Source organism: Lepidochelys olivacea, assembly GCF_965140295.1.
Source record: "Lepidochelys olivacea isolate rLepOli2 genome assembly, chromosome: 13".
In the NCBI taxonomy this organism is placed as follows: domain Eukaryota; kingdom Metazoa; phylum Chordata; order Testudines; family Cheloniidae; genus Lepidochelys; species Lepidochelys olivacea.
In genome coordinates this window covers 11,546,427-11,834,784 of record NC_140423.1, presented here as the reverse complement: position 1 = coordinate 11,834,784, position 288,358 = coordinate 11,546,427, and the positions used below count along the sequence as shown (strand labels likewise).

The following is a 288,358-nucleotide window of genomic DNA, read 5'->3' as shown; positions in this document are numbered from 1 at the left end:
GAAGGTTTTCTTCAGGTATGTTGGCAACAAGAAGAAAGCCAAGGAAAGTGTGGGCCCCTTACTGAATGAGGGAGGCAACCTAGTGACAGAGGATGTGGAAAAAGCTAATGTACTCAATGCTTTTTTTGCCTCTGTCTCCACTAACAAGGTCAGCTCCCAGACTGCTGAGCTGGGCATCACAACATGGGGAGTAGATGGCCAGCCCTCTGTGGAGAAAGAGGTGGTTAGGGACTATTTAGAAAAGCTGGACGTGCATAAGTCCATGCGGCCGGACGAGTTGCATCCGAGAGTGCTAAAGGAATTGGCAGCTGTGATTGCAGAGCCATTGGCCATTATCTTTGAAAACTCGTGGCAAACGGGGGAAGTCCCAGATGCCTGGAAAAAGGCTAATCTTTAAAAAAGGGAAGAAGGAGGATCCTGGGAACTACAGGCTGTTAGGGGGCTTATTCCTTCACCCACTTACTTCCCTGGTCCTTCTCGCATGAACAGAGAGCAACAATACCCGAAGTCCAAAGGTGCAAACAATTCAATGTTTATTGGGGTGAACTTCCAGCAAGCATGATTCCAGTTTCCTTCCTTAGTATCCTCCTTCCCAGCTCTGACACCACAGAGCCTTACACCTGTGTCCCTGTTCCCATTCCTACCCTTAGCCAAACATGATTCCAACTTCTTTACCCCCATTCCCTGTTCCCATCTCTCCCACCCACCCACCCACCACCTCCCACCCACACCCCCTCACTTCCTCATTGACTACAGATTATACAGTAAAACTTGAGTTCTGCTTAGCTATACCTTAACCAATCATTTTCCTGAAATTTAACTAACCAATCCTAACATATTGTAACATGATTATGTAACCAATTATATCCCACCACCTTAATTAGTTTACACCCAGCAAAATTAATTATACAGCAGACAAGAACAATCACAGAACCAGACAGAGATTATACAGACAAACAACAGCAAAGTGGGAACTATAATGACAAAACAATACAGAAGTGAGGATTTCACATCCCAGCTATTGATAAGTGAGTTCTTGCCAAACAGGATGCTATCAAACTAAGTTTCCTTTTACATTTTCTAGGCACTTCCCTTTCTCTGGAGGTGATAGGAATTATCAGGACAGGATTGTATTCCTAACAGCCGAATAGCACCTTATTTCAGTGTGACTAGTTTGGAATGTGAGGATGTGACTGTTCACTTCCTAGCTTATGGCTGCCTCTGCTGCTTAGCCAAAGGCCTTAGCCTAAGCACAGGGCCTCAGACTGTCACAGTAAGAGAAGGCCCTTACACAGCAGACAGTGATTTTGATTCTTCTTTTATACCTCTAGAACTAGCCAAGTGATAAGAATACCCCTAAATTCTTAAAGTACAGGCCTTTGCAGAAAGGCCTGAATATCTATATCCTAACACAGGCCAGTCAGCCTCACCTCAGTCCCCGGAAAAATCATGGAGCAGATCCTCAAAGAATCAATCCTGAAGCACTTACATGAGAGGAAAGTGATCAGGAACAGTCAGCATGGATTCACCAAGGGAAGGTCACGCCTGACTAATCTAATCGCCTTCTATGATGAGATTACTGGTTCTGTGGATGAAAGGAAAGCAGTGGATGTATTGTTTCTTGACTTTAGCAAAGCTTTTGACACGGTCTCCCACAGTATTCTTGTCAGCAAGTTAAAGAAGTATGGGCTGGATGAATGCACTATAAGGTGGGTAGAAAGTTGGCTAGATTGTCGGGCTCAACAGGTAGTGATCAATGGCTCCATGTCTAGTTGGCTGCCGGTGTCAAGTGGAGTGCCCCAGGGGTCGGTCCTAGGGCCGGTTTTGTTCAATATCTTCATAAATGATCTGGAGGATGGTGTGGATTGCACTCTCAGCAAATTTGCGGATGATACTAAACTAGGAGGAGTGGTAGATACGCTGGAGGGGAGGGATAGGATACAAAGGGACCTAGACAAATTGGAGGATTGGGCCAAAAGAAATCTGATGAGGTTCAATAAGGATAAATGCAGGGTCCTGCACTTAGGACGGAAGAACCCCATGCACAGCTACAGACTAGAGACCGAATGGCTAGGCAGCAGTTCTGCGGAAAAGGACCTAGGGGTGACAGTGGACGAGAAGCTGGATATGAGTCAGCAGTGTGCCCTTGTTGCCAAGAAGACCAATGGCATTTTAGGATGCATAAGTAGGGGCATAGCGAGCAGATCGAGGGACGTGATCGTTCCCCTCTATTTGACATTGGTGAGGCCTCATCTGGAGTACTGTGTCCAGTTTTGGGCCCCACACTACAAGAAGGATGTGGATAAATTGGAGAGAGTCCAGCGAAGGGCAACAAAAATGATTAGGGGTCTGGAACACATGACTTATGAGGAGAGGCTGAGGGAACTGGGATTGTTTAGTCTGCAGAAGAGAAGAATGAGGGGGGATTTGATAGCGGCTTTCAGCTACCTGAGAGGTGGTTCCAGAGAGGATGGTTCTAGACTATTCTCAGTGGTAGAAGAGGACAGGACAAGGAGTAATGGTCTCAAGTTGCAGTGGGGGAGGTTTAGGTTGGATATTAGGAAAAACTTTTTCACTAGGAGGGTGGTGAAACACTGGAATGCGTTACCTAGGGAGGTGGTAGAATCTCCTTCCTTAGAAGTTTTTAAGGTCAGGCTTGACAAAGCCCTGGCTGGGATGATTTAATTGGGGATTGGTCCTGCTTTGAGCAGGGGGTTGGACTAGATGACCTCCTAGGTCCCTTCCAACCCTGATATTCTATGATTCTATGATTCTACTAACCAAAAAATTCCATTCAACACAACAGTATTTCTGCTAAGAGTGGGCACAGATCTTTGTCGTTCTGGTTTACATTCTCTGCACTTTTCAAATGGAAAAAAAAAAGCAAACTGACAGATTTCACTGTCTAACTTGGACACATCTCCATCATTTCATGACATACCCCAGTAACAACAGTCTGCTCAACCTCTATTGCATCTGATTTTCCTGTCATGGATTTATACAAAGGAGATCACTGCCTGAATTATCCATGACTAGTGTGAAATGTGCAACATTCTTGGAGTATGAAATGAGAGAGGTTTAATGGCATTAGAGCAGCAGTCCCCTATATTTTTTTTTTTTAATTGTGAAGGGAAAAAAAGATATTCCCTTTAGGGAAAAAATTTAGATCAAAAGAGTGCAAAAAAAAAAAAAGAAGTTTCATTCCTCTCTCTGGACTGATTTTAGCCGGTTGTAAGCTAACTTCACTGAAGTTAGTACACATTATATCCATTTGCATCAAGGCTAAATTTGACTCTCTCTCTTTCTATTCAGTGTTATATACACGAAAAATATACATTTAAAAAACCCCTAAATCTAAGCCATCCTGTTGCTACAGTTCCCAATACTGGTCAATGGATGTGTTGGGAGAGAGGAGAAAACCAGATCCTCAGATGGTGTAAATCAGTATGGAAGTCAGTGAAACTACACTGATTTATATCAGCTGGCCTTTATTCATCCTATCCACTCTGCATCCAAGATATCTCAATTGCCAATGATATTTTACGACCACAATAGTTACTGTTTTCTTGTTAAGTTAAAGGACTTAACCAGTCAATATAAAGAAACAGAGAACACTGAAAATAAAAACACTGATGCATGACTAAAAATCAAGAGCAGATTAAAAGGGGCTGCCTTTTTCTTTGAGGCTTTGATTAGTAAATTTGAAAAAAGTACAACATATATTTTCTTTAAATACTGAACCTACTTTTCCTTTTAAAGTTACCAGCACAGTAAAACAGTGGCCTCTACTGAGCAGCATTTACATGGCAGGCAAAGTAGAAACAATATTTGATTTTCAACTTAGTTTAGACAAAGACATTCCAAGTGTAAATGAGTAACAAACTACTCATTTGTAGTGGCAATGCATACATCAAGGAAGGCTTCTCTGCAATCAAGGTGTAATTTTGCAGCCTGGCCTTATTACCAAGTTGACTTGAGGAATGTGCAGCTATTCGATGGGAGTTGGTTGCAGTCTGGGATTCTGCTTAGCATCTTAATAAAAGACAAAGCAACATCTCTTAATGTGCTGTAGAGGGATTTTTTTTTCTTTTCATCAGAAATAATTTAATACAATAAGCAATTAACCTACAGTATTTGAATTACACAGATGTGCATCTTTGCAAATATGAAATGCTGGAATGTCTTAAATAACAGAAGTAATGGTCCTACTTGCTGGCTACTTCTTTCATTAGCCCTTTGTTCTGTTTAGAGATAAAAAAAATCTCTCACACACACTTTTCACAGCATTTCCCCCACACACACACTTCTTGTTTACTTTATAGGTGTGGAAAGTCTTATTCTTCATACTGTGGCATAGCTGCTTCCCCATAAATTCCCAGTGATCAGTTTGGCCCTGCTGGTGCTGGATGATTACTCGGCATTAGCACATTTGAAGCAGCCGTTGGTCTGGCTGCCAGAAGAAGAGGCCATCAGTTATTCCAGTGGAAACCAGAATGAGGACTGGAGCCCTAGGAGTCTGGTGCTCCTCTTTAATAAATGTTATACTACTGTTGGACTTAAAGGCCTCAGCTGAGATCACAGCCCTGTTGTCCTGGATGCTGTATAAACACATAATAGGAAACAGTCTCCACCATGAACTAATCTAATCTAAACAGAAAAGGAACTCCAAGGATGGGAGGAAGAATCCATTATCATCTCCATTTTACAGGTGGGGAACTGCGGCCCAGAGAGATTTAAGTAATGTGCCCATGGTCACACAGAGCATCTATTGCAGAGTCCAGAACTGATCTCAGATCTCCCTTGTCCCATTCCAATCCTTCCTGCCCAAACATATGTCTGAGAGGGGAGGATCCCAGGTGACTGACAGATGATTTCCCAGGCAGGATGTGACCTTGGGAAGAGGAGGGGGATCGTGCTTTCAGTACAGAGCTTTCTCCTTTCTCTTGTGCCAGAGGTGGGGGCGACAGGTAACAAAGAGATGCTCCAGGAAGAACTCTGGGTTTGCATCCATCACTTGACTGGCAGATTGCTTTGCTGGTTGTGAGTCCTTCATTGTTTTAATGCTAATTTACATATGATTAAATAAATTCATAAGCCCCTATTTTCCCAGGCACTATTCACTGTGTATGCTCTGGCTTCCCCTGGTATTGCAGTCTCATTCCAGTACAGCTTTAGTTCATATAGTCCTACCAGACTGAACACTTCAAAGTGCAATAATAGGATTTAATAATTATGATCATGATCATAATGATAGTCACAGCATGCTGGACCAAATTTAGACCAGCTGTAAGAGGTTCGTCTCCACTGGAAGTTGTATACCTCTTACACCAAGTCAGAATTTTGCCCCATCTTTGTTTTATTCTGTGTGTGTACTTATATATCTTCATATTCCCTATCATGATATGGGAGCTCCTGCAAGTAGCATGCTCAATTGCTTGGCCATACGTAGTGAAATGAGCGAAGTAAGTTCCAACTTTTTTTGGAGCATTAGAAATGGATACAGCATTGACTACCAGTCCAAACCGACTGTCTCTTCTGAGTTCTTTCACCCTACGCTAAGAAGTACACCCACTCCCATTATATGACAGAGGTTGCTTCCTTATTGTTGCACTCGAGAGATGTGTCCATTTAGCACATAATGGACATGGTCATAAAGAGACCAGCATTGAAAGAGGAGAGATTCTAATCTCAGTTACGCCGTGTAAATCCAAGTATCTCCATTGACTTTACTGGAATTACTCCAGACTTGCACCAGCATTACCAAGATCAGCATCTTGGCTCTGGCTCTCCAGAAAACATAAACCACCTTGTGGTAAATTTACAGAACCGATAGAGCAACATCTTCTACCACATACAGTTTTACTGTAGAAGAGGTACTGCAGAGTTCTGCAGAGCTCCCCACCCCCTCCCTATACATGCAGTTTTGTTTTAGGATCATACTAAAGGAATTTTCGAACCCAGAAAGAGTTTGAAATCAGAATAAGAAGGTCCCGTGGTTGAGGGTGTTCGCACCCTAACGTGATTAAGTCAATCATTTCAGAAAATTGTGAGTTAGTGAGGGGAGGGAATCCATCCATCCGGCCCATCCATTATTCTGTTTATCTTTTCTGGTCTCTCCTGTTTTATGATTCTTTATTATTTCCTATATTTTATTCCTGAATTATATGAATTATCTCAAACCAGAAGGCTGATGACAACTATTTTTAAAAAAATCAATGCAAAACTTAGGGCTGTATTTGAGTATAAAATTTCTTGATTTATGACTAGCTTTTGCCAAGTCACCCCCCTAATCTGTTTGGTAAATAATTGAGTTTATAAAACAACAGAAGCTGAATAATTCATTTTCTCATTGGCTGATAATATGTTTGTGCACTGTGCTACCAGCATAACCTTTTCTTTTGCTTCTGCTGCACAAATTGTTCTATTCATTGGAAATTTTTTAACAAACAGATTATTTTTTTAAAAATCCATGCTCATTTATAAATAGTCTCCCCCCCCCCACACACACACACACACACATTACTGGTGTACAGGTATGGTATTTCAGAAATTCTTTGTGTTGCAACCTTATCACACAGAAGACGTGTAGAGGAAAGATATGTACAATGGAAAAGTTAAAATAGTCAGCACTAACAATATTGCTAGTATAAAATGTCATATGGATTTTTCTGGCTTTATGATATGTCCAAGTATTAATTTCCCACCTCATTTTCTAACCCAAGTACTCATTGTGGTTTTTCACAAGCAGGAGAACTTGCATTCTTCCACATGCCACGTTTATAAAATCTGATCATGACAATTTAGTTGGAAGTTAGAGATTGAGCCTGAGTTCCACATAATTTTTTCATCTTACTCTGGACATTAAATATTGCAAACCCTTCACCTTTCTATACTTACATTAAACTGCTTGCATTTTATTAATGAAAAAAGTTCTGTCCATCTATATGGGAGACATTTTTTTCCAATCTCGGCTTTGCTGATGCAAGTGCCAATTCTTATATAGTATTTGCCTATTAAATGCAACAGAGGTCTAGGACTGTATTCCTTTAGACATTGGAACACTAAGGAGACTATTAGCAAACATCTATTGCATGCAATGTTATTGTAGCTGTGTCAGTCCCAGAGAGACAGGGTGCGTGAGATAATATCTTTTACTGGACCAACTTCTATTGGTGAGACTGTAAAGCTTTCGAGCTTCCTCAAGAAGAGCTCAGGGTAGTTCAAAACCTTGTCTCTGTCACCAACAGAAGTTAGTCCAATAAAAGATATTACCTCAGTGAACGTCTATGTGCTTTAAACAGTCATACTGGTAAAATGCTGAACTTTAAAAGGAGGTATCTTCTGAGGAACAATACGTATTTTTGCAAAGCTCATCTTGGGAAAACATTCTTTAAGAAAAGAACGGGCTTGGTCCACCACTTTTGTTTTGTCTAGTCACTCAGCCACTCATGGTGACAGCTGACTTTAGACCCTGACTTGCCACCTTTCTATCTGTTGGAGATTCTATACAAGTTGGATAGAATAAAGATCTAATCCAGGTACTCAGGAGATGCCAGTTCTCATATTTTGCTGCAGCCTGTGGGCAGTGGATACTCATAGCAATTAGATATGAAAAAGACTTACTGGGGGGGGTCTAACCATGGAAAGAATCCAATTGAATTCCCTGGGAGATGGAATGGGCCCTAGTCCAACAAGTTCATTTTGCACATCTTAATATAGGTCTCATCAAACATGATATGGATACATTATATAGATGACATCCAATGCTGGTCAAAAAAATTTGGAGAGTTCACTAAAAACAGACAAAAATCCACATGAAAACCTTAGGAAAGGCCTGGCTAGACTTTCCAAGTTAGGCAAACAGCAGACTCTGTAGTAACTCAGTGCAAAGGGGGAAACCGCAAACTGAAATGAGATAAGAAATATCTTGCTCTCTGGACCATGGGTTGTGTATGTAGATTCATAGTTGCCATGTAAGATGCAAGATCCAAAAAGATATTTGGCCACATGCTATGAACTTCGCACACAAATTCATGAAAATCAGACTCTTCATTTGCATACATATTATTTATGTGATAAATTCAATATGAGTATAAGACCTCAAAAGAAAGGTATAAATTATGTACTTCCAAAATATTAACATGTTAGAGTTGAAATACAAGTTCACAGGATTTACACCTAAAATGAGATTCTGTATAAAATTTTAATATAGCTACCTAGTCATAGAATATCAGGGTTGGAAGGGACCCCTGCTCAAAGCGGGACCAATCCCCAACTAAATCATCCCAGCCAGGGCTTTGTCAAACCTGACCTTAAAAACTTCTAAGGAAAGAGATTCCACCACCTCCCTAGGTAACGCATTCCAGTGCTTCACCACCCTCTTAGTGAAAAAGTTTTTCCTAATATCCAATCTAAACCTCCCCCACTGCAACTTGAGACCATTACTCCTCGTTCTGTCATCAGCTACCACTGAGAACAGTCTAGATCCATCCTCTTTGGAACCCCCTTTCAGGTAGTTGAAAGCAGCTATCAAATCCCCCCTCATTCTTCTCTTCCACAGACTAAACAATCCCAGTTCCCTCAGCCTCTCCTCATAAGTCATGTGTTCCAGTCCCCTAATCATTTTTGTTGCCCTCCGCTGGACGTTTTCCAATTTTTCCACATCCTTCTTGTAGTGTGGGGCCCAAAACTGGACACAGTACTCCAGACAGTCAGCAGAGCTGCCCAAAATATTTCAAATTCTGCATTTTTTTTTAATGAAAAAGGAGCATTTTTCATGAAAATATCTGAAAATTTTCTCACTTTTCCACTAAGTCTACTGGTCAGCCACACGAATTCACAATTTCTGGGATACCTGCCCTTCCAAATGTAAAGTCTAGATGGCAATAAACACTCTCAACAAGTATCTTACATGGACTGCTTGCTTATTTGCCCCTTTTAATATAACAATGTTAATGTCAAAGGAGATCAAAAATGCCTACAAAAATGTAATGAATGTTCAGTAGCTGGCAAAGCACCTGTTAATATAATTGCTCTTAGAGTGGTTTCTTCTCACATGGCAAGGAATGGTTTTTGAATTTGCATTATTTTTAAGCAAAAAAACCCACCTTTTTTCCTTTCTCTCTCTCTCTCTTTTAAATAAAAAGGGGGTACAACTGTAGTGCCTATATTTGTCCAGAGGAAAAAATGATGGGTTAATCCAGCCCTGAATTTGTAACACATTGAGAGTTAGAATTTCTAAGGCTGTAAAGTGTTCATATTCCTCCAAATGACTCCCAGAAGTGTTCACCGTAATTAATATTGCTCCAATGAGCACCCAAAAGAATGAATAATCATCTTAATACTAATGGAAGAGCATTGCCCATTCATTACAGGATTCAGTACTTTATGAGAGAGACTTTGCTTTAAACAGACAGTATTAGTGGATTTCTTCTCGTATGAGGTAAAGCACATCTGCGAGGTTTGGAATTCTCTAGTTCATTAGCTGGCCCTGAATCATAAAGAGTGGGTAATTTCCATCACTGCATTTCAAGACTGTCTTGTTTTCTCCCTTTGTACAGACCTTACCTCACATCAGTGTTTTTAAGATGTTCCTTGTTACTGGTATTAAAGAACATACCTGTTGGCTGAAAAGAAAGAGAAAAAGCAAATGAAATCAAAACCAGGCCCAATATATAGCCCATGAAGGACACTGGATTAATAGCACTGGAAATTTAAAACAAAGTTTCATTCTCTTTCTACAAGGGAGAGAGGAAACTTAAGAGTCCATGCCCTGGCAAATTTTTGGCCGTTCTGATCAGAATACAAACAAGGGTGACAGCTGAGCTGATGCTTCTGTAATGTGAACAGCTGTCCATTAAGAACTGAATCGGGCGAGTTATTTGTGCACCTTTGCAAAATCAGTTATCAGGTGGTAATGAATTACTTTCATTTGCCAGCACCTTTATTCATCTCTGAACCAGTGCTCTCTAGCAGTCATGACAAGCTCCATATCTCAGTAACAATTCCCTGAGCTATGCTGTCCCCTTAGATACCAGAGGTCAAATTCTCTGCAGGTGTAAGATGAGAGATCTCCATGGAGTATGATGGCCTTACAGTGATAGGACACTAATGTAACAAGCAAATAAGGCCCAAGTTGTGTATAGGACAGTTTAGACAAGCAATTGCACACACATAACAAGACACGTATATGCATTAAGACAGGCAAGTATGCATGCATTTTAGAGGTACAATGGCACGTCTAGATTTTAGGCCACAATTCATGATTCTGGAGCCTCTTTGCTAGTTTCGCTGCCTTTTTCACTGTTAAATTAATGTAATGTATTTTGTCACACAGAAAATCACTCATTATCTATCTATTTCCACATTCAAAAAGCACAGCCTTCACACCAGACTCATATGGGGCGAGTGATGCCACCACCAAATTTAGCAATCACACGGTCTGCTCAGCATTACAACCCCAGCATCTATTCCGACACCAACCCCAAGCATGCAGCAGCAAGCACAACTGAAAAGAAAACAGTTCAGCAGGACCCAATACCAAGGAAGGAGGTTGAAAGCCAGAAACATGCATGTTGAGCTGGCATTTGGATTCAGTGAAAAAGCAAAGGACTATTTTCCAGAATGATTTGGAAAATGTAGATGCTCAATCTGGTGTGATACTTTGCTCAGCGTGGAACAATTAGCCACTTGGGTGAGTTATTGTTTTGTTGTTGTTTTCCTTCTTCGCTCTTCCTTCCTTGGAAAATTAGCACTTGAATGGGGAAGTCTAGTAGGATTGGTGAAGCTCTGCAGGCAAAAACATACATGAAGGCTTACCACACTAATCTCAGTAGCATCTAGAAAGGGGAATTTGAGTCAACAGAAGGTGAAACAGTGGGCACTGGTATGCAATAGACATTTAATACCAAATTGCAAAGATCTACTGGCTCCAATCACTAGTTTGCTCTTGAAACAACAGATTGATGGCTAGTTTAAACATGACTTCACCTTTCATTGAAACCTATTACGAGAGTCACAATTATGACCACATGACTGCATCGTTTCAAACTTTTTGCTTTAGCATAGAATAGCAGACAGTAGAGAAAAAAGTTTGTGGGTTGGGAAACTGATTATTACAAAGGAGACAGCAAATTAGAATGTCAGCACCAGCTGATGGATTACAATGTGAAATCACAATACAAAGCCAAGTTGCCGAATCTTAACATTAAGCAAGGGGCGAAAGAGCAATTTCCACCTCTGCCTTGCACCAAGAAAAGCACAGGGTATGATTTGACCTGGCATTGATTCCTCTGGTGTACCATGGATAAATGGACAGCATCCCACAGCCTCTACTGAAAGAGCTAGCGGTACTCTAGCAGACCCACTGCCGGGTGTGAATAAAAGCTGAGGTACCTGCATAATGGCAAAGGGGCTGGAAAACACCCAAAGACTGGAAATCACAGACAGAAAGGAACAATTTATAACATTCTGCTTTCAGTTTAAATACAGGTTTCTGGCATGACGGGTACAATTTTTATTTATCTAAGATGTCCAGGTACAAGGGGGACGGTCCCTAGGAAATGAATGGCTGGTAAATCAAGAACAAATAAAGGCGGCACTCCTGTGCACAACATACAGGCAGCACTGCAGAGTTAAATACTGCAACTGGATTAGATCATTTTAGGACCAGTCTGCAGTCATGCATGCTACAATAAAGGCGATCGAACCTCATGCTTCAGGAAGAAAACTGTCTAAGTTAGTACTTATATGACTCCCATCAGCATTGTATCCAAGCCCCTTGGCACAAGCATCAAGAAGTACCATCAGCCTGCGTACCAGATGACTGGCAGATAGCTAATGTAAGGCTGATTTTTTAAGAAAGGCTCTAGAGGCGATCCTGGCAATTACAGGCTGGTAACCCAGATCTTAGTACCAGCCAAACTGGTTGACACGATAGCCTGGGAATCTTTAAAGCAAATATTAGTATCTGATACAAGACAACAAGTATATTCTACTGGCTGCACCTGCTGAAATACAGCAAACCGTGATTTATTATGTATAGAATTATTATAGAAAGGTATACCATTCATTTCTCTTGTGGCTTGGGAAGAAGATGAATCTGCCACACCAGCTACAGTAAAATGATGGATTTCCCATGGACATTACAGCACAAACAATTAAAAACAATGTCTGCTGTTCATAAGGTAAGTCTGTGAAGCAGCTGGATAAACAGCACTGGTAGCCCACTGCATGACTTACTACCTTTGTACGAGTCCTTTGTGACAATTACCTGATGTGCCAATGGCTAGCTTTCCAGTAATTACCGTCCATACCTTTTCTCATGCCTCACTTTATAATCTTTATAGTGAGCTACATTATAATATTTTCAAATCCCTATTGTACATTAGAAATGAATCTGTCAGAACACCTCATGAGGCACTAGCAAGTTACGGTCAAACACAACTGCTCAACACTTTGCCTGTATTTTGCTCAGCTTGGGTCTGATCCAAATCCCACTGAAGAGAGCAGAAAGATTCCTATTGACTTTAATGGGATTTGAATCATCCCCTTTCTCCCTTCCCTCTTCTGCCTTTTACCTGTTAGGATTTTAAGCATTTCAGGGCAGGGAATTTACCTTCTTGTATGTCTATAAGGTACCATGCATATTGATGGTGCTCTATAAAAAAGAAATGCCAAAACCACAGGTCCAACACGTGCTTGCAGAAATTTCATGGGTTCAGTTCAATGTTGACAATTTAACCCTAATAGCCCCTGAATATGGACTATGTATTTTAAGTACAGATCCAAATACACACGAGTGTTTATATCAATGTATTAAAGACAAGTATCAAATGAAGGTATCTTAGAGGAATCAAAATAATCTAGCAGACAGTGTTATATCATGTTGTAGGAGACAGGGATTCAGGAGAGACTGTGCCATTCATGCTCACGGGGTAGTACGTGTTATCCAAGAAAGCTCTCCTTGTTAAGTGCACCACGATGAGTAACATTATTAAAGGAACAAAGATTCGAGTGCCACATCTGTGGGCTAGCAAGAGGCAGAAGATAAAAATGCCAGGACCTTGCTCAGATCAAACTGCTATCTTGAATCTCTCCCTAAAGGCAGTAAGGTCTTTCTTGGAGAGGATGATGACCTTGTGGCTAAAATAAAGATCTGGACACAGGTTCTAACTGTCACCAAGTTATTCTTGCTACAGCTAAGTCACTTAGACCAAAATTGGATGCCCAAATTTAGACAATTAAACCTAATGTAGGCACCATATTTAGGCATCAAAATAGGTGACTTAACTTTCAGTGGTGCTGAGCATCTGCAGCTCTCATGATTTCAGCAGAAGATCCATGTTTGGGGAGATGAAAACAAATGGACCTAAGGAAACATAAAACTTAACAGCTCCATTTCACTGTCAGTGCTTCCTAAAGTGGCTACAATTGCACATTTAGACTAACCAGAAATCATCTTTGTTCATTTCGCTTTACCGTGTTTGCATAAAAAGCGGGGACACCACAATTCATGAGCATCGCACGTCAACGAGCAATGCTAAGCTCGATCAGGGAGAGCGAGAGAGGGTCTTAATCGTTTACCAGCCCCTTACAAAAGAAGGAAGGGAGTTGGTTTCATATACAGGTATGCTGCAACACTATTCTAGAGAAAGTTAACCATCAAACTGCACTATTTCAAAAGGTGAATCTAGAAAAGAGCTGGATTCTGAATTTCAAAAAACCACCACCACCCAAGCAAACATAGCATTGTTCTTTTCTGACCTTGTTAGGATAGAGATAAACTGCCAATAAGAATTTAACATTATCGGTACATATTATTTAAATAGCTGGATCTCTAGTGTAGCAATGTAACGGGGTAGACACACACTCCTACCCTGAGGGGCTTAGAACAGCCCAGGGGAGGGCTGGGGCTGGGGCAAGCAGCCCAGGCTGAGTAGGGAAGTAGGCTCAGCTAGGGCCACGCCCCAATCAGGGCTCAGCTGGCCTTATGTAAGCGGGGAAATAGTCCCGCTATTGTGAGGAACTTTCCTGGCTTCTGTAGTACCCCGGTGAAGTGGGCTAGTGAAAGGATCTGAGTCCTCGCTCCCACTTCCTTTACCCAGTGGCCTCCCTACCCTTGAGGACTCCCCTTCCGATCTCCTGTCTGGCAGAGTCCTCATAACCCCAACAAGGCTGGGCCCAGGATTCCTGTGGGGCTCAACCCCCAACCCTGCTGTGGTCACCTAGGACAGGGGCTAGGGTGTCCCGACTCCGGGGTACTCTCTCTGCACTGGGCACTTCTCTGAACCACTGACCATTACATACAAGTTAAAGCAAATGCAAATTATTTAATCAACAATTAATTTTAAAAAGAATAAGGAAAAATGGGAAAGGTGAAAGGAAACACATCAACCCGCTCTGTGGCAGGGAACATCACAAACAGTGTCTCTGGAATGTCGGGGCAGTTCACAGTCTGTTCTTGTAAGTCCCAGGCCTTCCTCTCAGGCCCTGGCTGTGCTGCAGGGATGCTGTGGGTTGGACACTTGCTCTGGTGGTGTCCACACGCTCTCAGGCTCTAAGTGGTAGGACCCTTCTTCCCAGTGTCGCCCCCGCCCTGCTGGGATTACGATCCAAGCCTGGCCTGCAGAGCCTCTTGGCTGAGGCGTCTCCCTGTGCTGGGCCCACTGCCCAGGGTCCCCCTCGCTCTCCCCAGCTGCTCACCGCACCCAGCTCCGGACTGCTCCAGCCCCAGCTCCACCACTCGGTTTCAGTGCTGCTGCCGCTGCTCTGCCTCCAGCTCCCTGGGCTGCTTCTCTGGCCCCTCTGGCTCTGGTTGCTGCAGCTCTGCTCCCAGGACAGGTCTGCTCTGCAGGCTGCTTCTGTGACTCTGCTCCCAGCACTGACCTGCTTCCTGGGCTGCTTTTCTGGCCCCTCTGGCTCTGGTTGCTGCAGCTCTGCTCCCAGGGCAAGTCTGCTCTCTCTGGGCTGTGCCTCTGGCTTTGGGGCTGCAGCTCTGCTCCCAGGACAGGGTCTGCTCTCTCTGGGCTGCTTTTCTGGTCCCTCTGGATCTGGCCCAGCTCTGCTCTCCAGCTCAGCTCGGGCCCCTGCTTTCTCCTTAGCTCAGCCCCCCTCTGTCTGACCCAGGCAAATCCTCACACGGAGGACGGAGGACGGGACCTCCTTGGCCTCCTGACTCCCTGATTAGCCTGCCCACCCTGTCATTCAGGCTGACCTGGAGCATTGGCCTCTCCCCATTGTGCCTGGGGGCTGTCAGTTTCAGGGTCCTGAGTCCCCATCAACCCTTCCCCCTTTTTTAGTACTGGGAGCTAGCAACTAAAACACCCCCACTGAATGTTAGTAAGGGGGCAACAGTCCCCTTACACTTATAAGTAGGCAGTGAGCCAGGAGCAAACACACTCTCTCTCTAGCCTTTGGAGAGGGAGGGACCTGGCTGCAGGGAGCAGAGAGTACCTAGATTGCAGCAGGGCTGGAGAAAGGCTAAGGGAGGTGGGGAGCTCCGGCCGGAAAAATCCCAGGCTGCGACCTAGTAGAAAGCCAGGCAGATATGGAGGTTGCAGCCATCCAGGAGACAAGGGGCACCGGGTCCGGGAGGGATGCGGAGCCAGCACTAAGGTAGATCACCGGCCTGCATATGGCGCTCCAGAACCTGGTGAGCTAATTCCCAACCAAGACCAGCAGGAGGCGCCGCAGGGGTGAGTCCACTCCTTTACAAGCAGACTGAATTTCTTTTATTCTGCTTTGTCATGTACATCACTTAGTTTTAAGATGAAGGTGAGATTCAAAGCATAGAAAAACTTTATGATTTGCTACACTTTACTTTTGGTAACTTGGGCAGTAACTGCAGCTGATAAGTTTCATTAACTGGATGTGCAGATAAACCTCTATTTTACCAATCACAATGAGAGAGCAAAGGAACTATAAAGAGAAATTAAAAAGTTTAAAATGTCATAACTCAGCCAAACTGTTAACAGTCTAAAGAGAACTGTTAAAGTTCATTACCTTACAAATGTCTCTTTATTATTAAGGGAAGAAGGCAGATTTCTCAATACACTACTTTCTTCTCAGCTTTCTTCAGCACCATTATTACTCTTTTCCCCCTACATGTACAGAAGCCAAAAACTTTTATCAGTGAATTTAGGGTCACTTGGAGACTTGTCATGGACTTAATGAGAACAGGGTCAGGTTGTTGAAGACTGTTCCGTTATATAAAAACATTTGTGTCATAACTCAATTTTTTTCTTTCAAAAGATCAGATTTGATTGAGTTCATATAAATCCATTTTACCTAAACTCTGTAGCTTCTAATTTAACACCATTCATGTCAATAGGCTGCCACTAACTCTAGCTTCCTTCTCTCCTGTAACCGTGACATAAAGAAGTGTCAAAATTTATGTACATTCAAGACTAGGGAAATTAATTATTTCTAGTACAACACTCCAAAGAAATATGATGCAATAGCTTCAAATGATATTATCCCTCTTTTCTTATATCTGCAGAATATCATGCATCTTATTTTCTTAACAAATGGATTATCTCATTCAAATCAAACAGAAAATGTTAGCTTATTTACTATGGCTATTATAGAAAAAAACCTAGCATTCAACAAACAGACTTTGCCAAATACCCTATTATTGCTCTACATAATGCTAAATAGAGGCCATAATTTAAGCATTAAATATGGTGGATTTGTAATATTTTTTAAATCATACAACAAGCCATCTAGTGTATTATATGTACCACTGCCCAGCATAGAATCTCAGATTTGATTAGGGTTTCAGTTCAGGCTAGCAATGCACATATGTATACAGAGTTCCAGGAGTGCATCTACAGCCTGTCCTGAAGCCCCTGCTGCCATATCTTCACCGCTATTTTTAGCTATGCTAGCTAAATTAAAGCTAACAAAGGTATGCCTACACAAGCAGCACCACACCTTCAATTGCAGTGTAGACATATCCTCAGTGCCCGTAATGTTGCTTCCCTAGTGACTTGCCTACAGAGTATCTAAACCATAATACTGCCAGCAGTAGACATTTTCCTTTAGCTTACAAGGTAAAGGCTTATGTTCTGGGAGCAAAAGGCTCTCAGTTCAGTTCCTACCAATGACCAAGTCATTTATTTAGCTAAGTAGATAAAGACCACAGAGCCTGTGTAACCGTTGAGTCATTACAACCTGAATTCTAAATCAGACTACTGAAATTTCCCCTAACTGGAATGAGATTTTTAAAAATTTGTGCAATTTTTTTTTCTAACATAGAACCTACTTCAATGCTCACTGATGTCAAGGGCTACATTGACTTCATATATCACTGTTTAAAGCCCATTGAACGCCCATTGATTCAAAAGGAAATATTTTATATTGTTTCATAAGCTAAAGAATATAACTAACAGCAATTCATTCTGTAATCCATACAAAATACATTAGTGTTATTTATTGTCTCTATAGCCCAAAAATATTTGCATGACTCTTTACAGAAATAAATAAAAAAAAATCCCAAAACCCACAATGCTTGCCATGATGAGTTTACAATAAAACTAAACTGGACACTTTTCTACTGCTGTCAGTGATCCGAGTCCCAACCTCCAATCTGCCTATTAACAACAACTGAAGTTTGATGATCATATTGGGATTTTAACAGGACAATTAAGTGCAGATATTTTTAATAACTTTGAGTTCAGTCTTTTATTTCCTGAAAATCCAAAACTCCTATTGCTATCCATGGAAACTTGTGTGTGTTGGAAATGGCCCACCTTGATTATCATACACATTGTAAAGAGAGTGGTCACTTTGGATGGGCTATTACTAGCAGGAGAGTGAGTTTATTTGGGGGGGGGGGGCGGAGAGTGAGAAAACCTGGATTTGTGCTGGAAATGGCCCATCTTGATTATCATACACATTGTAAGGAGAGTGATCACTTTAGATAAGCTATTACCAGCAGGAGAGTGGGGTGGCAGGAGGTATTGTTTCATGGTCTCTGTGTATATAATGTCTTCTGCAGTTTCCACAGTATGCATCCGATGAAGTGAGCTGTAGCTCATGAAAGCTCATGCTCAAATAAATTGGTTAGTCTCTAAGGTGACACAAGTCCTCCTTTTCTTTTTGTAGAATCTACGTAACTTAGGTTCTAGTAGCACACTCCTGATTCTGATACAGGATGTTTGTGTGTTAGCAAGGTTTGCACCCCTTATGAGAAATGTTTTAAAATGTTTGTATGGGCAGATGGTCTAATAGTGTCTGGGAGTGGTTAAAAAGGGGGCCTGATCCAAAGCCCACCACTGACTTCACTGGGCTTTGGATGAGGCTCCTGGTCAACTCCTTGCTTCCTTAGGCAAGCTCCCTGCTGTTTCAGAAAGAGTTTTGCCTTAGTAAGGGCCTCTGGTTTTGGCCTTAATAGAAAGAAAGCTAACTGCTTCCAACCTGGACTCAGCAAGGTGAAGAGAAGGTGGCCATTGTGTTGGACCCGTGGTGGTTTGCAGCTGAGAGGCAGAGCAAAAGGGAGTTAGCACAGCTGCACACTGTGCAATGATCCAAACATGGCTGAAAGCATAAATCTATTTTAAACATTTATATGAAAAAATATGTTTACCATGCATTGGTTTTCAAGTGCTGTCATTGTGCAAGGAGTAACATGTGCAGAGTTAAACATGCATCATGGCATTTGTGGAGCAGGTGCACGAGGTAGCTTGATACATTTTGTTTTGCTTTGCAGCGGATGAGAGAGAGAGAGAGAGAGAGAGTGCTGTTCATAGGGAAACAAGTTCTTCTTCATTGCAGTATTTTTTAATTTTAACATACCATCAGTATCATTAATGCTCTTTCCGCTGCTCAGTCCAGACTGGTTTTGCTCCTGAGTTTCTCTATGATGAATCCATAAGCAGCGAGAGTTGCTCCATTTTTCATTTTCTTTTTTCTCAAAACTAGTAAAGTAAAACTGAAATTAATTAAAAGGCCCAGTTCTATTAAAGCAAGCACGGGAAGATCCATAGCCTCCTGGAAATTAATTTTCACTAACATTTTTATTTAGGAGCAGAATATAGAGCCCTTGCTCACTCTGGCAAGCATTTATTCATGAGACTAAACTTACTGAAACCAGATGAACTCCATGCTATCCAATGTGGCTAAGGGCTTTACAATCTGGCTGTTGAACTGTAAACTCTTTGGGACAGGGACTCACTCTTAGTAAGAGTTTTACGGCACTTAGCACAATGGGCCCTATCAATTGGATCTTAGGCACTACTGGAATATTTATCATTATTAATTAATTATTAATTATTATTATTATTATTATTATTATAGTATAGTATTATAGCAGAAATACAAAATATTAAACATTTTAAATCCTTACACAAATTAAATTGGTATTATATAATTCACAGGCTTAGAACTATCAACCCATTGACCTGTTCTTAACATAACTGTTGTAAAATGGCAGCAGGATAGAATCAAGAGTGAATTCCTGCTGTTTTTACTCAGGCCTGGTCTACACTAGAAAATTAGGTCAGTTTAACCAGGTTGATCAGGGGTGTGAAAAATCCACACACCCCCAAGTGGTGTAGTGAAGCTGACCTCAGTCCCCACATAGTGCTTGGTTGATGGAAGACTTCTGTCAACTTAACTACTGCCTCTCGGGGAGGTTGATTACCTACATCTATGGGAGAATCCCTCCTGTCGAGTGGTTACACTGAAGCATTACGGCGGTGCAACTGTGCTGCTGCAGCATTTTTAGTGCAGCTAAGCCCTCAGGTAGACATCCAAGTTGGTTTCACTAGGAAGTTTGAACAAGGACTGAGAAAATTGAAGTCAAACACTTACACGGGTGCTTTACATGCATGCATAGTAATGTCTCAGAAGACAATGATACAACTCACATATCTAATATTAAGCATGCCTTTGCAAGATAAACTCCTAAAAATAGTAAAACGACCATACTGCACATTCAACATTTCAAATCACACTCACTTAAAACTGAAAAGCTGAAAGGCTGGTTCTTCTTTGGTCTCCTTATTTAAAATTGTAAAAAGAAAAGGAGTACATTTTGGCACCTTAGAGACTAACCAATTTATTTGAGCATAAGCTTTCGTGAGCTGTAACTCACTAAAGCTTATGCTCAAATAAATTGGTTAGTCTCTAAGGTGCCACAAGTACTCCTTTTCTTTTTGCGAATACAGACTAACACGGCTGTTACTCTAAAACCTGCCATTTAAAATTGTGTTTGTTTATTTAGAGCAAGTAATTAACAGAGCTGTAAGATCACAGATAAGGCTGCCTGGGTAGCATTTCAGCTTCAGCACACACACGTCACATGCACAGAATTCATCAAAGCAAGAGTTTTAAAAGCCTGGTGCAGTGAAGACAGAAAATATTAAACTTTTCAAATCCTCATTTCCCTGGCCTTTTCCTCACCCCAGTCTTCTATCACTTTTTTCTTAAAAGACATTATGTGTTAGGAGAGCAAAGCAGCCTGGGGAGGTGATATTTTACCATCATCTGTGCTATTAATGCAGTTAAAAAAATCCTCAGACTGGAAAAATCAGACAGATGCATCTTCCAGGTTCACATGTGCCAACTCCATCTGTTAAATCATTAAAACACAGTCTTGGCAGAGTCTAGAGAAAAACACATTTGTTTTCACTATAAAGAGGAAGAGTAAACTTTCTTTCTGTTCTTATAAGCTTCATTTCCAATTACTTTTATGTGAAAACCTCCCTGAATTCGTAACATTTAACATGCTACTGAGAAGTGATGGAGGCTTTCATTAAATTATATATATTAAATTACATGTTATATAACTCAGATGGGTTAACAGCTATTTAATAGTAATAAGATCTATTATACCAAAACTTACAACTACATTATGATGCTCCATCATTTGCCTTTTTCTAACATATATCTTTATACAGCACATCATATGACAGGTTCTCAGACAATCCTGGGAAGAAAATGGACTAGCTCAGGTTATGTTTAAAGGGGCAATTTACATAAGGAATAGCAAATCAGACTGAAATATGAAAGGTGGGTAATCTTGGCGGCAATAATTGATGCCAGTAACCTTTGCTACATTTGGAATTGCTCCTTCTATAAAGAACATGTTAAAAGTATCCATTACTGAAATACAGGATGGGGGGGGGAGAAGCAAAATGATAGTCTAAATCCAATAACAGAGGCTTACATTTGCCGGAAATTGTTGGTAAAATTATTTATGCAGGCAGCATACGATAATTGTCCATTAAGATAATTCTTCGCTATAGCAACACCACATATGGAACGTACGTCTAAATACTGACATGTCTAGGATTTCATACATTTGGCAGTGTAAATATTTTAAGTCCCATGACCCTCCACAGCTACAGTAAAAGCCACATTGTGGGGGAATGCATTTTCTTCCTCTTTGTATTCCACTGAGGAAATGAATTTTATTCTCTGTGCATGGCCTCATCTTAAGAGCCCCCGAGGCTCTAATATCAAGACTATTGTTGCAATGACAACCATCTTTTACAGTACATCGTAGTGCAGGATGTCACAGACTAGTCTATGCTTTTCAACAGCATTCAGGTTCTTGAAGCTGCGACGGCAGGTGAGGGCACTTCAGCACCTTGCAGGATGGAACCACAAAGCTGTATTTACTGCGACGTGCATGACATTTTAATATTACTAATACGCACATAACTTGCCACACCAAATGGAGTTTCCCAAACACTTCAATTAGTGGATTAGATAAAACAATTATATTAAGTACAAAGAGATAGGTTTTAAGTGAGTACAAGTAATGAGACATAAAAGTCAGAAAGGGTTACGAGAAAAATAAAGATAAAATACAACTGGTGCCCAACTTAACTATGTTAAACTCAAAGCAAAGGTCTCACCACACGCTTTCAGCAGTCTCACTGACCAAACTTCATAGGTCAGGACCCCAGTTCAATGGCTGCTTTCTTTGTCCTTTCTGGTGCAGTGAATCAATGGCAAAGAGAGGGAGAGGAGGGTTGCCTTGGGGTGTTTGTCCCTCCTTTTTATAGTGTCAGTCCCCCTTTTGGAAAACATTTCCAGTTGACATTCAAGAGACAAAGAGGATGTTCTCTGCTGCTTTTTCTTGTTGGAGCTTCTTTTGTTTCCCCTCCTACATGATGACTCTGTATATTGCTTAAATGCAAATTAAACAGAGCACACATTCCGTTGTTTGAGACACACCTATTTGCCAACCTTAGTTTGGAATGTGTTAATAACACCATACAGTGGAAACTTATCAGTTCACATACAAAGTCACCACATACATTTTGTCAGGACAATAATGACCAGCAAATTCTGAGTTTTCAAGTGATACCTCACAAAGTATATTTTGTATAAAGATTATTACAATAGTGTGTAAGGTGTTGACACAGGCATGCATTCTGTCATAAGCAGTCAACTCCACTACTAAGCCCCAGCAGACTCTCAAACCTAAGGATGTCCCAGATCTATAACATTTTCATGAATACCAGTGGCTAACACCACAACAAAGGGATTGCTTGTCCTAACTTAGATGCAGAGATGTATACATGACTACCTTATTCTAGATTTGACTCCACTGAGCTCAACACATGGGAGCTTATCTAAATTTCTAAGGAAAAATTCTATTCTATTCAGCTTTACAGTGAAATAGCAGAGAAGAATATGGCCAATAGTCTGATATTATAAGCGTTAATAAGAAATGCTGTGCAGAATGATCCCAGAAACAACTAAGCTTTCCTTCCCGTTGCAGTGTATCAATGTTATCTATATACTAGGGGACTATGTAGGAGGAGCATAAAGCAACCTTATCTTCAACCGTAGGGAACCCTTTAGCCCTTTTCTGTTCGATCTTGCACAGGAATATTTATGCTTCCAGTTGTTTTGGTTCACTTTCCTCTCATTTACAGTTTGTTCTCATCTGTATTCCTATAGGGTGCAGATTAATCACGTTTTGCTGCTACTTTTGAACTTGGTTTCTCAGGGAGGAATCTCATCCTAGAAAATGAGACCATGATTCTAATTGGTGTGCAGTTTTGAACCTCCTATAATTTTTTTTATTTTTCTTTCCCATGGCTTCCTTTACTTTGCAACAAAGTAAAGCCACCTTCTCTCTTGCCTTAAAGAGAAAGCACTTAATTAGGGAACTTGTGTCTGAGAATGTTGGGAGACTTTTTGATACTCAAGAGCACTCAGGAGAGCAGGAAATGTTGTGATATTCTCAGGCTGTGCTTATCTTTCCCAGTGTTCATTAGCAAATACACAGACTCAAGCATTATGTATCCTGTTTTCTCTGTTGGGGACCTTTAAGGAGACCAAAAAAGTTAAAACCTATTCACTGGAAGGAACTTACAATAGATGGTAAAATGCATCCAAACACAACTAATTAAGTTACACAAAATTAAGCCAATCAACTCCTTTTGAAATGGTCATTTCCATGTTTTAAAAAACAAAAACACCCAATTCATTTATAATATTGAGGATCCTGTACCTTACCATTTGTGATTTTTATCAACAGTTTATCTATGACCTAAAATGCTTCATCTTACCCAAGTTAATACAAATAATTTTTGGAAAGCAACTAAAAATTGCCACATTTTTTGGTAGTCTCTCTCTGAAACAAGTGTTTTTAGATGTGATTAGAAATAGTAACTATGCCACCATGAGCTGCAGGTATAGCCTTCATTCTTGTCTAACGTTCAGATCTACAAATCTCGTCAATGACATGCTTAAAAATTCATGTAAACAAAAAAAAAAACAGAGCCTGACCAATAATGGCAAAGCTCCCAAGCTCTATAATTTAGCGAGCATGAAGCTTGTGATGTATATCCTAGAGGTCATTAATGCACACTTAAAACAACCTCAGATGACAGCAGCAAATTATTGTACTCTTTGCTCTTTAAAAATGCATAAGAATATTTTATATTTGAGTATCTAGAACAAATTTCTTTAAATATTTAAATACATGTCAAAATATTACATTTACAAGTTCAACTAATAAAAATTTTATCACCGGCTTGAAAAATTTAGTGGTAGGATTATACAAGTTATCTTTACATTTGAGTAGGATTCTGAGCCATGTTAATATTAAATAAAAAAATATTCTGTTTAGACTGACATTCATATTTGGACAATTTCATCTGAGCCACCTTTGTGCATGTTCTTACACTTTTTTACCTGTTTCATTCTTATATCGTAGCGTTAACAGTTGTTTCCGTTTGGCATTCTCAACAGCAAGGAACAGCCATTTCTCATGAAAATATCTGCCTCCATAAATTCAGTGATTTGGATGCAAGTCACCTCTTTGTCCTGCTCTAACTATGAAAATCACAGTGGTTGATCAAAAACTGAGGTGCATAAACAAAACCATAAAATGCAAATGAAGCAAAATGCACTTTGAATCCATTCACCACCAATGAAGGCCACCTGCTAGCACTGCACCATGGCAGTAAAGGAAGCAAATAGAAACCTTTCTTCTTCCGCCATCACAACTGCAACCATCAGTTAGAAGTGCTATATTCCTCTTAGTGAGCAGCTAATAATCCCAGATTGTGTAATAAAACTCAAATTTTGACCACTATGAAGAGCATTCATCCTGCTTTGCAGAAAAGATAAACAAGATGAACTCAACAAGGCAGAAAACCCAAAACCTGACCCGCTGATATTAACCATCCCACTGTTGCTTATTGAGGTTGGCTCTGTCCACACATGATGAAAGCACAAGAAGTCCTGAGAAATATCCTAGCCACTACATGTGACACATACCAGTGGCCCCCGCTGGCTGAAGAAAGCCAGCAAAGAAAACTGTGCCCACTGCTAATGGAAATTAATCAAAACTTCCTTCCAAGTGAATCTGCCAACATCCTTGGAAAGCATAATAGTCTGTCCTGTCCTCAAAAGGTCAAAATCCTATACAGTAATCCTCTCCAAGCTCTAATTTCCAGGCAAAATTATTCAGAACATTCAAAAAGTAGTGACAGCCAAGTTCCAACAACGTGTGACATCCACTGACATCTGGAAGCTTTACTACCAAGCTTCAGGCTGGGATGTGTTGTGGAGACAGCCTTAGTAGCACTAATGGATGACCTCCTTATTGAAATGGATAGAGGACTCAGCTTAATGCTCATATTTCTTGACCTGTCTGAAGCTTTTAACACAGTTGCCCACAAGGTATTGCTGACCCTGCTTCCTCATCATAGTAGGTGATATAGCACTACAATGTTTGAAATCTTGATTACTCTCAACAATACACAGAGAACGGTTGTGGGCAACTACTCATCTTTCCCAAAAGCTGGCTAGTAGTTTGAAACAGGAGAGGGAACTTCACCACACAGCCAAGGAGGAGGGGGAGCTCTCCCTCTGCTTTTAGTAAAGAAAGGTAAAATGTGCCCTCCCACCCTCAGCCCCTTTTATTTTTACCCCTGGCAAAAGCTCCCCCACCCATTGACTCCAACATGGATTTATCCTGTCCCCACCAATCTTTTCACTATCTACATCAGACCACTTGTAGAAACGGTGAAGCATTATGGGCTCCACAGTCAACAATTCATTAACAATCGGTTGTGTGCCTATATACACAGAGCCCTAGGAGAGCTTCCTAGAATTAGGGAAGGGTAAAGACCAGAATACTCCATGAAGTCCACCATGGACCCCACTTAGTTGCTGAAGTTCATTTGTGGATCCATCCCTAAGTGCCTCTTTTTCGATGCCTAATGTTGATCTAGCCTTTTGTTACTGCAGTGATGGGCACTACAGTAAGCCCTAAAACACATTAGACAGGTTAGATAAAGCCTCTCCACTGAAGCTGACCCCACAGCAACATGTGAGTCGTCTAAAGTGAAGCAACAAGAGTTCTACCAATATTAAGATTCCAGAAACAGGGATATCTTGGTCCAGTCTCAGAAGACTAAATTCTGTCCTGTACTACCTTTGTAGCACCATTGACTTCAACTTCATTCTCCAACCCTGCTGACTGACACAATACAGTTGCTCTGATATAATATAATTGAAGATATTTAGAAACTAATGTGTAAGAGAGCAAGCAGAGTAGGATGTCTCACCAATCTATCAGAATTCTTTGAGGGTGGCAATAAGCATGTATACAAGGGTTATCCAGTTAATATAGTGTACTTGGACTTTCAGAAAGCCTTTGACAAGGTCCCTCACCAAAGGCTCTTAAGCAAAGTAAGCGTCATGGAAACTCTTCCCCTGGATAATAACTGGTTAAAAGATAAGAAACAAAGGGTAGGAATAAGTGGTAAGTTCTCAGTGGAGAGCAGTAAATAGCGGGGTCCCTCAAGGATCTGTACTGGGACATGTGCTGTTCAACATATTGATAAATGATCTGGAAAAGGGAGTGAACAGTGAGGTTGCAAAATTTTCAGACAACACAAAATTACTCAAGATAGTGAAGTCCATAGCTGACTGAAAAGTTACAAAGGGATCTCATTAAACTAACTGGGCAAGAAAATAGCAGATGAAATTCAAAGTGCAAAGTAATTCAAAATAATCCCAGCTATAAATACAAAATGACAGGGTCCAAATTAGCTGTTACGACTCAAGAAACAGATCTTGGCGTCATTGTGGAGAGTTCTCTAAAAACATCTGCTCAATGTGCAGCAGAAGTCAAAAAAGCTAATAATGTTAGGAAACATTAAGAAAGGGATAGATAATAAAATAGAAAATATCATAATGCCACTATATAAATTCATATACATCCACACCTGGAATATTGTGTAGTTCTGGTCACTCTGTCTCCAGAAAGACATATTAGAATTGGAAAAGGTGCAGAGGGGGCAACAAAAATGACTGGAGTATGAAACAGCTTCCACATGAAGAGAGATTAAAAAGACAGAGGCTGGCTGTTTTAGAAAAGAGATGACATGGGGGGAATATGATAGAGATCTACAAAATTGTGAATTGAATGGAGAAAGTGAATAAGGAAGTCTTATTTACCCCTTCACATAATACAAGAATCAGAGGTTGCCTGATAAGAATAACAGACAGCATGTTTAAGATAAACAAAAGGAAGTATTTCTTCACACAACACAGAGTCCACCTGTAGAACTCATTGCCATGAGAAGTTGTGAAGACCAAAAGTATGACTGCATTCAAAAAATAATTAGGCAAGTTCACGGAGGACTGATCCATCAATGGCTATTAGCCAAGATGGTCAGGGATGCAACTTCATGCTCCAGGTGTCCCTAAATCTCTGACTGCCAGAAACTGGGACAGGATGACAGGGGATGGAACACTCAAAATTGCCCTGTTGTATTCATTCCCTCTGAAGCATTTAGCACTGGCCACTGTCAGAAGACAAGATACTGGGCTAGATGGACCATTGGTCTGACCCAGTATGGCCATTCTTATGTTCTGAGTGGAAAGAGAACACTGATACATCACAGGGCTCAGGACAGGACTAAAGTGTATTTGTTCATATGCTCCAGAGGAAATATTGTAATGTCCTGCAACAAAAAATTAGTAATTTTGAGTTTCATTTTTATCAAATATTTCTAATTTACTTGCTCAAAGTATGCCCAGTGAGATATAGCTAGACAGGGCTGATAATAACTTCAGACAGGGCTGATAATAACTGATAATGGCTACAGGTGCCATTTGTGTGTAGGAAAATCTGAAGCAAATAACAAATGTTTCCTTAAATTAGAGGAAAATTAGATGCTGAAATCCATCACTGCCTATGATTATCCACAAGGGAAGCAAAACAGTATGAGACTAATAAAATGAAGATCACTTGTTTTAACATTTACAGGAGACTCAAAAAAAAGTTTCACATGCATATTACTTCAGAAACAAAGTGCTATTTATTCTTCCTAGCAATGATATTTTACGTAGCATTCTGGGATCAAGATGTAATTTCAACAATAATATATTTTCTGACATCCTCCAAGGCAAAATTACTAGTTTCTTCCCTCTAAAAGGATTTAGATGGAATAACATCTGTGTTGAGATTATTGTGAATATGTTAAACTGACAGCAAGTCTCTAAGGGGCACTGCTCATTAAAGTTCTGTGCATAAAATTAAAACCTGAAATATATTTTTCAATCCATTTTCAATCATTTAAGCAATTCTAATGCAAAGAAACTATTGTGCTGCAATAATATATTTGAAGAGTGGAATATGAAAGCTATTAAAATGTCTTAGACTCCCTGACTAACATGCCAAAAAAAAAAAAAAGGTAACTCTCTCCTGATTTGAAACTTGCACTGTATGAGACACAGAAAACTACTTGGAAATAACATTAAGAGTTTGATATCAAACCATATAATTCAACAAATTCATAGCTAAATCTTCTCACTTCATCCTTAATTCATGCTCTTATGTCTAGGTACTCCAGCATGTATGAGCAATATTCTTGTAAGTGATGCCTGTAGGCACCGACAAAAATAATCCTCACCAAGCACAGGCTGGAAGTTGGCTGCCCATGTTCTGTCTTCCTTCAAATCTCAGTGAGACCATTATGCAGACTCTTTGCAACAGAATCTGGGAACTGTGTTCGGGGATAGGGTTGAAGAGTCAAGGGCCATGCTTTCATGCAAAGGGACACATATGCAGAGTCCCCTATGCTGTTTGAAGAAATAATCTTCTTTGGGGTGCTACACATGGATATTCTGTCAGCCAGATTATAGATATGTGTACCCCCCGGGGGTAAGAGCCAAAATCTAGTATGCCTATGTGACCTCTGAAGTATCCATGGAAATTGCAACAGTTATGTCCAAATTCAATTTAAAATTATTCCAGCTTCAGCAGCATGAAAGCCCGCAAAAGACTGCTGTTGTCAGTGTCATTTTATGGACAGCAAAAGAACAGTCAATCATTGAGAAAGTCAAGACAACATTGTTCAAAGCAATAGAATCATTACAGTCACATTAGGATGGTGACAGCTCTAAATGTTACCATAAACTCTAATGGTTCCAACAACACCATTGGGGACCATTGTTAAAATGGATATTCCATACTTTAATTAATGTATTCATGACATGACAGGTCTTAGCAGCTTATAGTGGAGTGGAACCACCAGTCTATAACATCAATAGGATTTTGTCTACTTCAAAAAAAATAACAGTAATCATAACGAAGACTGTACCATTTTAGGTACCTAAATTGAAACAGTAATGTTAAAACATTAGTAAAACAGGCTGAAGTTATGTGTACCATCTCTTCTCTTAGTCTCCTACGCTGTTAGCAACCCAAACAATATCACAGCAACAGGCACAGAACTGCCAATGGTAAACACTCTTGAAATGCGATTGCCTAAAAGTAGACACTTAAATGTATATTTAGGCACTTGAATAAGTCGCCTGATATTCAGAAACACCCACAGTTCCCACAGACTTCAGTGGGAGCTGGGGATGTTCAACGTCTCTAAAAATCAAGCCTCTTTTTAGGTGCCTATATATACATTGAAGTGCCTAACTCCATAGTTTGAAATGGAGGCCTTCAAAAAATTAAAAATGTCTGACCCCTGGACTGATGATATATAGAGCCAGAGAGAGAGAGAACTATTGTACATAAGTCCTGCCTCTCCGTATAAACCATACCTCCGATACTGTAACAGATCTTTAGAATTACTATTGTGTGTTTCAAAAATGTCAAAGACAAACACATACTTCAAAGCTTTTTCTTAGTGACACATGCTTCCTACCTTGAGCAATTCTAGGCTGTAGAGATGAAAAATATTCTCATATATTTTCATTTCTAGGATTTTGTTCACAATATATATGTGAGTTAGTACAGTAGGTCATGAAGCACATACAATTTTGCCATGAAAAATGGGGATGGATGGAGCATGTCTCTAAGCCACCTTTATGATGCTCCAATCCTAGATCTGCCAAGAGCTGAAACAATCCCCAGTGTAATTTATGGTCTAACAGCTCCTCTAAATTGCACCAGGTGGGAAACCATTCTGCCAAACCAGGATCCACAAGAGCACTGTGAGCTCTAGTTCTGTGTTCACCTGCCCTCAGACTCCCTCCCTACTCCCAACATACCACCTACACTTGTGGGGAAAGTAAAACAACTCATCTTTACAACACCCGAGTCTTCCCCTATATAAGGCAGTTTTCCAACATGCACAGCACAAAGCAACTAAAACAGGGGCAAAACATCTAGCCCTATAATTGCCACTTCACTTTTTCCTGAATAATTCAAAGTACTGATGGACTAAGAGCTAGCAAAATACAAAGACCCTCAAAAGTTCCTTTTATAACAACAACTTTTCTTTTGCATTACTAACCTCTGATGAAAGCCATCCACGGTAACACTCTTTTCTCTACTGGCAAGGATAGCAACTGTTGTCAAATCTCTTCAGTTGATGATATGGTGTAATATTGGCATTGGGAACCCAATCTTAGATATAAATAAGAAGCCCGGTTTTGTAACTGAAGATGAAAACTACAGAATAGATACTTTAGAGTCCAATAAAAGGAAAAATACTTTATGCCTATATCTGTACTACTTGAGTGAGAGGTATACAATAGAATCATCTATCTCAGTTCATTTGGGTGGGAGTGAAAACACTCATAAATAGTACTTATGGGCTACTTATACAGAGTCCATGTGAGATGAACCCTGGTCATGGCATATAACTTCAGTGAACAGATTATCTCACAGAAGGCTCCCGTATATGAGTTTCAGATTCTTTTCCCCAATGAATAATATACAAAGCATCAAATACAGTATGTTTGCATCAATTTAGGGATAAACATAAATGGATTTCAGATTTTGAAGACAATCAGTCCCTGCTTTTTTGAATTATGTTCACAAGTACACACCTACTTTTGCACAGTCTTGGAGGGGGGAAATGTATGTAAAAGAGAGGATTTTTTTTTAACTGTGGATATTATAAAAGTCCTAAAACCTATAGTCATGTTTTACATCTGCTTTCTCATATCTGAAAACTCTGATTCCATTCAATAATGGTGACAAGAATTTTTTTTGCTAAATTTAGTATTAATATTCAAATATAAAGTTTCATTCCATATGACAGAGAATTAAAGCAGTTCCTTTACTGTGCATTAGAATTTAAGTTCTGATTTTGATTGTTTTCATTAAAAGATTATTTTTTGCCCATAAAGTGGCATAGACTACATTAAGAGGGTTCCAGGAGATAAATGTGACTAAACAGCAGGAGCTAATTAAATAGGACAATGAGTAAGCTTTTCTGAGTGTTATTGGAGACTCAACCAATTTAATTGCTGAACTAATTGATAATGAGACACAGTATAGAATCAGGCGGCTAGGTGCAAGTGAGATATCTGTTTTATTTTAGGTAGTTTAAAGATTTTTGAGACCCCAAAGAGCAATAATAACTGCTATTTTGGGTGTACAGAGTGGTGCTTATTTTTTTGCTAAGCAAATAAAAGTTCTTTTGTACATCTAAAATGACTACTGAAGGTGTTTACAGTCTTTTTGTATTCAAGACCATTAGATCCCTTGCCCTAGGAAAAAAATAACTTGGCAATTAAACAGTCAAATATGTTGCTTGTAAACTGGTAAGTTTAGTTTTAAACCCTCTCTGCATTCATTTTACAGAATGAATAAAAACCTGTTGCATGGCATGAAAAAGCTACATTAGGCTTTAACAATTCATTGCACAAAACAGGTTTCAGACAAAAAGGAGGAAAACTATTCAAGCACATTAGTGGAAAGAGCCAGTTGGCTTTATTTGTTGTTGAAATGTTTTATAAAGCAACTGCAAGAAGAAAAACGGTACTGAAAAATTGGTAGAGGGCCAAAAATATTAATATACTGGAACACAGTGAACTTTTTGCAATCTGTAAATATTTTCTCGGGTTCCCACATATAACCATAAAGTATGTTGAGTCCTTTCTTTCTCAAACCTTCCAGTAGAAGTTTGTAGTCCATGATAAATAACATCTACAAAAAACAAAACAATATTAAAAAAAATATTTTGGAAAGTCATTGTGTTTGTCAAAAGGCCTACGTATTTCCAATTACAGATACCAGAAGTAAGATCCTTTTTATATTTACCAAAACTATCTAGGAATTGGAGACTAGTTAGTTAAAAAATTATTAAATAAGAACTAAGATCCATCATTGTAGATATTGATTGGCTAGCTTTCTGGACCTTGGACATATTAGCAAGTTGGTTCCTACCAAGATAATAAACAGCATCTGTGAAAGGTCTTATTACAAATTGAATAAAAATTAAAATGTCATTCTTGTAAAATTCTTAACCTTGGTACAAACTTGCATGTTCAGATTTAAACCAAGTCTATCAGTTAGAATATGGGAGAGTATTTTACTATTTGCTTCCTATTAAAAAGAAGCTAATTTAGATTCAATAATACCTCGAATTTACGGAAGCACCGCTATTTGTGACATAAGACTCACTAAAGCCCCAGGGGATACGTCAGCTTTCCATCAGATTAATTCAAATATATTATATTAGCAAGAAAGACACAGTGAAGTTGTAAACAAATTTTAGCACATTCTTAAGGTAAAAGATGAAGATATTCACAGAATATCAGGGTTGGAAGGGACCTCAGGAGGTCATCTAGTCCAACCCCCTGCTCAAAGCAGGACCCATCCCCCATAGTTGCCCCAGATCCCTAAATGGCCCCCTCAAGGATTGAACTCACAACCCTGGGATAGCACAAACCACTGAGCATCCGACAAACTGCTCTGCTCCACCAGCCGTCCCCGCAAACTGCTCCGCAATAGATCTTCAGGCTCCCCCACTACTTAACACAACGCTCAGTGATTTCACCTTGTAGTAGAGGAGCCTCAGTGCTGGTGCACCATTGGCCCAAAGTGAATTCAGCTCAGCAGCCTGTAACTAGACTCCTAATGGAATCAACATTAGCTCTGATAGTCCACAGTGGAGAGAGGAGGAAGTGCAATTAGCATGTAAGGCCCTCATCATGGGGCCCATACCACCAAGTATTAATACCTGTTCCCAGCCTCTCTCCCTCTCTTACAAATATCTCCCTTTCCAACCTTCTAAACCAGTTCCACTCCTTCTCTACAGCAAGTATGCATGGAAAATGCAATATTAAGAGGTAATTATGAAACATTGCTACCACAATGGATGTGGCTACTTGGTTATGTCCTTTCTATACAACAGTTCCCACAGATATCACCTATTCTAAATATTAGGGGAAATTAGTAATCTCACACATCACTCCGTGGTAACTATTGGCAACTGTTAACTTTTTAAAACTGCAGTTTATTTCCTCTCCTTAAGTATAAGTTACATTTATTAATGTTGAATATCAATCCCATTGTCTGCAGACCCAACTGCTCTTTCCAACTCATGTTGTAGTTTGATTATGTCTTTTTTTTTTTTTACTCCCCTAACACACCCCAAATTTTGGTGTGGTCTGCAAACTTGATTATGGTTGAATATTAAACATTGGACAAATATAAGAAGGGTTCAGGAAAAGTGCTTACTTATTATTAGTTTCATTAGTTTAAAATATCCTCTGGAAAGCTGGCTACAACTAACAGACGGCAACCTTTCATATAAACGAATGCACTGATCTTGCAAACTGCGCCACAATGGCAGATTCCAGCATCTGTGAGGCAACCACTCCATATATTTCTACCAGTGCAGACAGAGATGCCACTCACAGTTAAAAAAAAAAAAAAGCAGCTTCAAAGACCAGTTTGAGAACTCCTGCACTAGACAGGATCGCTGTACACAGGCCCAGCAAAACCAAGAACTAAATCCAAGCAGAATCCATCTTAAAAAAAAAAGATATGTTTACATATTATTTGCAACAACCTTATTCTAATAGCGACTGCAGAAATTCATTCTCAGCCTGTAATTTGCCCATCTACTTTACATACCATTTAGTTATTTCTTCTTTATAGTTGTAACCGTGTTTTTTAATGTACCTGGTTTCTGGACCTATCTCCACCCTACAAAAACATGGTGCTATTTCACTGTCTATTATTTTGTATAACAAATCATGAAAGAAGGGCTGTAGTAAACTTTTTATACATAAAAGAATTTCTTACTGTGCAACATTGTAATGGTGAGCTGCAAAGAAAAAAAAAGGCGGGGGGGTTCCCCCCCTGCTTCTTCTACAGGAAGCCAGAAAGGTGGTGTTCTTTTTTAAAGTTTCTTTTTTTTGCCTTTTTTTTTTAAACCTTAGAAATATCATCACCAAATATGCTCTTCCCTGTTCTTTTGCTGAAGAACTCATTGGATGACTGGGTAATGGAGACAGAGTTTTTTAGCCTTTATCTCAAGGGCCTTTGTTACTGGATCCTTTAAAAAAAAAGTGAGTTTTTCTCTCAGGTGTTTTCATTAAATAGTTATTAACAAAATAAGTGAAAAACAGAGGTGTAAATTGTCTGAATTAAACCCCTTTCCCCCTCAGATGATTTGATTTCACTTCCTTGGTACTTAACTCTCTAATCATTAAGGTTTCCATGGTAGACTTTCTAATGTAAACAAGGAATGGTGGGGAAACCTTCAAAATCAAAACCAATCCTTACTGGACTTCTTCACACATCATAAAGAAGCAAAAAAGCCCCATTGTCTCCCCCCCCCCACACACACACACACCTTTAAGGTTCCTCTTCTGCTATTTTTGCTTTGTCCCTCATTTTTGTTTTTGCCACTCTTCACAAAGACGAGCACATTTTAGGGCTTGGGTGGGTTGAGAAGAAAAACACCATCTGTAAAATAGCGAACACTCCAAATTACAAGTCTGTTAATAAGAGTGTTGAGGAGCAGGGAGAGGGAAGAATAACAGCAAGAAAGATCATCAGAATAAATAATCAGGCCATTGAACTTGGGAAAACACCCTATCAGATTACACCTTGACAGTGGACTGATGCATCAAATTCCATTTGTCACATGAAAATAACTAGCAAATCTAATAGTTGCATGCAGGACATTTGCACAACCAAAGGCTTCTAAAAACTAGCTGGATCCTGGAGGACACCTATTTATATTGCCGTTCAGAAAGCACCACAATTAAGTAGTAGTAATCCTGATGTTTCTTAATTGCATTGTTTTGCAGACCTGTGTCAGAGGTCACCATGTTTTGAGGAGGCTGGTGGCGGTGGTGTACCTGCCAACAGTGGAAAGATATATACACTACAGGGGCAATGGATTGCATTAGCTGGATTGTAAATTCTTTGAGGCAGGGCTCACCTTTTGGTTCTATGTTTGCACAGCACCTAGCACAATGGGGTCTTTGTCCATGACAGGAGTTCCTAGATCCCACTGCAATATAAATAATAAATAAAAAAGCATGGCCATACATTTTTGTTCCCTTTGAAATACATAAAGGAGGGAGATAGAGAGGATAGTCAATATTCTGGGGAAATTAAAAGGGAAGGCTGGCATGTGCTAAGAATGATTTGGGGGTTTAGAGTGGTAATGTGGGCCTTGAAGGGTCATGACTAACAGTGATTACTGGTTGGGGGTTCAGGCTTCTTTTGGGAGGGCGCTGAGCCCTATCAGTGGTTTGGGGGCATGGAAGGGGTGGTGGCTCTCAATGGTTTTTGGAATAGGAAGGCTGACTTTAGAGTTGTTTTCTGTGAGGACTGCAGGCTTTCTGGCTTTGAGGCTATGGGTTGCAGTGGTGTGTGGGTTTGGGGTGGCTTTTTGTGGGGGTTATAGCTCTCAGTGACTCCTGGGTTGAGACCTGAGGTTTTGGAAATGCTGTTCTCTACCAGCAGCCTCTGGGCTTGGAGGGCTGTTGCGTGGGGACTGGGGATGGGGCACTGTGTATTGAGGAGGGAAGATGCTGAGCTGGATTTGGGCGTGATCAGGATGCTATGGGGGGTGAGGAGAGGAGCTGGGTTAGGGCTGAGCAGGTTGGGTGCTGCAGGGGGAGGGAAGATGCTGAGATGTATTGAGGATCATGGCTATGGGTTGGGGCCCTGGGGAAAGGGGAGATTCGAGCAGCAGGCTCTAGGGTGCTTGTTATAGGGAGAGGCAGTGGTAGCCTGGGAACCGGGTGCCAGGCCTTATTCACTCCTCCCTGGAGCCTGAACACACCGCCGTCTCCTAGCAACACCTGAGGTGGCAAAGGGCAGGGCCAGGCTGGTGGGGGTAAGGGGGAACCATGGCACAGAAAAGCACCAACCCTGCCCAGCAATTCAACTTTGTGGCTCAGGATAATATCTGGTAAGGCCTCCCCCACTCCTCTCGCTCTGACGTGCCCCCTCTGAGTCACCACTGAATCTCCTTCCCACCCCCCATCCCCCTCACTCTGGCTTGTACCCCTCCTCGGGTCGCTACCCAAAAATCCTCCCCCTAATCCCTCGCTCCAACTCCCCGCACCCCAGGTCACCACCCAAATTTCCTCCCCCAACCCCTTGCTTTGACTCCCTCTCCTGGGTCTCTACCCCAGTCTCCTCCCTCCACTGGGGTCTCCTCCTCCAACCTCCTCTATCCAACTCCAAAACCCCAGCCCCTAAACTTCTCCTCTCACCCTGTGGCCTCTATACCAGCCTCAATTCTAGACACAACCCCCTCCCCCCAGAAGAACCCCACCCCAATGCACACACACGGCTCACCCCATCCCACATGGCTCCTGGCCCAATCCTGCAGACACAGTTCAGGTACCCACTCCTCCCCTCCTGCAGCCTCAAACACATTGCACAGCTTGCCCCCTCTCATGCCAATTCCCAGGACCTTATCCTAATGACCTTCCCTCTCCCAATCCTCATTTCCTCCCATCACTGATTCCACTGACCTCCCCCAGCTCTCTGGTTTCCTGATAAATACTTATTTATCTAAATTGTCTATTACATATTGCACTGCCTTTGTTAATATTCCCAACCTTCTCTGTTTGCCCTCATCTCTGAATATATGTGACAGATTTTGCCTGATAAGTGTTATACCATGTAAAACTCTTGAAAAGCTTTCATGTCTCTATGAAATTAAATACCTGTTTTAATTTTAAAAAACCCTAGCAAGTATACTTCTGAACAGAAAAGCTAAGCAGATGAGACATGAATGTGAGGTGGGCTACATATGTGTTTCATTCATCAATATGCTCAGCACTCCACGGTCATTGGTATGATTCTTGTTACACCCATTTTTCTCATATATACTTATATATCTGTGTGATGTAGAGTGGCAGGTACCAATAGTAACTGGGAAAAATAGCAAGCAAAGTCCTTTTTCTTAAGGTAAGAAAAAAACAGATGAATGATCAACAAGAAGTGTTATAAATGCGATTCTGAGCAGAGTTATACAATAACAAGTTCCTTTATAAGTAAGACCTTTTTGTTTCATCAAGTTGTTTGATTGTTGAGGACCTTTAAAAACTATCACTCAGTGAATAGAATAAATCAACACTTTTGTAAATTCTCCAGTAATTCTTAATGGAAAAGAGTTTTTGCTTAAAGTCTAAGCAATAGTCATAGTTATTTTGGTGTGCATTTATTAAATTAGTTTTATCTGTAGTTCACTTTTAACAGGTATCTTTGGTTAATCGAGACATACAAAATATGAAATCAGGTCTGTTCTCATTGACAGGTTCATACAATCTTTTTTTCATGGCTTAATGGCCACTACTGTAACAAAACCTGCCAGTATTATTGAGTCAGGATTCCCAAATGATTATGTTTCTGAGACTTCATCTGATGATGAATTCTAAATATGAATCTAATTTAGCAGGGGACATATTCAGTCTTATTTTTCCCTGATAAGAAGATCTTTGGCTCAGACTTCTTTAGCCTTAAATTCTTAATACAGACACTTTTGGTTTAAGTTGGGGGACTACAATTTCACAACTTACGTTTCTCATTATTGTAAATTGTGTTTTGTGACTTTAGATTTTTTTATTTTGATGATAGCTAGGAAAGTCTTTTTAAACATAATTTCTGTCTGCTTCAGGAAATACCATGTTGAAACTGAGTTTGAAGCTGCAAAGAAATGGTCCATCAAATGGGGATATTTAACAACACCGTTTCAGGAGGTAAAACTAAATTTGATGTAGCCTGTGTACGAAATTTACTTGAATAGCATACCCAGAATAGTTAGGTATGACTTTCAGTTAAGATGTCCCAGTTTAGAATCATTATTATTGAAAGCCAAGCTGTAACAGGTTGCACACTGTGCATCTCCAGTTCGGCCCTTCTCCCTCTCTTCTCAGAGACTCTTCAGGCTGGTGCAACCCCCGTGCTCTTTATTTGTGATCAAGTCCCCACCACCAGTTCCCAACTATATACAAGCTTTTTACAACAGTTTAGCCGACCACAGACGGGGCCACTGCCGCCGCCAACCTGGACCTGGACCCGGACCTTCCTCTCCTGGCCTCCACCCCCCTCTTTTGCTCTCACTTCCTCCCAGCCTTATAGCTCCTGCTAACAAGGCAGGGAGCTGTGAGCCTGATGCTTGCTTAGTAACGGACATCTACCCAACCCCAATCCAATCCCCCTAATTGGGGCTGGAATGGCAGGAACTGATTAAGGCACCCTGCCATACAAGCAAAATGTATTTCTCCAAAGAATTTTCATCTTTTGCAGACAACATGAATGGAGCATATAAGTGTAGATAAGCACTGATAACTTGGAGCCCTGTTTGTAGGAGTACTAACAAATGAGGTTCTTTTAAGGTGATAGTTCTAGTTTCTTTCAGAATAAAATATGACAAGTTGTACTTTGTGTGTTGCACATATTCTAATGTTCCTCTTGACGTACATCACTCTCAGTGGTGGTGACAGGAACTAGATGCACTGATACGAGAATATTTCCCCTTTGTTTGTCTATGAGATGCTTTTAAAATGGAAGGAGGGCCAGGATTTAGCTAATTTAATTGTCAGTAAGGAATTTTACAATGTGCTAAAATGATCTCTACTGAAATAGGGTTAATGTTGCCACTGAATTTAATGGCAAACCTCCCACTGGTTTAAATGGGAACAGGTTCATGGCCTGTATATTTAAACATTACAGGATGCATATTAAATTCAGTAAAATGTGAGTCACTTAATTGATTATCTGACACGATCTTCTCTGTGAGACTAGTTTCTGCATAATTTTTCCTGTACTGAATGACTTGAAAGAATGATTAAGTGCACCTAAAACAAATTGTAACAAATGTGAACACAAACAGCAATAACAAAGGGCTTGCAGCTTTGCAAGTTTATATATTATGATCCAATGGTTAGAGCATGGATTGGATGGCAGGGCATGTGGATTCTGTTCCCAACTCTGCGTAGGCTGACCAGACAGCAAGTATGAAAAATCGAGACAGGGGGTGGGGGATAATAGGAGCCTATATAAGAAAAAGACCCCAAAATCAGGACTGTCCCTATAAAATCAGGACATCTGGTCACCCTAACTCTGCCACTGATTTGTGTGACTTTGGACAAGACTCTTAATCTCTCTGGGCCAGCTTTTCAAAGGTACTTAGACTCTTGGAGATGCATATAGGTGCCTAATGGGACTTTCAAAAGTGCCTAAGAAGGATAGGTGCCTAAGTCCTATTGTCCATCTACATCTTTAGGTGCCTGTGTACCTTTGAAAATCTGGCCCTCTGGGCTTCAGTATCCCTTCTTTACAAACAGGGTAAATTACGCTTGTCCACCCTTGTACAGCACTTGGAGATGTAAAGATGAAAAGCACAATGTAAGCTTTAACCAATATGTTTAATGCCATATATTACTATACGTTATATATTACAAATATATTTGGCACTTTTATTATGTATTTTTAGTTTGTTGTCACACAAAACAAATTTGCAGGTTTCTTCAATTCGGTGAAGTAAGTGAGAGTTGAGGGTGCTCGGCAAGATTCAGCCTGTCTTAAATTCAGAATTAAAGCTCTTTCTGAAACTGAAAAGTGCATTAGAACGGCTTCCAAAGCTGTATAATAAATAGTCCTGTATTGGGTGCCAAGAACACAGTGCACAGATACCGTAGTGATGGGAATGGTATAGATATCTGATATGAAAATGCTATGACAACACATTTCTTAGCCTGAAGTGTTAATTTTGATTAATGTTGGTATTCTATTTTTAGTTGATAAAAGACGAAAAGAAAGAACCCACTAAGCCTAAGATAGAGCTTCCAGAACATTTACAAATCCGACCTGTGACACCAGTGGAAAAATATATTAAGGTTAGGCAATAGATTTAAAAACGGCAATATACCAGTAGGTTAAATCTGTCCTAAGCAGCCACCCAAGTGCTAAAAGTCAGTTACCTAGTAGAGGTGGGTCTTCCACTAAAGGTCAGACTAAATTTTATTGGAAACCTCGAGGATACTTTAAAGGGTTTGCTTAAGCCAGGGAATTTTCTCTTTTGATGTGGTTGTTACTATGGGTTTCACTGTACAACAATCAACTATTATGGTAAAGCACCTCCTCTTTAACCTCCTGTGTAACATAAGGTTTATATAGTATCAGACCAGTCTTCTAATGTGGTGGGGGAGGAGGGTAGCATTTATAAGGAGCTCAGTGGAAGCTCCCCTCTACCTCCATCTCACAATGATTTCAAGAGTTATTATAACCCAGTTTTAAGAGCCATTTTTCAACTTCAACAACGTTGTAAAAACGAATCCTTGCTCTGTCTTTATTTAAATAAATCATTTTTTTCTGGATTTTATTTATTTTAAGCCCTCTTAGTGGCACAAATTAGATTTTCTTGCTACTCCTACTAGGCTATCTTCTAACAGATGATTCAGCAATTTGGTTTTATAGCTTGTCATTGATACTCATATTCCTGAATGCCAGTGGGAGTTGTACACACACCTGTTTCTGACAGTGGAACCTGGCACATTGTTTAATTCATAATTTTACAGTGTTTGTACTTCAAGTGGATGTCCCCACTCATGCAATCTTCTGCTTAGTAACCAAACGAGCAGCAAGTAGCCACAAAACAAAGCAAAAATAAAAGCATGTGAGAAGGGAAAGATTAAAAGGCAGAAAAGAACAGAAGGGAAAATGGGCAGAATAAAAATGGTGGCAACAGTGCCAACCTGTGATGTGAGAAGACTCTGATCCATCCTTTTCAAGGGGGCAGCAACAGAAGACATTTGGGAGCTGCTAGGTTAATAGATAGTTGGATTTACAGAGACCCACAAGGCTTCAAAGGGACTACTTGTGTGAATTAGGATTGAAAGCCCCATAAGCCCGAATCCTACAAAGACATCCACCCCCACAGAAACTTACTTCACCCCACTGAACTGACCAGAACTGTGCCTGAGTAAAAGATCGTATGGGCAGATTTCTTAAAGTCAGGGCCTTATATCATCATTTCCTTGGGAAAGCGCTCCTGTTTCGTATATCTATAAAGGGCTATGAACACCTGTATGTCTATCAGTACTATTACAGAATCTGCTGTAACATTGCATCAATGTCTAACTAGGAAGTGAATTCTTCTTCCTCCTTTGGAGTGGTTATTGTAACCTTTTCCTTATAGCAGTAGATCCACTGATCACCACTAGTCTGCTGAGAGCTGACTTGTGATATGGTGTTGGCTGTTCTTCTTTCCTGCTGCTGGCTCAGATTAAAGACAGCCAACAATACATTCAATTTCTTAATATTTCTCTGCCATGTAAGCAATTAAGCAATTGCCAATGAGCAGGATACACAGTCAGAAACAGGAGGTGAGCTGGGGGTCATGCAATTGCCAATGGGAAGGGAGGTTAGTCCAAGAGACGACATCTCTATTAAGATGCATACCATATTATGGAAGAAAGTACCATTAGAAACCCCGCCTTCTGGTGGAAAAAATCTTTTTAAAGGATTTACAAAAATAATAAGCAACAAAGCTGTTGCCAAAATCAAAATAACTGAAAATTAAAGAAAAAGTTAGTGCAGAATGTTAGAATTGAAAAAGTGCCACCCTTTCTGCTGTTAATGCTTCACATTCTTAAACAGTGTTGTAAGACCAAATATTCAAGTCAGAGCCAAGCTTACCTATGTCTACACAGCAGCTAGAAGGTGTGAAGCTCAGGTAGACACACTCTCACAGGCTCTGCTTGAGCTAGTGCACAAAAAATAACTGGGGCCATAGCAGCATGATTGGCGGCTCGGGCGAGCTGTCTGAGTACATACCTAGGATCTTGGGCGGGGTTATACCCAGGCAGCTAGCCTGAGCTGCCACCATGCCACTGTGACCATACTGCTCCTTTTAGCATGCTAGCTCAAGCAGAGCCAGTGCAGACGCAACTGCCTGAGCTGTGAATTACATTTCTTAGCTGCAGTGTGGACCTACCCAGAATTTGTGGGTACAATTGCACCTGCACCCGTCTTGTGCATGCAAAGTGTGTACTACAAATTCAGCAGTTGGACACTCAGCTGCAAGATTAGCATGAGTAGCCAGTGGTGTGTGCTCAGAAACAGAGGCCAGAGCTTCAGATTTGACCTCTGACATATGAATTAGCCAAGGAGAGCAAGAATTAGTGTAGTAAAACTATTTCCCCATGTTTATTCCCCCACCCCACCCCACCCCCCACTGTTCCTCAGAGGCTCTTGTCAACTGCTGGAAATGGCCCACCTTGATTATCACTACAGAAGGTCCCCCCCTCCTGCCCCACCGCTCTCCTGCTGGTAATAGCTCACCTTAAGTGATCACTCTGGTTACAGTGTGTATGGTAACACATATTGTTTCACGTTCTCTGTGTATATAAATCTCCCCACTGTATTTTCCACTGAATGCATCCGATGAAGTGAGCTGTAGCTCACGAAAGCTTATGCTCAAATAAATTTGTTAGTCTCTGAGGTGCCATAAGTCCTCCTTTTCTTTTTGTTGGATCTATGCTGCAGTTCATCCTTTTACATGAAGATCCATATTAATGTTTTTTAAATCTGTGACTTGAAATTATCACATTTGCTCTCTCTCATGGCAATGCACAGTAATAACATGTCTGTTCCTTTGGCTGGGTTAGATATGTAATCTCCTGGCCTTCTTGTCCCCCTCTCTTTCCTGCAGAATAGAGGTGGAGCATAGTTTTCTCCATTATCCTGCTCAGTGGGTGGCATTTATGGCAATAGAAAATCATCTCTTCAAAGGAAATGCTCCACCTCAATATCAAAAACATTTTTCAGTTTTGGCCAAGGAACAAAGCAAAACAACTCTGGCAAAAGAATAAACTGAAACATTGTTCTCTCACTGTGTGTTTCTCTACTGAGTAAGTCCCCAGATGTTAAAGTGATACAACAGAGAGCACTTCTAATGTGCCTTAGTGGGATGATTCAGCCAAAGTAAGCAGTGCAGTCAGTGATCAGAGAATGCTGGCTTTTGTTTTGTTTCCTTCTTACTGATTATCTTGATGCATAACCATCTTTTATGCTAGAAACAGACTTTAAAGGATAAGTAGTTCTTGATGCAAGAGCCAGCTTGGTCAGTAATATCTTCAGTGTTTGGCCTCAGAACTATTATTTCTTAGCTATTTTACATCCAATTTGGTACCAGAATGTCTGCTTCCCTTGTTTAGAAATGTTACCTACCCAGAGATTATTTTAATATTTGATAGTTGGGAAACAATTAAAGCATCAGCTTAAATTTTGATTCTAACAGTGAAAACCAAACAAAGGCTCTACTACTTTAGTAAACAAAGGTAATGATGAGAAGCTATAATCTAAAATATATTAAACACTTAATTCTTTCCTGCCAAATGAAGTTAAAGCTAATTTTCATACTCTTCTTTTTGCTTAAGTTGCCTTTCAACAGTAGAGAAAACTTGAAAAATCAGATGTATGTTGATAAAAATTGAGGATTGGATGGCAAATGGAATGCTTTCCTTTTAACTTCTGATTACCTCTTGTTTATTACCTTTGGAACTAACTTATTTTCTTCGATACACACTGATTTAAGCACTGCAATAATTTTTAAGCCTGTTGGTCAAACAAAACCAATTGCTTAACCAAAACCTCTTAATCTTTTCCATTGCTATTAAAAATATTTCCAACATAGCTTGTAGAATGGGCCCCCAAAATATTCTAGATGGTTTTTAATTATGACATCTGTATTATGGGCTTAATCCGGGAGGGTGCTAGTCAACTCTTGAAGGTCCTTAGCTCCATCAACTTCCATTGACTTCAATAAAAGTTGAAGGTTATTCAGCACTGTGCAGGATGGCACAGCATATACTTGGCACCACTTTAAAGAGAGAATTCATTTAAACTTTGAAGTAATATTAGCATTCATCAATTTTCATTTTAAAAAAAGAGCTAGTTGAAAAGAAATTGTCCATTCCATCAACACTAGAATACAAAAGAGCATGTTGCATGGCAGTACAATAGAAATGAACAAGAAATATACTTAATTCTATTTACTTACTCTTATTTCAGGTCTACCCGTCTCCTCCAATCCCTAAAACAACTCAAGGATTTATTGGCTGGAGATCATCTGTGCCAGGACTGGAACTTGAACGTTATTATCAGATCAGTAGCTGCAAAGGTGCCTTTCACAAGGATCTGAAGTGGCCTGATGAACCCTCTGATTGACATTAAGAAATAACGAATAGGCATATTGAGCCATTTTTTCTTAATCTAAGTTAATATTCAGTAGAACAAATGTCAGATTTGCATAAATTGATATTAGAGAGTAAATGTTTGTGCATAGTGTCAGCAATATATTAGGTAAGAGGTGTATGTGAGAAATGTAGCATGTCAGTTGTTACTGTTTTATTGAAGTCTACAGTATACATACTGTTAGTGCACATTTTGGAATGTTTTTCCATGAAAGCAGCCCTAATTTAAAACACCTTATTTTTTGCAATAAGTTTTCCTGTAAAAGAATCCTAGGAAGATTATTTAAGTAGCACCTTTCTAGTTGTCTGCATTACAACTTGTCTATGACTGTGCTGGTGAGTCAGATGTGTCACTAAGCCATAAATTACTAAATACATTGTATATGCTTTATAGGTAGTTTGTGTAATGAACACATCTGTGTTATTTTGTGGATCCCAGTTGAGCTGCCTTATCAGTATAAATAGTTCACACCAATTCTATTTATCTGCATGCAAGGCGGTTGCTTTCAAAATGAGAACCACTTAGATGACTGATCAAAAAGGTATCCATATGTATGTTGGTGAGCATTTAACTGTATATAACAATACAATGACTTCTCAAGCATTTGAATCACAGTAATTATATTAAAATAATTTACATAATCTAGAGCTTGTCAGAGACTCGGAAATAGTTTGTTGAATAAACTGACAAAAGCAACAAAGCTGGCCAAATTCAAGTAATTGTATAGCATTCAAACACCTCCGTAGCCATCTAGCAAGGTACAAAACATGTAAATTTTACATAAGCAAAGACAATGCCTCATGTTTCAACCAAAACCAAACAAAGAACCCTCACACTAATTTTTCAGAAACATTGTGGGTTTGAAAAAAGAAAAAAATCATACAAACCCATTAGCACTGCCTACAGGTCATTGAGTAACCCACTGAACAGCCATCAGGTTACAGAGCTACTCACTCTTTGATTGAAAATGCTTGTCACATGACGTTTAGAGAGCTTATAGAGTGCACCCTGTGTCCTACTTATCAAACAGGCACATTAGTCTCACAGTGGCATAGCTGAGTGCAATATAACATGCACAGGTTTAAAATTAAAAGCACTTTGCTACTGCACAGAAATTAGGCCTGAATGCAAACCTGAACAAGGTTTCTCTGCCTCACCTGATACATTTGAGGGTCTGATCCACCTGACATTAAAATCAGTGGAAAGTTTCCTATTCCTATTGACTTTACTGAGCATTAGATCAGTTCTTTCAGTGAGTCTCAAATAATTCTGTGCAAACTGGTCCCTCTCATCAGTGTTGAGAAATCACTGGCTTCTAACAGGTACCAGTTTCCTCTTGCTGTTGGTACAAATGACTTTATAGTAATCATTGTGGTGTTAGCAAATGTGGGGATCAGTGGCCAGTCTCACTTGTTTGGTTTACATTTAGGGACAAATGAGCTGCTGTACTGTTCAAGGTGGAAAAACTTATGTCATACCAGTCTGGCTATTATAGCATGGCTTCTTTATTTTTGAAATCAGTAGCCTGTATCCGAGCCATGCACAAGTGCAAGCCACACTTTACACTGGTGCAGTGTGGATCAACATTATGATCTGCCTTGTGCAGCTACAGTGGTTTAGCTATCCCAGTGAAAATAAGCTGTTGCAGGGTTGAATCCTGTCTTACTGTGTTAACACTTCAATACATGCCATCTAGCTGAATGTCCGTTAAAGGACCACGACAAAATGAGGTATAATTGGCTAGGCAGTAGTACTGCAGAAAAGGATCTGGAGGTGATAGTGGCTCACAAATTGAATATGAACCAACAATGTGATGCAGTTGCAAAAAAGGCTAATATAATTCTGGGGTGTACTAACGAAAGTGTCATATGTAAGACACAGGAGGCAATTGTCCTGCTCTACTTGGCTGGAGTAGTGTGTCCGATTTTGGGTACCACACTTTAGGAAAGATGAGGATAAATTGGAAAGAGTCCAGAGGAGGGCAAAACAAGTGATAAATAGGTTGGGGTTATTAAACCTTTTATTTAGTGTGTGCATAGTCGTCTAGCCAAGCGATGGCATCTTCAGTGGCACGATGCAGCTTTTCTAGGCCAACCGCTGAACCTAATCAGCAGGCATTCCTCAACAACGTGCGCCATCATCTGTGTTGCACCTCAGCTGCACAAAGGGCTGTCACGAAGGCCCCGGCGATACTGGTTGGCTGCATAGAGACCTTGCCCGGTCCAGAACCTGTTCAACAGGGACCACTGGCGATGGGGCAGGTCAAAACCAGGCGGGCAAATTGTGTGGTTGGTGTCGAGGGACTGGTTGGGGATTATAACAGATATCCATTCCTCTTGCCAGAGTGTTTCCACCCTAACATCCTGGCATGGCAGATGAGACCATAATGGGGGATGTGATGGCAAACGTGCAGCTGGTGATTTAAAAAAGTCATTGTGCAGCAGCAGGTTTGAGTTGGTGCTTACTTTCTCCAGTAACTTGCCAGTGGCAACCTCTCATCTAATATGAAGAGCAATATTGCTTAGAACTGGAAGCCATGGGCGTGGAGTCAGATGCAGGGTGTCAGAGATGATACGTGACCTATGAGGAAAGGTTAAAAAACTGGGCATGTTTAGTCTTGAAAAAAGAAAACTGATGGTGGACCTGATAACAATCTTCAACTGTGTAAAGAGCTGCTATAAAGAAGCTGGTGATCAATTATTCTCCATGTCCATTGAGGGTAGGACGTGAAGTAAGGGACTTAATCTGAAGCATGGGAAATTTAGATTAGATATTAGGAACAACTTTCTAATTATAAGAATAGTTAAGTACTGGAACAGGCTTCCAAAGGAGGTGTGGAATCCCTTCATTGGAGGTTTTGAAGAACAGATTGGACAAAACTGTCAGGGAATGTCTAGGTTTACTTGGTTCTGCCTAGTTCAGGGGGCTGGACTTTGTGACCTCTTGAGGTCCCTTCCAGCCCTATATTTTTATGATTATTTTGAATTTACAGCCATCTGCAGGTTTTTTAACTTGTGAAGATATTTGAAATTAAAGGAAGATTTAAAAAATCCCAGAAATTAACACAGGTGACTTCTCCCCATCCCCAAAATCCTCCATTTGTAGTATTGCTATCAAAACTCCAGTGCATCCTGCAGCTGTCAATACCTACTTCTTGAGTCAGCAGCAACCCCCTGGCACAAATGGCAGTAGGTCAGCTGTTTGTGAGTTGTTGTTTTTCTTTCTTGCTTCCCAAGAAGTGACTCATGATGATCAACAGCCCATCTATTTTTTACGTTAACATCCCACTCCAAATGCCCACAAAAGAACATTTGACTTTCTCCATATTCTTTACAAATAATGGAGAGGTGACTCACATCCTTTGGAAAGATTACCCAAAGAATGAGAACCCATATCAGAAATCACCCCCAGACAATTTACTTTAGAACCAGAGTAAGGAATAATATAAAATCAGACTCTGGAAATTATCTGAAGTTTCAAGTTTGCTACTAAACAACATAGCATTAAAAAGAACAAACAGTGCTCCGTGAACAGATAGGGCCATACTAGAAGTCAGTGTTTTTGATCAATGTCTTCCTTCCTTCCTTGCCATGGCTGTGTTTATATTGCTGTCAGGAAGGTGGCCCATTTTGATTATATTTAACACATTTTCCATTAAATGGTTCTCAGACTTATTTTAAAGGCAAGTGTAGACTGACCCTTTAATTCCAAGCTGGTTTCAGATAAATGCTTGTGCTGCAAATGAACGTGTAATTTAATAGCTGAAAAGGCACATAAAATTCAGAGTGCACTATTTTAAATGCCAGCATAGATAGAGCCAAACAAAGGAGAGACAACACGGTTGAGATGGTATTTGGAATTTTGTAATACTGACTGATTAGCAAAGAACCAGAAATGGCACCCTATATCCTGTGGTGATTTGTGTAAAATGAGGTTCAGGTCCAAACAACTCCTGGGTTTTTTATTTTGCAAAACCAAAACAAGACTGACAACATTTTACAAACCCAAAATAACTCCCAGCTTGCCAATTTCCAACCGTAAATTGCTGGAGTTTATAACTGATCCCTAAAAACTGACTCAAGACCATGAATAGGTATTTGTGTTCTACTTTGCTTCAGTTAAGAGGCCTTTTGATGGTAACCTAATTATAAGGCTACAATTTAGTCACGGGTATTTTTACTAAAAGTCATGGTCAGGTCACGGGCAATAAACAAAAGTTCATGTGGCCTGTCCATGACTTATACTCTAAATATCCCTGACTAAATCTTGAGGGAGGGGTCACTACTGGGGCAGGAGGTGTCCCAGGGGGCCGCTACTAGGCGGGTGTCTGGGGGGACTGCTGCTGGGGAGGGTGCTCTGGGGGCCTGCCCCAGGATCATTGCTGAGGGCCACCAACCAGTGGCTGCTCTGGCTGCCCCCGAGACCGCTGCTCAGGCAATCCCCGGACCCAGCCGCACCAGCCGCTGCTCCTGCGCTCCCTGGCCCCGGGGCCATTCCAGCAGCGGCTGGTGCAGCTGGCTGCAGGACTGCCCAAGGAGCTGGCTGCGGAGCCACTCCAGCAGTGGCCGGTGTGACTGTCCCTGAGGCCACCTGAGCAGCTGGCCCCTGGAGCCAGCTGCTTGCGCAGCCCTGGGGTCAGTCACACTGGCCGGTGCAGAAGTCACGGAGTTTGCAGAAAGTCATAGAATCCATGACTTCTGCGACCTCCGTGACAAACACGGAGCCCTACCTAACAGTGATGTTCAAATACTCATACACAGGATTGAAATTACTTCATTTAATCTGAATTAACCATTACTTGATCCACAAATCAGTGGAGATTTTTTTTTGTTTAATGAAACTTTTGAAAGAATCATTTTATATTGCTCTGATTGTATCTACTTTCCCAAGATTCCTCTTTTGCCTTTTCTGTATTTAATACAATTTCTTTTGTAACTGTACTAGAGAGAACTGTCCAGTCAACTGCTCCAACCATGAGTGCAAACAGACAATGCAGAAGTACTAAATTACCTTGTACTGTTTCAAACTTGACATGTAATCTATGAAAATTAACATCTTTATTGGAGTCCAACAGAGCACATAAATGTCACTGCACACTGTAAAATAGCACACCATTTCTAAGGTCAGTATAGTATTAGTAAACTCAGTGTACACATTAGTGGAGTATCAAGACAATGAACTCCCTGATTTTTAAACGATTAAACTCAAAAATGAAGTAAAACCCAAGACATGTAATTCTGTTTGTACACCTTTAACATACACCGTACTGCATGAGTCAAAGTTTGAATGTACACAAAAAGTCACAGTTTGTTAATTTTTAAGCCTAAAATTGCACTTGAGTATATAAAAATCTGCTATTTTTCAATTAAAGTTTCATTGAGTAATGTGTTTCTCAAAGCCTTTGACTAACACAAATAGAGTTAAATAATCACATTAGCCAAGGAATATATATTAGTGGTTCCCTAGTTTTCTAACATTTTCACAGACCATTGAAGCCATCCTGTCCTTTAATCATTGCTTTAGACAAGGTTCTTACATTTAATAGCAGTATTCTTAAGTGGGGAAAGAGATGCATTTTCTTTAAATGCATGTCCAAAAGTCTTGTTTATGTGTACAGTGAGCATGAGCTAGAAGTCCAAAGGACTTAAGCACCTAAAGTGCCTAAATCCAACATTTAAATGCCACCGAGATCCTCAAAACCCCTCACTCAGCTGCAACCTGATCCTGGAGGCACCTCCAAAGTTTCCATCAACGGGCATGCACAAAGCTGCCTAAATTGGGCATGCACAAAGCCGCCTAAGACACCACCAACCTGCTCAGCAGCCTAGCTCATGCCTAAGCTCTGGCAGGATTTTCAAACCAGGCATTTCCCCACCTAAGGACAGCCAGGAATTTTCTGGGACGGGGCCCGTTAAATTATGCCCAATACACCGGCGGTTTGACCACTCGCATGAAGTGTGGGAGACTCAGGTTTGAATCTCCATTCTCTGTGATTTGGAGCAAGGACCTGGACCTGACTTTCCTACATCCCAGGGAGTGCCCTAACCCCTGAGCTATCGAGTCAATCTCTCTCTGCCTCTCTCTTCCCTTGCCCCCCCACAACCATGAATGATTTCATACAAAGTGAAATGGCTTCCATGGGAAATATGGAGGGTATGTCTACATTTGAGCTAGGAGAGGTGACTCCCAACTTGCACAGACATACCGTGCTAGCTCTGTTGAGCTAGCATCTAAAAATAGCACTGTGTCCCTGACAGCAGAGGCAGCTGCTGCTTAGGCTAGCCACCCTGAGCACAATCCCCCTACCCCCGGGTATGTACGCTATAGGCACACTCGAGCCACCGTGGACACACTGCTACTTTGAGGGGCTAGCTTTAGAAGAACTAGCACGGGTCCCTATAGGCAAGCTGGGTGTCACACCTCCCAGTTCAATTACAGACATACCCAGAAAGAGACTCAACCCAGAATACCCTGGTAGCGAGCGCACTCTCTTGCAGTGTGGTAGATCTGGACTGTGCTCCACAACAGGTAGAGCAGGTATTTAGGAACAGTTCTCCCATATCCCAGGTAGGTGCCCAAACCACTGGGTATTGGCCATAATGGGGCAGGGGGAGAGAACAGGGGAGGCGGGTCTCTGTGTTTTCACAAGAAAGGACTGACCTGATTTAGGAGCCTAACTCCAACAGAGGGTTTATAGCTGAGAATCTCAAGCAGAGAAAGGTGCCTCCCTCCAGCCCAGAATTAAACACTTAACTGCCTTGGAGGGCTTAGGCCCCATCCCTCTCCTGGGTATCTCCCACTGGCTAGTTTAAGCAGTGCCTCCATCAGCTTGTTGGCTTCTGTGAATCCCTTTCTTAGGCACCTAACTTTCCTAGTACAACACACAGGGAGCCTGGACACTTAACTCCGAGCTTTAAATTCCATGGGGCAGCAGGATACCTAAGAGTTAAGGCATAACAAAGCGAAGTGCCCTTTGTGGATCTAGGCCTATGACTAGTTATGCAAACTAAACACTCATGCACACTTGGCAGACCCCTATTGTTTACCCACACAATTACTTGAACGGCATGCACAAACTGGGCGTGCACTTGCCACTTGCACATATCTTTTGGGATATATAATTGGCCATGCAACATTTTGTATATATGGGTCTCAGCTACAATTTACCATACAATACTCCTATTAACATCAAATTAACTTGTCCTCAAGCCACAGTTACTTTATTTACAGGCCTACAAAATTAGGTCACAAAAATTTAGTGCATCTTCCATTCAGAGGGTGTTCATTTTTGTGCTGTTAAAATATGCATGGAAAACCTAGAATTGACACTTGCTACATATAATTGCACTAATACAAGATGATTTGTATGAGACTTAGTTTTAGGAGATTGTTATTTGTTTTGAAAGATGCATTCTGCATCAGAGGATAGAGATTTTGATTAGATGAAAGGCAAATGATGATTCTGAATAAGTAACACTGCTGGAATTCCAGTCACCAGTCAAGTGCTGCTGTACATTTTGAGAGGGGAGAGGACTACATAAGCAGTTGCGGTGTGTGTATATGTGATGGACTTACTGTGCAAGGAGGACTCTTAATTAGAAAACAACTCTCACTGGTATTGTATAACTGACATTTCTGTTTCTGGAAAACGGAACATATGTGTTATTTATTGTTTGTATTATCATAGCGCCTAGAAGTCCTACTCATGGACCAGGACCCCGTTGTGCTAGGTGCTGTATAAAACACAGAACAAAAAGGACTGTCGCTGTCCCAAACCACAATCTAAGGCACAGGTGGCCAACCTGTGGCTCTGGAGCCACATGCGGCTCTTCAGAAGTTAATATGTGGCTTCTTGGATAGGCAACGGCTCCGGGGCTGGAGCTCCAGGCACCAACTTTCCAATGTGCTGGGGGGGGGGGTGCTCACTGCTTAACCCCTGGCTCTGCCACAGGCCCTGTCCCCACTCCCCCTCTTCCCACCCACTCCCCTGAGCTTGCCATGCCCTTGCTCCTCCCCCTCCGAGCCTCCTGCACGCCACAAAACAGCTGATCGGGAGGTGTGGGGAGGGAAGGGGAGGTGCTGATCGGCAGAGCTGCTGGTGGGTGGGAGGCACGGGGAGCAGGGCACGGGGGAGTTGATGGGGGGCTGCTGACATATTACTGTGACTCTTTGGCAATGTAATTGGTAAATTCTGGCTCCTTCTCAGGCTCAGGTTGGCCACCCCTGATCTAAGTATTAGACAAGAGACAACAGGTGGATATAAATAAATAGGAAAGTACAAGGAAACAAGGAGACAATTGGTCAGCATGATAAGTAAGGTCTCAGCACAGCAGCATCCTAACTGTTGTCAAGTTTTTTGCAAGCATCCAGGCAAAGGAGATGTAGTTACATCGATTTTAATGGCTGAAAGCATATTAACTATTTCAAGAGCCTTGCTGTATTAAATTCAACTGTACTGTAAACTGACATTGTTGTACAATGCACAGTTGTGCATTTGCGACTGTCGGAAGACAGGATACTGGGCTAGATGGCCCATTGGTCTGACCCAGTATGGCCATTCTTTTGTTCTCAGGTACTTGGAAACTGGTTCATTTATAGATGGGCAAAACTGCACCCCTTTAGTCTTCTCTCACTGAGGACTCCACTGTACGTGAGAATGATCAGCAGTAAACAATATGGGAAATACTTAAAACTAGAAAGCCTGTGTAAACAATAAAGAAACTGCAAGGATCTGGTTCTTAAAGTCTCAAAGTAAAACACTGGATAGGGTCATTATTATTCAGATGGATTGGAGCTAGATTTACATTAGGGCTTCAGGCTGCTCACACAAGACTGAAGTCTTGCTCTGCACCAGATAGACCAGAATACAGAGTTTAAAGAATGATCTTTCCTATCCACGGCAGTGCAGGATTTATTTCCATAAAGATTTCCCACTAGAAATTCATGGGTATAATCTGAACAGTACTGCAAGTTATATGTTCATCTCAGTGCAGCAAGATTTATAGTGCTACCCCTTTGAAAATGAGACACTCCTCATACAGAGCACTGGGTTTTGCAGGCTCTTGTGGGAGTGAGGAAATCTGTAGAAAGCAAATCCAAGGTGGTGGTGGCTCTCCAGATGCCACTTTAGTCTTGCATCACCCGACCACCAATATTGGAAAGAGACACTAAAGCACCAGAGTTCCTAGTTATGCACTGACAGGTGACTTAAAGCCCCTAAATATTCCACCGCACCATCCACCTATGCCTGTAACTTCAGGCTATCTGAGAGTGGAGGAGTCTCAATGCATTTCCAGGCAGTGGGCTCACCAGATGTTCTGAGAAGGATCACATGGGGTCAGACATTACAATAAATGCAGCAGGTTAATTATAATGTCTAATCATTTAAACAAATGCAGCTATATTTACTGTAACATGAAAAGCTCCAGCTAGACATGTGACTCAGCATCTCCTTGTCTGAAACTGCTCACCTTCAGAAGATTGAGCAGATAAGCAGAGATCAGTACACTATACCTGAAAGACACAATAAGATTTTCCATGGTTTAGCACTTCCATTTTTTTTATCATAATGAAGTTGAGCTCTCAAAAGTAGTTTAACACAACTTGGGGTTAATTATGGCATATGTGAAGAGTTTGCTGTGTGTTTAGAAAACAGCCCAATCTTTTGTTTTAAAGATAAGAGCATCTGAAAATAGTGCTGAAAATAGAATGAAAGTACTTTCTCCTCCGTAACCGTTAATACATAATATGGGCTACTCTTTATGAGAACAATGTTCCAGGTGCAGTATAGAACAATATGTTAAATCGTCCTTTTTAACCAAATATCATATCATTTAAATTAATTACCCCTGACTTGTACCAATAACAAAGAAAAGGTCAGGCTACAGCCAGAATACTAGAGATGGTCAAAAAAAGATAATGATTTTTGTGGGGGGGGGAAAACAAACCTAACGATTTTCATTTGGTTCACAAGTTTTCACAAACATTTCCGTTTTTCAACAACAAATTATAAAATGAAATGTTTCACTTTGAAATGTTTTGCTTTGTTTTGGCATTTCCCCCACCATTTCAAAAGGAAAAGGTCTGAATGTTTTGTATGTTTTATTGAATTTTTTTCTTTTCAAAATGTCAATGACAATGAAAAGTCATTGCCATCAAAATCCCATTATTTTACAGCATTCTTTCGAAAAAAAAATTCAGCCAGCTTTCTGGAACACATAGTATAAAATACAGCAACGTAATACAGAGAAAATATAGCAGATTTCCCAAAGGATTCTTCATTCAGGTCCTCTAAACATTCTAAATAGAGATGGTCTTGAATCAGAGCCCAGCTCCAGCTCCCACCCTCACACCAAACTTTGGATAATGATCCTAACTTTAGGCCTGACCCCTACTCTTTTGTGGGATGAACCAACCCTGCTGAACTGATTTTACTCACCTTACTGTAATTTCCACACCCCCGCCAGGACAAAACACAGCAAACTTTGAATTCAGACTGAGTCTGAGCTGGCTGAGTCAAGGCTCAAGTATGAACATTTTGCACAGCTCTGCTGGTGGAATTCAGACAAGCTGTGATGAACTTCACAGCCTTTGTGTAAGCATAGCAGAAGTGAGCAAAGCCATCATTTTAGGAGATTTTTGTCTTGCTTCAGAATGGAGAGGAGGAAGGGGATTACCTCAACAGACCTTCAGAACCAGGGAGTTAAGGGACTGAGCACCAGAGAAGGATATGGTCTTGTGCTTACCCCTGGGAGCCAGGACACTTGACTTCTATTCTCGATGTCACCACTGATACATGACTCACTTAGTCATGTAGCTGTACAAAAATCTGGGTGAATTTCAGAGGTGATGTGTCAGTCTAAGGTACTTTGCATTAGTGTAACTTACACCTTGTGGTCCCTGAGTGTGTAAGTTATGTCAATTTACACTCAACTCTGAATTTGGCTCTTTGTCTCACATTTTCCCATGTGCCCAGCATCTACCTGACAGGGGTGTGCCGTGACTCATTTAATCCTGAGACCTTGGGATGTAAGGCACTATGGAAATATGTATAATAGTAAAGCACAATGGTAAAAGGAATGCAAAGAATGGTCCCCACCCTGAAACCCTTGCTCATTTGAGTAGGCCCACTGATGTCATCTTCCTTGAGTATGACTGAGTAAGGACTGTAGCATCAGGCCTTGTTGTCATCAGCATTGGTATATATCTGAACAGGAATCTCATGGAGAAATGTAAGAGCTCAAGGAGAGACAACTACAACTTTAGTTACAATTACAGTTTAAGGACTGGAGGACTTGTGGCACCTTAGAGACTAACCAATTTATTTGAGCATGAGCTTTCGTGAGCTACAGCTCACTTCATCGGATGCATCGTATGTAGCTCACGAAAGCTCATGCTCAAATAAATTGGTTAGTCTCCAAGGTGCCACAAGTACTCCTTTTCTTTTTGCGAATACAGACTAACACGGCTGTTACTCTGAAACCTGCAGTTTAAGGACTGGTTTCAGAGTAACAGCCGTGTTAGTCTGTATTCGCAAAAAGAAAAGGAGTACTTGTGGCACCTTGGAGACTAACCAATTTATAAATTGGTTAGTCTCCAAGGTGCCACAAGTACAGTTTAAGGACTGGAAACATGGCCATTTCCTCTCCAGTCCAATTTCCTTGGTACGGTTTCTTTACACAAACCAGTCTTTCTGAATCTGCTTTCCAGAAAGGTCATTGTCAGAGAGAACAGCTTTGCATCACAAGGAACATGGCAATTTCCCCAGTCTCCCCCACCCCATTCCTGGGGTCTCTTGCTTTTTCTCTGTTTTGCCTCCAGGCTGCCATCTGACATCAAACTAATCTGTCCTACTGAGAGAACCACACAGCCTCCTGCTACAGCCTGACCTAAACCTGACAATGCCTTCACACTTCTCGCAGGCTGAAAACACCCCCTCCTCCTTCCCTGGTGAAGTGAGAGACGGTTAATGCTTTTTACTCCTCACTGGGGAGTGAAATGAACTCAACTGTGCTAGTGAATCCTCTTTCCTTGCTGAAATGCATCAGACACAACATTCTCATCCTTCAAAGCTAGAGCAAAAAACAAAACAATGAGCTGCAAGTTCCTGTCTGGAGAAATTAAACAGCCATTCTCCTCCTATTGCCAAGGCATGGTTATGTCCTTGTTACAGTGTAAGCTGCAACCGCTCTCTGTGCTACCCATGATGCACTGCACACAGTTGCCAGCTCAGTTTTTTGTTTATTTCATAAACAAAAACAAAATATTTAGTGTCTCTTAAAAAAAAAAAAGACACTTTTTGTAAGTGCTCTGCTCCAAATTGTCACTGCAGATGTTTTGTGCTTTCAAGAACCATATTCTTAATTGTGTAAATGAGATCTCATAAGCAGATGTCCTGTAACAAGCCATAGATTGAAATCTAGGAATTTTGAATACAGAAAAATAAAATTCTGACTTACCCTGGGATTAGGGGAAGAACATTTCACCGGATGGGCAAGCTACATAGAACCAATCTTGGAACATCACAGGAGACTTTCTGAACCAACTGTAAGCAAATGAGCAAAGGCTGTGATTTTACTAGCATAACTTTGTGCCTGTAATTTCCTTTACAGAGGTTCTTATGGGTTCTTTCTCCCTTTTGTTAAATGTAGGAGCACTGAGTGGGTTAGAAACCTAACTGGGATTTTCACAAGAAAATGGAGATTCATGAGTAGCTGTGACCCACAGACCCCCTGGTTCAGATATATGCATAATAGTGCACCAAATGGTGGCATGTGAGGTCTCTGCTGAGAGCAAGTAGCCCACCACTGGTCATCATGTGCAATGTCTGTAGGGATAATATTTAAGGAGTTATGTATCTATATTAAAAATTGTGTTCGTAAGGTCTTGGAGTTAAGGCAGCTCACGAGGAGGTAAAGTACCTCAGAAATGTTCCTTTCGGGCAGGAGGTAACAGACACCTATCTCCCTGTCTGATCATTTGTGTATTGTAAGCCCCACACTGTAGGCCTATTTGTGTACTGAGCAACAGGCAAAATAAGAGATTGTGAAATCTACAAGAAAGAAAATCTACAAGATGAACCAGACACTAGGGTGCAGGGGTTCCTATTTATGAAAAAAGACAAAAGATTGTTCTGGTATACCTTGGAGTGCAAGGAAACACACAGGGTCTTTCACCAAGAAGGCAAGCTGACAGTGTCTATCTCATGAAAGGAGAATCACAGCCTACCTGGCTGCAAAGTGCTGAAAGATTTTGGGTGAGCAATACTGTACCAGACATAAGTGTATGTAGTTAATGCATCCTATGTTCTAGAGTGTGTATTACAGTTTTATTTTCTAGGTAACCATTTGTTTTTGTTTGTTCTTACTTGAATCTCTATGGTTTGTTAAATAAACTTATACTTGATTTCACTATAAACATATCTACACGCTGTGTGTTAAGTGGAATGGTGATCTGAGCTAAAACTAGTAATGGCTATTGATGTATTTATCTACAGTGGGATAGTCATTGGGCACAAGAGAGAGAAAAAAAGAGAAAATGACTGTGTGTTCCCGTGGTTAGGGCACCTACCTGGGAGGTTGGAGACCCTAAGTCCAGTCCTCCTGCTCCAGCCACTCTTTTATTATTTATCCAGAGTTCAACAGCGGAGCTGAGGGAGTCCCACATCAGAATGACAGGTTTCAGAGTAACAGCCATGTTAGTCTGTATTCGCAAAAAGAAAAGGAGTACTTGTGGCACCTTAGAGACTAACCAATTTATTTGAGCATAAGCTTTCGTGAGCTACAGCTCACTTCAGCGGATGCATACTGTGGAAAGTGTAGAAGATCTTTTTATATACACACAAAGCATGAAAAAATACCTCCTCCCACCCCACTCTCCTGCTGGTAATAGCTTATCTAAAGTGATCACTCTCCTTACAATGTGTATGATAATCAAGTTGGGTCATTTCCAGCACAAATCCAGGTTTTCTCACCCCCCCCCCCAACCCACACACACACAAACCCACTCTCCTGCTGGTAATAGCTTATCTAAAGTGACCACTCTCCTTACAATGTGTATGATAATGAAGGTGGGCCATTTCCAGCACAAATCCAGGGTTTAACAAGAACCTTTATGCGAGGTAACCTATTTCCCCTTGTTTTTTCCTACCCCGCCCCCCCCAGACGTTCTTGTTAAACCCTGGATTTGTGCTGGAAATGGCCCACCTTCATTATCATACACATTGTAAGGAGAGTGGTCACTTTAGATAAGCTATTACCAGCAGGAGAGTGGGGTGGGAGGAGGTATTTGTTCATGCTTTGTGTGTATCTAAAAAGATCTTCTACACTTTCCACAGTATGCATCCGATGAAGTGAGCTGTAGCTCACGAAAGCTTATGCTCAAATAAATTGGTTAGTCTCTAAGGGGCCACAAGTCCTCCTTTTCTTTTTCCACATCAGAATATCCCATAGCTTTGTGGGTAGAGCAGTCTCCTGAGAGGTGGGAGACCCCTCCTCAGATTCTCCCTCACCATCTGGCAGCAAGGGGGGAATCGAACCTGAGCCTTTCACATCCCAACGGAGTGCTCTGCCACCTGACCTAAAAGCTACACTGTGGGCACCACACCACCCCCACTGTTGTGTGGGCAAGGCCAGCACCTAACTCATTCCCTCAAGAAATACCTTTGGAGCCTAAGTCATCTGACTCCAAGCAGTGTGTTGGCACATGTGGGCTGACAGCAAAGCTAGGTGCCTCCCTGCAGCCCAGACTTACGTGCCTACCTCAGAGAGAGGGTCAGGGCTGAGCACACACCTCTCTAGTCGGCATCTCCCATTGGCTGGTTTAGGCAGCTCCCCGCCTAGCATGCTGGCTTTTGTGGATCACATTCATAAGCATCTGTCTCTCCCTGTTCATTGTATAGGGAGCGTAGGCGCCTAAGTCAGCTCTGTAGATCACAGTATTGTTCCTGTGGTTTTCTAGATGCCGAAAAGTTAGTCTCCATGGTGCTCAGCATTGCAACACCTAAGTCCCTCCATGGAGCTCACCCTTACTGCTTACACAGTCAAAATTCCCATACGTCTCTGTATAAGGAGCCTGCACTTGGGCCTTTAATTTGTCGTTTACTTTATTACATTTTGTTAAGGTATAATTAGTGACTAAGTGTGAGTGATCATGTCTCCCTCTACTGAATGGCCCACATGAGGCTAGGTGACTGCTACTTGCAAACAGCTAATGAAGTTTCTCTTTTAGCTCAAGTAGCAGGAGTGTGTGCTTGTGATACTAAAGGGCCTGGGTTCAATCTCTGCTAAGCCAGATGCCTGTGGGCGCATGGCATAAAACATATCTACCCACTGATGACAAGGTTAGAAACGGGTTGGATTGTGAACATCCTCAAATCTGTGCTTGCTCAGCTGTGGAGTGTTTGATTCAGCTCCCTGTAAAGTTAGGGACTACTTCTAAGACACAGATCTGGATTTGGATTTCTAACAGACCCAGAGTTTGAAGGATGCTTAGATCTGGGATTTTGAATTGGGCTCACTTGTATTTATCAGTGGCTCTTACTTTTTTTTTTTGAAGAGTTGTAGCTTTGAGCAGGATCACATCTATCAAGATGGGCTGAAAATGGATTTATAGCCATCTCTAAGCCATAATGGCCCTATTAAACTTAGGATGAGATGGAGGAGCAAAGAAGCAGCAGAAGACAAAGAAATAAAAGAAGGGGAAGCAGGAGAGAAAGAGATGCAGACCAATAAGAAGGTGATAAAAGAGCAAGGCAGAAGGAAAGGGTCGAGGGAAAGGCTACCAGGCAACTGTAATAAACAGTATGGAGAAAAAAAGGAGTCCTTTCTAATTACAATGAAGCATCATAAAATATTAAAGACATTGCAATTGTGCATGTAATGCTGCAATTCCAGGCAAGATTTCTCCTAGTTTATGATGACTCCAAACCCTCTCAATAGAATTACAGCTGTTTAATGTACAATTGACTGTATAAAATTCCATAAATTGTTTTTCTTTATTATCCCTGCTAATTCTGCATGCATATACCAGTCATGTATTAGAACACAACATTATGTCCAGAGAACTGTGAACAAGAGAACTTATTTCCAAAACAAACAGCACCAAAATATTGTACCTGCAACTCAGGAATTAACACACACACACACACACAGAGTCCGTATTTGGAGCAGTTTACCTGAATCAGCAGTTTCCTGTACATCCAAGAGGTGAGTGGTACCTACAAAGTCAGCTCTCAGAAATATCCTATATAGTTTTGATGTTGCATAGCCCCCATTACTGTTATATTAGAGAAACCCACCGTCTTTAACAAATCACATTGTTGTATTATGCTCATTTTACAATTGAGGCAAGAAAGATTAAGTGATGCACCCAAGATCACACAGGAACTCAGTGGCATAGTAGAGAATTGAACTCAGGCCTCTAGAGTCCCAAGTTAGTGCCTTACCCATTGGGCCAAACTTCCACCCACTAGAAAATATTAGCACAGAATGCAGCCAGACAAAATCCTTCAGCTACTCTCTGAACGAATATTTACTTGCCTAAAAGAGCATAATTCATTTTGTCTGCATTTGTAGTCAGCCTATACCCAGTTACCATAGAGCAGCACAAGAGGCATATATACTGAGTATAGGATATATGCGTACAAGTCTCTCCCTCCTTCCCCAAATAATGAAGGAACTTGACAGGTCACTTTTATTGAAGGCTTTGTTTATTTATTGTATTAACCGATTCATTCATCATGTGCCAAGTACCACTCGATGCCTGGATGCATTGGGATAACACAAAGGGCCATATACCTGGGCCAAAACACTCGACCACTGCCTCCTCAGCCACCCAACAAATGGAACAATGGACTGTCATCTCCACTCCAGTCTACAGCCAACCCCTGGCTGGTGAAAACACCAAGGGGAAGGGATGAATCTCACATCAAGCCTGGGAGGTGGAGGGTTCATGGAATAAATATTAACAATGTTTTGCATCCAGTGGGTTATCTCCAGCCTTTGGATGCACTAACTAACATAAGGTCAGAATTCAGCTCATTAAACACATGTAGTGCCTGTATGACACCTCATCCTAATTCCACTTTCAGCTGTAACAGGGAAAGGAAGGATGATCTTATGGTGAAGGCAGCAGAGTGGGAATCAGGAGTTCTGGGTTCAGTTCCTAGCCCTGTCACTGACTCCTTTTACCTCAGTTGCCTATCTGTAAAATGGGGAGAATTAGCCTTCGTTCCATCCTTTACCCTCTTCTCTATTTCATAGAATCATAGAATATCAGGGTTGGAAGGGACCTCAGGAGGTCATCTAGTCCAACCCCCTGCTCAAAGCAGGGCCAATCCCCAATTTTTGCCCCAGATCCCTAAATGGCCCCCTCAAGGATTGAACTCACAACCCTAGGTTTAGCAGGCCAATGCTCAAACCACTGTTTAGACTGCAAACTCTTTGAGGCAGCATCTCTTACTAGGTATAAGTACAGCACCTACCACAATGGGACCCTGATCTTGGTCAGGCTTCTCAGCATTACTGTAAAAATAATATGCTAGAATTTATAATACTTATTAAAGATGATACGGTCAACACAATACAGAAGCAGCACAACAAATAACTGGAGATTTTGCAGGATGAATGTGTCTCTTTCCAGTAAATGTCTGTAGTGGTCTTACCATCATGGAGCTCGCTCTTGTGGCACCGTCATCAATCTCATATAACGGCTAGGTCCCTCTGGAGTCCCACCCCTTCCAGGGCATCTGTAACCGTAATGACCTTCACCACTATTAAAACACAGATAGCAAATCAAAATGTCTTCTTCCCTAGCTGAGGGTCTTACTTCAGTTCCTGTCTCTTCACCTAGTGACATCAAAACAATAAAACACTAACCAATTCACTACCTCCCTTGCAGGTCTGAGATTTCTGTCTCTTTCACAATTTCCCATTGTGTTCAGTCCTGTTGTCAGGACAAAGATCCACAGGGACAGTTGACTCAAGTTCTGCACCACCCTAGCGGCCCACCATAGACATTAATCCCTGACTCCTGCAACTTATTCCTCTCTTACTCCCTATGTCTGGGTCCTTCTTCAGCCTCTCCACGCAGGGGACAAGATCCAATCTGCTGCTCTCCTGGGCCTTAGGTAGTGTCTCCTCAGGCCTAGGTCCTCCCTCACGACTGCTCTGAACTTACAGCAACCAGCCGGCTCCTCCCCTGCTAGGTCTAATACTGAATTGAGTCTGACAGGCCTGTTGAGTGCCATAAAGTGGGCTAACTGGGCTCTCAGGCTCCTGTTAACTCTTTATGGGCCTGTAGGGGGTGTATACACCCCATCATGGTATCATATATATTTGTCAAGACATGAGCTATTACCTGAGCCTAGAACAGTGAACTCTGGATATCTTTAGACATGTTTCATTTCAACCAACGCGCTTGTCAAAGGCCTCCAATAGTCCGTGACACTAAATAAGAGGTGTTACATCGTAATGACAAATATTAGATACCAGTCTGCTTGATTAACATAATTTGTTTCTTTGTTTCATATTTTAAATCCTGAGGAGTTGTTTTTCATCCACTTCAGCTGGGGAGAAGAAAAAAAAAAAAGCAATGTTTTCTGACATGGAACTCTAATGTGGCCTTTGCAGAGACCTCTCATCTGCAACTTTTCATTCTCACCTCCCTTTCCCTTCAGCATATGAAATTAGCTCCAGCAGCAGCTACTGGTCAAGAGCCTCACACTTTGGATATCTCCCAAGGCTTTGGGGGGTTTAGCATGAGCAAAAGGTCCTTCCCTATGACACACATTTAAATTTAGCACTAAACTGGGGTGGAGAGGGGAGGGGGAGGAAAATATGTAAAATGTCAGTTTCTGACAGGCAGAAAATTAGAATTCATTCCCCCTGAGAACTAAATGGACTTTTCTGCTTCCAGTCACTAGCTATGACAAGGTTAACATTTCTCAGCTTAATGACTAAGGACATTAAGAGTGCATGTGAATAAGGAATAATAGTGCTAGAGGGTATTAGCTAACTCTGTGACAACAGCCTGAACTGACAACAGAGAGAAAAAGTCGCTGATTCCAACAAGTAAGGACCATTCGACATGGAGGATCGATGGCGAGCGAAAACACAGAGCAATAGGACATGGAGACAATTCTTTGTCACCCTCATTATTAGGCACAGGAGTTAGATGGACCTAAGGGACAGAGAATGGCTGGTGGGCAACTGTAGAGAGATACGACATCAGTAGCAGGTGTGGCAGGATAACCCCTCACTTAAAGTGCATTCTGCAAGACAGTGTGCTCCCAGTTGTTTCGGGAAGTACCCGTGTACCAGACAGCAACTTAACAGAAGGGTAGAAAAGCCCTAAGAGACCCAGAATAGAAGCATTTCCAGATGTGTCTCAGACATCTTCTGAGTGTTCCACCACCCCCTCACACTCTGGGCCTGGTTCTAGTCTCAAGTCAGCTTTGTGTCAATGGAGTTACTTCACATTTACACCTGTGTAACTTTTAGCAGAATGTAGCCCTCAGTTTTTTATACAACTGAACTTTGTAGTGCTGTGCAACGCTCTAAGGTGTGGTTCATCCTCACGCAGATTGCCCTACAGACGGGCATGCAGCCTCCCACCTGCTGGCAGCTAAGGGTGAGAATTTTAGGTAAAGTGACAGTCCACAACTAGCCTTAGCTGCCCATGAGGTGGATAACTGAGGGCACTTAACATGTCCCTAAGTCCTCTGCTATGCTAGCCTATGAAGTTCTGATGCTGCTTTTTACCCCGGTTGGAATGGGCACACGTGAATGACACACACGGGAACACCTGAGTACTGCTCTTCCATGGATCCTTCACCCAGAAGAACGATTGGGTTAATGACAGAGATCTGAATGAACTAGAAGGAAGGAATATTTTTCTTACTCTGGTTTCATTTTCTCCTTTTTCTGAGTGAAGCCTTCCTCCCGTTCCCCAATGCTAGAAACACCCTTGCAAACACAACCCATGCAGCCACACTTCCTAGGTCAAATCTGAACCCAGATTACATGGACAATCCCAGACTTCAGTCTAATGCTGCACCAAACCACAGGACTGGTAAAGCACTGGCCAAAGAGAAGTCTAAATGTTACTGATATTTCAGGATGGTTCAGAAACATGAAATAATCAAATATGGGGCTTTTTCTGGATAAACTACGATGGTTACAAATATTTGGCATGAAAAGCGATTTGTAAATTTCTAAGATGTTAAGCAAAAAATCTAAGTGTAAAACTGATATTTAGAAATATGATTTTAAGGTTGATGTGCTATTTAATAAAATGAAGGGATGCTTTAGATGAGTTGATGTATTTTAAATTCAGAAAGAGATACAAAAATTCTCCTTTTTTGTAATTATCTCTCTGCTTGACAAGGTTTCAAAAGCTTTTTGGCTACATTTCAAGTGAGATCAAAAACTTAGAATTTCGGGGGGAAATGAAGACTGGTTTAAAAATTAAGATATGCAGAAATAAGTTTAAAAGGAAAAATAGAAGACACCAAGTGTTTTAATAACCTTGGTAACCTACCTCCAAATGCTGGAGACACTTCATCGACTATTGTTTGTTTTGCCTCTGACCATCAGTAGTACTTTAGTCTGAGTTCACATTAACCAGCTTGATAGCAGGTAGCCAAGCTGAAAAAATGTGGCTTCACATTTTTCCGACGAGACAAGTGATATGAGGTTCTAGTTTATCAAATCACAAGCAGATGTGATCGAATGTGAGACAGCTCGTTAGATAGTTAACATTTCCTTTGGAGAAGACAGCGAGTATCAGTTTGACCAATGAGTAAGTCAAATTTGGGTCGAATTCTATTAGAATTGGATTGGCAGGAACCCACTCAAAGTCCTTGGTGAATCTCTGACACGGTCAAATATGTAGAGAGCATAGACGTGAATTTAAAGGGAGTCCTGGGTGGTTTTATACATATAGATAAGGCCTAATTCTGTCCTCCTTACCCATGCCGAGTGGGCTTTATTCCACATATACTTCCTTTGAAATTAATTGGAGTGCTCACAGAGTAAGGCGCCAGTCTACAAAGGGGAATTAAAACAAGGGAGGGAGTATTAAAACAATCTGATCTACAAGCCAGTTCATGAAACAGTCATACTGAGCAGAAGCCCTTTTGGAGGAACCAACAGAATCCCAGGCATGTTGCAGTCACAGTGGTGGAAGTGGTCTCTTGAAGGGAGGAGGCCCCGGTGTCTGTTAGGTCATCCATCGTAAACAGAACCTACCCCAATACCATGCGTGCCTTTCTGCCATGCTCCAATCTGTATTCTGCACTGTGCTCACTCTCAGGCTGCAGTCTCTGATTACTTTTGGTCCCTGGCCTTATTACCTCACATTTCTTTACAACAAGCTGCATAAGCCACTTATCAGCCCATAATCCCGATATAGCCAAATAATTTTGAACGTGTTTGTTCTGTTCCTCCACCGCCTCCTCTCTCAACCCTTGTGTGTGTGTGTGTCAGCATGTTTAAGTCACTTTTGAAATTACATCCTGCTCAAGGTCACTGTGTTGAATTTAAATGTTTTCCATATAACACATCAATGTACCTGCTTTAACTCACATCAGGTTTATTTATCCTGTTTATTATCAGAGACCAATTCAATCAATATAGGCTGGAATTCAAACACACGCATGCACTTGAATTATGCATACAAACGCTCATCAGGGATATAAGACAACTCCTGTACTACAGATTACCCCTCCAATTTATAGCCCAGCATATAAAGCAAGGAGTTTTTACACCTTGACTTTTACTTGACTTTCATAGTAGTTTGGTTACCTGGAAAATCACAGAAGTTAAAATAGATCACAAATGCCACTGAAGAGGTTTGGAAGTGGACTGTCTGCCTTTCTTCATCCAGACCAGAGATGGCAGATTTTAAGATTTACTTTGTGAAAGTCGGCAGTTAGTTTTTCAGCTTCTGTGCATGCAGGAATCCTTCCAAAATACACAAGGTAACAATGTCAACCACATTTTGAAACGTTTTCTTATTCCCTGAATTTTTTTCTTACAACACAGCAAAGCCAACATTTGAGCCTTACATTTAATGTAAAGTAAGGGATACAATGCAGAAAGCAAATAGAATGATATATGGTGAACTGGAACTCCAAAGCACTAACCTTGGGTAATCCTCCATTTGAAGTCTAGGGTAGGCATCAACCAACACAAAAGAGATGCTGAAAGCATACTGGAAGGTGTACCATTTTTAGCTTCCTTCTGAAAATGCCATCCCTTCTAAATGTTAATGGCCAACATGATCCTCACAGCAGAACTCCGATCCCCTTTGAACATACTACACCAAGGGAATACAGCAAATTTAGAAACCAAATACGAAGGCAGAGAAATGTGCCCCAGTGAGGAGGGGAACTATGCAAACTGGATGATGACTTTTAAAGGACCCAGGATATAAAAACAACTCAACCAGAAGATAGTGGAATATTGTGACGAGACCTAGGAAACCGTGGAAGAAACCAGCATAGTTTGCTCCATACAACTAAACACCCGAATCTGGCTAGTTAGCATTAGCTTCTCCATCTAGGTATTTATATGGCCCTCATCACTGTTGCATCCAAACACCTCACAAACACTGGTGAATTTATCCTGTGATGGATGGAAATGTTATTGCCATTTTACAGATGGGAAACTGAAGCAGAGAGAAGTTAAGTAACTTGTCTATGGTCATAGAGAACACCTACAGCACAGCCATGAATCGAACTCAGAGCTCTTGCACCATAAGTCTTAACCACAAAATCATCCTTCCCATCACAGCCAATAGCCCGCATTTCAGGTGAAACCCTGACCCCACTGAAGTCACTGGAAGTTTTGCCATTGACCTCAATGGGGCCAGAATCTCACCCAGGTTTGAACATTAGTGCCATCCCTATCGACAAGATGATGCTTTTAGTGACACCAGCTTGTTGGTCCAAAGTGGGAATGTGGATACACAGTATAAATATTGGCCAAATCCTGCAGTTCCTACTCAGGCAAAATTCCTATTGAAATCACTGGGAGCATCACCTGAGGAAGGCTGTGGGAGTTGGTCCTCAAGATGCAAATGCAAACAGTACCATTGTTGTTATTAATTGGTTGCATTATAGTCGTACCAAGAGCCTGCACGGAGAGAACACACACACATTTATTCTTGGGAAGATAAGCAAAAGACAAGGAAGCACCACTTGTGATTTTATAATCAAGCTGAGTTCATCTGACTTACATATTTAAAGCAGGAATTCAATTGTCTGCTTACCTATGAAGGATCCAGCAGCTCCTCCCGAAAATTACAGCACTTACTCTTTGTCCACAGAATACATTTTTGAGAATTTACAAGTCATTGACTTGGCTTAAGAGTTAAATTAAATTTAAAATGAGTCCTTTGGATTCTTCAAGAGTTTTAGCACCTGGCGTCAGAAATGATCAGTTATGTCTGGAGAGATCACCATGCACATGCCGGGAGTCTCTCCCAACAAGGCTGTGTTAAGAGCTGATCCAAAGTTGGCTATTGTGAAAAGAAGCTTGCGGAAAGAAGAAGGGTGTATTTGAATGATTAGTTAACTGTTAGTTATGATTACTGAGTTCCCCCCAAAAAAGAGTAGAAAAGCACAGGCAATGGGGAAATGAAGAAAGGCCTTTTTGTGTCACAAACTGGCTGGGAGTTTGGAAAACAAGACCCATGTATGCAAGTGCTATAAGGAACTAGAGGTTTTGCAAATTAGTGAACAAAGCTTTCCACGTGTAAGTCAAAAAGCCTTAATGTATAACTGAACCTAGAGTGGTTGTAGATGTGGCAGACCATAGAAAAAGTCTTATGAGCCTCTAGTCACACAGATCCTCTGCTTTAATATCACTACTTCATTTTATTTAATCCTCAAATGTTTCTCTTCCTTTGGCTTAAGTTATTGACATATGAATGGAGGAAGTCAGCTGATTTCTACAGTCACTTCCATTTACAGATGCTCGCATGTAAATCTGCCCGATACATATCATGATAAGTAGCCTTATGGGAGGCTGTTGGGTTGGCTGAGGCAGGCAGTATTTCTACTGCAGCCAAAGGAAAAGGAGGTGATGTGGTTAACCTCAATCACCTTTTAATAAAACTGTTTCTGGAGATCTACCTTCCTCCACTCATGTGTGCCTGGTTTCCACTCTTCTCTGCTTATTATAGTTGAATAGCTCAAGAGATTTTGGTGGCGGTATCGGGGTCTTACTGCTATGTTTAATTGTCTCTGGTACAGTCCTTGAAAAAGTGTGTCCATGCACTGATATCAACCAAGTGTATCATAGCTTGGTACCTTTGCTAGCTGGTATCAGTAAAAAAAAATTAACAGGTGGCTAGACCTGTAAAATCCAAAGGAACCTTGTCCTGCCTTTCCTATCCCCACAGCTGCTGCCGCCCTAGGCACCATAGAGTTCACTGCTGATTGGGGGGAGGGAGGGGGGATTGTGACCACCGGAAACAAATCTCCTGTGGAACAGGTCACTGCAGAGAGGTGCAAATGTGATGTCAGAGGTAAGTGGGCAACACTACAGATGGGAGCGGGTGACACAAACAGAAAGACATGTGACTGTATAGAGAAGAGGTTGTTTTAGATTATATGGAATTATGAGTCATATTGACTTCATTACTTCCCTAACTGGACTTTCTCTAGTCTGTCCAAGCTACACAGGAGCAGAGATGGTGCCAGAGCTCTGGCCATTCCCCCTGGCCATGCCTCCTTTGCAAGAGCACGTAAGTAGAAACTTGATGTAGAGCTGCTATGCCACACTGGGATTCCTCCTATCCTGGGAGTACTTCCCCATGCCCAGATGCACCACCTTTTATGCCACCAGAGAATTTTAAAGAGGCCACTACAGAAAGGAGGATTTGGACCTCTGCATCTAAATATGTCCTATATTCATGATGAAAGTGAGTATGGTGGGGTGAACTAGGTTGTGGCGCCTGCCTCCCCACCCCAGAAAGAGCAGAGAAGAAGTCCTCCAGGCAGCCTAGAGTGGCTGCAGGGGAGTAGCCAATCAGAGGGGCTGCTGGAGTGACCAATCAGGGGACAGAAAGCAACAGCGGTTAAGCAGTTAGTTGCTGCCTGGAGCTCGAAGAGGAAGGACTGGGTGCCTGGCTGGCTGGAAGAGCAGCAGAACCATGGATGGGTCAGTGAGGGCACACTGAGCCCAGAACCTAGCCAGACCAGGCGAGAATACCATGATGGGCTTTGCTGGTCTGGTTAAACACTGAGCCCAGGAGGGCTGCCAAAAAGAACATACCAACTGAGGGCACAGGGATGGGCCTTTTTGAGCCGTTAAAGAAGGCAGTTTCTCCAGGAAGGAAGGCTTGGTGCTGTGGCCCCATACCAGCAGCATGACCAAGAACTAGAGACTGTATTCCCCAGAAGAGGGGCGGGGAGACAGTGTGTGTGACTCAGCTGGAGGGCTGAGTCGCTGAAGACCCAATGAAAGAACCATTGGCCAGGGCGGCTCTTGCGAGCGGTAGGTGCCACCCCAATGAAAGACCAAAGAAAGAAGCAGGCTCACATCTGACCAGAAGCGGGGTGGTGGTGCTCATGAGAGGTGGGTGCTGCCCCATTCCAAACTGAGATTGCAGCCAGAGAGGGGGCGCTCGCGAGAAGTGGGAGCCGACACCATCACACTGAGAGAGAGATCTGCTTTTTTGTAGCCAGGCTACCACATTGCTTCACTCTCCACGGTACCATACTCAGTACTCCATAGGAGGGTTAACCCATGCAGCTTAGCCAACTTCCAGCTCCAACAGTGACATTGTGTTCTTCAGCTATGTTTGCTTTTGAATTTCAGTGTATTGTTATTTACTTAAGGCCTAATCCCACTTACTTTACCTTGTCAGTGCGGCTGTGACAAAGAGCCTCTGAGCAATGCCATTAGCTAAGAGAGTCTTTTTTTGAGGTCAGAGAGCAACTGATTTTAACAACTGTGCCAAAAGACCTTGCTAACTTGCACCATCCACATAGGAGGAATTTGGACAAAAAAGAGGAATTCGGTCACACAACAAATATAAGCAAGATCAAAATGTAATTCTGGAGCAGATGGGAATGAAGAAGAAACCTCTAGGACATCCCATATGGAGGAACTGCCAGAACACACTGCAAAATTTCACCAACAAATGGCATGGAGGATGACAATTAGGAGACTTGTAAGGCACTTACTGCTCAAGGTAACTTTATTCCTAAATAGCAGGGGTCAGATGTTTCAGGATCTCTGAACCTTCACTTTATCAAGCTTCTAGTGAAAACATTCAATGTGATGGCCAAGGGCAGCCCAGGAATGAGAGGCCCTTCCCACACAGGGAAAAGTAGAGCTGATAACACAGAGGAAGTGTGATGGGTTATTGCTGTGCTTGTCATTACTATTAACTTACATTTTTATTGCCTTTCACATCCAGCAGAAACAAGCTGCTTCATATTTCTTAATATTGTGAAGCAAAAGCAGACATTGCATTTGTCCTAACCCTGTGTTTTAGGGCTTGGGCTTTTTTAGTGCAGCCTCTTGTTCATAATCATCTCACTTTTCCCTTCTAGAACATCATTTCTCCCGGGATCTCAAAGCATTTTTCAGTTTTTAATGAGGCTTCGCAAGAGCCCTGCAGGGTAAATCAGCATTACTATCCCCACTTTACAGAAAGGGAGAGAGAGATTAAGGAATGCATGCAAAAATACATGTGTATTTGCACGTCAAATTTGCACATTGATACCATAACTGCACTAGCAAATCAGTTATTTGCATGTATAAATGGCCAGTTAGAGATATACTTTGCCATTTGCACAGGTAACCAGCTTGTGTACACAGCTGTACCACGCGCACACAATGCATTTGTATATTTTTATACATTATCACATTGATGTTTGTAAATCAGACCCAAGAACAGGTGTTTGACATCGTGTAATCAAACAGTGGCAGAACTAAGAACAGCAACCAGGAAACCTAGGCTCCCAGCCCCTTCACTAGCCACTAGAACACACTTTCTTTCGAGTGATTTCTACCCCTCGAGATGCTCTTTTTCATGTGTTGATAAGCATCGTGGCATGGTTCGTTACCCAATTTTCAAACAAGCAACATGTTCCCTTCATCCACGCTGAGCTAGAATTTTTGTTCTTTCCCATAGATTAAAAAAAACCTGCAAAAGGCGCTGATAATTCTGTGGATTCAGCAGCCCCATTTGGTCTTTCCTGATACCAAAGGTGAATGCACCTGCTATCATTCCTCAGACCACAAACGGTTCAGGAGCAGATCCAAATCCTCTGCATGTTTCTAGGCTCTTGGGTGTAGATTAAATGACAGTCCATGCTGATAAAAGAAGGGAAGGATAAAGGACTTCCAGAGACACCAGCTGTATATTCTTCCTTAGAATATGCAACTGCTCAACAAAATGCCGGCAGCACCATCTTTTGTATCAGCGCCATTGACTGTCAATCATACAACATTCCCAGTCAGCAGCCATTTTACAACAACTGCATTTTTAAACCATAAAGTCTGAAGCAACAGAGTGAACAGAGAAAGGTCTCCAGAAAACCATCTCACTTCCTACTAAAATTATTTTTTTTGTTTTCAAGAGCAGAACATCGCTGAACAGCCCTTGGATTGTCGAAATCTGTGCTCAGATTGTTAGAACTATGCTTGGTCGGTGTAAGCAATATGGAATGTTTACCAGAATCAAGGTAGCTCCATGTACAAATTATGCACCCAGTCTTTTAAAAATCTGAACCCTCATTTACTGTTTCATGAGAGCAACAACACAGGAAGCTATGTGAACTTATCGCATATCATTTTCACAGGCACATATGTCAGTGAGGTCCAGAAAGTCAATAGGAGCTGGCTGCCTTTGAAAGTCTCCCCCAAACTCAGCATATGTTCTGTTTTACAATAGACAGGAACAATAAAAATATACCTGAATCATAAATGAAGGAAGGAAAAAAGAGTTGTTTTTCCCCAACATGAACGGCAAACAATATTACACCAACAGTGTGTCTGCTTCCTTAAACATCAAAGTCTTCCCTGATATTTCAAATGTAATATTAGGGATGTCTTTGCACCCAAAATACTGAAATAAATTGCCCAGGGAGGTTTGGAAGCTCCATCACTGGGGATTTTTAAGAGCAGGTTAGACAAACGCCTGTCAGGGAGGGTCTCTAGATAACACTTAGTCCTGACATGAGTGCTGGGGACTGGACTAGATGACCTCTCTAGGTCCCTTCCAGTCCTATGATTCTATGCATCTATGAAAACACAGGTTTCAGAGGCTTTACTAATAATCCTGTTTCTAAATAGGAGTGTGACCTATTGTATCGTTATGTCTAATCCCAGAGTGCCCTCTGCTGTGAATTTTAAGAATGATCACCTAATTCCGTATTGTGCAATTTCTGTTGTACAACTTTTATTAATAGGATTGAAAAAAACCTGGAGTTTTTCCTTGAGGTTGAAACACATTTTAAATGTGGGGGGAGGAGAAGCCTTTTGAGTTTATAAAGTAAAATTGAGCTGATGTAGTTGCATTGGAAATTGGAAGTACATCTCTCAGCTGTATAATAAGTTTGGTTTCTCCGTGCATCTGTCCATCCACAGCGTATTTGTAGTGTGGTCTACCCCTGGGACGGAAGGAGGAGGCGAGGGGGCAGCACGCCCGCACACGTGAGTGTGAAAGATCGAGAGATCATATCACCATCTTGTGTCTACAGCACAGTAATGCTGCTTTGTTCTCACACGCTGCCTTTTACCCACAGCTTTTTAAAGCGCCTTACAGACATTCATTATTTAAGCCTCACAGAGTCTTGTGAAGTAGGTGAGAATTAGTACCCCTGTTTGACAGAGAGGGTGAGTATGGTACAGAAAGGTTAAGGGCCTGATGTTTAGAAGGAATGAGCGGGCACAGCAGGTTCTGAAATCGATGAAATGTGCCAGAGCTCAGTGTCTTTGAGAAATCAGACTCTGGGGTACACGCCACAGAAGTGCTAAGATCCCTAACCCCCTAGACTTGGGCATCTAAGTCCCATTTTTGGGTTCCCTGTGAACCACAAAACTCCAGCCAAACCCTGGAGGCACCTAAAGATACATGGGGTATGTCACTGCTGCAATAAAAGACAGCACAGCCACAGCTGGCCCGGGCTGCAGGGCTCAGGCTGTGGGGCTAGAAAATAGCAGCATAGATGTTTGGGCTTGGGCTGGAGCCCAGGCTCTGAGACCCCACAAGGGGGGGGGGGGCAGGGAGGGTTTCAGAGTCCAGCCTCCAGCCCAAACATCTACACGGCTATTTTATAGCCCCATAGCCCGAGTCTACTGAGACTTGGTGTTGTAGGTTTTTTTATCGCAGTGTAGACAAACCCTCAGTGCCTACATTTACAATGTAAAAAGTTACCCAGGCACCTTTGGGGGGGAGGGAGAGCTCAGTGGTTTGAGTATTGGCCTGCTAAACCCAGGGTTGTGAGTTCAATCTTTGAGTGGGCCATTTAGGGATCTGGGGAAAAAATTGGCGATTGGTCCTGCTTTGAGCAGGGGGGTTGGACTAGATGACCTCCTGAGGTCCCTTCCAACCCTGATATTCTATGATTCTATGTTCCTGCCTCTGAGCATTGCAACCTGCTGCCTCACTTCATGCGTCTGGATGACTAAGCCCCAGAGCAATCCATGAATCAGGGAAAGACAGACATTTGGTCACCTAACTTGTGTGCAGGACCGATCCACTAGGCTGCCTTCTGAGCACACCTACCAGATCAAGCCCCGTTCAAAATCCAGAGGAGGAGGTGGGGCCAGCACCACCCACCTTGAAACTGCTAGACCAGTGGTTAGAGCACTCACCTGGGAGGTGAGAGGCCCAGGTTCAACTCCTCCCTCTCTCACTTCTCAGGAGGGTGCTCTAACAACTGAGCTGATGTGGGACTCCCTCCATTGTTCCCCTGTGGATAAATAATGAACCAGTGATTGGAGCAAGGGGACTGAACCCAGGGTAGTTTAGTATTAGCCATAGTGAACAGTCATTGGGCCAGACAGAGAATGCCTCTGCTGCCTGTAGCAGAGGGCTCCCTAATCCTGGTACAGGGAGCCAAGGCACCTAATTCGGCTTTGTGGATCACAGTGTTGTTTCTGTGATTTACTAGTTGCCTAAAAGTTAGGGTGATGATGATGCTTCGAGTTGCAAATCCCAGTCCCTTCATGGATCCCACCCCAAATAACTTGGCAAGGACATGCAGTAAAATCTGTGGCAGAGCTGGGTACAAACTCTGGAGTCAACTCAAATTCCGACAGTACAGCCACAAACACCTAGATATTGATGCTGAAATCCACTCACGTGCTATTTAAATTGGAAATTTTTGTGCTATCCCTTTAGCAAATTAAGAAAACTTTGCTTTGACACAAGGAACTGAGAATGAATCTCTTGGTTACCATTTATAAAGCACCCTGGGTATGCATAGAGCTGACCAAGCAAACAGGCAGTGAGCCAGATTTTCAGAAGTGCTCAGCTCTCACTGAAAACCACATTTGTTGCCTAATCGGAAGCTGCTAGGTCTGGAGCTGTTTGGTGACCCCGAAGGGCAGGTTTTCAATGGGAGCTGCTGGGGGATGAGCGCTTTTGAAAATCTGCCCCTCATTTAGGTGCCTAAATGGGAGCAGAGCTCTTGGAAGATCTGGGAGTGGGTCCTTGAAAATGGGACCCCAGAAAAGTAAAGTGGGATTTTCTTAATGCATCCAAGTTAGTTGCCCAGCACCTCTTGAAAGTCAATGGGAGTTGGGTACATCATTCCCTTAGGTGCTTTTGAAAAGCCGCCCTCCTCCAGGCCTAATTGTTTAAAAAGCTGGGGACCCAATGGACTGTCTAATTTCCATGCATAATTATCCTGATTGCACCTACCAGTGACCATAATTAGCCACTTGCCTGCACACCTGATTTACATACAGTCATGGGAATAGAACCCCCACGTCTGAATAAAGCAAGCTTTAAGTGACCCGCCCTACATTACATAGCAAGTCAGCAGGAAAATGGAATTAATAACCTAGGAGTCCTAATTTGTAGCCCCCGATCTACCCATTAGACAACACTGTCACAACCTAGTGCCAACCGTCAGAAAATTACCCCACACTGAGCATTTCAAGGAGAGTTCACAGGCAGGTCTGAGCTCTCACTACTAAGTGTATTGATTAAATGGCTGAAATGGCTATGTAACAATTTTCCAGATCCCTATAACCTACAAATTAAGAGCGTGTCTGGGAGCTGTGCTGTCAAGCCTTCTGTCATCAAGGCTGCAGCATCACCAACACAAGAGCTCATTTAGTACCTGAACCACACAGATTTTTCTCCCCAATATTTAAAGTGTGGCTTTCCGGGAGAATTATTGACTGTCCCCTGAAACTGACCAGCACTAAATAAATTAGTCCATGTATATTTTAGCAGGTGACTGAGAACTCTGTGTCCTGGAATCCAACTTCTGATGTAAGCTCCAACTTGGTGAGAGTGACATGGTTCCAGTTTATCTCTGCTGCCACTGGAAATGGAACAGTCTACGTTCGCTCTGCTTCTGGCCCCAGAGGCGGGCTAGGCTTACTGCACTTTGTCCCTCATTGTCTGGGTCAGAAGTTTGTGCCCCCCAGCTAAGAAGCAGATCAATGCAGTCACATTGGCCCGTGACAGCAGCAGCGTGAAGAGCAGTCCTCCCCAGTGGTGTTTTAGCATGCAAATCTGCACCTGCGGAGAGGATAACGCATACTCAGAACCCAATAAGCCAGAAGAGGAGAGTGCACATCCCCTGGCACGTTCAAGGAAGGTGAAAATTAAATCCTCCTTAAGAAAGGATCTTGAATTAATCACCCTTATTTAAATTAACAAATCTACAGGCCAAATGCTCTCTCTTCCTTGGCTCTGGGTAGCATCATGTCTGAGAACTGATACACACCTATTCTGTTCAGGGCACCCAAGTCTGCCCTTGCTTCATGTAGGGCACGTGAAGGATTATTATTTAACCAGATTAGTTTCTGAAACTCCTGGTGGCTGAAGAACCGTGAGAAGGATGATAATCAGGAAGGGAACATCCATGAGGAGGATGATAATCTTTATCAAGGTTGGATGTGAGAACCTTGGACCGGAAGAGCATTGCTGGATCTTTTTCCTCACCACTAAGCAACTCCTCAGTAAGACGTGCCAGTGATGATAAAGAAACGTCCTTCCATTTAGGGGAGTCTGGTGACATGAGTAAACCACTCATGCTTTGCTCTTGTGTTACATGGGATCACCAGAACCTCTTGATGGAATTACAGCCTGAATAGCGACAGCTGAGGACATGTTATAAAAACATCAGGAGATGCTCTTCAGCGCCATTTATTAATACTCAAGGTTAAACTGTATTAATGTCTCTTTAATGTCAAGAACCCCATTTTCCCAACTGAATCAATGTATCATTTATAAGATTCATGACAGTAAAATGTGTAAGGCAAATGTTTCATGGTAGGCACAAATTCCTGCACTCGACAGGACACGTGTAGAGTCCTGCACTTAGGATGGAAGAATCCCATGCATTGCTACAGGCTGGGGACCGACTGGCTAAGCGGCAGTTCTGTAGCAAAGGACCTGGGGATTACAGTGGACGAGAAGCTGGATGAGTCAGCTGTGTGCCCTTGTTGCCAAGAAGGCTAATGGCATATCGGGCTGCATTAATAGGAGCATTGCCAGCAGATCGAGGGAAGTGATTATTCCCCTCTATTCAGCACTGGTGAGGCCACATCTGGAATACTGCATCCAGTTTTGTGCCCCCCACTACAGAAAGGATGTGAACAAATTGGAAAGAGTCCAGCAGAGGGCAACGGAAATGATTAGGGGACTGGGGCACATGACTTATGAGGAGAGGCTGAGGGAACTGGGCTTGTTTAGTCTGTGGAAAAGAAGAGTGAGGGGGACTTTGATAGCAGCCTTCAACTATCTGAAGCGGGGTTCCAAAGAGGATGGAGCTAAGCTGTTCTCAGTGGTGGCAGATGACAGAACAAGGACTAATGGTCTCAAGTTGCAGTGGGGGAGGTCTAGGTTGGATATTAGGAAAAACTATTTCACTAGGAGGGTGGTGAAGTCCTGGAATGGATTACCTAGGGAGGTGGTGGAATCTCCATCCTTAGGGGTTTTTAAGGCCCGGCTTGACAAAGCCCTGGCTGGGATGATTTAGTTGGGGTTGGTGCTGCTTTGAGTAGGGAGTTGGACTAGATGACCTCCTGAGGTCTCTGCCAAACCTAATCTTCTATGATTCTATGCAGTTCCTAGCCTGACTTCAGTGGGGGGTCAAGTATTTATTGAAGTTTAAAGCAACAGACTTTGGGATCTGAGCACAGCTCTTAATGATGGAGATTACCTCACCAGAAGCAAAACAGTGATGGAGTAATACTCATGCAGTACAGATGGGCAAGTGAAGGGGTTGGATCACAGTGCACACTGGCAGCTGAAGTAGAAAGTCTCATTATGCTGGCATACACCCTGCAAACTCCAGGGAGGCCAATAAAAAGGATCTCATTTTTTCCCAATGCACTTTGGATCAGACTCCTACTGTCATATAAAGATATAATAAAATACAAAAATGGTGTTTGACTGGCCTGGCTTTTGCTCAGCATGGAAACAACCTGAGACGAAACATCTGGCTTTTCAAAGCATATGGCTGAGTGTGTGATTTCCCATATATTGATTGCCTGTGGGCAAGACAAGGAAGACTGGGTTTAGTAAGCGGGGAAAAACACAGCTAAATAGTCTTGAGGAGCCAGTCAATAGTCTTGGAGTCACCTTAAGAGGACTCCAGGGAGCCCATCACAAAAAGAGCACATGTGCAGCATCTTCCATATGCCCTACAGGGGGCTGCCCTGGTTGGTCTGATTTTCATTGTCAATTTTCATAGGACCTGCTGGGCAGTGAAGATATATATGGGTTAGATGGTAGAAAAACAAATCATTTCTTTAGTCTCTATTAGCAGGTTCTCCAAAGAAAACGAGCGGGTGGGGGGGGGAGAGGAGGATACCAGATTTTAAGCAAATAAGAACAACAATGTAAAGGTACTGCAGACTGCAAACTTAACAGGTCCCAGCTGGTAACATGGCTGCTTCAGGCAGAGTATAAAAGGGAAGGGAAGGTGGGTCTAAAGGGAAGGGTGTCTCTCTCCTCTTGGCTGGCTGCCAACAGGGGAAATCTCCTGGGGTTATTGCCTAGTGGTTTTCAGTTGGTTTGCTTTTATGTGTGACCAAGCAAGCCCTGAGGACAGGCCTTCAACGGATAATTTTGGGTGCTTTTTTCCCCCTTCCCTGGCTGGTGAAGACACCCAAAAGCTCAAAGTAACTACAGGTGTTATGGGAATAAATATGATAAATAACGACAAAATTCAGTGGCTGGAAGCTGAAGTCAGAAAAATCCAAATTGGAAATCTGATGCCTATTTTTAAACCTTGAGGATCATGAACTGTAGGAACAGCTTACCAAGGGCTGGGGTGGATTCTTCCTCCCAGCTGAATGCCTTTCAAAAAGTTGCCCGCTTTAGTTCAAGCGCAAGTCATTTGGCTTGGTTCAGGAATCACTGGGGAAAATTCGACCCCTGCCTTATGCAGGAAATCTGTCTAGATGGTCATAAGGACCCCTTGAAAATTAACGAATATTACCATTTTCCAGAAGAAATTCTACAGCTGCAATGTGGCCTCTGTGGCTGGCAATGTACAATGCCACAAATGCTCGGTGCGCGATCCATTTCTTTTTCTCTTCTGCTCCCAGTAACTGTGAATTTGGAGTGCTGCATGTGGAGCCCTTTGTAACTCCTAAACGTAGCAGCTGGCGAAATAAACGAGAACATCACACAAATACTGACTGATTATTCAATCAATCAATTTCAATATTAAAAGTGTGTAGATACCTATAAAGACTCAAACTACAGGCTCTTACATTCTAAACTTAAAGTGACCCTTGGCTAGGCAGCTGCCTGTGCACTGGAACCAGTAAAAAACAAAACAAAACCAAGATCTAGAAGAGACTTTGGGTATTCAGGTCTTCTGGTAGGTAGAATTATAATTACAGCAGATCAGAAAAGATTTCCCCTCCCATCCACCTCCATAGAAAGCTTTAGAGTTTTTGGTGAAAAATCAAAAGCCAAAATATTTCAATTCTGAAATGCTGCCATGGTGTCTCATGAGAGATGTAATTTAGGTGCCTCATGCTCCCATTCTCCTCAATAGGCTGGATTCCCTGGTCAGATTACGTCTCCCATGATGCACCATCATCGCTCCTCTTGGTGAAGGGAGGTAATGTATCATGGCACCCTCAGGGTCGTTGAGTTGAAAACCCAATTTTTGGTCGAAAAAAAGTTTTAAACAGAATTTTTTTTGACCAGCTGAAAGTATAATGTATTAAATAATACACTGCATGTTTCATCTCAAAAGACACCATAGCATTTGTGGCCCACTCCTATGTTGCCCACACAGCCAATACAGGATCAGTAGGAATTTTGGGTGCACAAGGAACATAGAATCAGGCCTTCAAACTGACATATACACTATAACCAACTTCACTTTACTTAACAGTGAAATACAGCCGCCTCTGGCTCAAAACATAGCAGCTGCTTACCAGTGTATTGCAACATTACACAACAGTGTAGGACAGGAAGTGAAGTACACCTCTGTATCCATGTCAAACAGTTGTGGAAACGTAGGTAAGCAGAATGTAATTAGCCAAGACAACTGGGTAAAGAGCCCTTCTAACATGCCATGGGATATTTCATGACCACAGCTAGTCAGGACCTTGAGTTTACAGCACATTACCCTCTAATTCAGACCCTGGTTCAGTACTAAGCCCGGAGAGAAGAATGCCATCTTCTGAATCACTGAAGACCAGGTGTTCCACAGAGATCTCCCACCTCAGAACTGACCCAGCCAAAGCCTACTTAGCTAGTCAAAGATCACAGCTCAAGATAGTATGACTGCAGACCAATGGAACTCCCAGGAATTGTGGAGATGGTGCAGATTTTGCTACATCAGTCCCTCCCTTCCATTGATTTTGGAAGCTTCATGAACTTTGAAGTAGTCCTTAGCCTACTGTACTTACTCGGGAGTCAGTGGATAAAGGACCATGTGAGAGAGGTTATATTCATAGCTCTGCCATTGACTCACATGACTTTGGGCAACTCACATATCCTGTGTGCCTCAGTTTCCCTAGCTATAACTGTGATAAAGTTTAATCACCTTTTTAAAGCACTTGGGGATATATGGATGAAAAGTGCTAAGCATTATTGTTATTGCTGCCCCCAGGAAAAGCATGGTGGTAAAAAGTGTCTGAAGAGAAGAGATATTTAAAATAGTGGCAATTTGCAATGAGAAAAATAAAGACTCCCCCATGTGGCAGTATATTGATCAAACAGTAGCATGACTGTGGGCAGAAAAAAGAATTGGGAAATACCACTACCAAAAATAAAGCCAAATTGCAGTGGTGACAAAAGGAAGCCCACTACAACTAAGGCCATAGCTTGGGATAGCTCAGTGGTTTGAGCATTGGCCTGCTAAACCCAGGGTTGTGAGTTCAATCCTTGAGGGGGCCATTTAGGGATCTGGGGCAAAAATTGGGGATTGGTCCTGCTTTGAGCAGAGGGTTGGACTAGATGACCTCCTGAGGTCCCTTCCAACCCTGATATTCTGTGATTCTGTGAAAAGAAGCGGGCTGGCTGCTAAAGTGAACCAACAGCATCAAAGATCTTCTCCCCTGAACTTCTTCCCTCCTTCACAAAGCTGTCCATCCTCTTTGGATTCCCAGTTGTCCATAAACTTCCCTCAGAAATGGACCTGGTGTATTACTGCGGTCAACCTTTCATTGGGTTTTACTACTAGCAGGTGTTCAAGATCACCCCACTGGTTTTTGACCTAGGGCCCCAGATACAGCCTCTCCGCTACTTGCTGCTCTCTGAAGATATTCACCTAGTACATGAATCTTTTAACAAGCCCCCTTTTACAGTGTTTGCACAAAGCAGACCCATCATTTACAAAAGCTATGGAATCAACCTGGGTAATATCTCCTCCAGCAGCCGCTGCCACGAGAAGCCCCCAGCCATCTTGTCGCCAGACGCGTATAGTAATTGTTCCGCCAGGGACAATATCATTGTATTTAAACGTAGACTCATCTGGCAGATCTACTGGAGGGAATGAAAAACGACAAGTCAAGATAGCATTTGCAAAGAACTGGGTTATTAAGAGAGAAATGAATATGCACATCAACTGAAGAGATTCCCTCACTACGAGACCATTATATGGTAGATATCATCCATTTGAAAATCTCTTGGTTTTTCTCTAGTAAACAGAACTTTGATCTGGCTTTGCTGTTCGCTCATTTATTGTTTAAGAAATAGGTCGCAATAGCACCCAGATGCACCATCCAGGATCAAAGTTCAATTGCGTAAGTGCTGTACAAACATAAACACAGGCTCCCTGCCTGAAATAGTTTGTAATCTAAAGTCCCGATTCTGCAAAAAGCTCCATGTGAGTAGACCCATTTCAACACAGAGCTCATTGAAGGATCACGGCCTAAGACGACACGTAAAATATGAAAGGTGGAATGGTTGGGGGAGGGTAAAAGGTAAAGAGGGATACAATCAAAATATATACAGAGCATGTGTGTGTCTGGTGCACGTGTGTTGCACACAACTGTTTGTTTTTTATTCTAAAAACAAAGGGGTCTGGGAGAAAAAGAAATAGGTGGTAAGGTATAGGTGGGTTTTGAGAAAGGGATCCCTGACAGACATTTATATAAACTGTCCAAAAATATGAAGTCCGGCAGCAAAAGTAACTCTGGACAGTTATCACTGGGTTCTAAAGAGCAGCAGGGAAACTGACCAGAAATCTTGTTAGTTTCACTCTGCTGCAGCTTGGCAAAGCTCTGAGCTGCCTTTCTGCAGACTCAAGAAGAGGGCCCTGCTTCAGTTTGCACTATGTTCACACTGGAAGGGTTTCACCACAGCCTTAAGCACTAAGCAATTAAAAAAAATAGTGAAAGGTTAAATTCTGCCAAACTTGAGAGCTCAGCCCTGGCACCCATCGGGGAAAGCTCCCAAGCAGCCATGGGTGAGTGGGGTTTCCAAGCCCTGCAGGGGATCCCAGGGCTGGAGGAGGGAATACTAAGGGTTGAAACAAGAGATGGGTTCCAGGAATGGAGTAGGAAAAAGGAAAGAAGATCTGGGATCTTCATCTGGCTACTAATGTCACTGGAATTGGCAGAGGTGGCCCCTGACCTTAAAGCAGGTACTGGGGACGCCCGATGTAGCAAGGAACCCAGGCTGAAGCCCCCCAGGATGGTAGAAGTCCCCACCTTCATCCAGGTACTGGAGGCGTTGGAAATGCAGGGGGATACCAGTCAGCAGCTCCAGATGGTGCTTCAGCTTCAACACAGTCAAGTCACTGTAGCACCCGGGTAACTGGAAGGTCTCACTAGTTTCAGCCAGGTGGAGTTTGATGCTGAATAGCCTGGGGGGCAAGCTGCTGTTCGGGGCCACTTTGTGGGTATTTCCCTGCTTGGAGCTTGGGTTGAACCAAAACATAGTACTACCTAAAGGTTGTGGTTGGACCTGGTGGTGGCCACTCCCTCCTCCTGCCAATGGCCGTTGCTCTTAAACGCCCTCCAGGTGAAGTTACCTGGGCAGCATTAGCATGTCATAGTACATCTGGGCAGCATGAAGGATGTGGCTCAGATGTACACCATACATGTGACATAATAGCTAGGTAGGCAGCTTAAGTATGATGTCATGTAGCAATCACAGTGGCATGGGTGTGTCATCGTAGTACATACGTTCAGAGGAGCTATCAGCGCACATGCAGTGATTTTAAAGGGGGGCCTGTTTGCTCAGTCTCGACCCCCTCAACTTTCACCAAGGGTGACAAGAGCTTTTAGTTGGCTGGAGGGCAGCCAAGGAAGGGGAAAGGGAATGAGCCTGCTGGAAGCCGTAACTCAGCCAACTCTTTTCCTTCTTTTTGTACGAAGATGTTCACTAGGGAGCAGGGTGAAGGCTGCATCTAAGGGTATGTCTACACTAGCAAGTTTCTGTGCCACAAGGTATACCACTTTTATTAAAACGCTGGAATTAAACGGCTGTTGCGTGTCCACACTGTGCTCCTTGTGATGCTGGAGCTTCTTCACCTTAGCAGCTCTTGCAATGGCAAAGACAGCAGTGCATTATGGTAACTATCCCACTGTGCAGCTGGCTGGAGGGTGCTTTGGGAAGGGTTTGCAATGCCTCATGGGGCAGGCACAGCAGTGCATGATGCAGGTTTCCCCATCCCATTGTTCCATGGGCATCCTACAACCTTGCCAGCTGCTTTTCAACTGAAGGGGGGGGGTGTGTTTTGGGGGACACAGTACGTCAGCATGCGGTCTTGTAAGTACAGTGGCAGGAAGCACACACGCACGCACACACAGCACAAACACTCCACATTAATGGTCTGCTTTGTGTCCCGGAGCGGATCAGCACAGCACACAAGGGTTGTCAGAAAAGGTGCTTTGAAAGGGGGGCTTGGGGCGCATGTCTCCAGGGCAGCCGAGTTCAAAACAATGAGCAGAGCGGTCACTTGAGGCATTATGGGATGACTCTGGAGGCCAATTACAGCGCAGAAAGCAATCAAGTGTCTACACTGGCAACAGAGTGCCGGAGCCTCTGTGCAAATAGCCTTAGGACTCCCGGCGAGGTGGTTTTTCTGCACACAAAGTGGCTGGGCAGTGTGTACACCTCCGCAGTTTGAGTGCAAAAAGCTGCTTTACAGTGCAAAAACGTGCCAGCGTAGACAAGCCCCAAGTCTCTGCTCCGCAGGACTGGGGTCCTTCCTGCTCAGAACAGAACGAAGGCCGGAACCTCAAAGGGCAGCAGTTGAGACAGCTGGGGAGGAGTCCCAGCCACAGCTTCGTTTCCTCCTTCCTCCGAGAGGGTGGGGGTGACATGTTGAGATTTATCATTTATGATCATGTGGAGGAATGTGAAGGAGGAGAAGGGAAGAAGAGTTGCTCTTTGGTGAAGGCAGGAGTGGGGAATAGTCACAGAGGGACCTTGAGGCTGGGCATAGGAGCACATTAGGTGAGGAACCCAAAAGAGGACAAAAGGGAACTGTGCGTACAAATCCAGGGAAGAGCTGGGGAAGCAGTGCAGGAGAGCACCTTGAGAAGGGGAGACAGGTACAGAGGTGGTTGGAGTCAGGAGAGGTAAGTAAGAGCTAGGGAGAAGTATAGGACTTCTCAACTCATTTATGAGAAGGTAGAGGGATCTAGGGGAGGTGAAAAAGAGGAGAAAGGATGACAGACCTTGAGAGGCAGAGAGCAGCACAGAGATGGGTGAAAATTAATAACCAGCATCCCCCCTGTGATGGGGTATCCACCCCCACAGGCCCTGGAAGGGTTAAGGTGGCTAGGTGGGCCAATTAACTCCCCAAGCTGCACCTGGAGGAGGAGCCAGGAAGCAGGATGAGGCTCAGGTGGATCAGAACAGGAAGTGCCTGGGCTCAGGGAAAGATAGGAAGGTCCAGGAGAGAACAGACCTTGGCTGCTCATTAGAGGGTCCCTGAGCTGGAACCCAGAATAGAGGGCAGGCCCAGGTTCCTCTGCCAGCCACAGAGGAAGTGGCAGCATGGGGGAATGAATGGGAAGACTGCCTGAGACTGGCACTGAGGAAAAACTTTGATGCCCTTGAAGAGGGAAACACACACAGTGACCTGGCCAGAAGGCCAAGTCACAGAGAGGCAGGTGCAGTTCCTGGAGCAAGAGGGGCTGCAGGGTGATAGAAGCTGGGCTGAGGGACCACCAGAGGAGGGGGCAGCACGTGGAAGGAGCTAAACCCCAGATGGGCCAGGAGGAGGTGCCCCTAGCAGTGAATGGACCCTGTGACATCCTTTTTCCTTCCCCACGCTCCCAGGCCCCTAGTCTCTTATATGGAAAACTTAGCACTGATGCAACATTAAGAAACCAAGCACAGAAAAGTGAGGAAATTCCATTATTAAGGCTCCTACAGCAACATTAACTTTGCCATGTTGCACGCATGCACTAGGGTATTTTATATTCCTGTTTTCCTTGTTAGTCGATAGCTGTTCGTGGTTTATTTTTAACCACGTAATTACCACTTTATAACCCCAAGTACTGAACTTGTATTTTAAGCAGGTGAAGAAAACAAATTGTATATGCTATTTATGACAGGAGTCAATTACCACAGACATTTCATAAAACAGTCATGAGATTTATTGAGATAAATACAATAGAAAGTTACATAGCTTCTATATTCTGGCAAATCAGTGGCACTTCCAGAGTGTCTCCACTTATTTGGGCTCTAAACAACACTGTTTATAGATGACAGCTGCCACTAGGGCAGAATCCTGTTAGTTGCCAAGAGTGTATCATATATAGTGGATACAGTGAGTCTGAATTCTAAGCAACATGACTAACATGCTTTGGATTACAAGTGCCTGATAATTTTCTACAGCATCCAAGCAATATTGCACCACTAATGTTATTCTCATATCCCTTAGCCAAAAGTGTTTTAGAGTGATATTCTTGCTGCTTTTGCAAAAGTGGATTGACTACCTCACTTTGCTCCATTTGGCTTTCAAAATACAGTTTTTGCATAATTTAAACAGCCCAGAGAATTGCAGGTGAATACACAGCTTTAATCTTCATTGCAACCATCTGTCTAGTGTGAGTGGTAAAGTGCAGTCTTTAGTCATGCTGAAGTCATATTTCCAGTATAAAATGAAAACAAAATGCACACCTTGGAAAAAGTGAGCCAGTTTAATAGAACTGCATGTTGTCTGAAGTTAAAGGAAGATCTGTTGTCCCCTCTAGTGCATGCAACTATCGAGTTTTAAAGAGCTTTTAAAAATTCAACTAAAAAAAAAAAACACAACCCAGAAATCACATAATTTAAAATGGACGTGAATTTCTGGAGTTAGAAAGGTGCCAAAAAAAGATTTAACATAAATTTTTGTTATGGCATTTAGTGACCTTAGTTTATGGTTTACAAGTGAGTCTAAGAATACCATCACGAAAAACTATCCCAACTTTCCATAAACACACAGAAGTTTGTATTTTCCAGTAAGTTATTGCAGGACAAGGTAACTTTTTAAGATGATTACGGAAACAGAAAGCTGGGTTGTATTAATGTTCAAAGTAACCAGTTTATATACAGTACGTTTAAAACATATCTATGTACACTTAAAAACTTTATGATCAGTGCTGAGAAATTTAACGACCTGTTAATAGTCAACAAAAATAAAACCTGGTTAGAACAATCTTAGAAAATTTGAACTGTTTAAAAAATATTAGTATAATGTTAGCATTAGAAAAAGATATTAAAACTACAAAAAAACTAACTTGCATTTTTTTTGCTGAGAAACTGCAGTCATAAAAAATTGGTTTGCATTGAAGAGGCATTTGTTTTAAATTATATAAAAAAATTAAGGGTGGAAATTGTGGAATTTACAGATTTTAAACTGTTTTCTGAAATAGCAACAATATATTTCCGCCTATAGTTTCTAAAAGCATCTTATGGTCTTGCAAGCAAACGATTTATTACAAATACTATACATTATAATGCAAAACTAGTTTGGTAAATATTTATACAAAATTAAACACTCAAAAACATACACATATCAGGCTGGGAAAGCTACTTGCTATGAGGATGACAATCCAGTTTTAAGAGAGGAGTATTTTTAACTTCCAGACAATATAAGTAATTCATGTTATAACAATGAAATAAAGTGGAAGGAACTATTCTTTTACTGGTCTGTTTACACATTAAGAAAATGCTGGACACAGTAATTTACTTGTCATTAAATGAGATCCATTTCCCCATAATGCAGTATATATACTGCAAGGCTGCTGTTCTGAGTCAAAGCCCATTGTCTTCAATAGGTTTTGGATCAGGTCCTATGTTAGTTCAAGTCTTTGTACACGGGAAGGCAGAGCTGAAATAAGCAGGGCCCAACAAAGAGAGTCAGTTCTTTAGCTTAAGTGACTATTTTGCAAAACTGCCAGGTTTAGTGAAGAGGATTTCATCCTACTTTTTTCTACCGAAGTTCCTGTTTAGATATGAGAAGAATCCAATATACTGTAATGTAATCTTGGTTTTTCACATTTCATTTTTTGTTTACATCCAATCCAAAGAATCATGACAACAGCTACAAGACTACAAACCGAATCTGTAAAGTAAAATAGGTCAACTTTTGTACTCTGGAAATCTGCACTATATGGAAACATACAGAGACTACAACATAAGAATTTTTCTGTCATTACAGTACAGAGAGACAGATTCCCAGGGATCTGAATGCTGAACCAGATACAGTGTTTTTCAAGTCACAGGTGTGTGTGCGTGTACATATGTGATGCACTCCCATACACATGCATCCCTACTTACACACTTTGCAGAGCATTTATACATGAAGTCTCTGCAATAAGAAGTAACCTCTAATCTGTGACCTTTGAGTGCCTTGAATGAAATGAACTTTGCTAGGGCAGAATTAGCAATTTCCAGTTTGGGAAGTTAACAGTCCATGTATATTACACACCCATCAGTACTAGCAGTGAGAAAAGGAGACCAAGGATTAACAGCAGGAAGTGAGAAAAAGTGTTAAATAATAATAATACAGTTTACAAAAGACAAAGTAATAAAAACTGCCCCAATATACAGAGAAAGTCAAGCCCTGATTTTAAAAAACATCACATGTACGTTAAAAGTAGAAGTAAGCCATGCTTTAGTTCCAACAAACCACCTGTGTTGTATAACGTAAAATGGCTTAGATGAGTCTCACTGGTGTGGGATTCAAATTTTTTGAATTCTTTTGCCAAGTTTCAGGAGCTATTCACATATATACATTTTTTCAGGTAAATAATAAAATGCAGTACTATAAACAAAAAATATAAAAACCACAATAAAATGGGGTAAAGCATCTACACACAAGCTTACTAACTTCAGGTTTTTAAACTTACAAGCTTAGAGGGGTTTCTAGCAAACTGCTTTATGACTGGATTTTTTTAAAATACAGTATTTAAAAATATATTACTGTAACGGAGGATACTGAAATGCTGTATGTGTGCAACTTCGTAAGAGGATATTTACAACACTGGACCTTTTGTAGAGATGAGTTACAATCCATGTTTACAAGGAAAAGAACAAACGTTTGAATGTAGTCATCCCATCTGATGCACAGCTGTAGATACAAAAGTGGTCACTGAATGAAGATAATGGTATTTTCAACAAGCCCTTTTCTCTCAGACCAGGGAGGCAATAAATTGCTTGGTTCCATGTTCCTCCAAGAACATGAAGTGTGTCACCATTGTGATGTTCAGGGTTTGTAGCAGATGAACAGTTTAGTTTTGTTTTTCAAGGGAAGTCATGTCCATATGGTTCAGTTTTGGTTTTACAGTGGCAAAAAAAGACACATCTTGGTCTCTGTCCGACTGTAAAGCTAGAACAGTCTCTTCCACAGCTTCTAGATGAGGGCTGCCAACACTTTTAAAATAAGCTAGAACAAGAAGGGGGAAAAAAGGCGAGGGGGGGGAAAAACAGTTTTATTCAGAGTTGTGCTGTACTGTACACTTCAGGCACATCACAAAATTATTCTTACCCTTTGCCAGAAGAGAGGGAATGAAGCTTTGCTTTTTTTTTTTTTTAAATTTAAAGTTGCAGATCATACAATGGACATGGTGGGATTAGTGTTAGGGTCTTCCCTCATCCAGAGAAGTATGTCTAACTTTGAGGCTAGCTTCCCTGGGGAAGCTAAAGCAAGTCCACGGAAGTTGAGAAAGAAGGCTGTGTTTTTTTCTTAATTTCTTTCGCTAAGGACTTGGCAAAGGGAGAGCTCTATGTTGAATACTCAATATTTCTATAAGTGGTTCTTTGCTTTTGCTGGCCCCCAAGTGGAAACGTACCAGCAAGAAAGGAAAATTGGCAGGCTGCCATGTTCTTTTTTTTTTTTTTAGTATTATCAAAATACTCCCATTGACATAACTGATTCTGGTGAGGAATGGAGAAGGGTGACTCCCTTTATAAAAAGGCATATATCAGAGGTGGCCTGGATGTTTTGAAAAACAAATACAGGAATATGCATATGGAGTGGATGAGTGACCATATTTGCAAACAAGGCCGTTATACTATTCATTCTCTAGAATTGAGAAATAGTTGATGAATATAGCAAACGGAGTTTGTGCAGAACCTTTTAAACATCCGATTACAATTCCTTTCATTTATTTTGATCCTCTGAATTTCTCAAAAGCATCTCCTCTTTGGACCTATAATTTACTGATGTCTCTTCTTAGCCTTCAGTCAGTGCTTCTCAAACTGTGGGTCACAACCACATTTTAATGGTGCCGCCAGGGCTCGCTTAGACTTGCAGGGGCTCAGGGCCAAAGCCCAAACCCCACTGCCCAGGGCCGAAGCCCAAGGGATATAGCCCTGGACGGTTGGGCTCAGGTTACAGGGCCCCTGGCTGGGGCTGAAGCCTTTGGGCTTCGGCTTTAACCCCTTTCCCACCTGGGGTGGTGGGGCTCAGGGCTTTGGCTCTGTCCTGCCCCCTGGGGCAGTGGGACTCACGTGGGCTCAGGCTTCGGTCCCCTGTCCTGCAGTCATATAGTAATTTTTTGTTGTCAAAAGGGAGTCGCGGTGCAAAGAAGTTTGAGAACTCCTGCCTTAAATAATTTATATAACACGCTATGCGACTTTCCCACTATAAATAAGCATTCAACTGCCTTCCACTGAATAGAATATCACATCTGTTGTATTATGTCAAAATCACAAAAGGGTGACAAGCCACAGAGGATATACAGTAGCCTTTTAATGCTAGCAGAAAAAAAAAAACTTTTTGAAAGGAAAAAGAAGCCTGCGTTCTTTTTGCAAACTAACTGATATCAAGCACTGCACAGGCTGAATTTAAATGTAGGATCCCAAAATTATAGTGTACTAGTTTCTGCCTTTGTTATATCATTATATCGTAAATCTGAACATTCTTTTTATCAGCTGAGCAAGCCAATTTGTGAAAAGCTGCGGTGTTACAGAAATGATGGAATTAATGAGAAATTAGTTCTTACATCAAAGGAATTAGTTTAGCATACCTTTCTCCAACAGCGTTTGCCTTAGAGCCTTGGCTAACAGAACCCTTACGTTTGGCACAGGATCAGAAGCAAGACTTAAAAGACTGGGAAGTAAGTGCTCGACAAAATGGTCAACAGGCATACACTCTTCTTCTACTACAGCCTGTGGAGGTAAGAGCAGAACAGAAGATAAAGCAAGGCGAATAATCAGTGTATCTTTAACAAAAACAATCATCTCTGATTCCTTTCCAACTTGCCTCAAGTTTAGCTTGTATTTAAAAAATGTTAGTTATCTGGCTGTCTATTTCAGATGTATTCTTAACTCTCACATGTATATTGTTCCACACACGCAGCCTAAATTTACATTTACAAGGGGAGGTTACTTGAATATATTTTTTCTTTTAATGGCCCTTCCTTCCCCTGGAAGTTTTTGGAAGGACACCACAAGAAAAGTATCTGATTGATTCACTCAAGGATAAGTATCATTTGGTCCTTCTACCCTGTGTAGATATGAATTTAGGATGTCAGGATTCATTTAAAGTTGGCCCAAGGAAGGCAGTGGACTTACTTACAATTTTTATTCTGGGAATCATTAACACCTTGGCTTTGCCTCTCCTCTTCCCACTGCCTTACAACTAACTACTAGTATGAATAAATTTCCCTGGCTAAAAGAAAATGATGTATGGCCTTTTCATGGACTAGTATTGACCACCAAACTGAAGAGTAGGGCAGTCAATGGCCACTCCTCCTCCTCCTCCTCCTCCTCTCTGTAGCAAACAAGTTTAGTCACTTTAGAGACATACCCGTTCTCCACCAACTCTGGGCACCCGGCAACCACCACTAATTCAAAGAGCACACGTGAACTGTATAGTCCCTGTCTAAGCACGATCCTGCCAGTAGTCTAGGTGGATTTCACAAAACACAGCTTGTTTTCAGTCTCATCTATATTTTGCTTTGTTGCCAAGACTGCTGACAAGGGAGGGTGCTACTTCTGAGGTTTGCTTTTGTGATTTGGACATGTCAGTTCACACAAGCCACTGAACCACCCTGAGAAGATAATGACTTTCACTCATTACTGATTTGGAATAGTTCTTAAATACTCTGGAGGTGAATGGCTCTATATTCCTTTACCAATTCTGAAAGCCATTCCTGCCAGCATTATGAATCCTCTCAATTTGTAGATACACCCATACATGTAAAAAGGCAATCTAACCTGACAAATGAAGGCAAAAGCTTGTCTTCCAATCCACTTGGAACAATGACGGAACCTTGCTACAAGCTCATTAATGAAATTTAATCCCAACGCACTTGCATTATTTGCATAGAACTTCTGTAGTATTGCCACAACCTGTGAAAAGATCAGAGGGCAGATTTAGACTGTGAATTTAGACTAGCATTTAAGTGGCATCACTTTACTTGAAGACTACTACTTAAGAATGCCAAAACCTCTGCAGAACTATAGGGATCATTAAACTATAGTGTTGTTTGTTTTGACAAAAGCTTTACTTAGCACAGCCCTGAAACGCAAAGGTTGAGAGAAGAGGCCATTTTTAAGCTTCTTTACTGACCCAACTGTCTACTTTGCTATGGTCTCACTCAAACACTGGTTTTAAAAGAAATGTTACACTACCACTTTGTGGTGTTCTCAGCGATATCCTTGCTAATAATAAATACTAAATAATAACAACACCACCACCGCCTTTCCGTGGAGGACCAAAGCAGCAAAGAGCAGATCCTGTGATGTCTGTGGTGCCAGCATGTAGACAAGTTGTCTACTTACTAAATACTGTTAAACAAAACTATATTCTAGCATAAAACCAACTTACAGGAAAGAACAGTGAACAGTAAGATCATTTGTCTACTTTTTCATGTATCAGATTACTAGCATGTCCTTCTCTACAGAAGGCATATATATTTAACAGAAAAGGTCTGACACAAAATGGGCTCAAATAAGTCATTAGAAATAAATTCAAGAGAATGGTGCTGCTATCTCCTAAATAGTTACGATTACATATGAGAATGTTAGTTTTGAGGAAGACAAAGAAAACAGCAGTTACTCATAAGTGGTTCATTCACAAAGAAAATTACCATTAACACCATGACACAAAGGAAGAAAAGAGGGAAATTCAGAGTTCAGCTTTCTCCTCAAAGCAGGCACATCTTCCAAGTGCAGTTTAATACTTCACCACCACACGATGTGCAACATTACATGCTATCAGGGCTACAGCACATCACATTATAGTAAGTAGTCAGGATTTCATTTTGTATTCCCGTCGTTCTGTACATACGAGTTAGGCGGACTTAAAAAAAGAACTAGGTTTTCCTTAATCTCTTTTATACATATATATTCTTATCAGTAAGTTTAAAAATAAAAGTCCATACAGACCTGGGTACATACATTAAAATTCCCCCTTTATCTTGAAATATGTCTTTTTTTTTTTTAAAGTTCTGTTGGTTAACCATGTATTTAGCAGGCTTAAAGATTTGTAAAATTAGTATTTACTCAATATACCCAATGCCCAGCCCATTCTGTAAACTTTTATTGAGCCACAATTTAAAAAACACAAACAGAGTTCTAATGTAACAGACTGTGAGCGAGAATTTTTTAAGCTATGTTGCTCGGGAGCCTCTGATTTTGCCTTTGCAAAAATGCACCTGAAAAAGTTTGCATGAAATCCCAACCTCATTGAAGTCAATTGGAGTTTTGTTACTGACTTCAGGTGGGGCCAGAACTTCATCTTTTGTCATAAGAACGGCCATACTTGGTCAGACCAAAGGTCCATCTAGCCCAGTATCCTGTCTTCAGACAGTGGCCAGTGCCAGGTGCCCCAGAGGGAATGAACAGAAAAGGTAAACATCAAGTGATCCATTCCCTGTCACTCATTCCCACCTTCTGGCAAACAGAGGCGAGGGACACCATCCCTGCCCATCCTGGCTAATAGCCATTGATGGACCTATCCTCCATGAATTTATCTAGTTATTTTTTGAACCCTATTATAGTTCTGGCCCTCACAACATCCTCTGGCAAAAAGTTCCACAGGTTGACCGTGCGTTGTGTGAAGAAATACTTCCTTTAGTTTCTTTTAAACCTGCTGCATATTAATTTCATTTGGTGACCCCTAATTCTTGTGTTATGAGAAGGAGTAAATAACACTTCCTTATTTACTTTCTCCACACCACTTTTGTCTCTGCAAAAGTGCATGTATAATTGTATTGTGCCAAGAAAAAAATTGAGCATACATGGAAGATGTTGAAATTAAAGCTGGTCCAATTTATTTTTGAAACAAGATTTTTTTTAAATGAAAAAACTACTTTTTTCAAAATTTGTAAATTTTAAACAATATTTCAATTTTTTTTTCAAAAACAGATTTTTTTTGAAATTTTTCATTTATCGTTTTGGGGATTTTTTTTCTTCTTTTCAACGTCTCTTTTTCCTCCCTGCAGTCATTTCTTGACAACTGAAATTAAAAAACAAAAAAACCCAAAACCATTTGGAGCACAGAAACTACTTCACAATACTTCATGAAAAACTGTCTCTTCATTTTTTGACCAGATCTAGTTGAAACATATTTGTGTTCCTAATATCTGTTGTTACCATATAATTTCAATAAACTTTTCAAGTCAATGTGTTGCTATTAAATACATTTTTCATAAATCTTTTTTGCAAGAAAAAGTAAAATCCTTTACCAGTTTGAAGGAGATCCACCTGACTTCTGATACTTTATCGGAGCAGAGAGTTAACGCAATGTGCCTTAAGTAGTCATATACATCATTGGGGTTGTAGAGTTCTAATATCAGGATCAGCTGTCTGAAACACAAGGGATCATTGAGTCAAAACATTCCTCTCTTTTTCTTTATGGCCTTCCTGCTGAAGATGGAGGAAAATCATTTTGGTTTCATGAACAAAGTTGTTGAAAATCTGGGAGAACAATCATTTTTTATTATGCAAAGCTTGGGGATTCTGTTTAGTCTCCCAACCAGACTAAAATTTATACATGAACTACTACATTTCAATAAAGTTAAATGTATAAAAATGCAGCTTCAGTGATGAGATTTCACATAAATTGCAGGTGTATAAGGGAATTATCAGAAACTGCAAAGTAAGTTACTTAGGGATTCTCAAATTCCTTATCTTACTTTCCCCCTCATCCCTTCTTCACTAATACTTTAAAATTTATTATTCTTAGATGAAAATGTTAAGGAATTTTGAAATTTTTATGCTATGATGGGAAATTTCTTCTTAACTGCAGAACATAATCACACATACTCTTAGGAAGTTAAGATGAGAAATATTTGAATTACTGCAGTGAATACGTAAAGATCGCCTACTTAAGTTGCATCATCTGTAGGAAACTGAACATAACATATCACAGCCATAACAACAACAAGCAGCTGGTGATATTCTGCCAATTACAGCAAAAAAAATCATACCGACGTTACAAAGTTCTCCCACTAGATGTCAGGGAACTTACACAACATTCACTGCAGTTTTCTTCACTGGGTTTATAATACAAGGATAACATTACACCAGCAGTCCAGTATGGGGGTTAAAACCTCAACAGACCAAATAAAGCATACTGAATTAAGATTACTGTGAAGGAAAGTATTTTAATTGTATGCATTAAAATGCTTTATGAAAAGAGTTTAAGTAGCTTGAAACATCAATCCAGGAATGTGTATGTCAACTGGCTAGCCATTTAGATCCTAAATCATACTGAAACAAGCCACCATTACTAGAACCATTACCAGTCCCTAGTTCATCCCCATTCTACTCCCACTTGGGTGAAAACACCAAAATGAGTCAACTAATTGTACGATGGAAAAACCAATGCCATACACATTTTGTTGATTTATACATAAGCACCACAACTGAATAGGATCAGACATACAACTGAATGAGCATTAATATAATCTGCCGGAGTTTTATAGATTTTAAGACTGTAAGGGAACCTTTGACAATCTAGTCTGACTTCCTATACACAATAGGCCATTAAGTTTCACTCAGTTACTTCTCTATCAAGCCCAAAAACCTGCATTTGACTCCGCCTGCTGCTCTATATAGGTCTATTGCAAAAGGGACCATTCTTGGCTGGCCCTACCATAGAAAACATGATTAATAAATAATATCTTCCAGAAGGGCATCTAGCCTTGACTCAAAGGCATCAAAAGAGAAAGAATCCACCATTTGCCTTGGTTGCTTGCTGCAATAGTTAATCACCCTCACTGTTAAAAATGTGCGTCTTATTTCTAATTTGAATTTGTTTAGCTTCAGCATCTAGGCACCTGTTCTTGCTATGTCCTTCTCACTTGATCAAACGGTCCTTTATTACCTGGCATTTTCTCTTTGTGAAGATACTTTTACTCTGGGGACAAGTCACCTCTCAATCTTCTTTTTAATAATTTAAACAGATTGAACCCTAAGTCTCTCACTGTAAATGCATTTTCGTTAGCCCTTGAGTCACTTTTGTGGCTCTTTTCTGCACCCACTCTAATTTTCAGCATTCTTTTTAAATTGTGGACACTAGACTTTAAGCAATACTCTAAAATGTCTACCAATGCTATATACAGGTGTAAAATTACCTCCCTACTCATATTTAACTATATGGAAGTAGTGAGTAACCCTACTATTTGCCAACAATGAGAAATGCTGTCAGATCATGGTTCAGCGAGATAGGGACCTATGTGAAATAAGTTGGTGGTACAGATCCTAATGGACAGAGTCCACATCACAAGTCCATCACTATAACTGGCACCTTAGCAGAGGTGAATGATAATGGATATTGCTCTATCCTCTTGTCTAACAGATGATCCCTAAAGGTTGGGCTAAGGCTCACTGGTGGGACAATATGGCGTAACCTAAAATTGTTGCTACTGTACAAGATTTTCTGGCCTTAATGTAGTTCAAATTTTAACCTAAAAATAGTCTCCATGTCCCCTTAAATGGAAAGCTACTGCCATTTGCTCACATTCAGGGTGTGTTACAATTCTGAACATTACCATGAAAGGTAATGGAACCACACATTAACAAGTTTTACTTACTCTGCCAGCTCGTAACGAAACCTCCAATTCCTGCTGTTATCAGTCACGACAAATTCTTGAAGCTGGTAAAGGTATTCGCGCCTTTTGTCTGCATGAAGCAACTACAGGAAATGTTGTTCACAAACAACTGATTAGTAAATACAACTGATGAATCCAGCAGTTTGAAACTACAGTTTGAAGCTTTATAAAACACTTTTCACTTCTTTCAGGGTTATTCTTCTATTCTTTAACACTCCTGTCACTCCTGTTTATCTGTATTTTCCTGATAGAAAGAACTCTTAAAATCAGATTACAGTTCACAGGGAATCTGCTTTTTCCTCCAGAAAACTAAAGCCCAGATTCTGAAAGTAATGCACACCCAGTTGGGGTAGCTACGTATGCCAAGGGCTACTTCGGCACTTCTTGCAATGGACCCTGAGGATGGACTTGATGACCTGATACCCTTTTTTCATTCCTCAATTAATCGTAGGCCACTTAGATTGCTCTGAACACCAATTCCACTATAACAGTTTACAAAAGCAAGCAAACAAAGTCAGAGGGGAAAGTGGAAGATCTTTAATTAAAAATAAATTAAATTAAAAACTTAACTTCTCTGCAAAGAATCCCAAACCCAAAAAACAATTACGTTATACATTTGAATCCACAAAAAAGCTTTTGAGGCAATTGCTGCATGAAAAAAATGGAGGTTTGCACGTGCCTAATAAAATTAAAGCAGAAATTTAAACTGCTATATAATCTCCTACCTTAAGGAAGTCATAGAGATGTTTAAGAACTCCAATGCGCACTTCATCCAGATCTTTTAAGAATCCATTGAAGATCGGCACCAGATCAGCTGCTGTTAGTTGATCCCCTAGAATAACAGCCAGCTCGTGTATGGAAAAAGCTAGCGTCCGACGGACCTTCCACTGTCCATAGTTAAGAAAAAACAATCTAGATTAAACACTATATTCTTGAGCAACTCTTAAATAGAAGTACACTTATATTTTGAAGGGTACGAGCAGAAAAAGCATAATTCATTTCACGAAAACCAGGTGCTGCGTAGCACGTGTGTCATTTATAAAGTCTCCTTTCTTAAATAAAAAAAATAAAGTGCATCCAACACAACATTCCAGATTTATCATAAAATTTTATTCACGGTCAATTTTAGATATTACTTCTTGTAAACTACAGCATAGTTTGCTTATATTTCTAATTTGTATAATTTGCTTAGAATTCTGAATGCTTATTTGAAAATGCAGTTTTACCTGTACATCTGCTGCCAAGGTCTCATACGTATCTTTCAAACAATGCCAGTTCTGCCGGCCCAGAGTTAAGGCCACCCCTGGGAGACTATATGCACAGTGTTTTGCTATTTCAGTGTCAACAGTCTGGGCTCGAGCGGGGTCAGTCATTGACAAGTACTGGTCTAATAAAGGTTGAGGTATGATATCCTACAGATAAAGATAGTAAATTATTAACATTAATAAATTTAAAAAAGAGGACGATATTATCGGTACGGAAAGACAGCTGCTCTAGTACAGCATTCTCTCTTGCCTCTAACCAGGTGGCAGGTGCACAAGGGGCACGTGCCAGGACAGAACAACAAATGACTGAACACTCCACGCCCTACATCAGGCTAGCGCAACAAACTACAGCACAAGTCACTACCGTGGGTGGCTTGTCATCCGGTTTAGACAAAGCAGTAGGCAACAGTCTATGTATCAAATCAGGAAGACAGCAAAGGTCGATTTTTATTACTGATAATCATCATTTTGGGTGCTGCATCAAGTTATTTTATGCAGCTAGATCTAACAGCTAGATTTTCCAATGCAGTTCTGTTTATATAAACTTCTCTGGCAGTTTAAAAACAAAATTGTAGCTTGTAGGTCAATCTGTACACACAGTGAGAGCAGCATATTAAGCTGCTGCCTGCGATATGTAGGCAGCAGCTGGGGACACCAGAGAGAGATCCCTCTGTTTGCAGCACCAAATATGCACTCTGTGGACCTGACTGGAAAAGCCTGGATTTCCATTAATTATTTTATCAAAATCAATAGAGTTCTACTCCTTAACGCCTAGAACATTTTCTGAAATTTTGGAATTGATTGGACAGGTGTTTCTTTTTCTGTAAAGTGATAATTTGTAAACGCCACAGAGTTGAGGGTAAAGCCTCATGAATTAATATTTTAAATCACCTGTAATTTCGATTTATCATCTTCAATGGGTGGAATATGATGTTCTTCTTTCTTTAAAAATTCAGTGGTCCCATAGTGTTGTTCCTCTGACTCCTGTAAAAGGATGTAGTATTTATGATTAAAATAGTTAGTTTTTCTTTCATTATAGAACTACTGTTTAGTATATCTCAAAGCATTACACTGAAGAGCAACACAACTCAGACACAGAGCGGATCTTTGAGGGCCAAATCATGCTCACACCACTCATGTAAGTAGCCAAGTCAAGATGGTTACTTATGTGAGTAAGGCAAGCAGAATTTGGCCGTATAAGAATCAACCACAACAAAATGAATTCTATGCAATGTCTTAATAAAGAAAGGATCAGTTTTCAGTTTCACGAATAGCAAGTCAGATCAAGAACAATCACTATGATTAACAGATACTGCACATCTAGTTATTGACCCACTATGGCAACGAAACAAATATTACCCCAAAGGACTTTCTTTAACCAAATTTTAGGATTGTTAAAATGTCCATGGGACACTAGCCAGAATATTTTGATTTCAGTAAAAAGGTCAATGTTGAAATAACTCCTCTGCCTTCATGCTCACACTCTGAATTCAGAACCATGTTCAGATGGAGCAACTAATGAATATTTTCAATACTTCAAAAGGTATATAAATTATTAATTTTAATTGCAATGAACCCAACATCCTTCAGATACTGGAAGGTAGTTTCTTATTTATTCTCTAAAGGTTCTACTCTCTCTGCAAATGTAGCAGATGTTGACAAAGCAGCTCAATATATTTGCTTCAGAAAAAATAACACACTGATAAAAGTTTTATTCATTTTGGAGTACAGTCCCGGAAACTCTACTTCTCCTGTATTTCCCCTCAAGATATTGCTTTTATTTTCCCACAGACCAGTGAAGAAACTGTTCTGGTGAACTCCAATCCAAGATCAATGTGTTAATTTGTGAAGTACACCCCCTTCTGAATTCCTAATAAAAAGCTGGTGATTAAAATATTTACTCCTGTATTGCGGAGGAATTAAAGGCGAACATCAAGTTGTAGTTACAAAACATGTGGTAGCATTGAATGTGTTATTTTAGCGGACAAGCAGGGTTTTAGTATCTTCTTATGATTAGCTCTATCATAAAGACAAAATTATAAGCACTGTGAAAAAGTTTTCCTATTAGCCTACATGCACATTAAGAATATTGTAAAATGGCAATCAGGAAGGATGTGTGTTGTCACTGGTTGATTTAGTCCCTTGTCTGGGGACAAATGACTTCTATTTGCTTCAGAAACAGGAAAGATTTTTCTAGGTTTGTTTTCTATGAAGATCCTGTAAGGCCACTTAAAGCGGTCTATTTCCTGGCTCACCTGAACCTAAATAGAAATAAGCTTCTTGAAAAACTTTAAATTTTGTTTTATATTATAAGTGGGATATAATAAATTATACTACAGTAGTGTCTAGGGCCCCCAGTCAAGAACAGGGCACTGCTGTGCTAAGTGCTGTGCAAACAGAGGTAGACACTGTCTGTACCTTAAAAGCTTACTCGTCTATCCAGAGGATGAGTATATACTTACTTTGCTTTTCAGTATACTGGTCGTGGATTGGTTGCTCACATCGTCCTGGAATGATGAAGAGGACAAACTGTTCTTCTCCACAGTGGCATGGCTGGCTTCAAAAGTGGACAATTCATTCTGAAGTTTGCCATTGCTCTCTTCTGTGTGTTTGGTCTCATAATCATTGATGGAATCAAACTGAGCAGCTCTGAGCGCAGCGGACAATACTTGAACCTGGGCTGTATAAAGTAAAGGGATTGGGGGCACATTTAGGGCTTGTCTACACAGCTTGGCAAAGTGCACCAGATGGATGTGATCTGTAAAGAGCTCTAAGAGGCTGCCCTTTAACTGCCCTGTGTAGCCCCTGATGATGCACTCTGAAAGATAACTAGTTCACATTAATGTAGTCCTGTGTAAAGCGGGACAACATGAACCAGGTACTTTTTTAGAGCACACCATCAGGCTCTACACAGGGCAGCTAGAGCACAACACATTAGAGTGCTCTACAAAACACATCCCTCTAGTATCCCTCACCAGCATAGTGTATACAGGTCCTTAGTTTCCTTTTCTGGGCTTCATTTTAAAGGAGTATTAACACTACAATTATTTATACGGAGAGATTTAAAAAAAAACAAAAAAAAAAAACCCCCACAATGAAATGCATAGAAACATGAGAGGAATTATTTACCTTTGCAAAAAAGGTCTAGAATTAACTTCAGCAAAACCTTTCAGATAAGCTGTGAGTATAGATTTAGAGGCAGTATTACTGTTTCCAGCAGAAGCATACATGTATCTGTTTCCATTCTCTGGACAGACCTCTGATCATCTCTGTTGGCAAGGAACCCTGGATCATGTCCTATTTCACTATCCTAAAACAATTTAACATGGAGGAGAGTGGGGCATGGGGCAGCACTACTTTTAGAAAGGAAGCTTGAAACTGAGGCCTTCATCCAGAAACTGAAAGCCAGCCTCTAGATAGGAGGCTGCCTGTGAAACTCTGGATCCCCCCTGCAGTTATGGGGTATGCTGGGAAACTGTTTAAAGGCAATAGGTAACTTGTAATAGAAAAGGAATTTTATCTACCATACAAGTGTAAATGCCAGAAGTTGCATTTTGTGTTTGTTTACTGTGTAACTTGTATGTTTGTTCTCCCTTATTATTTCATCTTTGAATTTTTTACCCGAAGCAGATCTCTGTTGTGCAACCCGTATGGAGTATATGTGCACCAAAGTGAGCTGATAACTGGGTGGCTGGTTTCATACTTTCGGGGGTGATGAACCAGAGGGAAAAAGTCAGAGACTCTGGTAGTTAAGAAGTTGGGGAGGATGGATTAGGCGAGACTTGGGACTGGAAGGACTGTTGGTGTCGCCCTGCTGTCACTAAGCTGGTGGAAGCCAGGGTGAGACTTTGTGCTTGTGGGCAACCTACTGGTTATCAGGGATCTGAGCCACAGCAGCACAGCATTAAGTCACCCCAAAGTTACAGGGCAGGCAGTGACAGAACCCCTTACCAGTTTGGGCGATTCCTAAAATATCACATACACATAGATGAAGCCATTTCTGATCATATATAAGCAAGAGGAAGTATTTAGTGAATGTCTCTCAAACTGTCTTTCAAGAATGGATCAAAACAACCCATTTAAGAGTAGACAGGAAGAGATGAGATGACTGTAACAAAAAAGAGAGGAGGATCAGGTCAGGTAGAGGTATATTAGAGGGTTTTGGCAGCTTGGCTAGGAAGGAAATGAGCATTCACACATCCTTTTATTCTGAAAGGGAAGAAGGTTGCCTGGCTGAGGAATGATGAAAAGCAAGGACATTACAGTAGAGGGTATGATGGAAAAGATACAGATTTACCTGTCTAACTCCTTCACTGTTTCTTAGTAGCCCAAACCCATTTCTTTATTTTCTATTGTATGTGTCAGCCATGCAACTCCCCACTCTGATGCCAATTCCTATGCTTCAGTTCCACTTCACTTCTTGCTCTTTTCCTAGTCATTAAGCTTTCTCCTCCTTTGAGTTCTCGGTTCTTATATTTTTTATCGTGCCTTCCGTCCCCACCACTCACTTTTTCCAGTGGTTCTCAATCTTTTAGGGCTCAGGACCCATTTGAAAATGTTTATGGCCTATCATGACTCAGTAAATAGTCTGTGGGTGGGGGCCCTGGGATGGTATTGGTTGGATCCTGCCCTCCCAAGGTGGTTGGGTCTTGCCCGGTACTCACCCCACAGCGGTGGCTCCTGTGCCATTGGGCTGGCTGGATGTGGCTCTCCACTACGAGCATTGCAACCTCCAGGGTTGCAGCATCTCTCTGGTTTACCACTCCCAGCCTGACTGAATCAAATGAGAGTCGAGTTGTGACCTGGCTCAGGGGGTTGCAGTGCCAATCACTCAAATTTGGCCTACCCGGACATCTGTCATCGTAACGTCTGGGCCAAACCTGAGTGGTGCTGGGTCTCCAGAGGTTGCAATGCCTGGAGCAGGGAGGCGAGCCCAGCCAGCCCTCTGGGACAGGAGCCACAGAACTGACACGCAACTCCCTGAAACATTCTGGCAACCCGAATTTGGGTCCTGACCCACGGGTTGAGAAACTCTGTCTTAGGCAAGAGAGGGCTGCTGCAATAAGGAGCTTTGAAGGGTGTGGGAAGCCTCATGTAGGGAGGGATCAGAAACTATACCTCCATACATCACTACTATTGTAGGCTTTTACCTTGAACATCTGGATCATCCATGTGCTCCTGCAAGCTTTCCAGCACTTTTTTTATTTCACTACTGGCAACACAGTTATTACACATCGCCTTTGACATAGAGCAGCCTTCTTCATGCTTCTCAGTCTTGGACTGAAGCAGCTCCAAGTCCTGGCTGATATCAGGGAGTGGAGGGCGCCAGTACAGGAAAGTATTAAAGACATCCTCAGCAGACTGGAACCTTGAGTTCACTCCCTGGCAATTGCTCACATGACAGTCTTTAATGCCTTCTATCACACAAGCAGTGGTTTTGTCATTCTGGGACAATCTAGTCAGAGCCTCTCCAGGACTACCACAACTGTTCGAACTTCCTTTCAGTAGGTCTGTCCTTGGGCTTTCAACACAGATCAAGGGGTTGGCTTCTGCTGAAGTCCCATCAGTTGACGATTCCAATTTAATTTCTATTGGTTGTTCTGAACTGAGAACAGAGACATAGCATTAGGAAAATGAAAGGTAAAGACCCTAAAACAATACTTTTCAGTTAAAAGACACACACTGTAGATAAGGCAGCAAGAGCAATTACAATAGGTGTAGCTATTCTACTTGAGGACAAATCCTGCTTTAGAACTACTTGTTTCACCTCTAGTTTCAATATATTTTCCCCTCCTCTCTCCCCTTCCCCTCCAAAAAATTACTGGTGAAACATTAAAGTAGCTAGATCAAATCATGTGGCAATTCATCAGACCTATGTGTAGCCCACATTTTACATCATTATTGAAACTACACCTGCGTTACTAAAGGTCTTATTTTTAGTCACATATATTAAACACGAGATCATATCAACTAAAACTAGAGACTTAACTCAAAGATTGTGGAGGAAAAAATGTTTTGTCAGTTTTCCTCTCCCCTTTCGCACTTCAACCATAGCTTTACCTGGAGGATACAATGTTCGTACTGGCAGATGTGATATTTGCATTGTTGCCTGGTTGGCAGGAACTGGAAGTCACATCCTGTGCTGATTGTCGGATACTGAGGGTCCCATCCTCCCGAATATAAAGGCCAGCACTAGAAGGGTTTGCGAAGGTAGAAATAAACGGGCCTAGAGACTGAAAAGCAGCTTGGCGAACCTGGCACAGTACAAAAATAAACATGTGACATATTTTGTAGCCATGCGGCCTTTTGGCAAATTGTTAATAATGAAATATGAAATGTGGCTCAAATTTAACTCTTACTATATTAAGTAGTAATGTACAAGGTTATACTTTGCTATTATCTAAGTTTTTCAGAGTATGCTATTAAGCCAGTCCTGGCTTCATTTATTACATTTTACTACTAGAGTTTAAATCAGGAAAAAGCAAGACATCAGAGTAAGGGGATTTAAGAAACAAAATGTGTTAGTAAATATAATTCATCTGACTTATTTAACTTTTCACTACAAAGTTCAAGTCAAATCACAATTGTTTCATAGACATGGTCCAAAAGCCCTGTGCACCCAGTATCGTGACAATGAAAATGCTTCTTTATTCTTACACAGTGTTAAATGTAATCTCCATTATGACATTTTCAAAAAAAATTTAAAGGACCATCCCCACGTTTGACGGGCCAAAATTTAGAAGGTCCAGAATGATACCCAACTTCTAAGCATGAATTTTACATTTCTAAAGTGTACATGGAAACTAAAAAGAGCAGACCACATACCCATGATCCTAACATATCCAGCTGTCAGATTTTGGTGGTGACTGTACAGCCCATGTAATTGGATTTTATTCTGTCCTCTAATTTTACAGGGTGTGCATGTGTGCCTTAAGGAAGCATATGCATGTTGCATCCATACTGCCCTCAGTGTCCTCCATTTCAGGGACCAAGACTGAGAATTAACATGTGTGCCTATACAGGAGACCTACCTTTGCTATTAAGCCCCTGGTTTGGCCACTTAAAAGTCCTTGTAATTGAAAAAGGTAGCTTGCATTCATGAATTTCTTTTAGGTCAGAGGTACCTCCCCACCTACTTACCCATCTGCAGGGGTCACTGATAAGATTGATAAAGAGAGGGGACAGCTTGCTTCTGCGAACTTCTGGGGATGTGGTGTAAGAAACAGCCATAAAGCATTCAGCACAAGCTTTTCGCATTCCCCAAACACTATCAGAGCAGAGTTCAAAAAACTTTGGAATCTGTCAAAAATGAATGAAACTATAGCTAATCAAACAGGTATTAAAGCTGCAGTACAAGATACCACTTTCTGTCGGTTTAATTACTTGGAAAAAGCAGTTGGTAATAGTTTATGTGCAATGGGTGAAAAAGGATGTGAAAGTAGTGACCTAGAAGAAAAATAATTATAATTATATTAATTATTGAAGAATTAAAATTTCCCTCCCCCATTCATCTCAGTTGTGTCTTGCTAACATTTAAATTACGGGGAGGGGCATAAGGAAAATTAGTAATAGGCTTTCTTTTCTGCGAACATATCTTGGTGTAAGGATAACTTATCAAGCATGGGAAACTAATTCTTTCCATTCTGGGGAGGGTCAAGGGATGGGAACAGAAAAATAGATCACTTTAAAAATACTCTTGTGCTTTTACCTGTGCTTATAAAAAAAAAAAAAAAAAAAAAAAAGTATGTTGGAGGTGAGGGATAAAACTATTAACTTGCAAAACACACAATCTTCCTATTCAGTACCAGACCAGCTCCTCATTTGGAATTACTGCCTCAGGAGCATTCAAGTCAACTACTGGGTTTAGCTTAAGAACACCCCACCACCACCACTACCCTTTGTTTTTTTTTTCCTCTCTCACACTCTCACAAGTTTCTGGGATTTTATTTAACAAGTCTAGCAAAGGGAAAATAGCCAGCTACTCGCAGAAGAAAGTAATCTGTTTTAATTAGACTCTTGCAAACACCTCTGCGTTTCTGTTAAAATGCTATTTTATACATATCTGTACAGCAATCATATTCAAATCAAAATTGATTTTTCCTTGACTTTCACTAAAAGCAATATAGACAGAATATTAGAGGCACAAACTGTGGTGTTTTATCAGGACTCTCACTTGCAATAAGTACAGCTAGCTCCCGCACCGACACCTAAAAACTACTCACTATCACCTAAAGAAAAGTGAATATTGTAAGTTAAGCCTACTGTTTGGGTGCATCTTTTATACAATATCAGGATGAGAAAGAAAATAAACATTTAAAATATAATAAACTTTAATATAAAACTACAAAAGTTGCCAGGGCACTCATGAATAGATATAAATCATGAAATTATTTTAACTCAATTTTTTACCATTGCTGAGATTTCAAGTTGATTGTTTCCTGATAATTTAATAAATTCACTGAAAAGAACCCTCCCTTATTGCATAAACAGTGTCTTAAAAAATAAATTGAGAAGTCTCTTAAAAAACAAACTTTTGCCACCAATGGCAACTAAACCAGTGAATCAGGTTTAAATTTAAGAAAGAGTTATCCAAAAGTTTGTTCTTTTGTCTCAAAGAAAACTAAATGTTACTATCGGTAATTTTCTTGTTAAAACATTTCAGTTGTAAAAGCAGATATGAAAGCTCAAGCAAAATTCAAATCTTTTTGTATATCTCTAAATTTTACATACCAAAAATCTCTCTGTGGCTTCTTGTCCAACTGCATTACAAATATCGCCAAAGCTAGCTGCACAAACCTAAAAAAAACATAACAATAAAAGTTATGGGTGAACTCCTGGCCCCACTGAAATGAATGAGAGTTTTGCTACTGACTAGAGTCAAGAATTTTACCCCTTATTGTTCACTCCTAAGAATCAAATTTGGATTCAATAGTTTGCATGTCTTTTATAATACATAGTATTTACAGAATTTAAATTTGTCAGTAGGCTAAGGCCTCAGTCCTGAACAAGAGATTCATTAGGGCAGCCCCCTGTGGTACATACACAGCACCGTTGAAATCAATGATACCCCTAGGTTGGACCTCTGCATCAGTGAGGAATCTCATCAACTTCAATGGACGCTGAATGGACCGCAGGGGTTCGCCACCTGAATATTTTAAAGATGTGAGCAGAGGCTGTCAAAAATGGAGAAGAAAAAAAAAAGCGTGCACAGGTCAGTACTTAAGTGTATTGACAAAACTATCTTCACTATGGCCCTGACTGGCTTAATTTCAAGCACACGCTTACACAGTTTGCTGAATCAAGGCCTATATTTGGCTCAAGCTAGGGGCATAGGTACCTCATATTCATGAGCATTATATTTTAAAGATAGAACACACAATTCAAACAAACAAGGAAATTCCTTTACATTGAAAGAGGAAAATCAGAGGCACTGTTAAAGTCTGAAATTATATTCCTATCAATACTTTGCTTGAAGGTAATTTGATGTAGATGTTAAAAATACTGTAGAATGTACTTGAAGTCTTTCAGTTTTGAAACAAGTCATACCAACCTTACGGACTTGGAAGAGTTTCCCGTCACCACACAGCTCGCAGAAACGGGGAAGTAGCATACGTTCAACAATAGTTTTGCTCAGCATAGAAGTCATTTTACAAATTATCTATAACACAGAAGGGAGGGGGGAAAACATTAATGTAATAGTCACCAAGCACTTTTACTTCAAGTTTTCTTTCTAAAAAGAATAGTTCTGAAAGCAAAAGGCAAACTACTACTTTAAAATACAACTATTGTATGAGTTAAATTGACATTGTTTTTGCTTGCCAGGAGTTATTAAAACTACAAAATCCACGGACACCATACTATTATGCATAACATTTCTTTATTAGAAGATTGACATTTTATTTTTTTAAATTGCGTAGCATGAGTTACAGAAATCAATTTATACATGGTTTAATCCAAGGATTCTCAAGCTATTTCATAGTGTGGATTACATTTAAATATATGTGACAGCAGTGTTGGAGGACCATACTAGGATTGAAGCCCCCCTGTGGTAGATGCTGTCCAAAACCCACAATCCTGAAAAAACTGTAGCACATGCTTAACTTTAAGAATGCAAGTAGTCTCCTTGGCTTCAATTAGTCAACTCAGGTGTTTAAAGTTAAGCATGTACACAGCTCTTTGCAGGAACAGGGCCTAAACTGAAGACAAAAAAAAAAAAAAGTGGGTTTGTCCAACCACAGGACAGACAAAGGGTAGGAAGGACAATGGTAACAATGATTAAGACAACATGGTTATATAGGTTAGCTAGTGCACAACTCGATGGAATTCAGATTCAGTTAGCTGTTCGTTTATAAACTAACAGCTTAAAAAAACCCTCATTAATTCAAGCTTCTGTGTGAAGTTGTCAATTTCAAAGGTCACCACAAACTATGTTACCTGTAGCATTTAATTACTTTAGCCATATACACTCTTTCAGCTGTCTTTTCAGTGCAGTGCACGAGGAGTCCCAAATTTGTGACTAGAGAGAGGGAGGGCTTACAGGCTTTTCATTGATTAGGTCAGTGTCCCACAGAGCAAGGATTGCATACTGATACAAATATTATTGACTGAATAGAACTCTACATTTTAATATTTTCAAAAAAGATATACTTTCTACCTCTATAAAAACAAGTACCAGTCCCAAGAATATTCCATCTTTGTGACAGAATGCCAAATAAAAACTAAGGAAGAATACCGTACAATCCCACTTTTTAAATGGAACTGTCAATCCTTCAAAAAGACATCTGGTATTCAGAGGTCACCCTGGAAGTCTCCCTGAGTAATAACCAACTCCCAGGCAAGGAAGGGGAATCTAACTGGTAAAGCTGTTTTAGAGGTAAAGTGTCAGAGGTCCCTGCTGACCCCAAAATTGATTTCTTGTAAGTGAACAGAATCTGCTTTTTCATCAAGACACTTGAGACCTAAGACTTTAATCATCATTCATACTCTCTATAAAGTTAACAAGAACCAGGGTAGAAATCTGAAAACTTCAGAAAGATCACTGGGGGAAATTATGACCTTTGCAACAATTTAAGGGATGCTGCCAAGTGTTTTAATTTTATTTGCTCTCAGTTTCTAACAATCTTTTAGCACTTTGAAAATATAAACTCGGATTCTGATCTTTTCCCAAATATGGAGAACACTGATTTTTCCCTATGAATTTAATTGCACTTGTAATTAACATAGCTTTTGTTGCTTGCTTACTTGCTTGTTTGCGCATGAACACTGTGATGTCAGCACTACTCTGGGACTGTAGATTAACTGATGCTGCAGTCAGAGGAAGGGGCACAAGTATATAACAGAGTTCCTATTGGAGCATTACATACCAAGAACTTTATATAAAGAAAAAATATCCCTTTGTTTAAGGAAACTATTAGTAATTCCATCACAGACGGTTAAGCCAACTACATTATAATTTCAATACAAGTAATTTTGAAGCTGTGCTGTTGGACAGTCTCTCTTTAAGGATATGTCCATAAAGCAGTTGGGCGGGGGTGGGGGGGGGAAGAGGTGCGCGTGCAACTGCAGCATGTGTATCCATCCTCTAGCCAGCTTTAATCTAATTAGCTTGGATACCAACTGCAGTGAAGCTACAACCGCACCGGCTGTACAATCCCCCCTGGGACCCTGCGTGTGTATCCAGGCAACTAGTCCACGCTGAAGCCTGCGCTGCCACAGCTTTACTACTATTGGTGCCCGGGGGAGCGAAATCAGAGCTAGCTCGGTTACACCTATACGTGCTGGAATGAGCCGCCAATGGCGGTGCAGACACACCATCGGGCTACGTCTACACTGCGAGCTAGGGTGCGATTCTCCTGCTCGCTGACACACACTCACACTAGCTCTCATCGAGCTGTAAACAGCAGCGTGGCCACAGTAGCACAAGCAGCGGCAGCTGTGGCATGGCTTAGCCATGCGGAGTACACAGCACTGGTTCAGGTGGGTTTGTACTCGGCATGGCTAAGTCACGCCTCCACTGCTGCTTTGCCGGCTACCGCGGCTAGACTGCTATGAGCTAGCGTGAGTCTGTGCACGCAAGCCGGAAGATCACTCCCCCTAGTTCACAGTGGAGATGGAGCCGCACAGGGTCTCAAGTGAAATGGTCTGTCAACACCACGATGATGCCTAGTCTTGAAAATGACTTAGGAAAATAAGATTTGGAAAGTCTGACTAAGTGTATGAGTGAAAGCTATACAAGGTGGGTGTAACAACATTTACAAGCAGGGAAAAAAAAAAAAAAGATTTTTCCAAGAAGAGTTATAAATAAGTCTCAAAAGCAGGAGGGTCCAAAGGATTCCTCAAAAACTTCACTCATGCAGGGCTCGGAATTTTCTTCTCTCTGACCACATGTACTAGGCCCAGAAAATTTACTAGCTGAAAAGTTATTTGAATTGGTTCACAAAGTGCTTCTATCTTTGGCAGACCGAAAAACCTTACTGTGACATTGTTCTCATTACCATCTTGCTTTCTTCACCTCTTCAACTTTAGCTGGTGATCTCTTATGAATTAGACGAGGTTCCTTATAAGAGATCCAAATTAGTGTTTAAGAGCCCAAACCTGCTCCCATTCAAGTTAATGGCACAACTCGCGTTGATGACAATAATGAAAGTTTGGGGCCCAATACTACAAGTTACTAATGACCCCATAAGTTCAAGCCTGAATGGCTTACCACATCTGAAGCTGGCATTCCAAGCTCAGAGAGGATTTTAACACTGGTTTCTAATTTCTCAAAATAATGGCCAATACCATCTTGCATCCCTGTTTTAATCATAATTCTAAGGGGTTTTTTTATTATATCAGGAATTAATTCCATTCCAGAAGGTTTACAAAAGAGGACTTTGATCAACTCACATTCCTTGATCTAGAAATGTTTTACCAGCACTGGCCGAGACTGAAAGACAGCAAATTCCAGAGCTCAAGTTAGTGTAATTTTCATTCACTAGTTTTGTTTTGTTTTTTTAGGGGGTGTGTGTGTCTGTTTAAATCTCACAGGCACACATGCATATTGAGACACTGGAAAGGGGCTGGGAAACTGGTCAGTCCTTTACAGAAAGACCACTTGTAACTGGATAACTGAGAAATAAGTAAGTGACAGTACAGGCAGAATTAAAACTAACCTTCCAGTTAACTAGTTTACTTAATTAGCAAATTAAAAGTTTGAATATGAAGTCCATCTTCCAGATCCTTGCACGGACCAATGTATACACCAATTAAAAAAAAAAAAAAAGCATCCAAATAGGGGATACAATTTTAAAACAAAAAAAACTTCTTCACTGCCACTTACATTCACTGCTTCCACTTTGTACTCATCGTCACTGTCTGGAGCAGAGAGGTCCAACAGAATAGGACACACCTTATTTTCAATATCATTTTGAGCAAGAAGTTCTTGTTCTAGCAGTATCAGCAGTGCTTCCTGACTTGCTTTTCTAACCTAGAAACATGCAAAAGAAAAGATTAGAAAAAATACACTGTAAATGCAGTATTTTATGAGAACCATAAAAGTGAAGTAAATATCTGTTCACTGAATGGAGTGCAAAAAGTCGAGGAAACAGTGAAAAGCTAATCAGTTTTAATAAAACTAAGATATTCTTAGTAATAAACAGAAAAACTTGAGGATTTTAAGGGGACTTTTAACCCAACTTTGGGTACTAGCCTACTGGTTGGAGCACTGGACTGAGACTCAGGAGACTTGGATTCTATTCCTGACTCTATCATGGACCTGCTGGGTGACCTTAGGAAAGTCATTTCAAGTCTCTATGTCTCAGTTCCTCCATCTGTAAAATGGGAATGATACAGATGTCCCTTGTAAAGTGCTTTTCAGATCTATGTACAAAGTGCTATATAAGATCTAAGTATTATTATTACTAATAGAAATTAATGTATAACTCCTCCCTATTGTGAAAGGTCCACATGCCAGACTGAATTAACTATACAACTTTTACAGTCTGAGATTTCCTACCTGGTTGTTAGGGTCTGTGAGGTATCTCACTACAATGGGCATAAGGTAGTCAGAAAATGCTGTTGGGAAGTTTGGTCGACTTTCTTGCAGAAAAATGGCAATGGGAGGTATTTGTTCCATCAGTTCCGTCCGTACAGTAGGCTCTGACAGCATAGAGAAAGTCAAAACGGCTTTAGTAAGTTTAAAGTTAGAACCAGATACATTCAATAAGTAGCATTTCCTCTTGTGAAACTATGAAAAGCAAAAAAAAAGAAATCCTGTTTTTTGAAATGTCACTATTTAGAATATCTGTGTTTAAAGGTCAGCTGAGAAATCAAACGGTCTCAAATATAACCTCCTATCAGCCCAAGACACTTAGAGCCATATTTTTAAACAAATGGATAGCTATCTTTCTTGAGAATCTGGCCCTTTTCATGCATTATAACTAATTTCCTTACAGCTTCTGCGTACTAGTACCTCATTTATCTATGAGCCAATGCATGTGGAAGTAGCTAGTAGTCAAAAGGAAAAGGGATATACACGTTATTTTTCACACAGTTTTCCTGTGTTTTGCTAAGGTTCATTGGATTTTTTTCATCTTTTGAAAAACATCCTGTACATTCTCAGGTGTAGTTTAATAATAAAAATAACATTAAATGTCACAACTGGGATATAGAAAAGTACGTAGATGTTTTCTGCATTTTTGCACCAGTGTCCCAGACAGCGTACATCCCAGAGGTTGGGGACCTGTGCTTTATTTTCATACCTTAAGCATGCCAAGGGGCAACATTTTTTAGTCCCTCATAGAGCGATAGAGAAAGCAATCAATCACTAATTAATAGTTAAACTTTGCCATATTAATCATGTAACTACTGATAAGATAGAGACATGTATTTTAAAAGCTATTTCTCCCTCATTGCAATTAACATTTTTCAATTGTTTTTAAGACAGATAGGTTTAAAAGAAACAAGCAGAAAAATATCATAGAAACGAAACTTTAAATGTTAACTAGTTCAGGCGTCAACTCAGCACATGATAACCCAAAGAAAGCAATCACATATAGAAGTTGTCATATTAAATATACATAAATTATATGTGACCAAAAAACACTCCCAAAACCGTATGTTAATGCATATGTTAAACCAACCCCCCACAAACATCAGGAAATTCAAATACTAAATTCCTCAATCCATGTTAACTTGCCCACAATAATATACACAATAGAGCAAAGTGTGGGTGGCCTTATGGGAGAGGGTTACATATATTTTTACCCTAACTACTCTTAGTAAGTATAGAAATGTTTTGGGAAATAACTTTTTTCAATCCTGGGTGCTTAAAGTTAAGCACCTAGATCTATTCTTAGGCACCTGCATTAAGTGGCCTGGTTTTTAGAGGTCCTGAAAACCTGCTGCACCTGCTGAATTCAGTGGAATTTGTAAGTACTCATTGCTAATTTAAATGAAAATATAGTTTTAGGGGCAGGATTTTCAAAGGAACCTAAGGGAGTCAAGCACCCAACTCCCACAGAATTTTAATGGGATCTGGGTACCTAAATCCCTTAGTACCTTGGAAAATCCTAGCCCTGGTGACTAACTAGGCGGAAGATTTGAAATTTTTGGCTTAAGTTTTTATGTTTGTACTTTTTCTATGTACAGACTTCGCCTTCTGATTTTTTAAGTCAGGAGCTGACTTTAAGACAGAGCCCACAGAGCAGTAAGCAAAAACACAGAAGTTAGTGTTCCAATCACTATGGCTCCCAAATGGCAAAGCAGTTAATGACTTCCAGAGAAGAAGAATTGTCCAGTGGCTAGGTCACTGGATTACAACTTGGGAAACCTTGGTTCAAGTCCCCGCTGTGTCCAAGCCTTCCTGTGTGACCTTGGCCAAGTCTCTTAGCTTCTCCAGGTCTTAGTTCAACCATGTGCAAGATGGTGATAAACAGCACTTTTTACCTCTGGGATGTTATGGGATAAATACATTAAAGACTGTGAGATATTCAGACTCCACGGTAATGGGTGTCATATAAAATACATAAGGTACATTAAACAAGTGTGTTTTGCTCAATCTACCCTGTGCTTTAACACATTTACATTCCTTCTTCCTCCTCCTCTGAAGAGCCAGACAGATCAAAGATATACTCCAGAATGTGTATATTTCTAAACTAAGAATTCATTGATACACCTGGCTGCTAAGTGTTGCATGGTGGAACTGCTGCCAGAAGCCATGTCCTGCAGTCACTAAGAGATCTCGCACCTCTCCAAAGAGAGCATATATCACATACATAAAGATAGAGTGGAGAGCTGAATAAAAAGTAGGTCACAAGGTGTTCATGGTACATAGACCTGTCTCTCCTGCTCAACAAACCCTTACACAGTATTTGTCAATCCAAACCAAGCACTAGTAAGTTTTAAAAAATTAAGAAATTGAATCTCAAACCTGCATCTTCGGACAGTCTGACCACTATCTCCATTACCGTCAAGAAATCTTCTTCATTATTACTGAAATCTCGAAAGACATCAAGTAGACCTCTGGCAATAATCTGTCTGCAAAGGGACAACATAATGTGCACTTTAACATCCTGCTGACAGCTGGGGGGGAGGGGGGGTGAGAAGAGAGGGGAAGGGGCAGGGGAGAATATCATAAAAATGCAGGGCTCGAAGGGATTTCAAAAGGTCATCTAGTCCAGTCCCCTGCACTGAGGCAGGCCAATATTTATAGACTATCCCTGACAGGCATTTGTCTAACCTGTTCTTAAAAAATCACCAATGATGAGGATTGCACAACTTCCCTTGGAAACCTATTTCATCACTTAACTATCTTATAGTTAGCAAGTTTTTCCTAATAGATCTAACTACCTATACTGGGAGAACAATTGATTACCTTCCTCTTTGTAATAGCCTTAACATATTTGAAACTTTTCAGGTCCTCCTTCAGTCTTCTTTTCTCTAAATGTACCCAGTTTGCTTTAGCCTGTCCTCATCGGTCAGGTTTTCTAAATCTTTCAGCATTTCTGTTGCTCTCTTCTGGACTCTCTCCAATTTGATCACATCTTTCTTCAGGTGTGGTGCCCAAAACTGGATACAATACTCGAGCTGAGGCCACCAGTGTCAAATAGAGTAGGACAATTGCCTCTTGTGGTCATACATATACCCCAGAATGGTATTCGCTTTTTTGCAAATGCATCATATTGTTGGTTCACATTCACTCTGTGGTCCACTATCACCCCCAGATCCTTTTCAGCAGTGCTTCCCTCTAGACAGTTATTTCCCAATTTGTATTTGTACATTTAATTTTCCCTCTTAAGTACAGCATTCTGCACCTTAAAAGGATGGCCAATCTTCTTTTAAAATGTTCAGGCATACAGAACAGGTATGCAGTACGGCTACATCCCAAACCAAGTGTAGAACTATGGGATTTAGATGTCCTATTAAGGTGACCAAAACTGAAAATTGGGCCCTTGTAGAAATTATGTAAAGCAATAATCCCGTTTCTACTACAATAAAAACCATAACAAATATGCATTTAAAAAATGGACAAGAGGTATAGTATCATAATATTTTATTCTTCATCTAAAATCCATAATAAGATTCAGAATAAAATAAAAAAATATTAACATAATGACTAGAAAACTATGGGGAATAAAGTAACAATGCAGAAATTTCTAGCCTCACCTTTAAGAATATTAGTCTAATTGTCATGTCCTTACCGATTAAATATATTCTCACTAAAAGCATATTTTTCCAAACGGGCAAGCGGAGTCAAGTTATCCTGTCCCGGAATGTCCAAGAATGCAGTTATCCTCATGCTATCACAATCTGGTCCATAGTCTTCAAACCCAACTTTAAAAACAAAAACAAAAAACATGTCAGTAAGAGAAGAAATCACAGCATTAAATACATCTCCTTGGCAGCATCCCTTTTAGAAATATTCTGCATAACAGCACCAACTATCAGTACAGTGCTGAGAACTGCTCAGATAGAATCCAACTCTTCACTTAGAGAGGTCAGTGACCACACCCCCATGTACTTCAACAACTAAGCTTTAAGGATGAATCCATAAGGGAAGTCAGTCTGATTGAAGTAAATGGGAATTTTAACAATGACTGCAAAAGTTATGATTTGTCCCTTATACATAATATAGATTGAGATTTCCAAAGCCACCTAGACACATTTCCCACTGCAATTAATGAGAGCTGTGCATCGAACTCCTATCAACGGTTTGAAAGTCTCAGCCCTGTCTGGTTTGTATTTGGAAAATGCAAAACTCCTTCATGTAAGTGAAGTTCCCTCTTAAGGCTTACTCTATGCTGTAAAGTTTTGCCAAAATAGCTATGTCAGCTAGGAGTGGGGGAAATCACACACACCCAACCAACATAGCTATGTTAGCAAAATCCCAGGTGTATACTCAAAGATACCAAGAGAAGAGTGCTTTTGAATACAATGTCATTCAGGGAGGTGGTGTAACTACACCCACAGAACTGCTTTTGCTGGTATATGTTGAATATCCACTAGGGGACTTTGCTGGAGTAGCTATGCCAGCAAAAAGCTCTTTTGTGAAGACACACCCAAAGACTCAAGTTACATAATCATCTTTTCGAAACAGCGATTCACCAAAAATGTGATTGTGATTACACGGACAATTAAATCCAGAATCAATTTCTATAAGCTTTTCATGTTTTTTGGAAGTAGCGCTGCCTTAAAGCTCTCAATATTTGTGTGTGTTCCTGAGTGCTATTCAGTAAGTACTGTCAGATAATATCTAAGAAACTTGTCTTTACCTGTTGCTAATAATTCCTTAAATTATTAAAAATGAAAAAATAATCTTACTTTTCAGTTTCTGCTGTTTGCTTACATTTTGCCCCTCAGCTTCAGCAGTGAAGACTATTCAGTTTCACTTTCAGATTCTCATGCTCAGTACTACAGAGTTTACATCCCAAACCCTGTAAGTGAATGTTTACATTCAAACAAAAATACTTTTCATTTTTCTTTAAGCCTTGAAGATATTTATATGAATATTAGGTTTTATAATGGCTTTTTTTCTTAAACACATTTCAGAAAAAAGAAAAAAAACACCCTGATTTTGTCTTGAAAAAAATGAATATTTGTTTAAATTTTGACCAAGTGTTGACATTTTAGGGATACACATATCATAAGAACCTAGCAAACTGTTTTGGTCTTCTGGGAAGAAAGAATTTTATCTGGGGTGTATATCCCACTTCTATAAAAATACTGCTGATTTGACTCTAGCACCCAAGCCAAAAATCAGTTATCCGGGGGATGGGGGGCGGGGAAGGAGGGAGTTCTGCAAATTTATTGTGAATCATGTGATATGTAGTGTAATTCTTGAAGACATAGCTCCTGGAATCATGTGATTAGTTACATGAAAATCTTATCTTTCATTTTAAAAAAGTTTCTAGCTCTTGTAATTGTAGAGAAAAGCTTGAAAACAAAGGGTAAAGGCTCAAACACAGAAGGCAAATACAAAACCCAAGATTCATTTAAAAAATACCCTCATGATTATAAAGTTAATCTTGTGATTTTTTGAAGCTTAACACTTTTTGAATGCAAGGGGTTGAAACACTAATTTCGACAATTTTAAACAAATCACATAGGAGTGGCTGGTATAATGATAGAGTGGGAAAGTTACCATTTATTTTCATTGTTGTATGTAGTGTTGTTGTAGCCATGACTGTCCCACGATATCAGAGACACAAGGTGGGTGAAGTAATATCTTTTATTGGATCGACTTCTTGTCTCTCTCACCAATAGAAGTTGGTCCAATAAAAGATATTACCTCACCCATCTTGTTTCTCATTTTATTTTCAGGCAGGCAATGCAGGGTGTATCAGAATTACTAGTACTTATTACAGAAATTTTCCCCTACTATGTGGGCACATTTGGGAGTTCTCCTCTGAAGATACATAAACATCTCCATGCAAGTGGGATTTTCTTGTGATTTCAGACTCCTAACAATGTTGTTACCCAAACAGTACTCTGCCAGTACTTGCCCTCCACCACATCTGTTGTCACTGGTTTCTAATCCTGTAAACATTACAGACCACGCATAAATAATAGATATAATTTGATCCACTGGATAAGATATTTCTAACCTCTGTCCTTAAAGAAATAAACTTTAACAGCAAACTAAGCTGCATATAGTATAATAAAGATGACCTCCATTCAGCTATATCTTCTACTTTGTCCCTTGAACTTTAAATCTTAGTAAAATGATGTCAACAGGTGCAGAAACTGTACACAGAGCCCACAAATATAGTATAATCTACGTAATTACTGTGATCGTAATTACAACACTGGTATTGGTTGCACCAGAATTCCTCACTATACATCTAAGGAAGTCTCTCAAACTAGTGGAAGCTTTCAAAGAAAAAGAAATACTAAATGTTACTGTTGCATATATAAAATTAAGCAGCTCTTAAGACAACACAATAAAAATATCAAGTAATCAGTTATTTACTGCACTTATTGATTAGGTATATTATGTTATGCTTTAATTTTAAATTGATGCATGCATAGTCTAATGGATTGTGATTTAGCATCTCTTGGCTCTGACAGACTCCATCAATGGACTTTGGGGTGGGATATTCACATTGGACCCAGTCCTATTCCAAGTGAAATCAATAGAACTTCTGCAACATACTTCAAAGTGAGCCAGAAAGGATCTTTTATCACTTCTCAGTTTCCTGCTCTGTAAAATGGGAAGAATAATACTTAATCTGCCTCACTGGGACATTGTGAAGATTAACTGATTTATGTAAAGTGCTTTGAAGAAGTAAAGCTTTATCTTAAAGTATTTTGTTTAAGAAGAGTACCTTCCCAATAGCTGACATGCCAATAATTAAAATCCCTCGAAATGGGATGTTACAAATTGCACAAGGCTGCTTTATATTCATTAAATATTTGTTATATCTGTCTATTCATATTCAAATTTGGATTTGCCAGTACATTAAAAAAATTATATCTACAATGTCATTTACACTCTCCAAGCTATCAGATACAACACTCTTCACAGGGTTCAAATGCTTGCATTTAATAAGGATAAACACCTTCACTTCTGGTTCTCATCCTTCATTTATTACAGCATTAAGTTTAATAAGGTCAACACTTTCCCCAAAGACCTTCTTAACATGTGCCTTGATATAACAAACTTTGGCTCTGAACCACATTAAAATTCGCTACTATCAATGACAGTGTTAGAGTGATACTGTAGTGTATATAAATACTAGACTGATATGGATGGGTATATTATTTGGAGTATCAATCAGCATATGTTAAAACTATGTAGATAACTATTTTCAGAGTAATATGAAATAACAAAATGTGAAGTCACTGCGAAATGCCAAGCTTGCTTTTTACTCTCTCTCTCGCCACCCCACTCCCCTTCCCCCACAATATGCATCCTAGGGAAGGGTGTCTTTTTTCCCCAACCTCACAGAGAGGTATCCATCAATAATATTGGAGAACATTTGCGTACTACAGAAGGGGCCCATGCCCCTCTAGTATCATCATTATAAATTAGGGGTCTTGGAGCATACTGCAGACTTCCTGCCAAGAGATAAAACTAAATTTAAAACAACAAAAAAGTTGGTTTCAGACACAGGATGTCCTTCATATGTAGGGTCAAATTCTGCCTTTAGATAGGCACACAGCTAATTTACTTCAAAGGGAATGGTGCACACACAGCTGATGACAGAATTTGATATCATAGTCTCTTAAAAAAAATAGAAAGCTAATTGGCCTCTTCTACTGCAATATGAAGTTTCAGAGGAAAATATTCGAACAAGAGACTGAGTAAGGGCTGAATCATGCACACAAAGCAAAGCAGAAGAAAACTGGGATTAACGTGAAGGCCCAATTTTTCAATTTTACTTGTGCACATTCAGCTACCACAAACGCACCCACAGCCACATAACTGTACACGCAAATTAGGCATGCTAATATTTATTGGGTTTGTGGGTTTTTTTTAAATAAGGGTCTGAGTATTTTTTCTGTTGATATTTAAATCATTGAACTACTTCACAACTATCTTTTACACATATGGCATTTGAGGGGGCAGTATAGCAACACAGAGATATACTACTGTACACAGGTGACCTATAACCTGGAAACTAAAATGTACTTCCACTTAACTAGCCATTACTGCTTCTTGCAGGTGGCATTACTAATTATTTTAGAAGCAATACCAGCCTACAGATAAGTATCCTTTAATAGGTTTGCGATTTGTATCTGCATTAAACAAAAAAACAAAAACAAACAAAAAACACATTACTCAGACCAAAGAAGGGTTGAAAGTGGTGAAACAGACTTTCCAGGTTAGTGTAGCAAATATCAGATCAATTTAAGATCATAAGATATGCCATTCTCAATAAGACTAGTGCTCCATCATGTCTAATATCCTAACTAACAGTAGCCAAACCCTGATGCCATCACTAAAAGCTCTGAATAAGTTATGCCCTGTGTGGAAGGTGCTTGGAGTTCCTTCCTGACTCTGCAGCAATCATTTTACATACTGAAGCATGAGATTTGATTACTCTTGTCTGACCTGCTATAATGAGAAATAGTATTGATAATAAAGGTTGTTCTTTTTAAAATCCAGTCATATTAAACATATTTCTACAGCAGTGAATTCTTTAAACTAACATGTCATGAGAAGTAATATTTATTTTAATTCATACTAAATTTATCAGCCATTAATTTTATCAAGTACCCCTTTGTTCTTGTATTAGAAAACCACATTAAAATGAAGGAACTGACCAGTTGCCACTATAACCTTCATAATATTGACTATTGCAGTAGAATTCCCTGTAACTCTGATTGCAACAAACAAACAAACCAATCAACCATGGTTCTATGTTCTAAAGTTTACTGCACTAGCTTGTAAATATGTATGCACATACTTCACTTTACTAACTTGAGTAGTTCCACTGATTACTCAAATTACTAAAGTTAAGCACATGCTTAAGCGCTTGCACGATCCAGACCCTGAAGAGCAGCTACAGAACACACTGCTTTTGTTACATACAGAGTGTAAAGAGTTAAATAATCCTAGTTTTAGCAGCCTCTCAATTCATACCAAATAAATTCCACCATAACTCTAACCATCTTCACTGACCTTCTCTGGACCATTTTAATCTCAACTCTCTTTCCTAAAGTGAGGAAACCAAAAGTGCACACAGTACTCTGGATAGATTGTAAGCATGTTTAAAAGAAAATACAGAAAATCATGAACTATTATTTCTAATGCACCCAATATGCTTTCACCATTGCTGACACACACAGGGCTCACAGTTCCATTAAACTATCCACTGAGAGGCCTAGCCATATTTTCCCACTTAGAAGATCAAGTGGGCAAGTTCAGAATCCATCAGTGTATAGGAAATTTAACTAGTGTAGCCAATGTGCACCAGAGAAGTTGAATTTAATATATCATGTGACCGTCCCAAAGGTACTTAAATCTCATATCCTGCCATATCCAAACAATTTAATGACATCAGCAAATACCACCATCTCATTGCCCATTTTCCCCACTCAATCACTAATAAATATATTAATACCAATACCCACCCCTGCAGAACTATTAATCTCTCAAAAGAGCAAAGAACAGTCATTCCCTACATTTTTCTCACCTATTCAGTTTTTAAATCCACTATAAAACTTCATTTCTTAACCAGTATTTTCTTTAGTCTTACAAAAGGAGTTTTTAAATAAAACCCTATAGAACCAGCTTCATTTATTATTTTATTAATCTTCTTAAAGAATTGTATACAGGTTTGACAGCTTTTACAGTGGGGAACGAAAAAGTATCTTCCAAAGTTAGTACTGGTTTGACCTTCAGTTAATATTTATTCAAGTGTAGTGTCACACTATCCACAATTAGTTTCTCAATCAGCTCCCCTGGAATTTAGGGGAGATTTCCCATTCCATAATTCCCAGGATCTCTTCTGGCTCTTTTTGTTTGATTATTTTAATAAAAATTAGTTGTAGCACATTACATCTCCTCACCAATATCTCCACTATTTAATGCTTTCTTTCCTTCAGACACCATAGATCTAGTTTTAGTGATTTACTGCAATGAATTGCTTAAAATGCTCCATAACCTTTTCCTTAGGGTATGTCCACACTGCAACTGGGAGCATGCTTCTCAATGCAGGTAGAGAGATACGTGCTAGCTCTGTTCAAGCCACTGAGCTATAAATAGCAGTGTGGTCACATGGAACGGGCAGTGGCTCAAGCTAGCCATCCAAGTACATACCAAGAGGGTTGGGCAGGTTTGCACTCAGGTGGCTAGGCTAGCCCAAGCTGCCACCCGTTCTACCATGCCCACATTGCTATTAGCTCAAACAAAGCTCCCATCTACCTGCAGTGTGAAGCAAGCTCCCAATTGCAGTGTAGACATGCCCTTTGAGACTAATTGCAGCACCTAGCACTACTGATCTAGATTGTTGTTTTTATTTACGGAAGGTCTCAGAAGCCCCAAACTATCAAGACCACACACTGAGTTCTCAGATTTTGCATCTTAATTCTAGGTGCTCTTTCACACCAACTAGGAGCAGTTCATACTCTAGTTTTGAACTTGATGTTGAATTAAAAATGCAAACAGGTGTCATTAACAATACTTCAAGTCAGACATTTTTCTCTGTCTGTCCATGCCACAGTAGTGATAAATCAACATGTTGCATTAGGTCTATTTCAATGTGAAACTGATAGTGGTACATATAGATGTGATTAAATAGACATATACAAAGCACACTTTTTCCATTATTGGATCACCATTCTAGATTCAAAACTGCAAAATGATAAAAAAAATCCTCAGATGAGGCAAACTTGAGCTTCATCCCCCAAGCCAGAAGTTTGGCTTACAATCACGAAACTCACGAAAGCTTATGTTCAAATAAATTGGTTAGTCTCTAAGGTGCCACAAGTACTCCTTTTCTTTTTGCGAATACAGACTAACACGGCTGCTACTCTGAAACCAATCATAAAACTATTTTAGTCAAGTTACCAGGATAAATGACACTTCTGCTGATAGCCTTAGCAAAGAAGCCAAGGAGTCACTGGCCATGGAGAATGAACTGCCCTTTCACCCCTGGAGATGGTACCCTCCAAGTCAGTCCAGGCACATTGGCAGGACACCGTGGGAGGTTTGGGCTGTTGCTTGCACTGAAAACAGAAGAGTTCAGCTGGCAGACAGGCATCTTTCACTTTTTCCAATCAAAGGGGGAAGAATTAGTTGGCAAGACATAGACAGACTATTTTCTGGTTGGATTATAAGGGGGTTTATTTATTGATTGATTTTAATTGTGGCAGAGAAAAGCAAAATAGAACAGATTTTCAACTCTACTAATGGGTTTAAACTGCAGATCCAGCTACTTTGGCTCCCCTGGTTATTAATGGAACTTTAAGGTGGGATGTACTGGGCTTTGAGAAGCTTCTTTCAAATCCAGTGTGGGCACACAGAAGTGTACTAGCCAATCTGCTCCCAATTTAAATCCTCTGCTCAACAAAGGTACTTGGTGTTGTTTGAGGTCATGGCGCAAACTTAGCAAGCAATAGCCCTCTGTTTAAAACCAATATCCCAGAGAGACAAATGTATGAACTGAAGTGCAAAACACAAGCATAACCCTACAAATCCAGACCTGCAAAATTTCACCACTTTAAAGAGCGATTCCATATAATTTTCAATTAGCTTTAAGACAATTTTTATAGCCCAGTCTCTGAACTGCCATCCCCCCACAAATCAGGATTGTCTAAGCAATACAGAACAGGTCCCTCAAAAACAACAACTTTAAAAACACTCACAATTTCTTTTTTCAAATGATAAACTCAAATTGCCATCCAAAGTGCCAGTTAGTACCACACTGGGGTCCAAAAGCCCAATCAGAATGTCTACACTGCAATTTTATAGCCCCGCAGCCTGAGCGCCCCCTCTCCCCACAGTTCGAATCAGCTGACATAGCCCCACCACAGTGTTTTATTACAATATAAACACACTCTACGAGTCTGTGGCCCTCAAGCCACTAAACACATATGTACTCAAGACATGTATGTCCTCAACTTTAAGTATGAGTTGTCCTATTGACAATGGAGCTTCTCACATGCACATCCCTTTGCAGGATTGGGACATGAGGCCCCAATCCTTCAACAATGCCTTACATAGACACAAGAATCTGCTGTGCAGAGCTCACTGCATAACCAGGGCCTAAATAAGGGAGGGTACAAAAAATCTGGAGGGAGATTTTAAATGTCACATTGAAGCACTCTGTAAAAACCTGCCAAGAGTAGAGGAGATGTTTTTAAAAGCAGACTCAAAATTAATCCATGATTGAAGTTTCCTTCCAAACAAATCAGTGGCAGTTCTGGAAAGTAATGCAATCACGTTTTAAAAAGTCACAGTGAGAGATGCTAAAGAGAAAATGTATGAGACCTGCAACCTCATCGAGACAGACCTCAGTAGGATAGTGAGAAGTCTGTAGAAAACTGGGTGAAGGGAGGAGTATTACAGTAACAGGTTGAACATGAACTCCCTAATATTCTTCACTAGCACTTGAGACTATGAGTCTAGATCACAGAAAGTGATCATACTTTTTTCCGTATCTCTGTAACTCTCACAATGGCATAAGAAACGCAAAACAAATAACCACCTTGTAAAAAATTGTTGTCCTGTGTGTTTCAATTAATCATTTAAAAATCTCACTCATTCAAATGATCACAACAAAAAGTCCTTGTCTTAGGCCAACTGCTAGGAACGTCCTTTGCAAGCAACAGAACTAATGTCAACTTTATAAACCTGAAATGAAGAAAAGCTCTGTATAAGACTGAAAGCTTGTTACTGGACTAACTTCTTTTGGTGGGAGAGAAAAATATTACCTCGCCTGTTTCATCTCTCAACTTTATAAACAACACAGACCTGACTGTAGGCTACTTCTCTGGCAATTAACTGCATTTCAGTTTTTAAAGTATTATTTCTGCAACACCCAAATGCATGCTAGGCATTTTGCTAAGCAAGAAATACCTTATATCTTCTGTGTATGATGATAGATTGACATTTTGGGGTTACAATTAGACATGCAAAAAATTATGAAAACAATTTAGAAACATCCCTCAAAATATCATAGCTTATGACAGTTCTGAATTAACTTGTCCCCTTTTCCCCTGTTATTCAGGTGTCCATCCCATGTATCCCGATCTGACAAGTCTCCTTCATTTAGGGTTAATTCTCTCCCTCCTGTACCCACAGCTTTCTGTAGCGTGTTTTAGTGAGATATTTAAAATAAAATAACCTATCATTTTATAAAGAGTTTTAAAGCCCCCAGTCCCTTTCCCGTCTTACAATAAAGGATTTTACTGAGTCAATGAGCATTTAAAAAAAAAATCAAATCACAACAGTTAGGTGGCATAAGGTGCCCTAAAAATTTAGCATAAAACCACAAAAATTACTGTATCAGAGACCCCTCTGCCAGCAGCAACATGAAAATTCAAGACTGCGTGTGTGTCCGTGTGTTAGGTAAGAAAACCCAAGCCCTCTCTGATCTTTCACCTATCAGTAAAATGAGCCTCACAAGCCTCTTCCTTTCACACTAATCTGGGTGAAAGCGCGGAGAGGGAGATGGGGTGGGGCGGTGCAGAAAGGAGCATGTGGGTGAATGAGTAAAACAAGTAAAAACAGTTACTCACAATCATCTAAGTCATCCTGCAAATCCACAAAATACAAAGGGATCCCTACAAACAAAAACAAAAGAGAGAGACACGGGGGGTTGGTTTCACAAGGCTCTCTGGAGAGACGAGAGACAGAGGAGGAAAGAGGCACGCACGAAGTTACACGGCAGTTTGGCGTTAGTCACCCGCACACCCCAACACACCCGCACACCCCACACGGAGCAGGAAGGTGAGGAGCGAGAGCTGCTTACCAGCCATCTTGGAATGGACATGGGGAAGGGGGGGGGGCAGAGGGCGGAGCTCCCTGCGCTGCTTGACCCCGGCTGAACCCCAACCCCCCCCCCACTAGATTTTAATAAACAAATGCTGCCCTGGAGGCAGGTAGCCCCCCAAGCGCCCAGGCAGCCCCAGGAGACAGAAAAATTACAGTCTTTAAAAAAGTATGCCCCAGGAAGGAGGGGGGGTAGTCAGGTGACTCGTATGGGCTGCCCAAGATGGCGTCTGGTGTGTGGCGCCTGAGAAGCGGGGGTTACCTGTAAGCGGTGACTGGGGGGGGAAGTGGCAGGGAGCCCTCTGTCTCCTCGGGAGACCCTCCTGCCTGTGTTCAGGGTGGGGGCTATGGTGATGCTGGGCTGCGCCTCTGGTTCTCTTTAAGGCAGCAGCCTCCCTGGCCATGGCTCTGAGGGAGCTGAAAGTTTGCTTGCTTGGGGTAAGTCACCTGCTGGGTGTATCTGCGGTGATAGGGAAGGGGGGGGCTGCTGTATAGCCCCTCCCCCGGTGCGGTCTTGGTGAATGGGGGAGGGGATGGAGGAGGGGGGAGTTTCCCTCATAGAGGGATTCATTTGAAAGGTGAGGGGGGATTTCTGTCCTGTATGATCACGAAAGCCCTTAAAACTGCTTTAAAGCGAGGGTGGTTTGTGACGGTGTTTTTCCTGTGGTGAGAGGATATTTTTGTCTCTTTCCAGTGCCCGTGTTGATTTCTGCATCATCTGTTTGTGTGCTCCACAACAGCTAGTAAAGCCTTTCTCTCTAGGAAGAATTTCTGTTGTCTGTGTTTGACACACAAAGTAACACACACTTTTATTTTCAAGGCTCCCCTATTAAAAAAATGGTCCTGTGTTGAAACTGCTCGGCTCCCATCCCCCTTATGCTGTCCAAGGCTTTGATCATTTGAATAATATTTAGCCCTTGTATTTATGTAGTTTGATATCAGACACTTAATGCCATTTTCAGGCTTCAAAAGCACTCTCCAAATACTAGATAACGGATGAAGGAGACTTCAGAACAAACGTGGGTGAGACTTTAAATCTTGTTTAGAAATATATATGGCAAAATCTTCATCTCAAAAGACAGACGTTTTTAAAAATTCTTAGCTCCAAAATGAGTGCTCCCAATCAAAGGTCCTCCAAACCAAATCCAACTGAAGTCAATTGGAGCTTTTTCCTGGACTCACTCTATTGGGAGTTTTGTCTGCTTAAAAACAAAACAAAACAAAAACAACGAAATTTGACAGGTTGGACTATGTATTTCCTGGTTCTAGATTGTCTTGTTCCCTCTCCCTGGAAAATTGGTGTATATTCCCTAATTTTGTATATCCGGTATTTGGGGGAAGGTGGTTGGCACGGTTGCTTCCTAAATATGAAAAGGAGTACTTGTGGAACCTTAGAGACTAACCAATTTATTTGAGCATAAGCTTTCGTGAGCTTATGCTCAAATAAATTGGTTAGTCTCTAAGGTGCCACAAGTACTCCTTTTCTTTTTGCGAATACAGACTAACACGGCTGTTACTCTGAAACCTTCCTAAATATGTTATCCTTTGTTTACGTCAAACTCTACCTGTGAAAATTTTGTGGAGTGGGAAAAGGGGGAGTAAGAGAGTAACTAAGAAAATTTCCCCTTCTAAATGCCTCAGCCAGGAAATTACTTTCATCTCCCTTTCTCTTCTTTATAACTTTCTGTTAAACACTAAAATATGTAAGTGACAAGAATAGTGTATTTTTGAATTCCTCTCTCCTCTCCCAAAAAAGGAGAACCTTCGAGACGATTAGCACAAACTTAAATTTTGTACAGATTAGTACTGTAGTATATTGCTGATTATGCACTATATGTATCTTATAACTTTAAAAATAAACTCAATATTTGTCGATAATCTAAACTCTATCCCCAGATGTACCGATACTCTTTTCTTAACCTGTGTATTATATAATTTTTTAACATTAGCTCTAATAAAAAAAATTTAATCTGGGCTGCAAATACTGCAGAAAGCAAGCTTAAATGAAAGCAAGCTTGTTTTATTCAAACATTTCTTAATATTAGGTTTGGTAAACTATCTTTTTCAAATCTTTAAATTTGGGGTATAGATTACCTGATTCTCTCATCTGAAGATTGTGAAGTGGTTCAGCTATGTTGTGTTTAAAGGCATGTGAGCAATCAGACATCTTAACTTAGTGCTGCAAGTAGATGCAACTTGAAGCATGCCTTTTGTTTGTTTGTTTTATTAAGCTTGAGTTGTCATAGTTACTATTCAAAACACATACAACCTAGTGTTAAATTTCTAATGTGTTTGGTGCTATTTTAAACTGTGGTTTGTCACCTTAGAATTCCTCCTCTCTTGCTCCACGCAGCTATGAGATTAAAAAATGTATTAGTTTCAGGTATGTCTCAGAAGATGTTTAAGATCTTTCATTAATAGGGCGGGACTCAATGACTCAGAGGCTGAAATGTGTTTGCAATGCTTGTAATAGTGTGACACCCTTGATCTACTTGTATGTGTTAATTACCTTATTCAGCTACAGATGTACACTTTTAACAGTTGAGGTATAAAGCAGCAGCTTTCTCGATCTCCTGTACAAATATCCCTAATTCAAAACAAGCACTTATGCAGACTTTTTGAGGGGGGAGGCGTGGTGGGAGGGGAGCATACAGAACAATCTATTTCAAGAGAGGAACATAATAGCTTTTTGTTTAAGTCTTATACAAAGTTATCAAATATCTTTTATATCTGTTTTGGGATAATGTATCTTTAATAGAGCTATCTCCTGTTTTCAACATAAATGTTATTTTTTCGCTCTTCAGTTTTTCAATTTTGCTGCACTGAAATATTTTGATTACTAAGACCCTGATCCTAAGAGTTGTTCCACTTGGCTGGACCCGCACTGACTTCAGTGATGCTCTCTGTAGGAACTGGGATCAGTCTTTCCATAAGGAGCTTATTGCGGAATTGTGGTTTAAGGGCTTGTCTACACTGGCACTTTACAATGCTGCAACTTTCTCTCTTGGGGATGTGAAAAAACATCCCCCTGAGCGCAGCAAGTTTCAGTGCTGTAAAGCACCAGTGTTAGACAGTGCACCAGCGCTGGGAGCTGCGCCCCGCCCTCTGTGGAAGTCGCTCTGCCGTGACTACACAAGCCAATGTAGTTGCCAGTGTAGACTAGCCTTAAATGTGCCTAAGTGTTTATGGTAGCTAAATTCTCATTGGTGTAACTGCTATGTTATTTTTCAGGATACTGGTGTAGGCAAATCAAGTATTGTGTGGCGATTTGTAGAAGACAGCTTTGACCCTAACATCAACCCAACAATAGGGTAAGACACTAAATAAAATGTATTTGAATTGTAAATAAGATAGAGGAATATATAATTTAATCCCAAAGAGTCACATATGAAACACACTCTGCATGAAGTAGCAGAAGTTGGGTAAAGTGGTTAAATCTATCCAAATTTCATTTCAATGCAAGAAAAACGCATGCTCTGAATGCTGAAGTGGGAGTCAGGAACTCCTGAATTCAATCTTTGCACTGACACTGATTTGCTGTGAGGCCTTAGGCCAGTCATTTGGGGCTTGACCAGCAAAATTGCATGTAGTAAAAGCTGCATGCAAATCAGCAGTTACGTACATAACCCTCCATTTGTATACACAGATACATGATTTTGAATACCCAGTCACAACTAATGCAAATGGAAATAAGTTAGTTTTAAAAATCTACACTTTAACTGCCTTACAGTGTCATTGTAATGCCTGAGATTTCTAAATACCCTTAAAGACTAAAATATTATTTTAATATTAGTTAATATTAATAGTGTTAATATTCTGGCTTCATGCAGATTCAATGTTTATGCTGTAGGGCAGGTTTAAAATCTTGTCCTGTTTTTGTATTAATAATCTTAACTAAAATATCCTGTTAGGCTTTCTGGATTATGAACAAACAAGTGTGTTCTACTGCTGATGCAAACCTCAATATCTGTTTCTCATTCATCAACAGAAGAACATAAATCTTTGTCCACTTTATGTTGAGGCACCATTCTTGAACTTCAAAAATAACTGAGTATAGTAACTATCTGGTTGCTCGAGGTTTTTAAAAAGTAATGTAAAAACAAAGTCTCAGATTTTTCTAGGATGTTTCAAATTAACAATGATAAATATTTTTGTCAACTGCATCTTTTTCTCCTTCCCAGATCTGTTTCTTTAATTAGATTAATATAAAATGCATATTCCCTTAACTAACAAAATGGGGTAAATACAATAACACTTCCTAATAAAGATCAAGTGTTTCCTTCATTCCTTTGAAATATCTAGTTTTCCTTTTCTATGTTTTAATTATGGTGTACAAAATTGGATTAAATACAATCATGCTGTTTAGAAATCCTGTTCTTTTATTAACAAAAACTATATGTAAGAACAGACACCTAGATCATTTTATGTCAAAACTTAAGGGCTACAAGTTTTTATCTGTTAATTAATCTACAGCAGAGGTTCTTCATGTAGGGTTTGTGAGTGCTCTGCCCTTTTCATATTACTAAATGGAGTGGGAGCAGGGAAGTCCCAGCTAGATGTGGGGGCAGGAGGTTATGGTAAAGCTGTGTTGGGATAAAAAAGCTTGAGAATCATTATCTGCAGATATATTTATTACAGGCGCGATATTTAAAGGTGTTCAGGTGCCTAAAGATGCAGATAGGCACCTCAGCACCCAGTTGCTTTTGCAGATCCCATTGAAGTGCCTATCTGAATCTCTAGGCACCTGAACACTTTTACAAATCTGTCCTTGCTTCTTCTTTTTTGGACTGATGGTTGGATAGCTATCTTGTGCAATCATTGCAACAACAAAGACCCTGATCCTGCCACTGGATCCATGCACAAGTGTGGCCAAACAGCTACATGCAGTCACTAAGTAAACTGGCAGGATGATATGAACTCAAGTGCTACAGCTCTGCCTATCTTGTATCGCATTCAGCCATGCTAGTACCACCAAGATAATCCAGTGCTTGTGTAAGATCCGTTCATGGATGAAGAACAGATGGGGCAAAGATGAACCTGAGCAAGAGAGGTTGTGCTGGAGGGCAGAGTTTACAGCGCAGATGCTGTCTCCTTTGGCTGAGGGTACACGCTTACAATTTGTCAATTCAGTCCATAGTTTAGGAGTAGTCCTGGTGGCCTTTCTATCCCTAAGCGCTTACATAGCAGTAGCTGCGAGTTACGCTTTGCTTTCTACCATCTCCATTTGACTAGGAGACTCTCTTCCATCCTGTAATATTATACCCAAGGCACTAAAGGGCATTCAGGGCATTGCCATGTCCCATCTAGACTACAGCAATGTAATATACCTGGGCATGAAGTCATCAGCCCTTAGGGAACTCCAAGTAGAACAGAACACTGCTTAAAGTTCCAGGATGCTGAGGAAACAGTCTGCTTCTGTTGATCAGCAGATCTCTCTAGTTTGTGCACCATCTCTGCTTTTCCACTGCCTGACTATTATAGATTCTTGAATGAGAGAGCAAGCTGGTTGAAGCTTAACCCAGCTTAGCTGGATGTGATGCAAGTTGTTTGAGGCAAGCAGCTAGGAGTTGCTGCCTACTCCAATATTGAGGATAATTAAGGTAGTTACAATTCAGGGGTATTTTTGGATTGCTGTTGGAGTCCCAGATAGCACTCTGAGCCATAAAAAGCTGCCTTTTTTTAATAACACTTGCCACAACGAAAATCTTCATTTCTCTCAAATGCAAAGCTTGGTGACCTCCATTTTGGACTATAGAACATGCTCTATGTGGAACTGTCCACAAAGACAACTCAGAATATTCAGCTGATTCAGAATAGAGCAGCACAGCTGCTGAATAGGAGTTTCTGTAGAAAATGCATTACACCAGTGTTCCATTGACTGTACTATCTTCATATACTCTTCAGGGTGCTGGTTGATTGGTAAAGCCTAATTTGTTTTGGCTTCTAGCTACCCAAAAGACTTTCTCTCTCCATGTGTCTCATTCCAGCCACCACTGTCAGATGAGACACTCATGCTAACAGTCCCTATATCTGAAGCTCTGGGGATGGGAATGGGATGTCTTCAGTGGAGGTACTGCAACTCCAGAATTCACTTCCACTTTGGCTAGAGTTTAAAATTCAGAGTTTAGTACAAAACTGATTTATTTAATGGCGTCTTGCCTAAGGGGTGCTGAAGTCATATACCCTTAACTTTTATGCAGTGAGCCTTTGGAAGTTTTGGTAAACTGCTTTCCAACAATTATATGTCTAGTGACATTGGTAATGTGAGCATTTTTTAAATGAACAATCATAAATTTGACTCTGAACATCATCATCAATATAACTACAGTTATAAACAGGCTCTTCCCTGGGTGCCTTGATATCAGCAGTATATCCTGCTGCAATAACAGTAGCAACCCTAATGTCCAAAGCTAAGAAGAGTGACTTTTTCTTAAAGACAAATTTAATTTTGTTAAAAGAGAATGGGAAACACCTTAGATTCATTAAAGATGAAATAATTTAGTACTCAAAAGTGAAGAGTATCTGAAGTAAATTTAGAGTGGTAAATGAAAATGGACTACTTGCTCTCTGATTCACACACACTAGAACAGAGCTGCAGACCTGTCGTGGCTGGGTTGCAAATGCTCCATCTGATGACTTAAATCAAAATACAACTGTATTCGTTGGAATCTTTAAAAATTGTTGGTAACATTACAACTGATCATAGATTCTGTAAAATCCGTTATAAAACTTAAACTTTGGACTAGAATTGATGTGATGGTATGCCATGAATATTTACAATCCAGAAGGCCTTTCTAAATCACAAGCAATTTATATTAAATGTTGGGGCTAAACTATTTGAGTGTCTCTAAAGAAAATTGGGATGGATACACTACCTGTCTCTTCTGAAGAAATTGCATAAAGATTTGCCCTAGTCAGATGTGTCTGGGAGAGTGGGTTGTGGGGGATGCTGGGACTGGGAGCACTATGGGGAGGTGGTGTGGGGAAAAAACAGTTGGGTGAGAAACTGGCAGGAGTGGGAAGAATGAGTCTGGCCGGACAAGGAGACTGGGACTAGGAGTCCATCATGGGAAGGAAAAGAGGGTGATAGATCTGACAAGGAGCTATGATGCAGGGGGAGAATTAGGAGTGGAGGTAGATTAGGATGTGTAGCCAGTCGGAGAGAAGGAAGAGACAGATTGGACAAGGAGCCAGGGGGGTATAACTTGAACTGCCTGGGCAAGGAGACTTGGGAGAGGGAGTTAGGGTAAGGGGACAGAACTGTCTGGCTGTGAGGAAGGGGAGAGATTAGGAGTGATAGGGGCTAAGACTCAGAGAGCAAGCTCAGGTGGGAAGAGCCTATGGACAAAGAGACAGGATTGAGACAGGTTGGAAGGTATGGGATGGAAGGGGTCAAGCTTAGGCAAAACAGGCAGAAGTATTTGTACCCATGACAGCAAAACGAGCAGAAGAGTCTGTGTTTGCTAGATCACACTCCCCTCCAAAGCCTGGAAAGGAATCCCAAATTCCTGAGTCTGACCATTCCTCTGCTGTCCACAAATATTTGTGAAACCCATGGTGAAGTATCTCTCCTTTTCCCCCCCTCCTCCCACCATGTGGTCCACATACAGTAGGACAACCTACTACTGCTTTCAGTTAGTCTTTTAGCTCAAGTAGTAGAGGTTTGTCCATTAGCTCAAACAGTTCCAACCTGGCCAATGAACCATGTGGGTGTCAGTATGATGTCACATGATAGAATTTGTGTTTTTCAGTTTGTTTTTTATGTGTAATTTCCTAGATCTAAGAACTTAAAAGTTAGAAAATAAAAAATTAAGATTAACTGTGCAACCTAAATTTGGCCCCTTTGTGAATTGAAAAACAGTCATTTATACACTGTAGTTTAAATGATGAATTAAAATGTGTATCCATACACTTTAAATACACACTAACAATCATCTGTTAATGGACATCATGTTCATGGTCTGCACACTTTACCTCATTCTCGTTGCGCAGCAGTGTTATAATGTAAGAAAGTGGCAGTGCTTACAATGCTTACAATAGACACTTTCTTTTAACGTGCTACTTTCCCTTATCCTTTGCTCAAGTACATAATTAGTTACGTTTAAATCCACTGAAGTTTGGCTCTCTTACCCTTGTCCTTTGGTATTAACTTGTATTAAGGTCATTGTAACCTTTTGTTCAGCTTGTTTAAAGGAAACTTAAAATCTTGCAGTCTTTGTGCTAGACTCTAGCTAAACCATCTGAGGTGATGGGAGGTTTTAACCTCCCAGGAGAACTTAAGAGCTTTCTGCTTTCCTTTTAAAAACAAATACATTAAACTTAACTATTACATGCTACCTTACTGTTGAATTGTGTTGATATACTCTGTAGCTGCCATTAATGTGTAACTGAAATTATGAAGGGCTTATTGTCATAACTTCTATGACCTGACAATACTTAGAGCCCAGGAGGACTCTAAAGCCTGAGTCACTGAACTTTAGTGTCCAATACTGCATCCTGTGCTAAAGACATTTACCCTTTGGCTTCATTTCTGTAATAGGCTTTGGGCTGGTGGACTCCTAATTTTGGTGGGGCTCCATGCAGGTCCTGACTCCTGTGTAGAGTTCACTGCAGGATCAGGGCCTTGGTTTTCATCTCAAACTTGAAAAATTCACACCCTATCTGGCACTTATCAAACTTTTTTTTTAAGCTAGTAAGTTCACACAGGCCTTTATGCCATAGCATACTTCAGCAGGCAAATTCAGTTGCTGTATGACCTGTTGAAGTACACAAGACATCTTTATGGGGCCCTAGCTCCTATGCTAATTACCTGGTAAATATGCAGTATTTTGAAAGACAAAAACTAATGTAAAGAAACAGTTTGAGCTCTCAAAGCATTAACAAAATACACATGCCACCAAAATATAAAAAGTTACAGCACCTTGTACTCTTATTCTGCAGACCTAAATTCAGTGTAACGTTTCTTTCGCAAGAGTGGATGATATCAGTAACACTTAAAGCAGAGCTGGGAACTATTTCCCTGATGAAGCAACCATGGTAGGTGTTGGGGTTGTTATCCAATTCTTGCAGGAAACATGAAGAATCCTGGCATTGGGTTCTGGCAGATTTTTTTTTTTTAAAGGTAATCTCTTTCACATATCTTGAAGCCCCATCATTACCATCCTCCTGCACAGAAAAGTTATATATATTTAGGGAGCTGTGGGGAGGAGGAAGGATTATGGCCCTTCTTTTGAAAGTGCTGGGGATCTTCAGGTTTCAGGAAATACTGATGGGGAGAGGGCTTGGGGGCAGCACTCTACACTGCCTTATTCACCTCCCAAACACCCAATTAAATTTTGGTGGGAAGTCAGCATTAACTTATCTGCTTTCAGTCTCTGCTCTGTGGGACTCCCCAGAATGTGGTTGGCAGCCAAATTTCATGTCAACATAAGTCCAGAAAGGGCTAGTGCACAGGTTCCATGTGGTATCCCTTCAGTAGTTCCTCTAATATTCATGTGCATTTTCGTGAATTTGTTGTGGTGTTCCTTTGTGTGGGGGAGGTGTGAAGAATGCCACTCTAATTCCCCAGCTGCTTCTGTGGCAGTGCAAAACCTACATCCCCTCACCTTCAACAGAAAAGTTAAGAGGAAGGAGAGTGCAAATTTACAAGGCTTCTTATCCCCTCTCTGATCCTTTGTACTGTATTCTGTTAAGGTGGAGTTCACCAGTGTTTAAGTGGTGTAAGTGTGACTTAATTGGTGCATGCATCCTTGTCTGGGTCCTTTGCACAGTAATTAATTTCAAACATTATGTATCATGATCTTAATCAGTTTTATAGATAGTAAAAAGCACTTCACTTTTGAAAAAATGACCTGTGTTATGAAAAATTGTGGTATTAAAGTCAATTGAAGATATTGACCTTTTTATATATAAAAATTTGGAGATATGAACTAATTATGCTAGAAATAGTTTTTTCTTTGTATTTGCATTTTGGTAACATTACATTAAATCTTTCAGAGCATCTTTTATGACAAAGACTGTGCAGTATCAAAATGAGTTGCATAAATTCCTAATCTGGGATACAGCTGGACAGGAACGAGTAAGTAGAGATGTTGTTTTCCTCCTTAGTTTGTAAAGATTTTTTGTGTGATCAAATTCTGTAAATGTATGTTTTCACACATGATTCTTTCAAAGTACACTGGAGATAAACCCATGATAATTTAATCAAAATTTCATCTTTCACCTTCGTTATTTGGCTCTCCTAGGGAAATAAATTGTTAGAGAATGTGAAGATTACCTATTTATATAACATCTTTATAGTAATGGAAAGGTCTACTGAGACTTCACTGGAATATTAAGCACAATTTCAGACAGTATTATTAGAAGGATATTGACAAATTAGAAAAGGTATAACTGAGGAGACTAGATAAAAGGAGAGCTATAACTATTGAGAGATTGGAAAAAACAGGTTATATTTACCAAATGGGCAGTGTCTGTCACAAAAACAGACTTGCAAGGTAGTGGTTTTTGGCAATAGTTTTACTTCACAGAAGCATTTCTATTTGGCTTTGAACATTTCTCTGCAACACTGATCATCCCAGTTTAATTGCACAAGCTAAGGCCCTGATTCTGCAAATGTAAGCACTTGTGTAGCTTTACTGATATGAGCAGTTCCATTGCCTTCAATATTGTAACTAATCCTGGGAGTAAAATTATGCAGACATTTAAGTGTCTGCAGGATTGGGGTCTAGATGTTTATACGCCGCATTTGAAACAACAATATTGGTGGAAAATATGGGATAAGTGGGAAGGTTATCTCATGGATTGGTAACTGGTTAAAAGATAGGAAACAAAGGGTAGGAATAAATGGTCAGTTTTCAGAAAGGAGAGAGGTAAATAGTGGTGTCCTCCGGACTGTACTGGCCCCAGTCCTATTTAACATATTCATAAATGGTCTGGAAAAAGGGGTAAATAGTGAGGTAGCAAAATTTACAGGTGATACAAAACTACTCAAGATAGTTAAGTCCCAGCAGACTGCAAAGAGCTACAAAAGGATCTCTCAAAACTGGGTGACTGGGCAAGAAAATGGCAGATGAAATTCAACATTGATAAACGCAAAGTAATGCATATGGAAAAACGTAAGCCCAACTATACGTATAAAATGGTGGGGGTCTAAATTAGCTGTTACCATTCACGAAAAAGATCAAGAAAAAGATCTTGAAGTCATTGTGAATAGTTCTCTAAAAGCATCCACTCAATATGCAGTGGCAGTCAAAAAAGTGAACATAATGTTGGGAATCATTAAGGAAGGGACAGATAGTAAGACAGAAAATATCATATTTCCTTTATATAAATCCATGGTATGTCCACATCTTGAATACTGTATGCAGATGTGGTTGCCCCATCTCAAAAAAGATATATTGGAAAAGGTTCAGAAAAGGGTGACAAAAATGATTAGGGGTATGAAACAGCTGCCATATGTGGAGAGATTAATAAATCTGGGACTTTTCATTTTAGAAAAGGGATGACTTAGGAGGGATATGATAGAGATCTGTAAAATCATGGAGAGAGTAAATAAGGAAATGTTATTTACTTCTTCCCGTAACACAAGAACTTGGGGCCACCAAATGAAATTAATAGGCAGCAGGTTTAAAACAAACTAAAGGAAGTATTTCTTCACACAACATATAGTCAACCTGTGGAACTCCTTGCCAGAGGATATTGTGAAGGCCAGGACTATAACAGGGTTCAAAAAAGAACTAGATAAATTCATGGAGGATAGGTCCATCAATGGCCATTAGCCAGGATGGCCAGGGATGGTGTCCCTAGCCTCTGTTTACCAGAACCTAGGAATGGGCGACAGGGGATGGATCTCTTGATGATTACCTGTTCTGTTCATTCCCTCTGGGGCAGCTGGCATTGGCCACTGTCTGAAGACCGGATACTGGGCTAAATGGACCTTTGGTCTGACCCAATATGGCTGTTCTTATTAACTTGATTTTTTTTAAAAAAAATATTTCATTTCTAATCTGATTGTGTTAGAAGTGCATGTCAGGAAGTTTTTCATTTGAAATACAAATTTTAACCTGGCATTCTTTCCAGAAGAAGAACTTGATGGCTGCTTTTGCAGCATACTCACCTTTTGAGGGGATGCAACAAACTTATTCAAGACTTACAAGCACACAAACTGAAATTAAAAAGGGAGTTGGAGGAAGTGTCTTTGTGCTGCATACTAATTACCTTGCTTACGAACTACAGGCAGCAACAACAAAAGCTGCAATTATGTATGAAGTTTTATAAACCTGCCTGAAGCTGTTCGGCAAGGGATTTCCATTACGTATTAGAGTTTCATTCTGTTCATTTGAATCCTGTTTGAAAGCAGTGGAAGAATGTAGTATGCTGAATCCAAAGTAGGGCAATCTATGAGGAAGTATATCTGTAAATGGCTGACAATTGGTGCTGTCAGCTTGTATGAAGTAAATGTTTCCTCTTTTCTTATCCCTGGAGTGATGCCCTATTCTTTTTTCCGTGCAAGTTGTCCAACACTTTGTCTAATTGGAAGAGATGAAGATGTCCTCCCCCCACCTCTGACTCAGAGCTGAAGATTCTGTAGACTTCTCCCTCCACACCTTGAGAGTGAGGGGTTATTTTTTGGGAGAACATACATCTTGAGACTACAGTGATGTAGGAACAAGATTCTGATGCTTCATAAGAAGGAGCCAATGTCACCTTAGTTCCGTCTAAAGAGTGCTGCTGACAGCTACCGCTGAATCTACAAGCTCACGTGCATCCATGTATCCTCATTCTCCCTTCCCTCACCTCCTGGCCCACACAGACAGTATGTTTCGAGTTCCTTTACAAACAATACTTCCACCATTCCAAGTGATCAGTTAGGGCAATGTGTCTTTTATTTATTTATTTATATTTAATATATTTATTTATTTTTAAACGTGGAAATATTAATGCTTCATAGCAATTCAGTCAAATACAAACTCCAATGTCATAGCACAGGTCAGTTACTAATAACCCAATTTATCCGTAACGGCTTCTGGTGTAAGAGCAAAACTCTCTTGTGCATTAGTGAACATACATGATGCTCCCAAACTCTGTTGGCCCGGGAAAGAAAAACTGACCAAGCTCAGGGCTCTGTTTTTTCCACTTGCCCATCAATCAAATTGGGCAGCCATTAGAAACCATGATAAACTCTCTTTCCATAACTTCATGTGTCTTGTAGGGCTCTTGAATCCAACACTTGACTTTATATCAAGTACTGAATGTGGTATTGGATTTTATATCAAGTTTTCAGTGATTTGTAATACCAGTCTGATAATAATAAATGACACTGTTAATCACTTGTGCATCTTCTCCTTTTGCAAGATACATATTCTAATGGGAAAATTACATACTACCTGAACTTAATTTGGACAATGCTTACAGGATCAAAAGACTAAGTCTTGTAAGGATTAAAGAGATAGTGATAATGTAATGCATCACAGAACCAGGATTTATTCATACACAACCATAGTTGCAACATTTTTTTTTTTCTGTTTTGTTTTCCAATACTGGTACTGGGGTTTTTTTTGGTTTTTTTTCCTTTACAAAAATGTTTGTACGGCTGCCAGATAAGATCTAATTTGTATTCACTTTCACACAGCTGGCTATGGACTGTCAAAAAAAAAAATACTGTGAGGAGAAAATCTTACTGCAGAATCGTTGTACAGCAAAGGAACTTGGTGTGCCTTAAAATGACAGGTTAAGAACATTGGCTAGGAATGGACCAACTACAGAAAGGACTGATCAAAGCTGCTAGTCAGTTCGATCAGTGAATCTCCTGCCCTGAAACTTCCATGACAGTATTCTGTTTCTGCGCCTTCTTCAGCAGAAATTATAACAGTCGCTACACACTTTGCAGTTTGGATAAATTATTGGCTTTCTCAGGTTTACTAAGAACTGGCATCAAACCACATATGACCTCAGCCATCAGGGTTTGAGCACAGTGTTAAAACACAGATGCGGTGGTCCATATGAACCATTGAGTTCCCAACCAGTATCATCTGCTGTTCCCGATATTTTAGTTTTAGCATTTGCTGTATTTTAACAATGCACTTCCAAGGCTTATCAGTGAGCAGTTCTTTTTCAGCAGGTTGCACCACTCCTTGTCAATATAAACACCTTGATTAGCAACAGCTTGATTTTTAAGCTAGAACGCAATATTTCACCTGATGTAAATTTATTTCCCACAGATCTCCCTCTCCTTTGTTCCTGAATTGTTGTATTTGACAAGGAGGGGAAAAAATCAAGGACTTTAGAAAATGCAGATTTTCTGTGACTAACACTGTCTCTGTTGTAAAGCAGTTTCATTCAGGTTGGGTGTATTTCCATTGATAGCCAGTTCAAACTTTTTAATCAGATTTAAACAGTAAGTTAGAGGATCACTGACTACATGTAAAGTATGCCTTAACTGGCATTGTAAGTCACTAAAATATCTCAAGTGTCTGCTTCCATTATTACAAATAATGGCCTCGTATTTAAAAATGAAAACACATCAGTTGTTGTCAAGATATTTTTTCCCTCTTCTTTCTTTCCCTCAACCTACTATTTACTTCAATTGGTCATTCTAGAACTGTATTTCCAATAAGTTCTGATGTCTTGGAACCCAAATGCAGAAAACATTAATTTAGTGTGGTGTTGACTAGCTGGCATCTCCCCTCCCCCAGTCCATATTTATTTACTCCATTTCTCTTGGTGACATAGTTTCCATTTTTATATTCATGCTGATGGAAGCTTTCATTTTTGGATTGCATCACACTTAAATTTAACACTTCATCTGGGGCACTTCTGCTCACGTGTCAGAAGTAACTATTTCTCTTTCATTGACTAAGGTTAGTATGAAATTGCCTTCAACCACTATCTGAGTCTTGTCTATTGTCCATGCTGCCAAATTCTTGTGTTATACTGATGCTCACTGGTAATTCTGTGTTAAAGCTCAAATCAGAGTTGGGCTGCAGTGCAAGAAAGCTGAATTCTTTGAACAGACAGCTGAAAGAAAATGTAGTTTCTGGAAACATCTGTTTTGTTAAAGGGAAAATGTTTTTTTTAACTGCTGACTATTCCTAGGTGAGAAAAGAAATCAAAATGTTAGCAGGCAGGAAATGAGTAATACAAGATCAGCAAGGGAAAGCAGGATTTTTTTCCCTAATATAAATAGACCACAAAAAGCCAGGTAGTCAAATAGTAGTGGTTTATCAAATATGTTTCCCTTTACATTCTAAGTACTTATGGGGGAAGGAGAGGATATTACACCCTTCTTGGATGAGTTGGGTGATCACACATTTCCTCCCTCCTAAATGTTTGACAGGTATTTTCATTCTGTGCACTTTGTGTAAAGGCTTATTCTCAGAAGAATTTTGTGAGCCAAATCTAAATGGGCTGGAATTTTGTTTTATAACAAAGGAATTTTTAGGATGTAAAGAACTGCTCTCAGCTGAACTATATTAACCAAAAGAAAACTAGTATTTTATTATAACCAAATATGTCTTTGTGAAAAGCTACATTGTCTTCATTATTTTTATAGATTTCTTATTGAGTAGTAAATAGTGTATATAAAGCCATACATCAATACACTGCATCTATCAGTTAATTATTCTCTTCTTCCACTGACACTTCAGCGTGCTAGATGAGTTGTTTGTTTTTTCTTACCTTAGCAGAATTTCTGAACACTGCATCTAAAACAGTAGTTATTTTATAGTGCCAAGCATGTGTTAAAGTAACCATTGTAGTTTCTTATGCAGTCAAAAAGCAAGTAGCATTCGTGCAAGGATAGTAGCCTGATCTGTGTACTGCAGGCTCATTCAGATTTGTAGCAATTGTCAGTGTTGCTAAGTCCTGAGATTTCCTGCAAGTCTTATGATATCTGGTGTTTCCTAAAGCCTTTGCTTCAGGGGTCAGGTGATTGTGAGACACTCTCAGCTTTTATTCTTCCTTAACTTTTTTTTTCACTAACTCTTTTGGTTGAAGGGGAAAAGCTTGAAAACATTAATCCTAAATACCAAAAGATAAATAAAAAGAATATAACATTTGTTTTTTTTATCTCACTTTTAAGCCATTTTCAGGATGTTTTGGTTGGTAATAATGTACACTGGTTCTTTTTATTTTTCCTTTTGTGGACATGAGTATCTCAAAAAGGAAGAAATGTATTCAATTCACCCCACCCTTTCTCTCCCTCAGTGTTCAAAATTAGGCATATATCCTGTGTGTATTGTCTATCTGTATAGCTATCTTTTTTTTAATGGGGGTGACCCATTCCATATCTCACATAACTGTCAGGGTTCCTTCTGTAATTTCGCCTTTGCAACCTGACTTTTCTGAGGACTATGAACTAGAGACTGAGATAACATGAAGTCCAAGAATTTTGCTTCATGCCTTTGACATTCTGTATTGCTCCAGTCCCTTATATCCTTTCTTTTAATCCTCTCTCTCTCACAAAAGATTAGTCATTGCTATAAGATTCAGCAGTATACTCTATCTTCATTAGAAGCAGCCCTCTTCTTACTTGTACTAGATTCCTGCTATCCCTGAAGCTGAGGCTTGGAATGGAAACCTCTCTCCCACATCTAAATAAACTTGTACAGACTGCCTGAATAGTAACCAGAAAATGGAGTTCTTTAACAGTGAGTGGTCTTGGAGGAACAGAGTGGTTTACAGGTTTAAATTATAGCTCTACTCCGCCTTCTTTTGGGAGTTAAACCACTTTTTTACCAGCTTTATCTGGATAAACTCAAATTTTGTTTGTTGTCATATGGCTTTATTTATAGTCCATTGTACTATAATAATCTTGTACTACTAGCACCCAAAAGTATTCACTGGCTAGCCTTTGGCTAAGATTGCTTCATGTGAAGCTTTTATATCCTGCTGGCAGTCTCTTTGTAAATTGAAGGATACATTTTCCACTAACCTAAACTCTTTTCCTATACTAGAGCAGTGAAAATTGGATTAACTGGTCAATGAGCCACATGATCTCTGGCACAGTATTAAATCCATTCTATGTGATGTTTCTCCCTACAGTTCCGTGCTTTAGCACCAATGTACTACCGAGGCTCAGCAGCAGCTATTATAGTTTATGACATCACAAAAGAGGTAAGAGGAGATTATAGAACTATATTGCAAACCAACACTCATGTATGTTTTGTTTGGCCAGTTCTGAATCTTAATTCTATCTCCCTTCTCCATACCAGGAAACCTTCTCAACATTAAAGAATTGGGTGAAAGAACTTCGACAACATGGACCTCCAAACATTGTTGTAGCTATTGCAGGAAATAAGTGTGACCTTAATGATGTAAGGTAAATTGATGTCAGTCCAGTGCAGGTGTAAGTTCAGATACAAAGTGATGGTACTAAATATTTGTTAGGAAGATTAAGGGATTTACCAAGCCATGAAAGATATATAGTAATTAAAAAATGCAAGTTTTTTTTTAAAAACTAGTACAAGATGTCTAGCCCATTTTAGAAAGGCTTGCGATGTCTGCAACACTTCATCTTATTAGCAAATGTTGATCCTTCTGGGAAAGTTTAAGTGGGTTTTTGCTGACTTGCTGATTCAGGCACCTTGTTACCCCCACCAATATAAAAAAGGGTGGGAGCTGTTCTGGGGAAAGTGGATCTAGAACATGGGATGAAGTCCTGAGGAAGGAATTCTAGAGGCAGCCAAGTCTTAGAAAAGGTTTGAACATAACTTCTTTATTACTAATGTCTTGGTTAATGAAGCCAAGCCCCAAAAAGGGAATGAGTTTGGATTCTACGTAGCATGTGGACCTCTTTTCAGAGCAGGTTGGGAAAGGCACCTGCTCACAGATCTCTCCTTTGTTTCATATTTTACTTCCACAACTGGGGTCTCAGCTAAAACAGGTGGATATGTTTTTAAAGAGCCATTGCAAAGTTGGTTGACATTGATCCCAAGGGAGACAGGACTGCAAAAGTCAGTCACCTGTATTTTTAAAAATACTGAAATTTCAGTTACTTAAAGAACACCAATAAATCTTTAAGAAACATGTTTATAATCTCCAAGGATGAAATGATATGAAGTAAATGACTAAAAGCTAAATATTTGTAAGACAGATACTGCATGCTTTGTAGTGGGCCTTGGTGTTGGTGAACCAAACATAGTTCTGTCCCTCCTAATGGTTTGGGGCCTGATAACACCATAAGGTGTGCACACGCTACTCCCCATTGAAACTGATGAGTGACAGGGCTCCTGAACTTTAATGAGTGTAATACTTAAAATGCTGATGGTTTTGTATGGCTTTTGGCAGTCTGACTTAGGATTTTGCTGCCATATGCAGTGTACATGCTACTCTAGAACCTTCAATTTTATTGACTAGAATTATAACTTTAAGATACAAACTTTTTAAATCTACATGTGATACTCCTGGGGGAATTCTGCGCCAATAAATTAAAAATTATGCACACAGTATTTTAAGATTCTGCATGTTTTATGTGTCAAAATAACACACTATAATCACACCAGTTTCCATTATTTTTAGTCATTTATTTCAAAATACCTGTCAGCAAGTATGTCTGTAACAACACAGACAACAAAATAATTCAAGAAATGTTTTTGACAAATAGATTCCTTACTAGGCATCTTAATACAGAGCTCTAAATAATCATTCATTTAAACTACAATATAGAACTGTATTTCTTGCACCTCTCAGAAGCAGTGCAAAGGCTTGGGAGAATCAGGGGTAATGGAGGAGCTGAGGGAGAGGGAAGTAAATTGCTGGGAAGGAGCCTGGGTGTGAACTTGGAGGGTTGTTGTTGGGTGTGGATGGGAAAAGTATGGAACAGGTATTTTTGGGGGGCGGAGAGGGATTGTTAAGGAGCTTCCCCCCTATGCAGACATTGTCTGACCCCTAGCCTCTCCCATTCAGTCAGGCACATCTGCCCTGTCCCCATGTGGCCCTGCCCTCCCACCCAGCCACTCTGCTGTCCCTATGTAGCTCTGGCCCCCTCCCCCATCACAATGTGGCCCTGCATCTCCCTCCCCCCTGTGGTCCTGTGCCTCCACTCCCATTCAGCCCCTGACCAAGTCTGTCCTCCCCCACTAACCCTTATGAGCCCCTGTCTGATTTTCGCTTCCCCCCGCCCAGCCTCCCACACTGTCTGTCTCCCCATAGCTCCTGACCTGGCCTGACAGGTGCTGCGAAGAAGGCAGGCTCTTTTTCTTCCCTTGGTGGCCAGGAGCTGCTGCTGTTCCTGCAACATAGTGCCTTCTGGTGGGCAAAAGTTGGAACTGCAGCAACATTTCAGCAGAAGCTTTTTTCCTGTGCAAAAAATTTAAAAATATGCATGACTCATTAATTATGCATGCATGCAGTAGCACAGAATTCCCCCGGGAGTAATGTGAAAATAGCATTGTAACATAAGGAATTTTAGCACTTACTGCCAGTCACACTGTAACTAAAGTTGCAGAAAAGTTTCCATTATATTTGCACTTGCTTTCATTGCATTTTTGGCTGAAATTTTGTTTGGTATCTTCCCTAAGGGGAAGTATTCTCTTAAAGCCTCAGGTATTGTTGTTGTTTGGGTGGGTGGGTCTGTTTTTCTGGGGCAGGAGCATGACTATTGTGCACTATATTTTATAAAACACAGAAAAATTGGAAACAGTTGAATATGAAACTTGGAACATAGAGTCCTTTGTGAGAAGCACATCCTTGACCAATTTTGGAGAAAAAAATTGTTAGATATCAATAAGGTTATTGATGTGTTTGAAAATTTGTACTGGGTATTGACAGTAGACAATTTCACTAAGTCTAAGAGTTTGCATTGCTTTCAGGAGATTGAGAGCGTGCATGTTTCCCTGAAGAGGGCTTCTGAATGTATGACTAGAGCCTAACTAAACAAGACAGAGTGCACACTGAACAAAAAGACAACTGAATGCAAAAATAATACAGTAATGTGGCATTAATAGTTCTTCTTCAAGTGCTTGCTTATGTTGATTCCATTCTAGGTGTGCGCGCACCCATGTGCGCAGCCATCAGAGATTTTTGCCTTAGCGGTATCCCTAGGGTTGGCAGTGGCACCCCCTTGAGTGCCGCGCTCATACGTCAGTATAACAGTCACTGCCGGCCCTACATCGGTCTCAGTTCCTTCTTACCGCCCATGGTGATTAGTCGGAGCGCCTTTCTTTCATAGCAAGGGCTAGCGGTTTCGTCTCCACTGACTTCAAGCCTTAGGGCCTTGTAAATTGTTTAGCCTTAGGGCCTTATAGTAGTTTGCGTTAAGTAGTTAAGTGTAGTTAATAGTTGAAGTTATAGTCCCAGAGGGGACTTTGCCCCAGGCAACCATGCCCTGGTCTCCTGGGTTTAAGCCCTGCATGGACTGTAACAGGCCTATGCCTGTAAGTGACCCCAATAGTAGCTGCCTCAAGTACTTGACGGAATCACACGTGAAGGACAAGTGCCGTATTTGTAAAAACTTTTGGCCCAGGACTCAGAGCGGGATATTCGTTTGCAAGCTGTCCTCCTGCCCTTCTTCCAGCTTCCAAGCCATCCCGCCAAGACTCGCTGAGTACCTTGGCCTCAGTGCACCCCCAGCACCCGTTCCGCCCGGCACTGCTCCCCTTTGTCGGTGCCCAAAAAGAAAGCAAGGAAGTATGGCTCCCTGGCACCAGGCAAGAAGAGTCATGGGTCATTGGGCAAGAGACCCAGTTCGGGCTGCCTGGACACTCCGGAACCATGTATAGATGCCTCCCCAGTTGGGGCTCTTAGCCCATTAAAAGGTCCACCACCAACTCTCAGGAGTGGTATGGGACCCAAACCCCTGACTGCACCGATGTCTTCCCAAGCTCCCCCAGCACCGAGAGAGCAGAGGCCTCCGCCCACACCACCAACACAGCACGTGCCACAGAAAACGGCAAAGGCTCCCCACAAGGGCAAGCCAGCCACTAAGAACCCTCAGGGGGCAGTAGAGCACCGCTGATTCCCCAAGACAAGACAGCATCTCCACCTCTGCACCGCAGATCATTGGAGTTGCAGCCCAGATCCTCTGGGGCTCGCCCTCAGTCACCAGCCCTCGATCGCCGTCCCCGTCGTTTCAGCACAGACTGCCTAAAGGGAGGCACCAGTCTCTGTACTACCAGCACTGTTGGCCCTCCTGTCAGTCGTCCTCTTGGCACAGATCTCGATTGCCTGCCCTGTGGGATCACTCCCCATCGTGTCTCCGGTCCCACTGGTGCTAGTCCACTTGATACTGGCACCAATCCCCTTGCTCCAGGCATCGGTCTCCGACGGTGACAGTCAGCAGGCAGACTCAGGTGGCGACGGGCTCACTGTGGAGGGAATTCCTCCGGCACAGAAGGGCAGTTCAGCCCCTCACCCAGACCCCACCGGCACAATTGGGCACCCGGGGCCATGTCGACATCAATGGCACCACCTTGGCAGCATGGCCAGTGGCCTTATTGGAGTGCATGGGCAGTGTTGGTCATAACGTTGCCCCCTTTGCACCGCTCATCTGCACCGCGTAGGTGCATCAGTTGGCAGCACCAGGCTGAGTGCATGAGGTGCGCTAAGAGGTCGAGGCAGAGCAGACTGCACCCACCCCTAAACCTGCCTCCAGCAAAGGAGATGATGCCCCTGGGCCTCCCCTTGTGGTACAGTTGTTGTCTTTGTTCCTGGACGAGGCGGTCGCTGAACCCTAAGGGCCAGCCCACCAGATGATTTTAAAGTACACCAGGTCCTGCTTTGATGGGTGGCCAAGAACTTGGGCCTAGAGGCGGAGGAGATGGCCAAGCAGGCAGACATCTTGTTCAATGTCCTCTCAGCCTCTACCTTTGCCCGTGTCACACTAGTAGTGCATGATGAAGTCCTCAAAATTGCCAAGGCCCTCTGGCAAACCCCATCATCCATCCCTCCCACCTGCAAAAGGACTAAAAAGAAGTACTTTGTCACGGCCAAAGGATTTAAGTATCTTTATACCCACCCTCCCCCGGGTTCACTGGTTGTCTCTGCAGCCAATGAAAAAGACAAGCAGCGGCCCACCAGCCCAACTCTCAAAAACAAAGAGGCGAAAAGACTGGACTTGTTTGAGCGGAAAATGTATTCATCTGCCAGCCTATAATTCCAAGTGGCAAAACATCAGGTCCTCCTAGGCAGATACAATTTTAACTTATGGGACTCCCTCCGTAAGTTCAAGGAGTACCACACGCAGGGTTTAGCCCAATAATTCGGTACCCAGGTGGAGGAGGGTGCCACAGCGGCTAAGTGCTCCCTCCAAATGGCGTAGGACGTGTCTGACTCGGGAGCTAGGTGGCTGCTTCAGCAGTGGTTATGGAGCGCAGCTCCTGGCTTCAGACCACCAGCCTCTCTCAAGAGATGCAGACCTCGAACCAGGACCTCCCATTCAATGGGGACGGTCTTTTTTTCAGAGCAGATAGATGCGTGGCTGCATGGATTAAAGGACAATTGGGCCACCCTTCACTTGCTGGGCATGTATAAGCCGCAGTCTGCACAGGAGTGGTTCTGGCTGCCCTCACCGCCAAGGCCTTGGCAGCCTCGTCCAGGGTCTGCAAGGGGAAGGGATAGGGACATAAGTTTCAGCCGCCGCCGCCCTTCCTCCTGCCGCTCACGGAATCAGCCCAGCCCGGCTTGGCTAAGCATTCCAGGGGCCAGAAGCACTCATTTTGAGGGTGCACTCGAGCGACACCCCCCCCCACCACCACCACCCAATCAACTCCCAGGATCCACCCCGTTCTTTCCTTGACTGTCTTTGTTCCTACCACTCTGCCTGGGTGCAGGTCATCTCAGACCGCTGGGTGCTGGACATAGTGTCACAAGGCTACACCTTGCAGTTTTCAGCCACCCCTCCCTCCCACTCACCCACCCTCTTTCCTGTTCCTCTTCAGGGACACTTCTCAGGAGCAACTCCTCGTTCAAGAGGTCGAGAACCTCCTGCGCCTGGAGGCGGTGCAGGAGGTCCCTCAGGACGTGACAGGAAAGGGGTTCTACTCCCATTATTTCCTAATTCTGAAAGCAAAAGAGGCCTCAGACCATTCTGGACCTGCGACACCTCAACAAGTCTCTCAAGAAGTTTAATTTTCGCATAGTCTCCCTGGCCTCCATCATCCCCTCCCTGGATCCAGGAGATTGGTACCCCACCCTCGACTTGAAGAACGCTTATTTCCATATTCTAATGTCAGACATTTCCTCCGTTTCAGAGTGGGCAGATGCCATTTCCAATTCACGGTGCTCCCCTTTGGCCTCTCATCAGCCCCAAGGGTCTTCACAAAATGTATGGCACCAGTGGCCACTTACCTGAGACATCGAGGGGTCCAGGTCTTCCCTTATCTCAAAGATTGGCTCATTAAGGGCAGGTCTTGGGAACGAGTACAGAGAAGCCTCCATCTGGTGTGTTTCACCTGCCGCAACCTGGGCCTATTGGTAAACAAGAAAAAATCCACCTTAAGGCCAGTCCAATGAATATAGTTAATTGGGGTGGTTCTTGACTCCACACGAGCCAGAGCCTTCCTTCTGGAGGCACGTTTTCAGGCCATGCCAGACCTGATCTCCCATGTGAAGAACAACCCACTCACCATGGCTCACACCTGCCTGCGGTTGTTGGGCCACATAGCTTCCTGTACATATGTGGTCAGTCGTGCCCAGCTCCATCTCCAGCTTTTGCAAATGAGGCTGGCGTCAGTTTACATTCCCAACAGGCACATCCTAGACCGAATAGTCAGGGTGCCCGATCACATCCTATCGTCCCAGGATTGGTGGATGAACCCAGGGTTGGTGTTGCAGGGAGTTCCCATCGCAGCCCTGGCCCTGTTGCCGACCCTGATCTTGGATGCTTCAGACCTAGACTGGGGAGCGCACCTGGGCGAGCTCAGCACGCAAGGCTGCCAGCTGCGAGATGATCTGGCCCTCCATATCAATGTCAGGGAGCTCAAAGCAGCATGCCTAGCCTGCTAGGCTTTCTTACCCCACCTGAGGGGCAAGGTGGTGCAGGTCCTCACGGACAATACTGTCTCAATGTATTACATCAACAGGCAGGGCAGAGTCAGGTCACTGACCCTTTCCCAAGAAGTGCTCCACCTTTGGGACTTTTGTGGGCAGCAGGCTATTCATCTGGTAGTCACACATCTGCCCAGGACTAGGAACGTGTTTGCAGATCGCCCCAGCAGGACCTTCTTGTCTCACCACTAGTGGTCGCTCCGTCCGAAGGAACAGAGAGGACGTAGGGCTGGCGGCGCCTGATATACCGACACATGAGCACGGCACCTAAGGGGGCACCACTGCCAACCCTCCGGATACCACTAAGGCAAAAATCTCTGATGACGGCACACGTGGGCACGCTCACGCTTAGAATGGAATGGACGTGAGCAACGCATCTCGAAGAACAACAGTTACGAAAAGGTAGGTAACCAATTTTTTTTCCTAGTTAACTTTAGTTTCCTGACCTCTCAAAGCAAAATTAATTTGTATGTATTTTCTACTCACATTTATTGTAAATGAGAAGCTTGACGTTAGTGTTAAATATCTACCATAAAATATATAGGGTGTGCTGCATAGTATGGCTTAGATGCCTGTGGGAACCTTTTCATTTCCTGTCTCTTTTGTCTGTACAATCTGAACGTTTTAAACTCTGCTTGTACAGAACATTGCTGTGTTGCAGGATAATAGGGTTTGTAAGCAAAGTCTGGATTCATTCTGAATGAGATGGATGTTAGAAGTAACATGTTTTTTCCTATAATTTGAGCTGTTTTTTCTGAGAATAAAGGCCTCCCTTCCCCCTCTGCTGACTTCAGAGCTGCATTCTGGCACTTTTAAGAAGAAAACACATCCATATTTTCCGGAGAGGAAAATGGTGGTGGCTGCTGAATTTATATGATGGTGCTGTCCAAATACTGTTGTTCAGGCCACACTATTGTCTGGTCCTGGGGGTTACGTAAAAGAAGAGCTGAGGATAGGAATTGACCGCTCCATGAGGAATAGGATGCCAAACAGTTGACACTAAATCACTTTTTGAAATTACTGTTAAGTAGCGAGCCAATTTTCTAAAATTGGGATAATTTAATGTTTCTACTTTGTTCACAATGTTTTCTTTCCTTTTTAGAGAAGTCATGGAAAAAGACGCTAAAGACTATGCAGATTCCATCCATGCCATATTTGTAGAGACCAGTGCTAAAAATGCAATTAACATAAATGAACTCTTTATAGAAATTAGTAAGTACTTCTTTAGTTAACACATTATTTTTTCTCTGAAGGAAGCCTAAGCAGAAACTTGACTACTGCATTAGTTTGTAGTTCTATTTTGCTGAGAGAATGTTGGGTTCATATTTGTCACCACTGGTAGGGATACAAGATTGCAAGATGATCTGCTGGTTTCTGATCCTCCTATGACCTCTAAAAGCTTCAGCCTAGAGATTCTAAACCTACTGTGATGATCCACATCACTGGATAAATAGCAAGCAGGTCACTGTCATAAAAGTCAAGTGTCATCTTACCCTATCTGTTGGTGAATGTTTCAATTAGTAGATCAAGGTCACTGAAGGGTGAGTGAAGGAAATGCATGAGGGATACCAAAACTTTCACAAATACAAAAGGGGAAATAGTATTTCCAATCAGAGTTCCGTGTTCAGATTTGATTAGGGGAATGTATTATCCAAAGCATAACTGGCTAATGGGGAGTAGTAATTGTGTAATTATCACACAATTACTAAATGTGATTTAAAACCAAACATTTTTGTGTGGATTCCCTTTACAAAATTTTTGATAACCCTGTCCCTCAATTAGACCACAAATTTTTTTTCTACATTATTCCAAATTGATTCTTACATGGAAGACATGCAAACAGTACCACAAGGGAATACAGTGCAGTACTGCATTCTTATAGTGAGGATTTGAGTTGTAATTCAGATGGCTATAATAAACACTGAACACTTATGTGCCGATATCTCTCTTAGCTTTGTCTTTTGAGTCAAGTAAACAGTATAAAATTAGAGGCAATCCTTTCATAGACAGATCAGAGCTGTCAAATGATTGTGAAGCTATTTAATATTTTTTACTTTAAACTAAAAAAATTTAAAGACTCCATGGAAGTAGTTAAATACTTTCTTTACTACTGACTTTAACTACAACTTAGATTCTTTTGTAACTATTTAAGGAAATCAGGAAGCTATTTTTCTTAGGCATTTAGTTGATTTTGAATAAATTTTGATGCTTGAAAAATGCCAAAGCAGATCATGTTGTTTAAGCATTAATCTTAGGGATATAGGGTGAGATCTGAAACACTACTCTGGCACTTTTACACAGAGAAAAGGGGCCAGTGCAGGGATGAGGAGTCCTAAAGCCCCGTATCTATTCAGGAAAGAAGGGAACCTGCCCTTCCGAGGGGCTCCCTCCAAAATCCAATCCGTTGGATTAAATGCTTTTGCAGATATCCGATGCTCTGTAAAAGTAGTTTCAATAATTAATGTAACTCTAGCTATAAACTTTTTTTTTCTTCTTTATAGGTCGTAGAATTCCATCAACTGACACCAACCCCCCATCTAGCGGTAAGGGCTTCAAACTTAGAAGACAGCCTTCAGTGACAAAACGCAGCTGTTGTTGACTGATACTTTAGAAAATCAGACTTGTTTTGAAAGTAGGTGGTCTTGGAAGCTAATAGTTTATGTTGAGTATACATTATTGGTCTTAGAACTTATCTGCCTGATGTTCATACTTCAAGGTCCCACAAAAATGGACCAGCTCATCTGACATCTGTCTGTCACAGAAGAGACTGCAGTCGTGATAATGTCAGCCTGTTTATTTACAACATGTATAGTGTCTCTTGTATTCAAAGGGAATCCATCATTAGTTCTTTGGCCTTACGTGAAAGGAATGTCGACATATGGATGGTAGGACTGAAATGTTTAATAGTTTTGTAATCAACATTATATGTAATGTTTTTTGTAAAAGGGAAACGAGCACTTTTGTGGTCCAGAGGGATGAGGAAGGGGGAAGAAACAGCCCTGTTTAAATAGTGACTTTAATCATAAGGCTATTCTGCTACCCTTTCAATTGTTATAATGAGCATTATTTTAAATATAATTGTAGCTAATCCAAAGTACAGTGAGGCAATTGGTTGTAGATGGCTACAAAATAAGTTACTGATAAAAAATGAGCAAATCAGCCCATCCAGTCCCCAGATCCCACTTGCACTTTTTATTTAAAAGTAATATGAACAAACAAGCAATGAATTTTAAACCATAGACAATCTTACCTTTTCATGCTGGCTTAATCATTTAAAGGCAAACTGATACATTTATAAGCACCTATTTGTTTTAGTAAGCATTTTTACAATTAAAAATGGTGGTGGAAGAGAACCTAGATGAAACTCTTTCTAAATTTAAACTTGAGCATGACTGACTGACAACAGATGCCATCAATAGTTCTAGTAAGACTTTAATATTTTGGGGGAAAGTTCTTTATTGCTTCGCATGTGTAAAGTGTTTGTACTATATTTATGAGACCAATGCCTAAACTATTATAAATTATGTAAAAGCAGTTGAGAAATCAGCTTTCTTCAGTCTTTCCATTCCTCACCCATTGACAGAGTCCCTGGGGATCTCCAACAATTCTATCCCTGCTTGTGAGGTCTTACATTGCAGTGACCTCTTCCAGAAGAAGATTGGGTGATACTTCCCTCCTATCACATCTGCATTTCTGCTTGAAATGGCTGGTAGATGTTGCTGTTGGTGAAGCATGTGGCTTGTCCATTGAGCAGATCACCTCTGCAGTGCACCCAATCCTTGCTGGCTAGGCACACAAACAGGAAACCACATCCAAGTCACATATGGTAGCGTAGATCGTTACCTCTTGGTTCCTGGGTCTAGCCCAAATAACTTCTTAATTACTTGGCTTTTTTTTTAAGCAAATCAGCTTTTCGCTTATGTTGTATTGTTTTTCTTACATTTTATATTAAACTATAAATTGACCGTATCCTTTTATGCTATTTTCATTATTTATTTTTAGTTTCCTCTAGAACTAGTAGAGAACTTCTTATTTTTTAAAGGAAGAGTATTTTCAATATTTGAGTTTAAGTTTTGATTCTGAAATTAAAGCCATGTCTGTGGTATTTGTTCTCGATTTGTAATTTGGCATTCTGCAATCTTAAGTATTTTAGCTGAAGGAGATTTCAAAGAATAAGTAGGAAATGAAACAGCTTATACTTCAGATTAAATCATACTCAGAATCCTTGTTTCAAAGCTATCCTCAAGCAAAACTATTTTGCTATTATTGTAACAGAAAGCATATTCTGAATGTGGTTAATAGGCTTTAATGAAACGTTGGGGTTAAAACTTCTTAAGACCAAGATTTCAAAATGTGGCCTCTATCTGTGGGTATGCAGTCCTTTGAGTGTGCACTTCTGTTTGCTGCAATAGCATACACATGCTCAAACTCCCTGCATGTGCAGATGGGTTATGAGCATATAAAGTTTATTGTGTGTGCCCAAAAAGTTGCATGCACATATATGGAGGCTGGTTTCCCTAACAGAGAATCTTACAATGAAGACAGAATAATTATGTATTGGTGTGCATCATGGTTCAGTCCTAAGATATATAATAATATGATTGAAATCTTTGTGTGGCATTTGAAGCAATAGATTATAAACATAAAGTTTAAAGTTTTGTAAAAGCTATGATACAGTATTATATCAAAGCAGGCTAGCAACTGACCACTTAATTATATACAAAAAGAAAAGGCGTACTTGTGGCACCTTAGAGACTAACAAATTTATTTGAGCATAAGCTTTCGTGAGCTACAGCTCACTTCATCATACTGAAATGTTTAATAGTTTTGTAATCAACATTACAAGTATTCCTTTTCTTTTTGCGGATATGGACTAACATAGCTGCTACTCTGAAACTTAATTACAGTTACTCAAAGCCCTTGCACAATGGCAATAATTAAACGCCAAACTTGTTTGAAAGTTTTGCTCTGTCTTCGGTTAACCAACTGGCAGAGTTCTAATAAATAACAGACCAAGATGTAGTTATCCATTTAATGAAGATAGATTAAAAAATGTTTGATTTCAAAGCTAGTCCTAAAAAGATGTCAAACAGTATGCTCTTCTGGCACTTCAGTATGCTTTTGTAGCAGAGTTCCCTTTCAGGATAACAAAAAATATATTCCTCTTTTGGGGTTGGGGGGTGTTTACTTGGAAGCATCAGCTCACCATTTTGTAATGCTTGTTTTGTAATCTTCTGTTATCACTGTAACCCCACACTGAAAATATTTTGTACCCTTCAATTACAAATAATTGCTTTTTGTTCCAGCTTCTTATCTAAAGATAAGATTCAGTATATACTTACAGTAGGTTCTGTCGAGCTGCTACTAAATACCATGTTTTGTTATCACATGGTTGAATGGTGTCATAGTTCTACCTGCAAACTGTTGATGTTGGCAGTGCTTCAGAAGTCTCCTTCCCCATTCCACACCAAGGTATTAGGTACCTTTACTATCTTTAATATAATATGTTCACCTGCCTTGGATTTCTTCAGGCTTATTAATAGTGTTTGAACATAAGAATTTTATTGTAAATCTGACAAGTTTCCAGACACTGAACAGCATATTTATTTTTTTAATATCTGTGAAAGATCAATAACATCTCTCATGCAGAAGATCCATTCAGGGAGCCGCAAACAGATTCATACCCTCTAAATTATCACTTCAGTGTCCTTGCACCTAAAAGTGTAGGTTTAAACTCTATTGTCTCTTCACAGAGAATAACTGGCTTAACTACACCTATAAAATATGCATTACTTGAAAAGAAGATATTTGACTCTAGAATTGTAGTAATAGTCTTACAGTAGAGTCCCCAGTCAGGATCCAATGAAGCCATATAGCCATATCTCTTCTTAGCAAATCTTTAAAAACTTGAGAGAGGGCCAAAAAGAGGTTTTGTTTTTTTTTTCTTCCTTGGACAGTATTTGTTTTTTCCAAATACAGTTTGGTATGTGGTAAACTTGGTCACTGGCAAGATAGACTAAGATTAATACATCATCTTCTCTAACAAGCCAGGCCTATATCCTTCCTTTTCTGACTAAATCTTGATGCCTCATAACTCTTCTTCCTTTTACTTTTTTAAATCTATACAAGTGAAATTTCTCTGTAGCTCTGCCCACTCGAATGAAGTATCAGTGTAGTTTTTTTCACCTTTGTACAGTTGTCTTCTGATTCTGAATCACACATTGTTAGACTTAACTTGGGCATTTCCATGTCTTCATTATCAGATTACCTAAAAATACTTTCATGCACGTTAGCTGAGACAAAGTGTCTTGTTAGTATCATGCTTGTTTAAAATGTGTCAGTATGCTGAGATCTAAATTCTTTTGATTCCAGATCCCAACTTGAGTGTTCACTTGTCAATAACCTGGATATTGAAATACAATTACATGAGTAAACGTCTCCCTGGGTCAGAGACATCCATGTAGTTGAGTGTTTGGCTTGTTGCAGTTTCATCTCTGGCAGAGCTACGTAGCTTTCCTGCAAATTCTTCTTCAGGCTTGTCTACACTTACATTTTATAGCGGTCTAACTTGCTGGCTCAGGGGTGTGAAAAATCACCCCCCTGAGCACAGCAAGTTTGAGCGCTTTAAAGCGCTAGTGTGGACAGGCTTCCCTGATGGAGGTGGATTACCAGGAGCGCTGGGAGAGCTCTCTCCCAGCACTCACGCGTGACCATACTCACGCTTCAAGGTGCTGCTGCGGGAGCGCTCCCGCAGCAGCGCTTTGAAGTTTCTACTGTAGATGTAGCCTTCATATGTGCTGCACAGTGTTCAGCTGAGTTACTTACATTTTTTGTCCCTAAATAACTTTTGAGTCTGTTCTTTTGGAGGTATTGAGCATCACTGGTTCTAGTTGACTTTCTAAAAACTCTCTCTTCTCTGAAGTAGTTCAGGAGCTCCGCACTTCTAAGGGCTCAGCTTTTTAAATGGCTGAAATGCACTCTTGAAAATCTAGCCTCTGATAGTCTCAAAAGGAATGGACTTCTTTGAGGTACGATTTGAATAATGGATGAAAGTAACATTATGCTCTGTGTAGCACAATGCATGTCTTTCTGTAATGATCCTATGCATCTTTTTGAAACTGACAAAGTAGAAACATTTCAGCTTTCTTCATTTGAAAAACAAGTAAGTCTTGTCCACAGTCTGAAGTATAAAAGTGAAGCAACTGTTGGCTGACATGTCTAAGATAAAGCTTTGGGAGCTGGATAAGCATGCTCCTAAATTTTGGGCGGGGGGGCAAAACCCCACAAAACCACAATGAACTGAACTCTTCGGTCCCAAATATATGCTTAGAAACTGCTTCTCTGATGTATGTGGCTTTACAGTACCATGTTTGTGTGTACCTGCTGAGATCCTCCTATTAAGCCTCTAAATGGACATGCTCTGCCAGTTTACTTATTTTAACAAAAGGCAGAAACATTCCTGGGTTTTTTTTTCTAGAGGCAAGATTATTGAAAATGCTCTGGAAGCTAGGAATCGGAGTTCTCTTGGGAGTTAACAGTTTTTGCTGCCAAGAAGTTAAAATTATTGAGCTATTTGTTGAAGCTTATTAGAGAAACCACATCTTGTATTACTAGCTTATTTTTGTCTTGCCTGTTTTTAAACTTTAAATTGATGCAGCCCTTAACGTCTAGTGAAATCAGTAATACTTTTTTGCTTGAAGTGCTACAGGATCTGATCCTTAATGTTTTTGATGGGGGCATTCTGTGCAAAATAAATGTGACTCTATGTAACATGAATATAACTTTACTACAAGCACATGTGTTGGGGGTGTTTCACCTCCCATAAAATAGTGTAGTTGGAAAATCTGATAGTTGCTATAGTGTTTTGGAAACATCATTCTCTAAATTGGTCAGGAGACTGGGCATTCATTGTTCACTGTCCAGCTCTCATCAGGGAGCCATTTCTTTCATAGATAGTAAAGCCTTCAATTTAGTTGCTGAAAATAAAATCATTCAAGGTGAATATCTTGCATGATTTAAAAGCTATCCTCAACAGGCTCTTCATGAAGATGTTAAATCTAAACTATTCCTTATTTAATATTACTGGAGACAAACATGATATAAAACACTTAAGATTATGGTGCGGGAAAAGAAGCTTTATCAGTGATGTTTGGATGACTTCCCTCCTTGTGGAAGTGTCTCTAGTTTTTATTGAGAATGAGGTTTTATATTTTTGCTGTGTTGACTACCTTGGGAATTGCAGATTTACAGAAGATGCTGTCTAAATTCCATGGCCTATCTCTCCTTTAGTGAGCCTTGCTCATAAATAGCAATAACTAAACAAAAGTAAAAATTCAAAGCAAATACTTTAAAAAAAAAAAAAAAAAAGAAAAAGAAAGAGAGAGCGGGGGAAGGAGGCAAGAATGTGGATTATGCATGGACATACTCTTACCAGCACCATCTTATTTGTTGAAATAATTTCAGGTTACTCACTTGAGATTCTTGGAAGCTTCCAAAAAATTGATCCAAGACCACAGAGATAAGAACTAAATAAATGTCTAGACTGATTTTGCACTCTTCTAGCAGTTTGAGTTCACAAATAATATTCTCTTTATGCATTCTTATGTAGCTACAGTCAGTCCCTTAATAGAAGAACCATGTGTCCAGAACCAAACTACATAAAAGTTCACTATAAAATTCTACAAAAAAACGTGACAAAATTAATGTTCATTTTACATTCCCAGCTGTATGTTTTATTAGACAACAAAAAAACTTGTTGCGTGTAGAAATGAGATGTTGGCATGTGGATGTTTGAGGCAAAAATAAAATATGGATTCTAGAATAAAACATCTGTAAGCTGTCAGCTGTTCTTTCTCCCCAAAGAATGTGACGGCAGATGCCTTGTCAAATGGCTCCAACCTGTGGGAGGAAGCAAGCTTGAAACAGCATTTTTCGGTTTCTTATGTAAGAATCCATGTGCCAAATTGTACTTGCCTTTAAACTTAGAAAAATGCCGTCTGATTCTCTGGAGTGTTGAGAAATAAGTGCAGATCTTCTTCCTGGTAATACAACTGGAACCAAAGATGCCGAACTTCGTTATACATTTTTGACCTTCCTGAAATTTATCCAGGCAGTGTCATAGAAAGGAAATCTTGTAGAGGGTGTTTGGCTTCAATTCTATCTGGAAGTTTTCTTCCAGAGTCTGTTTTAACCTGAAATCCTTACTGGCAGCAGGACTTTTTCTGAGACCCTAACAGATGGTTCCATACTGTAATATACATTGTAGGGTTGTACCTCCTGGATCTGACTGTGATTTAGGGCCAGATTTTCAAGAGCTCAGCTGTCATGTAGGTGCCTAAATGAAGTGGGCAGATTTTTCAAAAATTCTCCATCTGACAGCAATAACAGTAGCTAAATGCTGAAGGCTTCTGGAAATCTTGCTCCTAATGTTGACAACCTCTAGTGTGAGCATAACTATTTAAAATTGGATCAGATTTTTAAGATTGAGGGCTGGCTTTTTCTTTTCACTTCCACTGGTAGAGTGATCCAGTGGAAGTAGGGGAGGCGACCTGAGTGGCTGCATGTGCCCCTCTTCCTCACCTGTGGGTTTCTCTACATGGGGCATATGATCTAACCTCTAAAGATTTCAACAGAATTTATTGAAACTACTTGAATTCCAGGACACTTACAGAATTTTGGCATTCTCCCAAAAGGAACAATTGTTGACTTTCCCTTTGCATTATCTAAGAACTTGGAGTTGGTCATTTTATAATCCCCAGAATTGGTCTTCACTTTTATGGTAAAGAAACCCATTACCTCTGAATCTATTAAAAGGTATTTTTATTTTGTCTTTAGATGTGATTTAATTTTTCTTTGCTCCATTCCTGTTATCCTTCTTTGCATATGTACTGTAATTTTTCAGATGTTGGAAGAAAGCCCCTTTTCTCTCTGGCCTTACCTTTCCTTTCTAGTAATTCCATCCAGTTATTGTTCTAGAACATATTTTAACCCTTTGAGTAGTCAGTGAAAATGGGTTCACCTCTACTTTCGTGTCTTGTTTTGTTACTCATGTTATGATTTGTATGTTCCATGAAGCTGTACTGTACCTTAAACCTATTATGTTTTCTTGACATCTTACACTATGCTGCAAGGGATTCAGGTTGTAAGGGTTGGCAAATCTTTTTTTCTTCTTCTTAAAGCATCTGCCACAGCAGCAAATATTTGTGAACAAAATGGTAATTCATTAGTACTGCCTTGCAAAACTGTTGTGAAAACACAGTGGACAAGACACATACATCTACATCCTCCTGGGATAATGTAGAAAGTGTTACTCATTTGCCAAAAACATTACTAACCTAGGATGTGTAAAGGTTTGCAAGACTTTGTTAATAAGACTTACAAATGATTAACTTTTGTATTCTTGAATACAGGGTAATGAGGCTGACAGATACTCTGTGTGTGGCACACCATGTGCTCATGTTACACACAGTGATGGAAACAGTATAAAGACCTATATAGAATGTGTAAATACATTGGCAAATTTTTTTTTTTTTATTATTATTCGGATGAAGAAATCATTCCACGTGTCTTAGGGTTGTTTTTTTTTTTTAGTTTAAATAAAAAAGGAAAGCATTTAAATTCCTGTGATTAGGGGACAAAAGTAAAAATCTTGATTAAGCATATAATTCCTACAGTATAAGAAGTGTTTGGTCTGTAAACATAAATGGGAAAAAATAATCTTTGTACCAGCAATTCTTGTCCTTCTTCAGAATGTTCTGCTTCTAAAGACTATGTTGGGGGTTAACCTGGTGTAAGGGTTAAAAGGTCTGTGCCTTCTTATTTATCATCCATTATTAAAACAAAATTTAAGCTCACAGTTACAAAAGCATTTGTAGTACTGTAAAGTGCACAAATTTACAACCATTGCTTCATTGCATGAAATATAGTCTGATTACTAGTGATGAAATATTGTAAGAATGAATTGCTAAGCTTATGAATGTTTTGAGACTTGATTTTTTTTTTTTTACGGTCTTCTCTTGGGCTGGTCCTGAGAGTGTACACAGTAAGTCTGTATTGTTGGTTTGTAGATGCTAATGAAGAAAGATAGACTTCTGCTCTCTCTTTTTAGTTTGTATTGTTATAGTAGATACTCTGCAAACAATGAGTTAGCATATTGTAAACTGCTTTGTTTCAGCTTAATCATTCATAATAAACTTTTATAATGTAATAACATGCAAAATCACTACCAATGTGATGTATTGTGCAAAAAAGGTGTAAACATTTTATTAATAAAATGTTTTTATAAATGTGCTGGCTTGGTTTCAACAATTTCCCTAGCTATCAAACTCCTCAGAAATATTGTTACATCTCAGTATGTACAGCATAGCGTGTAGGAAGAAGGTTGTAGGAAATACCCCAAGGAAAAAGTGAGTACAAGTAATACTTCAAACATATAATTTTTAAAAACAATGCTACACCTACCATTTTCCATCTAAAAGTTGAATGTTTGTTGCAGGTGCACACACCAAGCAACACAAGACAAACTTACACAAAAGGAGAGAGAGTAATAACAAAGACAGGAAATGCAGCATCTGTCTTTAATGCTTCCTTTCATTTGCCACCTAGCCCCTGAGAAAATATAGACCATCAGAGTTTCATCAGCCACTCCAGGACCTGGCAAACTTTTACCAGTCTCAGGCTGTTTAATGCATTGCTTTTAGCTTGCTTTTCTAGTTGCAGGCTCACAGAAGTGTTACACAAGCTGGTATTGTTTTGATTGGGTAAACCAGAACTTCTGTTAAACTGCAGTTTTTTAAAAAAACATTGTTTTTTTTTTTAATCATGTCTTAAATCCCTCCCCGCCCCCCCTTTATTTGTCAAATGTTACCTAATGAAACTATGTATTTATGGCCAGGTCTTCAGTGTATGTACAAGAACATAGATTAAACCTGTCAATTCAACATAACATACAGTAGGCTCTAACCAGATCAAACTTGTCTTTGCAGCTGTGGAATCTGCAATAGTTCTTATTGGTTACATAAGCTAGGAAGACCCTTCTCTTTTCACCCTACTCCTTCCCCTGACTGCACAGACCCCTGCTGTGTCTGTGTAAAATGGATTTTGGCATTGTCAATTTAAACCAAAATCTCAGGAATGGAGATTAATGCTATTCATATATGGTTTGGGTTTTTGAGTATGAGGCTGAGGGACTAAACTTTGTTCTATAGAAACAATATACATCTGCAGTTGTGTATACAAAACATATCTGTAATCATATGACTAACCTGAATGTTCACTCCCTGCAGTTTTGCACACAATTAGCTAATCGTGGTCATAGGTGCATGCAGTTCCGGGTGTGCCTGTGACATGGTAGTTAGGTGAGCAATTGCATACACATTTTGCATGTGTAACTTACTTAAAAATAAGACGAGCATAAGAAACAGCTCCATCTTGTAAGTATAAAACCATTAGAGTGAAGCAGAAGTGCTCTAAACTACAAAAATGGAAAAGAGAATAATACATAAGAACGGTTTTCTGTAAAGATGTCTTTAACCACCAGTGAGCAATAGACTGAGCAGAAATGCAGATCACTGAGTCAGTTTAAACTAAGGCTATTTATCCAAAAGTCCTTTTTTTTTTTTTTTTTGGTCTCTTAGAGTTTGGAACATCCAGTTTGATCTAGAGTATGTGAATCTTTCTGGGAGGTGATACACCTCTGGCGCTACTACAATCTGAGTGACCTGCCTTAATCACTGCCCATTGTTTTTGGTTCCTGGAGGAGGTATGGCAGCCCTCCCTCAAGCGGTAGGACACAATCATACATAAACTCTTCATTTAGTACAATGGACTCCAAAGATACTTAAACTTAATTCAATAAGGCCTTCTAAGGATATGGCAGGAAGTTGCCATGTCTGTCAGTCACAAAGCCATGTGCTGCTGCTGTTGTGAGGTCATGCCAGCATCATTGTGCAGCTTCTGCAAATTGTGTATGAAGTGAGTGTATTTGGTACTTCATCTTGATGTTTTGATCAAGGAGCATCTTTGTCCCTACCTGCTGATGTAGAAGGAAAAAATGGACTGCCGGTGTTTGTCCAAGTCTGTCTGTCTGAGCCAGAAAGAGAAGAGGCAGCCAAGCTGACTGAAGACTATTCCTCTTGGTCACTCCACACAGCTGTTACCATTGGGAAGCAGAAAGAAGAGGGTTCCTCCACAATAATAAAGGGGGGTGCAACATCCTCATTGAACCCAGAGGTCAAGTGTTGAAAAAGGCCCCCCAACCTAATTAACAGGCTCCTCCTTTTTCCTACAAAGGGAACTGCTGTAGGCCGTGACTTGAGTAGCTTCCGCATCCTGGATAGCCCTAGCAATGGAAGAAGAAAGTGAGAATAGGGAGGCCCACTATATATTTACTTGTGCCCCCTTCCCCTCTGAGCATGTCAGATGCCTGCTTGCAGTTGACACTTTGTCCCTTTGCTTGTTGGGAATCTCATCCCCCTGACTTGGTTGGCCTGATGCAGTTAGTCAGTTACTGATCCTGCTGCAGCTTACATGCACCACTAGGTTGAAGAGTAGCTGGTTAAAGCTGAACTCAGGCAAGATGGAGGTGAAGCTGGTAAGAAAAAGGAAGCCTTAAAGAACTGCCTCCACTAACAATAGCATCTGCCCTCCGCCTGCTTGCAAAGCCAGACTCTGTTATACTAGGCCCTCTACAAACATGTAATAAATGGCAGTCTTATGTACACATCCGACGCTGAGCCTGACCCAGCTTCCATCAAGTCAACAGAAAGGTGGCTTCAGTGGGAATTGCATGGAAGGTTCAACAACGTTTCCTATATAAATGAAATATTTTAGTTACATACTAAAAATGTGTGTAGACCTTTATAAACAGCGCCTTCCCCTCTTAGTGTGTGAAGGCAAGCTATCAAAATACCCTCTGCCCTACACCTACCTAGGAATTTATTTTTAGCCAAACTTGATTAGTGTGGGATGCTAGAATTTTAATTAAAAGGTCTGTTGCAATGTGCTTCTAGCTAAAGGATTATGGTTAATGTAACATAGAAAACTGTCAGTAAGGTCTGCATAGGATCAATTATAAATGTATATAGAAGATGGAAATGAAACCCTCTCCTTAGTTACTACCTAGTACTAATGCTATAAGCATGCAGTATTCCCCTTCCAGCTTTTGATACTATACTTTTAAGATGTTTAAGCAACAGCAGACTTCACAAAAGCAAGAAATTTTGGAGAAAAAAAAAAGTCTATTAATGATAGTGCTATTTCACTTTGTTTCAAGATCTTTATTTTGTCAGAAAATATACTTCAGCATCTTTCTGTCAAGGAGCAAGGTTGCAGTTGACTTGGGAAATAGATATTGGTATGTCTTTGCCGCAGAAGCAATAGAAAAACTTGTTTAATGCATAATGCTCGCTACTGTCCTCCTGCCATCATTTAAGGTATTTCTTTGGCCATGTGCTTGCATAACAGAAATGACTGTGCTTGGGAAAATGTACAGCTAGAGCCAAATGTTCAGCGTTGAATATGAATGTACTGGCAAGAAAAATAGTATGCCCCCAAAACCACATCTTTGCACCTGGAAGTTAGATAACTGCATGCAAACTGCCTGATTTGTGCACACAACTTGTGAAGATGCAGCTTCCCCAATGTAGACCAAGTCTAACTCAATGTTTAAGCTAAACAGTTTTATTAGTTAGAAGAAATAATTCCAGCACACTGCTCGAGAAGGAGTTTACAGTCAGATAAGGGTACTCATCCATACTACCCCACCTCTACATTAACAATTTGCCTGGCAACAAATTACCATATAGTCCCACCATTACTGGATTGTTAAAAAATTCACAGTTGAGCCTGTAGGTGGTTTTGGTGTATGCCCAACTCTGCAAATGTGATCCCTACAGCACTAAATATACACAGTTAATCACTTGTAACAAAAGCCTGACAAACTATGTTCATTAGGTTCATAATTTTTCACTTTCATGACTAGAATTTTTACATGCTTAAACATTTCATGCTGGAAGCAAACATAGGTGAGCCCTCCAAAACCAAGCATATGAGTCAGGTTCAAAGATGCCAGTCACATTGCACTCAGTAGAATAATGCAACTCTACAAATCTTTTAGATCACCAAATGTTTTTAAACATCCTTGGCTCCTCAGGCACAAGATCTTTGAAAAGGTATAAGCAGCATATTGTATGCTTGCTTATTTATTTACTTTGGGTAAATATACGTTTCCTCTACAGAATTTTTAGGATACTTGGAATTCTAAGATTTTCCTCTGACCTGCTCTGAATCCTGATAATATTTTATAAAAACGAAGCTTTGTACCTGTCTGCAAGCTTTCTACTGATTGCTCTTTATGGTTATGGATTGATGGCCAGCTTAATGGGGTCAATCTGTTTATGAAAATAAATAAAACAATGTAAGAGGTTATCAGAACTGTAGAAGGCAAACTTCAGAGCATCATAAAATTATAATATGGAGAATAGGTGGCCTAAAGAAGTTCTGTACTTTCTGGAGCAATAAACATATGAAATGTCCTCTTGTTTCAAATCTGAATGAATGTTGCTTGATAATTTTGTTTTATGGTGGTGCAGTAAATTAGAACCCAACAAAGGGCAGTAATAGTTGGCTAGAGTGTCCCTGATTCCAGGCCAGTAGAATGGAAGTGAGGGACATTCCAGGCACAGGGAAAAAAAACAAACAAAACTGCACGGTTCACCTTGTGCATTATTTGACCATTTTTCCTCCATCTAGAAAAAGAATTTGGCCACAATACAATTTCCCATTGAAGTCAATGGTAAAACTCCCCGACTTCAGTGGTGCAGGTCAGTTTTGCCCATAATCAGTTGTCACTTATGCTACATAATATGGAAAATTAAATGCTATAAAATAAAAAAAAAAATCAAAGATGCTCCCCAGCAAACGAAAACAAGATGGAACAGGTCGAGTATCCAAAGAGAGACCAGGTCAGAGCAGCTGAAACAAAGCAACAAATATGGAGAAGAGCAGCTGAAGTATTGATATGTGGTATAAATACTGCAGAAACATACTTGTACAGACTTCTTTGGGGTGCAGATCAGAATATAACTATTCCACTTAGTGATGCAAATTTTCACGACCATCAATCATTCCCTACTGCTCATGTTGCCAAAGACTAGAGCCTTGTCAATGCAAAGCTCAGGTCCTCTTAGCTCTGTATATATTATTTACATGTGTTTGGATGAAAGTATTCAGATTATATACAGTTATAAAATCTGTGTGTTATACATTTCTATTTTACATACGAAACAGATGGAGTTTGTATCAACATGATAACTGCAGAGCATTGTGAAAAAATGAGTTTATCACCTTTTTCTGCCTATTAATCCAGTTAATTGGGACTTTAACAAACCAAACACCTATGCACCTTCAACAGACACCCCTTTTAAAAGTCAACCTGCCTCAAGATTTTCTCATTCCTGTAAATGGGAATCCACCCCCCCCCCCCCACTCCCCTACACACACATTACACCTCTCCAAGGCCTAGGATAGGCAAAATTCAGCTCTGAATGAATGAGTTTTTCTGTATGTAAAAAGTCAGACTTTATAGACTATAATCTTTGCTGCTATTCCAAACTCCAGCTTGATTAAACTGTTATACCATACCATCATATATTCTGTATGCCACATCTGTACAGAAACACTATTTTAGCAATGTTTTAAAGTTTTTAGAAATCGTATTAGAATTTTTTAATCACCTGATGCATAAAGCCAGATGCTTTAATTACTATGAGTTAAATTAGTACAAAGCTCAGAGAGAGTCTTAAAACACCTAAAAATGACATAAAACTGCTTTTCCTATACATAAAAATCTCAGTTTTAAAGTATATCTTGGTCCATTCCAGGGCTAGCTGTGAGTACTGGGCTCCATTGGAAAATCAGAATTTCCCCTTTTCTGTGGTCTAAAAATCCAATCTCCAGATACAGAGTCATGAGACATCAGACTTTAAACTCATGATGTTATGTACAGAAAAGTTATTAACAGATATCTTTAATGCCTTGGACTGGGGTAATTTTGCAGACTCAAAATTCCACATTTAGAGTCAGAAGATGGAATCGTTTCTTTATCCCTTTGATGGTTTTTTAATTATTATTATTTAAAGCTGTTCAGGAGAATGGAATATTTGACTAAATCCTAGGGACACAGATTACAGGGCGCAAAAGTACAGATGAGGTGGTCAAAGGCGCATGATTCATTTATCACCGTGGTTCTGCAATTTATCATTTTGATACCACCTCCACCTGTAAACAAGAACCTTTCATTGCTCTTCATCATCTACCATACTCAGCGAATTCACTGCATAAATAAAAGTGTTTCTGGTCTACAGAATCAGGTTCTAAACAAACAGGATGAAATAAAGCTACCATGAGATGATGGAGGTAAATACGGTACTTTTTCTCATCTCAGTACTACGGGAAAGAATGGAGAGTCTAAATTGCATTTTCAACACTTTTTCATACGTCATTTAAGTATTGCTTGTTATTTGCTGGGCCTTTTCCTCTTTAATACTACATTTTTTTGAGCTATTTGTAGAGGCAAGTGAACATCTTACAATTCAGAATAAATACTCTTGGCCATGTTAAAGACTGGTTCTTGTATCTAACCAGTCTATCCCTATCTGCTTCAGGCTGCACCCAAGTTCTGCACGGACTATTCAAAGATTGTGCACTTAGCCTGCTGCATGCTTTACCTCGGCTCTGCACCCAACCTGCTGTGTGGTATACTCTGGCATTTCACATTATCCCTGGCCAAGTTCTAGCTCTGCACAGTTCCCACAGACTGTCCCCTGCAGACTATTCTCAAGGTATATGTCGAGTCCAGCACCTGTTTCACCCAGACTGAACCCATCCTGGTCGTGATATTCCCAGGATGCAAGTCTAGCCTATTCCATACTGCTCCCAGACTGTTAAATTATGCACCTACCTAAATACCACCTTAAACTATGTATCTCTACTATTGCATCATATCCCTATTATTCCCAGGCTCTATAACCATCTGGCACATGCTGCGCCCTGGCTTAGCAGTCAGCCCAGCATGCACATTTTGTGGTCTGCACCATCCCAATCCCACAACCAGACAAGACCAGCTACTGGCCACTGCTCTCAAGACCAGAATTTGGCACCCTTACTGCTACTAAGTAGTACTTTCCAAGTAGTTCTTCAATTTAAATACATGGGGCTGCTTGCAGAGAGAGCTACAGGAGTAAGGGTGGCAGAATCCAGTCCTGGGCCCACCAAAATCACCTGTTGCCTTCACAAATTGCTCCTCCCAAGCAATGCACTCAGTCTGGTGCACGTTCTGCTCTGGCCTTGCACTCTCCTTCCCTCCCGCTCCCACCCTGCTCAGTGTGGAGCTGACCTGGCCCTGCCTTACGCACTCCCCTTCTCCAGGGCCGGATTAACACAGGGGCTTTAGGGGCTGCAGCCTCGGGCTAAGAGGGGGCCCCCACAAAAATAAATCCATAATTATATACCATTCAGTGGTTAGCAACCCATTGATTGTGATCGACTGGTCGATCCTGGAGCCTCTGCCAGTCAATCGCGATCTCCGGGCTGCTAGAAGTCCAGCAGTGCAGCAGGGCTCATGCAGGCTGCCTGCATGCCATGGCCCCACGCCACTCCCGGAAGCAGCCAGCTGCTGGTACATCTCTGCGGCCCCTGGCGGGTCAGGGAAGGGGGCAGGAGGCTCCATGCACTGTCCTGTCCCCAGCACTGGCCCAGCCAATGGGAGCTTCAGGGGCAGCACTTGCGGGCACAGGCAGAGCATGGAAACATGCTGTCGCCCTCTGCCCAGGGGCGCACAGAAATCTGCCAGCAGCTGGCCGCTTCCAGGAATGGCTTGTGGCTATGGTAGGCAGGCAGGTAGCCTGTCTGAGCCCTGCTGCGCCGCCAGCCAGGAGCCACTGGTGCTAAGCACTTCCCGGCTGGAGCCTGCACCTTGCACTCCCTCCTGCACCACAACCCTCTGCCCCAGGTCAGAATCCCCTCCTGCACCCAAACGCCCTCCCAGAACCCGCACCCCCACCCCAGGTCAGAATCCCCTTCTGCACCCAAACACCCTCCCAGAGCCCGCACCCATCACCCTCTCCTGCACCCCCACCCCAGGTCAGAATCCCCTCCTGCACCCAAACGCCCTCCCAGAGCCCGCACCCATCACCCTCTCCTGCACCCCCACCCCAGGTCAGAATCCCCTCCTGCACCCAAACTCCCTCCCAGAACCCGCACCCCCACCCCAGGTCAGAATCCCCTCCTGCACCCAAACACCCTCCCAGAGCCCGCACCCATCACCCTCTCCTGCACCCCCACCCCAGGTCAGAATCCCCTCCTGCACCCAAACGCCCTCCCAGACCCCACGCCCCCTCCTGCACCCCCACCCCAGGTCAGAATCTCCTCCTGCACCCAAACGCCCTCCCAGAGCCCATGCCCCCTCCTGCACCCCCACCCCAGGTCAGAATCCCCTCCTGCACCCAAACGCCCTCCCAGAGCCCGCACCCATCACCCTCTCCTGCACCCCCACCCCAGGTCAGAATCCCCTCCTGCACCCAAACGCCCTCCCAGACCCCACGCCCCCTCCTGCACCCCCACCCCAGGTCAGAATCCCCTCCTGCACCCAAACGCCCTCCCAGACCCCACACCCCCTCCTGCACCCCCACCCCAGGTCAGAATCCCCTCCTGCACCCAAACGCCCTCCCAGAGCCCGCACCCATCACCCTCTCCTGCACCCCAACACTCTGCCCCAGCCTGGAGCCCCCTCCTGCACCCAAATGCCCTCCCAGAAAGAAACGACTATGACAGCTGTCCTAAGGTAAGAAGCAGGCTATTTTGAATTAACTGTATTCTACATGTTTTAAGACTGAAATAGAACCACAGAACAGCTCTATGGTAACGAAAAGGCAAGTTCAGTATAGCGTTAATAGCCTCGCTGCCATAACTGGGACCATTTTGTTTTAAATTAGGGGAAAGACTTGTATACAGGGGCCCCGCAAATAGCCTAATAGCCCAGTGCCCGCAGGAGAGTTAATCCGGCACTGGCTTCTCCCTCCGGGCAGTGTGCCCTGGCCCAGCCTTAACCACGCCCTCTCCTTGCGCCTAGCTGCTGCGCCCCGGCCCGGCCCTGCCCTGCGCGCTCCCCTCCCCCACCCTGAGCGCCGTGCCCCGGCTGGCCCTGCCTTGCGCGCTCCCTCCCCTCGCCCCGCCCCGCCCCGCGCGCTCCCCTCCCCTCGCCCCGCCCTTGCCCTGCCTCGCGCCCTCCGTGCTGCACCTTGGCCCCTGCCTCGCTTGCGCGCTCCCCTCCCAGCCCCGCGCGCTGCGCCCTGGCCCGCCGGGCCGCTCGGCGCCGCGCGCAGGGGCTGTTCGCTGTGGCGGCGGCTGGAGGGCGACGTCAGCGGTAGCCTCTCTCTGGGCCCCTCCGTGCTGCATTATCCCCGCCCCCTTCCCCGCCCCGGGACCCTGTGAGGGGAGCGTGTGCGAGCCCGGAGCCTCCTCGCCGCGCAGCCGCCGCCTGACGCCCCCACCCCGTCTAGAGGCGCCGCTGCCGCTCCCCTTCCTCCCGCCCGCCGGTCACCCGCGGCTCGGGGGTTATTAAACCCGCCGGGCGCGTCCCCGCTGCCCCCACCCCGCTCCCGGTGCCGCCGCCGAGGAACATGGCGAAAGTGGAGCAGGTCCTGAGTCTCGAACCGCAGCACGAGCTGAAATTCAAAGGTGAGGAGCGGCCGCGGGGCCCGGCGCTCCCTCGGCGGCCGCTGCCAAGGGCTGGGCTCCAGCGGCAGCCATTTTCCGGGGGCTGGCGCTCGGCTCCAGCGGCTCAAATGTCCTTTGCGGGCCCTGGCCCGCATCCCCGCCGCTCTGCGGGCCTCCCACCGCTCTCTTGGGGGGGCAGGCGGCCGGTGCCCCCGGGGGTCTGCGTGGGGGCGCTGGGTGCTTCCGTCCGCCCCTAGGTCTGGACCCCCGGGGCTCTGCTCCGGCCTCGCCCCAATCCCCCGGCACCAGGCATGCCGGGAGCCCTGAAATTGCGAGGGACCACAAAGAGTGGGGAAGGGGTGTGAAATGTTTCTTGTCTTTTTCTGGGGTGTTTCCTGGGAAGGGGGGGGGTGTCTTGTAGTGTGTGTGTGTGACACACACAATCGTGTGGTGTTGTGTAGTCAGAAGACTCCAGCTTCAGATTTCTCATCTTCCCCCCGCCCACTCCAGAGAAGCCCTACCCTGAAATAATCTGACCTTCCATGTCGCCTCGGTGGTATCATTAGGACAGGATGAGAAACAACCCTTCTACCTTTTTTCTTCTATGTATGATTGCTCTCTGCCTTGAGTTTGTCTCATGGTGGGTGTAATTCAGTAGGACTATATATATGGCGTCTTTTATGTGAGCTGTATCCTGACATACTCCTATGGATTAAATAATCTGATTGTGGTCTTAATTACTAGCTCTGGCTGCTGTGATTTTTAGAGGTGTAGTCAAAGAAGAATAAAAATATTTTACGCTGAGATAGAAGCCACCACTTGGCATAAGTGAATGGTTTTGTGGCTCCTACTTCCTGGAGCAGCTTTACAGCCATCTGAAAGCTGTCAGAATTACATGTAGCTGGACCATACAGGGCCCTGGAACATGTGGAATGGATTTCAGTTTGTGTATGAAAGAAAATCTGGGATTTCTGGCCTTGAATCTGGTAATATTTTTTTTCTTTATTTTATAAACTTCTAAAATAAACACATTCCTAATAATATGTTCAGGATTTTATTTTAAAGAAGAACCTCCTGTGAACAGATTAACTTTATTTGCTCTTAAATTATGATGTTAAACAGTCCAGTCCATCAAGTTGTAACACAATCTACTTAGGTTACATATCAACATTGATAAATTCGCAACATCCCTATATATTTGTTAACTTGGTCATTAATATCTCAAAAATAATATGGTAAACAGTTATTAAAAAGAACAAAAACATAGTAACAAATATGATATGGAGTGAATGTTTTTATTTTGTTGCAAATTAAGATAATTGCATGTTGCCAAGGCAATAATGAGTTAAACAAAATTTAGAAGCAAACTATTGCAGTATAATATAGTAATATAAAAATTAAAAATTTAGCCAGTAATTTCCATTCCAAAATTATTTCCATCAGATTTAAAAATCAGCATCGAACGTGTATGGACAAAAGAACTGACCTTTAATCAGCATTCAGTTGTGACTGAAACATAATAATTATTTGTTGGGGGGCTGGAGTTGTACATTGTTTCTCTTTCACAAAACACAATCAGTTTTAACAACTCCCAAGATCTGCTGGGATAGAGAGATGACCAGTTGTTGATCAAATAATGCACAGCTTCAAGATTCAGGACTAAACTGTTAGCATCAGTGAAATTGTCAACTACTCACTAGATTTTATTGATTTTACAGCCATATGACAGGAATAGTAATGTGTAAAGGACAGTGATTTCTACGCTTTGATATACTGTAGCATTATGATAAGAGGAAACCTACCATGTAAATGTCAAGTGACAATTTTCAGATATTAAATGACTTGATTTAAACTTGTGCTTAAACATCTACACTAGAACAAGATTTATCATAATGCATCTTTGGCATGCAAAGATTCAATTATTAGTAATTTTTAGCCAGTTTCCCTGGGGAAAATACCACAGATTTGTTCAGAAAAGTCATATTTTAAGTAATCAGGAAGTTTATTCTGCTCTGGGTAGTGCTTATGTGACCTTTTTTTTTAATTATGTGTTGCCTATGAATATGTCAGACATTTCATTTTTCAGCTAGGTACCCTTATTTTAGAAGGGATATTTTGTATCATATTAGTAGATAAGAATTGCTGAGAGATATCAATAGCAGAAGATACTCCATTCCTTTATATCATTGTGTGCTGCCATGGTGTTCTTCCCTGGAAGATCTCGGAGAACTTTGTAGACACTAGTGACGTCAGTGAAGGATTGTGATCTAAGTTTCATAATGCATATGTTGGATATGGGCGGTATAAAGATCTCAGCACTGAAATAAGGAGTCTGGTGGCACCTTAAAGCCTAACAGATTTATTTGGGCATAAGCTTTCGTGGGTAAAAAACCCACTTCTTCAGATGCATGGAGCCAGTTCAGAGTTGAAAACAGAGGTGAAGTCTCCAACTCTAAAATTATTATACCGTTCTGTTACTTTGGAAGACTAGAAAGATGGTTACCACCTTGAAGAATATATCCAGAGGTGGAGAGCATGCTGAGCTGTAGTATAATGTTGAGAGAGTCTTCCTTGGGATAGACAAGAGAGGGGTTGCTGCCAATTCCTCATTTTCAGGTTACCTAACGTTGTCCATTGTAAGAGATTTTTTTATGCCATTTTTGAAAATCTCTTACACCTCCATTGTTTGCAGCACACCTTTGAAATTCAGCTATGGCATTAGGTCTTTTATTTGTACCAGGGCATGCTGTTCAGGTGTTGTTAAAATCTAATCTGTTTGAAAAAATCACCATTCTTTTTCCCTCACTTGCTATGGCAGGCTGTCAAAATAAGTGAATGTGAACCTTCTATAGCCAAGCACCCTCCACTACCAAGGCAACATCAATGGACTAACCACATACTAAGCTGGAAACTTAGCTAGAGAGGGAAGAAGGAGAGCGAGAGTGAGAGCAAGACCAGGTTCTCTGCTCCCAACCCAGCATATGGCTACAGCAAACCATTCCCTCCACCTCCCCCAGCCCTAGCATCATTTGGAATAGGAGCCTGAACCCCATGTGGTGAAAGAGCCAGTCAGGCTGCCCTGCTCCCAACCCCTTGTTAACTGCCTTCTGCTGTTGCTGGCCAATGTAGTTAGTCCTGTAGCTCAAGTGGTAGACGTTTTTGCTGAAGGTTCAGGGTTCAAACGCTAATGATGTACGATGGCGAGAACTGTTCGAATTGTGTGTGTGTGTGTGTATATATATATATATATACACACACACAATTTCCTTGTAAAAACTAGGAAATTAAATGTAAAAACTGTTTAAAAGAATATTATTTAGATTACAAAGTCAAGCACTTGAAACATTTTGATAGTTTTTAATTACATGATCATACTGTTTTTTCCACAGGACTCCTGCCTCATTGAGTGTACAGTATGGATCCCCAAGGGGACAAAATTAAAATTGTATAGACACCTTATTGAAAACTAGTTTTAGAGACATGATTGGTCTGTTAATGCCAGCAAGTACAATTTCATTAGGGAGTAACCATTTTAGGACTTAGCTTATTTTAAATATAATTGTAATGCTGTTGCTTCCTGCCCAGGTTGGGGAGATGTAAGGAAGTGTTCTTTAATACAGTAGTCAGAGAAGTTACTAAAATGAAATGGCCTGGATTGGGCAGATGAGATCTTGCATCAGATTTCTTAGAGGCTAGCCACAGGTAGGCCCTGAGTTGTGAATCAGCAGTGTGCTGTGGTGCTCCCCAGTTGGGAAATAGGAATACTGCCAAATGCATGAATTTAACAACTTGGAAGACAGACCAATAAGAATTACTTCCAGTTGGAAATGCTGTTTCCTGTTCCCAGTGCACAAGCACCTGCTTCTGCATATATGTTTTACGACTCCATGTAACTTCATTTTCTGAAAAGAGCAGAAAAATAACCCTGGAATGAGGTGTACACTTTACTTTTCCTGTTTAATCATAAACACTACTTTGGCATTGGCTTGAGGCTTGGTAGTGTTTTTTGCAAGCTATCATCTGTCATTAGTTCAGACTTACCCTAAATCCCTTAAATCTGAAAGTGGATGTCTGATGCTTAGGGTAGTTCGTGAACTAGGGTTCTCAGTCCAGTTGCTTGTGGTAATCTTTGTCTACTACAAGCAGCTCATCAGCATAATTGACTCTATCGCTATCAGTCTCAGCAGAGAGGCTAAGGACTGAATAGGTCATGGAGATGAAACTATCCTGTCTCCTCTACATGTGGTTTCTATACTCCAAGTTCTAAGCATGCTGTTGGTAAGGGTTCTTAGGTAAGAACAATGCAAATTTCCAAAATGTTGTATCTGTGTTGTGGCTAAATGGGGATTTCCTGTGTTGTCACTAGAATGGGTGCTGATCTGTGTACACAGAAATCGTTTAAAAAAATCTTCTTAAAATTGCCTTTTAGATATGAATAAAGAACAAAACTGAAAAAGCATACAGTGCTTTCTTTAAACTCTTAGAAACCATGAGCCTTTCTGGATTCATGCATAATGGCAGTCTGTACTAGGATTTCTCTACTCCCATCTATTTGAATACTACTGTATGAATAGCTATCCACTACTCTGTTGGAAAACTTATCAGTTCACATTTCACTTTGATTAACAATCAGTTACATAATTAAAGTAAGTGGTTTTGTACTCTCTCAGAAAAATATTAATTTATTCCTGCTCATTTGCTTTTGATTATTAAAAAACCTAATACAGTATCTAAAGAACAGCTAAATTTCCTAAATTTATACAAATCTCAACACACAACCCAAATATGAAACACAATGAATCATTTTCCTAGCAACACTTAAATATTGTCAGTTTGTTACAGTAGCTCTTTTTGCAATGCTACTAAAATCAATAACTTATTCTAACTATGCTAAATGTTCTTTACAGTAGAGCAGGCATGCTGTGTACCTCCTTGAATTGTACTGATTTTAAGTGCATCATTAGTATTATCTTTATAATTAACCGATCACTTTTCATCAGTTGTAACTTTATGGAAACTTAGCATCACTTTAAAAGAAACACTGAAGATACAGTAAGTTATAGTTCATGGCAATCTTTATATCCCCCAAAAGGATTCCTTCAACTTTTCATCTTTTGAAAGTGTGAATTTTTTTAAGTCTATATCTGTTTCATATATTATGGTTATGGATGTGTTAGTAGCAACTCCATAGGTGAGGTTGAGTGTGTGTAGATATATAGTCTAGTTATCACAGTTTTACCATTTTTGAGTCAACTGTCTCTTGCTGTATCTTTTGTATGACTCCATGATCTAAAATTGGCTTATGAGTTGTTTTTCAAAGCAGTCTAAGAGATGTAGCCACATCTTCTATTAATTTTAATGGAGGATATATCTAAATCTGTTCTGCAGAAAAGGACCTAGGGGTTACAGTGGACGAGAAGCTGGATATGAGTCAACAGTGTGCCCTTGTTGCCAAGAAGGCCAATGGCATTTTGAGATGTATAAGTAGGGGCATTGCCTGCAGATCGAGGTTCGTGATCGTTCCCCTCTATTTGACACTGGTGAGGCCTCATCTGGAGTACTGTGTCCAGTTTTGGGCCCCACACTACAAGAAGGATGTGGAAAAATTGGAAAGCGTCCAGCGGAGAGCAACAAAAATGATTAGGGGACTGGAACACATGAGTTATGAGGAGAGGCTGAGGGAACTGAGGATGTTTAGTCTATGGAAGAGAAGAATGAGGGGGGATTTGATAGCTGCTTTCATCTATCTGAAAGGGGGTTCCAAAGAGGATGCTTCTAGACCGTTCTCAGTGGTAGCAGATGACAGGACAAGGAGTAATGGTCTCAAGTTGCAGTGGGGGAGATTTAGATATTGGATATTAGGAAAAACTTTTTCACTAAGAGGGTGGTGAAACACTGGAATGTGTTATGTAGGGAGGTGGTGGAATCTCTTTCCTTAGAAGTTTTTAAGGTCAGGCTTGACAAAACCCTGGCTGGGATGATTTAATTGGGGATCAGCCCTGCTTTGAGCAGGGGGTTGGACTAGATGACCTCCTGAGGTCCCTTCCAACCCTGATGTTCTGTGATTCTATGATAAATCCCCTAGACTATTTTGAAAATTAACCAGGGTCTGTTTTCATTGCCTGCTTGAAAACTAAGCCATTATGGCTTGTGTTAAGGACCTGTTAACTGCTGGAAATGGCTCTCCTGCTGGTAATAGCTCATCTTAAGTGATCACTCTCCTTACAGTGTGTATGATAACACCCATTTTTTCATGTTCTGTGTGTATATAAATCTCCTCGCTGTATTTTCCACTGAATGCATCCGATGAAGTGAACTGTAGCTCACGAAAGCTTATGCTCAAATAAATTGGTTAGTCTCTAAGGTGCCACTAGTACTCCTTTTCTTTTTGGACCGTAGAATCAGGCTGTACTGTACAGTTCCTTAGGAACTGCTGCTGAAATATTTCCCTTATGGGAAGGGGAAAAAGTTAATCGTATACAGCACCTTTATACTAATTTTAGTGCATCTGCTCTAGGGGTGGTTGTACTGGTGTAATTATGTGAGGTTTGGGAACTCACTTTCCTAACCAAAGTAGTTATACTGGTACAAAAAATGTGAATCGGGCAAACTTGCTGTACCTAGTTTGTCAAAGGGCACTAGTATTTAAACTGAAGTGCTTGTAAAAGTCCGAAAATGGATTGGTCTAACTTGGTTAATTTGCCTTCTCAGTTACTATGGATTAAATTGTGCAGCCCTCCATAGGGCAGAAGTCCCACTAACCTCAATAGGAATTTTGTTTTCATAGGGCTAAATCCTGCAATCACTATCTCATCTAAACACTGATAAAATGTTAGATTTCATACTCAGAACCATTAATCAAAGGGGATCGTAAGTAGGGGCATTCTAAATATTTGTGCACAAAATTATCGTAGTTCTTTGGATTATGTTGAATTCTTCAGAATCTGTTGTTTTTTTAAATAGTAATTTTAGGCCTTCTAGTTGCAAAGTAGTTTGTTCCTATGTAAATCAATTGCATTTCTGTTTCACTTTGCAGCTGTATGAATTAGACGCATCAATGGTGGTCATGTGAACTCTTGATTCATATAAATTGATTGTTTACATAAGAATATAAAGCGAAATTCTACTTTTACACTCCGTGCAGAATTTTGCTCCAAATTATCATTTTAATGGTAATAAAACTTAGTGTAAACACTTGCTTGAATAACTGAAGATGTAATATTGGTCTGCTGAGTTTCTCTTCATTTGAGGCGCATGTAATCTCATGGAAGACTGCAATGGAAAGTACATCTCTTAATAACCATTTTAAAAAGATGTAGGCATTGCTTCAGTCAAGTCTAATGAGTATTTTAAGTGTCAATTTAATTTTGCAGAAAACTAGGTAATATGCAGGTTGATCTCATGTTTGTTTGGGGGGTTTTTTTGGTTTACGGGGGCTGATAGTATTTCCTCTAAATGTAGCTTTTTGCCAAGCTGGAGACAATGTGGAATCAAATGAGCCTTGCTAATTATGTCCACATCTTACTGTAACACTCATTTTCTAATATCTCATTACCATATCAGTCTTATTAGTTCACTGCAGGGTGAAAACACAAGTATTGAAAGAACCTGGCCAGTTAGTACAATAACAAAGCCCTTTTTTTATTTTTTTGTCAATGCAGTTGGTTGTTTTTGAAAGCTTTATTGGATAAGGTTTTAAACAGTTTTTTTTGTCTCATAACTGTTGGCCAGGAATGTCATCTGTTATTTATAGAGAAACAGGATGCTTCATAGAGAAACTCCCCTAACCCATACTTTAAGCCAGATTCCATTGTCTCTAATTAAGCACAACTCCCATTGATGTAAATGGACATTTTGCTAGATTAAGGACCTCTGTATTAGGCCTTTCTTTTTTAGTGAAGAATGAACTCCAGCACTGCAGACAATTCTCATTGCTAGAACCACTTCTCTGAGACCTTTTTCCTTCATCTCTCTCCACTGAGTGCCAGTGATAGAAGAGAGCTTGTGCTTCTGCATATGTGCATCAGTAAATAAGCACAAAAAGAAAAGGAGGACTTGTGGCACCTTAGAGACTAACCAATTTATTAGAGCATAAGCTTTCGTGAGCTACAGCTCACTTCCTCAGATGCATATCGTGGAAACTGCAGCAGGCTTTATATATACACAGAGAATATGAAACAATACCTATTCCCACCCCACTGTCCTGCTGGTAATAGCTTATCTAAAGTGATTTCCAGCACAAATCCAGGTTTTCTCACCCTCCACCCCCCCACACAAATTCACTCTCCTGCTGGTGATAGCCCATCTATCACCAGCAGGAGAGTGAATTTGTGTGGGGGGGTGGAGGGTGAGAAAACCTGGATTTGTGCTGGAAATCACTTTAGATAAGCTATTACCAGCAGGACAGTGGGGTGGGAATAGGTATTGTTTCATATTCTCTGTGTATATATAAAGCCTGCTGCAGTTTCCACGATATGCATCTGAGGAAGTGAGCTGTAGCTCACGAAAGCTTATGCTCTAATAAATTGGTTAGTCTCTAAGGTGCCACAAGTCCTCCTTTTCTTTTTGCGAATACAGACTAACACGGCTGCTACTCTGAAACCTACATAAGCACAGTTATCCACCTTAAGGGCAAGGCTTAAAATAAGGCTCTATAGCGTTGTTGTTGTTGTTTTCCCCCCTCAATATTTGTTCAATATACAAATCTATTATAAGCCACTGCTTTACATGCCAAGGTGGAAATTTCTTGTGCATAAGGGACACAGGATTTTCTTTCCTAATGTGACTGGATTAATTGTTGAGTTTGAAAACTTGGCCTGTTAGGCAGCCTTTTATAGAAAGGGGTTTATGTAATAAATCTGCAACAGCTGTCTTGCTTTTGCTGCCACTCAAAATGTTCTCTCTGTGTGACCGAGCATGACTACTTCCATGTTTAATTAAAAATATGTTTAAGACTGGATAGTAAAGAAGTGACTGAGGTTTTATGCGAACAAAAAATCATGCTCCACCGTACAAAGCTGAGTAAGCTTCTCCTGCCATCGATAATGTCAAAATATTTTTCTCCAAACACCTTTTCTGATATTTCAAAAACTGGCTCTGGTGCTTCCTGCAGTGCCTTATCTCATATTATAGTAACTCTATGAAAATAATCTTTTTACTAAATGCCATAGCTCTTCTTTGAGCTGTAAACAAAGTCCCTCTTACCATGGTGCTATGGATTAAAGATGCTGTGTTTCTGAACAATTTTATCTTGCATTCTTCAGTTTCCACAGTAGGAGGTAGGGAATTAGGGAAGGAGAGGTATATGCTTGCATGCCCCATAATCCAACAGTTATTTACAATGCAATTTGTAAGATTCTGATCCCTGGTTCTCCCTACAATGGAGGGAAATCTTGTCTTCTGCAAATAGTTTTAAGACCTAGTGCGAGTCACTTGAGCTCACTGAAAGCATGATTATCCCAGGGTCATATTAACTGGCTACACAAGCAAGGAAAATGAAGGCTTTATAAAATGTCTTTTTGCTGCTTATTTATACCATGTGACTTTATATCATTTTTTCCAAATGTTTGTTCTGCTAAAGTTGAGCATGCCGTATTTTCTCTGTTTTACACGCCCATCTATGCCCAGTTGTGGGCATAAGAAGCAATAAAGTAAGAGAGCTTGTGCACAAACAATTGATTAACTTTAATTATATTGGGAGAAAAGCTTTAATTTTATAACCATGGTGAGGCTATAGGTACCTGCACTTACTGTACCAGTTACAAACTAAATTAGATTCTGATCACTGCAGACCTAATTCTGCACTCCTGACTCGTGCAGAAATTCAAATTACCTCTATGGGAGTTCCTTTCATATAAGGACTACAGAATGCTTTCTACCTCACTGTCTTGAATTTTGTGCTGTGATTCCTCTGAAAAATAATTGTAGGTTTTTCTCTGCCTCCATTAGGCTCTCTGATCACTCCTAAATGCTGTTTTTGTGTTTTCCATCATATCCTGAAAACATCACTAATAATCCAGCTCTCTAAGAGTTCAACAGCAGAGCCATAGCTTCCGCTGCTTGCAGAGAACAGGATTGATCTCCATTATTAGGTCCTGAATATATTAATAGCAGAAGTTTATTTTATAACCTCCTTGATGTGCAGCCAGTCTGTGTATATCCTGAAACCTTTAATTTTATATCCACTGTTATTTTTATTCAGGTACTTAAAATTATACATAAATTGCATCTTTGAATCTCTTCCAATTCAGTAACAACCTTTGTAGATATAAATTACATGTATAATATATATGAACACATACAGTTTGACTTGTATATAGAAAATGAATACATTAGAACTAGATAATGAGAAGAAAATTATTCTCCATTTATTCTAAAGCCATCATGTTAATGATGATGCTGTTGGTTACAGTGGCCACACATTTGATAGAGTCTTTATGTATAAATAGTCAAGGGTTATAGCAGAATGATGATGCACATTTCTTTAAATTACCATGTTGCTGTAACCTTTGTCCATTTAATGTTCATAGTAACTGCTACTCTTCCTCCCTCCCCCCAATATTAAATACATTCAGTGTTCTGAAATATCAGGGGGTAGCCGTGTTAGTCTGTATCCACAAAAACAACAAGGAGTCCGGTGGCACCTTAAAGACTAATGGATTTATTTGAGCATAAGCTTTCGTGGGTGAAAACCTCACTTCTTCAGATGCATGGAGTGAAAGTTACAGATGCAGATATAAATATACTGACACACAAAGAGAAGGGAGTTACCTCACAAGTGGAGAACCAGTGTTGATAGGGCCAATTCTATTTGGGTGGATGTAGTCCACTCCCAACAATAGATGAGGAGGTGTCAATTCCAGGAGAGGCAAAGCTGCTTCTGTAATGAGCCAGCCACTCCCAGTCCCTATTCAAGCCCAAATAAATGGTGTTAAATTTGCAAATGAATTTTAGTTCTGCTGTTTCTCTTTGAAGTCTTTCTGAAGTTTTTTGTTCAAGTATAGCTACTTTCAAATTTGTTATAGAACGTCCAGGAAGATTGAAGTGTTCTCCCACAGGCATTTTTGTGTGTTACCATTCCTGATGTCTGATTCGTGTCAATTTATTCTTTTCCGTAGGGACTGTCCGGTTTGGCCAATGTACATGGCAGAGGGGCTTTGCTGGCACATGATGGCATATATAACATTAGTAGACATGCAGGTGAATGAGCCTCTGGTGTGGCTGATATGGTTGGGTCCTCTGATGGTGTCACTAGAGTAGATATGGGGACAGAGTAGGCAACGAGGTTTGCTACAGGGATTGGTTCCTGGGTTAGTGTTTCCGTGGTGTGTACTTGCTGGTGAGTATTTGCTTCAGGTTGGGGGGCTGTCTGTAAGCGAGGACTGGCCTGTCTCCCAAGGTCTGTGAGAGTGAGGGATAGTTTTCCAGGATAGGTTGTAGATCATTGATAATGTGCTGGGGAGGTTTTAGCTGGGGGCTGTACGTGATGGCCAGTGGTGTTCTGTTGTTTTCCTTGTGGGCCTGTCCTGTAGTAGGTGATATCTGGGTACCCGTCTTGCTCTGTCAGTCTGTTTCCTCACTTCCCCAGGTGGGTATTGTAGTTTTAAAAATGCCTGTAGGTGTTTTCCTCTGTCTGAGGGATTGGAGCAAATTTGGGTTGTATCTTAGGGCTTGGCTGTAGACAATGGATCGTGTGATGTGTCCTGGATGGAAGCTGGAGGCATGTAGGTGTTTTTGTGTGTCAGTATATTTGTCTGCATCAGTAAGTTTCACTCCATGCATCTGAAGAAGTGAGGTTTTTACCCACGAAAGCTTATGCTCAAATAAATCTGTTAGTCTTTAAAGTGCCACTGGACTCCTTGTTGCTCTGAAATAGAGATATCTGGGTAGATGGGGCTTGCGTGGCCAGAAAAAATTACTTCAGAGCAAATATAAGAAGAAAATATGCCCACCAAACCATGAAATTTACTCCTGGGGGAATTCTGCATATCTGGGGACATGCAGAATTCCTCTGTCCCGCATACTTTTGTATTTTCCCACATAAAATACATTTTCCCAAGAAGTGCTGCAGTTCTGCCTTTTGCCCACCAGGAGCCATTGTGGTGCCAGAGCAGCTGGCTGTTCTGGTGCCCACAGCGGCCTCTGGTGGGCAAAAAGTGGGACTGCAGTACTTCTGTTTCAGAATGTATTTTCGGAGCCAGGGGCGAGAATTCTATGCCCAGTGCTGCAGAATTCCCCCAGGAGTAGAAGTTCATCACAGTACCCTGCCCACGAAGCTAGGGAAGGACAGAGTGGGGCAAACTAGGCTGCTGGGAGGAGGGGGGGTGTCACAGACTGGAGTTCTGAATGGCTAGTGAGAGGAACAGACTGGGGCATTGGCTCAGGAGCTAGTGGAGTGACTGAGGATGTGGGAGGGGGGCTGCAGAGACCCATGGGGATGGGGAGGTGCAGGGACGGGCAGAAGTGCCTGACTGAATGGGGGAGGCTTGGGGTCAGCCAGGGTCTGCATGAGGGAGGCTTCCCAACTCCCTAACAATCCCACCCCTTTGTCCCCCTCACCCCCTAAAAAACCTGCTCCTTCCCACACTCGGCACCCTCCAGGTTCACTCCTAGGCTCCTTCATTCTCGCTCAGCTCCTCCGTTACCCCAGGCTCCCCCAAGTCTTTGCACTGCTTCTGACAGGTGCAGGAAATACAGTTCTGTATTGTAATTTTAAATGAACGACTCAAAGTTCTGTAGTATGCCTTATAAAGAATCTATTTTTGCTGACAGATATTTTGATATAAATTACCAAAGTAATTTCCTGGCATGATTATATTATGGTATTTTGACAAAATGTGCAGAATTTTGCAGAGTTTTCAAATATTGTGTGCAGAATTTTGAATTTTTTGGTGCAGAATTCCCCCAGGAGTAACAATACCACTAAGGCCTTTTAGAAGACAACTCCTGAAATAAAATTTTTGGGGCTCTTTAAGTCTTGTGCTGACTTCAGTGTACAAATAGCAGCATGAGCAGTGCCATTTCAGGCTTCTCCAGCCTTTGTGCTTCTCTTTCTTGTTGGAAGGACTACTTCTGTACGTAAGGGTGTGCTTAATTCTCCATAGCCATTCAGTCTTAAGTCAACTCTAAGTGATCAAACAAGATTGTGTGGTGTGTTTTGAGATGCAAGTATTTGGAATAGGACTGAGAACACAAACTGATTTCCGTGCGGCTAAACATGTTTTAGCAACTACTGCATTGGGTCACTACTGAAAGTCACATGTCCATAGCCCAGGATTGGCACATCTCGAATAAATCGTAGAAGTTGTGTTGGTGAGGTGGAGAATAGCTGCAAGATGGAGCAAATAACAAGTTGACATAACTATAAAGACAGATTAGATAGCAAATGGAAATGCAGGAACAGTTGTCAAAACAGAATTTTACAAGAAATAGGAAAAAATCTTTGTCACAGCAAATTCTCTTTTGGACTGATGCTTCTAGAAACTTTATTTTTAAAATAGCATATACTATCAACATTGTGTCAAGTATCCGGGGGGGCAGGGGGGTAGCCATGTTAGTCTGTATCCACAAAAACGAGTCCGGTGGCACTTTAAAGACTAACCAATTTATTTGGGCATACGCTTTCGTGGGTAAAAAAGCATCTGAATTGAGTTTTTTACCCACGAAAGCTTAGGCCCAAATAAATTGTTTAGTCTTTAAGGTGCCACAGGACTCCTTGCTGTTACTATCAACATTGTACCTGACGTGGATATGAGCTCCAGCCCAACATCACCACTCCCCCCAAACTAAAAGGGCTTGATTTTTAAGTCCTAAGCATCCAGAACTCCAGTGGAAGTTGAGATCTTAGCACCTGTGGGCAAATTAACTTCACAGGGCCTGTCAAAGTTCCTCCCCCACTCTGAACTCTAGGGTACAGATGTGGGGACCTGCATGAAAAAACCTCCTAAGCTTATCTTTACCAGCTTAGGTCAAAACTTCCCCAAGGTACAAAATATTCCCCCCGTTGTCCTTGGACTGGCCGCTACCACCACCAAACTAATACTGGTTACTGGGGAAGAGCTGTTTGGACGCGTCTTTCCCCCCAAAATACTTCCCAAAACCCTGCACCCCACTTCCTGGACAAGGTTTGGTAAAAAGCCTCACCAATTTGCCTAGGTGACTACAGACCCAGACCCTTGGATCTTAAGAACAATAAACAATCCTCCCAACACTTGCACCCCCCCTTTCCTGGGAAATGTTGGGTAAAAAGCCTCACCAATTTGCATAGGTGACCACAGACCCAAACCCTTGGATCTGAGAACAATGAAAAAGCATTCAGTTTTTTACAAGAAGACTTTTAATAAAAAAATAGAAGTAAATAGAAATAAAGAAATCCCCCTGTAAAATCAGGATGGTAGATATCTTACAGGGTAATTAGATTCAAAAGCATAGAGAACCCCTCTAGGCAAAACCTTAAGTTACAAAAAAGATACACAGACAGAAATAGTTATTCTATTCAGCACAATTCTTTTCTCAGCCATTTAAAGAAATCATAATCTAACACATACGTAGCTAGATTACTTACTAAAAGTGCTAAGACTCCATTCCTGGTCTATCCCCGGCCAAGACGACTACAGACAGACACAGACCCTTTGTTTCTCTCCCTCCTCCCAGCTTTTGAAAGTATCTTGTCTCCTCATTGGTCATTTTGGTCAGGTGCCAGCGAGGTTACCTTTAGCTTCTTAACCCTTTACAGGTGAGAGGAGCTTTCCCCTGGCCAGGAGGGATTTCAAAGGGGTTTACCCTTCCTTTTATATTTATGACAGGGCCCCTGGCAATTACCCTGCTTACTACCCCCTACGCTGGTCCTGGTTTTTATATGCAGAAAAACAGTTGTTGTGGCACAAGTGGGCCATGAAGTTTTTGTAGCATGTTGTGAGGGGGAAGAAAAAAGACTGAGAACCCCTGTCTTAGATTCATCCTACTTCATCTTGCTGTAAAGGTTTTTTAAATACTTTTGGATGAAAAATACTAAGTTTTCTGTAATTACCATTTTCTTTTCAAGTGCAGGTAGGGTATTGAAGTTGTGTGGGAGGTTTCTTCTGTTCAAGAAGATTTTATTCTGGTGAGGTGGGTTTTTTTTGTTTTATTCCACTGGAAAAATAGAATAGTTATATTCTGCTCCCATTATTCTGACACGTCCCCTTTTTTCTGCTATAAAGCATAACTTAGTAAATGTTTATTCCATGCATTAACAATATGATGTAATTCATTTGGAACCCAATTCTAAAATAATGCTTACCTTTTAAAAACAGATGTTTAGAAGTAAAATCCAGCCACATGTGCTGTTAATCCTTTTGTTTACTTCATCATTCATAGACAGAGCATGTTTTTAAGATTTTAGGACACAAGAAAAAATATTTGCTCAAATTATTTTCTGTTTGTGTAAAACTTCTAAAATTACTTAATACAAAATGCTTGGATGTAATAAACTCTAAAGAAGTCAGACTGGAACAAGCAAGTGAAAATCTGATAAATACTTCAGTGTTGAAGGACGTGCTCATCTGTCTCTGTTGGCAAGCTTGAGTGTGACCTCACTCTTTACAGTTTTTACAACTGTGAAGTAAACAGTTAATAACACTAAGGATATAGAAGGTGACAAAGGAGCATGCGCATTCATATACTGAAAATATTCTTTCAATATCTTAGTCATGTTTCTTCCCCTCCCCCACACTCCCATTGTGAGGTGAGGTATGTTCTTGGCAAGAATAGATTGTGCCAAAACAGGCAGAGAAGGAAGGACAATGATTAATCGATCCAAACTGAATAATTTTTAAACTATGAACAGCGTTCCAAGTTTGGCATCTGGATCTCGTAATCATGTTGGGTTTTTATACACTTCTCTTTCCTGTTGACTCTTTTTAATTTAAAAATTGTTATGTAATTTTTAAACACTTTTTTCCCTGTCTTATTCCCTCCTCTGTATTTTGACATTGGTAGTGCCTGTTAATGTAACAATTTGTTTTTCCAGTAGCTCTTTCCTGAAGATTACTTCAGATGGGGGTGGGGAACGGAGAAATTACATTCTCTTCTCTTCTACTCCCATTGCACCAAGCATCCTTGCAGTTGAGGATGTTCATGGTGGTAGGAGGAGGACAGATTTTCACAGGACTGAGTTTTCCAAAGAGCTCCCATTTAAAATCTGGGTACTTGTTCATATGTATTCCGCTGATGGTGCACATGTGCCCTATGCACTCCAGTTAGAATTCATTTGGCCAGCGGTATCTGTTGGGACTTATGGGTATGGTTTTACTACAGAGTTAGCTCAGGTGAGGCTAGCACTGGAGGAGCATCCCCCCAGCCCTACCTGTGTCAATTCATAGGAGCAAGTTTTAGATTCAACTAGCAAGGGCTTACCTGCTTCAGGAAAGATTCAGCAATATAGAATTAGTCAGTCAACTGCAGGCACATCATCAAACCTCTGTGAGAACTTGCCCTGGGCTTCTAGGCCCTATAGCTTTCTGCTCTCATGTAATTCAGCATACCAGACTTCATTTTCACTGCCTGCAGGAGTGGTTGAAGTCCTATATCAGCCCATCAGATATCACTAGAGAAGAAAATGTAGGTCCCCCAGGGAGTCCTATAATTTTAGATTGGTAGAAGGGTCCTGAGAAAGTTTGTGAAGGGGTTCCCTTCTCTCCACTATTACATCCAAACAATAACAAATGCATCCAATCCAGTATGATGGGGTTTCAACTGGACCACTTACAGACTCACCGTTCTTGTCTTGTCAAGAAGCCCAGTTGTACATAAACACTCTGGAATTGAGAGCAATTAGTCATGCTTGCATAACGTTCCTTCCAGCTCTGAGGATCATCTGTTCAGGTCTTGATAGATGACACCACAGTGATGTTTTACATAACCCCACAGGGAGGAGCAAGATCCACCCCTCTTTGCCAGGAAACTATGCATCTGTGAAACTGGTGTATCAGTTACAATGTAAATCTAAGTAGTCTTCACTTAACAGGACCACAGAATGTTCAGGCTGATCACCTCAGGCAATTTATAAGCAAACATGAATGGCAGCAAAGAATGCTGTCAAGGATTATCCAAGAAATATTTGTCAGGATCAGTCCTCCATAGATCTGTTGTTCATTGTTACAAACAGGAAGTGTTCCAAGTTTTACTCCAGAGGAGGTCAAGGGTAAGGGCCTCTGTAAGATGCATTCATGTTCCCTGGTCTCCCAAGTCTGATATGTGCTTAGCCTCCAATTTTTTTAAATCTCAGGAATAATTAGAAAACTCAGAAAGACTTGGGGCAAAATGACAGTCCTGGCACAAGCCAGGTTAATGCAATTTTAGTTCTTGGATCTGATGAATCTATCAATTTGACCCCCTATTCAGCAACTACTTCAACGGAACCTGATGTCACAAAGGGAGGGCCAGAGCCAACTTCCGTACTCCTTACAGGTTGCTGATAGTTGTCAGCGCTAGAGAGAAGTGGCTCACCAGAAATCTAGAATATCTTCATAAGTGTAGAAAGGACTCTACCAGGACTATCTATTTTGCCAAATGGAAAAGGTTTATCATTTGGCCCAAATCGACGACTACGTTCTTTATAGACTCGGATTCCTAGGCATACTGCTGATCATTACAGAGATCAGGACTGGTCATAAATTCCTTAGTCTACTCACAAGTCATGTCAAGTTAATCCCTCTCCACTTCAAAGGCACTCAGTTTTCTCTCATCCCATAGTAGCTAGATTCCTGAAGGGCCTTATCAGGATTTATCCCCTAATGAGATGACCTATCACCCTGTGGGCTCTAAACATATTAATGGGGTTGATCGGACCACCCTTTGAGCCCCTAGCATCATGCTGCTCTCTTTTTTCACCAGTCCATCAAAACAATGTGTTTGGTAGCAATAACATTTGCCTAAAGGGTGGGAGAGATTCATAACCTTATGTCAAGACTGCCTTACCCTGTCTGTATAGAATATAGTATAATTTTGGATAACAAGTTGCAATTAGGTCTCAGAATACCATCTGACTTCCCTCTCAGTCAAGTAATTCACCACCTTCTCTTCTTCTCCAAGTCAAACTAGAAAACGTAAGCTAAGCTACATACTCTAGAAGTGCATAAAACACTGTCATTTGGTCTAGGTAGGACTAAGCCATTTGTGGTGGTATTATTTGTTTGCCTTAACGTAGTGTCCGGGTGCAGTAGTCATGGACTAGGACCCCATTGTGCTAGGCGCTGTACAAACAGAACAAAAAAAGCAGCTTCCCCCAAGAGCTAGCTTGTAAATTTATTTGTAGTTTACACAGGCGGGATGAAAGGGAAACACATTTCAACTTAGACTTTCTTTTGGGATTACTGGCTACATTAGACTGTGCTGTGAATATTAGCTAATTGCGGACCATCAGGGTTCAGGTAGCCTCAGTAGCTCCTTTGAGAAGTGTACTCGTAGTAGAAATATATAGGTAGCTGCTTCAATACACTCATTTGCACATCACTTCTCCAGTGTAGAAGCTCCACAGTGTGGTGCTTATTCTGGCAGGGTTGTTTTACAGTTATTTAGTTACACTGACTGCCTTTATGTTTTTTTGCATCACTGCACTCCCCAGGGAGTAAGTTAATGGCTGGCTTTGGGGCTGCTGGACCAGATCTTTGTGAAGTATCTATTTCCTGTGGTAGTACGTACTTTTGCTACCTTTGAAAAGAACTGCCTGGCCATAGCATGAATTGGTAGGCGAAAGCAAGGTAGCAAAGATGTGAAAAGAATAAACCAGAGGTGAATAGGTCAGAAGTGAGTGATGCAGTTATACAGATCTGCCTATTTTTTTAAAAATTAATTTTCAAATTCAGAATAGGAGGGCTGCTTTCAACCAAATACTTCTGAATTATATAATATAGATACTCTTGCCTTCTCATTCCTAAACTACTTTGATTTTAAAAAGTTGCTGATGCTTCCTTAATTACAGGTGTCCACAGGGCCACATGATGATGATTAAAATATGGAATGTAGTGCTTTTAAAGCACTCCTTTTCACAAGATTCCCTGTGATTAGGTAAGTATTATACTTACTACTACAGGTGGAGAAATTTTAAGGGCCCAAACCTGCTCCTGTTTAAATTGGTGTCAACTCCCATTGATTTTAATCACAAGACCAAGTACTTAAGTGATCTATCTAAGGGCAGGTCTACATTACAGCAGGGATTGATGCTCTGAGATCACCGGTGGTCAATTTAGCAGGTCTAGTAAAGACCTGCCAAATGGACTGCAGATCGCTCTCCGCCCGATGACCCCTGTACCCTACACCTGACAAGAAGAGTAAGGTAAGTTAACAGGAGATTTTTTTTCTCCCATTGCCCCCACCCCCTTCCCCCTCAACGGTAATTCAACCTAAGGTACGTCGACTCCAGCTACCACGGTAGTATAGACGTAGCCTAAGGATAGACAGCAAGACAGTGGTAGAGCTTTGATTGGAACTCAGGACTTCCTGACTCCCATCCATGTACTTGTTCTTCCAGACCATGCTGTCTCACTTGACATTTCAGCTTATTTCATTTTAAAGCTTATTCTTAAAGGACATAAACTTGAAATCTAATCAAATCTTAAAAGAAAAAAAAATTAAAATAGCAAGTGCTATACCTGCCACTGAGCCCTCCTGTCAGTTTTTGTGGTTTTACAATCAACCATTTTTCTTTAAAAATGTATATATATATTTCTCCATTATTTCTGCGAGAAGATGCACACAAACTTAGAGGGAAAGGAGTATGCAAGGGAAAGAGTAACTGACTCCAAGATCTGTGAAATGCATAGTAAACAAACTGAGAAAATAGGCTTTATCTAGTCTTCCAGTTAAATTAATCATAGGTGTTACTGTTTGTAACAGGTTTTAAAAGGTTCAGATAGAAGTGTGATGTTGTTTTATTTCGGTTTCTTCCCTTTAAGTTGAGGCTGTCCATATAAAACTCTAGCGGGAGGATAACTCAAGTTGCCACCCATGCTGCTGTGGTCACACTTCTGTTTTTATCTCAAGCAGAGCTAGCTCCTGTATTACCCGAGTTGGAAATAACACCTCCCAGTTGCAATGTAGGTTCACTGACTGCAAGTACATGAGTAGTCCCATTTTTGAAGTTAGATATGTGCTTAAGTGCTTTGCTGAATCAGGGCTAGAGAACAGAAGTGATTAAAGATGTTAGTATGGGGTATGTGTCCACTTTGAGCCAGGGGTGTGATTCCCAGCTTGAGGAGATGCACTAAAAATAATGCAGCTGTAGCAACATGAGTTACCAGAAGGAGCGAACTGCCTTGAGACAGTAGATAATCCTGGGGTGGCTAGCCCGTCTGACCACTTGTGCTGCCACAGCTACACTATTTTTAGCACACTAGTTTGATGGCTATCATGTCCCCAGCTCAAAGTGTAGGCATACCCTCCCTGTATGTGAGGATTGTTTGCCTAATCTCTCCCGCGCACCCCCTCCCCCCCACGTAAGAGGCCTTGACTAGGATACAAATAATTTCATAAAGGATGCACAAATAGAAGCCATCCAAGTGAAATGACAGTGTGGTGACGTATTTGCCATGATAATTGGTGATGGAATACACATGTACTGTACTATTCGGCAAACTCGTATTAGCCGAATAGTACAGTACATGAATTTGTGTGCTGCATTTGTAAGGTAAGGTAACAAGCCTTTATTAAATGTTAGATAGTTGACATACTCTTTTGACTTAATTCTCAAACACTTTTTTTTCTTTGAAATGATCATCTTACAAATTATAAAACGCTACAATGTAGAATGACACTTTTTAAGATAAGATTGATATAGCACTGGTGTTTCAATAGGAAATAGAGCATGGCAAATTGTGAGATAATGCAGTGATCTTTAAATATGAAGGGTTGCATGCATAGCTTCTGGATGGAAAGCCACAGAAACAGTTTGAAAATAACTGTGGGAAAATATGTTGGAGTATATATGAAAGTCAGATACCTCCTGTCCTTGGTAATATACACTTGTGACCTCTGAGGCACAAGCTAGGAGGTACTGTGTTTGTTTTTTTGTTTGCATGCAGTATCTAGCAATGTTAATGTTGCCTGTTGTTTTGCATTAATACAAATCAACTTTTTTCGGACTGGCTGAAAAAATTCAGAAGATCCCAGAACATTCCAAACTTTTCACCACCAAATTCAACTTGTTACATTCTTCCTTTTAGATAGTGTGCATGACAACCCTATGTCAGATTATGTACAGACAGATTCTCCATTTCCTATAACTTTTTCACCATTTTTCTCATGTTGTTTTTAAAGAACAGAGAAAAAGTTTCCTAGCTTTAGAAATAAATTTCATTTAGAGGGGAAACTTTCTGTGAGTATACTTAGATTTGCTGGGTAAGAATCTGTAGAAGTATAATCTCATTTTTCTGGAAATGTTAGTAACAGTGAATATGGTTTTTTTGTCATTTGTCAATCTTTTGATGAATTAGGCCAGATTTTTAATAGAGCTCAGTTTTCAGTAGCTCCCATCTAGGCACTAAAGAGTCTTTAGTCTTCCCTGCAGAGTTGACTCAGGTTCTTATTACGTTGTTCTCCCATACAAAACTCTTGCCTAAATGTGGTGGTGCTTTTGACCCCAACTGGCTAGCCTGCCTTGGGATAGAGGCTTAAGCCCAAATGCTGCTTATGCTTGGGCTAGTGACCCACCCACTTTGCAGTGAGAACACAGCTTGCTTGCATGCTGATAGTCCTCCAGTGCTTTTGACAGTTTCTCTTCTCTCTCCCCAGCCCCCCTCACCCCCACCCCATGTTCCCAGTACACACACATCCCACAACTCATGGGGAAAAATCTCTGAGAGGCTTACTGCAGCACTAAGAACCATGGGACAGTGCCCCAGAAGTCCTAGAGATACATGAGTGAGTGCAGCACCAGTGTGGATGCAATTAAGTGAACACATTCAAGTCTGGTTTTGCAGTGTGGCTGCTTGCAGCCTGGCTAGTCAAACATAGGTGCCAGTTGCCCAAGTTAACTCTGCAGTAAAGTCATAACCTGAATGGCCAGTTTTTCAGAAGTGCTCACACCCAGAAATTTCTGTTTAGAGCAGTAAACAGTACCTTTCCCCACCATTAAGATCTATCTTGAAAATCTGCCTACTTTACTGAGGTGCCTAAATGAATGCTGAGCTCCTTTGAAAATCTATCCCCAAAATCTATTTCAGAATTATTTCATGACTCCTAATTATAGCCCTTTGTCTCTGAATGTTCTCAAAGTGGCGGCGGGAATCATGGACTCCATTCCAATAGGAAGACTGAGGGAATTTAGTGATTACACCTTTGGACCATCATAGTGCCACATGACTGAGTAGAGCAAGAATTTGGTGGATAGAGGGACTGCTTCATGTTATGAAACGTGTGTTCAGCCCTAAATTCCATGGGCTTCCTCTTTTGGTGCCTTCTTGATAGCAAATACACATCTAATGTGCTGTTCACAGTGCAGGCAGAACTGATGCTATATTGATGTTGATGGGGATGTGGTTTTTTCCTTTTTAAACTATTTGCATCAAGGACATTGGCTTTAAGCCTTTAGAATTTTTACAATTTTATCATAATCACCTTAAGACCAGATTTGGAGGAGGGAAAGCGAGCCTATCATTCAATCTGATTTATTTCAAGCTGAAGGTGCTGTGGTCTGGAACAAGTCCCATCTTTCTGAAGCAGCAACAGTTATATAAAGGAATGTAACATTAAAAAAAAGTACTAAAACAAATGATCACTTTTGTATCCAGTTGAAAATCTATTTCGCCTCCTTTTCTGGGAGTTTCTTCATATTTTACAGTTCAAAATATGAAGAAAATTTGCATACTACAGTGTTAAATGTTCATGTCCACTTGGCTTTTATTCTCTAGGATTTTTGGTAATTCCCTCCAATGATTATGCACCAAGTTGTTTTTTTTGTAGCCTTTGTCAGAAGCAAGTTAATCTAAATGTTTTCACTTCTGTAATTGTCTTGCTCTGTTAATATGAAGCACAGAGAAATGAGTGCAGTAGCACACTAGCTAATATTTGGACTGCCAGCAATCTATAGCTCTGATCCAATTAGAAATCCCAAGTGTGTCCTTTGAATGACATGCTTTCACTGGGACACCCCACTACTCCATGGTTGACTCTTGTACTAACCACTCTCTTATAACTCTGCCTTCCTTTTTAATATGTGCAATATTCGCTTTTTTGTCCATTTAGACAGCTTTACGATTTCTTAACGATTAGACTTTCCTTCTAAAACTTTCTCCTCTATACAGCCTAGAATAAAGTGGGTCAAACTCTCTGCTTTCAATGTTTTTCATAGATATTTTGGTCAGAAGGGACCGTTATGATCATCTAGTTTGACCTCCTGCACAACGCAGGCCACAGAATTTCACCCACCATTCCTGCAAAAAACCTCACACCTATATCTGTGCTATTGAAGTTATATCTGTGAACATCCAAAATACCTCTGACTTCAGTATTTACTTCACAATTACAACAGTGTAAGATAGTGGAATTCAGCTGCTACATTAGCATGATGTACCAACTATCCTTCCTTGTAGCTTATTAGTCATTAAAGGCAAAGCTCAACTATTGATATGGCTCAGATTTTCAGAGGCCTCAACCCATCCTCAGTTCTGCTTGAACAGTTAACTGTAGATGCTGCTAATGGAAGCTGAATATCTAACTACTTTATAAGATTTGTAGATACAAACTTTGAGTCTGTCTAAACTCAAAGTTTAGAGAGTATTTTTAATATAATTTTAAAATCTTCTTTGCTGTGTTCTGCAGGTCCTTTCACAGATGTTGTCACCACAAACCTGAAACTTGGTAATCCTACAGACAGAAATGTGTGCTTCAAAGTGAAAACTACAGCACCACGTAGATACTGTGTAAGGCCTAACAGTGGAATTATTGATGCAGGAACATCAATTAACGTTTCCGGTAAGTCACTCAAAATGGCTTGTTTTGTAGTTGAAGCCAGTCTCATCAAATCAGTGATTTTTTTTTTTTTTTAGAACACTGTGTGAACTAAATATATATTGGGGAAAGTGGAGAGACAAGCAAGAGAGCATGATTTCATATTTATTTTATCTCCATGTAAAACCAACCTTTTTATACACCTCTACTTATTCCTGGTGGCTTAATTTTTAAATCTTTTATATTTTGATAAGAGCTAAAACAAATCAGTATAAACAATGCAGATAATTACGTTCAGAATGCACGTGTTTTGTACTCCCTGAAAATGCGGTGTGTGCTTTGGCACTTAAAAAAAACAAGACTTTACTTTGTAAGGGGAAAAGGTTCATGGGTTTATTTGTCTGTTTATTGACAAGTGATAGCTGAATTTTTAACTTGCATAAATCCGCAGAAGTTTGGTAGCTGAATTATAGCAATCATAAAAAGACACAGCAGACTGGTGTGCTGTAAGTTTACAGAGTTGAATATATTTCCCACTGAAATGGGAAGGTTTTGTAACTGTTTAATTTACACCACTGCAACCCAGAGAAAAATTTGGCCCTTAAAGATAAATGTTTTCAACTTTAAATTACATCTCTCTCGGACTATTTTTCTAGAATTTGCAGATGTTACTGGAACAGTCAGATAATATTCCATAAACCCAGTGTCACAATAGTAGTAGAGAATTAGATAGAGATTTAAATCAATCGGTTTTGTGGATTTCACGCAGATCATTGCTCCTTTTTTAAAGCTTTTACACTTTAAGAGGAACATAATTGTACGAGTCTTAGATTTCAGTGGCAGTTTCATTCCTGGAATGAAGAATATGTGGCTATGACTTAGCAATAAAATATTAACCCTATTTATACATGATAGTATAGTCTTGAGGGCTTATAAAAATATATGGAAATACTTATTGAATCAGTTCTACTAAGTCAGTTTTTAGTGACTATTTTAAATAAGCCATATTACTACATGTATGGGTTTTTCATGCATTGTTTTATATCTGACTCAGTTTTATATGCTTAGACTCAGAATTGCATGTTCTAATTGTAATAGCTGCAAATTGGGTAGCTAAATTCCAAGTTTTTTCAAGTGGTTACATGTCTGTTCCACTTGAGGTGTGTGTAAGTGCACAGTAGTCTGAGGTTTATCCCTCAGTGGGACCTGTCAGGGCACCACATGCACCATGGGCCTGTCTTGTGCCACCATGCAAAAGTATAAAGGACAGAGTTGCTGTGACTCCCCTCAGTTCCTCCTTACTGCCCTTGATGGTTGTTGGAATGGTTGTTGCAAGTTTTTTTCTCACTTGTGTATAGTTGGTAGTGTTTTAGTAGTTTTAGACAGTTTGTTATAGACATAAGTTTTCCTTTAAAGTGTTTTTTGAATACTTTCTGGGTACCTTGGTCACTGGGTTTCAAGCCTTGCCATTCTTGCAAGAAACTGATGCCAGTGGATGACCTGCCAGTTTCCTGAGGGGTGTCAGGGAGTCTTATGTCAGGAATCTGTGTCAAATGCTCAGAATCTGGGAGATTGAGATCCCTGGCACCAAAATTCAGGAAGCTTATGGACGAGAACACAAGAGTGCACTGAAGGCCGAGGCAGTCATCTGCTTAAAAGGGACCATCCGCTCCAGTGCTGGCACCCTGGTTACCAGCTCCTGAAGTGGATCCATTTAATTCAGTGGTGTGGGAGACTATCCTGGTACTGTTTACGCCGGAGGCTTCTGCAGCAGCCTGAGATAAGAACATAAGAACGGCCATATTGGGTCAGACCAGTGGTCCATCTAGCCCAGTATCCTGTCTTCTGACAGTGGCCTAAGCCAAGTGCTTCAGAGGTAATGAACAGAACAGGCAATCAAGTGATCCATCCCCTGTCATTCATTCCCAGCTTCTGGCAAACAGAGGCTAGGGACACTCAGCATGGTGTTGCATGACTCTGCTGCATGAGCGTTGCATGGATCTGGTGAGTCTCTTAGCACTGGCTTCGCCGGCTTTCCAAGATACTTCTCACCTGGTACTGGCGCCTGTTGTAACTGTGTCATCCCAGTGTGCAATGTCGTGAGTTCCTCTGGTTTGCTGTATGCCTCTTTGTGTGGTGCCAACCATTATCATCTCACTGGGACTGCCATCTCCAGGCTCCAGACATCAATCTGTGGCATCGAAGGGAACGGTCCTCCCTTCTTGGTCAGAAGTTGACTCCAACCTGTCGCAGCTGTGCCATGAATATCCTTATTCCCTTTCCACTACCTACCATCCTCAGTATCCCCTGGAGGCTCTGTCTTGGCCATCAAGCAGAGACCCATGGCTGGGAAGAAATTAAGCTCTGGGGCCTTGTCCAAATGGCCATGGATCCATTGGGGGTTTCCACCTGCCTCCAAATAGTCTCCACATCCTCCTTGTTCTGCTTTTATCAGGTAGACACCAACACCACACCAGATGCAGCAGGAGACCACTCTCAGTACCAGGCTCAGAATTGAGTGGGAAGTAATTGCTCTGGTGGATCTACCTTTAGAGGAATCCGTGGAGCTCCACAGCACCCACCTTTGACCTCCTCCTCTTCATCACCCAATGAGGCAGTGGTGTTAGAAGGTTCCTCATCTCCCTCAGAGGACTACAGGGCTCATCATTGCTATTAAAAAGGGTGGCTTCTGGTCTGGATATCCAGGTTTAAGGGGTTGGAGAAAGGGGTTTCAGGCTGGTCAACATCTTAGTTTGTTAGGAACCATCTGGAGGGGAGCTTCATTAATTGGGAGCAATCTGGAGCCCACTAAGGTGCTATGGCAGACGCCATCTTCCTTCCCTCTCTCCCTCCCTCCAACAGCAAAAAGGGCCAAGCGCAGATATTCTGTCCCCTCACAGGGATTTGAACATTTACACCCACCCTCCAGGGTCATTGGTGATCTGAGCTGCCAGTGAGAGAGGACGCCAAGATTAGCAGGAAGAAATGAAAAGGATGCAAAGAAGCTGGATTTCTTTGCCAGAAAACTTTATTTGCCAGTGAGTCTGCAGTTTAGGATTGCTAACCAGCAGTCTTTGCTCGATCTCTATATAACCTCTTGGACAATCTATTTAAATTTAAAGACACCCTCCTTTTTCAACAGCTCCTGATTCACTCATACATCCTGGGAGTTCTAAGCAAACATTTTGCTGTTTGTCAAAGACAGCCTACAAATTTCTGGAGTGCCAGCCACTCCTATCCCACTACATATCAGTGCAGGGTGGAATTGGGACTATACCCTTCATTCCCCCCCCTTCCCATCCCTATTCTCCATCCATTTTCAGGGACCACTGTCAGGAGGAGGTTCTCCTTTAGGGGGTAATATCTCTGCTTCAGTAGAGGCCATAGAGGAAGTTCCTCAGTTATACAGAGGGAAGGGTTTTCTTCACAGTATTTCCTGATCCCAAAAGCAAAAGTAGGTCTCAGACCCATACTAGACCTGTGACAGTTCAAACATCTGAAGAAAATAGTTTTGCATGGTCATGCTGGCTTCCATTATCCCATCCCTGGAGACTGGTATGCTGCCCTCATCTTAAAAGATGCATATTTCTATGTGGCAATACATCAAAGCCACAGGAAATTGTTCAGGTTTCTGGTAAATCAGACCCACTACCAGTTTACAGTACTACTGTTTGGCCTGTCTGCAGCTCCACGGGTGTTCACAAAGTACAGTATATGGCAGTGCTGGCAGCATTCCTGAGGAAGTCAGGAATTAGGTGATTCCTGCTTGGATGACTGGCTAGTTAGAGGCCAATCCGAGGCTCAGATGCTGTCCTAAATGTCAGTCATCCAAACAATCTTCGATGCACTAGGGTTGCTCATCAACATGGAGAAGTCAATCCTGTCTCTTTTATATAAGATAGTTTATAGGAACAGTCTTGGACTCTGTGGAAGCCAAGGCCTTTGTTCCACATATAGGATTGCAGATGATGCTGGCCGTCGTGTTAGACCTGAAGGCCCATCCTACCATGAGGAGTATGGAGTATGGCTTCTGGAGTATATGGGCTCAGGCACTTACGTAGTTCAGCTTGCCAGGTGCTGTTTTCAGCAGCTTCAGGGGTAGCTGCCATCTGTGTACTCTCCGTAGAAACGATGGTTTGGATGCCCACTGAAATCTTGGCCTCTCTAGACTGGTGGACAGATCCTTCAAGTGTGTGTTGAGGGGGAGGTCTGTTTGCTCCTCCTCAGTCAGGTTTATGGGTTTAACTGTGGCACTTAAATGCTTCTGAACTGGACTTGCTTTCACACTGAAATTCACATCACGATGGTGATAAACTCAATCCTAAAATGCCTATCCCAAATTAGCAATGAATTTTTAAACTATGCCTGATAAATACTTAAGTTTTTCAGATTTCTTTCCTTTTGATAAGCACCGTTTGAGGTTAAGGAAACAGGATTCTGGGATTACAAATGTTCTTTATTTCCTTAGAAAAGCTATAGTGATCTTTCAACTGTAAGGTTTTTTTTATTATTTATTTATTTATTTATTTAATGATGGCGCATTTGCACTCCAGCCTCTTTCAAAAAGATCTGTGCACCCCTTTTGTTCATGGAAGTTTCCTTAAACCACAAAACCTGGAGGGGGACTGCACACACAAAGTAGCACAGTCACCCTGGGTCTGGTGGGCATAGGGCAATACGAACAGACCATGTAAGAGGGTCTGCATATTGAAGGGGGCTTCAAGAGAAGATTGAGGGAGGAGGCAAGTGATGTATAGATAGTGGGTTTCCAACAATTTTTGGGTAAGTGCACCAGGTACTGCTATATGTAGAACTGTTGTATTAGCCATGGAAGTAGCATGTTATGCTCTGGTACCACGTTGGGGTGGGTTGAGGGAAAGGATTCAAAACATCCTCAACCCTTGCTGAAAACCAGGTTCCCCTAAGTTGCATAGCAAGTTACCTGTGTTTTAGCCTGTTGGGAGAAGCCTGTGTAGAATTGACTGATGCTAGTCGCCATCTTGCCAAGTGTTGGTTTAGTTGCAATATGGGAACCAAACACCAAAGATGGCAAACCCATTTCCATCGTGCCTTAATACTTTAAATAGGGCCTAAACTGTGTGAACTGCATAAACTGCACTAAGTAAGGTCAGAGTGCAGTCAGGTGATTAATCATTGGAACAATTCACAAACAGTTATGGTGGATTCACTATCAATGGCCATTCATAAATCAAGAGTGGATGTTTTTCTAAAAGAGATGCTGTAGTTCAACAAGAATTATTTGGGGGAAGTTAGGTGGCCTATGTTATGCAGACGGTCCGACTAGATGATTAGTAATCCCTTCTGGCCTTAGAATCACTCTCTCATGTCTGGAACCTCCCATCTACACAGATCCAGTTTACAGGATCAGGGCCTGAAATACAAAGTTGTTTGAATCTTGCATTCTAGTTTTCATGATCATGCCTACATTAACTTCCCCCTCCCGCCATATTTTCCAAAATATGCAAATAGCGTAGTTTAATTCTCAAAACTCTTCATGGGCATGCTGTCTAACTGTCAAACACACAGCAGTTTAAAAAGCAGGATTTGATGTTTGTTCATAGATCAAGAGAAGCAACAAAATTTTAGGCACATCAAAAATACTTCTGCTTCTTGCAGCATGTTATTAGGGTTAGCACTTTTAACCTTCACCAAATTTTGATTTCATGAATACATAAGTAATTATTGTAACACTTGTAGTGAAGTGGCGGATGTACTGCTTGCTACCAGACACAACAAATTAGAGGTTGGGGGGAGAGTTGCGTATATGATTTACTTTGGTATAATTTTGCTTCTCAGCACTGATACATGTCAGTAGCCATGTCAAATAGCATATATTTAATTTGTTAAATGTGCAAAAAGAGCACTTTTAAAAAAAAATCCTCTATTAGTGTCCTAAATTTTAAGAAGTAAAAATAACGTTCTTTTTTGCTTTCTGAAGCAAGATATTTTCAGTTTTGTAATTTAAATCATATGTAAGGCATAAAACAGCACTTGGATTCTCCAAAACCTAATAAGAAAATATTAGAGTATAACGATTTGGATGGTAACTTCCAGCCAATAAAACTAATAGGGCTGTATGTACAATCTCTACTCCATCCTCCTGAGTTTCTGCTGACTAGGTTTAACGTGGCAATTTGGTTGCACTAGAGTGGCACTGCATTTCATTTTTTAAAAGATCATTGCAAAAGTCTAACTGCATAAAGATCTTGTCCAAGTTGTTGTTGTAGTTTATCAGAAAATTACTATCTGAAGCTAAAATTGGGGCTGTTGTATCTTCACGATGCTACCAGTTGTCTTGCATTAAAACGGTATAATACCGTTTGAAGTTTCTCATAGGAATGTAAGCTTATAAGTGGGTCACTTTCCGGTAAGAGGAGTCCAGTCATATTATCGGTATAATCTGCTTTACTTGAGCTAGCATGATAGCTCCCTTAACACACCTACAACGGCTGAAAATCAAGCTTTCCATTCTCCAACAGTGTGGCAAATATCCAACCTCTAGACATTGTTTTGAGAGTATTTCAGAGCACTATTTAAATACCAAATTTTTTTTAAAGCATTCCCATACCTATCAGCACACACTTAATGACAATTCCAGGCTTGTTGCCCAGATTTTCAAAAAAAGGCTGAGTACATAAATGTACATACAGTGTGTCTGATTATGGCAATTGAGTGCAAATGATCATCAGCAGCTATTTGCATAATGAGCTGATTGGCATTTGGTCTTAACTACTTTAAAAATTGGGCGTGTGTGTGTTTGAGTTGCTTCTTTGACAAAGACCTTCTTCCTTCTGGTTTTGTAGCTCCCTGGATTGTGCAATCTGTAAAAGATGCACATGAAGATAGTGGGGTTTATTTGCGGTTGCAGTCAAAATTTGAAAATTTCACAAGACGCTGATATGCGGCAAGGAGTGGGGGTTGGGGAGGCGCATCCAATCCATGGACAAACACCCTGGTGGAAAGCCCAGCACCTCAGTTCATCTTCTGGGAGGGCAGTGCTAGGATTCCATCTAGGATGCTGTCTGTGGACATCTTTAGGGGATTCTGTTTTTCTTATAGGCCTCTGGATAATAGGTACTTGATAACATTAGCCCTCCCCAAAGTCATCTAATTGGTGAAGAGAAGAGAGTATTCATTTCCTCCATCCCAGAGACTCCTGACTACTGCTCTGCTCTTCCATCAGCCTTGCAGTTGCTGCACAGAAGAGCCTTGTTTCTGTTTCTCTGTCCTCCTCCAGGACTCAAATTGGGCAGAGCAGCAACCTGTCACTTTGTTGAAGCTGCTGTCTTGATCTCCAGAGTCTCATCTTACTACTTTTTAAATTGAAAGACACTGATGATTGCAGAGGGAACCACAAGAATGTGAAACATATGTAACCGATGCAATCATGCCTGCCTGCATCTGCAGAGAGTCTGAAACAATAGCTCTGTAAGTATGAACAGCTTCATTTCCATGGGATTAACTGGGATTCCTACTGATAATTTAAAGTCTCTGATATCATCACATGGTTTGGGACCTGAGGCCCTATACCCATACTTATGCCTTAATCTGGCTGTGTTCAAGGGTATATTCAAACCCTCCTGAGGTGCCCAGCAGAGTATATGTTGTCATATTTCAGTATCTGCACAATCTGCTGTTATAAGTAGCTTCTCATTTTAACACATCAAGTGGGCAGAGATTAGGAAAGCTTTTTTTAAAAAAATAATAAAATAGGCACTATGTTTGCCCTTCTCCAGTCCTCTGGGACCTCATTGATCCGCCATGAGTTCTCGAAGATAATTTCTAAAAGTTTTGAGATTGCTTCAGTTCCCTTAACTACCTTAAGGTGAATTTCATCAGACCCTAATGACTTGAATTAAAAATTACTTAGATGTCAAATTTGTGCTTCAGCCTGATGAAATGCATCCTAGAATACTCAAGGAGCTAACTGAGGAGATATCTGAGCTATTAGTGATTATCTTCAAAAAGTCGTGGAAGACTGGAGAGATTTCAGAAGACTGGAAAATGGCACTATATTTGCCCATCTATAAAAAGGACAATAAGGACAAATTGGGGAATTACAGACCAGTCATCTTAACTTCTGTACCCGGAAAGATAATGGAGCAAATAATTAAGCAATCAATTTGCAAACATCTAGAAGATAAGGTGATAAGTGACAGTCAGCATGGATTGGTCCAAAAATATCATGTCAAACCAACCTGATGGCTTGTTACCCTGTCAAAGAAAGCTTTGTGGATGAGGGGAAGCGGTATAAATGATATAGCTTGACTTTAGTAAAGCTTTTGATACTGTCTTGCATGATCTTCTCGCAAACAAACAAATGAAATCCAACCTAGATGGAGTTACTATAAGGTGGGTGCAAAACTGGTTGGAAAACCGTTCCCAGAGAGTAGTTATCAGTGGTTCAGTCATGCTGGAAGGACATAACGAGTGGGGTCCCACAGGGGTCAGTTCTGGATCTGGTTCTGTTAATATCTTCATCAGTGATTTAGACAATGGCGTAGAGTACACTTACAAAGTTTGCGGACGATACCAAGCTGAGAGGGGTTGGAAGTGCTTTGGAGGTTAGGGTTAAAATTCAAAATGATCTAGGCAAACTGGAGAAATGGTCTGAAGTAAATAGGATGAAATTCAGCAAGAACAAGTGCAAAGTACTCCATTTTGGAAGGAACAATCAATTGCACACATACAAAATGGGAAATGACTGCCTAGGAAGGAGTACTGTGGAAAGGGATCTGGGGTCCTAGTGGACCACAAGCTAAATATGAAACACCATTCTGGGATGTATTAGCAGGAGTGTTGTAAGCAAGACATAAGTAATTTTTCCGCTCTGCTCTGCACTGATTAGGCCTCAATTGGAGTATTGTGTCCAGGTCCGCGTGCCACATTTCAGGAATCCAGAAAAGAACGACAAAAATGATTAAAGGTCTAGAAAACATGATCTATGAGGGAAGACTGAAAAAAATTGGGTTTGTTTAGTCTGGAAAACAGAAGACTGAGAGGGGACATATGTTTTCAAGTACATAAAAGGTTATTAGTAGGACAAGGAAGAAAAATTATTATTCTTAACCTCTGAGGATAGGACAAAAAGCAGTGGGCTTAAGTTGCAGCAAGGGAGGTTTAGGTTGGATGTTAAGAAAAACTTCCTGGCAGGGTGCTTAAGCACTGGAATAAATTGCCTAGGGAGGTTGTGGAATCTCCATCTCTGGAGATTTTTAAGAGCAGATTAGAGAAACACCTGTTGGGATGATCTAGATCAGTGATTCTCAAACTTTTGTACTGGTGACCCCTTTCACATAGCAAGCCTCTTATAAATGAAAAACACTTTTTATATATATTTAACACCATTATAAATGCTGGAGGCAAAGTGGGGTTTGGGGTGGAGGCTGACAGCTCGTGATTTCTCCCCCCCCCCCCATGTAATAACCTCACGACCCCCTGAGGGGTCCTGACCCCCAGTTTGAGAACCCCTGGTCTAGGTGATACTTAATCCTGCCATAAGTGCCAGGGACTGGACTAGGTGACCTCTCTCAGTCCCTTCCAGTCCTACAGTTCTCTGAATACATTATCTTATCTAAATATTCTTTAACCTGTTCTTTCCCTATTTTGGCTTGTATTCCTTCTCTCTGGTTAATATTATGTTGAGTATCTGGTCATTAAATCTTTTAGTGAAGACTGAAGCTTAACTAGTCACTAAACACCTCAGCATCCTTGATATCATCTGTTGTTAGCTCTCCTTCACTGCTATGTAGAGGACTTATATTTTCCCTTCATCTTTCTTCTGCTCCTAATGTATTTAAAGAGCCTCTTCTTAGAGTCTTTTATGCCCCTTGCTGGGTGTAACTCATTTTGTGCTTCAGCCTTTCTGATTTTGTTTGTTCATGCTTATGCTATTCTTTTGTACTCTTCCTTAGCAATTTGTCAATGTTTCCACTTTTTGTAGGATTTCTCTCTTGATTTTTCAGATCATTAAAAATTTCCTGATGGCGCCATATTAGCCTCTTACTACTATCTTTTCTTCATGTCAGGATAGCTTGCCATTATACCTTTCATATTGTCTCTTTGACAAACTGCCAGTTCTCCTGAACTTTTTTTCCCTCTCTTAAATTTTCTTCCCATGGGACCTTATCTACCAGTTCTCTCTGAATTTGCTAAAGTGTGCTTTTTTGTTTTGATGTCCTTTGTGCTTATTCTGCTGCTATCACTCCTTCCTTTCCTGGGAATCTTGAAATCTGTCATTTCATGATCACTTTCACCTGAATTGCCTTTTACCTTCAGATTCTCAATTAATTCCTCTCTGTTGGCAAGAATCAAGTCTAAAATGGCTGTCCCCTGGATATTTCTTCCACTTTCTGAAACAAAAAGTTGTCCCTAATGCATTCCTAGAACTTAGTGGAAATTTTGTGTTTTGCCCTATTAAGTCCCCCATTACTACCAGGTCTTGTGATCTGGGTATTTATCTGTCCTTGAAATGCCTCATCCACCTCCTCTTCCTAATTTGTGCAGATGATTTAAGCCAGAGAATTCCTGGTTAGCCCTTTCTTTCGTAGCATTTCACTGTGCACCTAATACTCTTGACTCTTGTCAAGTTCCTCTTATGCTGTGCAGAATTGATGTAATCTTGAAAGGCGGGTGTTGATGTAGATGATCCTACAAGCAAGGTGCTCCTGCAGTTCTCAAGTGCATCATAAACAGCCATTAAGTCTTAACCTCTGTTTCAAAATTCTAAATCTCTGCCTGCTGGCTCTCTGGATGAGAGGTCTTCTCCAGTGTCCTTCATAGTGAGACTGTGGCAGGTGGCTCACTGATATCGCCTGACAAGTGCTTGAGGCCACAACTATTATGCACTCAGCCCCTGGGACTCTTCACTGCTTCTTGGCCCTGTGACAGCATGTTTTTCTCCAGGGCCTCCTTGCCGGTTGCTGCCTCCTAACCTCCTCTTCCCTTTGGGGAAGAAAGAGGTTTGCTCTGACATGAGTAACCAGCATAAACTCATCTTGATGGTGTCTGCATTAACTTCTGCCAGTAATCCATGCAAGGAAAAGAGGTGAAGTGAGAGTTACTGTTTTTCCCTCCCCACCACTACTCCATAGCCCCCTGTCTGCACCAAAAGAGAGGTGAACACAGCATTAGAGGAGAAAAACAGTGCATGTGTTGTGAAACCAGTATTCCCTTCTGCAGTAACCCGGCACACGGAACCACCTGATCTGAATCCCCACCATTTTGTATTAGCAGAGGGAATGATTGCTTTCAAAATGCTTCAAGCAAATGTCTTACTCTGCTCCTCTGTCTACTGGTCTCCATGTGGCTATGCAGATCTCATGTGGCAGAATATTGAGAGTATTTTACAATGTTGATGTCAAATAGTGACTGTTCAGTTTTACAGACTGAGAGATCCATGCTCTAGCCTCCTTCTGTTATATATTTGGTATTAGAAATGTTGGAACTCGCATTAAATTCATTTTAGACTGAAGGCTCCCAAGTTTTCTGTTCAGTTTGAGTCTGGCTCCTCACAGTGTAAATAGAATGAATGAACTGATATGGGTAGGTATTTCGGGTTTACAGTCTGGCATATGCAAAGTTTGCTACATAATTCCTATCAGTATAATTTTCATGTATTGATCTGAAAGAACAAGTAGTAACAACACTTACACCATCAAACCTTCTCTAGCATCCTGCTGTTACGAAGCACTAAATTAAATTCAGAACAGCAATCTGTTTCGCGTTCAAAACAGATTCAACACTGTACCTTGGAAAATAATTACTTTTTAAATGAGCTTATAGCTGCACTCAACTAAGCAAACTGATATGAACCACAGGCCTGCAGAACTTTTTCAATAAATGGATATGTATTCAACTACCCAGTTAGTCCTCACCCACTATAGAGATTCGAGCGGCAGAGAAGACAACTGAGCAACAATGGAGGAAGTACTGATCTTAATTATCATGCTTCTTGTCTGTTACATATTGTGTAATATTGAAACACAAGTGCTGTCACAGTTCACATTTTCATTTTGACCAACTTTTTAAAGTAGTGTTTACAACTTCATTGCATCTCATCATCATTTTAAATTTTATATTTAGCACTTCATATAAGAACAGTCAATGTTTAGCTCCTTCTACCATTTTTAAAAGGCAAACAGTTGCTAATGGCAACAGACTCTGTGTGTTGTTTGTGTGTAAGAATGTGATGGCATAGCCTTAGTGTTTATTTTGTCCACTTAAGAAAACAAATTGGTTTGGCTGTTTTTACTCTGAAGTAAGTGACATCCTTGCACATAGCTTTCTTGTAACAAAACCTCTAGATATCCACATAAAGCTATATGCTGGATATATCAGTTGTAAACTGAAATTTCTTTCCTGTAGTTCATCTGATAAGCGGCTCATTACAGTTTTTTTAGCTGTGCTAGTAGATCGGACTACACTTAATTCTGGGACTCTGCATGAACTAAATGATGGGGTGGGGGGGACCTTTTGATCGTAAAATGTACCTTCTGAAATTTTACACTGGGTATCTTTAAGTCGGGTTAATAATTGTAATTGTGGCATTATGCAAGTTTAGTTTTGGATTCCAGTTTGTTAGCTTGGAGCTCTTTGCACCATCTAGTTACATGTGTTCATATTCAAACTTGGTTTTGCTTTTGAAATTGCATGTGGTATTTTAATTGACCAATGGGCTGCAATCAAAATGTAGTTGTTAGCAGTCTCTCTCCAAGATAATCTGACACACACAATGCAATTTGCAACAACAGAGGTCCCAGGTGACTGCTGTGATTAAAAATTGTTAGTAATTGAAGCACAGGGATTCCCCTCTGTTAATCACTCTATTAGAAGGGAATTTTCTCTTTAAAAAAAAAAAAAAAAAAAAAAAAAGCCAAAGATGACTCCTAAGTTCCTTTGCCCCCTAATCCTCACCACCTTCCAACTCACGGAAAGGTGACTTGGCAGGTAGTGACCTCTTCTTCCTGGATGGAACTAGCGGGAGTTGATCACATTCTTTCTGTGGGCCTCTTCTCAGAATGTGCTGCATGCATACAATACTTACTTCATAGTGTAGATCAGGCTTAAGGTCGACACAACGCAGTTTACGTCAACCTAGTTGTGCATGTGTCTACACTTAAACTGGTGTCCCACCACTGTAAGTAACCGTTACGCTGACATAGTAACACCATCTCCCCGAGCAGTGTACAGCCGCAGTTGAAATACTTAATTCAGTGCAGTGCATGTGTAAATACTGGGTTGCTTATGTCGACCTTGTCTTCCAGCAGTTGTCCTGCAGTGCCACACACTGACCACTCTGGTCATCACTGTGAACTCCAGTGCCCTGGGTCATGGAGACCAGAAGCCCCTCTCCCCTTTAAAGCCCTGCAAATTTTTGTAGTTTATTTTCCTGATTGCCCTACTTGACGAGCGAGCCTAGCAGGTCTCCATTGCTGAGTGAAACTCCCCAGCTGACCATACTGGCTGCACGCTCCAGACATGCTCCTGCCTGGAGTAGACAAGAGATACTGAATCTCTTGGGCTTGGGGTTGAAGGGGCTGTGCAGGCACAGCTCCTAGCTAGCCGTAGAAATGTAAACCTCTGCAAGCAGATTGCTCAGGGGATGCAGGAAAAGGGGTACAATAGGGACCAGCAGCAGTGCCACGTGAAAGCCAAGGGGCTACGGCAGGCATATCAGAAGGCCAAGGAAGCCAACAGTCGATCCAGTGCCAAGCCGCAGACTTGCCACTCTTACAAAGAGCTGCATGCTGTGCTGGGCAGAGACAGCACCTCCATCCCCCCACAGCATTGTGGATACCTCTGAGGAGCCCAAGTCACAGGCTCTTCCATGAACAACAAGGAGAAGGTGGTGGTGGATGAGGAAGAGGATGAATATGGGGGACAGATGACCGGGGAATCCAGCTGTGCGGCAAGCCAGGACCTGTTTTTGACTCCACTGTAGTCCAGTCAGTACCACCAGTTGAGCACAGGCAAGCCCGGGTCAGGGGAAGGAAACTCGGGTAAGCGTGTAGATAAACTTTTAATTACAGGGCTGGCATCCCCAAAGTAACAGGATGCATCTTCTGACTTTTCCTTAAATTTACTCGTTCTAGAAGAGGTAGTGATACAACCAATAGAGGTAGAGCTTCTGTCTGCTTTTCATTCCCCTCTAGTGTTAGGCGCAGGGGAGAGGATGTGGAACAGTTTGGTTATGTACACAGTGATGTCTCCTGAATCCTTTTGAGTGCTTTCGATGAAACTTTCACAGAGGTACCTGCAATTCTCTGCCAAAAGTTTCTCGGGAGATCTGCCTTATTTCCGTCTCCACGGTAGAACGCTTTCCCATGCCACTCAGCGATAACTTTAGCAGGCACCATTGCAATACACAGGCTAGCAACATATAGACCTAGGTGGCTTTGGGACACCAGCAGCAGCTATGCTTTCCCTGCATTTGTTACCTTCAGGAGTGAGATGTCGGATAAAATCACCACTACCTGTGGGAAATGGTGCCATTATTCAGTGTCATTGCCCCATGCTCAGTTTCATGCAGCTGAGCAATTCCTTCTTCATTTTGTCAACCCCAGGCAAACCCATGGCTGGCGCTGTGGCTAGCACCGTACACAAGCAAAAGCAGAGGTGAGAATGTAGTGCTTCACACTCTAGGGGAGCAAGGGGGAGTGAGTTCAGCATTTTAGGTTTCACTTTCTGTAATGAATACACTGACGGTAGCACCTCAGTGTGCTTTATCTGCAGCTACTGCCCCTGCGGCCTTTATGATTTCCCCCTCCATTCCCACAGAACACTCAAGCCAGATGAGGAGAAGAAAGAGGACTCAGGATTACATATTCAGTAAGATCCTTCAAGCCAATACTGCATCGGCCTGTGAGCACAGGCCCCGTGCTATGAACATGGCAGGCAGCTTGGAGAAGGAAAGAATAGAGAGGAGAGAGGCCCAGGAATCCCAGCAGGAAAAGGGGAGGGAGATGCATCAGGGCTCTTCAGACAGCAAACAGATGCTGTAGATTTTGTTGAACCTGCAGGTCCACCAATCCTGGGCTCGCTTCCCTCTGCAGCCCCTTGAGAACTTAGTATCGGGACCTCCCTACACCGCTCTCACAGCGTTCCACGTGGCATATGGGGGTTGCTGCACTACTCTTACCGCTCAACAGTGGGGAACATTAAAGACATTCACAGCTTCACATATACTGACCTGTGAAAGCTACAGTTGGTGTATATGTAGCTGAAATGGACATGAATGTTTAGTTTTTAATGTATTTGTTTTTAAATTGCATTTTTTGCACTTATTTGTTATAGAATAAAATTTTATTTGGAACATAATTCATCTTTATTAGTTCATAATGGATGCTGCTGAGTGCTCAGCCGTTCTGAAAGCAGTCAGTTTCCTGTTATTTCAGTGACACAATTCATAGGATCAGTCACAAACAAAATTACTAGATGCATTGACTGTTATATTCCTACATATATAGCAATCACTACACAATTCCTACCAGGCCACACAAGAGCAGGGCCAGATAGAGCATACAACACCACCACACATTACTCTGGCTCACTGTTAACATGGTTTTCCAAAAACTCCCTGAGCCATGTAGCTCCATGTTGAGCTCTTCTAATAGCCCTTGTGTCTGGCTGTTCAGATTCAGCAGACAGCTGCTCTGCCTGTTCCCTCTATCCCGGCAGAAACTTTCCCTTTTTACAGGACACAGCAGGCAGTTATAGGCATTGGGATACTTTTCTCACTGAGGTCCGATCTTGTGAGTAGGTAACACCAGCAATCCTTCAGATGACTAAAAGCACATTCAACTGTTGTTCTGCACCTGCTGAGCCAGTAGTCAAATTGTTTCTTGGTGCTGTCAAGGTGGCCAGTGTACAGCTTCATGAGCCAGGGAGCAAGGGGTAAACTGGGTCTCCCCCAGGATCACTACTGGCATTCTAACATTAACAATGGTAATCTGCCTGTCAGAAAGTCCATGCTTGTAGCTTTCTGAACAGTCCTATGTTCTTAAATATGTGAGTGTCATGCACCTTCGCAGACCAGCCCCATTGATGTCAGTGAAAGAATCCCCGGTGATCCTCCAATGCTTGTATAACCACAGAAAAGTAGCCCTTTCTGTTATATACTCAGTGGTAAGGTGGTCTGGTGCCAAAACAGGGATATGAGTGCCATCTGTTGCTCCACCAGAGTTTAGGAACCCCATTGCTGTAAAGCCATCCCCTTTGTCCTACACATTGCTGAGAGTCGCAGTCCTGCGTAGCAGAAGGCAATTAATGGCCTGCATGCTTGCATGACAGTGACCCCCACAGTGGATTTCCTGGTTCCAAATTGATTTCTGACTGACTGGTAGCAATCTGGCATTGCAAGTTTCCAGAGTCGGATTGCCACTCACTTCTCCAGTGTCAGTTCAGCTCTCATTTTGTTGTGTCTGCGCTGGAGGACTGGGGCAAGCTCAGCGCACAGATCCAGGAATGTGGTCCTGTGCATCTGAAAGTTCTGCAGTCACTGCTCATCATCCCAAACATGCATTACAATGCGATTCCGCTAGTCGGTGCTTGTTTCTGGGGCCAGAAGGCGTGCTCTCCAATCAGCTGCTGCATGAATACCACCAGCAACCTTGAATTGGTTCTTGCCATGTCCCACAGCAATCTGTCCTCCAAGGAATCGTTATGTTCCCCACTCATTCAGTTCTTGCAGCTCTGCAAATACTGCAGGATTGGGTGCCCTGTGCTTGCAACGCTCATGACAGCTTGTGCAGGCTCTGCACTTCTGTCAGAGATGGCAAACAGCAAGGAGGGGCATGCGGGTTTGTGGGATTTTGAAAAAAGGCATGAAAATTATGGGATACAGATACTATTATTGGATGGAGACAGTTGAAAACTGGGAAGTTGACCCCATGCATCCCTGCCTGACTTGTTTCTGCCCCATCATGCATTGCCAAAACTTCCCAAGTCAGTGCACTGGACGGTGGCAAGTTGCACAGTGGCCTACCTATGGTAGCAACACTCTGCATCAACACAAACACTCCTAGTGAGTATGCACATTGCCAACACAAGGACCCATGTATGCATGCTCACAAGCAATGTACTAACTGTGGTGGCTGTTTGCTGATGTAACTTGAGTTAACGTATGTTTGTAGTGTAGACATAGCCTTGTTCTTGTCATTGGCCCCTCAGCCCTTTGAAAGACACACCCTACAGTGGTGGGTGCTGTTGCAAGAGCCTAGAGATATGACGTACCATAAATTAAAAGAGTGGAGCGCTTAATGTGATGAGTATTCTGCTTTCACGTTGCTCCTAGGTTCGTGGAGCCATGATGCCTGAAAAATAGTTTGGGCACCTATTGCCTTACTTCCTGGGAGCTGATTATAAAAGATTAAGAACAAAGGGCTTTTTTATATGTGCACAAAGAAATGTATCTTAAGTCATAGCTGCAGCTGGGAAAACATCTGTCATAAATCTTAATTAGCAAGGCAGAATGTGTGCACTGAATTACTCAAGCAGATTAAAATTTTAATGCAAGGGGGAGGATGGGACATTTCAAAGTAGATATGGTCCTCATTCTCCACAGTCAATTCTCAAATACATTATATTAATTTCAGCATTATAATGTCATTCTCACTGCACTTATTACAAAGTTGATTAAGCCTTTCTGTAGTTTTAAGGAAGATTGTGCTACAAATTACAACAAATTAAAATTGTATGTAACATTTTCAATGTGAAAAATCTCTGCTGTAAAATAGCACCCTGAGACTTCTAAGCATTCCAAAGAGAACTTGCATCTTTAAACTTTAATCTCAATCTCTAAAACATCCTTATGTCTTTGTGTGGCTCTGTGCAGTTTTCTTTCAGACCCATCAGCAATACTGTGTGAGTAATCAGAATGCACAGTAGTTACTGTATTTTAGATGCCCTTTTCCACATCTTTCCCCATCCCATATATAAAACTTACATTCTCCTGCTGTGTACAAGTTACTATCCTTTCTTCTGGGGTTTTGTACAGAAAGTTGCTGATTCTTAAATCTAAATTTTTGTTTGAAGAGTCTGAACTTTCACAAATTGATTTAAATTTTGAATTCAGAATCTCAGCCAGATCTATGCAATGTGTTTCGGCATAAGGGCATGCAACTTAGAATCCAGTTTAACCTTGCATATTTCTTATCAAGACACCATATAGTCATGGGGAATCATTAGTGATTCTAATGTAACTTTTTTTTTTTTCTTGCAGTGATGCTACAACCTTTCGATTACGACCCTAACGAGAAAAGTAAACACAAGTTTATGGTACAATCTATGTTTGCTCCAGCTGATACTTCAGATATGGAAGCAGTAGTAAGTATTGAAATTAATTTATAGAGACAGTGTCATTTATTTGTATAATTTTATAAAGAGAGAACATCTTAAAGAGGAACACAATCAGATTTTTCTAGCACTGCTTGTAGATTGACTTAATGAACTTCATGGTTTTCCTGATAACTCCAAAGGGCGATGGCATCTACTCTCACCCCCAAGTTTCTGGTACCAGAAGTCTCAGCATTGCAGAATTGGATAGCTGCACTATGGGGAGAGTTGCCTTTACCATCTGTTTCTGAGGGCTGCTTTGTCAGTGTTAGGACACCAGGCTGGGTCCAAATTTTAAAAAGGGCTACAAGGCTAATGGTCTGATTTTTGTTTTGCTTTTCCTGTGCTCTGTGAAACATTTTCCCTCAATCTGGAGTCTCTCAATCCTCCTGAATGTACAGTAGGACTTTCGTAGACCAGCCTCCGCCTTTCCAGTGGGAACCAGGATCTTTTCTAGTATTGTAGAGTTTTCTTTATCCTTTCCCTTGTTTATTTGCCCATATGTGGTCCTTACCCCCAGAGATCTTACAGTACAGCATTAAATGGGCTATAAATGAGGAACACAGAGGTAGGTAGAGGCTGGGGTGAGGAAGGACAAAAGATATAGCAATAAGCTTGTTGGCTACTTTAAGCAAGCAGCACTGACCGTTAAACACTCACCGGTATTCTTGTTTCTCCACTGATGGCACTTCCTGTTGAACCATTCTCCATCCTTACTTTTATTACTTTACTAAACATTTGACACAGGTGAAAACACTAAAAGTAGCCTTTGTACTTTTTGTTGAAAACATTTCCTTGTACAAACTCCTAGCTATTTAACATCATTTTTGTGCAATGTACTTTTTCACTATCCACCTGCTTTTAAACTCTTGGACACTTAAATTTAGCTTATATTTCATACAAACTCACCTAAGAAAAATGCATCTGAAGCGACAGCAGATTTAAACTAATCCCACTCATGACCGCAAGTCTCTCCCTTTCTTTAAGAAAAGAGGGATTTTTGTAAATGTCTCCTGAGTTGAGCCTTCTTTTAAAAAAAAAAAAAAAAAAAAAAGACATAGTAAACTGTTAAAAATAAAAAAAACCCAAAAGGTACTTACTGATTCTCTTTGCATGCAATGGTGGTTTTTGATAAGCTAAATGAGAGCATGCTAATTGTAATAGGCTTTTTGTAGTGGTTCCATTGAAGAGAATTACTCCCTTTAATATATTTGAGAAACTCTCTTTTCCCGTCCTTTGTTTCTATGAGGGTATGGTGACTTTGCTGTGCAGACAGGCTAGCCCTTTTGCCAAGTAGAAATCACATAGTAGAACAGAACAAATTTGTGCACAGTTCTATGAAGATAACTAGGTTGGTCTTAGTCTTTATTAGACTGGCCAGAAAACCGTACAAATGACTTACTGTCACATAATCTTACTCTTGTCTGCAATGTTAACTCTCTTGGATGGTTTCACAGGCTCTGAACCTTTAGGAACTCCAGAACTCACCTTTCCAAAGGAAGTTATTGAAGCCCCTTGGTTTAGCCCATTTTAGAAAGAGGCTAGATGAAACAATAGCCACTACCTGGTTAGAAACATTCCTGCATTGGCAGAGATTTACCAATCAATCAAATAGAGATTGAAAGAAGAGCTAAGTTTGATTTTTATGCACTACTTTATGTCCTCAGAAATGTATCTCCACACCATGGAGCCTATAGGGGTGTTTAAATTTTCCAGAGCTCTCTAGGCCAACGTAACTTTTTCTTCCTGCAGTACTCACTCAGTCCTTCAGTATGTTTCCACAATACAGATATCTTCCTATTCTGGATAAACAGATGTGACAGATTTCAAGAGTCCTCTAAAGCTTTCAACACTTCATAGCCAGCCAACAAGCTCAAAAGAGAATCCTGATTTCAGCAACAGAAAAGTGAAAGAACAGTTCAGCTATTTACCTGGGTCAAATCCTTAATCAGACTGTATGAGGGTGAGCCACAATCTGCAGAGTGTTGAGATGTGCTGATTATCTAAAATATCTCACTAACAAAAATACATTCAGGGAGAAGAGAAGTGTATGAACACTCCACACACACAATTGTGGACCTTTCTAGCTAGAAAGCATTCCTGTGAGCCAGCCACTTCAGTTATGGGTTATTGTTTATATCCGGCAAAAACTTCTGATTTGTAACACTGAACATAAATGTTGCAGAAGTGTATTGTTAGTCTGCTTAGATGGTATAACTCCTCCTTTGGGGATAAGGGCTGTAACACTTATGCAGCACTGAGTACACTGGACTTCAGCAGGTAACTAACAACTACATATGAACATCAGTGGTTTGAGCATTGGCCTACTAAACCCAGGGTTGTGAGTTCAGTCCTTGAGGTGGGCCTGGCCCTTGAGGTGGGGATTGGTCTTGCTTTGAGCAGGGGTTTGGACTAGATGACCTCCTGAGGTCCCTTCCGACCCTGATATTCTATATGTGACTGAGTTCATTTACCAGAGCGGCGGTGTCTCTTGCTGGCTGTCTCGGGGATTAGTTCTCAACCCACGTGCCCTCTCCTGGTGCCTTCTCTGCCTGTAGACCTGTCTCAGCCCGGGAACCACAGCATCCTTTTCATGACTCTACCTTCCAGCCATGTCACTATCTGTGTTTTTTCCCCCCTTCCTGGGAGGGGAAGAATCTCCCAGTTCTATAGTGCAGTCATTTCCCCAGTGGCAAGTGTGGGGGACCCGGGCCCAAGCACTACTCTGGGTTCTGACCCATGGATCCTGTGGGATAGCACCCTCCTGCTGCCTCTCCTTAACTTCTCTGCCAGAGCTGCTTCAATTCTCTGGGCCACTTCCCTGGGGCTCCAGCACCTTCTTTGCCCTCTTCTCAGGGCTTCCAGCCAGGAGCTACCTCTTTGCTTCCCCCGTCCCTGCCAGCAACTGCTCTGTATAATGTGCTACTTTCCTGCAGCCAGCTAGGAACACAGTCCTCTCTCCTCAGGCTCCCTGCAGCAGCTGACTGCCTCGTGCCCTGCAGCTCCTTTTATGTAAGCCTGCTGGGCCCTGATTGGCTGCTCCATGCAGCCTCTCAACAATTGGCTGCTCCCTGCACAGCCTCCCTAGGTTGCTTTTAACTCCTTCCTTTCCGGTGTGGGGTGAACACCCCCATCACATGAAATTGAATTTACCAATTAACGATGGAAAACCGGTTCTTATTTTAATACCTAATGGACACAGTTCTAGAAGGGATTTGAACACCCCATTTGAAATAAACTAGAAAACAAATCACTGATATTGTTAAGATTGTTGTTCAGACCGTACATTTATAAGAATGCTAACATTCATGAATTTGATTTAGTTTTGTTTTTAGTAACTTCACCTTTCTTTTGAGCTTCTCCTTGCATCTCATGTACTTGATCTAGACTGTAGATATCCCTGAGAAGCGTTTGTGCATCTGACCCCCTAGAGCAAATTAGTTTTACAGGTAGTTTTCATTTTTTTACAAATTCTCAATATAAATGTCTGAATGCCACGAATTCTTACAGCACATCTAGAGAGTCAGATTTTGTACCTTCCTATCCCTTACAGGATAGTTTTAACAAGTATACCTTAAGAATTATATGCTTGGCGGAGTGGAAGTAAAACACTTGTTGTTGTTGTTGAAAGCCTTGATCTGATAAACACCCAGTACTTTTAAACCAAGCATTTTTTCCTGAACCAGGCAGCGCAACAAGGAATTGAATTACATTACCTTTTCCATAAGCCTTATTGTGACCGGATTATAATTTTTAAATTTTTAGTGGAAAGAAGCAAAGCCAGAAGAACTCATGGATTCTAAACTTAGATGTGTGTTTGAGCTACCAGCAGAAAATGATAAACCTGTGAGTATTTTCAATAATGTGGTGGGCGATTTAACTTAATACCACAGCTAGAACATATAAAAATGCATGTTCATACAGACCAACCCTATAACATCCCCTTTAGGGGGAAAAAAACACACTAATTAGAATATCCATGCTACTTAATCCAGCTGGAGCTTAATTTGCACAACAGAAGTGCAGCAAAACTACTGCAATTATTTCTCAGTGAATTTGGGGTTTGTCTTTGTTCCTTAATGAAAGATGGCATTAAAAAAAAATTCAGCCTCGTTGAAAGGTGCTGTTTGATATCACAGAAGTCCTCTGTTTATCCCCAGAGCAAATACAACACAAGCGTCAGCAGAACAAGCTTCCACTTGTTGCCTTTCCAGTTTACCACCTTCCTGATCTGATGGGGTTTCCTGAGAGTGAAACGGTGTTTTAAAAGTAGAAGGCTAGCAAGGGGTCAAGTACCAAGATAGCAACTGTGGCCTGAGATTCCTGCTGGTTAGGAGCTGAGCTGTGGTGTTTCTTGTTGGGGCAGAGAAGATACTGATTAATTCATGATGGAAATAAGTGTCCTCAAATGCAGAATTGATTAATTAAGATCTGCCTATTAATGTGTATCTAGTGCATTCACCCTCATGTATAGGAAGCACAAGAGCAGACTGCATTCAAGCTAGTGCAAATACAATTATGTATTTGTAACAAGCCCTACAAGCCCAAGAAGCCTTCTGTGATCTTTTATACCTCTTTCTATGCATCTGTGGACCAGACTTGTAATACTGTGCATCTGCAAACCCCACATTGTGCACATTCACTCTGGGATTTATATTCACATGTGTCAGGCCAATGCACTTTTGTATGCACACTCTTTGGGAGGTGGGGGAAATATGGACCTGTATCTGTGTGAAACTTGCAACCTCATATGTCTGAACATAATTCCTGAAGTTGCAGTTTTGGTTTTTCTTTAAAAATTCATTAGGACAAAAATAGACCGTAAGTAGCAACAAGATCCTATTCTTTATTCTTATAACCTTTATTCCTTGTCACAAGGCTTTTACCAGTACTTGTGCTTTTCACAAGGGCTTGGCTCTATGTGCCTAAGTACAGAATATGCAAGAAGTTCAAAGGGAAGGGTTTGGGAAGAAATCCCTGAGCTCCTTCTGTCCAGGCTCGTATTTGGAATGGCGAATAGGGAATTGTTTCTCCACATACATCCTTACTACAAATGAGTGTTTAAAATATCAACTCCTGTTCTCTAAACTAGTTTGAAGGGTGGCTCCCCCTTCTCTACCCTCCTATACTTCTGTAGTATAGAAGTGGTGGCCAGCTGAGGGCAGTGAGGGTGTTCAGATGTACTGCAAGGTCAAGAGGTGGCTTCCTGGCAATGGGCCAGGTGCAGCTTGGGCAAAGATACTGTCTCAGCATGTATAGGAAGCAACTATTTGCCATTCTGTGCTCTCCATGCTTCCCTCCTGCTCAGACTCATGGTGGCACTAATGCCCCCAAACAGTTTCTGTTAGTGTATTGGGGCAGTGGGGGAGGGAGAGCAAACAGCAAATCAAAACGTGTGTCCCCCAACCCCTGTCCCGTCATTGAGAGGCAGAGTCCTGGTCTAGGAATCTCCCTGTCTGTGATTTGCTGCTGCTCTGACTTTTGCCCTAAACCAGAAAGTGGAAATAAAGGCTGCAAAAAGAAAGTTTAAGATTTTTTTTTTTTTAAGATAGGCACAGTTCAGGAATGCAGAGTAGTTATCTAATAGTCCTCTCAATATAAGGTGTGGTTTTTTCTTTTTTTAATAATCACCCTAAGATCACTGTCCTTTTTTTGACAGCATGATGTAGAAATAAATAAAATTCTATCCACAACTGCAAAGACAGAATCCTCTGTAATGTCTAAATCAATAAGTTCTTCCTTGGATGACACTGAAGTTAAGAAAGTAATGGAAGAATATAAGAGGCTTCAAGTAGAAGTTCAGAGGTTACGGGAGGAGAATAAACAGTTTAAGGTAAAGATTTTTCTTTTGAGTTCTGCCCATTTGAGTTTGAAGCCCTCTTTGTGGGTGGGAGTGGTTGGCATGGGCCATGGTACTTAAGCATTAGTTACACATGTAAGGAAAACACACATTCTTATCTGCAGATTTAGTTTTTGCCATCAAAATGAAGTGCATAAATCCATGCACTCTTGGGGCATGGGCTGAAGTCTGAAGCATACAGCCTGGCAAAGCGAAATGACAGTGACCCAAAATGATTCATTCTCTCCTCCCCTCTTGTTTTGTAGAATGAATTTAGGGCAGAATTTTCAAAAGCAGTCAGCATTGGGCAAAGTCTGCTCCCATCTACATCAGTTGGGAGTTTGACCACTGAGTTCAGCAGGGGCAGAGTCAGGCCAATACTGAGCACTTTTGGAAATCCCACTCATAATGTCCAAAGCTATTAAAATGCATACTCTAAACTGTTAGCCAGAGTGCAAGAGGACCATTGGTTCGTGCCTTAACCAGCCCAGCAGTATGAAAGCTCAGTATATAAGAACCACTTGTCACTGTTTTGAAGTACTCTTTTTAAATCCGTTTTTAATTGCTCTCTAGATCTAGGCCTAGAAGTAGCTATAAAGCTGAAAATAGTAATATGGGACACAGTCACATTGAAAGAGATTGTATGTTCATCCTTCTTTTAGTAGTGGTTTAAGTGTGAAATAAATCTTTACCATTTAAAAATCTGTTTTGTTTTTCCTCCATTTTTATGTCTCTTAAAGCATGCTAGGTGCTGGCTTAGTTTCTCATTATGTCCTCACTTTGCTGGTGTCTCACAAGATGATTGTCTGAAATGCCATATGATTTTCAAAAATCTTTCTTAAATACGTTTCTCATGGCACTTAAGTTTAAGTGTGCTTCTTATTATGGAGTTTTCATACTGTTGTGCTGAGCCTTTCTTTTAAGTTATTACAATTATAAGGGGAAAGCTCGTTCTGATTTTTTGCTTTCACCAAAGACCCATGAAGAATAACTTAAAAGATTGAAGCCAAAATTGGAGGATACTGTGCAGTGTGGCACGACAGAGTTACATGGATCAGAACTTGGTTTGTTCATTTTTTTTCCTTTGTGGATCTGGACTGTCCACATGTAGCAGTAAAGCAATATTCTTCAGTACAGCATATTGAAGGCTCACAGCATAAATGGTCTCTGCAAATATTTGCTAAAGTGTTCTGTTAAAATCTTGTAGAGATTGAAACCTTAGTACATATTCTCAGTCCTTGTGTCCACCAGCCTTCATGATAGTTTTCTCTCTCCATTTTCTTTTTTTAAGGTGAATGTAGATCCATATTGTCAATTACAGGACTCTAGTATTAGGCCTGCCTTCAGAAAATCCCTTCATAAATGTCTGTTTTTGCAGCAGTACAGCAACAGTTATTGGTACCTCAGTATAACAGATTAGACTATGTACCAGATCTTCCAACATAGATACACAACTGTTTGCAGAGCAGCTCCTACTTAGCCTAATTGTGCATGCAAATTGGGTGTCTAACTTGTCTGAGAATCTGGCCTTCAGCGCCTAAGACATGAACTATAAAACCTCTTAACTGTCTGTGACCTGCTTCATTTGGCAAATATTAAGTGGTATAAAGACTCTAGTTTTTTGTTGTTGTTGTTTTTAAAACACAGCTGTAATGAGCAGTGCTGTAGACTGAACATCCTGTTGGAATGAGCAATTGCAAAAAACACAAGTCAAAAGTAAGGAAGTGTCCAACTTGCCCTGTGAATTTTTGAAGTTTTAGTAATTTTATTACAATTTAAAAAAAAAATTCCTTTTGGAAGAATAGCTTAATTTTATTTGCCCAAACTTGAGTCTGTTACTTCCATGTTGCAACTATTTGACATGCCTTTTTTAATTCCATGATTAGTGTTAGGCTGTAGTTGAATGTCTCTAACACCAGCCCTCTGATACTTGAATGGTATGGGCACAAAGGGCTCACTTTATCCACCCCTGAATACAGTCGTTCTGACGTGGTTCACGGCCTGCAGCACTACTACGCAACTGTTTAGGTCAGGAAGTAATGAATACTGTATCCAATTAAAATTAAAGCTCCTCCATCAGCAGTTGTAATATAGGTATCTCATCCAATCACTAACCTGACTCTTCTTCAATTGAGAGCACTGATAGGATTGAAGGACAACGTGTGCCAGTAATTCTCAGTAGTGTCAGTGAGATGTCATTTAATATTAGCATGGAAATACTTAGCTCAAGTACCTGAGAAAAATTGCTACTTTATAATTCAAGGTTATTCCATTGGTGATTGGCATCTTCATAAGTGCAAGATAGTGTTCAAATTTGCAAATTTGCACAGCTTACTTGTGTGCATAGTACTGAAAATCAGGCCCTCGAAGTTGCTGTCCCCCTGTCCATATTTATTTATTTATTTGTGGGACACTTCTTGAATAAATTTTTTTTGTTTTTTTATCCTCATTCAAATGAACTGGTAGGACTAGAATGGAGACGAGTTGTCATACTTCTGCATCAAAATTGTGTGCCTTTCCAAAGAAACTCACCTAATAGGCTTAGTTAACAATAGGGTCTTGGGGTGTGGTGGTTTTTTTTAAATACAGCTTTTTTTTGGTCAAAACTAATCATTAGGGTTCCTTCCTGTAGGAAGAAGATGGTCTGCGGATGAGAAGGGCTCCCCAGACAAACAACCCAATATCTGCATCTGCAACTGTTGTCAAGGAGGAAGGGCTCAGCACTAGACTACTTGCTCTGGTGGTTTTGTTCTTTATTGTTGGTGTAATTATAGGGAAAATAGCCTTGTAGAGGCAGCATGCTGAGGATTGTAAATTGGCTTGATGGTTCTGCCATATCATTGGATCAAATTTATTCATAACAATGTTTTAAAAAAATTAATGTATGACATCTCACAGGTCTTGCCTTTAAATTACCCCTGCACAACTATAACATAACGTAATCTTCTTGAAAGTTTAAAATGTACAATGAGTGAATGAATGATAAAGAATGTTCTTTATTAAGTGATGAGGAAAAAATCATGAGTTAACACTACAATGGCATACTGTCAATGTCACTTTAAACACTTAGCCCTTGGTACATGTTGCTGTCCCCCTGTCCATTTTAAAAAAAACAAACAAACAAAAAACAAATTATTCTTCCACTGCTGGAGCTGGCCCTTTTGGATGTTTGGAGCTGGGTTAGGCAGGAGGGGTTGATAACTTCTGTAAAATATGTTGATCCACCATTCTGCTCACAAAGTTAACAGTTTGTTAGTGTCTTCAACTCCGTGCAAATTAACAATTCATTGGCACTTACAGTTCTTTTCAGCTTCTCACTATTCATTTATGTGGCAGCGCTGAATGTGCTAGGCATCATTAAGAGGCATATATTGACTGGTATGACACTCATTTCGAATAAAGGTCAATGCCTTGTTCTCTTAAAGGGACCAAGCTATATTGCTGTTGGTTCATTTAGTTGAATTGAAATGTTATTCAGAGATGTTTAATGCATATTTAACTTATTTAATGTATTTCATCTCATGTTTCCTTATTGTCACATATTGACTAATCCTATGGTATAAAAAGGCACCTGTTCTAAAACCAGTGGATAGAACTAAAAAATTACTGCTGTAGTGATGCAAGATTTTTCTGCCCCCTCATGTTTTGGGCACTATGTAATTGTTAAAGTTTTGATCACTTAAACATTGGGGAAACAGCAGTCAGGAAACTGTTTTTGTATGTAAATAAATAGTCTATCTAGCAAAAAAATTAGTAGTAAACTAGTTCTATGCCGTAAAAAGACCAATCCTGTTTGACTATGTAGCATCTTAAAAAAAAAAAAAAAAAAAAAAAAAAATTAAATAAAGCCCAGACATTAAAGTTCATTTCGTTACTTTTGTCAAAGTCAATTAATTTTTTTTAAAGGGCCTGCAGTTAGTCACTTTGAAGCTTATGTACGGCATCAGGAAATTGCTAGCCTTATCTCAACAGTGTTTCCTCCAGCCGCATTTTAGTCTCCAGAACCAGTCTCCAGAGAAGCACATTTGATGGAATACTGATGTTTAGAATAACCACATTGTCAGTCTGTTTATTTACTAGGTATCCTCTGCTGTTTTTCAGTCTTCAGTGATTGGAGTCAGTAAGCCTGAGAATTTATACAAAGTGACACTCTAAGGCAGTAATATTAGTAACGGTAATAATACTATTAATAGTAATGTTACTATAAGGCAGTAATAATACTAACTATAAGGCATGTATATTCACTATATTCAAGCATGATCTGTAGATGACACATTCTTTTCAGTCAGCTACCCATATAATCTTTCTTGGATTCCAATTTCAGAAGCCATCAGATTAAGATGTGCAATAGATTGAAGCTTATTCGCACACCTTTGAATCCTGAAGCACTTAAAAAATAGAAAGGGAAGCCATCTTTTTGTTATTCCTAAATAAGGCTGGCCGGGGAGGGCTTGGGTTGGTAGACTTTTGCTGCTGTCTACTTTTCCACCCTTGCCATAATAATCAAAATGCTAATGAACATTTACTTATCTATCAAATGGTTGCCTCTGCCCTACTTTGTGCAGATGAGCAGAATTTTCCGGTGCTATCCTTGCAGGTCAAGTAAAATCCCAACTTGTCCTCTGGGTATGTACGTGTTTCTGTGGACTTTTTGTAGAACTGCCGACAAACAGGAAGAGGTGCATCTTCAGACAGAATATGAAGATAAACCAGAGTCAAGTCTGTTCAATATGGTAGGGCCAAAGCAATTATAGTCTCCACTTTTTGCATGAGTGCAAGATGGGTTGGATACAGTGCAGAGGGAGAAGGTAGGTAGTAGTGAGATCAGCAAGGTAGGAGGGGGCATGATTATACAAGGATTTAAACGGCTACAGCTTTGCTCTTTAGGGGACCAGCAACTAATGGAAGCCTTCTGAAACTCTTCCACTTCTGTTAACCAAAATGACTGACCAACACAGGAAGCATTCTGAAAGGGAGAGTTGTCTTTTAAAAGACTGGGATAAATATGATGTCTGAAGAATTCACTTTCATGGCTTTGTAGGATGTATCAGGAAGAACCTGGACTAAAGAGAGACTGAACGCAAATGTTTTGGGTGGCTGTGGCCATTGGAGCATTGTGGCTGTTTTAAAAGCAGAGGCAGCCTTACAAGTGCAATTTTAAACACAAGCCAGCATTGCAGGGTAATGATGGAGCATAAGCATTGATGTTGTTCTGTTTTATGGAGGAGGGTGGGGAAGAGTTGTGGTTTTTGTGTTTTGGACTTTTTTTGCTGGTCCGTTGAGCAACTGTCATGCACTTTATCCATCGGAATTGACTTTGCTGGCACAAATGATTTATGGCTAGAGAAGAAAGCCAGAAGAGTTTGTTGGTGTCCTCAGGCCATAGCTTGTTTAATGGCCATGCCTCCGAATGTCTCTGAAAACTTAGGTTTCAGAGTAACAGCCGTGTTAGTCTGTATCTTTCTGAAAACTTAAAACATTTTAAATAATTTGAGTAAATTTGCTTCTATTACTTTTTGTGTTGCCGTAGTACATAGGGGACCCCAAACAAAGATTACCCTCTCCCCTTGTTCTAAGCACTATACAAAGACACTCCCTACCTTGAGGAGTTTACAATCTAAGTAGGTAGCTATTGATACATCAGTACTGGCTGCTATGATCAGACAGGTGATTTCCATGGTACTACCTGAGCCACAGTATCACTATGTTCTGTAAGTGCCTCAAATAACTCAAGTTACTATTAAAACTTAGAATTTTAACAAAACTCTGAAGTCTCTCATATCCTGCCTGACAGCAGCCTAACAAACGAGAGCCTGGAAGTGATTGGTGTAGCCCCCAGGTCCTCCAAAAAATCAATCCAAGCAAAGGATAGCCAGTGTCAATTGAATTCTTCTTATCTGCCTGTTGAACAGAAAGCTACTGTTTTCCCACCTGTTTGAGACAGAAAACTCTCAAAATTTCAAAAAGACTGGTATTCTTCTGCAAATGCAGTATCCCCTTTTTCCACCCTCTTTGAAGAAGACACTCTTTATACACCTGTATTTACTGGTATGACTCTGATAGAGCTGTCTTTCAGGTAAGAGACTTTCCCATTATGGAAATATGTTCTTAAACTGCTTGGACATGTATGAGAGCTTCATAAACTTCTTTGCCATCTGAAGAAATGCTTCATCAGACTTGTAAAAAGTGAAGTATTCTGATGTCTAGGAGCTATATAAAAATATAGGGGACAGCAGGAAAGGACATGGAAGACTAAGGATGCAATGGAAAGACTCTGAAGAGAAGTTTGAAGAGGACTCGAACTGCAAGACCTATGAACCCATTCCATGAACTTGAAAGAGTGGCAAATAATTGTGGGCAGCTCTGACCCTTTGTAAATGAGAAAAGGAGTCGAAGTGAAAGAATGCGTAACTTATATAAAAACTATGCAAAGCATGCAGTTTATAAATCATGTTCATAGTGTATATACCTATAATTTCACACCCATGATATAACACCCAGGTGTAAGCAAACTACTGCTTAATCTCTGTGTGATTGTGGAATCCACAATCTAAAAATTAACCATCCAACTATTCTTGGTTTTAAAATAATCCCTTAGAATGCCCCACTCCCATGGAGGTTTTGCTATTAATTTCAGTGGAAGCAGGAAAGGCCTCTAATCAGAATTTTCACTTTGTAGACTTGGGAATCTTTCCCCTTTAGACACAAGTTTTAAATTTACTTGCAAGGAAACTAACATCTTTTTCCATGAAGTCTGTGGAATGCAAATAAATCAAAGGAACTTTTTCCTATTTTCACACAGAGGCCCATGTTTTCAAATGAGGGGATTCCATGCATAAATGATCAGAATTGTCCCTTTGCGTTGGCAGTCCCCTAATTTACATGCAGAACTATAGCAATTGCATGTGCAGGTTAAGCACCAAATTTGTGTGCATGTTTTCACATGTGGAATTATTTTTAATTGATGGCCTGAGTCATTAGAGAACAAGGTACTGCTCAGTACATAACAGTGACAGGGATTGGTATACCGTAATGTAGTTCCCTAAAACCATGAAATTTTAAGTAAGATGCCCGATAGTAGTATTCAGTGTTAATTCTTTCTCCTGAAGTGCTGCCAGTGGAGTACAATTTGAAATCCATTCTGCAAATTGTTAGTGTTTCTCCTCCCCAGTACACTATAAAGGGATTATATCTTCTGCGCACGTACACATGAATTCTTATAAAAATCTTGCCTTGGCAGCTAACATGTATATACAGTTGTACATGTTTGCATCTGCATACCTTAACAATGGCATTTTACAATCTTAAAATGTTTAATATTGCAATTCTTAATACAAGAAAGCCAAGGGAATTCAGAATTGTGGCTTGAATTCTATAGTTATCACTCTTCTCTTTAGGAAATATGTTAATGTCCTTTTGTCCCTCTTAACTGGAGATCATTCCTAATTCTTAGGCACAATAGACCAATTTAAAGACAGTGTTTTCAGACTTCAAAGCTACTCATTTTGCTTATTGTAGCATCATGAAACTTGTCCTGAGGACTGCTGTTTGTATTCGCTATATGTATGCACTCTATTTGATTTTTGAAGACTATATAAAACATCCTGAACTTCCATGTTTTGTGGTGGCTCTGCTAACAGCAATGCCAGTTCACAGCAGCAGTTTAGAATCATGGAGTTAGACAGCTGGTTTTCCATTCTAATTCAACCCAAGTTTGCAGCTGTTGTTGAAAATCTGTGGTGGCCAGTTTGAGAGAGAAGTGGTAAATTGTGTTCATTTTCAGGTGAAGTGTGTAAGGACTGCACTCCAGAAAACGTGAAGGGGAGACTTCAACTGATGCAGGTGTACAATTATACATTAAAATAACTGGTTAGATGCGTTTCTGTATGCAATTTTTGAGTTGTGTGCACAATTCCAGTACAAATAAGGCAGGCCTGAAGCAGCTGAGCTTTAAAGTATTGAATAGCTGTATGCCATTAAGAAACATTATTAGACTTCTACACTGAGAATAGGTCCCTTAATTTTTAAACTCTGGCAGCCATAAGCAGAAAGCGCACACAGCAATGTGGAGTATAAATTTCACTTTCAGATACAAGTGCTGGATCGTGCACAGTGAGAAATGCATCCCAGTCTACCATCATGCGGTGCCGGGGAGTACTGGGTTACAGCAATTCCTCGGTTTTGGTTTTTTTTAATTTTAAATTGACCCATTTTAAGATATGCCCTTTTATTTTGTTACAGAAGTACTATTATAAAGAGCCTCTACTGTGATTTGTGTAGGAGATGAGTCCAGCACTGCATTTGGAAGCTGTTGTGACTTATTGTGCAATAGCATAATTATATGTGCTTCTCTAAAAATGTAATTTACGCATAAAAAAATGTTCATAGAAATCCATCAGGCACTTCATAGGAACAAGTGACTTTCACAGCATGCTGTGACTGATTGTTCATGTAGCTTGAAACATAGTCATGCTAAAGATTGACTTGGTTAAAAGATGACAATGGAATACAACACTAGCATAAATAATCTCCTGCTGCTAAATAGAGGGCTTTGAGAGACAGATGCTTTGACCGTGTCCAATTAAGATTACTTTGTATTATACCCACAGATTGATGTATATTTAATCACTTGTTCTAAGGGATGTTGGTATTGAAGTGACAGTGTTCATTGTACCATTACTGACTTGTGTTTTGATTAGCTGTAAAGAACAAAATAACTGTGCTTCAGCCACCCAGAGTAGCTTAACCATAAAAGAGCTGTTTTATGAATAGGCTGATTTTATTATTGGGTGAAGCTAAGGGTTCTAGTACCTCGAAGTAACAGCCACCCAGGAACCTATTACACCTGATACAAACCATTTCCCCATTGCTGTAGTCATTCATTTGAAGACTAACTGCAATTATTGTGCATAGATCATTAACTCCACCATACTCTGCCATTTACTATGATCTCGCTTCCTGTATAAACTACCTGCAAATGTTCCCTGGAAAAATAAATTTTGTTGTAGATCTGTTGTGCCCCCAGTCCTGACCAAAGCTTACACTGAAGCCTCTGTTTTGCAATAAACTTATCAAATGTAATCCTGAACCCAGGAATGCAAAACAGGCTGTTTTCCTTTTAAACAAATTATGCTTTTTCATCTTGTATCGTGTCATCTACTGTTGTTAGACCCCCAAATAGGAAAATGAAGGAGGTGAAAAGGAATTTTTTTAATGAATTACAGCTACATACCCGGAGCAGATGTGCATCTGGTATCTCTGTTTACGCTCTAAGTCAACACCACAATTCATTCTTATTTGTGGGGTTAAATTTCTTGACTGTATGGTCCTACAACTTTCATCCTTGGCTATGAAAACTCAAGGAATGATCTAGTTATCGTAGTCTTCGCTTTAGAATTGAAAGCTATACACAAAACTACATTAAAAGAACATTAACGTTGCAAAGTCAAGCACTCCAAAGGTAGGAAATGCCAGAATTTTAGTTGCCAGGCAAGATAAGGGCTACATTGTGTACAAACATTTAGTGAGAGAGTCCCTACCCCAAAGAGCTTACAGTCTAAGTCAAAAGACTGACACATGTTGAGAGGAGAAACAGATAGATGAAGTGATTGTTCAGCAGGGGCATGAGGGAGCCAGGAATAAGAACTGAGGTCACAGCTGCAGGTTGAATTTTTTTTCAACTAAAGTTTGTTTTTTGGGGGGGGGGTCCTGAAAATGCATTTTTGGGGGTCCAGAACTATTTGCCAATACAGTTCAAATTCAACTAATAGGTTTTTGGAGGGAGGAGTGTTTCATTTTGACCAGTTTTTGTTTTGATTTTAAATTTAAAAAAAAGACATACAAAGTTGACAAGCATCCAGAATGGCCAAATCAAAATGAAAAATTGTTGTGGGTTAATTGAAACCTTTTGGTGACAGATTAAAAAAACAAAATTCAAATTTGGGTCACCTTGGTGTTTTGGTAAATTTGAAATGAATTTTTGTAATTGGTTCGATTTTAAATTCAAATAGATTTTTTTTTTCCCTTCTGATGAGCCCGTGAACTGGAAAATCTATTCGCTCATCCGCACTAAGGAGGCTGGTATGTGTTTTCCTTTCTGATAGCTGTTGAAAGTTGTCCATGCTAAAACAGGATGAGTGTTCCTTATACAGTGTGGTTGAAATCCTGCCTCCACTCATCTGAATGAGTTTCACCATTGTCTTCACCAGAGCGAGAATTTCATTCGAGAATAGTGATACTCAGACCTCAGCGGTTCAGGAGCCAAATTAATGATCAACATTACCCAAAAGAGCCAGAGTAGTGTGAATTCATTGTTTCATTTACTATTTTATTTATATAATTTATTCTCTCAGCAAAATGACTGACCAAGTATTCTACAATTGGTTAACATAGTAAACACATCCTGATTGGTTGTTAATTAAATCAGTGTTTTAATATGTGCGGCAAAGAGGCGCATTAACGAGCCCCTTGCTGCTCCTGAGCCTCAGTCAGAGTATCACTGGTCTAGAATTATCTAACAAACTGAGTAATTGTTGTATAGCTACATGAGTCCTAATGAAGGAGAATATTAGTAAAATGTTCCAAAGCTCTAAGTGACATCGAACCAACCTCCATTTTAAAAAGAAACTTGGGCATCTAGAAATCTAAATCTTATTGAAAGTCAATGGGATTAAGACCTCTAAGGGCCTGAGTCTCTTGAAAATGGGAGTTAAGGTCCTAGGTCACGTAAGCACTTCTGAAAAATGTTAACTGTATTCACTGTCTCCACCTTGAGACCTAATATAATCATTTTACAGCTTTGTTCCTTCAACTTGTTCTGTAATGTTCCAGTGAAAGCTGTGCAAACTTTTGTATCTACCCTCTCAGTATTTAAACTCAATTTTATGTGCTGTCCATATTCAATGTAAAATTTGTCTTACGAAGAAAATGCTAAAGACACCATGTGAATGGTAGTCGTTTTTGTTCACCGTGATCCAAGTTTATCTCAGAATGCCCAGGTTTGTTTACTTTAACTTTTGTTTGGTAGCTGATTTTTATTTGAGAATTGGGGGGGGGGGGAGAGTGCTAAGTCTGTGCTTAAAAAAAAAAAAAAAAAAAAAAAACCACATCCCAAAGCAATTTAAAAATGGAAGGCATAAAGATAGCTAGTTGACAGGAAACTACTTTTTTTAATTGGACTGGTGAGGAAGAAACATAGATCCCAGTTTAAAAACTTGTTGTCCAAGTTTCAGCCCAGACTGTGTTTTCACATACCACTGGAAAAACAGGAATTTAGAAAAGCAACTTTAATAAATATCTTCTCCTGTTAAAATAAGAAGGCATGAACAGTTTCATACTAACAGATGTTAATATAGAAAGTAACTAATAATGCATGAGGAATAAAAAATGCATGTATACCTTTTTTTAAAAAAAAAAAAAAAAGCTGAGATGTACAAAGTTTTAACATACAAAAAGTTTTTAAAAGGGGTTGATTTTTTTCAAAAACACAAAAGTCCACTCTTATGGACTTTTTCTGTGCCTAAATGCCCTTTGAAATGTCCTGACTCTCCCAAATGCTTGATTTTTTTTTAAACAATTGAAAGCAGCTGTTTAAGAAGAAAGGAATCCAGTAGTTAGTTGCCATTGTTCTTTTCCATGTGAGACTGCTTTTTCTAACACTCGCAGTCTTTATTGTACCCAGTGTGTGGGGGTTCTGTTTTGGATTTCATTATGACAGCTAGAGATATTGATTAGCAAGTGCTGAATAAATTGCATTCAAGAGTCCTAAATGTTGGCTAAAGAGATCTGGTTTGTTGATCACTTTTAATAAATTTTGGAATACAAGGGATATTCCAGAAACCTGGAAGAAGGATACAGTTGTGCCAGTATTCAAAAAAGGCAGGCAAGATGACATGAGTAACTCTTGATTAATTAGCCTGACCTCTGTCCTGGGCAAAATAATGGAAAAGCTGCTACAGGAGTCAGTTAAAGAATTAAATGATAGGAATATAAATTAATGCCGGTCAACGAAGTTTTACGGAAAATAGATTTTGTCAAACAAAATAGATTTAACTCTGAGATTACAAACTTGGTAGATAAAAACTCTGTAGCTGTAATACAATTAGACTCTTGTAACATGTTAATACTGCATGACATTCTGATTTAAAAAATAAGCACTCTACAATATCAATGAAGCATATGTTAAATGGATAACTGGCTAATTGAAAGAGCTCCCAGTAGTTGGCAATGGAGAATTATCAGATGGGCGAAATTTCTAGTGGTGTTCAACAGGGACAAATACTAGACCCAAAGCTAGTTAACATTTTTATCTGTCAGCTGGAAGTAAATACAAAATTGCTGCTGCTCACAGATAAGTGACACAAAGTTTGGCAGACTGGTAAATGAGGATGAGGACAAGGCAGACATACAGAGCCCTCTGGATTGCTTGGTAGTCTGGGCTATTCAGATAAAATGTTTTTATACAGCTGTACCTACCACATGGGCAACTGTACCCTGGAAGGAAGAAACTCTGAAAAAGATGTAAGGGTTGGTAGTGATCAAGCAACTGAACATAAGCCTCCAGTGTAATGTTGTAGCACAATGGTCTAATGCAATCTTTGGATGAAGAAACAAGGAAAGAGTGAGTAGGAGTGTGGAAGTAATTTACCACCGTATATAGCATTGATGAGGTGGATGCGGAATTACCATGCACAGTTCTGTCCATATTTTTTAATAGACTTTGAAAAATGGGAGTGGGTGCAGAAGAGCCACATCTGAGGATGAGAGAAAATGCCTTAGCGTTAGCAATTTAAAGAGCGCTATCTGTTTAGCTCATCTGAAAGAAGAGAGTATATAGTGTGTAAATACTGGGGTGTTCGCTGAAAGCTGAAGCCAGACAAATTCCAAACTATGTAAGTACATAGTTGTACAAGTGAGGGTGATTAACCATTGGAACAAACTGCCAAGGAAAGTGGATTCTTCATGTCTTCAAATCAAGTCTGGATTCCTTTCTGGAGGATATACTCTAGCCACATACAAGTTATTAGGCTCAATACAGTGGTGAAATTTACTTGCCTGTGATATACAGGCAGTCACATGAGATATACATTCATGTACGTACTTCATTCAAATTCAAGGCCTGATTCTGCAAGCGTCTGCTAAACAATCACTGTTGATTCGCAGTAAACTACAGAATAGTTTGGGAATGGCTTTCCAAAACTAGATCCAACACAACACAAGTTTTTTCCCTTTATGCAGAAATCTCTGTGGCTCCACCCCTCTCCCCTTCATTAAAAATGTCTTAAGGAAAACAGTTGTGAAAAGGTTCCTGCCTGGGTTTTGGTAGGGAAAGGGGTAAAGCCTCTCTCCAAACAGCCAATAAACCTCATCACTGCTGCAGGTATTGGTAACTGGATCCAGATGTTCTCTCCACAGGAATGCTGTAGAGCTTTGTTCGCAATGACTCCCTGAAGGGTGAAGTGGATAAGCCTATGGGAATAGAGTTGGAAGTGCTCCTAGTATAAACATTTCACTAATTTGTTTATGTACCAGATTCCTTTAGTGCATTTGTATGCGATGGTACCAAGTTTACTCTCGTAGCTTTGTTATGTAATTGTAGCCTTGCCACCATGCCTGAGACTGACTGTCCAGGTTTTTATACTACACCCATTGCTATAGTCTCTGAACACATCGTCAAGTGTGATTAAAAGTGTATACAGTGACAGTATTATGCAACTTGCATATGTAAATATATGTGCCTGCAACTGGTGGTATTTGCATACAAAACTCACTGATGACTTTGGGCCTGAATTTAGAACTTCCCTGTGTAGCTCAGGCTAGGACTTCATCAAAGCTCACCAGCAAAACAGTATCAGGCTTGGGTGGGAGGCCACCAAAGAAATCCCTGGCTGTTGCAGAAGGTGGCAGTTGTGGTGATGAAAGTAGCAGCCCTCTTTCCTCTAAGCCATTAGTGAATCGGTGCATCAGCATTGTGCTAGCAGATTCTGTTCTGTTCGAGGTACCAAGGAATAAAAAACTTGGACATTTGTCGTGTCTAATTGTTAACTACATCATCCTGGCTCTCCTGGATCAGTTACTTGAGTTGCAAAATTTAAGTGTTGTTGAAAAAAAGGTTTCACGTACTGAGACAAACTTAAAAAGTCTAATCCTTTAAACTACAAGAAAAAGAGCATTGTCATTATTTTGGGGATATCAAAATGACTTTCTCTTTTGATATGCTGAAGTGGTTGAGCAGACTGCAAACTTTCCATTGCACCCAAGAAAAAAGTATAGGAAATTTGATTTACAATCATTGCACTCACATGGTTCCTTTTTAAACATATGCATTTGACCTTGGATACTTGTACATAGCAGGTATCAAAACACAGTAATCTTTAAACAGAGAAAGCACTTCGGAAGATATGTACATGATACTTTCTGTGGCAGGCTGGTGATAACATGCTGAAAATCATTTGTACCACTATTAGAAGAGATGCTTGTTAAATGTGTATGAATCAATTGTTAATGTCCACAGTCCCCAAAACTTATAAAACCCATAAATTGTCTAAGGGGTTGTCTACCAGAGGCCAGCCAGAAAAAATTACCTAATGGTGTGAATTTTAAATGGATTAGTTCAGTGGTATTAAATCCTTGTGTGGATGCTGTTGTTCAGAATTAAAGTGACTTTAATGTGGTTTATCTTAATTCATTTTGGAAGTGAATTAAACTAAACATATTAAAGCCAATTTACTTCTGAATGCAGATGTTCACAGTGGAGTTCAACTAACCTACTTCAAATACACCATTAGTTAACTTGGATTAATTTTCCTGGATGGCCTTGTGTAAACAAGGCCTAAGTACAGCTTCAGTTTTGTACATACGTCACTAAAAATGTAGCTATTGCATAGTTGGTTTAAAAAATCCTTTTCAGATAAGATACATAGGGTTAGGTGAAGAGGATTTAGCTATCACAAGGTGTCTTCGAGTTAGGTGTCCTCTTAGCTACGGTAGGCTAGGGAATATAATTCCATACCTTGCTCTCCTTGTAGGCAGAAATTAGCTAGGATTTGACTGTGATGTCTGATTATAGTCTGTCTTCTGCACCCCTCAGATTAATTTACTTGACTCAAGTTTATCAGACGTTATCCTAGCACTTGTTTGGCATTTTTATGTTTGAGATCTAAGCCAGAGTTGGATTGATGACTCTTGTTAAGGGAATGCACCAGCAAACGCACAACGGATTGTACCAAAGTGGGGGCAGAGGTAACACAGGGTCGGTATAGTGTCTTTTTGCACCTATGCTTATGTCTCCCTGGTGAGTGGTACAGTCATAAATCGGCTGGTCATGTCTCAGAACATTTGGGCTACGTGATAACACAGAGAGGTGGAACAGAGTGAACCCAACCCTTATGCAGTCAGTGTAATATGACAGAGGCAAGGTCGTAACAGAAAAAGCGGGATGGCAGAGTCACTTGTGTCTCACGCATTGTTGCTTGTGAACTGGGGCCATCACAGCCCAGAACCTGGGAAAGCTAACATGCACACAACAAGAAAGCAGAGCTTGCAAACTGTACGTTGCAAGGATGGCATCAGTCTGCCACGGAGAGCCCTTCCTGAACTCAAGGAAGAGCGATAGAGAGAGAGAGAGTGAGTGTGTGTGTGTGTGTGTGTGTGGTATGACAGGTTTCAGAGAAGCAGCCATGTTAGTCTGTGTTCACAAAAAGAAAAAGAGTACTTGTGGCACCTTAGAGACTAACAAATTTATTTGAGCATAAGCTTTCGTGAGCTACAGCTCACTTCATCGGATGCATTCAGTGCCACTCTAAGTCTCTAAGGTGCCACAAGTACTCCTTTTCTTTGTATGATATGAGTTTCTGTGATTGATCCAGAGCCCTTGCCAAAGCCAGCTACATGAATTTACAGGAGCAGTAAGTGAGGGGCAGAGGAGAATCAGTTTGAGAGAATGAGCCCTCAAAGCTTTGGAAACTGGATTTTTGTGTGACTGGAGCTCTCAATTATATCCTAGCAATGCTGCAGGCTAGAATCAGCCGTTCTAATTTAACACGTCTTTTTAGTATTGCTAAATTACCTGACAATTTGCAACGTGTCCATGTCACTACGTTAGATTTATGCCCAATGAATGTCAATTAGGAAATATATGCACAGTACACATCGTATATAATCAGGCATGTTATGCAGGGAAACCCTCTTGTTTTGTCCATTTTGTTTTTAATGTGTACAGAATCTAAGCAAACTGATTCCAGATGTGCTTACCTAAAGAGGATATAAAATTGTCTTAGCACCAGTGTCTGAATTCTGTGCTGCACCTGAGCAAACAGCTGGACTCATCTAGTCCCATCTTAAAAACTGCATTGCCATAAGTGACAATAAAAAGGTCACAGGCAAAGGTTTTAGTGCTTCATTCCCGTTATTATCCTCTTTTCCTAGGTAGCTTGGACTGATGTGTTTAGAAAAGACCCCAGTAGCCCCAGCACACTGAATAAGAGGTGCTTGATATGAGGTGGGCCGCTTCTCAGGTCTGTCAGGGCTGGATCCGTCTGTGGGCCTTTCGCCGATGAACAGCAAGCTGCGATCTTTCATGTCTTGCTCCATTTTAAAGAGTTCATATTCTGTGTGGGGCAGCTTGATACCCAAAGCCAGACACCCATTGGTCAGCGTTATATCCTGCTCAATCCTGGCACTCCAAGAGCCGGTCTCCCCACAGGTCCCTGGCTCTGAGGAGTTTAGCATAGTCACTGTTACCTGATCCATTGCTGTAACCCGAGCACAGGTCACTTTAAATGCTAGCTCTGTACCTCCTCTCACTATGGAGGATGGGATGCCCTTGGTGTAGTGCCCAGATGCATAGATGGTAAAAGTAGGCTGCTTGCAGAGTGGGTCAGAGTAGTGATAATAGTACCCTTCCCAGGTGCGATTGGTGCCATGAAATATGAAGTACCTGGTAAGAAAAAGCACAGCTGGCCGGACTTCACAATGAGCACTCACCCACCTGCCACTTAACTGCATCGGCAGCTCAGCTTTAGCTGGTAAGATAGGTGGATGGTGTTCATCAGATCTGTATATAATCCCACAAGCAGGGCAAGGATGCACGTGATGCTGTTGGAGACAAACAAATAAAAAGTAAATGAAAAATATTACATGCAAACCCCCATTCAAAGTATTTAAACAACAACAGGCCAATCTCCATCCCTGGTGCAACTTCATTGAGGTCCAGGAGGCTGCATCAGGGATGAATTTGGCCCAATCGGTCCAAGCAGTTTAGTAAGATAAAAGGCTGCTATTCTAGGGAAAAACCAGGAAGGGCCAAATTCTGTCTTTGGAGATGAGCACCTGGCTCTTCTCGAAGGCCAGTGGGAGCTGTGTGCCATGCACCTCAGGGCAGCAGTTGGTCCAAGAGGAGCACTGCAAGCAGGACAAGGGATACACTTTTGGAATCCCCTGGTTTTCTTTCACTACAAGATTTCTGTGACTATTTGAGAGGTTAGGATCAGGGCACAAATGCTGAGGTTTTGCTCCCACAACACCATGTGCTTAGTGAAAACTTAGACAAGACCTGGACTTAAAGAAAATGCCACCAGTTAAGGTTATTGAGGCAGTCTCTGGTGCTGCTGGGAGTTGTCAAATAGGCCTGTATATTTTTATATCCATTCAGATGGTGCCGGAAAAGCCAAAGCACAGCTGAGACCCTCAGCAGGAGGGCTAAGAAATGGTGCTGCCATCTCCTAGAAGAGTCCATGAAACCCAGTATCAAAACACCTTCTGACATTATAAACTCTATGAAAAACGTGGATCCAACCAACATGTGTTTAATTTTGAAGGAGCCCCAGGATGCCTGAGCATTGCTCAAAGCTCTATGTCAAACCAATCCTATGTCCAATCTAATTCTATAGGAGCTTTGTGCAAAGTTGAAACCTTTTCCTATATTTCATATGGAAAAGTATCAGTACGTAGAGACTTTTTTAAAAAATAAGTATTATAACATTTGATCATTTTTTGAAATTCTAGCTAATCTAACTGTTCACATGGAACAAGATTAAATAACTCAATAGGGTGGGTAATTTACATGCATGTTGATTGGAGTCTACTGTAATTTAGTCATTTTCAGCTTGCTTTACTGCTTCTGTCACACTAATGAGTGCTGACAGTCCACAGTCCATTATTGCTAAATAATCCCAGAAGTTGGCAAATATATATATTCCCTGTAGACAGGAAATTCTTTGATAATGGAGGTAATTTCAGGAGAGTGGATTTCTTTAGAACAGTTATAGATTTAAGGAAGTTAGAGTAGTATTTCCCCATAGGTTAAAAAATAGCTCCTAGCTGTCAGGACCAGGATGTAGGTAGCCAGGCCTACTGGTCAGCATAAGACAAGGGCCAGGTTCCCACACTAGCCAGGGTTCAGAACCAGGAGGTCAGGTCAGGAACCAGGAGTGCAGGGTCAGTAGACAAGCCAGGGGTCAGGAAACCAGGAGATCAGAAGACAGGCATAGATAGCACTGGATGAGCAGTCCAAAACAGGGTACACCCCACTTGTACAGACTTCCTGCTCCTCCTTCTGTCTTAAGTAGGGGGAGCAAGCCAATCAGGTGTGCTGGTGTTCTACCAATCAGGGCTTAGGGTAGAGTCTTCCACCTGAGTTAGGCTTCAAGGAGTCCTGGTTCTAGCTGGTAATAGTGAAGTGTCAGGTGAAGGGTTGGCACATGATTTAACACCAACCTCGGGCATCTCCTGGACCTGGGTTTGAGACCTGCAGGTCATGACATCAGCAAAGTTTTATAAATCTCTTGCTAGTGCAGGCTAATGTTGCCTGTTAGTTAATTAAAAGAGAAGGCTGCGTCCAACAAAATTCATATTGTGAAGCCAACAATCTTATTTGTTTAAACCAGTCACATGAAATTATTTCTAATGTATTGGAGCTTCTAATTATCCCCAAGTGTGACATCATGTGCTGGGGAGAGCTGTTTACAGATTAATTACAGCACTATATTTAGAGAGTGAATTTCAGTATCTTAGGTTTGGTTTTAAGTTAACATTTAAAAATGTTTGTTTACTATCTGGTTTAGCTCATGTACATGGTCTTAGCCCAAGATAACACCCAGCTTTATACCAATCCAAGCATGTTACTTGGGGGCTTGTCATTTTCTTTTTTTCTTTTTCTCAAATTCCAGTTGTTGCAGTATCACAAGGGTGGAAACCTCCCCCCAAATGAAGCAGTTCATATGAGTTAGTCCTGTTCCAGCTGGTAATGTTCATAAGTGGCTTTTTTGCCCTATCTCACTGCTCAGTCACATTTAGTTATGAGTTAGATAAATAATACCTTTTTCTTTCCCCTGGAAATAAAGCAACCTACTGGCAAAAAATAAAAATAATGTATAATATTATTTATGTTGAAGTAAAGTGATTTCTGTAGGATAACAATTGTATTCAGGTCAATATCCCCTTCTAATGGCATTATATTCTGGAATAATGATTTAATGGAAGATGCTTGTTTTCCTCTTTCAACCTGAAGGACAGGACAAAGAAATAAGATGAGGGCTGCAAGACAAATAACAGCACACAGAGCTTATAGTGATGTGGGATTTAACCTCATGCCAGGATCTGAGTCAGCATTTCTAGTGAAAACATAGCGGGTAAAGAAAATCTATTCGCTCCATGCCCCAGCCGAGGAGGACTGTTCCCTATAGTATGTTTTTGTTACTGCTTAGTCCAGGCTTCAAGGCCACATGCTTAGTAAAGGGAAGAGCCAGATTCGCATACAACTGAGCACCTACGTTTGTGGTTAGGCTCCCCTTCCCCCCCAACCAGCACTTTGCACAAGACACAATTTTGTCTTTTCTAAGCCAGGCTTTCTCCGCATCAACTCTGTCTGTATCATTATAATACTGAGGTGACCTACTGCAGGTGGGGTAAATAATTTAAGAACCTCTCTTTATACAGGCTGCAGACAGACATGCATTGAAAAACAGGGGACACCAGGGAAGCTGGGCTTCCATTTTTTAACATGGCCCAGGAGCCAGCGATGTTCTTACCACAGCACTCTGCAAAGGGCGTTGATACCCCGTTGGTCGATAATGGAGCCTCTCAGACCACTTGGTGTGAATGTCCCCTAGGTACAGCTCCTCCACCGTCCTGCTGCCACTCGGCTGAGTTTGCAGCAGGGGCTCGTAATGCTTCTCCACCCGCACCAGACTAAGTTCATGCATGGCAAAGCCCAGGGCTGTGGTGCAATCCCGCCCCTCCTTGGCACTCAGCACCTCGTAGAGGACTCCGGGAGCCCAGGACCGTCCAGGTGGAAAGAATCCACTGCAGCCCCCTCCTGACGTCTGATTGATCCGGGCAGAAATCTCCTGCATGGCCCTCTGGCTGTGGAAAACAATACCCACTTTGTGCAGGTGGTAGTCTGCCTCAGTTGCCCCTTGGGTGATCCAGGAGGCCTGGCGCAGCCTGAGCTTGCCTTTGATGACCAAGGAGTGGGATGGATGGCGGCAGGAGGGGTCCCAGTAGTAGAACTGATAGGCCTTGAACAAGCGGTTGGAGTAAAACAGGTAGGATCTGGTGAGGAATTCCGGTCCCGGACGTACCTCACAGCTAAGGACAGAGAAGAGACAGGTGGTAGAATCCTTAATCATGTATAGAGTGGAAGAGCTGGGGTTTGAATTCCTACCTGACTCTTTCTACAGAGAAATTAATGGGGCATTGACTTCTTTTGTCCCCATGATGCGAGGGTCTCATCTTTGCACTGCTCCCTTCCCCATTGACCCAAAGGGCCTTCCCCCCATTTCACCTCAGTGACACAATTATTCCTGCAATGGTGATTTCATTTCACTGCAACCCCAGCAAAGAAGTATTAAAAAAATATACCCACTAACAAATCAGAGTTTCCTTGCATAGAAGAACTTGGTCTGTGGAGCATTACCCCATCCTATCCCCAAGGCATATTGCCATAAGACTAAGGGGAGGGGAGAGTCTCAATTCATTCCACCCTACCCTCACCCAAGTGGTGTTGAATAGAATGGTTTCACAAATGATCAAGTAGTGTTTCCTCCGTTAGGTGGCATAAAGAAATGGGGCAACTCAGTGCCATGTGAATGCCAGAGACTTGCCAATAAGTGACCGCATAAGAGTCTCACCCCACGTCCCTCATCACAAGATACTGTGATGGAATTGTCCACCACAGCAATGGTGGAGGTCCAGCGGGGAGGTTTGTGAATGGGGTTCAACAGGTAGCATACTCTGCTTGTATTAAAGTTCCTTACGGAGTCCCATCTAGAGACAGGAAAGTCAGACCCATGGTTGCCAACTCTCAAGATTTTCTCAGGATATTTGGTGTTATTCTTTCAGCCCCCAGCTCCTGGCATCATGTGATTGCATGAGAAGCCCACCCTTCATTTAAAAAAAAAAAAAAGTGTCTACCCTTATGGCTGCTGAGAAAAGCTTGAAAACATGAACCTTCAAGGCTTAAATACCAGAAGGCAAATTAAAAAAAAGCCTTTGTTATTATTGAGAATCTCACGCTTGTTTGGAGCCTGCCTCCTGATTTTTGAACACTTGGGGTTAGTAATACTGAGAACCCTACAGCAGAATGCACATTGCAGGGATGGGTGCTTCTCCTTTTCCTTCCCCTTGTTAGGATAAACCACCGAGACCATGGCATTTTGACATGCTGGAAGAGGATGCAGGGTTAATGCTGCCTGCGAGACTCCATTTTGGGTCAGGTGGAGGGGGCTGATTAGCCAAAACCAATCAGGGGTGGGGCTAAGAGACTATAAAGTTGGTCTCTCTGGCTGTGCTCTCACTCCAGTTGGGAGCTCATTCTATTTACAAGCCTGTTCTAGCTGTGAGGTTTCGGAGCGGGGGGATGTTTACTATTGAGTTCAGGTGCTTACTGCAGGCTGGATGTGTAGCACTACTCAGAAGCTCACTTGCATGTGGAAGTTTGCTCCAGCTCAGGGGCTTGCTTTGGCCTGGGAGGTTAATAATTCAGGAGTTTATGCCAATCCCCAGAACTCAGCCCAGTCTCATAAGCTTAGTTTAGCAGTTTGGCCTGGGCTAGGATTTAGGAGCGGTAATTTCAGTTAGATGCCCCTTTGCCCGTAAATGGGTCTGTTTCTCATGAAGCTGCTAGTGGAATTTTTGTGAAGTAAACTAGCATGCTTCCTGTGAGATCTTAAATTGAAAATCCCTTATTTTCTCTCCCTTTTGCTGCACCTGAGTTAACGACCCACTGTTCATCTCCTGGTCGTCGTGAGAGGCGCACTGGAGCCTGTTCCATTGTGTACAGCAGAAGCTGCCAAATAACAATAGCTCCCCAAAGGTAGTCAGAACCGTGACTTTGCCAAAGTCCATTCACATGAGGACATTGTAAAAGACGTGTAGGCCGTGGGGTGTTTTAAAGATGTGCTGCTGTGTTTTCAAACCTCAGCCTGTGTATTTGTGTGTTCCCTCAGCCCAGAGGGCATTGATGGGGCAACATCTGCAACTGTGGTATGGCAGACATGGCAAATTAAGAGAGAAATGGAGGAAGTCCTAGAGGGAGTATTTCCATCTGGATTTAGAGCACATCCCAAACTGATAATATCAAGGATTTTGATTCAGTCCGTTACCAAATTAAGGGGCCATCTGCAAACGGTAGCTCTGGGAGTGCATTTTGAACCACCCCAAAATTAAAGGATATTCAGCTCTTTAATTTTGGGCCTTTTTCCAGCCACCAACAATACATGACCCTTTCCCCATAAAGGAAAATCACTAACAGCAGGCACACATTAGTCTAACAGTGTGTGTGCCCATCAGTGCACCCTGACGATGCTATTTAGGAAGGTGACCTCACCCTGTCTGCAGAGTCTAGCAAGGAGGCAAGACGTGCAATCTGCAAACTCCTCTGGGCTGCTGGGATCCTTACCCTGTAGAAATCCAATGACCTTCCAGCCGGGGAGGCAGAAGAGCTGAAATTCTAGCGCTGTCCTGTAGGTGGCGCAGTTGGTACTGGCACTGTGGCTCCCAGAGCAGTTTTCCAGTGCTGTGCTGCTGAGCCTGAGAGGCAGGCACGTCCCATAGCTTCTTTCCAGATGCATAGGCTTAAAAGAAGACAGATGCTTTCAGAACACAGATGCAGTCGCTCCTGCACTTTTCAATTAAATGGGTTAGTCTGACTAAAGATTTTTTTTTTTTAAGACCAGATGGGACCTGCCTGTTCCAGGAATTCCTCTTCAGTGGGTCACACCAGGCCTTTCTGGTGCACTATTTGGTCCTTTTGCTAAGTTTCTGGACAGGGTGCTTTAGATCCAGTCCTGTAACTCTGCCAGAAAGGGATTGTTTCTCCTGTCCTAGAGCTGCAGGTGGAGTTGGTCGTTTCAAGTGCAGTGATCGTCACATAGACAGCTTGAAAAGCCCTGGTAGTATCCAGCCTTTCACAGCTATTTCATGATCCCCAGCATTATCAGTTCATGCATTTATTATTCCCCTGTGAGTTCAGATGAAACCATGAGAAAGCCGCTTAAGTCAAAAAAGTCAATTTCTTTATGGCTCTTGATCAGATAAATAAGATACATTCAGAGAACAAAGCAATCTCTGTGCTCTGCAGTCTCAAGGGCCCAACAAGCAACAGTATTATTTTGGGAAGGGGGCAACACAAGTACCTTAAAAATGCCCACAAATTGGCTCATACTCTGTCCATTACATGAGTGACTTTAGTGTTCATTAAAATGTACTTTAATAATGACGCTATATTTTCTCTCTAAGATACATAGCACATTGCCAAAGAACCTTGCACAGCTGTGTTTAAACTGTGTAGTGTTTTAAGGGACATTTTACTGCATGTTTTTGTTGTACCTAGGTACTTTTTTTTCTCAGTTTGGGACTAATTTTAACCCACTCTTCCTAGGAAGCGAAATCCTTACATCTTTCTTGTGGATTTAATCCTTTTAGGAAGACACATTTTAGTTAAAGTAACAACGTGGAGGGAGTTTACAAATGGAGACAAATAATAAGACAAAGCGAAGGCCGTATCTTTCACCTCAAAAGATCCTAATATGCCACTTACACAGGAATTGCTTTAATCACCACTGAAATGTAGCCAGCTCTGGTTAGATGCCCCTTTGCCCGTAGAGAGGAGCCGCAACACAGACATGGGATTCATACACAGTTCTGGTCTCTCCCAATATTTTGTTGTAGCTGCAGGAGTCCTACTCAGAGAAAATGGAAGCAGAGAAGAACACTGTCCCCAGTAATGATCTGCATCAGCTAGAGACAAATGCCAAGACACTTATCAGAACTGAATGCAGGGGCAAAGCTGAGGAGTTTAATTGTAAATCGGAAGCCATTACTGCCATTACGCAGCAGGCTTAGTCATTTTGCCTGACAGAGGTTGGTGCAAAAGTGTTCTCTGTGCCCATCACTCATTCGCTACATCCTGATTAGCTAAGACAGCAAGCCTGCTGAATGTATCAGCAGCACAGAGAAGAACTCATTCACAAAAGCACAGCCATCATAATCGCATATTGTATTGCTGCAGATTAGTTTGCCTTTTTGCACAACACTGAAGCACGGTCGGTTGCTCCAGTGCTCAGTCTGGATGCTGGCTTTATGAGTGAAATCTTGTTGTTACAACTTGTCTGGATGGGGCCCTATTCTGATCCATGATGATCACTGCAGGCCCATAAAATGGCAAACCTCACGGTTCAAACTATGTGTGTGCAGAAAAGCAACAGACCCACATTAGAAAGGCTGAGAGAGATCTGCTAGCATCTGAGGTCTGATCCTGCAAGGTGCTCAGCACCCACAGTTCCCATTCACTTCATGTTTTAATTCACACAGCCTGAATCTGAATATTCACTGGCTAAGCTCTGTTCACAGACCTCAAGAAGAACTAGTTCAAACATAGAAACCAAATGATTGTAACTAAGGCCACTAGTTTGTTAGTACTCGTGAATAATTTTATTTTATTTGTTGGTGGAGATTCCTCTGAATCCACTCAGCTCACAGCTGAAATTTTCAAATATGACTGAGAGCTCTTTGTCCTTTCTCAGTTTTTAATCTATTGTTGAGACAGCCACTGAACCAGGGAATTACAACATGGGAACATTAGCCTCTCCTGTCGCCCGCCATAAGGACAGTAACTCTGTCACTTACCTCATTTCCCATAACAACGGATGTTACTGGCTTAGGGAATGTGTGAACACTCAGCTAAATCCTGAAGACTTTCTTTGGATGTTTATTCACTCTTTGCTCAGGCAAAACTCCTGCTGGAGCCATTGGCAGTTTGCCTGAGTAAGACCTAAATGAGAACCTCCAGGATTCAGCCCACTTTGAATAAATGATATGCCTTCTAATTAAAACACTTGAACCCCTGGCTAATATTGATCCATCTAGCAAAATTATGTCCCTGGCTTAGGTGTCCCTGCAGACTTGCACTGGGCTGTATTCGTTTTATTGACCCACTGGGGGCTGGCTCACTTTAGCTCTGTTCTATAATTTAATATTTTATTTTTAATATTTTAAATATAAACTTAAATATAAAATTTTAATATAATTTAATATTTTTTAATATTTTATATAATATAATTCTATAACCTAGCAGCATGCTAGAAGATTTCATTCAATGACTGATGCATATGACAGAGGTTGCTCTCTCTCCTGTCTATCACAGAAAGCGGAGGAGACAGTTTTATATATATATATATATATATCTTCTGAGCAAGTATCTACAGAGCAAGACTTGCCGGACGTTGGCCAAGGCCAAACATTTGAACGGGTTTTACTATAATTTAAGCATCAAGTTGTCCCTTCCTAAAAGCTGTAGGAGGGGCCTTTTTCTGTGAGGTTTCCCTTCTACAGATTACTTCGTCATCACCTCAGAGGGGCAGGGTTTGCCCCACCCCAACCTTTGGTGGGAAAAAAGGCAGCCCTCAAACCTAGTAGAAGCTAGAGCCATCCTTACAGGGGGCCTGTACCCCAGCTTTGGCTGTGACCTCTGGTGGCTCACCCAACCAACCTGTGGCTCACCCAACCTCATGGGGACTCCAGACGTCTGGGATAGGACTCTGAAAGGAGGAAATGGTGAGATTGGAACATTCCTTCTGTCTGTAGGAGGGGAATTATGCCTGGAGAACACCCCAACCCATACACAGATCTAAGGGGCCACAGTCTGACCCGTTACATGTATGTCACACAAAAAAAAGCAATTGTTCCTCTTTTTGCCAGCAAAGTGCCACTGATATATATATATATATATATATATATTTTAAAACAAGCAGAACTCTCCATTGACTTCAGTGGGGAGTTCTGCTTAAACTGTTTTTGTTTTGTTTTGGGGTGGGTATAACAGGGCCCTTAATTTGGGAAGAGAAACTAAATCATTCAACTGTGTATCACTGAAGGGACAGCTCAAACGATCAGGGATCTGAGCCTGGCTTGTGGAATGGAATAAGGTCTTAAATTTTCTCATTAGGAAGGTGTTTTCCAATAAAGCCAGCACAGAAAGACATGGGATGTTCTGCAAGATTATAATTGAAAATTCCACAGCACAGTCACTCAGTGTATAAAACAAATGTAAACACGATGGGCCAGAGCCTTAGCTCCATTGATTTCAATAGAACAGTGCCAATTTACACCAGCTGAGGATCTGGCCTATGGCAGGGCATTAATAGACCTCCCCCACTCCAAAAAACCCTTAGTCTCATTTGAGGTATAAATCCCTAATGAAACAGCTTCAGTGCTCATTCTTCAGTGCCAAGCTTTGCCACTGCTCAGCATATGAATCCTAGATCAAGTCAAGTGGCAAGGGGTTTGCAATGCCAAGTCTTCTGAACACCTGGGGAAGTGAGGCCTCCCCACCCAAGGTCTGTTATTCTGTCTACAAGTTGAGAGTCACCTTGCTGTAAAACTGCCATTTGCTCTAGGAAAAGCTCATTGTATCTTAAACATCACTGCAATGGAGCCCTAGGAAATGTGCTTGGATGGCTTTGAGACTGTGGGTGCTGAAAGCACTATGAGGGGCCTGAAGGGAATAGAGTCCAGCTAAACAGGAAAATCATCAGATTCAGAAGCCAGCCTGCCAAAAGCCAAGTGGAACAGGGCCTTCGGTTTTCTGTTCCTGCTTTAAGTACCAAAGTACTGGGACTAGCTGGAAAGAGATCTTATGAGTGCTCTGGGGTCTTTCTTGCAGCAGGCTCATTGATATGCTGTTTTTCTAATTTTTAAAGCCCTTTATGTTCAGCAAGGGGGCTGCTACATCCCCACTTTATGGCTTGCACTAGCCTTTCCCATCTTTGATCTGGTATGTGTACAATTTCTTCAACAATAAAGCGATTGGTTTGAGTGGCAAAACCCAGTCCAATTGGTTAGTCTTTTAATTTTGAAACATTAGCATCCACTACAGGATTAGCTGAAATTGACTCCATATTAAAGCGGCATGTTTTATGGTGAAAGGAGGCTAGGAGGCAGGCCTGTGACTTCTAGTCCCAACTCTGCCATGGATTTTTTTGCATTCCCAGGCAAATTACTTACTCCTGGGTCTCATTTTATGCAAATGGGCAAGATTCCATGCACAGCGGTGTCATGAGGCCTAATTAACAGATGTTGGCAAAGTGAACATAAGAACGGACATACCTGGTTAGACCAAAGGTCCATCTAGCCCAGTATCCTGTCTTCAGTCAGTGGCCAATGCCAGGTGCCCCAGAGGGAATGAACAGAACTGGTAATAATCAAGCGATCCATCCCCTGTTGCCCATTCCCTGCTTCTGGCAAACAGAGACTAGGGACACCATCCCTGCCATCCTGGCTAACAGCCATTGATGGATCTATCCTCCATGAATTTATCTAGTTCATTTTGAACCCTGTTATAGTCTTGGCCTTCACAACATCCTCTGGAAAGGAGTTCCACACGTTGATTGTGCATTGTGTGAAGAAATACTTCCTTTTGTTTGTTTTAAACCTGCTGCCTATTAATTTCATTTGGTGGCCCCTAGTTCTTGTGTTATGAGAAGGAGTAAATAACACTTCCTTACTTATTTTCTTCGCACCAGTCATGATTTTATAGACCTCAATCATATCCCCCCCTTAGTTGTTTCTTTTCCAAGCTGAGAAGTCCCAATCTTATTAATCTCTCCTCATACAGAAGCTGTTCCATACCCCTAATCATTTCTGTTGCCCTTTTCTGAACCTTTTCCAATTCCAATATATCTTTTTTGATATGGGGCGACCACATCCGCACGCAGTATTCAAGATGTGGGCGTACCATAGATTTACACAGAGGCAATATGATATTTTCTGTCTTATCTATCCCTTTCTTAATGATTCCCAACATTCTATTCCCTTTTTTGACTGCCGCTGCACATTGAGTGGATGTTTTCAGAGAACTTTCCACAATGACTCCGAGATCTCTTTCTTGAGTGGTAACAGCTAATTTAGACCCCATCATTTTATATGTATAGTTGGAATTATGTTTTCCAATGTGCGTTACTTTGCATTTATCGACAGTGAATTTCATCTGCCATTTTGTTGCCCATTCACCCAGTTTTGACAGATCCTTTTGTAGCTCTGACATCCTTCAGTGAGACAAGAATCTGAATTTATCTACATTTCAAAATATATTAATTATTCTGCAGCATACAGTGAAATATTTTGATTTGACCAGAGGTACTTGAGTTAAAGGGACAAATTTTGGTCTTGTAAATGTGGAGCTAAGAATGTCATTCAGTTGTGAAAAAGACTAGTATAATTTTGGCATGTATTAACACAAGTGTTGTATGTAAGACACAGGAGGTAACTGTCCTGTTCTGCTTGGCACTGGTAAGGCCTCAGATGGAGTAGTATGTCCAGTTGTGGACACCATACTTTAAGAAAGATGGGGACAAATTGAAGAGAGTCCAGAAAAGAGCAACAAAAGTGATAAAGGGTTTAGAAAACCTGACCTATGAGGAAAGGTTAAAAAACTGGGCATGTTTAGTTTTGAGAAAAGAAGGCTGAAGGGATACCCAATAAGAGTCTTCAAATGTGTTAAGGGCTGTTATAGAGAAGACTGTGATCAATTGTTCTCCAGGACCATTGAAGGTAGGACAAGAAGTAATCAGCTTAATGAGCAGCAAGGGAGATTTAGGTTAGATATTAGAGAAAACTTTCTAACTATAAGGATAGTTAAGTACTGGGATAGGCTACCAAAGGACATTGTGAAATCCCCATCACTAAAGGTTTTTAAGAATATGTTAAACAAAACCTGTCAGGAATGGGCTAGGTTGTCTCTGTGCAGGGGCCTGGACTTGATGACCTCTTGAGGTCCCTTCCAGCCGAACATTTCTATGATTCTATGTCTTGAATGCTCTGAACCAAACACCCCCAAAGTTGGAAGAGTTCAGATCCAGGTCTGAATTCTGTAGCTTGAGCTCATTTCTACTCTACTCATTTACTCTACTTTCTACTTACTCATTTATACCTGAGATCATTTCTACTCTAAATAAGAGCAGCGTAATGTCCTATCACTCACCTGTCCTCCTCTCATTCAGGTGACTGCCAAGGGTTGTCAGAACAGTTCCTTTTTCTACCCCAAAACAGACACTTCAGTGAATCCGCATATACTTTGGCTTAAGGGGGCGCAGGAGAGAAGGTTCAAACAGGGAAGAAGGAAAGGTATCACACTTGATCTACAGGGCAAAAGTAGTCCCTAAAGGGAGACTACCTCACTGTGACCCCTGCTATGTACTCATTGCCCATCCATCCATATCTGTTAACCATAGGTATTTCCAAAGGACCTATCACTGTAGTAGCTAGGCACCATAGTATGTTTTTCCAGCTCTCTGCTAAGTGACAGCTACCTGTGCCACATCCAAAGTACCAGCCCTTAACCCCCAAATAATGGAGCCAATTATGTGTACAATTATAATGATTGCACATCTAGATCAAGCAATTGTGAATGCCAGTTACCAGAAGTGGGGCCTGATCTAATGCCTATCGTTGTCGATGGGAGTTGGATCAGGCCCTTAGTCATTTGCCCTTGCAGTAACCAAATGTACATGTATAAATTAGGTAGATGTTTTGCACACACATTTGCATGTGCAGCTTTTTAAAAATCAGGGGCATAGTATCAACTCATGAAGGGGCAGATCCTGCCATCCTTAATCAAGCTAAATTCCAGTTAAAATTAAGAGAAGATTCTGAGAGCTGCAGGTTTGGACCTCTAAGCTAGAACCCATCTCATGAGAGGTTATGCTGCATATATCTCTCTTCCACCTGGTCTGGTTGGTCTGCTACAATGATTCAGATCCACATCTCAGCTTTTAAATAAATAATAATTTTAAAAAAAACAGGAGAGAAATAACCTAATATGCCTTGTTGGAAGCAAATTCTGTTTGTGTTCTACCAAGCAAATTGACTTTGGAAGAAAAGCTGAGTTTAGTCATACATCTTTGTTTCTTATCAATAAATAGAGAAGAAATTGCCCACATTACAGCTTGCAACAAAATTAGGCACTGTAGATCAACTCTTTTCCAGGGCTAGATTGCTCATGCTGTTGCTTCCTATGGCCAAAGTTGTTATTTCCATTTATAATTCTAATGTTTCACTAAGTCACCCATTCGCATGGATAAGATCAGTGCCTACAGTCATGGGGAATTAAATAGCTCTTTATTTAAGAATGACACAAAACCTTTGATATTTGGCAAGGAATGTTCAGACTGGAACAAAACTATGGCTAAGAAACATACAAATGTATTCTGCATAAGTGAATTACACTTTTCCACACAGACATTATTAACAAAGCATTCCTCTGCCATTCTTCTCCCCTGAGAAAGCATGCAGAATGGATTTTGGGTCAGCTGCTAAAAGAATGACCATTCTTCTAAATGTTTGTAGTTTACCAAATCAATTTCTCTTGAATTTGGGTTGAGATTAAGTTAGTGATCTTTTTAATATGCTCAAAATAAAGAATTTCCCAAGAGCACAATTTTGTGGGGAAGACCTATATTATGTATTAAAATCAGTTAGAAAAATTAACTATAATACAATGAATCTGAGCACTATTTTGCATTTTCTATGTCTACAAACAGAGGTTCCAGCTCAGGAAAGCACTTGAAGACACACTTAAGTCCTATTGGCTTCAATGTGACATAAGCATGCACTTGAAGTTAAGCATGTGCTTAAGCACCCGTCCTGATTAGTGATGCTTTCTTGACTTGAGATCAGAGTGTGGTCTAGTAAGTTGAAGGAGGAAATCGTTTGCCAGGATGCCAGTTCTATATAACTTTGCAGATGATATACAATTATATATATATATATAATTACTCATGTTATTGAAGTCCAAAGCTGCCTGCAAAGAGTTACAAAGGAATCTCAAAAAACTGAGACTGGGCAAGAAAATGGCAGATGAAATTAAATGTTGATAAATGCAAAATAATGTGCATTGGAAAACATAATCCCAACTATACATACAAAATAATGAGATCTAAACTAGCTGTTTCCATTCAAGAAAGAGATCTTAGAGTCATCATGGATAGTTCTCTAAAAACATCTTCTCAGTGTACAGAGGCTGTCCAAATAATCTAACAATATTAGGAAGAATTAAGAAAGGAATAGAAAATATCATAATGCCACTATATAAATCCATAGTATACCCATACCTTGAATACTGTGTGGAGTTCTGTTTGCCCATCTCAAAAAATTAGAATTGGAAAAAGTACAGAGAAGGTTAACAAGAATAATTAGGGGTATGGAACAGCTTCCATATGAGGAGAGATTAAAAAGTCTGGGATTGTTCAGTTTAGAAAAGAGATGATTAAGAGGAGATATGGTAGTGGTCTATAAAATCATGAATGGTGTGGAGAAAGTGAAAAAGAAAGTGTTGTTTACCCCTTCATATAACACAAGAACCAGGGGTCACCCAATGAAATTAATAGCCAGCAGATTTAAACAAACAAAAGGAAGTATTTGTTCATACAACACACAATCAACCCGTGGAACTCATTGCCAGGGGATGTGAAGGCCAAAAATATAACTGGGCTCAAAAAAGAATTAGATAAGTCACGTAGAATAGGTCCATCAATGGCTTTTAGCTAAGATGGTCAGGGATGCAATCCCATGTTCTGGGTGTCCCTAAACCTCCAACTGCCTGAAACTGGTGGGACTGGACGACAGGGGATGGATCACTCAATGACTGCCCTGTTCTGTTCATTCCCTCTGAGGCATCCAGCACCAGCCATTGTCAGAAGACAGGATACTGGGCTAGATGGACCTTTGGTCTGACCCAGCATAGCCATTCTTATGTTGATCATGGAAAAGGATTTGTTATTGCCAGAGATACCATCCTATGAAAGCAGGCGCTCTAGGAAATCCATCACATAGCTTCAGATAACTATGACTGGCTGGCTGGCAGTGTGATGTCATTCCAGCAGTAAAAAGCAATGTAAAGATTGAAAAAAAGAAGTTACAATATATTTCTTTCAGAGCTGTTTTCTAAGCAATCAAACAAACCAAATATTTCCAAGTGGGATATAGGGCCCGTTGTATTTGTAATGTTTTGATCAATATTTGCTTCTGTTTTACATACCAACCTCAAATTATTATACTTCAGTCAAAAGGTACAATTATAAAAAAGTATGAATACAACTATGGGCCTGATCTACCCTCCCTGTCTACCTGGACACCATATTGACTTCAACCTGGGTATAAGTGAAGACAGAATTTGGCCCTATTCTTTTGTAACTTTGTGTGTCATTTAGATTAATACACTGGTGAACTGACTCATTTCTACAGAGATGCTGGTGTTACAGTACAGCTTTTCCTTCTAAAATATGCCAGACCCTACTGAGTCAAGATAAACAAGATAAAAGTTAGAACATCCACAGACATCCTCAGTCTCTATTTCTGCTGAGCTCACTTCTCAATCCCACAAGCCTTCAGTGGGAATTCTGCCTGAGTTAGGCTGGTAGGATTTGGCCTGCACATTTGAAACAGAAAACAGGGAAAAGCACATCAGACAAGACAGATAGTATTTGGACTAGAGAGGGTGGAAGTGAAGGGAGTGAAGGAGACACTCTCTCCTGTACCTTCAGGGTCTTCTTTAGTGTTGACCATGTTAGATCTGATTACCTATGTTTAAAATGCCTTCTCTGGTAGTTTACCAAGAGAGAAAAAAACAGGGCTTAACACAATGTATAAATGGGGTTACTCTTGCTCCTGTACTCATTGAACTCAATAGCAAAGCTCCCATTGCCTTTAATGGTGCAGGATCAGGGCCTACTCAGGAAACACTCACTCTGAATGCTTTAACATGAAACTGATAGAAAAAGACCCAGTCCATGATGAAGTCAGTTTTGAGAATAAAGGGATTCACAGGAGGAAACAAATTCAGAGGATTCTGAATCAAAATACAGTACACAAAGCAAGGGGCATACGCAGAATCCACTTCAGAGGGCCATAGAGATATTCTAATAAAGTTCTGTACTAGTGGCAGAGAGCACATTTCACTGAGAGACCTCAGCATGCTTTAATCAAAGAATTTTATACTTATCCGCATCCACTGTATTTTAATTACACAAGTTTTATTCTTTTTTATATATAAATATATTTGAAACACCGGGAAAATAACTTATTTTCCTGATTGGCTGTGGCCCAGGGGGAACTGCTCTACTAATTTTTTTTTTTAACCAAAATATTATGTGGACCCAGAAACTAGAGACAAAAAGTCAAACAAGGGAATCTCTGAGCAATACCATCTGGGAATATGGTCCTTCGTAGGTTTAGCCATTGTGGTTAGGTCAATGCCAACATGTATTTAGTGATGCCCTTGCCCAATCCACAGAGGCCAGCATAGCTGGGGTGATTCCAGTATAATTAGGGCCCTACAAAATTCACGGTCCATTTTGGTCAATTTCATGGTCATGGGATTTTTAAAATCATAAAAGTCATGAGTTCAGCTATTTAAATCTGAAATTTCACAGTGTTGTAATTGTTGGGGTCCTGACCCAAAAAGGAGCTGTAAGAGGGGTCGCAAGATTACTGCTACCCTTATTTCTCTGTTGCTGCTGGGGGGTGCTGCCTTCAGAGCTGGGCACCCAGCCAATAGCCGCCGCTCTCCAGCCATCCAGCTCTGAAGGCAGTGCAGAAGTAAGCGTGGCAATACCATGATCCCCCCCCTAAAATAACCTTGTGACCCACCCACTCCCCACAACTCCCTTTTGGGTCAAGACCCCCAATTTGAGAAACGCTGGTTTCCCCCATGAAGTCTGCACAGTATAGGGTAAAAACACGCAAAAGGCCAGATTTCACAGGGGGAGACCAGATTTCAAGGTCCGTGACGTGTTTTTCATGGCCGCGAATTTGGTAGGGCCCTAAGTATAATGGACAAGTGTGCTTGAAATAATTTTTCCTGCTGTGGGCTGAGAACATATACACAGAGCTGCCCTTGTGGTAACGCCTGATAATGGCATGTACCTGCATAATAGTATGGAGCAAGGAGGGTTAATTAGGAGGCATAAGAATAGATGAGAGAACTGATTTGCTCCGAGTTTAGTCTCAGGAAGGTCTGAAGAAAGCCAGTGGACAGAGGGAGCAGTGCTGCTTTGTGAGCTATGTCAAACTCTGACCTACCTTGCTGTAAAAGTTTGGCATTGATAAATCTATGAGAAATGCCCAACACAAGGAAATAACTAAGAAACTCAAGGTTTTTTCCCCTGGAGTACTAGTGAGGGTGCAGGTTTGCTTTTAGTTACATGGGTTGAGTTACTTAGACCCATCTCCACTCTCCTGCATGCCTAGCTGGTGGGATTTGGGTGCTAACATTCTGGTGAATACACACACACACACAAATACAAACACACACACACAAATAAACACACATGATGGGGCACTACTCCAGTGCTGTAATTATGACTAGATAAAAAAGAAACCTTCATTGGAATCCATATTTTTTTACCAAATCGCACCTATCTCCCTTCCGTTAGAAGAGATGGAAACTCAGCAGAAAACAAGACCCACCTTTTTGAAATGAATGGCCCTCTGTCATTTCAAGTGTATAGAATGCCTATGCATTGGCAGATCCCATGGCACCTCTCCCCGGAGTCGCTTTATTAGTGGCCATCCTGGCCATGTTTAATAGTGATTCCTAAGCATATTTTTGAGAGCTTTGAAGAGCAGAACTGGTAATCAGATGACAGCTTGGCTATGAAATGCCAACCTCATTTCAAATGTCTAAATCACTTATGTGGATCCTGAGCACAAGGGACCACCTACCATATAATATTAACGTAACTATAGCATTTGCTCAATGCAAAGGGCATTGGTGGGAGCTGAGAGCAGAGCAACAAAAATGATTAGGGGGTGGGAGGGATTGAATTACAATGAAAGATTAAGAGAGCTCAGTACAAGTGGCTGTGGGTATGGGTATGATGAGTCTATAAATATTCAGAGGCTAAAAACACCCAGGAAGGGGATGAATTCCTTCAGGTGAATAAAGAGGTTCTGTTGGGAGAGAATTAAGAAAGGAAAAATGTAGCCTGAACAGTGGGATAAATGTCTTGACATTGAAATCTATTAAGCTATCGCAACCCATTCTCTTGGCATATTTTAGAGTAGGCTGCACAAAGCATTGGTGAGTCTACAATAGGGAATAAGCTGGGTTTGACAGGGAAAAGGCCTGGATATTCTAACAGGCCTCTGCATCTCAGACTGCTATGGGCCTTGCTCCCAGGAGTTCACAATCACCCGAGTAACCCTATTGTCTTCAAGGGAACTGCCTGTGTAAGTAATGGCTCACAAGTGGGAGCAAGGGGTCCACAGTCTGGTTCTATGAAAATGGAATCATAGGAATCGGGGGATCAGATTCTGAAAGGTATTTAGGTGCCTAAAGATTCAGATTGGCACCTAATGGGGATCAGATGCCAAATCTGTTTAGGCGCTCTTGAAAATCCCATTAGGCACCTAAATGCCTTTGGAAATCAGACTATAGGAACATAGATTGTGAGCTCTGTGGGGCATGGACCATCTTTTTGTTCTGTGTGTGTACAACGCCTAGCACAGTGGGGCCCAGGTCCATGACTGAGGCTCCCAGGCATTACAATACTAGAGAGATGAATAATAGGAACAAACAGAATTATTTCAAAAGGACACAGGTCTTTCCACCGTGGCTCCATGAGTGAGGCCTGCAGGGTGGAGACCCATGAAAAGCTGGAGACTGTCCCTAAAGAAAAATGTGAGCCACCCAGTTGCGGAACTTTAGCTGGTTTGATGGTGGAAGTTGTCTCAAAGAGATTCCATAGTAAGGTAGTAAACTGATACATGCCACCAGACCAGTAACGCATACCGAAATAAAGACACAAGGGAACATCTTTAACTCAGTCACGAGTGACCACAGAAAATGGTTGCTCATTCAGTTAAAGCATAGAATCAGAGTTGTTTTTAACATGTGTTTTTCGGGGTCTGGGTGTGGTTTCTAGCTAGTTTGAAATTTTAGTCTATTGTTTTGCCTGTCAACATTAGCCAACTTTTGATGCAGTCCAGTTCTCTCAAATGCTGCCGACAGATGCTGAAATTAAAGCTGACGTTCAACCTACATGCTGCATAATCTAATAAGAGGACTTGCACTACTTGAAATTAAAAAAGTTTAGGACTTTCTTGACACAAATTTCTGCTGTCATCTATATTTTCATTGGTCTTTTCCAGGTGGCCTAATTGAAAAATTCTATGAAAAACATGGAAAACAAAGTATCGTGTTTTGTTTCAAGAGGGGAAATAAAAACTCTTGAAAGCCATAACCTGCCAGTGATCTGCACCCATATCTCATGGACTTCAGTGTGAGAGCTGAGGTGAATTCCTCTGATGCCAGTGGGAGTTTTTGGTGTGAACTGATCCCAAGATACAGGGTGAAGTCCGGGCTCAGTGTACGTTTTGCCTTTCACTTCAGTGGGGCCAAGAGTTCAGTGCTTAAAGTTATTTCAGTGAGAGTTGTGAGTGAATCTTCAGTGGTTGTTTGGGGAATTGACTGATGACAGAATATGACGTCTATTGGCAGTGGATGTTTTGCATGTTTCAATGGCAGGACATAGCTTTATTATTACCAATACTCAAAGTGAGCAAAAGTACACTAGAGCTAAGTGCCTGCAAATGTTTTCTACCAGAAGCTGTATGACCTGGCATATCTGTTAGTGTAAAAAATCTTTGTGCTGATAAAAGCAAAAGATTGGATGAGATTGGTTACAAATACATATGAAAGAAGGAGTTAAAGGGAGGAGTTAATCAGGGAACCAACTGGACCTGTTCTGCAGAACTTATTCTTCCATAGCTCTGCAGTGTCCCTCATTTCGCTGATGTCACTTAATTGAGTCAAAAAGTTACCTACTCACTTTTACTCTTGAACATTGTTTACATCAGAAATAAAGGATCATGAAGCTGGGCCTATGAAAAAAGTTATTTACTTTAAAAGAATGAATCCAGCAGCATTTTAAGTTTCTTGCAAGAACACTTGTAGTGTCCTCATTCAGGGTCTTTGTGACATGTTGCATCCCACATTTGGGGCTTGGCAGGTTGAGATATGCATTCTTCCTTTCCCATATATTTCCTTTGTTCAGTTCCCCTGCTCAGATCCGTGGTGCCCGTTACAAGAGTGCCCCCACTTCAGTCATTCTATTTTGAACACTGCTTGCTTAAATCCTTGTGCAATTTTTCATAGTTTAATCTAAATTAGGCCCCAATCTTTCTCCCACTGATATCAGTGACAAAACTTCTATTGACTTCTATAAAAGCAGAAATGCACCCTTAAAATATATAGTAGACAACTCAGGCCAGATCCTAAACTAATTAAAGTCAATGGAAGGTCACTCATTGACTTCAATGGGGCCCAGAGCTGGGTCTCTCTTTTGTATAATGCTGAAGGTAAGGAGGGGGCCCAGGGAATAATAACTAATAATAGAAATCAATCTCCTTTCTTTGAGTTAGGTAACTGACTCTGATTTCTGATCCTCCTTCACCAAAGAACCACTCATTCTTGGAAACGTAAGAGCATAACAGGCTTGCTCAATTTCTGTCTAAACTTTCATTAAAGTTTTTACATTCCAATACACCGCACCGATATTTTCCATGGGTAGCTTCTCTTAAATGGTTTAGAACCTAGCCAGTTTTTAAATAAAAGAACTTCTTGCCTTTCACTGTTTATTTTTAAGTTTGAAAATTATGGGGTCAGGACTAAGATAAGATCAACAGTTGAGTTCAATTATATGATTAGAAAGCGAATCCCATAAAAAAGATAATACCAAGTTTATACAATATTTTACTGACAAAGTAACAATACTGCCTTCTGGACATGTTTAAAATAGACCAAGTTTGCTTGCTAATGTATTGTCTGTTTGCTGGGTTGTTTTGTTTTTTACTCTTTATTTCAAAGCTACCCAAAAAATCAACAACTAATGTGCTATGATCCTGCGATTTGACTCTGTTTGCTCCTTCCATAATGATAGCTTATCCATGTTGCAAAGTATATGGATATGGATAAAGATAGGGCTGAGATGTAAAAAGAAAAAAAAGAGCATACATGAAAAAATATATTGTGGTTTCTATATTTTCCCCACAAGCTCAAATTGTTGAGTAAGGAAATTTTCAAAAGCCAGAAACTGCTATGGAGAAAACCAAAGCTGGAATCCAGTTCTAGAAAAGGCTGCATCTGGCAGAACCAAGTTTGGAAAGAGGTTTTACTTTCAGTGGGTTCCTCTATTTGCCCACAACATAGCACATGTCATTTATAAAAACAAGGTTTTCATGGATGATATACAACCTCTGTGAAAATCAACCTCGAAATTAGAAAGCACCTATGCAAGGCTGTTATACAGTCCCTTTGGTTTCCTCACCCCTTTGCTAAGGCAAATCCCCAAAATATTGATAATAATTTTTAAAAATCCCTACCTTCCTAATCCTAAAATGTACTGCAAAGGTAACAACACTGAGAAATCAACAGCTAGAAAGGGCTAATTTATTGTATAACCCTCTTTATCCAAACAAACAGGGCTGCCAGACATCAAAAATACAATGCATACAGCCGCTCCCTGCTTACCAGTTTATATTCTGTGAGATGTGAAGGTTTAGTTTAGTTATGTACAATCCATGCTTTTTGGAGCATCATCTTTTAATGATGCACCGTTGATGAATTTCAGTTCCCCTGCACTAGCAGCAAAATGCTGCCATCAATTTTAAATACTGGAGCTACAGATTATAAACTGGTAAGGAGGGCGACAAAAGTCATTTGTTTCTGGAGTTTGGGCACAGGCAAGGTGGGGTAAGAATGGTATCTTTCTGTATCCACCTTTTACCATTTTCAGTTATCTTATTAAATGTGTTTGGTTTGAATCTAAAGCTCAGATCAAAACTCGAAGGCTGGGAAGCTCAGCTGAGATGGTACAGCTGGATGGGCAATTGGTCAGTCCCCTGTTAGCTTTAATCTTGTTTACACATTAAAGTCTGATGGTGCATTCCTTTAAACATCACCATCAGGCAGTTCTGACAGATGGCACACAAAATCAGATCGTCTCACCACTAAGTATTTTAAAAGGCCGGGTTGAGTTCTTGCTGACTGTATTTAGTGCTTTAAATGCTTTGAACTTGTATATTGCCTTTCACCCATTGAGCTCAAAGTACTTGACAAGCGTGAATGAACTGAGCCTCCAATCGCCCTTGAGAGGCAGGTCATATTTTTCTCCCCATTTTTCAGAGGAAGAAACTTAAGAAACTTAAGTCACAGGAAGTCTGTAACAGGCCCAGCCTAGCACCTTAACCTCAAGATCACCCGTTCTCCTTTCAATGCTATATTTTATTCTGCCTTTTATCTGTTGAGGAGGTCACACAGGACATGGACAAACAGTTTCAGCTGAGTCTCCCTGGTGTTCTTCAGGGAAACATGCTGTCCAAGTAGGGGTGATAAAGAAAGTTTCCCTCCCACAGGTTCACTTCTTTTTAAAGGGGAATCATGTAGCCCTGTGCTGCTGTTTTTCTTCACCAGCACGACTGTCTATGTTCTCTAGCTCTGAGCATCCAAAGACATCTCTTGCTGAAGCTCTGGCGGTTGAGGTGTGAACCTTGCCAGTTCTAAAGGTGGGGCGCAAATATACCGGCAGCCAGGCTCGTAGTGTCTAGGAGCTACCCTAGAGGTCAGTGGGGAAAGCGATGTGTCTCCTCTTGGAGAAGTGAGATACTTCTGATGTATTTCACCTCCAAGCCAGGTGCTTCTGAGCTTCTTCCTGGAACTCCAGCCCTGGCGGTTGAAAATAGCATCAGGAAAAGTCTCCCAGCCCTTGCTAGAGTTACACACTGGGGCTCAGCCTCCTACCTTGCTCCACTGTCTGGGGCGGGAAGGAAAGATCATTAGAGGGACGGTTGCAAAGGCGGTCTGCGGGGTGATGATCAGCAGCAGTAAGGGAGCTTTGGGCGGGAGCCAGAGGCTGCCTCTCGTCTCTGTGTTAGCTTTGGTGAAAGCCTCCCCTCCACGAGCTATCCCTGAGCAGATCAGTACTAGGTCCCGGTCCACTTAGGCATTTCCAGCCCCCACCACTTGTGTTCTTTCGTGCCGAAGAAACGCTGGAAATAGCTCTAAAAAGCATCGCAAAGTCCATTCAAATCAAAGGATGGAAACCCTCCATCCCCGGGTCATTCTTAGAGCGAGACAGGCCTGGGGAGATCGGGGGACCCCAATAAAGCCAAGAGTCCCCTCCCGCCATCACCAGCCACTTCAGGGGGTTGGACGGTCCCCCGGCTCTTCCTCGTCATTAACCCGGCTCTTTTATTGAATGTCTGGCGAGCGGTTACAAGATCGGAGCTGGAAGGGGACAGGACGCCGGCCTGGGTGCACGTCCAGTCCGCTGAGCGCCGCTTTCCCGTGCGCAGCAAAGGTCCCCGCGCTCTGAGCCCTCTCGCAGATCGGACCCCGGGGAGCGCTGCCCGCTGGGTTCGCGGGAAGGAAAGGGCCCCCCAGGGCCCTGAAACAAGGCAGATTCGCCGGGCCCCTGGCTGAGATGCCGGGGCTGGGGAGGGCTTGGCCGGGGGTCCGAGGTTCTGGTGCCAACTCGCAGCCGCCCTGCTCGGGCATCAAGCGGGAGGAAAGAGGAACTTGGTCTTCCCCAGAGAGAGCCGGGGAGGAAGCTGAAGGCCAAAAGGACCCAGCCGGGATCCTGGCAGGCCCTTATCTAGCGGGGTGGGGGGCACATCCCTGCCGCCGCTCTCCAGAACCCACCCGCCCCCGGGTCCCTCCAGTGCAGGGCCCCGAAGTGTCACCTACCTAGCAGCAGCCCAATGAAGCACCAGGACTGGCCCATGGTGGTATCCAGCCGGCTTCCTTCCCACCTGCCCGCCGAGGAGGAACGGAGCCCGCTGGCTGGCCGGGGCAGGTCGCTGGCTCCGATGCTCAGTGGAGCGGGACCCTGCGGGGAAGCCGCGGAGCCATGTGGGGCTAGTAGGAGCCCTTAGAAGTTCATCTGCCCAGGTGTGTGGGGGGGGAGAGTGGGGGACCCAGAACAGGCTGCCCCGGAGCTCCGCGGTTATTCTGCCTTCGTGCCGCTCGCCAGGAGGGGCAGCGGAGCGAGGGGGCTCATTAACCACACCCCCACCCCCGTGTCTCTCTCGGCAGGACTCGGATCCGAGCGGCCGCCGCTCGGCCCCCGCTTTGCCGGAATGCCTGCGCGGCGGAGCCCCCCGCGCCGCTGACAGCTCGGACGGAGCTGGGCAGCTACCGCTGCAAGCTGCCAGAAGAGGTGGAGACTTCCTCGTCTTAACCCCATCTGCCGCTGCACATTGCAGCTCGCTTCCCCCCCCCCCCCAGGCCAGGCACAGAGATCTGCCCCGGCTTGGCCCGTCCGCCCCTGGGCACCGGGCCGCGCCCCTTCCCTTTGCAGGGCTGCCTCTCCCACCCACCCGCGGAAGGTCCCGTGGGTGACTGGGGACGGGCCACCTCCTCCCCCCGCCAACAGCCCGCCCCCCACCTTTTCTGCTTCGCCACCTCCCCCGGGTCTAGCGGCTGCAAAGGGGCATTTCTGCAGCGCGCCGGGCTGGAAGGGGAGGCGCCACGCCAGACACAGGTTTGTTTTTCCACCCGCGTTTTTAAAAACCGGGGGTGGGGGGGGGGGAATGCAGCGCGCAGCTCCCTGCAGGGCTCTGCTGCCTTTGGCCCAACCCGCCTCCAGCTCCCGGCCGAGACCGCAGCTCCGGCTGCAAGGAGCCCGGGGCGTCTCTCCTGCCCGAGCGAGCGCGCCCTGGCCGGCGTGGGGCTGCGGGAGCCCCGGGACAGAGGCGCAGGGGCTGTGGGTGGGCAGCAGGGAGGTGTGTGCCCCGATGCGGGGGAGGTGTGTCCTGGTGGCCAGCAGGGAGGAGCGAGGCGTGATCCCCCTGCGCAGGGGAGAGCAGAGGAGCAGCGGCCGCCCGGGGCTGGAAGGCGTTGGGCTGTCAAACGAGCCCCCTGCGCTGCCCCGGAGGAGGCGGGCTGAAATCCATCCCCGTGCGCCGGGCCACTCGCCCGCCGCCCTCGGTGGGATCGGGAGACCCTGAGCTGACCAAGCAGAGTCCAGGCCATTTAAACGGCCCTGGCAGAGCCCTGGAGACCGGGCCCCCGGCTGTGGTCAGACTCCCACTGACTTAGGGTCAGTCCAAAAGTGCCTCCGCCTGGCGCTTCCATTTGGGGAAGCGTCTGAACCAGAGCTCCGGTCCCCCCCTTTCCTCTCCTGACCCTCCCCAGCCGCACAGCTCAGGGTGGATCGGTGGGTTGGGACCCGCTCTTGGATGAAATAAAACACCAATCTGGATTTCAACTCGTCCCGGACAAATCCCCTCCGTTCTGTCCGTGACTAGCAATGGGCCGGACACAAACGGTTGAGGAAAGGTGTGACTGGAGGCATTTTCTACCCCTTAGCTACAGTCAAACAGTGGGTGACCTATCGGGGGAAGAGGTGAGGGGGGAGAGGCCAAGATATAGCGACTCTGAGAGTGTAATAGTCGTTCCAGGGTCTGCACCAAAGGCTAAGGTTTAGCCGTGAGCATTTCCAGACTGAAACATAAAACAGCCTTCCATATTTAGGAAATAGATACACACGCTCATCAGGCTTAAACCAAAATATTGATCGTCCTGAGCCGATCTCCTCCCCACGGTTGGGGAACGTTTAGGGCTAGATCCTGGATTTCCCATAGTGACAATAGTAATCCCAGACTATTTGACTGAATAAGGGGAGCAAAACCTAGAGCCCAATCGTGCTCACAGGTGTGGTTTCACTGACTTCAGGCTACTGCAGTGAGCTTTCATATTACTAAAGGTTTCATTACTTTAACAAAATATCACACAGTTCCTTTACTATGAAGTCTAATCTGAAGTACAACCAGAAATCATTAAAACTACATTACACTTGTCCAAATAAATTAACAAAGTCCATTTTGTGGTGCAAGCACTTTTTGTTTATTTTATTGTATTTGTTTCACAAAGTCACAAAATCCAATAATTCACAATGGCTCTCCCAGTCATTAGTCCAAATCACTGCACTCACAGCTGTATCTTTTAGCTAACACATTAGCAGAAAAAAACAAATCCAAACCAGCTAACCATGATGTTAAAGAAAAAGGAGCAATTTTGCAAGGAGCAGCTTTGACATGCCACTGTTGGGAATCCATTCAACTAAAAACAAACACATCACTTTGGAAAAATTACGGTGCAAATAACTCTATAAGAACAACCATCTCACTTTTAAGTTGTGCATCTGATCTCTCACATACAATGCTTTCAATGTACTCTCTAAACTGACTCTAATATGGTCTTACTACCGTCAGAGTTCTTTTGGGATATTTTGGCAGTAATTTTTAAAAAAAAAACAATTTTAAAACCGCTTCTTACACAGGTGTTTGAAAACTATCACCATCACGTGTAACAGATTCTCTAAGACTTTATTATAAAACAGAGTAATAATAATAATGTTTCATTCATATGGCTCCTTTCATCCCCAAAGATCCTGAAGGACTTTGCAAACATAACAAAATGATATACACGTTTTATTTTAAAGGATCACTTCTGCAACCATTCAAATGAAGACATGTCTGGATAGAGCATGGCAGCAGTTCCACAGCACACAATAACATTAGGATGAGAAGTATACTATATCCAACTAAAACTGCAGGGAGGCTTTAGGTAGGAAGAATATAGTTCTCCTAGTTGGAATTTTGCCAGGACATCGGTCTGAACTTCCCTAAAGTTGGTGGGGAATCTTTAATTACTGCAGATGGCCAGGACTTCAGTTTAACTTCTTATCGGAATGACATAAATGTGGCTGGTTTTTGATGATCATATAAGTCTGGACCATGTATGCTGTTGTCCAAGGTTTATAAAGCCAGAAGAGGCCATTGTGATCATCTTGTCTGACCTGATGTATAACAGGCCATAGGACTTCCCTGAACTAATTCCTGTTTGAACTAGCAAAGCATGCCAAGGGAAGTATATTATTGCAATGACCCCATAGTTCCAATGGGACCCTGGAACCAGATCCTCCAAAGTCCTTTACTGCCTTATTCCAGGGCAAAGTGGGTTCAAACCATCATCATTCTGATTTAGTAGCATTTTACACACTCTGTACTAGTGTCAATGCCAATATAAGGTGCAGGGCAATGGAGAATCAGGGCTTCAGTCTTAGTTTGGCCTGGCCTACACTTAAAATAGCTATGTCACTCAAGGGTGTGAACAATCCACACCCCTGAATGATATATAGATAAGCTATGCTGACCTAACCCCCAGTGTAGATGCAGCTAGGTCAATGGAAGAATGCTTCTATTGACCTAGTGACAGGGGCTTGGGGAGGTGGTGTTCCTACACTGATAGAAAACCCCCTTCCATTCGTGTAGGCTGCCTCTACACCACAGGGTTATGCTGGCACTCTAGCTATGTCAGTATTATCCCTGTGGTGTAGACATTGCTTTGCATGCCCATACTGCCTTGCACCCTGTGTCGTCATTTACATCAGTGCAAAGTGGGTGCAGGACACTACCATTTTGATTTAGTATCATTTTACACTGGTAAATGACAACCCAAGTTGCAGGGCAAAAATCTGGTCTGGGAACTCCAAGTATTCTCCCCTCTCCCTCCAGCCCAGCAAGGAAGTAGAGTGGGTGGGTGGAAGGGTCAGCATACAAAAGAAGAGGAAAGCCAGGGATCTAGAGCTATCCAGTTCTCCAGCCTTGAAAATTCTGCTCAGATGAATGGAGGGACTCCTCCACTACACACTTTGCATCGCCAGCCAGCCCTGGCAATGAGCAGTAGCAACTCTGCCCTTGAAGTTCAGGCCCCAAAGAAATAAAAGTTTGGGCGTTCACTACAAATCATAGCAAAACAATTATTGAACATGCACAATTAAAAATATCTTCCTCGCCTCTTCCTCTTCATGCCAGTAATGTTGACTATTATGGATGGGTCACTTGTGAAATTTCCTCCTTGTGGCTGGACAGAGCTAACATACAAACACAGTGATCTTTCTCAATGTCTGTAAAATGGCTTTCCCCAATCTGAGACTTCCTTTGTCAAGTTTCAATCAATAATAAATGTTTATAACTGAATGATAAACTCCTTCTAGCTAGGAATCTGTAGTAAAAACACTCAAGTCCCTTATGACTGCAACTGCAGAGAATCTCATTGAGAAACTCTGGAGGGAGTTGTTTACATTCAACACTCCTTGGCTTGTCATCACATTTGCCATGATGCCTGGGCCTGGGGAATGGGGACCAAAAAGGGGATAAAAAACAAACAGAAACTGTGGGGAAATTCTTGGGTATCAGAGATTCCCCAGTGCAGAAAACAAACAGAAGATGCAGATTCTATTTCTTTCATTCTCTAATTAAAATGCTTAGCATGTACAGAGCCCTTTTCATCTTCAAAGCAAAGCAGATAACATTTACTCATTAGTTCTCAGAACACCCTTAAGGCAGCTAGGGTTGTTGTTTTCTCCATTGGGACACTGGGGTAGAGATGACTCAGGATTTCTCCCAACTGGAACAGAAGGTTACAAGTGCTTTATTTGTCGTGATTCACACCACAAGAGAACACCCATTGCTCCTGCCCCTTCCCCTGTATAGTGCTGTACAAGTAAATGACATTATCCAGCAGACTAGTGGTGACGTAAGATTCCCTTTGATGGCCCCACATCCTGCAGGTGAATTTCTCATGGCTTTCTCCTGAAAGGCGGGAGAATATTTTGACCTGCAGAGTGAGAATAACTGTCTAGTCAGCTAATGGTCAACTTCAGAGCTCCCTAAAATAAGTGTCACAATACTTCAATCTGTTTGTTTGGTTTGAGCTTTTCAGTGAGAGGTAGCTTTTAAAAAATAATACCCACTAAAGTCCCAGTGTACATACTTAATGCACTTTATAAGATAACAATAGAGAAATGTGACTAGGCCTTTTATGGCACCTGGCTGGCTCAGTGTGTGTGTTTATATGATAAAAAGCACCAGAGTATTCTTTACACACTTAGCTGAGGTTTATCCTTTTTAGACAAGTCTGGACTGCTACCTGTTATACTTGGCTCATGATGGTTCAAATAAGAATTTATAGACCCTAAGCCATCTGCAATATGTCCCAGTTCTTCAAGGCCAATGTAAATGCAATGAGGAGGAAACAACCACACAATGAAAAGGTTAACACGTTTTTTCCCCCCTTGGCACATTTTATAATTGACTCTCGAGTGTTTGAAAGTAAAGATTTGAAGCAGATCAAGCTCATGTGCTCTCTCACCTCCTCAGAGATCATCACTGCAGTTTGCATAGCACACACACCAGGAGTGACTTTCTTAGGTTTCATTTCATTTCATTTTAACTTGTTGAGAATATGCGCCCTCCAGGACACTGCAGAGAACTGGCTTCACATCTCAATGTGAAAGCAAGCCAGTGTGATTTATATCACTGCCTTTATCAGGAATGCACATTAATTCAAGGTTCCTTTTTTGGGAAAGCAAGAAAGGGTAGAAAAAGAGCCAGCTTCCCATTTTGTGCAAGGTGCCTCTGATTTCCAAAGGGCAAGGGAATTTACAAGCATATCATTTGTTTTCACAGACACTTTGGAAAGCAAGGAGAGGAGCTATCCCACTGCTGTGAGAATCACAGGAGTAGGAGCCTTCTCCTGCCCCTCAGACCCTATTGGTATTAAAGAAAGAAATTTGAAATTAAAATATATCTGGAAACTCTAGCCTACGTTTTTGCATGAATGACAGATCCTTCCTGCCCTCAGCTCACCACATTTCTCCAAACTTGAAAACTGAAGCTTCCGTCTTAACAGCAGAGAGTGGGAAAGACATTTGTGGTCTGGTGGTTACAGCAAAGGGACGGGAGGTAGGAGGGCTGTTGGTTCAAATCTGGGCCAAGTTTTTCATTCACAGTGGGCTCTATCCAACGAGGGGCTGAGCCCCCAAGAATCCCATTGACTTTGCAACCCCATGCCTTTATGTAATCTGAGGGGAGTCCGGTTTCTTGTTCCTCAGCAAACCTGGGTAAAAGAGAGATGCTGGTTCTCAGCTGGAGATGGCTGGCAGCATCACAGAGGTTACACTACACCGGTCAGATCTCCTTCCTCCATGATCTCTGGAATCCCAAGTTTATTTTCATTGTCACAATTACCCCTGCTGACGATGGAAGAGCTGAGATGCGCAGTCATACTCTGTAGCACTTGACACCTCCAAAAAGCCCCTGATTCCTCATTAGAATTTAGAGAGCAGGTCTCATTTTACTCCAGTCTGGGGCTTGGATTCTTGAGGTCAATGGCAACTCCAGTTGTCTTCGGTTTTTGCTCACACACGGCACAGGGAGGGGAATAACAATGTGGAAAGTGGCTGTTTTATTCCAAGGCTAGATCCACAGCACTGCTAGCTCTGGGTGGGGGGAGGAGAGACTATCTCCAAGTAACCTGTTCATCAGAAGTGGTATAAATGTAGCCTGCACAACCGCAGTAACATTATGCCAACATGTGGCTTGCTGCTGAGTACAAATGTACATACCGCACGACCAGTCTATTCCTTGGGCTAGGATGTTCTCATTATTAATGAGCGTCCTCTTCCAAGCCTAGAAACCTAGGCAATGGGTGCCATATAAATACCTTGGCTAGATGGATAGATTACAATTGTGCATTCATTCCATATCATCATGCAACTCTTGTCCCTTTCCAGCCTTTAGTACAAAATTAAGCAGAACCAGTCGCACCACTTTGTGAGAGTGACTGAGCGGCCTGGTGGCTCCAAGCACAGCCACTGCCAGTCTGCCCAGAGAGAGGAAATAAGATGGAGCCTGGGCCATCAATAAAGAAAGGTAAAATAACCTTCATGTTTGCTCAGCGGCTGTAGTAACCATAAGCCAGCTGTTAAAACACCTCTGAGCATGTTAAAAATCCAAACCTTACTGTGGTCCTGGGTCCAGAGCCATTATAATAAGGGTTGTTTTCTGCTTCTTGAACTGATGGTAATTTTTTTAGATTCGGAAAGAAAAATGTTTCTCAGGGCACATAACGATATTGGTGAAGATAAATTACAAAGGCCACCAGCCAAATTCAAGCTACTTTGGGAAAGCATCATAAATTGCCCCAGCAGTCATGTCTGTTCTGAAAGCTGTGTTAATATGCACCTGTTCATTGCTTGGGATGGACCCATCCCATGTAATATTCTGCTAGGAATAAGAACAGTCCTTACAGAGGCCTGTGTATATTGACCATTATGCACTCATGCCCCAATTCAGCAAAGCACTTCATCACATGCTTACTTCCATTTCTGTTCAACAAAGCACGTAAGCTTATGCTTAACCTTAATGGGAGTCTTATACTTGCAGTCCTTATACATCCAGAGTTTTGTTCCACTGTGCCATTCAATGATGATAATATTAGCAAAGTGGTCTCTCATCAGCTTTTCAGGGGTGACTGACTTATACTGTGCATTTCTGCTGCTTCACATCGCTTGCCATTCTTCAAACCAATCATTGCATTTTCAAAGCATATTTCAAAAGGGAAAACAGGCTAGGAGATGGGGGCTGTATTTTGAGGGCAGTGGTTGATAGATTATTTTGATACATTGGCTCCTGGGTATGCATTAGTCACTGAGACCTCTGAACACTCTGCACATCTGTACAGCGTGTCTTTCTTTGCTGCCCTGTAACAACTAGCAACTGCCCCAAACAGCTGACCGATTACCCAAACAAACTCCGCTAAATACTGCCATCTGTAAGTGGTCCACTATTTCTGTAATTGCTAAAAATATGTCCTTCCTGCACTGAATGGTGTCTATTAGGGATTGTTACCATCTGGATTATTGGTACAATAGATTCTTTGGACTTAAAGGAACATTGTCCAGGCTAAACAGTGAATCTGGCCTTAAGCATTTTTTAAAAAATCATTACCTGTGTTATATTTAATCCTTACATTAGCAAATCTAAAAGGGCCTAAATCAGGAGGCAGCATGGTCCAACAGAGAAGGAACAGCAAGAAGAGTCAGGGGTCCTATTCCTGGCATGGTGTGTGACTTCCCTTGGATACTTCATTTTACCCCTCTAGGAACATCTACATTGCAATAAAAAACCTGCAGATCAAGCCTGAGCCCAGGTCAATTGACTCGGGTTTGCAGGGATCAGGCTGCGGGGCTAAACATTGCAGTATAGATGTTTGGACTCTGAAACCCACCTCCCGCACGGAGTTTCAGAGCCCAGGCTCTAGTCCTAGTCCAAACCTGAATGTCTATGCTTCAATTTTTAGCCCAGCAGCTCGAGTCCCAAAAGCCAAGTCAGCTGAGCCTGGCCAGCTGCGGCCATGACACAGATCTTTTATTGCAGTGTCGATGTACCCTCTATGTCTCCATTTTACCATCTGTACAATAGGGATAATGATACTTAACCTCCATTGTGAAATGTTTGATGAAAAATCCTATATACAGTAAGTTCTGTCGTTGACTACAGTGGGGCCAGGACTTTGCCTTAAATGCTACTACTGACCATTAATTCTGAAATTTACTTTTTGCATTTCACCCAGCCTGGATGATGAAAATAGACTAGTCAGTTTCACATCCTATAGCCCTTTTCGTGAACTAGCCCAATGCCTCAGAGTTTGGACTGAAAGCACTAAAAGGGAATGTCGAAAGGGGAAAAAAATCTATTTTCATTGGAATTTAAAATATATATATGGACACACTTCTACTGATCTTAGATTTTGTAAAACCTTGTTTTTACAAAAACCTACATTTCAGCCTTAAATCAAGCTGAATTTCCCATTAATAACACTGGTACTTTGGAGCCAATATAGTCCATCACATCAATGACAGTTTAGGTATTTCAAAATAAGGCCGTGCTATAAGTCTATCCACCATACTGTGCATGTGTAGAAAGTTTGCAAAATCCTTAGGAAAAAAACAGAGATGCTCTACATACACAGAAGCCAGTATGTCAAGCTTAGTATCTCAGACAGTTTAATTTTATGCTGGAAACAATGGAACTACCCAGTTCAGGAATCAGGGCTGTGCACAGAGGAGAGAGAGGTCTTTCTCTGTGATTGGCCTTCAAATCTGGAATTTGTTCCCAGGAGACATTGAGTGACCACAAGCCACAGCTCCTTCAGACCTAAACGCCAAACCTATTTTTTTGCTCCCTATAACGCCAGCACCACCATCGATAACAGTAAAAATGGAATCTAGTCCCTGAACTCTGAAGAAGAGGGAAATGTAGGCTCCCAAACCTACAACTGGATCTGCGCGGGAGGGCGCCGCAGAGCCCCAATCACCTGCCCAGGATGAAGTTGCAGGATTGGGGCCTATCTGTGGGAACGTCATAATTTTGAGGTGCTCAGAGACTATGGTGATGTGTGCTGTATGAGTAGATAGATGCTATCCTTTGTGTCTCCTTCTACTCATTTTTACACCTTCTTCCATATCCCCAAACAACCTCCCTTTCTTCCTAGCTACTGCATTGTTATCGTAGGGTCACTTTGCTCAGGGAAGTGGTTGTATTATCGTCAATGAGTGCTCAGATATCACAGTGGTATATGCCTAGACAAGCAGATAGTGTAGTTTTAGCCATGTCGGTCCCAGGATATTAGAGAGACAAGACCCACCTTGTTCCTATAGACAGGCAGACAGCATGGGTTTGAAGGATTGGGCCCCAGACATGGTGCAGCACAGAGGTTTGTGAGGTACTGAACCAAGATACCAGTTCTATGAGTAAATGGCAGCCTGAAATTTAGAGGGGGACCTTTGATCTGCTGAAGACAGAATATGGAATTGATTCTTTTCACTTGGAGGCTTAACTAGTGTTACATTTCCTAAGATGAATAAGGGTGGTCCAGATGTCCATGACTGATTTTTGCATGGCCACTTCAAATTTTTTTTCCCTGCTATTCACTTTTTCCCTCTTGTAGAAAGACTTTCCACAAACAGTTGCTACTATTTGAATTACTGCCTAGAAAAAATCTATATGCATCAGTAACATCAAACTTTATTCTTCATCAGTTTATTGGAGCCCCCCTTTCTATTCAGCTGCATGCCTTCGTCAAGCAGAAATTAACAGACAGTTAGGGATTGCAGTTTATTTTGTTACAGGAAAGTAAACATAATTGCACAAATTGGACAGCTAAAAAAACAATCCATTTCTATTCTACTCTTGACCAATAAAAAGATTAAGGTTTTGCTGTTTCACAAAAGTGGACAGAGTGCAAGATTTAAGCAAAACAATTACTTTTTGTGTTACATGAAAATCTGACAAAATTAATAGTGGGCCCAATCTTAAAGTCTCACTCAGCTTTTAACTTCAGTGGACATGTTGCCTGGGTAAGTGACTTAGAATTCTAACTTCCATTCCCAAAAGTGGTTTCGGCACTTCGGGGTTGGGATTTTCAAGATTGCCAAATGAGTTAGGCACCTAACTTTCCCTGAAAGTCCATTGGAGTTAGGCACTTTGGAAAATGGGACTTTAGGCACTTTTGAAAACTTTTTACCCAAAAGAAAAACTAAGTACAGATGTCCAGATTTGGTCCAAGGTGTTTATTTCAACAGTCTCTTTCTTTTTCAGATCTGCAGCTGTGCTAAGCCACAACAGTTTGGAGACTACTGCTCACTCTTTTGCAGTGGTAGCTCTAAAAGCTATGAAAATAAAATAATAAGTAAATTTTTCAAAATGGAAAAACACAGAGAAATAACTGGAAGGACTGTTACTTGTAGCTGTAATTAGAGGGTGAATGCTGCTTATAACCTTTGGATATAGATGAAGAAGAAGCTAGCTAATTCTTTCTCTGTCTGACATTCTTCCTCAGTCTGTGGGTACAACATGCTGGGTGAATATAGACTGATCAAATTTGAATTCAAAATACAAATATAAAATACAGATATAGGCCTCAGTACAAGAGTGGAGTATGTAGCTGATGTCATTTATATTTCTGTCTCTTGGTGGCTCCAGCAAGGGTGGTAACTGGTATTATACTTGCTGGTGTGGCTTTTATAGCATTTTATGCTTTCTTGGGAAGAGGCTGTGGCCAATTCACACAAACACACAAAGCCAGTCTTGAACGGCCTGTATTACCAGCAGGCCAGAAGAACAGTGCACAAGAGCTTCTTGGAACTTGCTGTAAATATAGACACACTATTTGGAAGAGATCGATTGTCATCCCTATTCCTAGATCTGAGATGTTGGCATGACTCCCTGTCAACCAGCACCCACATGTGGGAAAGACACAGAATGAAGAGCGTAAGAAAATAATATTGTAGGACAATAACATGATAGGCTCAGAACATTAGGCCATACTTTCAAGTAGGGGAGGAGTACAACTGCATGCCTCAAATCTGTGGCAAATGTACAGCTAATTTGCAAACATAATTATGGCAACGGGACTTAAAAATGATATAATTGCATATACAAACTAGGTAGTCAACTGCATGTGCGTTTTGGAGAAGAAATGGTGTGTTCAAGCTATTTGAAAATCTAGAACATTGTTTTCTATGGGCCAGATCCCCATGGTCTATACTTAGCTTTTACTCAGTCCTCATTCAAACAGTTTCCACTGAGTATAAACTGAATGAAAACCTCAGGATCTGGCCCTGCAGTTTTACTTTGATGATTATGGCTGTGTCAAAACCAGTAATCATTCTGTGTGTGGAACTCCCAGTTCCATGTGCCATGCCCATCGCTGGTATAGAAACAGCATAATTAAGAGGCACAGCTCTAGATTAGTGTAGTGGTGGCAGCCAGATCTAAAATGGAGGTCCTCCTTAAGAAGGAGGGATGGTACCGATGGTGGAAGAAGTTCTTTACCTTGAATAGGTGGTAAAATTGTCCTTCTCTTACTGTATGTGATGTAAGTGCATGCTCTGCTATTGAAAGTTGGTCGCTCCTGGCCTCACTTAGGGCCTCCTTTGATCAAAAATACATCCAGCTGCAGATGCTACTGCATATGTGTTCAGTCAGCTGATCTCAGCTTCCGGAGACCAGAGCCCATGGGTATAGTTAGTACTGAATTTGTGTGGCACCTTCCCCAAAGCATTTCTGACCTTGGGCTCTGTCACTCGAAGGAACCATTCATGCTGAGGATGATGCCTTCAGTTTTTAAACACAGAAGGGCTCCATTCCACAAGCATCCCGCTGACATCAGTTTGTGTTCCAGACATGGGTCGCTTATAGAATTGGACCCAAATTCTCTTCAATGTGGAAAGAGGCTCATCTCCAGCCTATTTGTAGTAAGTAGCTATTAATCTAGGCAATCTCTAGGTGATATATTAAACAAAGCTGGTGATATATTTAAAAAAAAACCTTTACCATTATTCATTGGAATGTTAAAATTAGTTGACTTCAACCAGACCATGTCTCTTAGCGTTTGCTTTCTGCTAATGTTCAGTTAAATATATTTACTCTCACAAATATACATGCAGGGTATAATTTACTGCCGTGCACAAAGCCAGCACAAACATCTAACACCATGGGAGTGCTATTTAAACTTTGAGGATTTGGGTAGAATTTACATGGGTCACAGAGCTTGATGCTGACTCTCTGAAGAGAGATGAATTTTACACTTAGATTTTATTTTTTCCCCTCATTTTTAATAAAAGTACACATTATTAGGAAAACAGGAATGGTGGTTTTTTAAATGATTTGTAATGTTTATTATTTGTATTACATAGTGCCTAGAATCCCCAGTCATGGACCAGAAACCCACTGAGTAGGTGCTGTGCAAATATACAACAAAAAGACAGTCCTTGCCCATCATAAGGTGACTGGCCTGTTTTAGGGAAATCAGGGCCTAATCTGTCCACAACTGCCTTCTGAAGCCCCACCTGGGGGTAATTGACTACCCAGGTGGCTACTCAATGGTTAATTGGTAAACAAACCCATGGACCTAGTTAAAAGGTTACCTGAGCTTAGTTAGGGTAGGTACTCTCAGGGAGAACGTGCTTCTAGAGAGAAGGCATGCTTCTAAGAACAAGCTGCCCGCTTAGCACCTATGCTCCTAGAGAGAGGAGATCTTTAAGGGGAGAACTATGCTACCAGGAAGGCCTGGTCCCATGGAAGGGATCTCCACCAAAACAGGGGCAGGAAGCCCAGCCAGTCAGGAACTATGGGCTGTCCTTGAGAAGAGCTGCTGTTGGCAGGTTGACCCCTATCTTCAGAGAAGGATTCTCCCCAACTGGTGGCAAAAGATTGGACTCCAAAAAAGGGACTTGAGTGAAGACAACCCTGCTGGTAAAGGGCCTGGACAGAGCTAGCAGTAGACTATGGTGGGATAAATAAAGTAAGACTGATTCTGTGTCCCAGCTAAGACACTGGGACAAAGGTTTTTGGTTTATTATCTTTTGTATTGGCCTGTCTTTTAATAAACAAGACCCTCCGTGCTCTTTGATACCCCCTTGTACTTGTTTATTCCCCGGGATGAAGGGAAATCAAGGTAGGGCTCACCTGTGCTGCCACACCTGACCACCACAGATGCACCGGGACAGCCTGCACGATGACATTGCCCCAAAGACCTTACAATCGAAATACAAGACAAGAAACAATAGTTGTATGCAGACAACTAAAATGGGGGATGGGAGGATACAGGGAAACAGTGACAGTGGCCCCTTACCTAATGCATGATCACGGCCAACAGTAGTGTGTTTCTTGCATGAATTCTTGCAGGGTGGTTTCTTATTATCCCTGTGTACAAATCCTTTAAATAAAGAACAATGATGTTCAGACATCTTCCTGTTCAATGCAGGAAATAAAGGGTTTTGCATTGTAATGGGAAAATATGGAAACATTTAGTTTTTCTAAGCAACATCCATCCAAAGACGTCCAAAGTCACACACAAGTGAGTATCTGGTGATAGTAATAACAACAGATCATGATGATGCAATGAAGGAGGGCCATCAAATTAATACTAGCTGAAGAATCTGGACCTTCCAGGGGATGTCTATTTAAATCCTTTCTTTCCTTGATCTCGGATAGTCAAATCCAATTACATATAAGAAGCACAAAATGTGATGTGCCTGAACAATTGTTCTGTTCTCTGGTGCTCCTATACATAGGCCTGATGCAAAGCCCGCTGACATCATTGGAAAGACCCCTCATCTGCTTCAGTGGCCTTTGAATCAGGCCCTACTTTGCTATTACACTAACACACTGTTTTATTTTGTTAATGGCAAAAATTAAGTTGAAACAGCCGTAGAGCCACGTGCATTTCTGGAACATCAAAGACGGGTTTTCATTCTCATATTGCTTGATTAGTCTGTTGACCATGGCTTTCTGGCCACTCCTACACTTTAATCAAGGAGAAATTACCTAATAGCTGAGCATTTTAATTTGCTGTGTATTGTCACAGGAGAGTAAATGTAATTGCTACTATGTGAATTAGTCTAAAACAATGAATTTCAATTAATCTCAAAAGCAACGAGAAAATGAAAATAATTGTGTGGCATTTCCGACTGAATTTTCAAAGCAAGAGGTTTTTCAAGCACTATTTTTTTAAATAAAATCTTTGCCAAGATTATTAATATTGTATATATCAGGGGTGGCCAACCTATGCCTCGTGAGCCACATGCGGCTCTTTTATAGTTAAAGTGCGGCTTGCAGAGCCCTTCACACCCCGCCCATTCTCCACCTACCAGACTTAGCGGGGAAGCTTGGGACCTCTGACTTGCAGTGGGGTGGTGGGGTAGAGGCTTCTGCCCAGGGGGGTCTTGGGGCTCAAGCCCTGAGGGGTGCACCTACCTGAACTCAGGGCTTCAGCAGGAGTGGGGCTGAAGCCCCAAGCCCTGGCAGGTGCCTCCCATGGGGCAGAAGCCCCAAGCCCTGGCAGGTGCACACTGGCTCTTGAACTTCTGAAGATTGTCGTATGTGGCTCGGAGGGTCAGTAAGTTTGGCCACCCTTGGTATATGTTGTTGCTGTATACCTACACTGATTGCAATAATTGTTGGGAAAATATTACTCTCCCTCTCTAAATGGCTTTTTGAGAACTATGACTTTGTTTAAGAAGAGATTTAAAAGTAACAAGAAATTTCCATGGGTACAATGGGCCATCACAGTCCTCTGCAAGTATAAAGTCCGTCAGCAGTTGATTTGTATTACCATACTTGTAACAGTCACACTGAGATGGTAAATGGACCAGTCTGGCACCTTTGAAGACAGTTATAAAAATTGGAGCAGGATTAGCCCTACAGCTTGTATCATAAGAACATAAGAATGGCCATACTGGCTGAGGCCAAGGGTCCATCTAGCCCAGTATCCTGTCTTCTGACAGTTGACAATACCAGGTATCCCAGAGGGAATGAACAGAACAGGTAGTCATCAAGTGATCCATCCCGCATCACTCATTCCCAGCTTCTGGCAAACAGAGGCTAGGGATACCATCCCTGCCCACCCTGGCTAATAGCCATTGATGGACCTATCCTCCATGAATGTTTCTAGTTCTTTTTGAACCCAGTTATAGTCTTGGCCTTCACAACATCCTCTGGCAAGGAGTTCCACAGGTTGACTGTGCATTGTACGAAGAAATACTTTTATTTGTTTTAAACCTGCTGCCTATTAATTTCATTTGGTGACCCCTAGTTCTTGTGTTATGAGAAGTAGTAAACAACACTTCCTTATCTACTTTCTCTACACCAGTCATGATTTTATAGACCTCAATCATATCTCCCCTTAGCCATCTCTTTTCAAAGCTGAAAAGTCTCAGTCTTATTAATCTCTCCTCATAGGAAAGCCGTTCCATACCCCTAATCATTTTTGTTGCCCTTTTCTGAACCTTTTCCAATTCCAATATATCTTTTGTGAGATGGGGGTGACCACATCTGCACACAGTATTCAAGATGTGGATGTACCATGGATTTATATAGAGGCAACACGATATTTTCTGTCCTATTATCTATCCCCTTCTTAATTATTCCCACCATTCTATTTGCTTTTTTGACTGCCACTGCACATTGAGTGGATGTTTTCAAAGAACTATCCACAATGACTCCAAGATCTCTTTCTTGAGTGGTAACAGCTAATTTAGACCCCATCATTTTATATGTATAGTTGGGATTATGCTTTCCAATGTGCATTACTTTGCATTTATCCACATTAAATTTCATCTGCCATTTTGTTGCCAGTCACCCAGTTTTGGGAGATCCTTTGAAATTCCAATGCAAACCTCCAAGCAAGTTTTCAAAAGGGACCATTGATTTTGGGTGTCTCCATTTTGACATGCTCCCTCTGATCTTCCGAAATGCTACTCATTCACATTTGACCGCTGGGGCTTTAAGAATATGTCCACATTGCAGCTGGGGCTGTGCCTCCCATCCCGGGGGGACAGACACGCACTAGCTTCGGTTGAGCTAACACACAGGTGATGACACAGAGGCTCAGGGTGGCTTGTACCCGGTGGCTCGCCCATCCTGCCACTGGTGACACAATGTCCATGCTGCTGTTTTTAGCACGCTAGCAAAAGTCTGTCCCCCATGAGCTCAGAGACTTGCTCCTAGCTGCAGGCCATACATACCCTAAAGGTGTAGCAGGCTGGGCTCCTGGAAGTTGAGAAACCCCAAATCAGTGTCTAGATTTGAATATTTTGGCCTTGGCTCCTAATTTTGCAATAGGGGTAGCCAGCTGAGTAAGAAATACAGGATTTGGCACCAGCGGTGAGCTGGAGCCGGTTGTTAAAAGGGCTTCTAACTTTAACAACCGGGCAAAAGTGGCGCCTTAGGCTCCACCTCTGTGGGTGCTCCGGGACTGGAGCACCCACAGGGAAAATTTGCAAAGCACCCATCGGCAGCTCCTCGCTCGGCCGCAGCTCACCTCACCTCCGCTCCGCCTCCTCCTCCTCCTCCCCTGAACGCGCCGCCCCGCTCTGCTTCTCTGCCCCCCGCCCCCCAGAATCAGCTGTTCGCGCGGGAAGCCTGGGAGGGCTGAGAAGCAGGCGGCGGCTTCGCGCTCAGGCCCAGGGAGGCAGAGGCAGAGCGGAGGTGAGCTGGGGCGGGGGGGGGGTGAGAGGAGGGCCGCCTGCACCATAGCAGGTAACCCGGGGGCGCGCAGGGGAACCGCTCCCTGCCCCAGCTCTCCTCTGCCTCCCTGGGCCTGAGCGCGAAGCCGCCGCCTGCTTCTCAGTCCTCCCAGGCTTCCCGCGCAAACAGCTGATTCGCAGAAAACCTGGCCGGGGGGGCGGAGAAGCAGAGCAGGGCGGCGCGTTCAGGGGAAGAGGCGGAGCGGAGGTGAGGTGAGCTGGGGCTGGGCGCGGGATGGGGAGCTGCTGGTAGGTGCTCTGCACCCACCAAATTTTCCCCGTGGGTGCTCCAGCCCCAGAGTACCCAGGGAGTCAGTGCCTAAGGCGCCACTTTTGATGTGATCAGTGGGGGGAGCAGCCGCCCCCCTGCTCCCCCAGCTACGCTACCCCCCCGCCCCCACCCCCCATAGGACCCAGAGGGACCTGCCGGATGCTTCCTGGGAGCTGCCCCAGGTAAGCACCACTGGGTCTCCCCACCTTGCCCCCCAGCAGGTCCCTCTGGCTCTTAGGGGTGGGGAGTGGTGGGCACCCACTACGGTGGCCCATGAGACCCTCCTGCCCGGTTCTGGGGGAAGTCAGGGGAGGGGGTTGGATGGGGCAGGGGTCCCAGGGGGTGGGGGCAGTCCACGGTTCCCTCGTGGGGTGAGGAGGGAACCGGTTGTTAAAATTTTGGCAACTCATCACTGTTTGGCACTTGTGCTTCTAGGGGTACATCTACACTGCAATTAAAAACCCCTGGCTGACCCATACCAGCTGATTTGGGCTCACAGGGCTCAAGCTAAGGAGCTGTTTAATTGCAGTACAGATGTTTTGAGCTCAGGCTGGGGCCCGGGCTCTAGGACCCTGTGAAGTGGGAGAGTCCTAGAGGTTGGGCTGCAGCCGAAGCCCAAATATCTACACCTCAGTTAAACAGCCCCTTAGCCAGAGCCCCTTAGCCCAAGTCAGCTGGCACTGGCCAGCCATGAGTTTCTAACTGCAGTGTAGACATACCCTATGAGTTTATACTAATACATTTCAGGACCTGCTCTGTTCTGAAACATTTATACAATGTTTCAGCCTGAGAGTAAATTGTGTTTATACAAAATAATTTTTTCAAAAAGCCCTAAACTCTGTAAATTACAGGCAAAATATTTATGGGTTTCAACATTACTTTTCAATCCCTTCACTTAATAATGGCTATAATCTACAAGTCAAAAGACACGGCTGTGAAGACCACAACATTTTGGAGTGATGTTTTCATCAGTATGATCGTAAAAGATCATAAAAGATTTTTTGAATAAGCTGCAAAAATATAAAAGGAAAACGTCTCTATAATATAAGCTCCCCATTAACAGGTGGGAAAAGGGTAGCATAAGTTAGCTTTTGACAGAAACATTTTCCTCAGAGCCAAGCGAGTTCATTTGTGGTGTTTAGTCTGAAATGTTGCCAGTGCTCAGTCTGTAATGGGAATCCAGTGGAAAATTGGGGGAAGAATATCCCATTCAAAATTGAACAAGGGTTACAAATGCACGGATTTAGGGCACAATCCCGTCGCTAGCAATGGGAGTTTTGCCTGAGAAAGGAGTGCAGGTGGAATCCCCCTACATTTGCTTCTGAGAGACCTGCTGCTATTTATTGTGTGTCTCATCACCAGCCTGAGAAGGACAGATGATTTTTACAGCATTTTCCTTACAGTTTTGTGATTAATAAGCATTCTGACTGGATCATTATAGATGGTTCATTCCGTCAGGGGTTCTTGCACAGATGGACTATTTAGGAGTTTTTGTAGATGGCTTGGAAAATCTCAGCCAACTAGCCCAAATATGCAAGAATCCTTGATTGAGTGAACAGTCTAATGTTTCAGTCAGCACATTTACTCATCACGTAACCATTTTAGCCATGAACTCAGGGGTTGTCACTACTGCTGACACTTATAAGCATGTTGAACTTTAGACACACAAAAGGTCCCATGGGACCACTGACGTGCATAAATTAAATGTGTATGTAGGAGTTTGCAGGATCAGGGTTTAGGCTTGGAGTTGATTAACAAACCCACCCAAAGTTCAGAAGTTGTAGTAATTAATATATCACGAATGGTGTGGGGAAAGTGAATAAGGAAGCGTTATTTACCCCTTAACATAACACAAGAACCAGGGGGGTCACCCAATGAAATTAATAGGCAGCAGGTTTTAAACAAACTTTAGGAAGTATTTCTTCACGCAACGCACAGTCAGCCTGTGGGACTCGTAGCTGAAGAATGTGGTGAAGGCCAAAATTATAACTGGGTTCAAACAAGAATTAGGTAAGTTCATGGAGGATGGGTCCATCAATGGCTATTAGCCAAGACGCTCAGGGACATAACCCCATGCTCTGTGTGCCCCTACCTAAGCCTCTGGCTGCCAGAATGACTGAGCCTGGATGACAGGGGATGGATCAGTAGATAATTGCCCTGTTCTGTTTGTTCCCTCTGAAGCATCTGGCATTGGCTACTGTCGGAAGACAGGATACTGGGCTAGATGGACCATTGATCTGACCCAGTATGGCCGTTCTTATCTCCTTTTTTTTAACTTCAGATGCAACTTTTAAGCTTGAGATCGTCTAAGAAGGCTAATGGGAGCTAAGCACCCAACTGCCATTGAACTTTAATCAGACATGGACTCCTTGACTCCTTAGGCTCTTTCGAACATTCTATCTGTAAAGTGTTATCACATGGAAGATTAATATGCTTGGGTCAGCAGGGTAGGGAAAAGATGTTCTACCCCAGGAAAACTAAAGCCAGCCAGAAGCTTCCCTGTTTTTGACTGGCTCCACTAAAACTTGAAACCTCTACATATAAACGACTTCTCAGCTTTTATCCTTCAGGATAGGCTATCAACTCTCTGCCCCACTGTGGACCAAAAATCTGTTAAGTAGGGTGAATATAATGTTCAACATTTAACATCAAGATTATTCCTGTCTAATCAATCCTCTACTAAAGCAAATGTAGTTATTTTAATGGAGTGCCAAGATAAGTAAGAAACTGAAATTAATCTGAAAATTCCGGTTCCTGCCTGTTAATTGGGAACTTTCATGCATTTTCTACTTTGAAAACTTTCCCAGATTGTTCTGAGCTTGACTGAAATATCTTATTAAACCATCGCCTGGGAATGACTTTTGTGACGGTTTAAAAAATAATTATCTAAAAGCTATACAGGGGCTTTATTTTTGTAAGGACCTTAAAAGATATTAGTACTTATCTCTAGTTAGCATTGATAAATATTTTAATTAGGAGTATATGGTCTTTTTACCGTTAGTGTGTTACCCAGGAAAATTTAGTAGCACAAATAAAAATGTAGGAAGAGAAAATATAAATGTAATTATCTGAGAAGTTAGATATAAATAAAAATCAAATACTTGCTACATCTACATTATACAGGACCAACTAACTCAATGCAATAACAGCACTTTGCTGAATGGTGGACTCCAATTTACAAACAAATGTTAAAAAATATAAAACTGCATTGACTATTAGAGGAAAGATGAAGCACAAATATACATGAAACTCAAACAAAAATAGTCATGATTGAATAATACATGAAGTCCATTCAGAGCCAAACATAATGAAGGCTTCTATTAATAACCCCGTATGAAGAATTGGGCTGGGATAACTGGATAGCTAAGGGGATTGGTAATAAGAGGTCACATTTTTCTCCCTTGGTCAGCTGTTCAAGTTCAGCCCAGGTTGGTCATTACCAGCTGATGTTCAAGCTGATTGTGGGTTGGTGGCCTGGATCTCTTGGTCCATTGGATTGCTGGTGACATCACAAAGAAACCACCACCTGAATAAGCACTCATGTTTTTTTATTGAGATATATGGGGCCAGATCCTCACATACGCCCAAAATGCACAGAGGGGAAGCGAGGGGTGGCATGCAAAGCTGGTATATAACTGTTTCTTGCAGTGCCATCATCCCAGTGCAGCTCTGCGCGCGCACACACCTGATCATGTGCAATAGTAGAGCAGCCTGAAGGCTGCTTTAAATTACATTGGCTCACAAAAGGTTGAGCATCTAACAAAAGATCAGCTTAGCAGAGTTGCGTCCCAACTGAACCATGCTCCCACTTCTCTGCTGGGCCAACAACAAGGAAGGGGTTTGATTCTGAAGACCTTATTTTAGACCTATCCTTACACTGGGATAATCTGTCCTCAGCCACACGCTCAGATTTCACAGTCAAAGTACACCAGTGTTGCAGCGCAAAGTGGCTGCAAGACATTCAAGGACCTGCCCCAATTAATAGACAGTGTCCATTTTGGAAATATTGTTTTAGTAATTTTTGTCAGCAATTTTGTCACAAAAAATACCTAGAAAATATAATCAGGATGTCAGATCATCCTGGGTAAGGGAAGATCTCTCACCAGCCCACCCAAAACACACACACATTGACATGCTAAATGACTCCCCCCAAGGCATGCACAAGTACAAATTGACCATTTCCCTTAGTAAATATAATCTGTGTATACATTAGATTCACTAAACCACTTGCAGATCATGTCATAATACAACACAGTTGGGACTGAAAATCTTTTACTCCTCATGATCAGAATTGCTGGTGTGGCCAATCACCTCAAAGTGTGAAATAGATCAGATACTCAGACACCATCAGGAAAATGCAACTAAAGTCAGTTTGTGCTATATTTACAATGGATTTTAAAGTCTAGGAAATGCCTTTTTTAATAAACCCTAACATATTTGGAAAGGTACCAGGAGGCACCTGGTAGACTAACGTCTCAGTGACAAACAGCAAGAAATCCAGTGACTGTCTCCACTTGCACTAGCATAATTGTCAGCCATTCAGCACTGCCAGCCAGGAGCTGCCAGCCTTTGATGGAAAATGCATTAGCAATTTGCAGTCAGATCAGTGAATCTGCCAGCACCCTGGGGTTACTATGCAACAGACATGGTTAGAGAGGATATAGAATGAATTAGAACACTGTGCCAGGGCTTTTTTAGGCAGGAAATATGCAGTCACCATCCTTTTCTTTCTCATCTGGAATGCCAGAACACAGCATGCCATTACTAGACGTTATTATTACAGCCCCTGATAAGTTTCAAGAGTCGCTACCGCTATTAGCTACTCAGAAGCAGACTTCTTCAGTGTGATGCCTTCAGGCTCAAAGCCTGCCATAATTCCATTGCTTATGCCCAACTTCTAAGACTGCGATCTATTGGCAAAGCCAATAATGACTCTCAGCGTAAAGTTAATAAAATGTGCATGTTTTTTAAGGATTGTCATTTCCTGGTAGCTAATAACCAAGTGTCAGCAATCAGTGGGATAAAGCCCAGGATAATCCCACTCTCTCCCACTTGTTTTTACCTATCACACTATCAAAAGAACTACCCAAGACTTGAGCCTCAATCTAACTAGGGCTGGGAGAGGCTCAGCTGTTCTGGTTTGCAGAGGGGTTCACGCAAACATTTTTTTGGGTCTCAGTCCACATGGCTTCTCCCCTTGAGAGTTGTGTTATAAGAAGTAAGAATTTTATACAGGGTCTTTGGTAAACTGAGAGGTTGGGAAGAAAGTACTGTACATCAGATAATAATAAATAAGCCTTTCATCTGAGCATCTCAAAGCACTTAGCAAGCTCTCAGTCATAATGAAGACCCACAAAACCCCTATGTGATAGGGAAGTTTTTTTGTGTCCATTTGACACATGCAAAGACTGTGCCATGGAGAGGTTAAGGGACTTGCCCAAAGTCACTCTGTGAGTCGGTGGCAAAGTAGAAAACAGAACTGTAGGAGTCTTGTGTCCCAGCTCTGTGCTGTAACCACAAGGCACAGAGGGTTTAGAAGGGCCAGCCATGAAACGTCCATAGCTCTAATAAATCTGTATTATAGAGTCACTAGCCAACTAAACTCTCTAAATGGAATCAGATCTTAGAGAGCTTGCAATTTTGATTGTCCAGTCTACTTTTTGTCTTAATGAGGCCTTTTGTCTGGAGTGCCTTTAGGAAGGCCTGTTTAGCAACAAGAGGCCTGATCCAGGACCATAAGCTCAGCCATGTGTCCCTAGTACTCTCGCTGTATGTGTTTTTCATGAATTTTCCTTCACAAAACTACCCCAAAGTGTAATAGCTTCAGATCAGATAAGGGAACTCCGTCTAACTATCTAGCTGTTCATACTATGTATAAAACAAAGTGTAGGGGTACATGCTCATTTTGACAGTCAACATCACATGGACTGAGCTGAGATATCCCCTGTAGGATATCTGAGCACTTACACAACCCAGCATTTCACACCTGCAGAATCAGGGTCATCAATAAAAAGATGCTTTGCTGGTATTACTTTGATAAATAAATTCCATGAAAAAATAAAAAGCCATTCACCCCAGTGGTATGAAGAGGATGCAGGAGTGTAGGAGACAAAGAAAGGGAAATATTTTTGTTGGTGTTTGGTTTGTGGGGAGAGGAATTGTGCATGGCATTTAAAGGCCACATTTTCAAAGGTGATTCAATTTTTGGGTACCCCAACTTGAGGCACCTCAAGGAAGCCTGATTTTCAGAATGAAGGGTTTCAGCTGTTTCTGGGGATCAGCTTCCTCACAATGGCACCCCACATTTTTAGTCACTTTTGACTAGATGAACAATTCTGCAAGCACAACTCTGTTCCTAGTCTGTGTGTGCAGTTCTAACGAGCATGCAAATTATATTATATCCCTTTCACCTACCCTTTGTCTGTCTTGTCTGTTTAGATTGTAAACTCTTCAGGGCAGGGATGTTCTCTTATTCTGTTTGTGTAGTACCTGGCACAACTGGGCCCCATCCTCAACTGGCACCTAAGCACTACAGTAATAAACATGATAGATGATAATAATAATAATAATTAATACATGTGGAAATAGCCACTTCTGGTCACCTATGTGCACAATTACCCAGTCTGAGCACAAAATCACAGTAAGCATACAAGCAACATGGGAACCCAGTTGCAGGCCTAAACATTTTGAGCTATATTGTGCAACTTTTGCACAGGGCATTTACTCACAGGCATAGACACACTCATTGGGGACTGCTCCTGGGAGTCAGTGGTCACCAACACGAGTGAGGATTGCACAATCTAGCCCTTCAGTTGTTAACAGTTTTCACCTCAAAGATGCTGGTCGTGAAGAAAAACTTCATGTTGAGTTAAACAATCTCTTTTTTCTCAATTAAAAGGAAAGAAAACAAAGGGCTTCCCCCTCCCCCTACATCTTCAATCCTCAAATGTTACAGCAATGGTGGTGGTGGAACTTTCACTTAAAAATACTGCCCTCCCTCACCCGTCTACACACCCTTGGATACCCAGTGGTTGCACAGTCCCTAGGGACAGAGGATAAAATGCATGACAAGAGTGATTTTTCCACACCAAGGCTCTGAGATCCAAGCGCTTCTATTCTTCAGGCTACAACTATGTAAATGTTACAAACATTTCAAGTAAACAGGGCCTGCATACGCTCCTCAAAGATCCACTTGAGCCAGAAACTGAGCAGGAGTGAGTTACAATATCCTGCTGGTTACAGACCAGTGACATAAAGGGAGCAGATAAAAACAAGCTCAGACTCTAAGAACATCTTGTGGTTTGCTATATTTATATCATTGGAATCAGTTATTTTGTTCTACTGTATCTGATAGGACAGATGAACCTAACCCAAAAATAATATTGAATCCAGCTGGTTCAACATCTCAGCATGCAAGGAAACTAGTGTACAGAATGAGTGCTCTTCTGATCATTTGAATGTATCACATGCCTGTAGTTTAAGTCCAAGTGAGCGGCTTGAAACTGTACTTCCCAGCTTCCTGACATAAAAAAATATCAGTGATAAATTTGTAATAAAAGCAAAAAATAGCCAAGATTATGGACAGTTCCCCTGGTGGCTCCTTGCTCTCACCCTGATATACATGTGCATGTGCTTTGACACACACACACAGAGAAAGTAACAACAAAGATTCAGAAAACCCCTAAGCAGTTTGGACCAAAGAAAACATTTTCAAAGGCGCCTCAATTGTTGCTTGAAGCCCAGACATTATTGTTATATCCATGTCTTCGGGGAAAAACCCAGCAGAAGCAGAGATGATGAGAATTTTTCATGACAGCTCATAGATGTCCCTAAAGATCATGGGATGGAGAGGTCTGACAGCTGCAGACACAAAGACTTTCTATATCCCAATGTACCCGTGAAAAGATGCCTATTTATTAAGAGGAAAATGGAGGGGCGGGGACAAGAACTGTCGGGAATTCAAGTGATCAAAAAAAAGGGCTTTCAATCAACTAGAGTGTTTATTACTGCTCTCTTATGCTGCAGAAAGGACCTGATCCAACTCCCGTGGAAGTAAATTGAAGGAATTGCCTTTGACTTCAATGGGAGTTGGTTTGAATGATCATAAACCATTTTAAGCTGTGTGGCTTCCAATAACATTCTAAAGGGTGGTTGTATAGTAGGAAAAACTTGGAAAGGGGAGAATGTTCACTCAGGCGCTCTCAAATTACAACCACCACTAATCTCTAGAATTTTATGATCTAAAAATTGATCCTCCAAGAAAGTGTGTGTGCGTATGTAATTTTGTAAATAAAAATGGATTCTGATGATGAAATGTTACCCAAAGCAGCCGCACTACTCCATAGTTATCTAATTAAAGAGGGAAAAGCTGACATAGTACCAGTTACAGGATGAGTTATGGGGGTCTCATTACAGGCAGCAGGATTCTCTTTTCTAAAAGCACGGGATTTGTGCTGGAAATGGCCCACCTTGATTATCATACACATTTTAAAGAGAGTGGTCACTTTGGATGGGCTATTACCAGCAGGAGAGTGAGTTTGTGTGTGTGGGGGGGGGGGGGGGCGGAGGGTGAGAAAACCTGGATTTGTGCTGGAAATGGCCCAACTTGATGATCACTTTAGATAAGCTATTACCAGCAGGAGAGTGGGGTGGGAGGAGGTATTGTTTCATGGTCTCTGTGTATATAATGTCTTCTGCAGTTTTCACAGTATGCATCCGATGAAGTGAGCTGTAGCTCACGAAAGCTCATGCTCAAATAAATTGGTTAGTCTCTAAGGTGCCACAAGTACTCCTTTTCTTTTTACAAAGCAAGAGTGAGCCGGGGGTTCCAGTGATCTAGTGAATCTGGGAGTACAAGGGAAAGAGCAAGCATGTGACAGCCACCACCTGTGTGCCTGTGACTGCAAGGGATCCGCTGTCCTTTATAAATATGCAACCAACAAGAAAGTGTAGTAATTCCAAAAAGACAGAGCAGACTTCCTATAAAAATCCCTCCAAGAATCGGTTAACCTTAAACTATTGAGCGATCCAGCTGAAGATAGAGAGCATAGTTCTTGCAGAGAGAATATCTAAACACAGTGGTATCACCTCTGTGAATAAAAAGCAGACATTTGCAACTCCAGGGGAGGTCTAGAAGCAGGGGTGGGCTCTTAATAGCTCCACTTCTTTCACACATAAAGGCTATGGAAGGGTTGCTAAGTGTTCAGGGTCACATTTCTTTAACATGGACTCTGAATTCATACCAGCATGATCTGCATGTGCAATTTTTTTCATGCAAGAACAGGAGGCAAAGTTCTATCTAAAACCTTGAATGCAGCACCTCTAAAATTTGGAAAAGTTGAAATCAGGACCTGGGCTTTGCAAATCAGGCCTCTCTAGAGCAATGTGCACTACCAAACTCGATAGGTGTCTATCTGCTCAGTTAGAATGGACTCCCAACAGATGCATGCAGAACCTGAATGTGCAAATATAGGGCTCAAACTTACAAGGTGCTGAGTTCTCCTGCAGGATGCTGAGCACCCTCAACTGAAGTTAATGAAGGTTGCTGGCACTCAGCACCATGCAGAATCAGACTCAAAGAGGCCTTTTGTGAAAACACAGCCCTCATTGGTCTGTATGAATTAGACAGGAAAAGACAGAGATGTGCAGTGTTTGTGTGTCAACCTTCCGTTGAAATGCAATAAATGGTGCTGCAAGTGTCTTACAGAATTAGCTTCTTATGCTGAATGACTGTTACATTTCTCAATATCATTTCTGAAGGTCTCTTCATAGACCAGATGGCTGCAAAGTAACAAAATGATTGGCAGGTACACAGACATAAAGGTCATATGTTCCAACCACTGCATTTCAACATATATAGTCTGCATAGCCAACAATACTGGAGAACATAACATGAGAGGACAATGTGTCTGCTTTCAGCCAAAGAAATGTGGAATCCAGGAAAATATGACTAGCAAAGATACTTGGAGAAAATAAATCAGCTCCTTCTAACAAAATATATGAGCAGGTCCCAATGTCAGGAGACAGCCTGCAGTATGTACCATAAATTTTCAATTAGAAACTGCAAGTTCTATCAAATTTAATTGCTTCTCTCTGCAGCTTTAAACTGAGCTAGCTTCAGAATGAAGGCAGCTTCTATTTAAAACTACACAGTAAAGGTGAGATTACTAACCGCAGGCATTTACCAACAGAAGGCAGCTCCTAAACAAAGATCTATGGTATCTGCAGCACGCTGCAGGATTGTTTTTGTAACTTAACCAGTCCTTTTTTACTAGGTCTAGCTGGAGGGGGCCTAGACGGTTATATATATGAGTCCTCTGATCTTGTGTAGTGCAGCTTAAATGGTAAAAATAGCACTGGGATGTGCAAATCATTTGTCCCTAGATTACAGTATCCTGCCCACCAATTCTGATCATTTTGTGCCAAATCTTGATCCCACTGAGATCAATGGCAAACGCCCATGGACTTCAATGGGACCAGAATTTGGCCCAGGATTTGTTTCCATGCATTTTGGCAGAGATGAATGTACTTTTATAATGAACGATTCAGAAACTTTCCAGAGGAATTCAGTAATGAAGGATTGTCCAGCTGTCAGAAACAAAGCACTTTAGATACTTCATGAAGAGTAAAACCTTCTCTAATAAGACTTGATTTTTTTTTTTCAGAGTGCACTTCATTCATTTGCTAGAGATCCAGGAAACATTTGAATCCATTTAGCACCAAACACGGCAAAAGGCTGAAATGTGGTTAGCATCATGTTGTGAGCAAGGCAAAGACTTAGACAAAATCCACTCCCTCCAGAATGTTCTGATCAATATTAGGGGAGTGAGAAGCAGCCGCAAACCATCTGGTCTTTGTTAGCTATGTTTTCAACTTGACATGCATGGGGTTAGAAGTCCAAAAGACAACCCCTTATACTCAAAGAGTTCCACCAAAAGGCTGGCTAGTGGATGAATGAGCCCCAGAAGCTTCCTGATAATGAAGTTCACATGGTGTGCTGTGTTGACAGTGCTGTTGAACTGATATGTTTAAATGCAGTTTATGATGATTTTCCCAGTTTAAATGTAATAAAACAATCAGTACAATAAGTACTGTCAATTTCAAAGA

General features: G+C 41.4%; 5 protein-coding genes and 1 long non-coding RNA gene across 8 annotated transcripts; 2 read left to right on the top strand and 4 right to left on the bottom strand.

Annotated features, from left to right (window-relative positions):
- Positions 1–75,920: 75,920 nt before the first annotated feature.
- Positions 75,921–82,975, bottom strand: ANKRD60 (ankyrin repeat domain 60; the record flags this gene model as incomplete). The annotated part of the gene is made up of 4 exons (XM_084645396.1): positions 75,921–76,135; positions 79,068–79,233; positions 81,429–81,577; positions 82,747–82,975. 4 exons carry the CDS (start codon positions 82,973–82,975, stop codon positions 75,921–75,923), a joined length of 759 nt encoding a protein of 252 aa, XP_084501522.1.
- A 2,652-nt stretch (positions 82,976–85,627) lies between these two features.
- Positions 85,628–126,137, bottom strand: LOC311529573 (serine/threonine-protein phosphatase 4 regulatory subunit 1-like; the record flags this gene model as incomplete). 3 transcript variants are annotated; one of them, XM_084645601.1, is made up of 21 exons in its annotated part: positions 85,628–88,928; positions 90,514–90,655; positions 91,706–91,840; positions 94,180–94,300; positions 96,532–96,632; positions 97,275–97,436; positions 97,776–97,961; positions 98,706–98,798; positions 100,277–100,494; positions 102,965–103,419; positions 103,875–104,068; positions 104,955–105,113; positions 106,545–106,610; positions 107,365–107,472; positions 111,136–111,282; positions 111,811–111,953; positions 114,226–114,332; positions 115,496–115,628; positions 116,616–116,728; positions 125,481–125,525; positions 125,714–125,728. In XM_084645601.1, the coding sequence occupies 18 exons, from the start codon at positions 115,591–115,593 to the stop codon at positions 88,774–88,776; spliced, it is 2,790 nt and encodes a 929-aa protein (XP_084501727.1). In that variant the 3' UTR covers positions 85,628–88,773. The 3 variants fall into 3 exon arrangements, with proteins under 3 accessions (XP_084501727.1, XP_084501725.1, XP_084501726.1); XM_084645599.1 differs by lacking the exons at positions 116,616–116,728; positions 125,714–125,728 and adding an exon at positions 125,996–126,137; XM_084645600.1 differs by lacking the exon at positions 116,616–116,728 and having other exon boundaries at positions 125,714–125,744.
- On the top strand, positions 126,032–153,678 carry RAB22A (RAB22A, member RAS oncogene family). The gene is made up of 7 exons (XM_084645603.1): positions 126,032–126,171; positions 128,965–129,044; positions 135,730–135,811; positions 142,777–142,848; positions 142,947–143,053; positions 150,821–150,930; positions 152,220–153,678. The coding sequence occupies exons 1-7, from the start codon at positions 126,136–126,138 to the stop codon at positions 152,315–152,317; spliced, it is 585 nt and encodes a 194-aa protein (XP_084501729.1). The 5' UTR covers positions 126,032–126,135; the 3' UTR covers positions 152,318–153,678.
- On the bottom strand, positions 147,794–170,156 carry LOC311529576. Its single transcript, XR_014713842.1, has 4 exons — positions 170,015–170,156; positions 162,749–163,057; positions 149,020–149,139; positions 147,794–148,271 (listed from the first exon to the last, which is right to left on the bottom strand). It is a non-coding gene; the product is annotated as an uncharacterized lncRNA (long non-coding RNA).
- A 96-nt stretch (positions 170,157–170,252) lies between these two features.
- Positions 170,253–221,987, top strand: VAPB (VAMP associated protein B and C). The gene is made up of 6 exons (XM_084645602.1): positions 170,253–170,454; positions 194,230–194,382; positions 212,600–212,703; positions 216,478–216,558; positions 218,372–218,545; positions 221,184–221,987. Exons 1-6 carry the CDS (start codon positions 170,397–170,399, stop codon positions 221,340–221,342), a joined length of 729 nt encoding a protein of 242 aa, XP_084501728.1. The 5' UTR covers positions 170,253–170,396; the 3' UTR covers positions 221,343–221,987.
- Positions 221,988–229,659: 7,672 nt separating this feature from the next.
- APCDD1L (APC down-regulated 1 like) lies at positions 229,660–260,544 on the bottom strand. Its single transcript, XM_084645701.1, has 5 exons — positions 260,488–260,544; positions 259,788–259,929; positions 241,449–241,623; positions 238,579–239,137; positions 229,660–235,645 (listed from the first exon to the last, which is right to left on the bottom strand). Exons 2-5 carry the CDS (start codon positions 259,822–259,824, stop codon positions 234,878–234,880), a joined length of 1,539 nt encoding a protein of 512 aa, XP_084501827.1. The 5' UTR covers positions 259,825–259,929; positions 260,488–260,544; the 3' UTR covers positions 229,660–234,877.
- Positions 260,545–288,358: the final 27,814 nt, after the last annotated feature.

What these genes read in the sequence shown, in the direction of transcription:
- RAB22A (XM_084645603.1), top strand. Translation starts at nt 126,136, where the DNA reads ATGGCTCTGAGGGAGCTGAAAGTTTGCTTGCTTGGG. An exon ending in ATACAGCTGGACAGGAACGA is followed by an intron (nt 135,812 to 142,776) that starts GTAAGTAGAGAT and finishes TTCTCCCTACAG; the next exon opens with TTCCGTGCTTTAGCACCAAT. An exon ending in TGAACTCTTTATAGAAATTA is followed by an intron (nt 150,931 to 152,219) that starts GTAAGTACTTCT and finishes TCTTCTTTATAG; the next exon opens with GTCGTAGAATTCCATCAACT.
- APCDD1L (XM_084645701.1), bottom strand. Translation starts at nt 259,824, where the DNA reads ATGGGCCAGTCCTGGTGCTTCATTGGGCTGCTGCTAG. An exon ending in CTTCATTGGGCTGCTGCTAG is followed by an intron (nt 241,624 to 259,787) that starts GTAGGTGACACT and finishes TCTTCTTTTAAG; the next exon opens with CCTATGCATCTGGAAAGAAG. An exon ending in GGTCATTGGATTTCTACAGG is followed by an intron (nt 239,138 to 241,448) that starts GTAAGGATCCCA and finishes CTCTGTCCTTAG; the next exon opens with CTGTGAGGTACGTCCGGGAC.
- VAPB (XM_084645602.1), top strand. Translation starts at nt 170,397, where the DNA reads ATGGCGAAAGTGGAGCAGGTCCTGAGTCTCGAACCGCAGCACGAGCTG. An exon ending in AACATCAATTAACGTTTCCG is followed by an intron (nt 194,383 to 212,599) that starts GTAAGTCACTCA and finishes TTTTTCTTGCAG; the next exon opens with TGATGCTACAACCTTTCGAT. An exon ending in CAGCAGAAAATGATAAACCT is followed by an intron (nt 216,559 to 218,371) that starts GTGAGTATTTTC and finishes TTTTTTTGACAG; the next exon opens with CATGATGTAGAAATAAATAA.